The following is a 288,358-nucleotide window of genomic DNA, read 5'->3' on the forward strand; positions in this document are numbered from 1 at the left end:
CACACTCAGTGAAATGACTAGTTCATCATGTGAAAAATTGGCAATATCACTCCAGGAAAGGGATTGTCATAGCAAAGGCTGGAGCCTTAGCTGTTTGGGGAACTGGAAACGGATCAGTGTGTTGAGAGGCAGACATAGTCAGGGACTATGTCATTTGGATTATATAGGGTCTTGTAAGTCATCGTAAGATGTTTAAAACATATACCAAAAAAAAATGGGTCAATATGGTAATTTCATTTCTTCCTTACTAATTGGTATTCTGTTATTCAATAAAAATTATTGTTGAATAAGTACAAATTATTGAATAAAATATTAACTTTTATTATTCTATATACATAAATAGGCATCTACTTTAATCATTTAAACAATTTCAGACCATCCAATGGCAAAGAACTGGTGTTGTGATAGGGTTGTCATGCTGAAGGAAATGACATGACTTTGAAATGACATAGACTAAGGATAGATGGTGGAAACAGATTTGAACTCGTTTTATGTTTACTTTTTTTTTCTTTTTTTCTTTGTATTTTTCTGAAGCTGGAAACGGGGAGGCAGTCAGACAGACAGACTCCCGCATGCGCCCGACCGGGATCCACCTGGCACGCCCACCAGGGGGCGATGCTCTGCCCATCCGGGGCATCGCTTCTGTTGCGACCAGAGCCATTCTAGCGCCTGAGGCAGAGGCCACAGAGCCATCCCCAGCGCCTGGGCCATCCTTGCTCCAATGGAGCCTCGGCTGCAGGAGGGGAAGAGAGAGACAGAGAGGAAGGAGAGGGGGAAGGGTGGAGAAGCAGATGGGCGCTTCTGCTTTTGAGCTTCAGTGAATTTAAAAATCCTGGATTTATTATGATGTATTAGTAATATGACCTGATACACTATATGATTGTATGACAAGCAGGATTCAGGAGTTGATAATGTCATGGCGACAAAACCATTTTCTAGTGTGGATCTCTGTACTTTCAAAAATAAAAAAGATGGAAATAAGAAACTTAAAATATTATAAACTGTAAAGCTGTCATTCATATATGTTTCAAGAAGGTTGAAAGCTATACCAAAATTATTCCCAATAATGGGAGTACTTACTTTACAACAGTAGTTGGGGATAAGTTATGCAGAATAGATCAATATTGTCGATCGAGTTTCCATCAGAAGCATAGGTAGTTCTATAATTATTTGTTTACCCTACTTTTAACCTCAAAATGCATTTTTCTTTCTCCCAGTTAGCCCTTCTTATCTTCCAGTCTCTTAGGATCTCCCTTGTTTTTGAGTTCTTTCTGCAGTGTGGTGTCTTTAAGTCCTCCTTTACACACTAGTTCGCTGCTTTTATACAATTGTTAGGACACCTGCTATGCAAGACATCTAGTAAAGAAGCCATTGTCTTTCCTCTCAATGTATTGAAACAAGATCAGCAGGAAGAAATACTTGGATTAACAACAGCAATATTGGGGGGGAAAATTGGTGCGAGAGAAATTAAAAACCTCTGAGAGTGGGGAATTCAGAAGAGAGAGGGATAGCATTTGGTTGGGAGGATTACCATGTTTATGGAGCCAGTAGAATTTGAATTGATACTTGAAGAACTGGCATTATTGTGCAGGTCAGGAAAGGCTGGAATATGGTGAGCAGGAGGGAGGCATGCCTGCACTAATCTTGAGAATAGAATAATTGCTGCAAACAGGTAGTTTGCTTTTTAATTAATTATGTTTATTTAATTTCATGTTAGTTTGTTTTGACGTAAGCCAGTATTACCCAGCTTGTTCACTTTCTTTATTTGTCCTACTTGCCACCAAATGACTACTGGTTCTTACCAGAAATAAAACTCACCTGCAAGATAAAAATATTTATTCTGATATGATTCATTTATGTTTATTTTACTATGGGATCCAGGCTCCCAATGATTCACACCCTTGCATAGTGCATTCCCTAATAACCTTATATCTTAGGTAGTATTATCTCCAATCTACATACAGATGAGAAAACTGAAGCTTAACAGAGTAAATGTTTGAAGCACATGGCATTAGAAAGTCACTTGGAAATTTTTTTTTTTTTTTTTGTATTTTCTGAAGCTGGAAATGGGTAGAGACAGTCAGACAGACTCCCGCATGCGCCCCACCGGGATCCACCCGGCATGCCCACCAGGGGCGACGCTCTGCCCACCAGGGGGCGATGCTCTGCCCCTCCGGGGCATCGCTCTGCCGCAACCAGAGCCACTCTAGCGCCTGGGGCAGAGGCCAAGGAGCCATCCCCAGCGCCCAGGCCATCTTTGCTCCAATGGAGCCTTGGCTGCGGGAGGGGAAGAGAGAGACAGAGAGGAAGGAGGGGGGGGGTGGAGAAGCAAATGGGCGCTTCTCCTGTGTGCCCTGGCAGGGAATCGAACCCCCTCACGCCAGGCCAATGCTCTACCGCTGAGCCAACCAGCCAGGGCCAGAAATTTTTTTGAAGGATAAAAAGAGAAATAAATGATCAGTTATTTTGAAAAAGAAAATTGAGATCCTGGCCAGTTGGCTCTGTGGATAGAACATCTCCCTGGCATATAGATGTCTGGAGTTTGATTTCTGGTCAGAGCACACAAGAGAAGCAACCATCTGCTTCTCACCCCCTCCCCACACCTCTCCCCCTACTCTCCTTCTTCCCCTCACGCAGCCAGTGGCTCTATTAGTTCAAGCATCAGCCCTGGGCATTTAGGATAGCTTGGTTGGTCCAAGCACATCAGCCTCAGGCACTAAAAATAGCTTAATTGATTTGAGCATTGGCTCCAGATGGGGGTTGCTGGATGGATCCTGGTCAGGGTGCATATGGGAATCTATCTCACTTAAAATAATAATAATAATAATAATTATATATATATATTATGACAGGAGAATTTTGAGGGGAAAATATTTATTGAACAACAAATTTTTCGGGACCTGATATAGGCTCTGACAAGATTGCAGATATATTAGCCATTATCTGATTATGGAGGAAACACATTGCTTCCCATAATACCCTATAATTATAGAAGGGTGGACTGAGGGAACTGTGAGAGCAACTGGACCTCGCAGAAAGGAATGGTCATTTTACAATGAGATAGGCTACATGCTGAGCCTTGATAGATTAGCATGATATATTACTATATATTTTGAATAGACAAAAAGTGAGAATTTTTCCAGAACAGGAAAACTGGGCAACCAATAGTAAGAAAGTGACAAAATATATTGGAGGGAATTTTGAAGAAATAAAATAAATGCAGAAATGAAAGCAGAATGATGGGGGGGGGGGGAAATGATGTGCATTTCTCTCCTAAAGGTTAACCTCACGACCCTACCCTTTCCCAGTCTGAACCCTAGTCCCATTTCCCCACCAGGCTTGTTAGTTTGCTTTCACTGTTAAGACACTTAAAATAGCTGAGCTAAAGACACACTTCCTAACCGAATTCAGTAACATCTCCAAAGTTCTCATTCTCCTGGGTTATTTGATTTCAGCTGGGTGTGTGCATGGGTCATCTGACTACCAATTATCTGTGACTTGGAGGCAGAATCCACATTGAGTTTATATCTGCATCTATCAAAGTGCCTGTCACAGACCACTAAACTCAGCAAGATCTTAATGAGTATTTGTGGAAGAGGCCTGGGTTGAGGTGGGGAGGGACTGCGGGGAAGTGGTTGACTTGGTGGCTACCTCTTGGTGGGAGCAGGAGGGGAAGAGCTGAGCACAGCTGGGGACTGGAAGGCGAGGAGTCCAGGCGGCATGGATTCGATCGTGTGGTCACGTGCAGCCACTGACAGGTTCCCTGAGCAGCAGTGTGCCCGTGAGCTGAAGCATTCTTTGAAAAATTTAATTGAGCAGGAGAATGAAGGAGGAAAGATGATATTGGAATTAAATATAACACTCTAGGAGGAGGCAATAGGGGCCGAACCGAGGCAGTAGGACTAGATGATGATATTGAGATCTAAAGAACAAGAGACTAGAAATTCAATTCTAATCCCTTCTTTGAGCAGCTCTGAAGTGTGAAAGTCAAGTGAGTTATTTCATTATTTTTATTGTTGACATCAAGAAGGACATCATGCTACTTTCTTTTGGTGGAACATGTGATGAGTCGTGGTACATTGGTATAATGCCACTGCCCTTGTCCGGCCTTTCGCAGTGCTTGGTAATACCCGATATTTGGGTAGAGTGCAGGAAATACACAGGGAAGTACTTGTGTTCGGGTCAGGCTACCGGGTTCAAATCAATGTCTCCCCCCTTGTGTGACTAGGACTTAATCAGTGACCTGCCCTAATCTCACTGATTCAAGTACACGTGAGGTCAGTGGTGTGAGTGTGGTGAGGCCACTGTGGGGACAGAGGATTTCCATGAAGCACCGAGCACAGCTCCTGACCCAGATTAAGGGTCATGCTCACTGACTAACATGCAAACTGTTATCAAGGCACAAGTCTTAACCAAACTTCTGATCACCACGTTCAGTGAGCAAACCAAGAGGCATATTGTCCCACTTGACATGGTCTGCCTGTGTGTACCGTGTTCTTCAGTCCTGGCCTTGCTGTGATTCTCACAATGGGCCTATTAAGCTTGTTTTCTTAAGAACAAAATTGCTAAGCAGTGCCCCTTTTCAGCGAACAAAATAAAGATTCACTTTCAAACTTTCTTTTGAATAAGAGAGAAATTTCCACACAATGGAGCCGTAAATTTAAGTGAAAGAACACACTTTGGAATTTACAATAGACGGCAGGCTGTGTTCTTAGTCTTCTTGAAGGTGTGAAATTGTAGTTATTTGCTCTGTTCTCCATTTTAAAGAGCAAAGAGTTCATAAATAATAAGCTCGAGTAGCAGTCTGCCAAGGCTTGAAAACCTCTCAATGTATTTTTCATTGTCAAAGATGTAATTCTTCTGAGTGTTGATTATTCCTGTGAATATTAAAGTGCCCTACAGAGACCAGATGAAAGTCCTCTCTCAGTCCCCTTTGAATAGCAGAGCGGTGCGTGTCAATACCTTTGGTTTCTTATGACACGTGCCTCCTTTATTGAGATATGTCTTTAAAAAACTAACGTAGGGTTCTACAATGAATTGTAAATAATGAAATTACTACTTCCTAACTGGGTAATGATAGTGAGCTTTCAAAAATTTTGAGTTACACACGTGTGTGTGTGTGTGTGTGTGTGTGTGTGTGTGTGTGTAGGGAGAGAGAGAGAATTTTCTTCATAGCTGGCAGGTTTTTGTTCACTGGAGAGATCAGTCATTGAATGACAGCCCCGCGGGCGGAAATGAGGCGTTTTCACGGAGTCCTGAGGAAAGCATTCCAGAGACCCATGTATGGAGGGAGGGGCTTTGTGATAAGAGTTACTTGGGATTGAAATGGAAGGCTGCCCACAGGTTCCCAGTGTCTCATCTTGGTCGGTCCTGCCATGGAAATAATCCAGCCTAGTCTTCATTGGGCCCAATGCAAAGACCAGTGTCCAGATTTTCCGTCATGATTCAGTCCAGGTTGTCGTCTGGCTAGCATGGTTTGTGTCCCCACTGCTCTCTGGCTGGCACTGTGCTCAGGCCCCGCTCGGAGCCTGCACTTGGGAGTCTGCATGGCTGCTGGTCTCCTAGCCACTGCTGGCCCCTGGATCCGAGGGCTGCATGGCCACTTGGGGAACAAACAGGGTGAGTGCTTGTTACCAAATGAGAGAAAAGAGACAATGTTCCTTTGTTAGGTTTGGGTTATATCATCTCGAGTTGGGAAGGACTAGGCTCTTTTCAAATAACCAGTCAACTTCGCAATCATCCCCAGTACTTGTGTCGGTTCCTCCCCCTAATTCAGTGCTTTTCTCAGGCTAGACTGACAGGCCTCTATGGCTGCCACCTTGGTTCCTATTGCGCATATGCCCAGCAGAGGAATTTCTCCCGCTATTAGTCCTCCTTCCCCATAGTCTGGGGATGGACCGCGGGGGAGATTGAAAAACTGGCCCTTCCTGCCTGCACGGAGGAGGAGGGAGCGTTAATCCCTTGGCGGGCAATGCTGAGATTTCCAGGGGTGTCTGGAGCTGTAACTTCCTAGTGAAGCAAGCAGGCTTTTAAATGTTGGATTCCCTCCCCTTCTTTCCCTTAGTTACCGATGCTACCAACAAACAGCATGGTCTACTAAAGATCCTGAAAAACTTACATATATGTTCAGAACTGTACTGTCCTTAAAATAAAGGCAATAAACATGCATCATATTTAGCTTCTTCCCACCCAAAACCAACAGAAATGATTAACCTCATGAAAACCACACCCCTGTGAGGTAAATGGAATTCTTTGGGACACCTCAGAACAATTAAATTAAAACTTCCAAGGCACTAACTCTGCCTGGTCATGGTGTATTATCACTTTTTTTGTAGGTACTTTTTTTTTTTTTTTTTACATGAAGAACTTCCACGTGTAACAATGTGGTCAGAATCTTCTTTTTAGTGACCACATGCTCAGCAGATAGTAATAACAGCAATTTAAATACATAAGCAAAGTGACCACACCAAGGCATGAATGGAACAGTTGTTAAACTAACTTAACCCCCTGCCCTGGGAGTCCATGGGAAGATATTAAGCTTTATTACACTTAAATTACTAATCGTTTTCCTTTTTCCTCAAATCCTACAATTTCCCACACTCACAATTGGAAATAAGAGCTGCAAGCACAATTTAGAGAGAAGGAACAATAAATCTCTTAACATGCTTGTGAAGTTTAATATAGTGTGTCCGTAAAGTCGTGGTGCACTTTTGACCGGTCACAGGAAAGCAACAAAAGATGATAGAAATGTGAAATCTACACCAAATAAAAGGAAAACCCTCCCAGTTTCTGCAGGATGATGTGGCAGCATGTGCGCATGCACAGATGATGATGTAACACTGTGTATACAGCGGAGCAGCCCATGGCCATGCCAGTCGAGATGTGGACGGTACAGAGGAAAGTTCAGTGTGTTCTGTGGCTCGCTAAATTCGAATCCGTGACCAAAGTGCAACGTGAATATTGGTGCGTTTATAATGAAGCGCCACCACATAGGAATAACATTACTGGGTGGGATAAGCAGTTGAAGGAAACTGGCAGTTTGGTGGAGAAACCCCGTTCTGGTAGGCCATCAGTCAGTGACGAGTCTGTAGAGGCTATGCGGGATAGCTACCTAAGGAGCCCTAAAAAATCTGTGCGTGAGCCCACATTGAACTGCACTGAATAGGTATGAAACTGGGAGAGTTTTCTTTTTATTTGGTGCAGATTTCACATTTCTATTGTCTTTTGTTGCTTTCCTGTGATGGGTTTAAAGTGCACCATGACTTTACGGACACACTGTATAATTTAAGCTTATGCTTTGTGTTTGAGAAATTAACAGGAGGGTAAAATCTATTTTAGGTGACATTAAACATTGCAGTGTTTCTACCATGAAAACCAGGAAAGTGGCCAATATTTGGGTTCTGAATACGGCATGTGAGTTTCAAGTTGACCACTAAGAAAAATACCTTTTGGGGCCCTGCCGTTTTATTTTCATTCAGTCTGAATGAAATGCTTGAGAAAATGATTCATACATTTAAAATGCTATGTAAAGATTAATCACGATTACTTTTTCTTTTACTTCTCATTTCACACTCTTTGAGGAGCTATTTTGTAAGCTCAACCTGAGTGCAATCCAACTCCATTCATGATATAAGTATCACTGTCAATACTAGAATTATTAATAATTCGGCGTCGATGTAAAAAAGAATACTTCCACCAAAGAGCAGGCACGTCTGAAAGCACAAGCATGAGACTTCACTGTTTGATTAGCTCCTTTTAGCAGCTAGGCTCAGAATCTGCCTGCTTCCTTTTCGCTCCAGCATGAAGTAAAAGACTTTTACAGGCAGAAGGGAGCGAGAACGAGGAAGTTGCACTAGACGAAAAGGCTGGTTGATTACTGCAGGGTCAGTTTCTTTTCGGGGACTGCAGGAGCCTGTCAGGCAGATTATGTAACTAGAGATCATTAGGCGATGCCTGAAGGACTGATTTAAGATTCCATTTCAGGGAAGCCTGAAACTGTCATTAAGTTTCTGTTTGGTGACATGGGGCTTAGCATATGCGACTCCATTTTGGGGGCCTGCTGTCTTGTTTTTAACAGCCTTATAGTGCGTACAGATTGCAATCCATTTGTCTTAATTCTTCTAAGCTCGGTGATTTGACTTGAATTTATTAAGCATTTGCCGTGTCTCTGGCATTCTGTTAGTCATCAAGCAGGTGACAGGAAATGTCGAGTCACAGGCTCTGCGCTCAACTGACTGGAGGAAGAAAAGCCTCACATAGTGTGGGGGAGGAATAAACTTTCCTCTACCCTTTAAGGTTGTCTTGGTGGTCTAATAATTAAACCTAGGCGGGACAGGTTCTAACAAGAGAAAATAACCAAATGTAATTATACGTGTACATATGGGAACATCACATACGTGAGGGAGTTAGAGACAGAAAGGGAAAGGGAGGTATAGATGATATTCTGAGCTAAGGATGAGGTGAGGCAATGTTTTTCAACTGCTGGTCCATGGACTGGTGCCGGTTCACCGAAAGTTTGGTGCTGGTCCACAAAAGAGTTATCCTGATAGTTGAAAACCCCTGAGGTCAGACCCCTTGGGGCTTTAGTGGGGAGGGAGGTTATTTGTAGGATGACAAAAACAGATGTTCAGTAATTAGAAGTTCGTCCTGCCCTACAGATAGGTTATAAAAAGTACTTCTGCTGATAATTCTTATTATGAGCAAGGACCCGAATTTAAATTCTTTGAAGTAGAAATAAAAGTCCCTCTGAGCCTGCAGGGCTTCCATTCCCTTCAGCTCAGGGTAATTCAGAGGCCCGAGGGGCACGTCTTGGGGAAGCCTGTTCTGAGCCCCATTAGAAGTAAGAAATAGCAGACAGAACAGTGTGCTCTTGTAGGGAAGGAAGAAGAAGTTCTGTTCTTCTAGGTTCTTGACTGAGACCCTCTCCCCCACCTCCTTAATAAAAGATGGACTCACAGGAGAAAAACAAAGAGAATTTAATAACATGTACACCCCCTGTTTACATGAGACTTACCCAGGACAACTGAGTAACTCCCCCAAAATGGCCTGAGCCACCACTTTAAATAACATCTCCATCTTAAGAGTAAAGAAGGTGTTGGGAGAGGGGAGACCAGTTATGAGCTATTAACCAGGAAAAGCGCAGCAAACGAGGGTAAGGTTGTTATACAGCTTTAAGTCCTTGCCTTCTCCATTGATAAAAAGATTTAGCCACTCTCCTCTTCCTGGTACAGAGAAGCAGAGACCCTTACAAAGAGGAGATTTTCATTACCAATGTAAATGGGTAACTTCTATTGAGTTTTCAGAGCTTCTCCTATGTCTGCTGTTTCTTAAAAATAGCTCTCAAAACCATCAATAGGCCCAGGAGGCATATTCTGGGGTCGAATAAGAGGCAGTAGGGCCCATAGAAGGGGTACCAAGCCGGGAATTAGGTGGTTCCTTTTTTGATTCAGCCCTGGTTTACCGTGTGACCTTTCTAAGGAAATATGACTAAAACTCAATTATCTGCCAACCCAGAGACCCCTCTCCACAAAAAGTAGGAAGGGAAGAAGACAGAGCTGTTATTGAATAAGTGTCAAATTAGAGTGTGATGCACGGACCCAGGCAATCTGGTAAAGAAGAGACGAGAAGAAGCCTCACACTTCTGTATAGCTCTCTAATAGACAATAGTCCTCAAGCAGCAGACTTGGCCTCACCTTGTGTCACACCTACGTCATCCTGCATTCATTTGGTGATTAGCTAACACAGACAGTCACCCCAATCTGTTTTCTCCAAAGGAAAAGGAAATGACAGGAAATAGTTTTGGAGCAAGGCACCTGCCAAGTCAGGCTGCTGTCCTCCGACAGAAACTGGGTGACAGGGGCACTCTCTTCCTTGATGGTTCCACTTTCAAGAGATTGGTCCCAGGTCTTTTTTTTTTTTTTTTTTTTTTTTTTAATTTTTATTTAGTTATTTTTTACAGAGACAGAGTGAGCCAGAGAGAGGGATAGACAGGGACAGACAGACAGGAACTGAGAGAGATGAGAAGCATCAATCATTAGTTTTTCATTGCGCGTTGCAACACCTTAGTTGTTCATTGATTGCTTTCTCATATGTGCCTTGACCGCAGGCCTTCAGCAGATGGAGTAAACCCTTGCTGGAGCCAGCGACCTTGGGTTCAAGCTGGTGGGCTTTTTCTCAAACCAGATGAGCCCGCACTCAAGTTGGCGACCTCAGGGTCTCGAACCTGGGTCCTCTGCATCCCAGTCCTACACTCTATCCACTGCGCCACCGCCTGGTCAGGTGGTCCCAGGTCTTTGAGGCAGAAATTCCTGGGTCATAAAGGTAGTAAGAAGTTTACTTAGCTTTGTAGAGAATTTGTGTGAGTATAAGCCAAAACAGATAACATTCGCGGGAAAGCAAATCTCAAATGCTCTGAAGAGTAACAGTTTTGCGGTTTCTTTTATGCGTTTGAAATTAAGGAGGGGACCTAAAAAGATTATATGGATGGTGGGAGAAAGCAAGGTAGGGATTGGATTACAGGATAGTTAACAAGATCCTGCTGTCTTGAGGGTGGTTTTACCTTCAAAGGGTATTACTTCTCTTCTGACATTTCAAAGGTGCTGACATTTCTAGATGCACAAGAACAATGGTTAGGGCTGGTTTACAAGCCTTTCATTAAAGAAGTTAAAGGCCTGGGGCTTTACGACCCACTGTGACCTGTCCTGTCAAGAGTTTGTGATCAGCTCACACTGTGAAGTTATTTTCTGTAGAACTCCTTTTTTGAACACAGCTCTTTGAAAGATTTATGTATGTTTCAAAGACACAGGAAGAGCTGATAAGTTTTCTAAAGTAGATGCTCTAAGAAAAGATAGGCAAAGTCTCTTCCTTTATTTTCAACAAGGAGAATTAAGTCTCTCTTTCAAACTTTATTTGCTCTTCCAGCCTGGCATAAGGACTTGCTCTTTCTCTTCATATGTACACAGAAAGGGCAGGGAGATTTGGGTCTGCATTCACACGCTGCTCACCCACCAAGTGTGAGAACCGCTGAACTGCCATAAGGAAGAGCTTCAGAATTCTTCTACCTTTTCATGTCTATCTATTCTTGTGGTGGAATAATACCCTCAAAAACAACCTTGGAAAGCAGATAATGTCAGGATCAAGCCGGGGATCCTCACAACTAAAAATATGACCCAGGACAAGTTGTCTTCCTCTCTAATCTCATTACCTAGTTGTGGGACCAGTTCTGTGCCGGTGGCTGGCCCTGCCCTGGCATGACCCGGGGACCCCAGGTTCTGGACTCGTGCCAGAGAGGTTTCAAGTACAAGCCAGAGTGATAAGAACGAAAGCAAATTTATTCAGATAGAGAAATGGAGGCAGGGCACACGGGTGCCACTGTAAGAGAAGTGAAAGCTCACATATGCGTGAACACGGGCCAGCTCGCGAGTGAGCTGTGTACTGGGACAATCAGATCTCGGGGTTTTGTGTGTTTCCAGGCGTAGGCTGTTTCTGAACTTTGGGGCGCCAGATTCTGACGTCACCGTCTGGCTGGTGGGGGCAGGGTCTTGCTCCTACTATGGTCGTTCTGGAAGTGCCCTGGTGTGTGTCCCCCACAGCCCCCCTTCTACTTGTGGTGTCGGTTTTAGTTACAATGATGGTACAATGAGCTTTGGGCTTGGTCTCTGGTCAATTCTTCCTCCATCTCGGAATGATCTAGTTTTAGCCAGTCCTTGTTGTTGACTTCTGTAACCACTGCAGGGGTTCCTTGCCATGAACTGTTTCCTTTGATCGTGCGTTGAGGTGGGCACTCTGATGAGGGGGCCTAGCTGCTTGTTGGCCTGTGATGCTGGCCCCTACATCCCCTTCCCACTTGTTGAGACTTTTCCCTAACTTCTTTCTATCCTGCCTTCACTTCTTGAAAATAGAAATTGAGATATGGTTCCATTAATGTTACTGTAAGGATGAAATAAGATGTCAAGTTCCCTCGCTTCCTTATTCAAATGATCACTATTTGATAATATCCAGTCTATGCATTGATGGGAATAAATAAGCGTATCCATATGTCCCCTCTCAATCCCAGCTTTGGATGCTACAAATATCTGTCAAAATGCAATAAAGACTCTTTATCACTGGCTTAGGGCTGCGTTTGTCCAAAGTATGGGACTCATGTCACTTTTGATCCATGTGGTCCAGGGGGCTCATTTCATAAGAATGAATCACAGGGTGCAGATGTTATACCCCTTTCAAAATTTCCAAAATGGTTAAATGTGTTTAAAGAAATACTTTTTTTTTTAAGTTTATTTATTTATTTATTTATTTATTTATTTATTTATTTATTTTTCCGAAGTGAGAAGCGAAGGGGAGGCAGGCAGACAGACTCCCACATGCGCCCAGTTGGGATCCACCCAGCATGCCTACCAGGAGGCAATGCTTGGCTCATCTGGGGCGTTGCTCCATTGCAATTGGAGCCATTCCAGCACCTGAGGTGGAGGCCATGGAGCCGTCCTCAGTGCCCGGGTCAACTTTGCTCCAATGGAGCCTTAACTGTGGTAGGGGAGGAGATAAATAGAGAGAAAGGGAGGGGAAAGAGGTGAAAAGGAGATGGGCGCTTCTCCTATGTGCCCTGTCTGGGAATGAACCCAGATCTTCCACACGCCAGGCCGATGCTCCACAGCTGAGCCAACTGGCCAGGGCTTTGAAATATTTTTTAGTAAAATATATATAATGTAAAATTTACCATTTTAAGTGAACTGTTCAGTGGTATTAATTACCTTCACAATGAGGTGTGACCATCACCACTATCTATTTTTAAAACTTTTTTTTTTTAATCACTATAGAAATTCTACCAAGTAAGCAATAACTCTCCTGTTTCCCCTGAGAAAACTCTTATTTTGGTTCAAAATGCCTAAAATAATCCCTAAAACTTCTAATGTCCCCCTTTTTGACAAAACCTCTGGCAAGCAACTATATTTTTTTAGAAGTAAACGTATTTGTTTAGTTTTCCTTCTATTTACCTTTGCATTTTCCTTCTAAAGACTAGTGAGACTAGATTTTTATATATTGTAGCAATAAAAAGGATCTTTTAAAGAAATCTAAGTAAAAAAGAGTTTATTAAAGAAAACATTTGGATAAAAGGAGTCATTGTTTTGACCACTGAGGGCGTATTCTCCAGCCAGTATCTCCCAAACTTCAAGGACAGTAAACGGAAACCACGGCCTTAAGTTGTCATAACCGGAGAGAGGGGACGAGTGGATGGGGAGTCTGCAAACAGGCCAGAACCAACCCTGCCATGGTGTATATCAGGGGTCCCCAAACTTTTTACACAGGGGGCCAGTTCACTGTCCCTCAGACCGTTGGAGGGCCGGACTATAAAAAAAACTATGAACAAATCCCTATGCACACTGCACATATCTTATTTTAAAGTAAAAAAACAAAACGGGAACAAATACAATATTTAAAATAAAGAACAAGTAAATTTAAATCAACAAACTGACCAGTATTTCAATGGGAACTATGCTCCTCTCACTGACTACCAATGAAAGAGGTGCCCCTTCCAGAAGTGCAGCGGGGGGCCGGATAAATGGCCTCAGGGGGCCGCATGCGGCCCGCGGGCCATAGTTTGGGGACCCCTGGTGTATATGCTAACAGCCCAGGGTCAGTAGATAAAAAATTGAGCAGATGATCCTTTGAAAAAGATTTGGGTGCCATTGCCATTGTGCAAGCATGATTATTACCCCTTTAAAATCAAATGTATGCATCTTTAAACACGTTGATACAACTCTATTCCTCAAACAAGGCGATCGTGGTTTCTGCTGATCTAGTACTCAGGGCATGTTATAAAACCGGTAAACTCAGTTTGAGGTGGCTATTCCAAAACAAAGTCCATCCAGACAAGTAGGGGAAGCATGATAAAGACTTCGCAATCTGTGTCATGAGTGCTCAGTCCGAAGAACCTAAGACTGTTGACTCTGATGAACAGAGACCTGGACGCTAAAATGCTCCTTGCACATTGGAGCAGACATCACGTGAACAGGGAACCAGTGAGACCAATGAGGACTTGCTATCAAAGACTGTTGTCCAACAGAAGAATCGGCAGGCACGCTGGGTAGTGAGAGCTCCATCAGCAGAAGTAATCAAACAGTTTAGGCAGCAGCTGATGAGCATGCAGCCACAAGATGTGTGCTATGGTTGGGACGTTACCATAAAAGGCTTGCTTGGGGTGTGCTGTGCTGGGGCGCAGTTAGAAAGGGAGTTAATACATGAAAAAGACCTGTTATGTTGCAGGCTGTTTGCCATACTTTGGGTCACCTGTTTCAGTATAGGAAGAACTTTAAAAAATTACTTTCCAGTAAAGTTGCTTAATTCTCAACAACCACCACAACAACAAAGTCTTTATATAACACTGATGCTTCATATAGGGTGTTTGAAGACCAGAAAGAAAACTACCAGCACAGGCCAGTTTTTGAAAAACACGACGACAAAGATTTGTGCAGGGGAAGATGGGCCCAGAGTACAGTATGTCTTAAGGGAATTATGGGCTCTGCTAACAGTCCGCTGTGTTTCCTTAATATTTTCATGCCTTCCAAAAGTCGACTGTGACTCTCTAGGGGTTCAGGTGAAAGAGGCCCAGTCTTTGCAGCTTCCAGCCTAGAACAGTGACCATTCTGGAATTTGCTAAGTGTGACTCTAACCAGGAGATGGCAGCCTCTGCCTAGAGATGCACCAACCAGCCAGTTTAATCACCTCACAACATCATGCAGTATGCTTAAAGGCCACTAGGGGGCTCTAAGTTCTCACTGCTGGTCACAGAGTGGGCTGATTCAGAGGACCTCAGTAGGAAACAGTCCTCTGTGGCTCCACCCTACCCCCTCCTCCACACACACACCTACATCTATTCACAAAGAGAGTCCTGTGACTGTATACAAAGCTGTGGCTCTTACACACACACGCACACACATTTGAAATCTGAGACAGGGCCAATGAGCCCCCAGATCTCAGGGTTCAGAGGGAGCTGCCAACTTTCTTTATATACTTTTTTTTATACCTTGGCAATCACAGGAAGTGTTCTACATTAAATACATGTTTCAGTGGCAGGACTTATTAGACTCCAAAGTCCAGCAGGGTACCAGGTGGACAGAGATTGTATCTGGATAAGTAGAAACAACAGGAAATCAAGAACCAGGGCCAATTTTGCGCTTCTCTGTGCCTGGTGCGGTAACTGTGGAAATATGTATCCAGTGAGATATTGACATGTGTATAGTGTACTTCTGTGAGAGCAATAACTTTATCCCCCCTTTACACTGTAGGCAACTGACTCTTAGTGTCACTACTTAGTTACTTCTCCATTGTCATAAACTGCCTAGTGACAGAAAAGAGATTCAATCCCAAATGTGGGTTGATTCCAAATACATACTGTGTTCTTTCAACAGCCTTTTCCTGCTGCTTACCCTACAACACGGGAACCTTCGAATCTCTGAAGAAATATTCAATTCTCTGAAAGAAATTTAGTGTCACGTGCAATTGTTTTTTTCTTTTCCAAATAGAATACAGTTGCATTAAACAAAGACTTTTGCCAAGTGCTAAAATAAGAACTTTCCTATGAAGGCAGGTTCTAGTTAAGAGAAATGTAGTATGGACTTCTGGCTTACTGCGAATTCACAGGAGCATTGCCTAACACACCGTGTTCTGGAATCACAGTTAACACCTTTAAAAGTTCAATTACTACATAAATTTTAAAACAGAGCTACATGAAAATGGCCGTGCTTGTTCTCTAAAATGTTAGTAAATAACGTAAAATCAACTGCATGTTCTCAGGTCGGGGTGAGAGGTGAATGAATGCCGACCCAGAGGTCTTTTTCGCACAGGCTGCTGGGGGCTACACTGTAATCTGCACAGTGAGTCTGTCCAGTAAATCTAGACGCATTTCCAGGGCAGTAATAAAGGAACAAACATCCTAAATAATGGATGTGATCATTTTCCTCTACCCTAGCTTGGTCAGATCATTCCTGGCAGTGCTAAGATCTTATTGCCACATTTTGGCAAGGGGACTAGGTGGCCTGGTGAGGGGATCAATAAACACTTGATGAACTGCTGAGATATATAAGCGGAAAATCCTTCCCACACATGGCAGGTGCTAAACTAAATCTGGGCACACAACAATGACTGGCGCAAGCTCTGTCCTTGCCTTGTTGAACCTTCAGTCTGATGGTAAAACAGTCTGATGAGGTATAAAATGTATTATAACAGGAGAAAGACCTGGGTGGGTGGTCCAAAGCCCATTAGGGAAGCACCTACCCCTACCCCAGAGAAGACTTCTCAGAGAAAGGTTGTCTAATTTGAGACCTGAATAGTGAATAGGAATTGGTTAGATAAAGAGGGTGGGAGAGAGTGATGATTTTCCCTGGAAATAATCTACTTTCCCACACACAAAAGTTCTTGTGACTTTCTATATGTAAATGATCTTTCTGAAATACCAAGGAAAATGTCTTGTGTGTCTGTTATCTATTGCTGCCTAACAAATCAGCTCAAAATCTTGTGTCTCAAAACCAGACCTTGTATTTGCTCATGATTCTGCAGTTTGGACTGGGCTCAGCTGTGCGGTTCTTCTCTTGGCTCATGTGGGAGTCACGCAGGGGCTGCTGCTGTCATCTTTTAGCCTGACTGGGGTGGATGGTCCAGATGGCTTCAGATTTCTGGCAGTTGGTGCTAGCATTCTTTTGGGGGTACTTTGTTTCTTCTCTACTTGGTTTTGCATCCTTCAGTAGGATAGACAGATCTTTCTCATGCCAGCATTTCAAGAGGATGAAGGGGGACATTTCAAGGCACCATGAGGACTGGACTGTAGAACTCACATAGTATCATTTCCACCACATTCCACTGATCAAAGCATATAAGGAAACAGACTCCTACTGTTGGTCAGAGGCACCACAAAATACTGTGGCTATGTTTTTCAGTCACGCTGAGAAAACCCAAACTAGTCTTAATCAACATGACTCCAGAGAGGCGAAGCTGAAATCAGTCTTTAAGGATGAATAAGATTCCTTAAGGAGAGCAGAGGAGGGCACAGTATGCCAGGAAGAGATAGGACAGCATGGCTGAATTGTTTGAAGAAGTTTGCCGGGTTTGGAGTCAAAGAATGAGGCGCAGTGGTGAGAAGACCCAGCAGCAGGAGGAGACCATCATTCCATCTAGCACTGTCCCCAATGCACTGCGCTGCCTGTGAAATGGTCAGTAAATATTGACCCTATCTGGAGAAGCATGAGATCATGAAGGGCCATATATGATCAATATAGGAGTTCTGCAAGAGAATATTGACATCAGGGGGATCGAGACGGTGAGTTTTGTTTCTGTAGATCTGATATGTCGTTTCACAGATCCTGCATAAAGTAACCTCAGAATTATTTCATTCCTATGGATCGGGTTGGGTCCTGAATTATTAGTCCTTGCTATGTCTCCCGGTTGGAGCATTGCTGTGAGTCCTGCCTCGTTTCGGTCCTGTTACTTCACTGGGAGTGGTGGAGAGCGCTGTGCTTTAGCTGGCTGCAAACAGTCCTTCTGGCTTCCTTGCGGACCCTGAAACCAGCGACTCAAGACAATTATGAAAGCACGTGGACTTCAGCATATGAGGGCAGAAGCCACCGAAGCCAACACGTATCTACTGCCAGTTGGATATCCACGAATCCTCCCCACCCCCCATCTATCTTCAATCAGTGGGGAGAAGACATGTTATTGCTGAGCGACCTTTGAGAGGAAGAATTGAACAGCAATCAACTTTTTAACAATCAGGCCAGAATAGAGGTGACTTAGATCACCAAAGGTCATACGATAGCCAAATGATCTAAGCCACTGGGGATGGAGCAAACGTTTCCCCACATATTTGGTTGTTCTGTGGGCAGGAACAAAGCATGACTGAAAATTAAAGTTGCAAGCTCTCTTCTTTTGAGCAAACCTTTCTGTCATTTTTGAAGCGGGCTGGCAACCCACCTAGCCTTTATGTTCAGAAAGTCTTTTGAAAATCAAGTAGAGGCATGTCCTAGAAGCCATAGCAAGCATAACAAGTGTCTTCCGCTTCCTAAGTATACCCCCTTTGTTCCTGTCAACCCAGAGGAGCGTCTGTAGAAATACAAACCAAGAATCCAGCCATTCTTAATAATTGGCAGTTGGGGTTTACGTTGTTCAATCAACCTTAATGCTGGCAAAAATGACTCCTTTGTTTTGCTCTGGGGAGAAATCGTCTCTTAGAGGTGGTGGGAATAAAGACCTGTTGATTCAACACAATTTTGTGTTAGATTAGCTAGACTCGACAGAGGGACATGCCCCTGCGCCTCAGGTTGCCTATGTTTTGCTAAGATAGGAAGGATTCCCTCAGGGACCGACAGGCCTGGGGCTAATTATGCTGTAGGGTGAATTCATCACTAAATCTTTTTCGCTAACAAAGACAAATGACCTCATACATTGTAAAAGGCCCTAAAAAATTAGGTGAGTGATTCTAACTTGCAGCCAACACATGAACCCAAAGTCAGCAGATGGCAACCCGCCAGAGAGGCTCCTCGTTGTTGGTTTGCATAGACAGAGATGAAAAAACTAGGCCACCGTCGTGGGGCATGGAGCTTCGGAGATCTTTCCCGTACCCTGGTCTTCACTCCAGTCCTCAGGAGGGAGCCACTGCTATTCCCTTCACGGGCGAATGAGGAAATCGTGGTTCAGAAACTTCAGAATCACAGACTCCAAAGAGCTTGTATTTTGCAGACAGAGCTCTTAGCTCCAATTCTGTCTCAACTGCTCAACTGCTTATAGAGTGATATGGAACAGATTTTTAAATCTCTCTGAGAGTCAGTCTCCTCATCTGTATAATGGGGATGATAATACCTACCTCATAGGCTTGTGACAACAGAAGAGAATTCATTCACAGTTACACATAAAATACATGCACCGCAAAGCATTTATGAATCAAAGAACTAGTTTAGCTTCTCTGTGTTCACACTTTTTCTTATAAAATGTGGACAACAATAACAGCTGCTGCGATGTTTGGTTGTAGAGTTTAAAGCTGATAATGGTAGGGAAAGCCAACCAGTAAGCACTTTGATTGCGATAGTAGTGACTCTCCTATCCCTCGAATGAGTTGTCCATCATGTAAGGTCCGCAGCCCGGGTCCAGCCCCAGGAGTTCTAACTTTAAGTTTGAAGGTTTTTCTATTGTGAGAACAGAACACAGAATTAAGGGCAAGGATGGCAAACAATGTGAAATCCTAAGAGATGGGATTTCCTGATGGCAGAAAAGACTTGAGCAACTTTCAAGAGACAATGGAAGTGTGGGAGGGCTAGGCTAACGTCTTTCCTGTTGGCCAGGATGGGGCCTCTCAGGATTTCATCAGGGAGGCAAAGAATGACATTATGTTGCAAGACTTGCATCACCTGTGTTAGTCATGGGACAGAGTTAGAGAGCTATCCTGTATGGAGTGGGGTCTTCAGCTCATGTCTGAGAGAAGGGTCTCTGCGGTGATCCAAGGGGAACCATATCTTTTATGATGTCTCCCTTTTATAGCTTCCTCTTTTGGGGTAAGAATTTGGGGGGCCATTATTTATATCTGTCTTTAAAAAGTGTCTTATCCTCTATATTATTTATTTCCTCGTTTCCCATGTACTACCACTTGCTCAAGGTCAAATTGCTGGTCTGGAGAGTTTCTATTTCCTTAACCATGAAACTGGTAATAAGAGTAACTATCCTTTAAGTTTTTAATCAAGATGTAAGTGAATGCAGCTAAAACCCTGAGCTGTTATTAGTCACTGCCTTACTAGTTATTGATAACTCCATTAAACACCCATTAGAGCTATAACAGAAAGAAAGGATTTGGTCCTTTGGTTACTGTCTAAAGGTCTAGGTTGGAGTCCTGGTTCAGCTGACTAGTGTGACCCAAGGAAAGTCACCTTCTCTCTCAGATGTGTACTTTTTTTTCTCGTCTGTAAAACTAGGATATTGGAAAAAGTCAACATTTAAAGGTATTTTCCAAGAAGCATGCATCATCATGAGATGGTCCTTAGAATGAAAAGGCGTTCAGGGGACATTCAAGTCTGGGAAAATTTGTATCTTACGTTCCTTTCCTAGAAACTGTCAATGCACACGAGCCTAGTAAAGACCCTGCAGTAAAGGTGTCTTCTAGGAACGAACCCTGTTTGATTGGGATCCAAGTTTCCCAGTCATTTGACCTCGGGACCCATTTCTCTCATAGCAGCAGACTCCTTTCCCACGGATTATTTTTTGGGACATGTTGAGCTAGGTGATCTCCTAAGAGTTTTTCCAACTCTGACAATCTTTTCTCTCTGCCAGCATACCTACATCTGATGTTTCTATGGTTTCAGCAGCAGGTACATGCGGGGTTATTCTCCTTGTTGGTAAGGGCCATATCTGTGGATCCCAAACCATGGGCATAGGCAACTGGCAGGTCTATTAGTTAGACAGAGCCGCCTGGATAAAGTACACATCATCAGTGTGTGCACAAAGATGATAATAGGCAAAATCTAAAATGCATTTTGCAGCATTCTTATTGCTCCTAAAACTGTTTGAGTTCCCTTTCTGACTCCCATTCCCTGGGCAGCTTTTTCTTCCAGAACTGTATCCCATTTTTCTCACCCAAATGGAAAGAAAAACTTGGAACCAGACACCTTTCATTGCTTTCTGAGTAGCTGAGCCAAATCAGAGTGATGGTCTGGAAACCAGAAAGTTTAGATTCTAGTTCTGCCTGTGCCATGAACTTGACCTTGATGAGGAGCAAGTCATCTGTCCGATCGAATCTGCATTTCTCTGTCTAGAAGGTGAGAAGTTGAGTTAGATTAGTCTCTGTGTTCTCACCCAGCAGGAGAAGTGGTTTCTTCTGGATAATTGGCACCCGAAGCCTGCTTTGGATCCAGCGGCCCCACAGTGTGTCCCTGCAGCCTCCTGTAGTAGCCATTGCATTCTGTATGGTTTACATTAGCTTCTCTGCACCAACAAGCAATAGCAGGGGATGGGAACGGCTCGAGCCCATCTGGCTCTTTTAAAAGGGGCTGCACTTCACACCCCACAGGCCACACCCACATTGATGTCATCTTCATTCTTGGGGAAGATGCTGCCTCCATCTGTTGGGACAACCTGTGTCCACTAGATCAATGGCCTAGATTTTAGGGATTTGAGTGTTTTTCTTTCTCACCACCCCCCCCCCCATATTGTAACCAAAAAAAAAATACAAAGACAAAACCTAATTTAAGTTATGGGAAGGATTTCACTTAAATCCACAAAAGCAATGAGAACCAGACCTGGACCTGCAAGTAGGGCCAGACACAATGGATCCAATTAAGGCACGCCGATCCGCTTCAGTTCGGAGGTTGGAGATGGTTCTTCCTTCTGTGGCTCTATCCGGCCTTACCACCACTTAAGCATGATTGATTTGGGGGAGCTGAATGCCGTGAATGTGTACATTGGCTTCTGTTTCTCCGAAATTGTGCTTTAAAGGAGCTCACATTCCTCGAACTGTTGAGCACGGAGATCTTCTCTTCAGAAAAAGCCTCCAGTGTTGATGGTGAGGTTGTTTTCAGTGTTCCTCTCCCTGCTCCATGGGTGATCAGCTAACTAAGACATGCTGGGGGCTTGTCTGGATCACTCAGTAACCTCCTGCCGCCCCCAGGAAGGGGGTCGTCTCTATACTGCTGCAGGTAGAGGAGCATCAAAAACCTGGGATGTGTCTCTGGGGGCTCAGTGATTTTACCACCCTGTGACCCTGGGCCAGGTATTTAACCCCTCTGGACCCTGCTCAGCTTCCCTTTCTGTACAGTAGAGCAGATAATCCCTGCCATGACCCCTCCTGGGAGGCTCTACTGGGACACCTCTTCCTTCCCACATCCCCAGTTTTCTGTACAATATGTGTGGACTTTCTTGACTGGGTCTTACTTACTCTACCTCATTCTCAGTGTCTTTGATGCTTGGCAAGGGCTGTCTTCTCTTCTGCTTGGTGACCGTGCATTCATTCTTCCAGATTCAAATAGAGTGTCTTCTGTCCAAGTAGTATTTTTGTGACAGTCCAGGTTAGACTTCCCTGGTCTGGACCCCTCCCTGTATTTACATATGTCCGAGCACTTAAGAAACCTGAGGTCCACCCTCAAGATGCTCACATACTTGTGAGAGATGTGTCATATTCGTCTGCAATGGTATGTTTCCAGCATCCCATCTCCCAGGTGGTGGTTCAGTGCTATTCTAGGCATATCATAGTTGATGAAGACACATGAAGAATGTGACTTGCTTTTACACACCAGTGATGAGAAATATCCTACTAGTGAGCTGAGTGAAGGGGAAAAAAAATCTTGGTGACAGACTCCTATGAACTGGGGAACATTATGTATTCCACCTCATTTCACCTCTTCAGATTCTGATGATGTACGCGGGAGCTATGGGATTTGAGAGGGCAAGAAATTGAATCTCAGAGAGTTTAAGTCATTTAGTCTGTCAGATCCTTTGGGAGCAGACACTGAAATGGAATCAACAGTTCAAGTGGTTGTGTGTGTGTGTGTGTGTGTGTGTGTGTGTGTGTGTGTGTGTTGGAGGAGTGAGCTTTGATGAAGTATAGACTGATTCAGCAGGGAACTTCAAAGCAAAATTGTCCATTAGGGATGCCCCACATTGAGCAGAAATGGTAATGAAGGTACTGTAGCTGGAAGGTCTCAGCTGTGTTCCTTGTCATATGGAATCTGAATGTCCCAACAAAGCCATGGTTTGAAAAAGTGGGTCAGTCTGACTTTAGAATCCAGTATTTTGTTTTGTTTTGTTTACTGCACTACACTTCTCAGAATTAAAGGGCCTCCTAGTTCATATCCTGACACAGTTTTAAAGATTACATGAATGACCAAGATCAGTACAGTACCAGCATAAATATGGCACTAGTGTTTGAGTCCCCCTGAAAAAACAAGATAGAAGGTGACCTTCTCATTCACAATCTTGCTTTCATTGCTCTGTTTCCTCTCTTTCAAAACTGTGTCTTGGCAGAACCTACGAGGATCATATGATACACTGAATGATTAAAAGTTATTAAAACCCCAGATGATTGAACCTACTGATTAGGCAACTGTATGGACAGCCAAATCCTTTAACAGGACCCCGCTGGTCGCCAAGTGTTGTAACCCTGGACTGGAAAGGCAGAGGATTTATACAAGCTGGAATGCTTCTGATGCTTCCTCTACCAGAGCTTGGGTCGAGCCAAGTCTTGATTAACCATGACCTCATGTTCATTATAGACATCCTGGGACTGTAGCCTTTCAACCACCTCCATCTATGGCCACTTGAGGGCCATCAGAGTGGGATGGCATGGGGTCTATTATAGTATGCACTCTCCGAAGTATTCAGAAAACTACAAATCAATACAAAGCTTTAAATACAAATCCAACGCTTTAAAATAGTTGCAAAATAGGATATCAAGTAGAGAGACAGACAAGGGTTGAGCTTTTCCTCACATGATGCTCCATTTGGCAAAGCCAGGTCTACGAATGGTAGTAAGGGTAAAAAGTCTCAGTCACTATAATGTTGCAGACTCCCAACCTGAAGTTAATAAGTATCTCCAGGGTTGGAGCTCAGAATCATAGCTTTATTTTACTGATGTATGTGAGTTCATCTCACAAGAGTGAGTAGACTGGTAGCAGGCCCTACAATCCTGAACCCCATCCAAGTTTGTGTTGATCATAAGAGTTCTAGTCTCAAGGTCACCAGTTCTTCCGTGGGAGAAACAAGCCTACAACCCAGTCCAGTAGACTGTCAGATCTATATGGAATCATACAGATCTTCCACATGTTGACGGCTGGCTCAGCTGGTGCTGAGCTTTCCAACCCTGGAGATGTTCAAGCAAGAGGCAGAAAGGTCATCTGTCAAGTAGGCTGTGGATAACAGTCTTGAAGAGGGAAGGAAATTGAAAACCATAAATTCTCTTGCAACTCTGAATGACAGCCTCTAATAAAGGGAGACATAGACAATCCAGTAGGAGAGAGAGTTCACTACAATTCATGCCTGATATATCTGCCCACCCCTTTCATGATGCAGTGTCCAGGCATTTACTTTCCGGCTCACAAATTCAATGCCAGCACTTCATTGCTAATATCAACAATAATCCCTTTTATAATTCTCTGTGGTTCACCCTGAATACAAAATCTTTCCAGTTAGATCTCTCCCTTTCCCTTTGTACCCCCATCTCTTACTGTTTTCCTTCTTATATCAGAGCATAAGATAAACATAAATGCCACCTATATTGGCTATCTATTAGAGTGTACCAAATTACCCCCAAACATGGTGGCTCTCAGCAATCACTGGCGTTCAGGAGCGATGAGCTGTAGGGTTCTGGTTTGAGGTCTCTCACAAGGTTGCAGGAAAGATGTCGCGCAGGTCTCAGCTCTCTGAACACTTGGCTGGGGAATCTGCTTCCAAGATGGCGCTCTCACCTGGTTCTAGCTGTTGCAAGGAGTCTTGAGTCTTTCTTCCTGGGCGCTTATTCCTGGGCTGCCTGAGCATCACCAGAGCCAGGTGACTGTCTTTGACCAAGTGCGAAATCCAAGTGGGCCCAAGACAGACGCCACAATATTTTTTTATGGCCTGGTCTTGGAAATCACACACACACAATTCTGGCAATGTTTTGTATGTTACACAAGTAAGCCTTTGTCAATATGAGAGGGGACTACACAAGGTCACGAACACCAGGAGGCCACGATCACTGGGGGCTTTCTTAGAGGTTGACTGCTGCACTAAAATCTCTGAACATGCTGTTCCTTTTGCCTGGATCACCCTGGCCTCTTCTTTACTTAGGATCTCCTATGTATCCTTCTAGAACCATCTCTAATGCTACCACCTTTGTGAAGTCTTCTTTGAATTCATTAAACAGAACAAATATTCTTTTCTGTTTTCCCCTATTGCACATATTTCTACTAGGCTATTTCTTATAAAAATGCATTTTATTTCAAAGTACATTTTTATCTCTTCACCAAGAGACATCTAAAAGTGCCAATAGGCATGTAAAAGAAAGAGCCATGTCTTACCTAGTGTTTCTAATATCATTAGGTTAAGTTTTGGCAAATAACAGGTACCTAGGAAATATGTCAATGAATTAGTATCATTCCCTCCCCTCATCTGATCATCCCTCATTCACTTTCAGGGATCAAAAGTAATGCTAAAGAGGCAAGAACGCACAACAGCAACTAAGATACAGTAAAAGGCACCAAGTGTTATTTCTCCTTTAAACCCCAAACTTTATCATTTTAATAAGAAACAACCTTCTATGAGGAAATGTTGAGCTAAAATAGAAATCACAACTGTGAAAGCAGAAAGAAGCCTTAAAAATTCTATTGCCCAAATTTCTGTTTGGAAATGGGGAAAATTGGGCCTGATTTTAACAAAAATTTTTCTGGCAGAAACTAGAAAAGAAGGTTAACTAACCTTGTTAGGAAGAAGAGAATTAGCCTGACTGGGTGGTGGTGCAGTGGATAGAGCGTCAGACTGGGATGTGGAGGACCCAGGTTCAAGACCTCAAGGTGGCCAGTTTGAGCACGGGCTCATCTGGTTTGAGCAAAGCTTACCAGCTTGGACCCAAGGTCGCTGGCTCGAGCAAGGGGTTACTCAGTCTGCTGAAGGCCCAGGTGAAGGCACATACGAGAAAGCAATCAATGAACAACTAAGGTGTCACAACAAAAACTAATGATTGATGCTTCTCATCTCTCTTCATTCCTGTCTGGCTGTCCCTATCTATCCCTCTCTCTGACTCTCTCTCTGTCTCTGTAAAAAAAAAAAAAAAAAAAAAAAAAGAGAGAGAGAGAATTAAATGACTTGGTTAGATTTTTTTTTCCTGTTTTATCCCTTTCATAATCCAACATCTTTAATTTCATCTCCATGAGTCTTCCTTGAAATAAAGCAATTAATGGATTGAGTCACAGGGGACAAGGAGAGCAGATGTTAACTCCAAAACATGAAGCGAAATCTCGGGCACAGGTAGAGAAGGTTCTTTAAAGAGAGAGCGAGAACTTGCAGGAAGCCATCCACCTGTCCTCGAGCTCCTGTGTCCTCCAGCCTTGGTGGAGAATCCTAAGGTCCTGAGGGGGGGGGAGGGTGGATTTTCTCTGGAGAAGGAAAAATAAACACCATACTAAAGTCTTTCCAGGTAAGTCCTGGAGATTACCCTTCAGCAATGAAACTCCCTTTCTTGTAGGAGTGGGAAATCCAGAACCCTGGAAGGGGAACAGAGAGAGAACACTGCCTTTTCCAAATCGATCTTCAGGGTAAGTTTTATTATTATTATTTTTCTCAGAAGAGATCAGGACTCAGTGATGCCCTTATGTCATTCCTCTGTGTCCTCCACTATCCAAAAGGGATACAAGTCGTTTCTTCTTGTCAGGTTTATACCAATATCCATGTGAGTTTTCAGATGTTCCTGAGAGAAGAGAAAGAGAATAAGGTATCTGTGAACCCAAGATCTCTAGTGGCCGCTGCACCAAACTCACCAATAAGGTGTAGGCAGGGCATTGGCTGCTTGCACCATAGCAACAGTGACATCCATCTAAACAGGTCTGCATTTGAGTTTTCCAACAACAAGCTCCCTGAGAACCACTTCCCCCATTCTCATTGTGTCCCATGCCACCGCAGCAAGTAGGATTCGGCACAAATGTTTTTAATTTTTGTTTGTTGAACCCACCCAGGGAAGATAAATAAATTGCTTTAGCAATTGTACTTTCAGGCCACTTACACAATAGGCTGAAGTCATTCTTAGATTTTTCAGTGAGAATAGAAACCATCGTAAAATTATGGAAGATTCAAGGGCTTGGAAGAGCCCTTAAGTGACTCATCTACAATGTTGTTGGAGTTAGACCAATGGTTCCCAGCCCTGCTGAATAAGAATAACCCAGGGAGCTTGCAGCTCTGTGTCAGATCGGTGTAATTAGAATTTCTGGAGGTGAGGCATGGGCATAATGTTTTTTACATTCTCTCTGCGTTATTATACATTCAGGCTTGAGTATCACAAGATCTAATCATATCCTGGACACCAGGAGGATATAAGAATAAAACAAGTTCATCCAGAGGGTTACCTCAGAGCAAAGTTTAAACTCCACGTTTTCTGTCTTCCTTCTTTTAAAGGCACCATAGTGATGCACTTAGTAATTAATGCGCTAAGTAATGCTACTTAATTCAGGGAACAAAGACAGTAAATCTTAAGATATCTAAGTAATGAACCTCGGGCGTCCAAGATCCTCAGTGACCAGAATATTGGGCTCCAATATGTGTTGATAATTGGGCTGAGTGCATTATGTCTGAGAGGCAGCAGAGTGCGCAGAATGCACATTGGGCTGCAAGTCAGATAGAGCTGGGCGCCGGTCTCGGCTCTGCCGGAGGCTAACCACGTAGGCTGGATGCATTCAGTCTAGGGCTGTGGTTCTCTATGCAGGCTGTATACCAGAATCACCTCTGGAAGCTTAAAGAATATAGAAGCTCCGACTCTCAGGTATTCTCATTTAGACGATCTACAGTGGCTCAGGAATAGGATGTTAGAAGATCCTCCAGTGATCCCGATGTCCATCCTTAGCCAAAAGTCCCTGGCCTAACGACGGCCAGAGAACTTTCTTTTTTTCCGTTCTGATATTCGGTGGGGAAAAGATTTCCATGTTCTGGTGCATGCTATGCTACTTCAGCTTTCTTTTTTCCCCTTTTGTTACAGCTTTATTGGGATATAATTTGCAAAGCACACAGTTTATCTATTTAAAGTGTACAGTGCAATGGTTTTGATATGGTCAAAGATATGTGCAATCATCACTATTGCCAATTTTAGAACATTTTCCAAATCCCACATGCTTTCTCAGTCACCTCCCAGACTCCCAGCTTCCCTCGAGCCCTAGGCAACCACTACTGTGTTTCTTGTTTTGTTTTTTTAATTTTTTATTTATTCGTTTTAGAGAGGAGAGGGAGTGAGAGAGAGAGAGAGAGAGAAAGCGAGAGAAGGAGAAAGAGAAATGGGGGAGGAGCAGGAAGCATCAACTCCCATATGTGCCTTGACCAGGTAAGTGCAGGGTTTCAAACCGGCAAACTAATGTGTTTCTGAATCGATAGATTTCCCTATTCTGGACACTTCCCATGAATGGAGTCATATGTAACCTTCTATGAGTTACTTTTCCATTTAGCATAATGTTTTCAAAATTCATGTTGCAGCATATGTCAGTACTTCATTCCTTTAATGGCTGAATAATATTCCGCATAAAGGTGAAACTATACTTTAGTTAACCCTTCTTCCATTGATGGACATTTGGGTGGTTTTCAACTTTTGACCATTAGGAATACAACCTGCTAATACTAAATAACAAAGAAAAGGAAGCCTAAACAGAAAAATAACAAGCAAGAAGATTGAAGCTTTAGTTAAAAACCTCCCAACAAAGAAAATTCCAGGACAGATGGCTTCATGGATGAATTCTTCCAAACATTTGACAAAGAAGTAATGCCAAACCTTGTCAAACTCTTTCAGAAGTTGAAGAGGAGGGAACACGTCCAAGCTCATTTTACAAGGCCAGCATTACCCTCATACCAAAGCCAGATAAGGACACTATAAGAGAAGAAAATTACAGGCTATGTCCTTGATGAATATGGATGAAAAAAAAATCCTGAACAAAATGCTAGCAAACTGAATTAAACAGTGCATTAAAAGGATCATACACCATGATTAAGTGGGATTTATCCCTGGGATGTAAGGATGGTTCAACACATACAAATCAACAAATGTGAAACACACATTAACAGAATGAAGACTAAAGATTATATCATCCCAATAGATGCAGAAGCATTTGACAGACTCCAACATCCTTTCATGATTAAGCAAAACAAAACTATCAGCACATTAGTCATGTAAGGAATAGACCTCCACATAATAAAGGTTATATGGGACAAATGCAACAGCTAACATCATACTCAATGGTAAAAAAAATACTCCTTCTAAGATCAAGAACAAGGATGCCCACTCACACCACGTCTATTCAACATAGTACAGGACTGGAAGTCCTCGCCAGAGCAATTAAGCAAGAGAAAGAAATAAAAGGCATCCAAATTAGGAAGAAAAGGGGTGAAATTGTCTCTTTTTGCATGTGGCATATTATAGAAAGCCCTAAAGATCCGACCAAAAAAACTTTCAGAACTACTCTACGAGTTCAGTAAAACTGCAGATACAACATACAAAAATCAGTTGTGTTTCTATACTAACAACAAACTATCTGAAAAATAATTTTTTTAAAAATCCCATTCACAATAGCATCAAAGAACCACAATAATTAGGAATCAAATTTAACAAAGGAGGTGAAAAAAAATCTATACACTGAAAACTCTAAGACATTGATAAAAGAAGTTGAAAAAGATACAAATGGGAAGATACCCTGTGTTTATGTATTCAAAGAATTAATATTGTGAAAATGTCACTACCCAGAGTGATCTATTTATATATAGAATCAATGTGACCGCTATTAAAATACCAATAATATTTTCACCTAAATAGTAAAAAACAACCCTAAATTCATAAGGAACCATAAAAGACCCAAATAGACAAATCTGAGAAAAAAAGAACAGAGCCTGAGTCACCACTTTCTCATTTTAGATTTTTTTTATTTATTTATTCATTTTACAGAGGAGAGAGAGAGAGAGAGAGAGAGAGGGAGAGAGAGAGAGAGAAAGAAAGGGGGGAGGAGCAGGAAGCATCAACTCCCATATGTGCCTTGACCAGGGAAACCAGGGTTTTGAACTGGCGACCTCAGAATTCCAGGTCGACGCTTTATCCACTGCGCCACCAGGTCAGGCCTCTCATTTTAAATTATATTACAGAACTATAGTCATCTCAACTCTCCTGTGCCAAAATTTGTTGATTCTTTTGCCTGCTCAAATCTACTACTTCTCCCTGCTTATAATTTTTTTCTTCATTTCAGTTATTGAACTTCTTAAGCTCCTGAATTTTTTACTGGTTTCTTATTTCCATCTTTTTATTGACACATTCTCTACTTGGGACACCCTTCTCATGCTTTACCATCACTCCTAGTTACTTTATTTCGTTATACATGATTTCCTCCCCCTATTCTTGAAGTCTTTGAAATAGCAGATTTGAAACTTTTGTTTACTAAGTCTGACCTCCTGGGTTTCCTCATAGATGGGAAATGAAAGGAAAAGCAACTCACCCCTTTGCCACGTGCTTCTCAGTACTCTGGCTCCCCCCTCTACAACGCACTGCTCATGTTTGCTTTCCAGATCTTTTGGCAGGTGTTTTTCATAATTTGTCCAAAGTTCGTCTGTCTCAGAGTTAGTCCTTAGAAGGCTTCTACCATGATCCTATAAGTGGAAGCCACATGGCAATTTTTAAACATATCTTATTATTGGCTTTTTTTTTTTTTAAGTGGGCTCTTCTTTCTTAAGTGGACAGATTTTTATAACCTGAAACAGACCTGTATTCTAAGCCCTGTAATGTCACATTTTACTGTTTGACCGTAGGTGAATTACTTACCTCTACCGAAGCTCAGTTTTCTTGTCCTGTAAAGGGAGGAAAGGGTACTAAGGGATTTGACGTGAGAATTAAAGGAGAGAGGGCTGGTGAAGTGCGTGCCTGGGGCAGGATCTGACACGTGATCGGGGCTTTGTAAATGTCAGCCTGCTTTTCTCTGCACAGCAGGGAAGGCTTTGGGAAGGAACTCCACCAGCTGCCGATTCTCTGGCTACTTCATTTAAAGGCAGTCCAACCGACATCTGAATTATCCGGGTTGATAAGATTATCTAGATCACCGCTAAATCTCCCTGCCACTTTGTAGTGGGGATACTGAGACACCTAACTCCCAAACGTCATCTTCGAAAAAGCAATCCTTACTGAGGAGCCCTGAAAGCCTCTTTGTGCTAGCACACAATACCCAGAGTGTGCCTCCCAGATAGACAATATGGTAAGGCAGCGCATTAATCTCCCCAAATCCTATTTCATGTCTTCCGGGCCTTGCAGCGGGAGATGGGTGGAAACAATCGATCCATTGAGAATCACAGGCTGACCCCCAACTCAGACCTCTACCTGGGTGAGTAAATTTGGATGGAGAACAAGTGCTTTGGCCCCAGCCAAAGGCTGTTTCCTGTGCGGCTGGCTGCAGTTCAGTTATGAACTGCGCTAGTGAGACTGCCGCTGGAAAAGATGTTAAAGGTGCCCACCCAGTTAGGATTTAATTAGTCACCCAGGAACCAACTTTCTCCCACTCTGGGGAGAGGAGGAGTTTGGCAGCTGGCCATTCCCAGGCTGCCAGCTCCCAGTCCTTTGAGGACCTCAGCCCTGTACCTGTGCCAGGGGGGCTGGCAGCGGGCGGTCAGATCCAACACCTCAGGCAATCTTGGCCACAAACGGACTCGCTTCTCACTGTGTTCTGAAAAGATTCAAAGTTGTCAAACTCTTCTTTTATGCTTCTGATCTCCTTCGTGGCTGCAAGAACATTCTGTGGCCCTCTCCACTATGCTTTCTCTTTTCTCCCCTTGATTGTCCTTGTTGTAGTTACCATTTGTGGAGTATTAGTGAGTGCCAAGCCTTCCCGCTCAGTGCACCATGCCTTATTGAATATTTGGACAGTTTTAGTTACTATGGTTACTCCTGACTAGGTCAATCACTAATAAATGAATAACACCTTGGTTGAGGGTCTTCCCATGACGGAGGGGGCAGTACATTTCCGGACACCTGTGGTTTTCTGTGTTGGTATAGTGGCAGCAAAGTGGTTACTGGCCGCGAGAGCCTGACCTTGGAGAAAGACGTGCAGGTGCTGGGTCTGGGAGTGAAATCACACCAAACACTGGTGTGCAAGAAAATGAGGCCCTGGCCGGTTGGCTCAGCGGGAGAGCATTGGCCTGGCGTGCGGGGGACCTGGGTTTGATTCCCGGCCAGGGCACACAGGAGAAGCGCCCATTTGCTTCTCCACCCTCCCCTCTTTCCTCTCTGTCTCTCTCTTCGCCTCCCGCAGCCAAGGCTCCATTGGAGCAAAGATGGCCCGGGCGCTGGGGATGGCTCCTTGGCCTCTGCCCTAGGCGCTAGAGTGGCTCTGGTCGCGGCAGAGCGACACCCCGGAGGGGCAGAGCATCGCCCCTGGTGGGCAGAGCGTTGCCCCTGGTGGGCGTGCCGGGTGGATCCCGGTCGGGCGCATGCGGGAGTCTGTCTGACTGTCTCTCCCCGTTTCCAGCTTCAGAAAGATACAAAAAAAAAAAAAAAGAAAGAAAATGAGTGAGGGTTCCAACGACCATGTAGCTCTGCTACAACCATTCAGCTTTCTGCTTAGGCCTTGTTTTGTGTTTTTCAATGAGGCATCTTGGTTAATGGCTGGCCTCATCCATGAAGCATAGGTCCAGTGAGGGCAGAACTCTCCTTCTCCTCATCCTTGTCCTATGTGGCACTAGTGGCGCAAACGTTGCTGGGTAGACGATTAAATGCCGTTCCTAGATTAAGAAATTAAGGCTCAAAGGAATGAGGTGACATTGTCAGTGACCAGATGAGTCTTTTGGGGAAACTCAGGATATGACTTTGAGGTTTGTGTGGATACAAGTTTCTTGCTCTTAGGTCAACATCACCGTGTCTCCATGAATCCAGTGTCACCATAGAAAATGTCTATGAGCCGCGGTTCCTATGCACAACTGGGGGAGTTAATAATCTCACATGTTGTGTTAAGATTCAGACAACTACAGAAATTCAGATCAATGTATGGGAAATACAAAATATCTCCTTGTGCACAGCAGGCTTGCATTAATGTTATTATACCATCATCATCATGTCCCACTCCTATTGCTAGTCTTTGGGAACCTGAGCATCTTATTACATTATTATTCCTGATTTTTCCAACTGAGTTCTAGGAAAATGTTTACGAAAATAAACAAAACATTTCAATTTCATCAGCTAACTCTTAAAACATAGATTTAAAGAAGATCCGATTTATAGAATCCACAAGATATTCAAGAACACCGCCCAAATAACTTCCCCAGGTATATTGCTTTTTCTCTATTAATGCATGGTGTAGAGAAACAAGAATAAGATCAAATTAGTTTTTCCTTGCCTCCAGCCTTTCTAACTTCAATCTTGTCATATATCTATTTCCCCTTTTAGGATGCAAGTGGCTACAAATACAGACGTAGCTGCTTCTGTCAAACTCTTGGAGTAGGCTAAATGAGTAATGCATAATGTTCCCATTCTCTAAATTGTTTTCTGTAACCAGAGCTCAGAACTCTGACAATGCTTCCCCCTCGATTCTTATCCGGTATACATAGTCTTGTTTCTGACAGATCTTTATCCTTCAGTGACATCACAATAAAAATGAAGGGCTTGTTTCCAACCTGGTCTATTTCTTCATATGACCCAGTCAGCAGCAGGAGGATTTGATTATCACTGTCTCAATTGTTCTGTTTGTTCTGTGTTTAGTTGTTGTTGTTGTTGTTGTTGTTTTTTTTTTTTTAACACAATAAGCATAGTAAATCAAACGACTCTTCACTGGACATATATGGCCATTTTAAACTTATTGGTTCATGATTTGATTTGTGTCAAAATATGCTTACTGTCTGTATTCTTAACAGTAATACTGTGAGTGTTTCTCCTTTTTGAAAGAGTTTAGGAGATCAACTTAGAAAATGTTTTAAACAAATGCTAACATTAAATATATCTTTTTCTTCTCAATGATCGAGTTAAATAATCACAGAAGGGAACTTAAGAAGCAGCCTCACGTATTGTAGTGCTTTTTTTTACCTGCCTCTACAGGGCTGTCTTTCATAAGTAACTCTGTATATAAAATACGATTTGATTTTCTGAATCTCTAACTAGATTATAAGCTTGAAGAGGCAGAGATTGTGTCTGTTTAGTTCCCCTGTTTATTATCAATTTAAGAAATGGTAGGTAATGGTAATATTGTATTAAACAAGAAAGACTCCCACCTTAATTCTAACTGTATCTTTGATACCAAGCACAAGGTCAAAGTTACCATTCTGTAGTTACTCGTTGTGTGAAATAGCAAATGAATAGTTGCCCTTTCCATAATCCAGGTTTGTATGGGGTCCTGTATTGTACCAAGTAAATATCCCCAAGGGGGTGTGAACAGTATAGGAAGAATTGGCACTACACAAAAAAGTTCCTGTGTGACCCTAGGTGTGACCACAGACAGCCCTCATTTCAAGCACATTTCTTTTATTTAACGAGCTTCATTGAGATGTAATTTACACGTCATAAAATCCACTTAAAGTATCCAATCCGATGACTTTTAGCCTACCGTATTTACAGAGTTTTCCAAATTGTAGTAGCCTTCTTAATTCATAGCAAAGGGCAAAGCAATAGTTCAGTTTCCTGAAGAATACCAGACTTTTGGGAAAGGGAAGGGTTGGGCAGTTTTAAAAATGTTTACTTTCATGAGGTCACCTTTACCCTACACAGAGGATGTATGAGAACATTTTTATGCTTCTTAGGGTGCTAGGGCATTTCTTCTAGGGGAGGGGAACTTAAGTTAATATTATAGGTATCCTACGAGCTTCGTAATGTTTCTTATTAGGTTTCAATTTCAAACTCACTAATTAAAATTGTCTTTAAACTCAGTGAAAGTGAAAAATTCGTATTTTATGAGACAGTGAAAAGTATATTTACATGAAAATCATTAAAACCGACTTTATAACTGGACTTACCATGAATTCTAAGTAATTTTAGAAACGCTCCTCAGATGTTTGGGTCTCAGTTTCCAGTTCGTTAATTTCCAAGTGGACCACTTGCTCCCTAATGTGATTTTTTTTTTAACTTTAGAAGGGGAAAAAAGCACATCTGCAGTCTGCATGACCTTGATTAGTATGTGTGATATTGAAAATAAGAAAGACTAAAAAACAAGCTTTATCTAATATTGACTGGAGTGAATGTAAAAGCGAGGAATTAAAAAAACAAAACTCAGGAGTATATATGCCCATGGACCAATACCGATTGTTGTGTGGATAATTATCTGTATCTTCCAAGTATCAGGTCCTTTGGATCAGGAATAAGGTCTGTTTCTATGGTTTCTATGCTTGGATTTCACCTGGGAGTTATTGCTCAGTAAATATTTGTTGAAAGAATGAATATACTGTATTTGTGATAGGAAAAAATGTAGAAAATTTAAGCAGTAGAAACTACAAAAGGATGAGTGTGACTCTGGATGTCAGAGATTTTTAGCATGAAAATAAATACCTCTAAGAAAATGTGAAACCCTGAGCAGACCTATTTTCAGGTAATAAAAGCCCTGGAGACATCATAAGAAAGGAAGAAATTTGTTGAATAGAATAATAATTCTTGTATTGGCTTAGAACTATGCAGATATATAAATAGACATGTTCATTTTATTTATTTTCAATTAAATGTTTTTTCAATTCAAGTTGACATCTAATATTAGTTTCAGATGTACAAGTCAACTAATGACTTGACATTTATATACCTTATGAAGTGATCATATCAATAAGTCTAGTAGCCATCTCTCACCATACATAGTTATTACAATATTATTAGCTAGATTTCTTATGCCGTACTTTCCATTCCTGTAATTATTTTTGTATTTTTCTGAAGCTGGAAACGGGGAGGCAGTCAGACAGACAGACTCCCGCATGCGCCCGACCAGGATCCACCCGGCACGCCCACCAGGGGGCGATGCTCTGCCCATCTGGGGCATCGCTCTGTTGCGTCCAGAGCCATTCTAGTGCCCGAGGCAGAGGCCACAGAGCCCTCCCCAGTGCCCAGGCCAACTTTGCTCCAATGGAGCTCCGGCTGCGGGAGGGGAAGAGAGAGACAGAGAGGAAGGAGAGGGGGAGGGGTGGAGAAGCAGATGGGCACCTCTCCTGTGTGCCCTGGCCGGGAATCGAACCCGGGACTCCTGCACACCAGGCCAACGCTATACCACTGAGCCAAACGACCAGGGCCTCTTGTAACTATTTTTATAACTGGCAATTTGTAGTTCTTAATCTTGTTCACATTTTTTACCCATTCTCACAACCTCCCTTCCATCAGGCAACCAACAAACTGTTCCCTGTCTTTGTTTCTGTTTTGTTTGTATATTTAGTTTATTTTTTTTAGAGTCCATAGAAGCAAAATCATATGGTATTTGTTTTTCTTTGACTTATTTCGCTTAGTATAATACTTTCTAGGTCCATCCATGTTGTCACAAATGGTAAGATTTCATTCTTTTTTTATTACTAATATTTTATTGTATATGTATACTTCTTTATACATTTGTCTGTTGATGGACACTTATGTTATTTCCATTTCTTGGCTATTATAAGTAATGCTGTAATAAACATAGTAGTGCGTATGTCTTATTCAATTAGTGTTTTGGATTTCTTCAAATAAATACCCACAAATGGAAGTGCTAGATCATAGAGTAGTTCTAGTTTTAATTTCTTGAGGAACCTCCATATTGTTTCCCATAGTGGCTGCACCAGTTTACAAACCTGCCAACAGTGCAGGAGGGTTCCCTTTTCTCCACATCCTCGCCAACACTTGTTGTTTGTTGATTTATTGATAAGAGTCATTCTGACAGGTGTGAGGTAATATCCTAAAAAATTGCAGTTTTAGTTTGCATTTCCCTAAACATTGGTGATGTTGAGCATCGTGCGTGCGTGTGTGTGTGTGTGTGTGTGTGTGTGTGTCTAACAGAGAGAGGGACAGACACGGCAGGAAGAGAGAGAGATGAGAAGCATCAATTCTTCATTGTGCCACCTTAGTTGTTCATTGATTGCTTTCTCATTTGTGCCTTGACCATGGGGCTACAGCAGGCCGAGTGACCCCTTGCTCAAGCCAGTGACCTTGGGTCCAAGCTGGTGAGTTGTGCTCAAACCAGATGAGCCTCTGCTCAAGCTGGCAACCTCAAGGTTTTGCACCTGGGTCCTCCACATCCTAGTCCAATGCTCTATCCACTGTGCCACCACCTGGTCAGACGAGCATCTTTTTATTCGTCCATTGGCCAGCTCTTATGTCCTCTTTTAGAGAAATGTCTATTCAGGCTTGCTATCCATTTTTTTAAATTGGATTTTTTTATGTTAAGTTTTATGAATGTCTTATATATTTTGGATATTAACCTTTTAGTCAATGCATCATTGGTAAATATCTCAGTAGGTCACCTTCTCACTTTTGGCTCTATTTGTTTTTCTTTTTCTAGTTCCTTTATGTGTAAATTTAGATTGTTGGGATTTTCCTTGTGTCTTGGGGTAGTTCTGTATTGTTATGCATTTCTGTCTTAGAACTGCTTTTGCTGTATCACATAGATTTGGAGTCATTGTGTTTTCATTTTTTTTTTTTTTTGTCTCAAGATGTATTTTGTTTTCTTCCTTTAATCTTGTTAACCTGTTCACCTGTTCACTGTTTAGTAGCATGGTGCTTAGCCTCCATGTTCTTGTAATTGATTTCTAGTTTCATAGCATTATTATTGGTGAAGATGCTTGATATGATTTCAGTCCATTTAAATTTATTGAGACTTGTTTTGTGGCCTAATATGGTCTATCCTGGAAAATGTTCCATGTGCACTTGAAAAGAATGTGTATTCCACTGCTTTGGGGTAGAATGTCCTAAAAATATCAGTTAAGTTCATCTGGTCTAATGTGTCATTTAAGGCTATTGTTTCCTTATTGATTTTCTGTCTGGACGATTTATCCAGATAAATCATGTCATTAGGGTATATAATAAATATCCCCTACTAGGACTATATTACTGTCAATCTCTCCATGTCCACCAGTATTTGCTTAATGTATTTAGGTGCCCCTATATTTGGGCACAGATGTTATAAGTGTTATAGCCTCTTGTTAAATTGATCTATCATTATGAAAAGCCCTCCTATGTCTCTTATTATAGCCTTTGATTTCAAGTTTATTTGGTCTGATATAAGTATTGTTTCCCCATCCCTTTACTTTCAGTTTTTGTCTTCCAATCTGATGTGGGTCTCTTGTAGCAGCATATGTATGGGTCCTGTTTGTTTTATCTGTTCAGCCATTTTATGTCTTTTGATTTGAGCATTTAATCCATTTATATTTAAAGTAATTATTGATAGGTATTATTTGTTTTCTGATTGCTTTTGTAGTTCTCTGTTCCTATCTTCCCTTGCTCGTTTCTCTCATATGTTAATGACTTTCTATAGTGTTGTGTTTGGATTCTTTTCTCTTTATTTCTTGTCTGTCTTTAAGAAATTTTTAGTTTGTGGTTACCATGTGCTTCCTATATACTAAGTTTATGTTTATAGTTGTCTAGTATTTTAAGTTGATGGTGCTTAAGTTCAAGCATATTCTTTTTTTTTTTAAGTGAGAGGAGGGGAGATAGACTCCTGCATGTACCCCAATTGGAATCCACCCAGCAACCCCACTCTGGGGCCAATGCTCGAGTAAACCGAGCTATCCTCAGCACCCGGGCCAATGCTTGAAACAATTGAGTCACTGACTGTGAGAGGGAAAGAGGGAGAGAAGAGGGAGAGGGAGGGGAAGAGAAGCAGATGGTTACTTCTCATTTGTGCCCTGGCCAGGAATCGAACCTGGGTTGTCCATTCCCTGGGTCAATGCTTTATCCACTGAGCCAGACAGCAGGGCAATTCCTTTTCCTTTTTGCTGTTCAGATTGGGTGTTTTGTGCTCCCTTGACTTTCAGAGTGATGATTTTGTCTTTTGTTTCATTTAATCTGTTGTTGATTCTAATTTATTCTTTATTTCAGGCACAATATTCTTCATTTCTGACTATTTCTTTTTTATATTTTCTATTTGTGTAGCTTCTTACTGAGTCCATCTGTTCTTCCCCTAAGTTTATTGAGCATCTTTATAAGCAGTGCTTTGAATTCTGTATCTATGTAGATTGCTTGTGTTGATTTCATTTAGTTCTTTTTTTGAATTTTGTCCTGTTCTTTCATTTAGAACATGTTTGTCTCTTCATTTTGACTGACTCCCTGTGTTTGTTTCTATATATTAGAAACAAACTGTATGGGTAGATCTGCTGTGTCTCCCAGTCTTGACAGAATGGCCTTATGTAGAAGGTGTCCTATAGGTCCCAGGGGAACAGTCTCCCTGTTCACCTGAGCTGGGTGCTCCATGGGTGTCCCCTTTGTGGGTTGTATAGCCCTCTGCGGTAGTTGAGTCTTGATCAGTTTGATCAGTGTACATAAGTGGGTAAGGTTGACTCTCAGCTGATTGGCTGTGATGTTGGTGTGACTATCTATAGTGGATGAGTTGTTGTGCAGGGGCTGACCCCATAGAATAAGAGTTGTTTATGCAGGACTCTGGTGCTAGCTGAGTCCATCCTTCAGGTGTGTCAATTATAGTGCTTACTGGGTGGTGCTCTGGTGTAGTCTGAAGCTGGCCATTGAGTTCCTGAGGGGCTCCAGTGCAGGCCAAGGCCAGCCAATGCTTGTGCTGGGCTTGGGGCCTCTTGGAGCTGCAAAGTGATCTGCAATGGGTTGCTTCTTCTCTGGGCTTAGTGGTGTGTGGGAGAGGCTATGCTGTGAGCTGAGGCCAGCTGCTGCACGTGCTCAGCTTATGGTCTCTTAGTTGAAGCTATGTCCAGACCCAGACTGGCTGCTCTTTTGCCGGGCTCGAAGCCACCTGATGGGATGTGCAATGCAAATTGAGTCTGATCGCCATTTGTGCCGGGCTTGGGGCCACTTAGCAAGAGCTAGAGGGCACTCAAAGGCTGGCTACTGCTTGTTTGGAGTTTGTGGACCTTTAAGAGATTTTTGGGAAAGTTTGCAATGCAAGCTGAGGCGAACTGCTTATATGGAGGAATTGCTGAAAGAGACGGAGGCCGGACTGGCTAGTTGGGTGGGTGGGATCTCAGGGAATCACCAGGGCGGAGGAAAACAGCATTATCCAGGTTAACGGAGAGCTCAGATTCAGCTCCCCTATGCACTGGGCTGGCTGGATGGGAAGAGAGTTCAACAAAGGAACAAAGGGCACCTAGTAGTTCTTCCATTTCCAGAAAGAGCTGCCCCCCCCCCCCCCCCCCGCCTCACCCTGGAGATAGTCAATTGAGTTCCTCCCCGTCCTTCCGTGGCACGGTTGAGCTGCTGCGCCTGTGCTGGAGCTACAGGGAGTGAGTTTGTGAGCGAGTCTTTGACGGTCCCTTTAAGAGAAGCGCCTTAGTCTCTAGCATCCCTTTGTCTTTTCAGACACTGTCCCTGCTGGTTTTCACAGCCACATGCTCTGGGGTCTCCTCTTCTGGTCCTGCGTTGTGAGGCCCAGATTGAGGGGTGAGGCTATGACCCCTTGCTCCTCCAGGGGGACCTCCCCAGCTGAGATATCCCTCCTGGTTCTTAATCAACACACTGTAGGCGTAGGCGTGGGACCTGCCTGTTCTGCAACTCCGCCCCTTCTGCCAGTCTCCTTGCTGCTGCTTCTTTATCTCCTTAGTTATAAGACTTCTGTTCAGCCAGTCTCAGGGGCTTCTCAGTGATGGTTGCTCTACAGTTTAGTTGTAATTTTGATGTGGTCATGGAAGGAAGCGAGCCCCGAGTTTACCCGTTCTGCCATCATATCCAAAAGTCCAGACATGTTCATTTTAGATACTTTGAACTAATCTCTAAAAGAATCCTGTAAATGAATGAAATTAATCCTTAAACAAGGACAATCGAAGACCCATAACAGCACCACCAACCATGAAATAAACTTGTTTTTACTTTAGCCTGGCCCAAAATCACCAGCCTAGCATCTCTTCCCTATATTAGCAAAGATGTTGTTTCCTTTATCTTTCACAGAACAAAAGCTGAAGTCAGTATTTTCATTCAGTTGAGTCAGAAGTCAGCCAGCGCATTTCTGGCCATTTGTAAGGATGTGAGAGTTGGCCTGATTCACAAAAATGATTAATTTACCTCTTGGCATCTAATCACTGGGCAGGAAATGGGACAGGAGCCTTCATTCTGCCTTGACTCTGGGTCTCAGAAGTGTGCGTGCGTACACACACACGCACACTATCTCTATCTCTGTCTCTCTCTCTTGGGTCCTGGGAGTAATTTGTCAGGAGACACTTTCTGATGGGGATTTCACCAGTTTTTCTATTGCCTGCTTTTCCCTTTAAAACACACACTCACACAGTACAATAGCTCTTGCATGTGGGTGTTTGAGAGAAATGATCCAACATAACTGATTCACTGCCCAGCAAACCCTGCTACAGGCTACTGATGTGCTGGAGAGTGAGAAGAATCAGAGAGAAAGATGACCAGGGACCTGGTCCCACCTGTGAGTCCTCCTCTTGACCCATTATTTCCCACCCGGTGAAACATCCATGCAGAGGGTGAGACGGGGCCATGGCCCCTTTGTTGTTAGCTAAGTTTGACCCAGACCACCTGGGAGCTGCACCAGGAAGTGTGTTACCAGGGGAAGTGCCCCCTACACGAGGCAGGCAGGCCCAAAGCGCTTCTTTATTTGCCTGAGACCAGTGGTTCCAATACTCGCTGTTCCTTGAGAAACTTGAATGCCTTTTAAAATATAAATTCCCAGGCCCTACCCCAGGCTTAATTAATTAAATTTCTGAAATGGGGCCTGGGAAGTGTTTGTAAAATGTTCCTGTGGTTGTAATGTCACTAATTATTTAGAAACTATTGTCTTGAGATTCACTCCAGATCCAACTTGCTTTCAAAGGGGATGGGGCAGGGAAGAGAGGACCCACTTTCCGAGAAAGGGGAGACACTGAGCCCCACAGTATATGGAATGAGAATGCAAGGACAGTGGAGCTGGCTAGGCCTTCGTCCAAGAGGGGGCTGCCCTGTGCTTCCTGTGCGCCAGTCACATAAAAGAAGAGAGAGGCGGGAGCCAGAGAGAGACATGTCTGGGCCTTGTCTGTAGCAGGAATCGCCTCTGGCCCTGGTTCACCTTCAAAGACCATCTCCTCCAAGGGCTCTGATTGCTAACTTATTCCAACAAAAATGCTCCCTTTCGTACTGCACACCGGTGTTAGGAAGTCTTGTCGCCGTGGGGATAGAGGGTTAAACAGTGCCAAGTGTTCAGTTAGTGTTTTCCAGCATGCAGTCTGGGCCTGGCAGTGCAACACGCGGTCACGTCAGGCGGTCTCCTGACCTGCGGGGCAGAGGCAGCCCACGCGGGGTGGCCAAGGCCATGCAGACAAGAAGAGAAGAGGGGGGAGGGTAGAAAGAAACAGAGGGGCCTACAGAGAAACGGCCTACAGGATTTCTTCTCCCTCGACATTGGTTCCTCTTTCTCAACCCAGTTAGGATGCTGGACACACTCCTTGAACCTCATTTGTCCATTAAACAAACCAACAATTCTATAAATTATTTATACTTTTTGTTATTGAATGACTTATGAACTCAGCTGTGACCCTTACTAAACACAGTTCAGAAAAACACTTAGAAACATCTTGCAAGTGTCTCTTCATACTATTCAGACAGGATGAGGGTTGTGCGTGGGTAAGGCAATTTGCTATTACTTTGCAGAAACTAACAAATAACTGGACACATCCAGAAAAATATACTCTGGATATTGCTCTTGATGGCTTCTCTACACAAAAATTGGTAGAACAAAAGTCGTATCATGATTCTCAATGTCTACCTCTATCAGCAAAGGCACAGTTAGTGCATATAATTTGCCTTTTCTATGTACAAATACAAGGTGCGATTCAAGATAAAAATAATCTTGCCCTGGCTCAGCGGTAGAGCGTCGGCCTAGCGTGCGGAGGACCCGGGTTCGATTCCCGGCCAGGGCACACAGGAGAAGCGCCCATTTGCTTCTCCACCCCTCTGCCGCGCTTTCCTCTCTGTCTCTCTCTTCCCCTCCCGCAGCCAAGGCTCCATTGGAGCAAAGATGGCCCGGGCGCTGGGGATGGCTCTGTGGCCTCTGCCTCAGGCGCTAGAGTGGCTCTGATCGCAACATGGCGACGCCCAGGATGGGCAGAGCATCGCCCCCTGGTGGACAGAGCGTCGCCCCATGGTGGGCGTGCCGGGTGGATCCCGGTCGGGCGCATGCGGGAGTCTGTCTGACTGTCTCTCCCTGTTTCCAGCTTCAGAAAAATGAAAAAAATAAAAAATAAAAAAATAATCTTGCCCTGGCCAGTTGGCTCAGTGGTAGAGCGTCGGCCTAGCGTGCGGAGGACCCGGGTTCGATTCCCGGCCAGGGCACACAGGAGAAGCGCCCATTTGCTTCTCCACCCCTCTGCCGCGCCTTCCTCTCTGTCTCTTTCTTCCCCTCCCACAGCCAAGGCTCCATTGGAGCAAAGATGGCCCGGACGCTGGGGATGGCTCCTTGGCCTCTGCCTCAGGCGCTAGAGTGGCTCTGGTCGCAATATGGCGACGCCCAGGATGGGCAGAGCATCGCCCCCTGGTGGGCAGAGTGTCGCCCCATGGTGGGCGTGCCAGGTGGATCCCGGTCGGGCGCATGAGGGAGTCTGTCTGACTGTCTCTCCCTGTTTCCAGCTTCAGAAAAATGCAAAAATAAATAAATAAATAAAAAATAATCTTGACAGAAAATTCCATCTTTATCCTAATCTTAGTGATGCTAAATGGAATATTTCTGAGGAACTCTGAACTTAGTTCACTTATTTTCATTGAGGATTTTTTCAGTATGAATTCTGCAAACCAATTCTAGTGCCAATGTTTTACTTTTAATAAAATTAACAATTTGAATGTGAATAGTATTTAACAGTATTAATTTAATAGTATTAAGTTAGTGGGCTTACGTTTATAGCTACTTTCTATTTATGGCAAATATAGATTTTCCATTTAAATGGGTTATAAAAAGTTTTGCTTTTAAAATAATTTATTAGATCAAGCAATTTTTTTTTTTACTTAAATAGATAAATAAGAAATTTAGCAGTGGTGTTTTGTGTTTACAGGGAAACTCAAGATGACAGTAAATGAATGACAGCAGTTTGAGAATCACTTCTCCCTGTGGTCCGCCCTGGAGGGGGAAGACGAAGTGACCCAGATCCAGGGGTGCCTGACACAGAGCTACTTCCAGTGATGACCCCAGCATCACTGGAGGCTGTAGAGGTGTTGAGGGCTTAAGATCTTCTAGGGGAGATAAGGTAAGGTAGACAAAACATGACATTCATATATAGCAGGTCCTCGAATAACATTTGTTTTGTTATAACCTTGATAAGATGCTGTAGGAACCTACCTCTTGTTTATATCTATCTGCCTGTGGTGAAACTGGCTTCATTATGTGTCATTTCACTTAATGGTGCAGAACCTATTGATGATATTAAGTGAGGACGTATGGTATATACTTTTCATTCCTAAAATAATCCCATAAGTAAATGGCCTTTTCTACACTGTATTTAGTAATAAGGGGTTCTATGCTGGTAATTCCCTAAACTATTTCTTGCATGGTACACGTTGTTGTGAGATCATCCTTCCCCCCCAGTTAGAATATAGAATCCATACCAAGAGCACTGTTCCTCACTCTCTCTTGCTTACTTGCTCTCTTTCTTGTTCTCTCTGTTCCTAATGGACTTGACGTTGTGGGCTCCAGACTCTCAGATTCTGTTGCTCAGGAAACACGATCATCCCAGAGAGAAGCAGTTATTAGAGGATAAGGACAGTTACGCAACAAGTCTTTAAGTATCCTTTATTGAAAAGACAGGCTAAGTGGGAATTCATTACCTCCCATTCCCAATTCCCTATCTTAAATCATCCCAGCTCTGCCCATAATTCTTCCTTGTTAAAGCATTTATCGCCAGATCCTCTGCACAGGCTCAAGTTCTAAGGCCTCCATGTCCTTTTCACTTCATCTCTCCCGGAGTGATGCAGCGCAGCAACCAGAGAATGATAACACTGGAAGTCCAGTGGACCGGGTTTGAACCCTGACTCATCACTCCGCCGCCATGTGCCCTTGGGCCCAGCGTCAGATTCCAGAGTCCTCCTCTGCAATGGGAAGAGAATGCTGTCTTCTGAACTGGGTTTTGTGAGGATTAAATGCGAGAACACATATAAGGGCTGGCACCCAGGAAACACTAACATATGGTTATTTTTACTAATATTTACTACCAAAAGGTATAAAGATACTTTCTCTTTTCTGCCATCTCTACCATTCTTAATGGAATATACATATATAATTGTATATGTAGGGGAAAGTACTTTTTATTCCGGTCAATTGAATTCACTTTACCTGGATAGTTTCTTTTCTCCACTGATCTGATGATTCAAAATTTGAAAAACCTGAGTAAGAAATGTTTTTTGTTGCTGTTGTTTGTTTTTTTTTAGTTTTAAAAGAATTTGAATGTTTATTAGGGTAGTAAATTGATGATTACATAAGGATTTGGTGTAGTATTCACTAAAAAGTATTGTCCATAAAGTGAGTAAGCATGGCCTAGAAATCCTGAGCTTGGCACAATTAGATGCAAATTTCAGAGACTTATGGATAGGGGATTGCGGAGTACTGAATTCTGGAGAAATAAATTCACTACAAGTTACCTGGAGCAGGGCCCACACTTTAGAATAAGAATTTAGAAATGAACTTCTCAGTCTTTGATTCTCTTTCTTTTGAGATTGCTGCCTTTGAGGTTGATGTCAGGGCTCTGGGCCTTATCTCCAATTATCAGGCGCTGGTCCAGGGAGACCAGCCAAGGGAACATCTGACAGTTTCTTTCTTCTTTCTGGGGTCATGTTCTTCTTTCGTCTTTTAAAAAATATTGTTTTTCAATTATAGTTGACAAATATTATACTGCTCACAAAAATGAGAGGATATTTCAAAATGAATATGAAGCAATGAAAAAAAGCATTTGATTTTTTAAAATTAAACAAGATCATCAGAAAAGCAGACAAATCAAAGTAAGTTGTCCGATTATGCAAATGAGATGCAAAATCAACTTTTATTTATTTTTTTCCAACTTTTATATCATGGGTGAAAATGCACTATACAAAAGGTTGAAAATACTAGAGTATCTGCATGTTCCCTCACCCCTAATTTTTGTGAGCAGTGTAGTTTCAAGTGTATGACATAGTGATTAGACATTTATGTAACTTATTAAGTGATCAGCCCAAGAAGTCTAGTATCCGTCTGACAGCATACGTAGTTATTACAATATCATTGACCCTATTTGCTATGCTGTACTTTATACCCCTGTGACTATGTAACTGCCAATTTATACTTCTTAATCCCTTCACCTTATTCACCCATTCTTCTAACTTCCCTCCCATCTGGCATCTATCAATTTGTTCTTTGTATCTATGAGTTTGTTTCTTCATTTATTTTTGTTCTTTTTAGTTTCCACATAGAAGTAAAATTGTATAGTATTTGTCTCTTTTCACTTAGCATACTACCCCCTAGGTCCATCCATGTTGTCCCCAATGGTAAGACTTGATTATTTTTTAAGGCTGAGTAATAATCCACTGTACTACTTCTTTGTCCATTCACCTATTGATGGACACTGAGGTAGCTTCCATATCTTGGCTGTTAATGCTGCAATGAACATATGGGATGCGTATATCTTTTCAAGTTGGTTCTTTGGGTTTCTTCAGGTAAATACCCAGAAGTGGAATTTCTGAATCATATGGTGGTTCTATTTTTAATGTTTTGAGACCCTCCTGACTGTTTTCCACAGTGGCCGCACCAGTCTGCATTCCCACTGACAGTGAACGAGGGTTCCCTTTTCTCCACATCCTCATTGTCACTTGTTTGTTGACTTATTGAGGATTGCCATTCTGACAGATGGGAGGTGATATGTCATTGTGGTTTTAATTTGTGTTTCTCTGATGATTCATGCTGTTGAGAATCTTTTCATATGTCTATTGGCCATCTGTATGTCCTCTTTGGAGAAGTGGCTATTCAGGTCCTCTATTTTTTAATCAGATGTTTTTTTCTTTTTTTGGTGTGAAGTTGTGTGAATTTTTAAAAATATATTTTGGAGAGTCTGGATGTATCTCTTCTAAGATAGTAGGTTGTCTTTTCATTTTCTTGATGGCTTCCCTCACATGCAAAATCTTTTTAGTCTGACATAGTCCCATTTGCTTATTTTTTCTCTATTTGCCTGATGAGACATACCAAAATACATATATACATATATATATATATATATATACACACACACACACACATATCTCACTATGAGTGATGTCAAAGAAGCTACTGCTTATTTTCTTCTAGAAGTTTTATGGTTTTGGGTTTACATTTAAGTCTTTAATCCATTCCTGAGTTTACTTTTGTACACGGTATAAGAAAGTGATTATTTCATTTTGTTTTTGCATATATCTGTCCTATTTTCCCAATGCTATTTTTGAAAAGGCTGTCTTTACCCCATTGTATAATCTTGCGTCCTTTGTCAGAGAGTAATGGACCATCTAGACATGGGTTTATTTCTGGGCTCTCATACAGCTTTTTCTTCCTTCCTTCCTCTCTTTTTTCTTTTTGCAAAACCCATTTTACCATAACGACTTTCAACTAGAAGAAAAAAGAAAACCAAGTACATTATGGTAGGTTTGTCTAACTAACTTGGCTCATTTCTATAAATGTTTACATGACAGTACAAAAAGTTCATTTAGTATCCTAGTAAATAAGTCTATTTCATCCCAGTGTTTTGACAGTTTCTGATTTTCTCATACACAAATAGGAAAAATCATTAATTGATCTTCCCCCTATTTGTTTTCATTGAGAAATTAATTAACAAACTTCTCACTAATTTATTCAAGAACTTAACAAGTTTCAAAGATAAAGAAACAGAACACTTTATTATAAAACTTATAAAATAATTAAATATTACACATATATTTTGACTTTTTTTTTCTCTATAACCCATGGTTTTATTCAACACTTTTTCTCAGAATTTAATATTACTCAGAGAAGCAAGTGAGAACATATAACAATAGGCTATTAATAAATTAATTTTTCCATAAAATAATAAAATGATAATTATATAAACAAATAACTTGTAATTTTCCAGAGGGTGGTGGTATAGAACTTTTTTTTTTTTTTTCTGATGATAAAATGACCACTGCTCTAGGCCAAGAGACTAGTCTAATCATTTCTCTGAGATTCGGGACTGCATGATTTTAATTAGAATGGGAACAAAGGGTGCTCTAAACTTCATAACCACTGTCTAGTTGGTTGTGCTGAGCTGGCAAATTACTGTTGGAGCTGAGAGTCTTTAAAGCAGTAAAACTGGATTCTATTTGTCAAACAAATTGAGGAACAGAGGAGAATTCTATAAATACATCTTTTATAACCATGTCTCAAAAAAATTACAGAAGGACCCAGTCTTGTAAGTTGCTTTGGTTTTGGCAAAATAGTGTGGTGTTTTTGCAATTGAGAACAATTTTAAGCTCATTAGTGCCAACCAACAGCTGGCTTTTGAAGACTGAAAATATCATCTGAGAGATTGTAAAATACTCTTATTCATTGAATGGTTTTGGCATATAGTGATTTATTAATATTAACATAGGAGGAAGACAGATGGATTTTCCTATTGCCACTATAACTTTTTCTTGTTAACTAAATCCTAGGGCAAATTTAAATATGTCAGTTGGTAGGGGAAAAACCACAAGTGGCCTTTAATTTTCCAAGCGGCTATGATAATAAGCAGGGAGCATTACAAATAATGGTCTCCTCTCCTTCAACATACTGCTATTTGGTTATTTAATTCCTCCTAGATTTTTACCAGAAATGAACATTTCACCAATTCTGATTCCCAAAGAGCGGACCCGGGGATCCTGTCTAGCACCAAAAGTTACGAGGTTGATATAATGTGTAGGGCATCAATATTTACCTTTCTTATGAGCTTTTTTTTTTATTATTATTTCCAGAGTGTGAATTTCAATTAAATGAAAGTCTTCAATAGTCCATGTTGCCCTGTTTTTAGAATATTCCAAGGAACACTCTTCAAGTTGTGAATTTTAGTCTTGGAGACTCTCTATAAGCGGATTATACTTTAAACAAAATAATAAGAACAACACACGCACACTAAATAAACATGACGTGAAGCTTGCTAGTCCAGCAGCAAGCATGAACATGAGCACCATTTGGCTTCTTGTATAACTCCTGGTTTGGGCTATCCACAGTGTCAGTCAAACTGTGGACTCCAAGTAAACGTTCCATCCATGTCTGATTCCTCCAACTCTTCAGTCCATGACCCGAAGTCTTCAAGGACCATTTCAAAACAGATGTCTTTGCCACGAAACCCTTTCAGCCTTTCAGATCCAAAAGGGGATGTGTCCGAAAGCTAACCAGATTCTCATTTGGACAAAATGAAAAGTTGACGTATCTCGGTGAGTCATCGCTTCTTTTCATGTAACAGTGCAAACCAACGTTTTTATGTTCGTAGGTCAGATTTGTCATCTCTTCCCATTTTCAAGTGCTTCGGAGTACCATGTGCTTTGGGGAACTGAAAAAGAAGCCTATTTGTTCCTCAGAGCTGGCCCCCCAACACTGCAAGCCACTGGAGAGCTGTGCGGTCTTCAGCTTGCCATCCGAGAGGCGCAGGCTGTCAGCTCTTCCTCGTGCATGACTTACAGCACTGCTTGCCGTAAAACTTGTGGTTGCAGACCCCGTGCTGGGGAACTAGGTGACACCAGCTGAAGAAATCGACACAGGTTGGGTCCTCTAAAATGAGAAAACAGATTTAGCATGTTAGGAGAAAGCTCAGTCTCTTTTCTTAAAGATCAAAGACCTTGGGTCTCCCTGTTCTTCTGAGTGGTTTTTCTTCTTACCCATTAGGACTTTGGTAGGAGGGCGGGGAAAGCAGGATGAACACATCAAAAGAGACGATAGCCATTAGCGAAGTTGAAACAGGTGGAGGAAAGTGGACGGTAAGAGAAAAAGTCCTGTCCAGCCAGAGATGATCTGATCCTCCCCGAGGAACCTGGAAGGTACCATTTTGCATCCTAGAGAAGTACCTAGAACAGCACATTCAGAATCGCCTAAGGATCTGGCTAAACCACTGGTTCTGATCCAGAAGGTCTACAGGGAGTGCTGGGACTCTATTATTTCTAACAAGCATACAGGGGAAGGCTGATGGTGGTCCCTGTGAGTTACTGTAGGGAAGGAGCCTACTGGACTGGGAGTTGGGACACTTGGATTGGAGGACCAGCTGCAACACTATAGATTGAAATACATCTCAATTTGCAGCTAAATGCATTTAAGTCAACAACAGTCCTAACTTCTATAAAGTAGGATAACAGACGTGATTATCAATTGGAAGCAGGACATTGTACATCAGGACTTTTTACCCAGGAGGGCCTCATGAGATACAGAAGCCACAAGGAGTTATAAATACATGTCTGAGGAGTGAGGGACCAGTCGTTTCACTGGATTCTCAAGGGTTTTTGAGGTCCACTGTCTGCGTATTCTCACGCATAGCTGGGGTGGTTTGCCCCTCCTCTATACAAGCCATAAGTTGCTTTTACCTTCAGCTCTCCCAAACCGCCCACAGCCCACCCACATCTACTGACCTGCCTTCTGAATTCCTCCCTCAGGGGCCCTCCACAGTGCCTGTGGTCACAGCATGTGACCTACACTCTCCCACTGCTCCCAGTTTGTAGCCTATCTTTCTGTGATTCAGAACTCCCTAAAGTTCTTCAAGCCTTGGTTCTTCTGCCTAAAATGCCGCTTACACACACATATCCCATCTCATAGTAGCCCCAGCAATTCTTTGAAAAATTGAGCCTCTGCCCCAAACTGTCCCCTTTGCTCCCAGCCACTCAGAGTAAAAGGATATTCTTACACTGGCCGACGAGACCTCAGAACCCAGCTCCCACCATCTTTGTATGGGTGGCTGCATCTCAAGCCATCTGACTCGGAGTGGAAATCGGGAGTCACTGATAATGAATCAAGAAGGAGGTGGTCTGGAAAAGTATGACCGCTTGCTCAAAAATGTGTGTCTTTTTCTCCCATAAGCTTTCTGCTGAGAAAGGCTGCAGGGTCTGTAGACTTCCAGCACAGCCTAGAGGGGGTCCTGCTCTGAGCTTCCACTGTGTCATTAGCTTTCTGGTCTCGAGCAAGCCTCAGACAGGATAGGGGGGCGAGCCCAGGATGGGAAAGTGATGCCCAGAGCCTAGAGCCGAGGCTCTAGAAGTAGATAAACAACAACGTACAATAGAAAGAGGTGGGAAGTGAGGAATCTCCTGAATCCAATTCTCCACACACTGGGAAGAGTAGGGGAGAAGAGACTGGACAGTCTTAGAAAAAGCTGTGATTACATAGAAAGAACCCAGCAGGTACATGATTCTTCATCCCAAAGAAATCTGATGAGGCTGAAAAAATACTTCCTGGTGGTGGCTGTCAGATTACTTTGCAACAAGTTGCACATGTGAGGAACGGCATCGTTCATTCCTATAACTGACTCTCCCATTTCCGCATCGGCACGCGCTGCACTGCATTTGGATCTGAGAAAAACACTTAAGCTGCAGTCCTAGGACAATACATATTCTCTGTAATCGACTGTAATTCATCTATATATCTGCTCAAGTGAGACGTGAGCTCCCTGCAGGCAATTCTGTCCCCTCTTGCACGCCCACTGATAAAAACAAAACTCTGGCACACAGTGTGTACTTCTTTATGTGTTTGTCCAATTAAAATTTAGTTTAGAAAAATGGACTTGCAAGATTACCAGTTCTCCCTTTCTAAATAAGAATGAATGACTAAAGTGCCTTTTCATGGAATTACAGAATTAAATGTTCCCTGCATAGGAGATCATTGAGCAGGAATTGCCTGGGTGTGTGCCTTGTACCCTTCCAAGGAGCACAGTTCACAGACTGTGATGTGACTGGGCACCCCCAAGTGGGACAGGTGTTTGAAACCTTCCCTGAGGACCAGCAGAAGTGACTGGAGGGTGGGGTCCTTTTACCTCTCTTTTCAGGAGCCGGGCAGAAGTTCGTATTGCAGGCTCGCATCACTGGAGGCTTCTGTCGGAGCAGACAATTGGAGGAAGGCCGGCCCTGCTGAACGCAGTGGACGGATCGGGTCTGGACCCCTCCTCCACAGGTCACCGTGCACTGCGCGAGAGGGGAGGAGGAAGGAGTCAGACACTCGGCCGGCTGCTAGCCTTTTCACGTCGGCGACAGCAAAGAAAGGCTCCCCTTGCTTCGTGACATGACCAAGATGCCTGCTGATAGCCACAGTCGTCCAGAGCCAGGTACGTGTGCTTGTGGCCCACAGACCCGATTAGAAGGGTCTTGGGCTCATGCTTTCTAGCTCACCTGTGTGCGCGTCTCCCAGTTAAGTGACTCAAAGAAAAGAGAGCTTCCAGAAATACAGAAGCTGCTGTAAGAATGTGGAAGCAAATGCAGACACATCTAGGCAATTAATCATAGTAGTTCAAGAATTCTTAAAAAAAAAAATCTCTGCAGATGCCACTGCGGAGGGGAGCATTTAAAACCAGGACAGCAAAAAGAAACCGTACTCAGCTCAGGAATTACACACGCCCTCGGTGCCCACTCAGAGGCCTAGTTAGCATGGTGACTCTGGTGCTTCCCAGAAATCAGTGCTATCACTGTCCAATTAGATTTTTTTTTAAAAAAAATAGATGACTAACAAGAACTGTTGATGTTCTTAAGTTTTCATGTGAGTCTGAACAAGATAACAAATGGGGTTCATAACAAGAATAAAGATCAGGGAAAAAGACACATTTAAATTATTTTTTGCTTTTTAAAATTTGCTATGTTACAGTATTATTGCAGAGAGGTGAAGATCTCATATTGGGCAGTAATCATCACTGTCTACACTGGTATTTGGGCTGAAAGATTACCATATTTCCCCATGTATAAGATGCACCCTTTTTTGAAAAATTTGGGGTCTAAAAACTGGGTGCGTCTTAATCAGTGGTTGTAGATTTTTTTACTTTCATTTCTTGCTTTTTTGTGCTTGTTTTGGCGCTCATTGTTGAAGACAGTGATTCGTCATCAGACACAGATCAGGACAAGCTAATGGATGGGAGTTTTGACAGGGATGAGGAAGAAGTTGTATGAATTTTATGATGAATAAAACTTGAGTTCAATAACTTTATAGAATACATTTTTTTTTCAAATTTCAGGCCCCAAAATTATGGTGCATCTTATACATGGGGAAATATGGTATGTTCAGGTAGAAAGAATTTGAGTTTGTAATTAGCCCCAAATTCAAATATAGCTGAGTGAGTGAGTATATTGCTGTACGGGCCATTATCAAATCGCCTACAGCAGGAGCTGGCCAACTTTCCCTGTGAAGGGGAAGATAGTAAATGTTTTTAGGCTTTCTGGGCCATTTGCAGCAATTACTCCGCTCTGCTTCCGAGGCACAAAGAGGCGGGGCCCGAGGGTGGATTAGGCATGCTGGCAGCTCCTTACTGATCTAAATAACAGATTTGGAAGTTGATTCTTACAAGGTTAAATGAGTAAACTAATGATAAAAGTTTCAAAAGCAATCACAGCAATAGGTTTGCATCCAGTACAGGTAACCACGTAGCTCTTTTCCTTTCCTCCATATCTTACTTCCCGGCTCTTCCCAAACACACACACGGCTGACTCTCCAACAATGCAGGGTGAGGAGGATGAGGAGGCCTCAGCTGAAGACCCGCATACAATCTGACTCCCCCAAAACTTAACTACTAATAGCCAACTGTTGACCAGAAGCCTCACCAATAACAGTCAATTAACACGTACTTCGTGTGATGTGTATGGTATACTAGATTCTTAAGATACAGTCAGCTGGAGAAAAGAATGTTATGAATGAAATCATAAGGAAGAGAAAATACAGTTATAGTACTTTGGAAAAAAAAAATCTTGCGTAACAGTTGGACCTGCACAATTCAAACCCATGTTGTTCAAGGGTCAACTCTGTATACATACATGTATACTTACCAGTCAGAGGCATATACACTGCTCACAAAAATGAGGGGAGCAGGGAACCTGCAGATACTCCAGCACTTTCAGCCTTTTGTCTACTGCATTTTCTCCAATGAAATAAAAGTTGGTTTTGTATCTCATTTGCATAATTGAACAACTTTCTTTGACTTGTTATTTGCTTTTCTGATGTTTAATAAAAAAAATCAAATGCTTTTTTTAATCGCTTCATATTCATTTGAAATATCCCCTAATTTTTGTGAGCAGTATATATATATATATATATATATATATATATATGCAAATATGTGTAAACATAGAACACCCCCCCCCATGTTTCATGGTGACGTGTGGCAGCACCTCGCTCGCCAGCCAGCTCTAGCCTGCGCCACCTCTTGTTGGAACGCTGCAGGCCTCAGAACACAGCTGTGGATTTCTGAGGACATGCTCTTCTCTCAGACTTAGCATCACCTGCTCCTCCCAAGAAGAACCAAACTGATGTGACCAAACTGCATGTAAGTCTTCCGAGGAAAAGGGTGGCACTAACATCTGATGAGCTGAAAAAGCTGGGGCGTCCCAGGCTGAATTGCTTAATTCTGAGCCTTACCCACCTCACCGCAAAGTAGGGATGAGAACACCCACTAAGACCACTGAGAGGCCGGGAGAGAAGAGCGAATGCATGGAAGTGTTTAGCACAGGGTATGGCAACGGTTTGACAAACATTAGCTGTTACTGTTCAGACATAAGAACCAAACGAGTCAAGGCTGAGCAGTCATCATAGAATCTAGACGCCCCCAGTGGTAGGTGTAATAGCAGCGTAACTGTGAACATTAGCACTATGGGACAAGACTTATGTTATTTACTTGTGAAGAGCAACAACAAAACTTGCAAGATTGTATCTTCTCAATTTCTGAAATTGAGCCTCAGACATGATGGAACCTGCCCAGGCTACTCCGGACGTGGAGGCGACCAAGGGGCCCTGCTGGAGCTCTTTACACTTGGACAGGTCTCTAACGGCAGCCTCAGTGGACCGACCGCCTTCTTTTTTTTTGAATCTCACTTAAATACAAACCCCGTACATCTGTGTGTGCTAACCTGTTGCCATGGCGATGAATACCATCCAGCTGCCACACTGTATACCGGACGGGCTGGGCAGGCCCCTCGGTTGCAGGTTTCTTCCAAGTCCAGGTTTGGCTTCTTAATATTGCGGCATCTTCGCTCCGGGAACGTTATCAGCTTTCCCTGGAAGGGCTTCTCGCCGCATTTCAGGTCCCTCTTCCTCACGCCCGGGCCACAGGTCGCAGAGCACTAGGGGTCGGGAAAGGAGGCGTGAGTGTGCAGAGCCCACCGTCAGGTCTGCTCAGCAGGTGTGTTCCAGCCTAAGGACGCACCGTCCACGTGAAACTACAGGGACTGGACCAGGGGTCCCCAAACTACGGCCTGCGGGCCGCATGCAGCCCCCTGAGGCCATTCCCGCCGCACTTCCGGAAGGGGCACCTCTTTCATTGGTGGTCAGTGAGAGAAGCATAGTTCCCATTGAAATACTGGTCAGTTTGTTGATTTAAATTTACTTGTTCTTTATTTTAAATATTGTATTTGTTCCTGTTTTGTTTTTTTTTACTTTAAAATATGTGCACTGTGCATAGGGATTTGTTCATAGTTTTTTTTTATAGTCCGGCCCTCCAATGGTCTGAGGGACAGTGAACTGGCCCCCTGTGTAAAAAGTTTGGGGACCCCTGGACTGGACGATGGACAGTCAAGCGCGCACACAAGGAGCCTACAGATGTGGCACCAGGCCCCTCGTGCTACAGGCGAGGAAACCAAAGTCACAGAGCGCAGCAGCACCATGAAACAAAACGAGGCTCTGTCCACTGTCCCTACAGATGTGAGTGAGGCCATGTCCACACAAAGATGAGGCGGCCGAGGGCGGGGTCAGGGCCTCTGGGTGCTGTCTGTTTGGATGTCCCCGTCTAGCTGAGGCCTGAGGAGTTGGGAGTCCGTGCCAAGAAGGCAGGGCACAGCGGTGAGAGTTAGAGGCTTCTGAGTGGGAAGAATGACCATATATATATACATTATTTTTTACCCTGCCTTGCTCTGAGATCTCTGAACCTCTGAGAGAAAACCTGATGCTGTGTTATGACAGGGGGAAAAAAAGAGAAGGATGGAGACTGATGAACGCAGTATGAGAAAACTTGTGTTTAAGTTTTTTAAACACTATTCTGGGATAAAGTGCAGCGCCATCAGTGTAACAACCATAAACAATAAAGGATGACACTGACTGAAGCCCTGGCTGGATAGCTCAGTTGTGTTAAGAGTGTCGTCCTGAAGCACAGAGGTTGCTGGTTCGATCCCTGGCCAGGGCACATACAGGAACAGATTGACGTTCCTGTCTCTCTCTCTCTGCCTCTGTCACTAAAACCAATAAATAAATAAAACCCAGAAAGGATGACCCTGAGCCTCACACTTCAGCAGCTCTAGGGGGAGGGACAGGTGCTGGCTCCATTGCAGACGAGGGCACAGAGGCTTAGCCACAGTCTGCATCAAGGCCAAGATCACACCCACGATAAACCCTGAAAGCTGCCTTCAAACAGGGTAGGTCTGATTCAAGCCCAAGCATGTAGCCATTAGGGTTTTAATGTCTCTTAAAGAAAAGGAGCGAGGACTAGAGAGATGAACATGCCGCTCTGTCCTTACTGTTTAGGCAGGAAAGGGGCGCTGACGGGGAAGAGCCAGAGGCGGCTGAGATAGAAACCCCTCCTCTGCTGAGCCTCACTGACCGTCCCTGCTGCTGGCCTCTCCTCTCTCTCGGCGTCTGTCTTCCTCACCAGGTGTGAACTCCTGAAGCGCAGAGACCGTCTCTCAGGTTCCCGAAGTCTACTTCTGGCCTGGCTCTTTGCTCACGTTTGCTGTGTCTGTGAACTCAACTGAGCTTCCAAGCCAGGAATCGAGGAGGCGTCTTCCAGTCCTGCCCACCTATTCCTGACGGTACCACATGGCTGCTCTTGGAACTATCAAAGATATTGCTTCTCTCCATCCCTGAAATACTTGCATCTTTTGTCTTAACTACAGGCAGTCCCCTGGGTTACGAACGAGATAGGCTCAGTTGGTTTGAAAATGTGTCAATACATACAGAAAGGTAAACATATTATGTTAACACAAACATCTAAGTTGCACTTAATAGGCACCTGTTCCAACTTACATACAAATTGAACTTAAGAACAAACCTGTAGAACCTCTCTCATCGTCACCGGGGACTGTCTGAACTGTGATACCCATGCAAGCGCCTTCCCTGCCTCTGGGCTTCTCCGTTTTGCATGGACTCTCCTTCTCTCTAAAATGAAAGCCTGTTTGTCCCACTTCTTTAACATTTTCATTGGCTCCCCAATACTGAAAGCAGTGGTGCCGGTCCTCCAGAAATTCCATGCCCTGATGTTGTATGATTATAGTCTATAATCTTCATACGACATCAGGGTGGTTAACTCTTCCGTGGATATACCATTGAAAAACACTGGTTTAAAGGATCTATTTCTCATCTGTTACCCGTGGCCCTCGTGCTCTGTCCCTGATGACATTTCCAGCTGCACCGTGCCCCGTTCCATCCTGACCAAGTGTGGCGGAGTCTCTCCCGTGTCTGGGGGAACCTCTGTCTGGAACGCTTTCCCAGCTCCACCTCTGCTTGATTCCTGCTCCTCCTTTAGGCTCAGACTCCTTGGAAAGGCTCTTCTGACAAGGATTCCTCCCCACGGCGGGCTGGGTAGACCTCCAGGTGTCCCATGGAATGACACACCCCCGTCACAACAGTCCACATGCCTTTACCCATGTTCCTAAACCAATGGTTTATGGAGCTTTGAACCTCCACTGCCCAGGTGCTACCTGATCAGTGTGATGGGTGCTGTATCCATATTTGATAAAGAAATCAGGCGGGAAGGATGAGTCATTAGAAGGTACCTGGTATGTGCGTGTCGAACTCAGAGAAGCTTTGAGCACCGGGATGCTGGGGGCTGAGCTGAGCATTAAGAAAATGGAACCCAGAAGCCAGCAGAACATCCAGACTCCTACCTCACTCCACGAAGAGACGACCCACTGCAGCCGGGTGTTTTTGGGGCACCGTCCCAGCACGCAGCCCTCCTGTGACTCCGGCCTCGGGACACGGGCACACAGGCTCTCGGGGAGACCCTCGGCCAGGGGGGCGCTTTTACACTGCACTTCCCGCCTCCTCACCCCACGCCCGCAGGTCTTGGAACACTTGAGATGAGAAAAAAAAAATGCCATGAGCAGTTTCACATGATTTTCAATTTCTCAGACATACTTAGTTTTAGCAGTAAAAAAAGAAGATTAAAAAAGAAAAAAAATATTTCCATATGAAAGCTGGGGTAAACTCATGAACCACGGCTCCTTGTCATGAAAAACGCCCCCGCTCCCTGTACCCACGCCCGCCACATGTGTTTGGCTGAAACAGCCCTTTGAATTCTCCTTCTGTAAATGATAACTCCTAACTGCAGAGACAGACCGGGCTCAACACCACATACTATTGAGCTTTAGCCTCTGTGATAAATGAACCCAGGCCCTCATTCTAAAAGGACACCTAAGTATGCTCAAAGACATTCTGCCCCACTCTAGTCCCCTAACACAGTGGTCCCCAACCTTTTTTGGGCCACGGACCGGTTTAATGTCAGAAAATATTTTCACGGACCGGCCTTTAGGGTGGGACGGATAAACGTATCACGTGACCGAGACAAGCATCAAGAGTGAGTCTTAGATGGATGTAACAGAGGGAATCTGGTCATTTTTTTAAAATAAAACATCGTTCAGACTTAAATATTTATATAAATAAAATGGAAATAATGTAAGTTATTTATTCTTTCTCTGCGGACTGGTACTGGTCCGCAGCCCGGGTGTTGGGGACCACTGCCCTAACAGACTAACAGAACAAAACCTTATTCTCAATTCTGACCTCTGTTGGGAACATGGTAGTACACTGTGCAACTCAATCAGAAATCAACACCCTCCACAAGGTAATGTGTCCTATGGCAGGCATGACCAAAATGCAGTCAGGGGCTGTTACCCTGCTTCATAGTTCAGGCGGTCAAACCCCTGAATTTTTTTACTATCTCCTAAGACTGTCTTGCCATCTGTGGCTTAGCAGAGCCTGGGCTAGTTCAGAGCCGAGTTCTCACCCTTGGACAATTTGGACCAGATCATTCTTGTACTGGGGAGCTGTCCAATCCCTACTGTAGGATGGTTATCTCACCAGCAGTACCCCCCCGCCCCCCACCGTGACAATCAAAAATGTCTCAGGATATTGCCAAATGCCCCCCCCCCGCCCCGCCCAGTTGAGAACCACTGAGTTGTAAATGACAGGTAGTTCAATGCTTCTTCCAACTTTAAAACTTTGTACCTTTCACTGGGAGTTTGTGATGAGAGCAGAGTTCAGGCCCAACTGCTCTCTGGATTCCTTAACCTCACCTCTTTCATTGAAGCAGGAGTTGTAATCCTTTTCCTGCCTCATTCCGTGTCTTTCCCATTGGCTTTGGAGAACTTGGGAGCTAGTTTCACCTGCCAGTCCTCTGCCCCGAGAATCCTGTCTGGCTGTGCTCAATAGTCTAGCCTGCCAAGTCCGCCATGCTCTAATTTCTGGACTTCTAAGGACTCCCTGAAACACTGATTAAAATGCCCCCCCCCAACCCCGGCATTCCCTCGGTCTGCTTCTCCTGAAGGTGCAAACAGCTGAGGGCCTCTTGGGAAGCGAAGATACCACCTGTAGTTTTGTCACCTTTGTTTTCCATGGGGAACAGGGTCAACGCCCTCAGTCTGTCCAGTTACCTGAGACCAGGCCCCGAGGCTCCACTCTGGCGGGCAGGCATGGCCGTTGCAGACTTGAACTTGAGTGGGTGTGCTCACTGGGCAGAGGGAATGCAACACGGCCGCCTCCTTTTGGAAGGGCTTCTTCTGGACACACTGGATCTTGCGGCTCTGCTGGCCCCCCGCGCACGGCCGGCTGCACACGCTCCACTCGCCCGGCTTCCAGCTGTCGGTGGCAAGTGACAAGCACAGTTACTTCCAGTGAAGCCCAGACTGGGGCTCATGACTTCCAAAGCCGTTGCTGTGAAAGATTAACCACCTGATGAAAGCCGGTGGGCCGGTTTTAGACCCAATGAGGGCAATTCACACTAATCTTTTATAGATGCTGAAGCCCGCACGAATGTGGTCCAATCACGGGGAGTCACATTCAGTCACCACAAGGTTCTGGGGGAAAAATACATTCCTGCTCTCTGAAGAAGCAGCATGTGCCATTTGGAAAGCTGAGCAATCCATTCATTCAGCCAAATTTCTCAGGATCCTAACTTTGGTGCCAGGGACTCTGCTAGGCACTGGGGTTGGAAAAAGGAATGATACAATGTTCTTTCCATTAAGGAGCCTACACCACAGGGAAGAGGCAGATGGGTGAGCACGTCAAGACAACACTTTCTGATCATTGTCACAATATCAGTTAATATATACATGATAATAATGCGATTAATGGAAGTGATCAATAAAAGGTGTGTGTGTGTGTGTATGTGTGCGCGCAAGAGAGAGGTACATTCAGAGGAGGTCTCACAGATGCAACTCCCAACGAGGCAATTCCCCCAACTACTTTTCTGGTTAGTCATAAAATTTACTGACGGCTTAGAGCTATAACCTTATTTTAAAATTGCCAGGCCACCTTTTTCGCAGCAATCTGAGACTTGGCTTATATTTGAAGGGTAACCAGCTGAAACTATTAATCCTTTTCAACAACTACTTTTGGTTCATTGAAATTCTGTGATTTGAAGGCCTAGCATTAATTAGAAAGCTCTGTCAGATGTGGTCGTTAATACACTCGAATCAGCGCAGCAATGTCTCAAGCTCGGCTTGCTCTACCAATATTCTAAGAAATCGTTTTAAGAAATGAAACATCAAAAATGTGTTCTTGTTCTATCTTCACATTCCCCCCTCACCCTTTCTAGTCCTGTCGGTTGTTTCTCTGGTTTCCCTGCAAGCCTGACATGTGAAATTAAAGCCCTTTAGTCCAGAGAATTTAGAACGTGCATCCAAAAATTTTACGTCTTCTTCACCATTGTATAATTCATATTATTTACAGATTGTATCAAATAAAATAATTTCTTATGTTTGTACAATTATTTGTTCTAATAATGAGATGTAAAGAAAACATATTATGAAATCAGTAGCTTTAACCTTTGTCTATAAAAATGTTTTGGGGGGAGTGTCTACAAAATTTGAGTTTTTTTCCTTTATGTGGCCCTTGTAAAAGTACAAGAAAAAGCATAAGACAAACAGACTTCTTGCAGGACAGGCACGATGCTCCACGCCTGGGCCCTAGGTTCGCTCTCCCCTGGCCTCCTTCCCTACCCACCCCAACCTCAGAGCGTCCATTCCTCCCTTAGGGCTTTCTCTACAGACTTTTTATTTTTTTATTTTTTATTTTTTTATTTTTTTAGAGACAGAGTGTCAGAGAAAGGGATAGACAGGGACAGACAGGAACGGAGAGATGAAAGCATCAATCATTAGTTTTTCGTTGTGCGTTGCAACACCTTAGTTGTTCATTGATTGCTTTCTCATATGTGCCTTGACTGTGGGGCTACAGCAGATGGAGTAACCTGTTGCTCGAGCCAGCGACCTTGGGCTCAAGCTGGTGAGCTTTTGCTCAAACCAGATGAGCCCGCGCTCAAGCTGGCGACCTCAGGGTCTCGAACCTGGGTCTTCCTCATCCCAGTCCGATGCTCTGTCCACTGCGCCACCGCCTGGTCAGGCTCTACAGACTTTTTAAATAGCATGTATCTCACTGCATCTCAGTTATTTCTTCACACATCTTCCACGTGGCTGTGGGTTCGCTGATGGCAAAAAGTACAAGTTATTCACTTCCACATCCCAGTCCTTAGCTCAGAGCTGGCTCACATTAAGTGCACACGGGCCCTGACTGCTCCATGGGAAGAGTGGCGTTAGCTCAGCTCAACTCTTCTGTCCTTCTCAAATACCATTGAGTCTAAACTTTATGTCTAGTATATCCCTAGGGAAGAAGAGTCCCCGAGAGTCCCAGTTATTAGAAAAGAAGGTGAGACATAAATAATAGGGTGAAGAAGAAAAGAAGGCAACAAAGGATCCTGGCAGTGACTGAGAAGGGCTCTTCTACTTTTAAATACCCACTGAACCTGTTACGGCACAGGGTTATCACTTCTGCGTGGGCTCATCAGGAAAGTCCTAGGAGTTGGCTGGGATTCAGGCTTTCTCCCTTTTCATGGACGCGGATGTAAATGGGGTCCCCTTCTTTGGTTGGCTGAGATAACCAATGATGTGAAGGAGGTTTAAAATAAGAAAACATCAGCTTGCCATTCAAACCTACAAATCCTACATGTACACACACACACACACACACACACACACACACACACACCACCTAAAGGAGAGATTACTCCACAAGGGTCAATAACACTGTCTGGTAAGGTCTTAAAGACATATTTCTTAAAACCAGGTATTTCTTAGCAAAAGGGGAAAATCCATTAAGAGCCCCCAAATTTTCTTTTCTATGTTTAGGAAACAGCTGATTTCAGATTCTAAGAGAAAAACTGGGCTGACAGTTGGGCATATGGGATTGGTAGATAGCTAAAGCCCCACACAATTATGCGAAACACACTATTTAAAAAGAAAAAAAAATACATGTATGTGTATAAAAGGATTGTGTAATATTACTGCAATACCACTAAAAAACACTACTTATTAAGATGATCTGAAACATTAGCTAACCCAACATTGCTTCAGAAAGAACTTGGTCAGTTCTATATAAATACATTTGGCAGAAGATAAATCACACAAGAAAAGACTCCCATTTGGCTGGGACGATTACTTAAAATTATTGTGCAAACAATAGTGTGGCTAAAATCCATCCAAAAACAAACCCACTGAGCTCCCCATAGGTTAGTATCATCAGAAGCAAATTACCACTTGGCCTCTTACCCCTTTCTTTTTATTTTGTGTCTTGCTACTGTGTAATTTGCATCTGGGTTTCATGGTTGGCATCGTATTATGATTTTTAAGTTCTTAGACAACTATATAAAAGTTAAGCACACAGCCACATGTAAATTTAACTAATAGAGGAATCTGTTATTTGAGTATCTGTTTGATTTAGTCTCTATGTAAAAGTTAAAAAAAATACCTTTATATCCTAAGGTTAGGTTTGCATAGCCAGAGTTGAATGTCTAAAGCAAATTTGTGATTTTCAAGTTATATAGTTTAACCTCAACTACCTTCTTCTATTACATTTTTGGGCATTCTGTCTATCTTAACATTACTTTTGATCAGAAGCACTGACCTATGGTCTTTAATTATCTCATACCAACAATAAAGGCATATAAAGTCCAAATGTAACCAGAAGGACATTTCCAGATGACTTACTAGGCAGGGCAGGAGAAAGCATTGCATACTTTGGGTTCAGTTGCTGGCTTGGTTCTTGCATTGCAGAATGAGGAATTGACTTGAGTATTTTGATCTCGTAAGCAAATGGCCTTTACACTTATGTAACCTAATAAGACAAAAGTTATGAAGTAAAAAGTATAGATAACCAATTTAATTTCATTTCCAGATTTAACTTCTGACTTAACAGGAGTCTGATATTTTATTCAAGATACAGTATCCATATATTGTGTGAGAACGCCTCCTTTTGATAAAACCTGCAACTCATTTGATCGCATTCCCCCCCCAAGATAATAGTTTTCATATCTTAATATTTTTAACATGTAGCTTCATTTTCAAGGCAGCTGTGGGTTCCAGAATCACACTGATACATACAACCTTTTGAAAGCAGGGCTGTTGTAAGGGAAACATCCTACCAACTTGCACTAACATTGCACACATCAAATGGAAAATGTTCTTCAAAGAAATACCATTGGTGATTTATGTGTGGAAACACTAAGATTCTGCCTTTCCATGAAGCATCTTCTACTTCCGTAATGGTCTGATGGATATACAACAAAAAGTGGAGCTCACTGAATATGTATGGATTCGTACCTGTTAGCTAGAACTGTTTTGTTTGTTTGTTTGTTTTTAAGCAGCATCCTAAGTCTTGCTTGCAATGTTCATTTCAGGACCTCTCATCAGAGGAATAAATTTGATGAATAACTATTTGTTAGTTATCTGTTAGTTCCCTAAATAGGAATTTTGCCTCCTCTTTGAATTGCTTGTATTTACATGGTGCCTTTCCTTAAAATGAATCTGAGAAGCAATAAAAAGTCACCCCTGCTATTATGATTAGGTTAGAGGAGGTTTGCCTTCAGGAGGCACATAACAAAACCATATTGGGAATCTCTCAAGTAAAAGAGTTTACTTCAGAGAACTTATTCATTTGAACTCTTCTTCTCATACGCCTCAGACACATTATGGCCTGTGGGTCACGTGAAGGGGTTGCTAAGTCAAGGCAAGAGGGAATCCCACAATGCACTTCTCCAGCATCCTCCCGTTGGCTGGGTTCATTCCCAAGAAACTGTGCTCTCTCTGGAATACCAGGAAGTCATTGCAAATGACCTCAAAGAACACTAGATGTGTGAAAAACTGCTCATGCTCCAAAACTAAGTAAAACAGTGTAAAGATATGTTTATAGAAGCAATTTTCAACTGGTGTGCCGGAAGAATTTTTAAAACATGCAATACCTGACTATTTTGTCAGGGGCACTGACCTCTTTTCCCTTAGATTGTCTAATTAAAAAAAAAGACAACAACTAACACAATAGCCATCTGGTGTGAATGAATTAAAATTATACCTATTTGTTTTTTGTCACATCAGCAAAAAATATATATTTTGGTGAGCCGCAGACTCTTAGTTATTTATGTGTGCCCTGAGATAGAAAAGGCTGCAAATTGCTGGTCTACAGCATGGTTTCTGTTCTGAAAAAATAACAAAAGGATACATAGGGCATGTGACTGAGAAGGTCAAACCCACGTGTTCTTAGGTTTGTGTAGTGAAAGGAATAGAATGATATAGACCAAAGTATTTAATGTTGGCTGTTGATGATTAAGGGATTATGGAAGATTACTTTTCTTCTTTATAACATATTGACTTTAAAAATGTTTATCAGTAAAAGCATATTACCTTTTAAATATTTAATTTTTTTTTAAAGTATTTTCTCATGTTAATTAGCACGAGCTCCTGAAGAAGAGGCATTACAGACATAAGAACGCCTTCGTTTTCTATAATTCTGCTGTCTCTGGTTCCCAGATGCCTCGTTTGCCAAGTGCAATGGGCAGAGTTAGGAAAGCCACTGTCACCAGGTGCTCTGAACATGAGGACATGAGTGCCCAGCCGCTTTACGGACTTTTATTCCTTTTCCCAAGTGTGACAAAAACTGATTAATAAACAAACGTGATGTTTTTGGATCTCAATAAAATGCCAGCCTTCCAGCTGATGAGAGGATAACTTGTTTTTCCCTCCTTACAAGGGCTATTTCTCAGAGCTAATCCATTTCCCTCTGGGAGGCTGTGACCTCAGCCGTGCGGGGGTGGAGTGGCACAATAGCCACATTTCGGAGCACGTCTACAGTCTGCCTTGCATTGTTCTCACTTCTAGAACTCCCAGTGGGGGGGTCTTTACCAACAGAAAAGTCATAGTCGGGAGAAACTAAAGTATAAGCTGAAAAATTAAAAATACATATACAAGAACATATGCAGATATTCTTATATTTATACATAGATTCTATATCTTTCCCTCCTGTAAGTTTCTGATGTATAACATTTGAGTCCTGGTTGTGGCTCACTTGCGTTTTGTAAGTATCAGTTCTTTTCTACAATACTACTTGCTTTTTACAGTGATGGTTCCCATAAGAGACAGTTCTTTTCTTGCTTATTCAACCCCTACAATTTAAAGAGCCCGGAGTGAAAGAACCTGTTTTAAGGAGAGACTTGGAAGATGGAATTTAGAAATCCCCTCACCTCCACCGCAGGACATGGAGCAGTCGGACTGCACTGTGCTCCAGGCATAGGTGGGTCTCTTCGTGGCCGGCTGAGTGCCGTTCATGACCTTGGGAAGCGCGTACTTCCAAGCGATGCCCGGATTTTTGCCCTGCATCAGAATCTGGACAGTGTAAGATACAAATCAGAGACCAAGATGCAGGTCAGACCCTGGAATTCCAGAAATCTCACTGAACATTTTAAAGATATTTGTATGACATTTTGACCTTAAACTTGGTTCACATCATGGTTCCCAAGTATGTTTTATGTTGATTTAATGTTTTCCCATGACACTTTAAAATGTGTACCGCCACACCATCAAAACTGTGATTAAGATAAATGCATAGGGAAACATGACTTGACATTTGCCACAAGCCACAAGCCCCAAGCCCTCAACTCTAGGTACAAAATAATTGCATTAATACACCAAAAGTTTTTTTTTTACATTATATTAAAGGAAAGGTTATATTATGAGGTCTTAACCAAATAGAATGTGTCTGTTAACTGTGTACCAAGATGAGCAACAGATAAGACAGAAATATGATAAGATTATATATATACACATGTGTGTGTAAATGGATCTAACCTTAAAAGGGCAAAGACTTAGGATAAATCTGATCTGTAAGATCTGACTACTAAAATAAAAATCATTTATAGGCACATTCTAGGGACCAGGCACCCTGCTGATTTTTTTTCCTGTGCATTATCTTAAAACATAGCTCTAATTAACCACTTTATAATGGAGGTGTCTACTTTTTCACTGAAACAAACAAACCTGAGAAGACCTTGTACAAATCACACGGGTGAGGAGTGAATGAGCTTAAAACAGAACTTAGGACAACAGAATGTGTCTAAATGCTGCAATGGGTCACCTTGTTTTTGGTGGGCGAACATTATTTGCCACCCTTCCCAATTCTCTCTTAACTACCCGTCTCCTCTCTTCTTTCAAGCTCCAAGCATGAATATAAATAGCTGCTTGTCTCTGCCCCATGAGTCTTGTGGAAAATTCTTTACCACCAGCACTGGGTATTTATGCCTATGAAGCAAAGCAGATTTCCAGTTAAAAATAGAAACCTTTGGCTCTATCTCTGTCTGGTGGGATCCCACCTCAATTAAAGTTGGGTGAGTGGCAACTGTTCAAGGACCTCCATTAGACCAGACCACTCTTTAGGATGCTACAATATGGTTTATACTTTGTGATTAGCTTAAACGTATCCAGAATTATAATGGCTTACTTGAAAGATTCCATGGTGTGAACATCATCTGTTGCACAACAAAACAATTTTTTAGGTGAGAGGAGGGGAGATAGTGAGACTCTAGTGTGTGACCCAGCCAGGATCCACCCAACAACTCCCATCTGGGGTGATGGTCAAACCAACTGAGCTATTTTTAGCACCTGAGGCCGATGCTCGAACCAATCGAGCCACCGGCTGCAGGAGGGGAAGAGGCAGAGAAGGAGGAGAGGGAGGGAAAGAGAAGCAGATGGTCACTTCTCCTGTGTGCCTTGACCAGGAATCAAACCAGGGATGTCAATACACTGGACTGACACTCTATCCACTGAGCCAGCCGGCCAGGGTCCAAAATACATTTTGATGCTTCCCAGAAACAACCAAAACGTTAATGATGGGTCTTTGTTCCCCTCACCCCCATCCAAAACAAAAAACACAAAAATAACAAACAGGGAGCGCTATTAATATAGACAAATACCAAATTCTCACTAGTCCCCAATGAAAACCTTCTTAGAGCTAAGGTTCTAGGAGCTTTTTAATTTTGAGAGCTTTTCAGTCTTTGTTTTTCTTATTTTTACAGCTAACTCATGCAACTGTTCTTAGAAGCATGTGTTCAGTTGTGTTATAGCATTTCAAACATTTTGAATAAACAGTATGCTTTCTTTATTTGAGATTTTTGCAGTGTTTCTGTAAATGTCTTTGTGTGCTATTAATGAAATAGACACTCCAGTGGTTCCCCCACACACACACAATTCAACTAGAATTTTGAGTTTTTTGTTTTACACTCAGTAGATAATCTTGATGCTCACTGATTTCTCAACTCAATTTCTCCTTCAACTAAAAAGTAGTATCTCCGATGCCACATTTTGGGTCGCCGTTTTCTTTCTGCACCAGGAACGCAGAGCTCTCGCAGGGGAGAAGATAGTGCAGGGCATCACATGCACAAGTGAACTGCCTAAGGGTGAGAGTGAGCTCAGGCTCATGGGGCAGGATGATATTACAATCCAGTGCAGGAGCATGACGCATGCGTGTGTGGAAGGCATATTCAGCTGTAAGTGGGATAAAGAAATCTACACACTTATCTCCTCTTCCTAGGACCACCCATTTCCCCCATTCACACTAGATCCTGACTTCTGCTGCCAAAGGGGAAAGTGATCCCTAGTGGAAATGCAAAGAAAATTAAACTTTCATTCTTGCTCCAGGGATTTTCAAGGACTTCTATTCTGGTGATTTAACCCATTTTCAAAGGGCATTTAACATATACTCTACTTTCATCTTTCAGACAGCTTGTAGGACTTAAGCCATACATGGCATGTGGTTTTACTGTGAAACATTTTAAAATGTTGCCGTGAACAGCAGAATGCATTTAAAGAAAATTAGACTGTGAAGATCAAAGTGTCATCACTATTGAACAAACAAAACCAACGGGGATGTCAGGTTTCTCCAAGTCTCCAGGAAAGCCAACCATAAAAAAATTATCAAAATTATCCTGCTACTAACACGACAACTGAGACAATCTCCCCATCAAACCTGCCTCTGCATCTGCACACACACGCCTCCTCACCTGTGACCCGGCGTGCCCTGTCCTGACTCTGCTGGGAGTCCAGGTTATCCCCACGCTCCGGTTTCCACCTCCCTCGCCTGTGGCAGGACATCGCTACTACAGCTGACCTCTCTTTCTCGAGCCTTACCTAAACTTCCCTATCAGTTGGATCATTCCCATGATGCATGCAAATATGATATTATAGCTCTTAAGAAAAAACTTACCCCCATATATCCCTCCAGCTCTTGTCTCGTCTTTCTTTTTAGAGCAAAAATTCCTCCAAGAGGTGCCTTTAGTCTCTCTGCCCATGTGTGTCCTCATTAGCCCATGACTCCTTTCTGTCACGCGTCCCTCCCACCTCGTCACCAAAACTGCTCTTTCACGAACCCCTTGTGATGTTCAGCAGCTGACGGACCTCATCTTACTCAACCAGTCACCAGCATTGGACATGGTCCATCACTTCCTCTTTTCTTTGCCACCAGAGACCCATTTCCTCAGTTCCTCTCCCGACTCACTGACCTTCCTTTCTAGTCTCCTTTGCTGAGTCATCCTCATCTCCTGACTATTCAATACCAAAGTGTCCTCCAACCTCTGGACCATTTCTCTTATTTATCTAAACTCTCTCTACTAGGCGACTGCATCTAGTCCTGTGATTTTAAATGCAACCAACATTGGTGACCACAACCAAATCCCCTAATTCTACATCACTTTCCAATAGCACGTTCCACAATGATGACAATACACTATAATCCTGCCTTGTTCCATAGGGTAGGCACAAGCCACATGTGGCTACTGAGCACTAGTATACTAGCGTGATAGAACACTAGTGACCTTAACCATGTATGGATAGTGCTTGCCATATAGGACAACACCCCTGTCAATGAACCCTGCTTTCTGACTTCCATATTCATATGTTCACTGCCTACTTGGCATCCATACTTGAATGTTTAAAAGGAGTATCAACATCCCGCACTAAATTCTCAATACTTCTCCCTTTTCTTCCCAATCTCATAAAATGGCAACTCAATTCTTCTAATTGTTCAGACCAAAATTAAAAGTTGGAGGCACCTTGATCTATTTTTTCCTCACACGCCATAGCTAATCAGTCAGGAAACAGTGTTACCTTCACGTTCAACGTATCTCCGATCCGGCCAGGTCTCCCTTCGTCTATCGTCACTGCTGCTGCCCTAAGCCACCACCACCCCTTCTTATGTCCCCGGTCATGGCCCTCTCTCGATGAGGGGAGGCATAACCTCCAGCAGAGGAAGTGAGGCAGGGCCACACAAAAGTAATACAGTCCCTCAAGAGGTTACAGAGTACCATGAACCCGCAAAGAGAAACCAAACGCTGCTGTGAAATGGGGTGTGTGTGTGTGTCACATGACGGAAGGAGCCATACCACTGTCATTTAATTAATGCAGCATTTTGGTGGATGATTTCATCAAAAAAGCCACAGAAACAACAGAACAGAACTTAGGTTTTGGTTGAGGATTTGTATTCCTCTCAAAGGACAAACTTCTATACAGAGTTTCCCATCTGCCCTCCTTCATCGCTTAAACAAAAGTATGTCAAGATCCCTTGAAAAGTAAAATTATTGAGCAAAAACTAAAAAGAGTAGCAAACAGACCAACAGCAAGAAGGCAATGAATCCATTTCGTATATTATCAAGGTAATGAGAAGTTTACTTACGCAGCCAAAGCAGGAGAGGAATAATTTACACAATTTACTGCTATTGTTCGTGGGATTATGCAACTTTAAATGACTAACCATGAAACATATAGAGCTGGATATCATCGTATTACTGTTATAGTTTTATAGCCAATAGCATAAAGGATATATTCTTCATACTTTGTTGAACATCTTAATGCATTCAATGAATGCATAAGCGAATAAAAGACTCATTTAAAAGAAGAAAATCAAATGAGTCAAGGCCTGACCGTAACATCTGTGCAGCTGTAAGTTCACATATAGAGTTGTATGCGTGCTCACTCACATACACTGAAAAACAATATTTGTATAAACTAGCAGAAAGCTGACGTAAGAATTTATTTTAGTAACCCCTCCTAAAAACCTCTGAAAGATAGTAATTATTTAAACAAATACAAACCAAGACGAAATATATATATAATAGAAGACGAGCATTGCCAATTGTCATATTATTTGCTTTTCGAAGATGAGTAAGATCTATCTCTGTTCTTTTCTTTACCTTGTATTGAGCACAATACACAGGAATAGTCTTCTCTCTTAGTTTTTTCTGTTTTTACTATTTCCTTTGGAAACAGACTATCTATGTGATGAATAAAATAGAATTTCAAAAAACTGTACTTGCCTGACCAGGCAGTGGCACAGTGAATAGAATGTCAGACTGGGATGCGGAGGACCCAGGTTCAAAACTCTGAGGTTGCCTGCTTGAATGCGGGCTCATATGGTTTGAGCAAGGCTCACCCGCTTGAGCAAGGGGTCACTCAGTCTGTTATAGCCCCCTAGTCAAGGCACATATGAGAAAGCAATCAATGAACAACTAAGGTGCCGCAACAAAGAATTGATGCTTCTCATCTCTCTCCCTTCCTGTCTGTCCCTATCTGTCCCTCTCTCTGTCTCTCTCTGCCTCTGTCACTCACACACACACACACACACACACACACACACACACACACAAAGAAAGGACTTAAAAAAAAGAAAGAAAACCCAATCCTATTCAGGAATGGCTTCATGATTTCTGGGGCTCAGGGCAAAAATTAAAATGAAAAGCTGCTTATTTAAAACAAGTAAGAATTTCAAGTTGGTGACAGCACAGCATTAGAGTAAACACAGGGCCCTCCTGAGCACGAGGTCCTGTGCGACTGCAGCCTGGTATTCTAAATATGGTATTGCCTGCTCTTCCTAGATGAAGACCACAGCCCCCAGTGTGGTGGGCTTGTTTATACCTTCATACCTCAGAATAACTATGGCCATCATCTTGACCCCAGTCGGTCCCCACCAGAATCTGGGAAGGAGCAGGACCACGGGCGACGTGTGATAACCGCATAGCTGAGATTCTAACTGTGAATGCTGAAGAACACGTCTGGGACAATACATAATTTGAAAATAATTCCCATCACTCACATCTATTTTAGAACATGCTCAGTGACTTTGCCAGGAGCAGTCCATAACTTCTCAGAGCACGAGTGGAGGACATAAACGCCCCGCAGGTCACGGGAATGCCACACTGGCCCCTTCCCACCTCCGACAGGCCCAACATCACAACGGCGTGGCTCCTGAACCACCCCACACTGCGTGTCAGATGATACAGCTGTGCTGCTCAATGTACACATTTGGAAAGACCGCCAGCGATTCAGTCTACTTAACTGGTCGTAGACCAGAGAATTTTCCAGCCAACTGGCACTGGGTCTCTAATTTACAGTTGGCAAGCAACCTCCCTAAATGCTTCCAGGTCCTCGGTAGAACTGTTTAATGTCTACCTTTAACACAGGAACCACCTGACTTCAGACACAACACTCAGCAGCTTTGACCACAGGGTGCAGAGCTATAAAATTTACAGCTTCTTAAGTTGGAACACCACTGACGGGGGCTGGATTCTACAACCGCCCTCTGGAGGCGGGGGGGGGGGGGGGGGGCAGCTCCTGCTCAAGGGACACAGCGTTCAAACAAAGGACGTACCAGTCATTTTGGGGAAACGGGCTTCTTTCTTTTGCTCTCATGTTTAATTTCTAGTGTTAAAACTATAAACGACCAACCAGCTTTGTATTTGGTTCATTATTTAGGCCCTTGGGTGGGGGGAAATATATAAATATATATGTCATATATATTATATATCATATATATATATATATCCTATTTCTTCTCTAGAAATCAAAGAGTATGGAGAGGCTGGAAAGACTGGCTTTTCATTTAATGTGTGCTAGAAAGCATGTTTCTTATCTTTCGTAATGCATTTTAATGCTTACAAAATACTAATAGTCATACTTACCGCATGCCCGGCACCATACTGCACATGTAGTATCTCATTTGAAGTTGATAACATTATGAGGAAGGTAAAGTGCTACTAATGTTCTGATACTGTAGATGAATGAACCAGTAAACCAATGCACAGGATCAGGGAGCTGGTAAACAGAAGCACCAGACTAGAGTCTCTAACGTGGCCTGACTCCAAAACTCGGCCTCTTAATTCTCACGACACTGCCTCCCCAGCTATGAAACACGACATCTGCGATCCTAACTTAAAATTCTGAAAATGGTCTCAACTGTCGAAAAGGTTTTGTCACTAGGATTCAAGAGCATGCTACGTATGCTGTGTGCCTTGTGCTACAGGGTTCGAACCCTGAACATTTCATTCCTTGAACAAGCAAACATCTGATTTAAGCATCCCTGACTTTTCATCTCCTAAATCCATTTTCGCCTGGGTTTGTTTAGATGTGTTATTTAACCACTGCTTTAACAACTGACACGCGATGCACTTTCTAGATTGGCCCTTCCCGATAAGTCACGAACTGCGCCACGTGTCCTGTGCGCACTCACGCTCCTCCGGGAGAGAGACGTCGGTGATGTGGGTTCACCTTTGTGTACGTTCCTGGGATTGTTGGAAGCCCTGGTGATGTGAAAAGCCAGGCTGTTGTCGTTGCCTTCTCGTTTGCGTCAAAGCTTGAAGACAGAGCGGATACCCTCCCTGCTAGTACGTGTGAGTGAGCCGGACCTGACGAGAGACAGCCACGCAGAGATGCGCACGGGGACTGGCAGGGGCGTCTGCTAGGCAGCTTCAAAGGTGCGGCTGACACACTGAACCCCGGCTCCGGCTCTGATTCAACTCATCGACATTCCTCAGAGTTCAGTGAGGAGGAATAGTGTCCTCCCACCCGTCACAGAAGTATTTGCCGTGAATTCACCGCGGCCGACGTTTCTAATAGAAGATGGCACTCTCCAGACAAACCATGTGGCATCGCCAAAGCACCTCGGAATTGTCCCCTGGAGTCCGAGAGTTTCTGTTTTTAATCATCTGTTCTGAATTAATTCTCCATTATGTCTCTGCCTCTTCTGTGTTCTGCGTCTTCACTCAGCTCATGCTACTTGGCTAATCTTCCCCTTACACTGAGTTTATCTGGAAGCTCGTCTTCACTCCCTGCAGCTCCTCTCCCTGGGGGGAGTTCAGACAGCAGGGTCACGGGGAAGGAGCTAAATGAGAAGGTAATGCTCTGTCCCTGGCGCTCACACACTGTCATCTCACTGATCTATGTGCCCGTCCACCTGGTCTTCTGCCCCTCTATCATCTCCGTTTGCCAAAGAGCGGAAGAAGTTGTTTATTATAGTAATTTTCTTTAGATGTCTCTTTCTGCCTTGAAAGTGGCCGTGGTTAACCTATTTCTCACTTACTGTCATTACAAAGGCCGCTGTCCCGTTCAGCATCAGGAGTCTCCCTTGGTACCCTAGTAATTGGGGAGGGGGTTTCGAAGAGTGAAACACCCCTTTTGCCCCTTTACAGAGAGGGGAAAGAAAACCTTCACATACAGGAGTGCTTTTTAAGACTTAAAAAAAAAAAAAAAAAAAAGGAATCCTGTAAAAGCACAGGTGATCATATTTCAGTCTTAGAATAGCAACCTGTGTACCTGTGTTATCATGTCATTCTGAATCACCGTTAATCAGACAGAGATGAAGTTACTTTATAATGAAACACTCATGATGAATTTCCTCACCCACCCTCCAACTGCATAACAGTTTGATAGAGAATGTGACTCATTCATTGTTTAGTGTGTGTGTGTTGGGGGGGGGGAGAAAGAGACAGAAGCAGACAGATGGAGAATGAGGGAGAGAGAGAGGAAGTGGAAGGAGAGAAAGAATGTGGGGGGAGAAGAAATGGAACAGAGAGGGGAGAGGTGAGGATGTAGGGGGCAGAGAGAGGGCATCGGCTAGCAAAACAGCTCATCTTAGACACTTTTGAAGAATGTATCATCTCTAAGTAGACACCTTGGCTAATTATGAAAAAAAAAATGTTTGTGCTCTTAATTATTGTTGTCAAGGCCCCCTAAAGTTACATATTAAACAGGCATTTTGCATGGTGCCTAACCAAGGAAGAGTCAGTGGCCTGACATGACTACAGCAATCTCAAAATGGAAAAAAAAAAAAAAAATCAAGTTTCTAGCCACACTCCAAAGGCCAGTGAACATACATCAACTTCAGATTAAATGATTATTTTCCAACAAGGCATGTGTAAATTTCAACTCTGATCTTCAGTTTTCACATTTCTGTCACTTCAAAATTTCATTCCTTACACTGCACACACACGCACACATACAATGTGGGGTGTGGAAGTAACATAGACGTGGTTTTCCTTGATCTTCCCAAACCCAATACAATAAATAGTGCAGTGGACTCTATATAATATCCTAAAGACTACTGAAATATAAACTAACTCTTAAATCTTTCAAATGACTGACAAGTGCACTAGTTCAATGAGAAAGTCCTCAGACTTTATTTCAGGATTATCTTGTGCGGAATGAGTTGGCTAAAAGACATATGTGGAAATTATCTAGTTTATAATAAATAACTGTATCCGCAGTGACCTCAGAAAGTGTATGATAGCCAAATCAATACTGACTTCTTTTGGTGCTGGGGAGGGGGGTGTGTGTGCATGTGGATGAGGTGTTTCTCCCCAGGCAATGCAGAAATGTAATACAGCGTCATAAAAAAATTAGCTCCTTTTCTCCAACTCACTTACATATATATGTGTATTTCAAAATAAGAAGTTGATTGGTGGACTTAAATAATGCCTAAACATTGTAAGATCTGACAATCATATAAATCTTCGGTTACCCCTCTGAATTTCCCTTGGTGACCGAGGAAACCGACGGGGCCAGCTCTGTTTAAATGATCACACAGCCCTTGCACGTGTTGAAACATGCAGAGCCAAGCTTCCCAGGCGAATGGACGCTTATAAGGAAGGCTGTATGTTAAAACTGGGTGGGCATACGACTCAGTGATAAAACCAAAGGTCTGTTTTCCATTTAAACTGAGCTTCCCTATGAAGACGTTCTATAAAGCTTTGACATATAAACACAACCAGAAGCACAAGACCCTTTTATTTGGTGTCAGGCCATGCATTTTTTTTTCCCCCTTGGAGTTAACTGACAGCAGTCAATCACCCCCCCCCCCCCCCCCCAGGATGGCAGCACAAACTGCCTTGCACTAGAAAACGATCGGACATAAGCAAAAAGGATCTGGGAAACCCACCACCTGGGAAGGCAGATGGAGGGGGCGGCTACTGCGAACTGGTCAGTGACTTCTTACGCGTAAATGATTCACGTGGGGAAAGGCAAGCATTTTAGCAACCATGTTAATTCTTCAAATGCGATTCGGGAAGATCATATTTCAATACTTTAAATGCTAGTCACTGCACCCAACTATAAACTCTACGCAGTTCTAAGACTAATCCTAAAATATGACGAAATTCTGTGGTTTTGTAACTGTGTACTTTAGAGGTCTGGGCTTTTCGGAGGACTCCAGATCACAACTACGGCTCGAGACAGAAGGAAAGAAATGGGGTGAGAAGAGGTGGACCTCTGGGCCTGTCCCTCCTGACTCTGATCAGAGACACTCTCCTGTCATTCAATTTGTATGGATCACCTTTACATATGATTTTTCAATTTGGAAAGAAGATTCTACTTTTTAAATGCATCAGTGAATTTTATCATTGGATGTCCTTCATCCAATAAATATTACTGGGGGCATCTACCATGTTCTAGGTACTATGGCAGCCCTGGGAGCTACAAAGATGAGTTAAGTCATTCTGCTAATATATGCTTTCAGGTGCTATTAAAGTGCTTAAGGATAGTGCTCTAGGATACAAGGGAAGACATTAGTTGAGCATTAGTTTGGGAAATCATTTCCCAAATGAGAAAATTGGAACCTGGATAGTTTCAGTGACTCATGCAAAGACGCACAGGGTGGAGCACAGAAACCCGCAGTGCCAACTATGTCTACGCATGCTCTGTGCTTGAGCCCACATTGCTTCCAAAGAAATGGGATCCAAGATCCAAACTCACTCTTTACATCCGCTACAGACCTGAGGCATAACTCATGCCTTAGCCACTGGGCACTTCCAACGTCTAGTACAAGGCACCCAATACATGTTTAATTTCTTTTTCTCAGACATCAAGAGAAAGCAAGCAGAGGAAAATTACTTTGAAGGTAGTTACCTAAATCAATACAAACCAAGGTGTTTGAAGATGGGAACTAGGTAAGACATTGGGAGGACTGGATTAATATAGATAAACGGGCCTGACCTGTGGTGGCGCAGTAAATAAAGCGTCGACCTGGAATGCTGAGGTCGCCGGTTCGAAACCCCAGGCTTGCCTGGTCAAGGCTCATTTGGGAGTTGATGCTTCCTGCTCCTCCCCTAATATCTCTCTCTCTCACTCCCTCCTCCCCTCTCTAAAAAGAATAAATTACAAATAAAATAAAAATATCAATAAATGAGACAAAAATAGGGACATTATCCTTAAAAGGCCACCCTCATGTGTTCTGGCAAATATACGCTTCTGCTGAATTTTACACAATAAGAACTCAGTGAACACGCGAATATTTTTTACGTGGCCAAGAAGAGTTTTCCTTCACAGACGTATACTTTCTGTGGATGGAACAGCATCTTTTATTCTGGTCATTCCCACATTTTGTCAGCATTCCACAGGATTGTAAAACACATTCAACATTTTTATATTGGCGTGAACATATTTTTGGCTTCCCAAGTATTCATTTTGGTTCAATTCATAGTTGTATGAAAAGGCGTATGAACTTGAACTTCCTTTAAAGAATGCAGCCACGGACTACTTGGATATGGATATAGACTCTAGTTTTAGAAAAATGTAATTTATTGCTTACTCTGATTTTCACTTTTTCTTAAAATCACTGCGTTATATTGATTCAGGAGAGGTCTGAACGCATGATAAAAAACTGGCCTGAAATGTGATGTTCTCCTGAGAGGAATAAAGTAATTTAAATATTAAAGTCATTAACCCCACTATTTTTAAAAGATAAAACAGACATAATACTAGGTCACTGGATTTGATTTTTTTTAAAGCTCCTAACATATTTGTAAGTTTTGAATGAAACCATAACGCCTTTAAAAATACAAGTCATTCGTGTCCAATTAATCACTTAAGTTTCCCTCTAGATTGCTCTCAGACAGGTCACATTCCTAGGACATTAATTCAAGCTTTCATTGATTCTATAAGTAGAGTGAGTGCAGAAAGTGTGGCTTCATAAAGCAATAGCTCAGCAAACGTGACCTTACCCCCACTGCAGTGAAACTATGATTTTGTATTGATAGTGATATTACTGTAGTTCTTATTTCTAGTAATAGAGTAGTCAAAATTAATTTTTAAAATATATTATACATATCTGATTGAACCTGGGAAAGATTTTTATAATTTTAGCATTTTATTTAGATCGATCTAATATTTCCCCTTATATTTTAATTGGGTTCCCCCCCCCCCAAGGTGCTGCCTATATTTGCAAATGGATAGATGATGAATGTGCCCAGTTTGGGAGAACCCCATCACCAACTGAGGCCATCCTTCTATGTCTCAAAAATAGCTCCTAAACATCAGGAAAAAATCGTGAACAGCCCAAAGAGTTCATTTTTGCCAGAACTAAAGGATATTAGATGCATAAGCTACAGAGTTATGCTTAGAGTAAGCAAAGCCCAGATGACAATTCTCAGTTGGAAGCTGGCACAAGGCTCAGGGGCAGTGTGTCGATTATGGACGGTGCCAGGGGACGTTTGGGGCGCTGAGGATGAAAGCCAGGAGCGGCTCCGTGGCTCTGCTGTGCACTTGCTGCCACTCTCGCCACACTCTTTGTTGTGGTTTTCCTACAGATGATGTATGTTTAACGGCAAACTTTAAATTACCAACAGGACTGTCAACACCTACTGGAATGGCTTTGTGTTGATGCACAAAACTGGAGAAACAACAACAACAACAAACGGCTGCTTTTCAGGAAGGAGTAAAACACACATTTCTCACGAGGGATGAGTTGCAAGTGGCTCGGACGGCTCGCAGCCGCAGCTGTGAGGGACGCCCCACCCCCGCTTCCCGGTCGATCTCATTTTTCAGCCACCAAACCTGGTGTGCATCCATCCACGTGCTCAGAGATGAAGCAGAGACCTCCCCAAAACTGAGGAAGCCATGTGGCTCTAAAACACATGCCGTGCAAGCTGAGTATATATACCTCCCGACTGAAAATACATCTTTTCTAAAGGATAAAAGAAGATGTTTGTGGTTTAGATGCTGGATAGAAAGGAAACAGAACAGACAGACACATCTAAAAAAAAAAATAGTTTGAAAAAAATGCCTAGGAATCCTTACTCAGAGAGATCAACTCCTGGGCCTCAGGTCTAATGAAGGTGCGCGTCAGGGGCTGAATTCTCCGTTGAGTTCCAACCAGCCTAGCCTCCGTCCAGTTGGATCGGAGGTCCTATGCTCATCCTCTGAAAGGCCTCAGCGGGCTGGAAGAAGCTGGAAGGATGTTTTACGCTGACAGCTCATCTCAGGGTTAGCACTGTGAAATCTCTGAGGGCCCTTCGGTCACCCGGACAGAGCTGATAGAACCCAGCACCTCAAGTTTATAAGATAATGGGAAGTTAACTCACGGACGGGATCTAGGGCCTAGTTTACAAACTCAAACACTGCTCTTACTGGGCCCAGAAGTTACTTTTTCTTAAGGGATAGCAGAAAGCTATATTTAAAAAAAAAAAAAAAAAAAAAAAAAAAAAGAAGAAGAAGAAGAAGAAGAAATCACCTTACATTAAAGTACTGATCCATCTTGTTTTAATATGCAGATCGGGGAGCTGGGTGTGGCTTGTGGTCAGCAGTTTGCTAACCCTGGTCTGAGGTTCAGATTTACAGAATGTATATGTGAGGTGCTCAGAAGGCAAAATGATAATTGTGCTTGTAAACAACTGAGTGCCAAGTACTTTGTAAACACTGAACCTATCTTAAATTATCCTTCCAATAGCCCTAACAGTTAGCTGGTATTGTCGGCCCGTTTTACAAATGTGGGTATTAAGTAACACAGAGCTTAAGAAACTTGGCTGAGTGCACAGCTAGTTAAGAGTCTGCACTCTTGGCCATACTATGTGTACAGTATCTGACTCAGAATCCAAAATTACAGGTGGGGTTATTGTTTTTTAACTTTCTACTTATTTTCCTCAGTAAATGATTAAGGCTAACACTTTTAATAATAATAATAATAACAGTTATGATTATTATTGAATTAAGCTAATGTTGCCTTGAATTGAGAAGAGCAGTGTGGCTGGACCGAGAGTAGCTAATCCCACCCCTTAGACGGGAAAGACCTAGGCTACAGTTTCCCCGGGCTTTTCCCTGCACTGGGTGAGCTAGGCAAATCCCCTTATGCTTTCTTCACACTTCATTGCTTATTTTTCTGGTGCATCAGGGAGGCAGGTTTTCTATCCCAATTCTGTGGGTGAGAAACTGCAGCTCCAAAGGACCAACGTGAGGGCCTGGCTACGTCAGCCCTCAGCAAGTGGGAGCCAGTGGGAACCGCGCAACCTGAAGCCCTGAAAGTGAATGGTCCGCCCCATCCAGGGTAAAGTAAACATTACGCGGACCAAAGAAAATGCACACACGATCGTCTGCAAAGTCGTCGCACATATGTTGGCTGTTTTGATATAATTATTACTCATTAATTATTTTTCTTACCTCTAAGAAAATGACAACCTACCAAAGTGATGTGGTTTGCTGTAAAACAAAACAAAACAAAAAAACGACCCACAAAAGTCAGGTGCTTTGCTCTGTGATTCAAACTTGCTTGGCACTCAAGTAAGTGTCCTTTCTACCCTATCACTGCCTCCCGGGCCAGTAGACCTACCTGGTGAGTTGGTACAATGGACCACCCAAATGGCAGACATAGAGAAATTAGAACAATGTAAAAAGTATTTCTGCTAGCCTGGCCAGGGGTGGCGTAATGGATAAAGCCTTGACCTGGGATGCTGAGGTTGATGGTTCAAAACCCTGGGCTTGTCCAGTCCAGGCACAGACAATAAGCAATCAATGAACAACTAAAGTGAAGCAACTATGAGTTAACACTTCTCGCTCTACCAACCTACCCCTCTGTAAAATCAATCAATAAAAATCTTTAAAAACATATTCCTACTCTATATACTCCTTAGCATTCAGGACAGCCTCGTATAGCAGAGAAAGGTTGGCATCTAAATATGAAAACCATACATTTCCCTGGAGCCCCTTTGGATTCCTGCCCCTTGCCCCCGAAATGGCATTGCTGTTTTTTTTCCCCTTTGCACTCTGACATTTAACCTGTTAGGAAACGTGAACTAGAAAGGCCGGAGTTCAGCCAGCTCAAGGTGGGATCATCATTATACACTGAGCAAGAGGCACTGAGAACTGAAGGAACAGAGGGGCTTACTTCAAAGACCAGCGTCTCGTTAGTGGGTCCTGGTGCGTACAGACGTTCCGGGCGGTTGAAGGTGCGCTGGTATTCAAACACCGTCCCAGCGAAGGGGAAGTCCCCGGGCCAGTCGATGCTCCAGCCCCCTGTTAGGTAATACTTTTGATGGAGGCTTCGGACTGCGAGGTAACTGGAGGATATCTGCAGTTCCTGGATCTCAATGCTTCGGGCCCCTGCCGGAATGACGACGACTGGGTAATATTCTAGGCGGAAAGAACAGAACATTTCCGTTTTCCGTTGAAGGTGACCAGAGACGCTCAGAGACATGTAGTGGCCATTTTTTATAAAGTGGGGTTTCTGAATCATTCACGGACATTCATCTCTACTCTTATGAAGTAAAAATGATCAGTCATTTCAATTTGCAAGTGGTAGGAGCCCCAGAGAGATATATGTGGCTTCCCCAAGCACTTGTGTGTGGATAGAAGCTACTCATGAGACGCAAGAATGCTTCCAATTTTTCATCTGCCTACAAGAAAATTAGAGCCATGTAATCACAGTGATATTCAAAAAGCAGGGCTCAAGGTTTAATCTTACTAAAGATGTTTAGATAATTGCTTCAAACATTACAAGGGTGTATTATCTAAGTTTCATAATAAGTTCTTTGTTTAACAAATGAATGTAGGGCATATGATAGCCTGGTGATCACATTAAAAGTGCCAAGCAGAAGAATATTTGTTTAACACGTCTAGATGTATGTATTGATAAAAACACTCCTTACATTGAAAACCCATCTGTCCTCCCTAACTCTTGCAGAAATGTCAAAAGCCATCATCTTCCATGTGTCAGGTAGCCAGGTAGAGGCTCGACCACATTTAGCATCACTTGAACTTGAACTTGCTCAGTCACAAAAAATGTGTCCCATCAGTAACAGCAAAGAAAACAGCAGCCTCTCTTACCATTTGCTTTATGCTGGTTGAGGTACAGGCCTTTGTAAAACTTGCAGGTCGAATTATCACCTTTGCAAATACCACATGCATCAGAAACTGCTTTAGAGCCAAGTTCATGATCACATCCCACCGGCTGTGACAAGAAGGAAAAAAAGTGAAAGAAATCAAAGGTCAGAGAAGCCAGTGGCTGAGAATTTTCCTGTATTTACAGAACATTAGGAAAGAGGGTCAGCTGTATGGTTAAAAGCACAGGGTCAAGTCAAGTGTGACTGACTCGGGGATCAATTCCTTCTTCTGCCATTACTAGATGGATGCCTAGGCAGTTATACTACTTATCTAGGCTTCGACTCTTCATCTGTAAAAACAGATTAAAAGTCAGCATTGCTACCAATGGCAGGTGACCTTACTTGGGCCCAGCTCTACTAGTGAAACGTAAAAATGCTATACACACACATACACACACACACACACACACACACACACACACACCCTTAAGAGATCAAAGATCTCTCAATTAAATTAAAAGAGAAAGTAGATACCCAAACAGAAAACAGAAATAAATAGTAGTACTATTTCAATTTGTAAGGTTCTAATCACATAATGTATATACTTAGTGAATACGCAATAAAAGTTCACTATTACATACATTCTTATTTAATATTTACAACTACTAGGTGAAGTGGTGTGTATTATCTCCATTCTATATAGATATAAATGGAGTAAAAAGGAAACTACAAAAGCAGATGGCGGCCATGCGGCAAGGAAGTGGGGAATTCGGAGACAGTCCTCACGTTCAATCTGAAAAGGCTGACCTTGAACCCTCTGCCACCTGCTTTTCTGCAGACAGAGTCTCTGGCCACACGCCTCACACGTCTCACACTCACACTCACACTCGATAGGAGGAAACACAAGCATGATCAGACATCCCAAAGCAGAAAGTTTCTCTTACTTCACAAATCCCATCAATACAAACATCATTTTTGTTTGGGGAGCAAGGAGTTCCGTCCTTCACCTTGCTGGACATTGCGAAAAAAAACTCGAAGTTCTCAGCCTTGCAGTACAGTCTGCAGCGGTCCTCCTCTAGAAGCAAGGAGAGCAAGACAGAACACGGTCAGGGGAGATCGGGGAGAAGGACACGGCCGAAAGCTAGCAGGATCAAAACGGAAGAAGTTATTTACAGTTTGTGTGTGCTTATGCATGTGGCTTTAAAAATTATGAATGCCATTTAGTAATCCATATAAAACTGCTTTAACAGTAACATGTCTGTTTTTTTTTTAGTTTTTGTAATCCTTAATACTAGCCCCGATACACAGGTGGGGATATCTCCTTGGGTAGCAAATATTTGAGGCTTCACAGACCCTATGGCCTGCCACTGACAATAGATAAATTATGGGGTGTTTAAAGTTCCAATAAAACTTTATTTTTATATTTGTTTTTTAAATTCTATTTTTCAATTACAGTTGACATTCAATATTATTATAATACTTCCCAGTATATCGAACATTGGTTAGACAATTATATAATTTACAGAGCGATCCCTGATATCTCAGGTACCGACCTGACAACATATGTAGTTATTACAATATCATTGACTGCAGTCCCTATGCTGACTTTCTATCCACGTGGCTATTTTATAAGTACCAGTTTGTACTGTAAATCCCTTCATCATTTTCACCCAGTCCCCAGCCCCCCTCACCTCTGGTAACCAACAGTCTGTTCACTGTGCCTAGGGGTCTATGTTTATTCATTTATTTTGTTCTTTTAGATTCCACATATAAGAGAAATCATATGGTATTTGTCTTTTTCCAATAAAACTTTGTTGTTGTTGCTGCTGCTGTTTTTAAAAAAGCAGGTCTGATTTGGCCCACAGGCCTTAGTTTACTGATCTATGATTTAGAACATGGCTTATTTCAGGTATTTATTCAATCAATTAAGAGAAAAAACTTTAGGCATTTTAGAGAAATGGCATTTGGTCAACAATGTTTATAAAACAGACAGAGCTGAATCATGTCAAGGAAGAGGAGGCAAAGAAACTGAACCTACAGGCTACAACTATGTAATTGTATTGACTGCTACGTGTCTGAGAAGTTTCTGGTATCAAAGGCAAAAAGAAAAAAAAAGTATTATATTTATAGAGCTCTTGTTATTGGAATGAAGCTATTAGGCTAATTTCTCAAACACAAAGCATTCCTTTAGGCCAGGAACCCCAGATGACATTTCTCACGAGACCTGAAGCAGGCAACACTGTGTGATATCCCAGACAACAGTCTTACAACAAACATGTAAACAGTCTACAAATTGTTGTGCTTCAGAAAGCCTCTCAATAAAGGACAAGGCCAAAAATGAGAAAGAAGTTCAATTATTAGGTTCCAAATATGCAGATGTCTGGGTGGCTTAAATTTTTTCTCCCACCTAGGAATTTTTTTTTAATAGCAGCTTTATTTAACACCTGCTAATTTGCTAATTTCTACATGTGAAATGAGAGAGACGGAATTAATAAGTTCTAGAAATGTTGGGGGTGTTTCTGGTTTTCTGTTTGTTTATTTGTTTGTTTAGCACAGGTTCCTGAGCAAGTTATAAATTAGTTCATGAGAAACACACGAGGAAAAAAAGCTCACTACCGTAAGACAAAGATGGCCTACGTTTATGAGTGTCATCCCTTATTTCTCCCAAACTCATGAAAGTCACAAGACCTTCAAATCATGATCAGTCTTTTCTGATCTAAGTAAGTGTCAAAAGGAGAAGGGGGAGGAACAAGGCCTTCATTTTCTGTCTCCTCCCACAAGGATTTGGGTTCCCAAGGCCAGGGTCTCTGTTTTGCCCAATGAAGTTTCCTCTGCATCAGGCAGGGTGTCTGCCATGCAGTCAACGCTCGGTGAACAGCTGTTGAGGGAATGAATGGAACGGCATGCTCCCTACTCAGTAAAAACTCCCAACAAATTTAGTCAAAGAACTTTGAGACCAGAAAACATCTTATAAGTTACAAAGTTGATTTGCTTAACTTCCTCTCTCTATATATATTCAAGATAGAGCCCATTTAAAGAATGATGATAATAATCTATTAACAGATTCCATAAACATGATATTTGAATGAAAGATGTCATGCGGGAAAGGTCAAGGAATGCCCAAGATGGCAAAGCAAAGAGCAGAGGGGAAATGAAAGAAAGGACAACAAAGACTCGGAGAAAGAACCACAGATAGGAAACATGGAATTATGGGAAAGTACAACCAAGAGAAAATAAATCTTCAAGTATTAGATTTGAAAGCAACTGTTGCTATTCTATCTAATTGTCCACTAGGACCTGTTGTAGCCTTCCTAGGCGATTACTCAGTTGATGATAGAATGCCTCCGGTGACGAAGAGCTTACAGCTCATAAAGGGACATACAGTATTTCCAGTGTGGACAGTTGATATTTATCTAGTCATTCATTCCAAAAGTAATAAATGAGTACAAAGTACTGTTGATCCATGCTGGAGACATAAGCATGCTCACAACAGACAAAGGTTCCATCCCTGTAGAACCTAAATTCTTATGGAGAAAGAAACTAATAAATAAATGGCTGTACAATTACAAATTCATGCTCTGATAAGAGATAATGAAGAATAAAGCAGATTAAAGGCTCAAGGAATAACACAAAGAAAGTATATTTTGGAAAAGCCAGCAAGTCAAATCTCTCTGAAGAGGTGATACAGTTAAACAGTTCTTAGCCCTTAAATTAATTCTACCTGCTGAAACAATTTTAAATAAATCTAAATCCCCTTCTATTCCACAACTCTTTGAATTTTTGAAGGCAACCAATTTCTTTTCTACAGGAAACATCTATGTCGATTCCTCACTGCTTCCTCCTAAGACACAGATTGTAGAACTTTCCTGTCTGTCTCTGTGTTTCGGACACTCATGACCCAGAAACAGATCGCTGCTCCTACAAGGGCTGGGCTGGTGTTGAGTCGAGTTGCACTACCATCTTCTTTGTTCTAACAATGTCTCTAATTACATTGGCTGCTTTATGGTCATTGATAATCCAGGTTCATTTTGAGTTTTGGAAGTCTTATTTCCCATGAGTTGTCCTTAACTTTAGTCTCCTTCCATTGTACACACGTGCAGCTGGCTTCCCATTTATCCATTCTCAAGGGAGCATGGGTGAGGTCTGATGAACCAAATGAGTACACATAATGGAGAGGAAATGACCGGAACAGTGACAGCTTCTTCTGCACATTACATTTGCATTTTATAATAATTAAAATGAATGTTTTGATACTTAACCAAAATAAAAACAAATTAATTTGAAATTAAAATACAAGCCATTACTTTAAGTTATAACAAGTACTAAGACCCTAGTACAAAAATATTTTTTTATTCGTGTGTGTGTGTGTGTGTGCGTGTGTGTGTATGTATGCGTGCATACTCTGCAAAAAGGCCTTCCCATGTCTGTAATCATCTAACGTGTCAGTTACTGAGTATGGTGTCTCAGTGGGGCATATATGGTTTCACGAGTTTTGGTCTGGATAATTCATACCAATTTCAATTAACATCCCTGGGAGACTTCATTGCTGAAATGTCAAAGGTAAGTTTAGAAATATAAGTGCATTCCAAACACATGAATACTTTGCCTTTCAGATGTGGGAGACAAGGGGTGTCTTGTGAAAAAAAAAGTGTGTAAAAATAAACAAAACCTATGGAACTGAATTTTAAAATGGGCCAGGGTGGGTCTGGGGGGACAAGAGATAAAAACAGAATCTCTTTCATATAGGCAGTGAGTTCTTCTGTGCACTTCAGTCACTTTACCGTCCACATAGAGACACATTTATTGGAAAGGCCCAGAGACCAAATTACCTTCCACTTTAGTGTAGGGTTTCCACTGGTAGAACCATCCACGAAAAGGTTTGCTGTTATACTCTGCACACTGCTGGGCTCGAAAATCCAAGCTATTTTCATTACAAGGGTTAATATTGCACAGCTGATAAATGCGGCTAGAACCCGGACAGAACTTGCCACCATACTGAGGTCTAAAAATAAAATGAAAGAACTTTAATGCTAGCAGTCAAAGGGCTCACAGTCACACAGGATAATAAAAGGAACAATTCAGATGAGGGTTGTCACAGGGTACACAGTCTATTATGAGAATGGAAGCACGTAGCAGACAACTTATCACATCCCCTCTCGGATCTGTGGCAGACATAACTAATCAATCAGAGCTTATGCTTCATTGTATTTTTTGGAGGAGCCTGACATGTCCTCAAAATCCCTCTCAATGTAGCCCTCAGGTAGCCACTACCACTGCTCATCCATTGAAATTGGAGGGTTAAATGAAACTTATTTGTCATCTCTGATCCAACGTCTACATTTTGGCAATTTCCTTAAAGACGACAGCGTATTCTTAACACTCATTCTATCACCTTATGTGTTAGGAAATCTGTCAACACATCTCAACGTTCGTATTAATGTAGACATGTGCTACCCACACAAACACATATACCCCCGACACTGGCATCAAAATGCTTCAAATGTGAACCGAAACGACTGTCCAGCTTTTATCCCATTTCTAAGCACCCACCTTCCTACAGGTCTCCCTGTACCTGCTGCTATACAGAAATTCAGGACACTGGGGAGAAAGCAGAAATCTCATCTGCCATGTTTTTCCAACCCAGCTTTGTCAGTCACTGAGCTGATATTTTGATTACTGTCTGACTCTCGTGTGTTCTATTCTAATTGCTCCTAAACTCCAAGGCAAAACATTCCCTTGTTTTCATCTGCACAATCGCTTTTTAACTTTGCAGGTGGCCTACTCTTTTCCTGCCAAGCACGATGGGAAATGAATTTCAAGAGTAGGGAATCCCATTAGAACATAAATAATTAGGATCTAATGGCAAGCTCTTTCAGATCTTGGTAGGCAGGCTACAAAGAGCCAGAAAGCAAAATAAAGAAAAAAGGAGCACAAACCACACTGAAAAATCACCAATCGCATCTTATCCAACTCAATCCGGGCACAAAGCAATTGCTTCCCTTTCTTTTCCACTTTTTTGTAGTTTTCTCCAAAGGCGAAAACCCAATGATGGATCAACTCACACCATGCAAACATATAACATGAAAGAAGGCTCCAGGTTAATAAATTTACATGATTAAAATTCCTTGTCCCTTTAGGAAGCACAAGAATGCTATAAGACACCCCTGGAGTTGCTTCAGCATATTTGATCAAATCCTCTTATAACTACATGCGAAAATGGGTTCAACAGAAACGGGAAGTGTCATGCTGCCAGATTCAGATTTTTCTGCTATTCAAAACATTCTGTTGTAACTACTTAAACATCCAGCAGTCGTTGTGCGAGATCAAATCCCTGAGGACTTCTTAAATCATCATCTACAAAGCATTTAGGAAAACTTTCAAGTGGCCTCTGCCAGTCTTCCTGTTGCCGGTTACCTTTGCAAGGCAAATCTCAAACTTTCTCAGTGGAAGACCCTCTGTCTGCGATTTTACAAATAGCTCTCATTTTAGATGCCTTAAATGCAATAAAGAGAAAGAAGACCACATGTGTTGCTTTTTCAACTCAAGAGATTTTCACATGGAAAAGACTTCAAAACTCATAGAAAGGTCTCTTCATTCGACAGAGGAAGAAAAACGTGGCTGACAGAGCTCATCAACATTGCGGCATGAAGGTCACATGGCCAGAGGAGAGCAGAGTCTCTGGACTCTGTATGATCCCCTGCCCGCTCCCTCCACCCACACTTCACTGAGTCGGACCACGGACCAGGCATGGAACAGGAAGGGAGTAACACCCAATGGTTGGGGAGAGGGCTTTTCTAATGAGCCTTATCTGGGATGAAATATTCTCTGCCTCTTTCCAGCTTGTCTGTAGGCAGTTTTATTTAACCTTTTGATCTGTAAAGTGGGGGCCACTGTGACAATTAATCAAGACAACATTTGTATAGAATTTAGAGCAGAGTCTAGGGCCCGGTTAACACAAATATATCATAGCTATTTTCAGATGCTTTCTACTTTTAATGTTTGGAGAGAATTTGGACTTTTCCATCAAACCCACAAACACAGGTACATTTTTCTGCAGCTATGCACATAAGCGTTAGGCTAAATTAACCGAAAAATTTATGATGACATCCCTTGGTAGAATAAGCTCTTTAAGATAAAAAAACAAAAATATAAACAGAAAAAAAAATGTCTAGGCATATGATTTTGTATTTGTATTATTTGTCTATTATAAAATTTGTGTTTGTATTAGACTATTATAAAATAGAACTATAATTTGTTTATTGAGCGAAAGAGAGAAGGGGTGAAGGGATGGAGAGAGAGAGAAAAGGAGGGAGGGAGAGAGAGAAAGAGAAGCATCAACTTATTCTACTTAGCCTGTGCACCATTGATTGCTTCTCATATGTGCCCTGACTGAGGCTCCAAGTGCGACCTTGAGAGCCCTCAGGATCGAACTGGTGACCTTGGGATTGAGCCAGCAACCTCCATACTCCAGGATGACCCTCTATCCACTGCGCCACCAGCCAGGGCTAAATACGTATATCCATAATTTTGCTTCTGCATAATTTATCAGGCCCTCCCTATAAATAGTTATAATATTGGTTGGCCGGCTGATATGAGAATCGTTTGGGGTGCTCTGGTAAATACACGTAGACACTCTCAGGCCCCTCCTCCTACATTTTTCATAAGAACATATGATGGAGAAAGATCTGGAAATCAGTTTTTTAAAGCACACTTGGTGATTCTGACAATCAGCTGAGCCTGGAAATTACTGGTTGGGAAAAGAGCCAGATATTTGATTCAGCTATTATTCTGGAGCTATGACCTTGGTGGCACATTATTCTTTCTCAAACAGACTCACATTTTTGGAAAGTTCTAGAATATCTTAACATGTCTAATTTCCACTATTTTAATTTCTCTGTTTTCTTAAACAGGGTTTATAGGCATTTTACTAGGCTCCCTTAAGTGTAATAATTAAATAGTCAGGGAACTAGGAGAAACGTCAAAGGATTAAGGCTATGGGCTCATGGTATGACCCTATCATGACCAGCTTGGTGATGCGGGCAGGAACTGTTGCTGTGAATGGTGCCTGCCACCTGTTACCCTGTAAAATAACTGAATTAGACAACAGGTTACAACTCATACATCTGTTCTAACCTGGTTGGGAGCAAAGGCCTGGAGAAGTGTTTGGAGAAGATTCTTGAAGGCTCAGTAGAAAATAGGACTTCAAGCAATTAAAAATGTCCGCCACAGACATGGGAAAAATAAGCCAGGGCTGTTGGTACCTGAGACTGGCTGCTCCAGAACCAGGTAACCTATAAACTCCTGCAAAGAGGGAGAGCTTGATACAAACCCATGAATCGGCCAGAGATCATTTCAGTTTGTAGGAAACAAAAATATGTTCTGGGAAAACCATCATTGTGTGAAATAAAAAGCTCAAACTGCTTTCACATGAAAAAAAAAAAAAAGAAAAATGGCTAGGCTGAGTGATGTGAACAGACCAAATGCCTAAACTGAAGGAAGAGAGAAAGCAAGAACTTGAATTGGGGTGGGGGGAAGCCCCCGGACTACAACGAAGTGAAATAAGAACAGAGAACAGCTAATTCCATTGTCCTGGGATAGCTGATCGCTTACTTGTTTTCTTTGTGACTTCAAGCTTAAGTCTAGCAAATGGTACCCTGATTAGCCTTAATCTTGTTTAAAATTAAAACTGCACCAAGTGAAACTACTTTAGTGATGAACTGTCCTATTAGGCATCTCTAAAATTACAATATAATATTTCCACAAATAATGCCCTTATACAATGAGAGCACTCGATCCCACAGATATGGGAGAGATTTTCATTTAAATCTCAGGGGCATCATTAGTGCACTCTACCAGCTATTAAATTAGGCGATCTATTTCTTTCTTGGGAAAATATCGAGATTGTAAAATGCCGTGATGTATGAAAACCAGATCCATGAAACACACTGCAAAAATAAAGAGTAATATAATGAATTTTAACAACTCTATCCAAGACATGGGCTACGCTCAAAGTAGAGGAGGGTGGTTTTAATAATCTCATAGAAATTGTCCATGTATCTATCACAAACCTCTGTACCATTATACATAGTTGCTGGGTCTGGTTGGAGTAGCCAGTCCCAACTGATGGCTCTGTCCCCCACAGGACATTTGGCAAGGTCTGGAGATATTTTTGGCTGTCACAACTTGGAGACTGGGGGCAGGGAGATTGATCCTACTGCCATCTAGTGGGTTGAGGGTAGGGGTGAATGCTAAACATCCTGCCATGTCCAGGACCAACCCCCACACCAAAAAATTTTTCCAGCTTAAAATGTCAATAGTGCCAAAGTTGAGAAATTCTACATTAGCCTGAGATATTCCAAAGAATGCCTAACCAACCACAGTCACTATCTCCTACCCTCTCTTGGATTTTGGAACAAATTGGCCTTTTGATACAGCTCAGCCTGCTCACTTACACAAAGTGTCATTTGTCTCTTTAAAAATTTGCTTGGGCTCTAATTTCATTACTTATTTCCGTTCTCAGTCTACCAAACATTTACGCAACGTTTACAACCTGCCAGGCACTTTTACAAGGCACTTTATAAATATTAACTCAGTTGATGAAGGCACCATCTTTATCCCGTTTTTACAAACGAGGAATCTAGAGCAGGAGAGTACATTGTCAATGGCCACAGAGCTGGGAAGCGGCGGGCCAGGAGGCAAACCCAGGTTATTGGGATTAAGTCTGTGTTCTTATCTCCCATGCTATGGCAGCACTCAAATCACGTTGTAAAATTAACTCTACTATTTTCCAATGTCCCATCACATTCTCCCTGCTCCATAGCATCCTCCACAATCCAGTTTCATTAGTAACTGTTACCTTGTGTTCTTAATGAGTTTTAAGATGAAATGATGAAAACCACATGGACTCCGGAACCTTTGTGGCATGCCCAGTGGATGCTCCTCAGTGTGTTAGACATTCTACAGATGCAATTTTTAATCCTCCCCAAACCTTCAGAGGTGAGTATTATTATCTCCATTCTATATACAGAAACCCAAGCTCAGAGTTCATGCAATCTTCCCAAAGCCACACAGTTAATCATTGGCAGGCTGGACGTTTGGAGTCAGATCTTTCTGTCTCCTAAGCCTGGGCTCCTTCTACATAACCATGCCAGTCAGGAAATATACCAGTGTTTTCTGTGGGAATGGGAGTCGAGGAAAGTAACATCAAACAACTCCTTTACACAGCACAACCTGTAGTTCAGAACCCCAGGATTAGGCTGAGAGTGCCCACAGTTATCACGGGCCAATTTCTTTCTTTTTTTTTTTTTTTGTACTTTTCTGAAGCTGGAAATGGGGAGAGACAGTCAGACAGACTCCCACATGCGCCCGACCGGGATCCACCCGGCACGCCCACCAGGGGGCGACGCTCTGCCCACCAGGGGGCGATACTCTGCCCCTCTGGGGAGTCGCTCTGCCGCGACCAGAGCCACTCTAGCGCCTGGGGCAGAGGCCAAGGAGCCATCCCCAGCGCCCGGGCCATCTTTGCTCCAATGGAGCCTCGGCTGCAGGAGGGGAAGAGAGAGACAGAGAGGAAGGAGAGGGGGAGGGGTGGAGAAGCAGATGGGCGCTTCTCCTGTGTGCCCTGGCCGGGAATCGAACCCGGGACTTCTGCACGCCAGGCCGACGCTCTACCACTGAGCCAACCGGCCAGGGCCTATCACAGGCCAATTTCAATCCACAGATGTTTTGCTTAATCCTAGCATTTTTTTTTTTATTATTATTATTTTAAGGAAAATTGAATTTGTGTCGATGTTTTAGAATTTGGGAAATTTCACACACAACATTTTTTTAGAGTGCTGGTTTCTCTTGAAAAGTCAGGCAGATCTGTCAACACGAGTTGATGTGTACATTCCTGCAAGGCAAAAATCAGCATACTCTCTCCAGTTCATCAGTTTGAGAGAGAGACACGCTCCACCAGCCAAGCCTGTCTGTCCCACAGCCTCCCAGGCATGTGGCTGTGTGACTGTAGCCTGAATTTACCTTCAGAAAGCGGCTCGGACCATTACTCTCCCCAGTGCACACAACCTCTAGACACAACAGTGGAACCCTAGTTGATGGCTATGAACTATGACCCGGAGAGAAGCAAGCTGCCCTTAAGAACAAAACAGGACCAGCACTGTTACTGGCCGCAAGGTGAATGCCTTACAGGCGCCGACTTCCCGGGGAGCCTTACTTGGGGTTGTTGCAGTGTCTCTCTTGGTACTTGACTCCTCCACCACAAGTTCGGGAACACTCTGACCACTTGGACCAGGCGGACCACTGGCCGTGGATGGGCCGGGGCCCATGCTCCCCGAACTTGACACACTGGCCTTGCCGACACCACTGTGAAAAGAATAGAAGACATGTGTCCTGTCAGAAACCACCTGGGAATGGACAAGGGGACGTAGACATCTGCACAGGAACAGGAAAAACGAGTCTGCCGGCAAGCGGGGGGGGGGGTGGGGAGGTGCAGCTGGGGGTGGAGGTGGGGGGTGGGGGATGACACCCCGACGGAATTCCTTTGCTGGCTGCGCTGTGCAAACAGTGGTAAACCAAGGGCCTTTGGAAAGGCAGATATCTAGAGAAAAAGGGCGCCTGTCACCGACAGATGCTCTGTGAGCTGTGGGGGTACAATGCTCAGACAGGGTCCCAACCCACAGAGGAGGGAGTCAGAGCAGAAAAAGGACAAGAGAGGCCCCTGTCCATTTAGGAACAACACTGCGTGGAGAGCAATTTGGATCATGCACTCAAGGAAAACCAGTTTTCAATATTAACAGAATTCCTCATTCCGAACGGATATCTCATCATAAGATACAACTACATGTCTATTTCTGTTTATTCCACCTACAGAACATTTCTTATAAAACTGGATAGCTGGCCTGACTTGTGGTGGTGCAGTGGATAAAGCGTCAACCTGGAAATGCTGAGGTCGCCGGTTCAAAACCCCGGGCTTGCCTGGTCAAGGCACATATGGGAATTGATGCTTTCAGCTCCTCCCCACTTCTCTCTGTCTCTGTCTCTCTCTCTCCCTCTCTCTCTCTCCTCTCTAAAAATGAATAAAAAAAAACTGGATAGCTTTCAGTCTACGGAATAAAAAAAAACTGGATAGCTTTCAGTCTAAGCTCGCTGTGCTTTTAGAAAACACCTGTTAGTGTACATAAAAGGTCCCTACTTAAGACTCTTGGATGACTGGGAACTCTGAGTGTCTTTCATGAACTAGCTTTGGGTCTCACGATTGTCAGTGATCGGCTCCAGCCTGGGTGAGAATGGTTTTCAAATGCTAACCTCTTTGTTTTTGTTTTCTTCTGTGATGAATTCCAGGCTTTGCTGGTCATCTCTGCCCTGGGGGTTGCATTAACCTCTGGGAGTGGTTTCTCTCCTGTGGTGCTTTTATTATGAGCACATTCTGCATGGCTTACCATACTGCACACTTTTCTGAAAGCCTCTGCAATCAGGTCCAAAGGGCTGGGGTTTGGGCCGTGCCCGGTTCTGCTGAGGAATGGGGGTTCGGTTACAGAACTGTGGGGAGGCTTGACTTTCACCATGCATTTGGCTGGTGGCTGTTTGTTGAGCTGCCAGTGCACTTTGTCTAGGTCAAGATCTTGCTTCCTGCCTTCCAAATCTTCATGAACTGATTAACTCTTCTGTTTATAATTCTTCTTTCCCTTGGATTAATGGCCATTGCAGAGTTTACATGAAATCATATAACACTGTTGAGGACTTTGAGAGGGAACCAATCTGTCATTTGAGGATCTTGTCTACCATAAGCACGAATTTGAATCTCCCTGACCAGGAGTCCCCGGGACTGTCCTGGACAGACCTCAGTGGCTGAGACAAAATAACAGCCACAACAGCCAACAACAACTGCAGTAACAATAGCCCACAACAGCTACAGTGTATGAAGTTGCTTCTATGTGCTCCAAATGGTGTAGACAGGGGAAGGAGGGAGGACTTCCTTCGCAGTGTCTAATGTAATCCTTACAAAGCACTCAGGGGTCAATAACTATTTTCTGTATGAGAGAAATCTAGATGTGGGCAACTAACTTGTCCAGAGTCACACATCTAGCTAAGGAAGGGGCTACACAACTAGCTGAGGCTGGATTTAAATTCAGCAGCCAAAACTCCTAAACAGGACACATAGACATCTCACCTCAGTGGCAAATTGCTGACCAAGGTATCTGAGCTCTGATCTAATTTCTTTTTTAGAAATGTGGGTTTTAGATCTATTCCAACCCTTTAATTACTTTGATTCCAGTACATTGATAGTCTCCTCTGGGATCAGGAACATATAGGAATATATACCTATACACACACAATCCACATGTATCTATAAAATTCTACATATAACATGTAAGTATGAAATAGATACACATATAACTTTATCCATATAGCTGTATTTCTAGCACTGCTTCTAATTTCAAGTGGAATGGCCATGACTGGCCGAATGTCTTTTATGATCAACAGCAAGTACAAACTTTTCTTTGCACACGTCATTTAGACAAAAGAATGTGGCTTTCACATCCTCACATACTACTGAACATTCATGGCACAACTATCACTGAGGGACCAGGGAGGGATGGGAGAAAGATGGGGAAGGATTCAGCTGGGTTCCAATCATGCAGAAACAAATAAAACATGCAGTAGCTCCTATCCTGCAAGACACTTGAGAGAAAGCATGAATAAGATATAACCCTGGGCTCATGAAGTTTACCATCTAATAAATAGCCAGTTACATCCTCCTGTGCGGGGAGGCTCAGAGAACCATTGATATGAATGAGGAATAGTGATGATGGATAAAACTTATCAGAATGCCTCCTGCTGAGGTTGGCCTTACAATTAAGGTCTTTCCCCCAGTAAATCTCTCTCTCTCTCTCTCTCTCTCTCTCTCTCTCTCCATGGTCTGGTCTTTCGAAGTAATGGGGCGGGGAAAGTGGTATTAGGACATCTGTTTTCTAAACCCTGGCTTGATTTGTCTCATGTTTTATTAGCCGAAGTCTAATCCAGGGGCGTTTTCCTCCCACTGGAACTAGACTTCGAGTATATTTATGTAATAAACCTTAGACCTATGCCATTGTGTACTTATTTTTCCTCATTCATTATATCACTCTTTTCTTATACATTCCTTTTATATTTAATGTTGTTGCTTTCTTAGTGACAAAAATTCCTATAAATTCGCAAGTCGCAAGTTCTAAATTTTGATGCTTTAAAAATATAAATGACCAGAGCAGTACCTGTATTTCCAATCATTCAATTAATTCCTTGTTTTGTGCACAACTAAACACATCTATGCATGGTTTCAATGAGAATCCTTATTGTGATTTCCCAAGACAAGTGCCTCTGATTAAAAATTGCATGTAATGCCTCAATGTTTTTGTTTTGGGGGTTTTTTTTTGTGACAGAGACAGACAGAGAAAGGGATAGATAGGGACAAACAGACAGGAAGGGAGAGAGATAAGCAGCACCAATTCTTCATTGTGGCACCTTAGTTGTTCATTGATTGCTTTCTCATATGTGCCTTGACTGGGGGGCTACAGCAGACCGAGTGACCCCTTGCTCAAGCCAGTAACCCCATACTCAAGTTGGTGAGCCCGTGCTCAAGCTGGATGAGCCCACACTCAAGCCAGCAACCTTGGGGTTTTGAACCTAGGTCCTCCACGTCTCAGCAACGCTCTATCCACTGCACTACCTCCTGGTCAGGCAAAAAGATTTGCAACTTTTAACTCATTTTTTTATATTAAAGAAAGTAAATGATTTAACAGTTGAGGCATTACAGCCTGACCGGGCAGTGGCGCAGTGGATAGAGTGTTAGATTGGGATGTAAAGGACCCAGGTTCAAAACCCCAAGGTTGCTGGCTTGAGCGTGGGCTCATCCAGCTTGAGTGTGGGGTTGCTGGCTTGAGTGCGGGATCATAGACATGACCCCATGGTTGCTGGCTTGAGCCTAAGGTCACTCACTGGCTTGAGCGTGAGATCATAGACATGACCCCATATTGCTGGCTTGAGCCCAAAGATTGCTGGCTTGAAACCCAAGGTTGATGGCTTGAGCCTAAGGTCACTGGCTTGAGCAAAGGGTCATTTGTTCTGTAGTGGCCCCCCGGCCAAGGCATATATGAGAAAGCAATTGTTAAACTAAGTGCCGCAACGAAGAATTGATGCTTCTCATCTCTCTCCCTTCCTGTCTGTACCTCTCTCTTGACTCTCTCTGTCTCTGTCAAAAAAAAAAAAAAGTTGCAAGTCTTTTAAGAGATGCTACATAAATGACTTAACAAATATCAGAAAGCAAATTCTGACACATTTATTTTTGTGTGTGTCTAGCCTTGTCTTTGAGAGTCTCCTGCTCATCCAACCAAAGAACTTCAGTTCAAATTCTAACATCTGCCTTGGTGCACCCACTCATTGTAGTTACTCTAAGCGCACGCCTGATCCCAAGCAAGATTCACTTCTCGTTCATTTTGAGCCTTGATAGTAATTCTGTGCTTAAAGACCATGTGTTTATAAAGAAAGTTGGAGTTTTGGTTTCCCCACTAGACTGTGAGTTCTTGAAGAGCTAAAACTGAGTTTTCCTCATCTATGTATCCCCGGAGCTTCTGGTCTCTGATATCTAGTCGTCAGGAAATTACTGTGGAATCGAATTTACTTTCAATGACCAATTCTTCTATGCAGGCTTTTGCTGCCTCAAGAGAGCCACCAAAGGCAGAGATCAAACATCTGTAATATTACGTGGTCTTTCATCAATCATTGCTCTCTTATCTTGGACTTTCAAAGGAACACTCCAAATCTGGACCACTTCCTGGACTTCAAGTATACCTTCCCCTCTGGATTCTATGGGGAAAGGGAAAAAAATAGGGAAGCTAATATGGGAGGGTTCTTCATTCAAAACACGAAAATCTCCCATAACCTCTTATAATGGAAGTGGTTCTGAGGGTGGAAGGCACTGGCCAGCCAAAGAGACTTTCTGGTACAATGGAGATGGGAGATACGGCTTTCCTTTCAACAGCGTCACTACGTGTGGTGGGTCTCTATCGGGCATATCATCAGCACTATGACCAGCCCCTTAGATGGAGGGACAGTCTTTTCTTTGCTACTCAAAGGACCCTCTGCTCCCTGAGGCCTTTCTATGCTGAATCAAGTTTAAAAGGCAAACAGGATATAATGAAACCTACCAACTCACTGAAAAAGAAATTTTTTTGACTCAAACCTCCATCTAAAAATGGAAAATAAAGGCCAAAAGTAAAAAAACAAACAAACAAAAATATCTCCTTAAACCATTGAGCCAACTGGGTTATGCTAGCATTGAGGTTAATAATAGCTATTGGGTAATGCTGGTTAATTTAAAGAGAGGTCAGGAAACATATGCAGCCAAGGCTGAGAGAGTCTGGGTTCTATACTTCATCAAGTTTCTAGAACTAAAAAGCTAACAAGTAGGCAGTTTACCATACTCAAGCCACAAGCGGTTCCTTCTGCGGCAGGCATAAACTTGGTCTCACACCTATGGCCCACTCGATGGCACCAAAGTGACTTGCAAATGTCCTGAAAGGAAAGAAGGTGTTGGTAAGGGTGACAATACAATACAAAGAGAAGTATCCAAAGCTTTGTACACATATGATATATTAAAGTGGCTGAAAAGAGACATGGACCGGAACATGGAGGCGAGTGAAGTTGGCAGTAGCGAGGTAACCAGTAGTATGTTCTAACCAGTGACGTTTCTCTACTACCCACGTATCAGTGTATGTTTAGGAATGACTGGGAAACATCAACAGTTGATTTAGAGGTCATTTGGCTTAAAACAGAGATATCTGGTTTCCAATAACAACAAAAACAATATAACAACCAGTGAGGCAGAATCGACCAGACTGTAATAGAGCCTTGTCCTGGAATGCCAGGTTGCACGGCCTGTGGCTTTGTCATAGCAGCCTGTAAATGCCATTTCTTCCTCTGGGAAATAGTGATAAAATTAGCACTGCCCCTGATAGACTTCTTCTCAAAGATAAACAATGCACACAATCACTGTCATTCCCTTCTTTATCTGTACAGTAATTTTCAGGCATTCAGACAATTTAGTTCCCATGCTAGACCTACAAAATAACTAAACTCCCATGCTAGAGGGTGGGAGGTAGAATATGCCCCCTGCCAGCGATCATGCCCTCCTAATCCCTGGAAACTCACTACGTGAGGTTATACAGGAAAGAAGAATTAGAGTTATAGATAGAATGACGGTTGCTGATCAGTTGCCCTTGAGATGGGGAGACTATCTTAAGTTTTCCAGGGGGACCCAAGATAGTCACAGGGTCCTTAAATGGGGAAGGCGAAGACAAAAGAGATACAGGGAGATGACGGTGGGAGGAAGAATTGTGAATTTTGCTGGCTTTGAAGATGGAGAAAGGGGCCATGAGCCAAGAAATGCACGAGGCCTCTAGAAGCTAGAGAAGGCAAGAAAATGCCTTTTCTTCTAGAACCTCCAGAAGGAACACAATACTGCCAACACCTGACTCATGTCAGATGTCTGCCTAGTGCGACTCATGTCAGATGTCTGCCTCCAGATCTCTAAGAAAATAAATGTGTGTTGTTCTAATTCACAAAGATGGTATAAATTCATTATATCAGCCACAGGAAACTAACATGGTTACTTATGCCTTTAGTGCTGGACACCAAACCAATTCCTCATAAAAACTCATTTGCATGAGGAAACTGAGAAAGCTACTGATGCTTTCAAAGCTGCGAAGTCATCATGTAGCTGGTAGATAGCAAAGGCAGGACTCCAAACGGCCTGATTCCAGAGTGCAGGCCCTTGACCACTGCTCTGGTCCTGGATTTGCCATCAGTAGGTGTGAGAGAGCTCTCAACTCCTCCAGGCCTGAGCTGTCTGTCTATAAACTAAGGGACTGAACCACACTTCCAGCTCAAATAGAAACCACCCTTCAGAAACACATCGCTCATGGAACGTCCAAACAACCAAACGTCCAGGTGATTCCATTTGATCTGCTATCTTCTGTTGACTAAGGTAGAAGGGTGGACACATACATTTTGGGGAAAATATTAACCACCAAGGAGGACACAAAATGATTTGCATGGTCACTTGTTGGAACTCTGAAAATTCACTGAACTAGGCACCCCCAAGTCCCCAAGCAACCAGTTCATATAGATTTCAAGGTTGGAAAATACAGCAAAGAAATGTTCAGAAACATCTCACAAAAAAGTTCCCCACAAGTCTGAGAAAAGAAAGCACCGGGAAACCAGAGACATGCGCAGTGAGTCTGCTCTTGTAGACCGTAAAATCCTTCATTCCCCCCCACACACCTTGCCCCCAAAGAGGCTGGAAGGATATTCAAGACACTGCTTGGGGACACCACTGCCAACAGACAGGCACCACCCAATTTGGAGATTCTCAAATCTCCAAACAGCTCAGGAGACACAATATGTAAAAGTTTCCCATGAAAATGAACCTGCCAACGACATGAGCAGAAAGCATAAGGCAGCCTTCCAACAATGTTGAGTCCAGTTCCTCATCTCTGTGTGCTGCCATACTGTGCCATCTTGCGTTTCAAAGGGATGAGTGAAAGGGGGGAAAAGAACAGTCTTCATCAAAATGGAAGCCTGGGATGTAACCACTGCAGTGAGGAAAGCCACAGTGAGAAAGTCTTTCCAAATTACATTGTTTTCCTTCTCACACCCAGGAGGAAGCCATAATGCACACCCAACGCCAATGTGACAGCCGCCAAAATGACCCAGGAGCAGACGGGAGCAGAGCGGCCAGAAGTCTGCGGCCAGTGCCAAGCCACAGGGCCGAGGGAAAGGGGCAGCTGGAGAAGACCAGGAAAATAAATCAAAACACAAAAACATGAGATCCCAGAGTGAACGCAGGCAGGCTGTCCGAACACGCTCTTCCTTTTGTGGCAAAGTACAGAAGTCAAATGTAATTACAGCCAACTGCCTGCTCTGACGACCACAAGAGCCCTCAGAGAAAGCTCCCTTTCAAAGTAAGCAGAAATGAGGGTTGGCACCTTTTTTTTTTTTTTTTGCTTGTTCTTCCCTCTCCCCCCAGCCCACCCCCCAGACTATTCCACTAACTTTTCCTTATCTATAATTCCCTAGACTTAAGTCATAATTGGAGGGAAAAAGAAATAGCCACTGAGACTTCGAGGACTCCTCTGTGATTTTTAAGAAAAGAGTCCCAGTGCCATGCATTATTCTGTCTTGTCATTCCTTCGTCATCTTCTCCAGTTGTGGTCCAAAGGACAGCTGTCTCTTCAAGGAAAATGTGACATGCTAAAAACATTTGTGGTCTTTGCAAAAAATTTTATAAAGCATCTCAAACTCAACACATCCAAAACAGAGCTCCCCGTCTGTCCCCTGAAACCTCCTGCACATTCAGCCTTCCCCGGATCACTTTACGACACTGCCGTACTGGCAGCTGCTCACCCAAGAAATCCCCCACTCATCTCTGACTCCTCTCTTTCTCCCCAGCAAGTCCCTCCTGTATCCTTGAGGTGAGAGGAGAAGGGGACAGAGGCAAAATCCTCCACTTTATGAAAATGGGATCCCTAAAGAATGTTTTCTCTGCTTAGCATTGAAAATCCAATAAATAGCTACTGAGTATTTGCTAATATGCCAGCTGTATGCTTGGCATCGCAGACATCTACTGGGACAAGAGACCTACACAGATAGTTATAATACAGTGTCACAAGGTTATGACGGTGACACACAGGGTGGAGATGGAGCCCAAAGAAAGGAATGTTTAAATCTCCCTGGGGAATAAAAGAAGGAACACTTGAACTGAATCTAGAATGGCAATAAAAATTGATTCGACAGTTGTCACATGGATGACAGCTTTCTAGGATGGGAAGTATATATGCAAAAACTCATAGACATGAGAGCAGGAAATGTTTGAAAATCATACCAGGAACCAATATAGTTGGAACATAAGTCCCTGGGGAAAGTTAACAGAAATTGAAATGTGATGTAAATTTAGTAGATTACAAAGTAAGTGTGATTTAGATACTAGAAAGTTCATTTTTCTTCTCCATTCTTTGATGCCGATGTCAACTTTTTTTGTTTGATTTTTTGTTTTTGTTTTGGTGAGAGTGACATAGAGAGAGACAGAGAGAGGGTCAGATAAGGACAGACAGACAGGAAGGGAGATAGATGAGAAGCATCAATTCTTCATTGTGGCACCTTAGTTGTCTATTGATTGCTTTCTCATATGTGCCTTGACCGGGAGGCTACAACTGAGCTTGTGATCCCTTGCTCAAGCCGCTGACCCTGGACTCAAGCCAGCAACCTTGGGGCTCAAGCTGGTGACCTTGGGGCTTCGGACCTTAGTCCTCTGAGTACCAGGCCAACACTCTATCCACTGTGCCACTGACTGGTCAGGCTGATGTCAAATTCTTAAAAAAAGAAAGACATGCCTATCCTGTTATATTTGGCATGCCTTTTCCTTTGAAGAGAATGCTCTCTAAGGTGATATACCCAAAAATATTCAGGAGAATGCAAATACCTTTCCCATAATTCCTATCCTGCTTCAAACACTTTTGGCGTGTCTATAATGAACATTTACTGAGCTCCTGCTATGTGACAGTAACCATGCTGGCTACAGAAGCACAGCGTACAGGGCTGGTCATTTCTGACACAGTAAAATAACCAGCATGGAAAACATTGGCCAGTCTTTTACAGAGCTTGGGGCATTATGACAAAAAGCACCAACTCACTCGCTGAGTCAGTAAACAGTGAATAAGCACATAATAACCAAATGCAACTCCCCCCTCCTGAGATCTGTCCAAAAAGATCTTCAACCATTAGGCAGACTAACTCATTGTCTTGAACATGTTGAAAGGGAATAAATGCCCAGCTTGATATGCTGAAGAGACCCAATGGGAGGCTGGGAGAGGCAGGAAGACAGGACAGGTGATAAGAAGAGCCAGCCCCATGCCCTCTGACAAGGATGCCACCGGCACATGATGGTGATGATGCTACTGGAGATATAAGGAGAGCAAGAAAACAAACCCTTATTATTTATTGAGTGTTGAAACTGTCACAAAGAATGAAGGCTCCCAACAGAGAAGAATTATTATCGTTGCCTATAAATGTGGACATGAAAGCTGAGAGGAGTCTTTTGTCCAGGGTTCTAGGAAGGGGTGACATCAACTTGTAGTTGCTTCACTTTAGTTGTTCATTGATTACTTTCTCATTTGTGCCTTGACCGGAGGGTTCTAGCCGAGCCAGTGACCCCTTGCTCAAGCCAATGACCTAGGGCTCAAGCCAGCGACCTTTGGGTTCTAGCCAGAGACCTTGGGATCATGGTGATGATCCTGCATTCAAGCTGGCAACCCCACGCTCTAACTGGTGACCTTGGGGTTTCAAATTGAGGACCTCAGCAACCCAGGCCAATGTGTAATCCACTGCACCACCACAGGTTAGGCATTAAACTCAGGGCTACCTAACTCCAAAAAGCCAGATGTATGTATGTATGTATGTATGTATGTAGGTAGGTATGTATGTATGTATAGAATTTAAGATTGCCTACTTCAGTAGCTCTCCACCTGGAGCATGCATCAGAATCACTTAGAGCTCATGTTCAAACACAGATCGCCAGGCCCTACACCAGTGTCTTATTCTCTAGGCCTGGGGTGAGGCCTGAGCATCTGCATTTCTACCACCTTCTAGGTGATGCTGATATATTGCATCTGTGGGTTTGAGAGGACACTTTGAAATTTTTCTCTTCTTTTTTCCCTCTCTTTTGTTGCTTCCACGCACTATGCAAAACTGTTTTTCTAGGAGGAATAGAAGGGGGAAAAAGGCAGTAAGGAGAAAAGGTCAGAAAAGTAACAATGATAGGACAATGAAGACCCTGAATAGAAACTTCACCATTTTCTTGTGTTGCTGGGCTCATCTAACCTGTTGGGACCAATAGGACAACAGGAGATTTTGTTGTTTTGTAAAGCCCTCCTATAGGCAGGGATGTATTTTTTTTTTTTTTAAGATATTTATTTATTTATTTATTTACAGAGACAGAGAGAGAGAGTCAGAGAGAGGGATAGACAGGAACGGAGAGAGATGAGAAACATCAACATCAGTTTTTCCTTGTGACTCCTTAGTTCATTGATTGCTTTCTCATATGTGCCTTGACCACGGGCCTTCAGCAGACCGAGTAACCCCTTGCTCAAGTCAGTGACCTCGGGTCCAAGCTGGTGAGCTTTTGTTCAAACCAGATGAGCCCGCGCTCAAGCTGGTGACCTCGGGGTCTCAAACCTGGGTCCTTTGCAACCCAGTCCGATGCTCTATCCACTGCGCCACCACCTGGTTAGGCAGGCAGGGATGTATTTATGGTCCTCAGAGATATAGTCATGGTTTAATTTATAAGTACGTTTGGGAAAAATACCAAAAAGTTGGCTGGGGCAAGGGGTGGATTTTCCACATTCAGGATCCACCTACCAGCCCTACCTTCTCTAATGTACCTTACAGTCATCTTCAGTGGTCTCTCCCTAATCCAATCTCCCCGCCCCTCCACGCAGTCCCATCTCTGTGCCTCTCCTTATTTTACTCACTCCTTTAGTCTGCACTCTCCATTTCCCTTTGCCCCGCTTCCCAGGGAAGACCGTCACACCGAGACGCCGCTGTCTTTCAAAAACGTGGTGTGTTTTGAGAAAAAAGATGTATAGTTTAAGAGTGGCTGTTTAAGCCCTGCACACTGTCTGACACAGAACAGGCACCCATGCATGTTTCTCGGATGTATGGTCCTGAAGGAATGAGAGTAATTTTAGAAACTTCCTTTGTATGTCTAAAGAAAATCAGACTCATTACCAATTACGCATTTACCGCATAGTAAGTGCTTTATAGATATTTGATTAATGAATAAGCTAGTGAATCTTTTAAGAATGAAGTGACCAGGAGACAACAATTGCAAATATATTTTCAACAGTGAATGGCTACTTACTTCTGCCAAATCCATCAACTTAATATGCAATTTGAAATAGTTATAAATTTGTTAGTTTATACATATCATACAGGTCCATGTACCATGGAGAAACACACCAAAAAAAAAAAAAAACCAACAAACCTGTAAACTTTTCTAATAGTTATATATTTAACTTGTATTATAAAAAATATGTCATCTCATATCAAACCTGTGATTTAATGGTTATTTTTTCCCTAGGACTGAACTTACATTTTTTTTTTAAGTGAGTTGATTTATAGAAAAGCAACAAGTGAATAATAAAAAAGAGATACAACACAACTAATGAAGGTAACTGTTAATGACTGAATGTTCATGACAGAAGTGTAGGAAACACTGGTGGTAACTAACAGAGAGACAGAGAAGGAAGCCTGTCATCGGTGTGGACGATGCGTTTTACTTAGGCTCCACCATTTAAAACTTTTGTGGCTTTAGGGAAATTCAATACTTTCTCTGAGCTCCAGGTATAAAGCGGTGCTAATTCTCACTTCTAAGGTTTTGGGGAAGATTGAAGAAAAATAATAGAAGTCTAAGTAAAACGCCTTATGTGGAACAGAAGCTCACTTAGCAACTGCTCCAAATGATAGTAGATGGTGGTAAATGAGGAGAAAGTAGTGATGACGGTGGTGATGGTGGCAATGATGGTGACAATGATGGTGGCGGTGATAGCAGTCACAATGGTAGTGTTGATGTTGACGGTGGTTGTGTTGTTGGTAATGATGGTGGTGGTGGTGGTGGTGGTGATAGTAAGAATGGTTGTGGTGGCTGTGGGTGGTGGGTCAAGAAAGAGGAAGAGTAGGAACAGAGAAGAGAAAATAAGCCAAAGAAACTCCATGATCTCCCTGCCTCCAGACCTAGGATTTTCATGTTTCTCTTGGGTCCTAAGAATAAACCAACTAAAAATAAATTGACTTTTTAGTGATGTTGAGACTATCCGTGATGAGGTTTTTGATCAGCTGGAACAATGCTTCTCCCATTTCTACATCTTTGACTTTTGCTTTTTCCCATCTATCTTCCTCGAAATACTGAACGGAAGACTTGGCACAAATATCTGAGGAGTGCTCAAGATACACTTGGAATTTTTACATATCAAAAACAGTTGGCTGCCATCAAGAGTTTTTATACAATCTAAAAGGCACATGCATGTATTTGGGGTGGTGGTTATTTCCAATATATCACATTAAAAGGGACTGTGAACACAATGATACTGAAAAAAAGAGATGAGTAGTAGGGAAAGGCTATTGTACCCAGATTTACTACTTGTGATAAAAATCTTCGTCTACAGCAGAGGAATGTTCGTTGGCATTAGGAGGCAGTCAGATGGTATTAAAGCCAGGTCTGGTGTATAGGGAATAAGACTGGATAATTCATTGATGGTAAAATTGCCACTCAATTATCATGCCAAACAACTGACATTTTCGAGATAACCCAGATGCTAACCCTTGGCCTTAGCAAACTAAATGTTTATACATCGGTTAGGTATATAGACACATCCCAGGATCTTAATGTTAAGTTTCAAACCACAAGCAAACATACCTTCACAAAACCGAGGCTGCACAACTTGGCTTTGGCTCCAAACTGCCACTTGCACTGTGTGTCAGCATCATAAATCTGTCCTGGTAGTTTGTCCGGATATTTGTACTGTCCTGTTTGCTTGGGCTCATCCACCAAGCACCCAGCCTGAGGTGTGCTGCAGTGATAACACAGCCTTGTTAATGACCTTGTTTATCTGGAATCGACCACTTAAAGAAACACGCCTCGGGATGCAGTCATGCAAAGGAAAATATAATATAACGTGGCTAAAGAAACGGGTATATGCTGCAAGTTAAAATGGATATTCATTGCAAATAGTGAGTCCTGTCCTGTCGAAGATGAAACTGACACAGCCATAAAGGATTTCACATGGTACTGAAGTTCCAGCCATCTGAGTGCTGAGAGATGGGAAAGGTCAATATATCAGACAACTCTCCCCGACAGTCCTGTTCAACAAGTGCCAATGAGTTTTTTTGTTTGTTTGTTTGTTTTTCTGAAGCCGGAAACGGGAAGAGACAGTCAGACAGACTCCCGCATGCGCCCAACCGGGATCCACCCGGCACGCCCACCAGGGGCGACGCTCTGCCCACCAGGGGGCGATGCTCTGCCCCTCCGGGGCGTCGCTCTATCGCGACCAGATCCACTCTAGCACCTGGGGCAGAGGCCAAGGAGCCATCCCCAGCGCCCGGGCCATCTTTGCTCCAATGGAGCCTTGGCTGCGGGAGGGGAAGAGAGAGACAGAGAGGAAGGAGGGGGTGGGGGTGGAGAAGCAAATGGGCTCTTCTCCTATGTGCCCTGGCCGGGAATCAAACCCGGGTCCCCCGCACGCCAGGCCGATGCTCTACCGCTGAGCCAACAGGCCAGGGCCTGCCAATGAGTTTTTATTGCGTGCCTACTCTGGGGACAGCATGAGGCAGGCAGTACAGGTACAGAGTGAACCAGACAGAGACAGGGCCTGTCTTCAAGGAGCTGAGAGTCATGCTATATTATTTACAGATAACAGGGCAGTAGTCAAAGATGTGCTCTACCTCAAATGAGCTTTCCAAGTAAAAAATGAGTAAGGTTTTTGAAAGAAATCAAGAGGAAGGTCACAGAGGGGTAGGCATAAGGCAGAACAACTTCCCTGAGGTGTGTTTCACTGGGACATGCTGAGAAAAAAAATCAGTTTTCATAGTATGGATATTCATAAAAAGTACCTTATCTTCACTGATTTAATTAAGCTATGATATCAGTGAAGGTAAAAGAGCATGTGGTTACGTGGGACTTTGGAGGTAGACAGATGGGGGTCATAGTCGACCAGGCAACTCTTACACATATCTCTTAAGCATCTCATTTCTGACAACAATGTCCATGAAATATCTTGTTATTCAGCTCAAACAAGAAAATGGAAAGTACTTAACACAGCAGAGTAAGCGTTCCAAGTTAGCTGCTGCTGCTGCTATTATCATCATCCAAAAGCATTTAACTATAGCAATGATGCAACTTCACTAACGGGGTGGGGCCAGTGTAGGTTTACAGTTGTGAGTAGGTGACACAGAGTTTATTCTTGTACTACTATTTATTAATTACTGTATTATATTTCATACGAAAAACTGTAAGCCAACTTTGGTCTCACTTTGTATATTACATTGATCTTGATGGATATACTACTTATTGTCACATGGGATAGAAAAGTTAATTTCAGGCCCCAAATCATACATTTAAAACTGAAAAGAAAATCTTTTCTGTAACGAAGCTGATTATTAGCAAAAGGTTTATCAATTTGTCACTGTCTTTCAGGACATCTGTTAGCTATCTCAACATATAATTGGCTTTGCCTATGCTGTGTATATTGCTAATTCTGTAAACGTTTTAAAAATATAATAAATTTAAAAAATAATAATATGCAGTGGTACAGGTTAAAAAAAAAGTAGTCTCCCCTAATCTGCAGGAGATGTGTTCCAAGACCCTCTGTGGATGCCTGAAACCTCAAATCATACTGAGCCCTGTATATATTATGCTTTTCCCTATGCACACCCGCATAAAGTTTATAAATTAGGCATGGTAAGAGATTAACAATAGTAACTCGTAATAAAATAGAACAATGATAATACACTGCAGTAAAAGTTATGTGAATGTGGTCTTGCTCTCTCAGATAACCGATATGGTAACTAAGACAGCTGCTAAATGGCTAATGGGAAGGTAGCATGGACGGTGTGAATACCCTGGACAAAGGAATGACTCACTTCCTGAGCAGAACGCAGTGCATTTCACCACACTGCTCAGAGTGCTGAGCAGCTTAAAACTTATAAATTATTTATTTCTGGAATTTTCCGTTTAATATTTTTGGACGATGGTTGACCACAGGTATTAGAAACCACAAAGAAGAGGAGTCTCCTGTATCCATATCAATTCCCACAAGAAAGTTTGTTAGTTTCCCTAACAGGTGGTCAAAGGGAGATGGGATTAGAACCAGAGAGTTCTTATGAGTCAACATAGATTAATAGGACACAGGTACATGCATATAAAATTATATATATTTATAGATTATAATTATATATATAATTATATATAAAAATATATAATTATATATATAAAATATATAATTATATATATACATGTAACAATCATAGTGCTGTTACAATGGTCAAATAGTCAAATATATATTATAGCTAAATAAAAATTAAAGGAAACTTTAAAGAGTTTTAACTTTGGGTTCATCCTTTAATATGAATCAAGTAGTGCAACCTTGCTAAAATTATTAGCATTTTACTAATGTGATCTAGGAGTTTTTCGTTATCAAAATATTTTACATAGCTTTCATCCCCTTTGGGTATCAGCCAGACATATGGCTAGCTCTCAGCCATTCCAAACAAAATAGCCAATCAAGACAATCTCCATTCATTAAAATCATGCATACCATTTTAGCATTTTGTAATACTCTTACAACCAAACTGATAAATCAGATTAAAATAATTAGTCATGGTAAAAAGACAATATATCTAGCAGTATCTGGAGATCACAGAGGAGAAGTAGTTACAAGCACAGATCTTGGGGTCACAAAGACCTAAGTGTGGGTCTTATGTTCATGTAACTTACCAGCTGCAGGACCTTAAACAACAAATTATCCTAAGAATCCATTTCCTCAACTCTAGAATGAAAAAATAATAGGATTGCTGTGAGGACTGAATGAGGCATCATGTGGAGAGCATCTAGCACACTGTTAGGCCTTTGATCTGTTTTCTTCATCCATGACAATATCATCACCATCATCGGAATGTGTCAGCCTTGCTGTTCACTGGGAGGTCAAAAGATATTTCTACAGCATATCTGTTTTCATACCCACTAAACACTGTTTGTTGGCCCCACTCTGAACCTGGGAGCAGCCCTGGCTTTGGCTTGCCTTACCTAAGGAATTTCTTGAGATACTGCCGGCTACATGAAGACCATGAAAATATCCCGTTGTTTCCAGTCAGTGTGGGAGACATGATGTTGCCTTCAGCCTTTCTGCAGGGATTGCCTTCTCCGTCGTGAATCATGCCAAAGCTGAAAACAACAACAGAGCCTCCGAGAATCACCATTTCCCCAATCATAACCAGAGGAAGGAAACGACACACTGACCCTCAACAAACGCAAGTGAGAGAGTTATCAAGGTTGTAAGAAAAGGAAAAGATGAAAACGAACAACTACAGAAAGTGCTATGAAATTCATAAAGAAAATTTTAAAGAAGGCTGAGTGAGAACTTTGCTATTAGTATGTCTTGGCTGCAAAAATCAAAGCATGGTACACCTGGGGCATATATTTTTTTTTAATCTTTTTTTTTTTTGTATTTTTCTGAAGCTGGAAATGGAGAGGCAGTCAGACAGACTCTCACATGTGCCCGACCGGGATCCACCCGGCACACCCACCAGGGGGCGATGCTCTGCCCATCCGGGCGTTGCTCTGTCGCGACCAGAGCCACTCTAGCGCCTGGGGCAGAGACCAAGGAGCCATCCCCAGCGCCCGGGCCATCCTTTGCTCCAATGGAGCCTCAGCTTCGGGAGGGGAAGAGAGACACAGAGAGGAAGGAGAGGGGGAGGGGTGGAGAAGCAGATGGGCGCCTTTCCTGTGTGCCCTGGCCAGGAATCGAACCTGGGACTTCCACATGCCAGGCTGATGCTCTACCACTGAGCCAATCGGTCAGGGCCCTGGGGCATATTTTAAGGGTGAGGAAATTTGGGTCAAGATTTTTAAGCTAAACCAAAGTGATGAGAGTCAAATTCTTTTGTTTTGAACAGCAACATTTTTTTCTTGCCAATCTTTTTTTTTTTTGTATTTTTCTGAAGCTGGAAACGGGGAGAGACAGTCAGACAGACTCCCGCATGCGCCCGACCGGGATCCACCCGGCACGCCCACCAGGGGCGATGCTCTGCCCACCAGGGGGCGATGCTCTGCCCCTCCAGGGTGTCGCTCTGCCGCGACCAGAGCCACTCTAGCGCCTGGGGCAGAGGCCAAGGAGCCATCCCCAGCGCCCGGGCCATCTTTGCTCCAATGGAGCCTTGGCTGCGGGAGGGGAAGAGAGAGACAGAGAGGAAGGAGGGGGTGGGGGTGGAGAAGCAAATGGGTGCTTCTCCTATGTGCCCTGGCCGGGAATTGAACCCGGGTTCCCCGCATGCCAGGCCAACCGGCCAGGATTCTTGCCACCAATCTTGAAGGAAGTTCAGAGTGAGTAGGAGGTAGGTACAGAGAGAAACTGATCATAAATGGTTTTTGGACTGTTCATGCATAAAGTAATGTGACAAAATTCTCATGATGATCTGGTTATTAACTGAAATCACAAACTCTGATCACAATTAAACTCCCTTAAATCATAAACATGTTTAAAGATCAATGGTTGCCATCTATTGAAGGCAAATAAAGAACTTATTTTGAATATATTTTATTATTTTATTTTTTCATTGATTTGAGAGACAGAGGGGAAGAGAGAGGGAAGAAAGGGAGATGGAAGAAGGGAGAGGGGGAAAGGAAAGGGGGGAAGGGAAAAGGGGGAAGGGAGGAGGGGAGGGAGGAGGGAAGGAGGGGAGAAGAAAGGGAGAAAAGGGAGAGAGAGAGAGAATCATCAACTCATTGTTCCACTTAGCTGCTCCATTTAGTTGTGCACTCATTGGTTGCCTCTCATCTGTACCCTGACTGAGGATCGACTTGCGACCTCAGCGCGCCAGGAAAATGCTCTATCCACTGAGCAACCCAGCCAGGGCCTTGAATGCATTTTATGAGAAAAGCTTGAGTTGTCTCATTTCTAGCAATTACAGAATAAAAATAATTTCAGGTGGTTCACTCCCTAAAATCATATACATTACACCTAAATTGTTCCCAAGTCTCCTGATTGACAGAATAACTATGACAGGAATGTATATACCCGCATGTGATATACCATAAAGACCCCTGAATTCAGGCCATATTAAAGTGGTGGAGAAGAGGAGAATAACCATCTCTGGTCAACTCCAAAAAATTCAGTACACAATAAACTTTTTATGGTTCTCTCAGGGAGGCCACAGATAGACAGACATCAATTTTATCATTAATTTAGATTGTTTTTAACCTAATTATTAAAAAGGACATAATGTGCCTCTGAAGAACATATTTAATGAGATAGATATGACTCCTGTGGAAATAGATATTTTATTCTGATACAATCTTATTAATATAATTATCCTCTGAAGGTAGCCTTTACCAAATAATATACTAGGTGCAAATGAATAATTATGTTATAGCCATAGATAGCATTCTATTGTGACTCATGTCTAAAACTATCCATTTTCCTAGCATTCCTCTCAATATATCAGGCAGGCAATAGCAGATGGCTGTATACTGTGACAGTATCAGTGAGCGGCCCCGCTAATTAGAGGTGGGAGATTCACAAATAGATCTTTATTAACATCAACATGTACTCAGGGGAAGCATGTTCTCCTCTTCAGCTTTGCCAACTCAATTCATTTTTACACCAAAGCAGAAAACAGAAGGAAATTTATATATGAAGGACCAGAGGAAAGAGTAAGAATCAGAGGGATGGGAGATGGGGGATGGGGTGGGGAGAGATTAAAGCCTTTACTCAAAGAAGAACTGGTAAGTAAATTAGCATTTCACTAGAGTTTAATGAACATAAGAAAAACAATTTTAAATTGAATTTTGGACTTAAAATGTCAAATTTTCTAATTTATTTTAACAGCATTTTAGGAAATAATACACATTTACTTTAGCACATGTGAAAAGTCATATCAAAATCCAATGAAATGTCTGCTTCAAAATTTACCCTAGAAAGCTATGTTATTTAGGAAGTGGGTATGTATATGTTATATCTGTTCTTTCTTCTAATTCTAGCCATCCTCTTCTTACCCCACCTGGAGAATGTCTTTTTCTTTACTAAGATGCTGGATTTTGATTTTGGTAACTTTAATGCATAACTAAGGGTGATTAAGTTTTTTAATGGCTAGTATTTTGGACTTCATGCTGGTGAAACAAATTTAGACATACGTTTGACATTCATGGATATTTCCATTCCTGCTCTGTACAAAGGGGTCTTGTGCCTAATGGGCATTTTTGCACCACCACCGTTCACAGTAAAGTTGGTTCATTCATGTCTAAGAAAGAAGCTGTGTATACACATACAATTCTGAGAAACTGTTAGATAACAGTAATGGTCAAGATTCAAATTTCCCAGAGATAATAAATTTAGCTCATGAGACACTAACACCAAAATATCAAACATAAATTATAACAGTGAAAATAAATGACATTTACTTTTATTTTTTAAGTCAGGAATTAATTGGATGCTCTGAACATGAGCATTCGACATAAATACAAAATACAAAGCACCCACATGAACAATCCTGAACTCATACAGCCAAAGAGCTTGCCCTTGAATTAGTCATTTTGCAAAGCAGTAGGCTTATTCCCATGTAGATGCTGTTCCTCAAATAATATTTGAAAATTCTCTGTGGAACTGAATTCATATCTCATAAGATTGAATTCATCTCATTTCTCTTAGATTTCTGATTCCTCATTTCCAACAATATTCTCACAAAATAACGATTTACTGACAGCAATGAGAAGAATATTAAGGGCACTCAATGATGCTAATTAAAAGAATATCTAAAATATACTCAAAAGTTTGTAAACAATTAACATGCCACTGCATTCTGGGAATTTATATGTCTCCATGATTATTTCCTTAGCATAATAAACTAAAAGTATATTGAGTAGAACATGGAAGAAGATAAACAAATGCCCAAGTTACCAGAGGATCCGTTAGACAATTTGCAGTCCTTTAATGCACAATGTAATACTGCGTGGCTACTAAGTGTTGTGTAAAAAGAGCAATGTCAAGCCGTCAGACCGGTAGTGGCACAGTGGATAAAACATTGACCTGGAATGCTGAGGTCACTGGCTAGAAACCGTGGGTTTGCTCCATCAAGGCACATATGAGAAGCACTTGAGTTGATATTTCCTTATCTCCCCTTTTTCTCTCCCCTCCCCGCTTCCTCTCTCTGTCTCACTCTCTCTGAAAATCAATGAATAAAATCTTTAAAAAAGAGCAATGTCAACAATTACCTTTATTGAGCCCTTCTAATAGTCAAAGCATTAGTCTAAGCTCCACAGATTTATCCTAATTATTCTACTTAGATCAATAATAATCACTTGAAGAATGCCAATGAATCACCCAATCAGTCTTCATATAAAGTCACTTACTTATGCCCTGACTCGTGAGCGATGGTGAAGGCCAGGCCGAGCCCCGTGTCCTCGTTGATGGTACAGCTTCGGTACTTACTGCACATGCCACTGATGGGGGCAAACCCTATGGCAAGATCAATTGCAAATGTGAGTCCAAATAGAACACACACAGATACGCTCGTAATTTCTAATGTCCTCAAAATATTCTGCACAGTTTTAGTTTAATGAATTCATGAATTGTTTTATAAGAAAACACAAAAGGTATATATGGTTCTTTCTCCTGTTCAAATAAATAAATGCAGTATTTACTATTTTATTTCTTCTTAAGATATTACCATCAGTTGATCCTCCTAACAGCCCTGTGAAGTCGGAGTGAACATTATAATTTCTCACTTTACCTATAGGACAGTAAGTAACAGAACATTTATATGCCTTGTTTAAGCTCATTATTTGGGTTCAGAGCAGGTGCTGAAATAATAGCTAACCCAGTGCAAAATGTTCACTTAACAGTAGTATTAGCACCAAAGCTCCACTTTTATTTTCTCAGAGAACACACACTCTGGTCAATTTCTAAAGCATATAACATGAAAATGCCTAAACAATATGAGTAGATTAAATTCATTTTTTCCTACTAAATATAATGTGATAAATGCGTACTTCCTTTTCCAAAAACTATTTCCTTCCAAGAGCATTTGCAAAATCATTCCAGTCAGTCCTTGACTGTATTTTGAACTACATGATAGTGGTTAATGTCTTTTTTCCCAGTTCTGAATCCTCCTAACGGGTAGAACAAGGCTACGCACCCGGTTAGAATTAAACACACACTTGTGAACCGACTGCACCCACCTTGCAGTCATGATGTCAGATCACCCAGGAAGCCCAATGCATAGGCACATATTAGGGGTGGCCCCATCACCATCAATACTGATCTAAACAACCATCAATTCATTAAAATATTGAACTCCTACTATAGGCATTTGAATGCATGAGAAAACATAGTATAGATGTAAAAGATCTAGTGCTTACTTGCCATCTTATACAAATAGAGAACACCTGAGCCCTTCAAAGGTCAAGTAACTGTCTAAAGGGACACTGCTACCAAAAAAGCTCATTTAAGTGCCATAGAGACCAATGAAATTTTCTTCAGCTACCCAGTTCTGCAGTCATGATGCTTATGAAATTAACCACAGCTTGCCTAGTTAAATAATTTATTTCAAGCCTCAGTAGAATCCCTAGCCAGATAGCTCAGTTGGTTAGAGTATCGTCCCAGTATGACAAAGTTGTGGGTTCAATCCCCGATGGGGGAACATACAAGAATCAACCAATGAATGTATAAACAAGTGGAACAACAAATTAGTGTTTCACTCTCTCCCCCTTCCTCTATTTCTTAAAAATCAATGAAATCAATAACTAAATATTAGGTCTCCTTATTAATGATCATAAGGGCCACCCACCCAACAGAAAGATTCCATACTGAGTTTTTAGCTAACAGGGTGTGTGTAAAGCATCTGTTCATACCATACCTAACGTGTCGCAGGGTTCATTCTTCCAGGAACAAATATCAAATCCTGTGAGTAAAATGGCATGGTCGTGCCTCTTGCCGTTCTTTCCAATGAGGGCTGACTGCCACTGACAAAAACTGTTCAAAGACTGGTCTGCATGATGGTTGATCGATAGTCCGCCCTAGGGGAAACCCACACAAACCAGAGTGTGAATTTGTCACAGAGATGAGAATGCTGAATTATTCCATTTCTACAGTCCAACACAGAAACAGCATGATTCTAGGGAGAAAGGTCAGTAGAGGAAAAAATTTGAGCTAAGGTTGATGAAAATTAGGAAAAAAAAAACCCTAAAAACAATTTTGGGCAAATGTTCACGATATTTAAAATAACTACAGTGTTTCAGTAGTGTAGTTTATGACCAATTATATTTCTATAACAGATAACCTGATATTGGTTAGTACCCCCTTTACAAAAGCATTATAACTTTTAGAATATAATTATAAATTAATGGTGATAAAATTCAATGCCTCTTCAATAGAGCATGAGAAAGGTAGTGAGTGTAACTTAGTTACCCCTATATCAAAATTTACAGCAAAGAACTTCGCATACCACAGGTTAGAATCAATCAATCAACCAACCAACCAATCAAATGAAAGCTCACTGAATGGATGAAGAAACAAAGTCATAAGATTCTAGAAGGTAAAGAGAACCTACTCTTAAAATATTTATGGAAATGTTTGCTTAAAACTGACTTGGGTCAAGTTGAGAGTTTATAGGGAAGATCTTCAATTATGAATGAATTAGGATGCCGCCAGCTCCAACGTTCTTGAGCACAGCCTAAGAGGTAGGCTAAAGACAAAAGTGTCTCCCAAACAGCACACACCCTTTCTAAAAGTCCAAGAACCACCTGACAAGTTGTAACCTCTGTAGCTCCACACACCCGGGCAATTAGATTAATTTTCACCTTGTCTCTGATGCCCTACTTTATATGGTAATTAATGGGGTTATAGATAAGATTTTAAAAAGCCACCACAGGGACTTCAAAAATGGCCTGTTTAATTGGTAAGCTCCACCTCAAAAAAATACAGTTTTAACATCAAAACACTACAAAGCCGTAAGTGTCATACAATTTATCACTTTATAATGTGTTCTGATTTATAATGTGCCCCATGCCTTTGTCTTGTACATCACTGTAGTCAATTCAGGGCTGTTAACTATTCCTTGTTTATTCTCTTTAGCACCCAAGATGACGCTGGGAAGACAGCACATTTACCACAAGAATTTTCTGATGATTTCTTTTCAAAACACCCTTTTGTATACACCTAGTATTACTCAGCTTATCCAACTTGCAAAATCTAATTAACCCTTAGATCTATTACCTAATGCATGTTTCCTTATGAAGCCTACATAATATTTATATAATATTTTATGTGTCATTATATATCTATGCATATATATTATATACATTTCTATATAAATAATTATTTTATGATGATTTGGTTATTTGAATACACAACCCTATTAGATTGTATGTTCCTTGAGGGGAGGGTCAGTATATTTTCAAATTTGAATGTCTAATGACCAGTAAGTACAGGAATGGCACACAGTAGGTGTTAAATAAGCATATCCTGAATGAAGAAATAAATGAAGTTTGCCACTTACAGGTTCTTGCTCCAGAAGAATGAGACTCACCACAACAATGTTTATATCACTTCCAATGGTTCCGTCTTTAAATAGGCTGGAAACCTGTTGGAACAATTGAAGCAAAATATAAATCTAGACATTTCCCATACTGGGGAGGGTATAACCAATGAGAAATATTTGTATGTATATTGGCTTTCATTTTATCATATATGTGTGTGTGTGTACAATGAAGTCAATTTCCTTTTTTCCCAATAAAACCACATGGCTACATCTGCTGTTCAATCCACACAGGGCATTCCATGCTTCCCAGCTGCTTTGGAGAGCCAGGAGGATGGATTCTTGACAGTCCCTTACCATGTTCATGACCGTGAGGATGTACGTGGTGACATTCGCCTTGCCGTGCTTTTCCACCATTTTCTTGTCTGCTACCACAAGGGTTTCCACGTTGAGGCCCTTTTGTGACTTTCCAGCTGACCTTCTGGGCCGCCCTGTGCTCCCGTACTCATCAAGACTGAGATAGGTGTCCTCTGTGGGGGGTTTGGGGGCATCTACAATAAACATAACAGCATTTGGAAGGGATATCAGAACAGAACATTTGGGTGAGACAGAAATCTCAACAAGGGGAAGAGAAGGACTATGTCACCAACACTTTACTAATCTACCAATAAGTGATGCCATCAGTGCCTATTCTGGGGCTCTGCACCTAGTTTGTGGTCAAGAATTCATGCAATAGAAGTTTGTTTGAATGGATGGATGGATGGATGGATGAATCAATTCAACAACTCAAAAATGCTCTAATGAGCAAAAGAAAAGCTACAAAAATCAATTTTGTGGGACTAGTCTTTAAAAGCAGAAAATATTCCTTTTATTTTATGGCTAAAAAACACTACCAACATGGACATCATTCTTCGTATCTGAATTCATAACACTTTATATATTATTTCCTAAATAAAATGTAGAAATACATATCCTGTAGAACACTGCCTGTGTCTTATACTCTTGTTTCATCAACACAAACTTTAACATAGCACAAAGTAAGTGGTCAGTCTGGTCTTCGGCCTGATGTTGACTTAGTTATAGAGGAAGCAGCACATCAAGGTGATATTTAAAAGTATAAATACTATAGCAAAGGTGAGGGCACCACCTGAACAAAATGAATACTGGCCATAACCTTTGAGCAAAGCCCTGGACATGCCTGTTGGCCCAGGTACGATCCCTTTAGTGAGTGGACAGTGCCAAGTCCAGGGGGTGCTGGGACAGAGAAGGGCATTTACAAAGCCCAGGACAATGCCTATGTAAACTAATAATACAGAACGACTTCAGTATTTAACAACTGGCACTGTTATAATAGTGATAGCTGTTCTCCACAGAGTGAAATTTAAAAAGCAAATCATTTAGACGTAGAGTTAAAAAACACAGGTTGGCCACATTGATGAATGACCTTGAGTTTAGCTTTCATATCTCACTGCCACCATGCATATCATTACAATTATTAATACTATTACTCCAGATCCATGCCAAAGATAGATGCTCTAACAGAGGGTATTTCAATAACACCCCAAATGCAAAAATCAATTAAAAAGGTAAAGACACTATCTTTCATTATTTCTCCCAATGGGCAGACCCCTCACCCGGCTGCCTGTCCGACTCACGTGCCACTCGTAGCTACTGAGCCTTTGAAATGTGGCTGGTGGCAATGGAGGGAGTTAATTTTACATTTCTGTTTTCATTTAAAAAGCAATACTTGATTCAGTTATTTTAAAACGTAGGCATGTTTGGAACAACTTGACTATATAAACCTACTTTTTCAACCTTCAATTTTATGAAGTCTAAATACAGATTAAGTATTTCTGGTGGGAGTTTATCATCTGAGTTGAAACGATGCTCTAAGTGCAAAATAAATACTAGATTTCCAAAACTTAATGTAAAAAAATAATAATTTGTTACACTGATGACATGTTAGCATGCCCGGGGGTCCAGCTAATTCACTGCCACTCCACTCTGGTGCCAGTGTCCTTGTTTTCTGGAAAATTGCTCCTTCAAATCCTCAGGAGAAACACCCAATCACACCTGAGGATTCACCTCTGATTTTTTTATTATTGTAAGTCTGGGAACTTTTCTCATGAGCACAGACATAATATTAAAACCTGTGACTAAAATGCAAGAGATGCTAAAAGAACAACAACAACAACAACAACAAAAAGCATAAAAAATCTTTTCTAGTGTATCCAAGAAAAATTGAGACTTGATCACCTAGTGTTTGCATGACAGGGATGATGTCTGGACCATCTCCATGACTAATTTCTGGGGGGTACTCATTGTAGCCCCATCTTAACCTGCAAAGTCAGCACACCCAATATCACGCAGGAAAACCTATGGAGGGCCCACATAAGAACAGAGTAAGAAAAAGTTTCCTTACATACATTTCTTGCGTCGTCCACAAAAATGCTGCTTTTGCAACCTTCGATGGTGATTCCCTCTTTCTTGACTTCGATACGTGTGGGGAGCGTGACCTGGGGTATGACCAGGATAATTCTGGCTAGAGCCCGTGTAGCCATGGTAACGCCGGACCGTCTCCTCAGCGGTCCTTTTGTACAGTATGTGAGGATGGTGGCCTGCAGGCGAGCTGTAGTTGTGTTCCTGGGCCAGTAGCTGAGGTAATGGCGAGATGAGGAATTCATTTTTTCGTGTCCTTATTAGACCTGACTAGAAAGCCAAACACAAAGCAAATGTTAACGATTCCCGGCAGGCCTTTTTTATGGGTTGATTTTCAGCAACTGTTTATTGACTACTTCCTGTGCTAAGTGCTTGCACGCATCACTTTATCTGCACCATTAGCAGCTGCAAATCTTATCCCCCTCCTACAGATGAGGAGACCGAGGCTAAGATAGTGAGTGGGAAAGTGAATATTCAAACTGTGGGAAAGAAAAGCTAAATTTTCCCTCTATCCTTCTAGGTTCTTGGCTGAGAACCCCCCTGTAATAAACTGACACGTTCACAGGAGAAAAATGAACAGATGTTTACTAACATATATGCCTCTTGTCTACATGGGAGATACACAGGAAAACTGAGTTAACTCCTGGAAATGGCCCAAGCCACCACCTTAAATCTGTTTCATTGGAGGGGTGTCTTGGCCAAGAACCTAGGTGTGAGAAGTTGGCACAACACAGCCAGAGAAGGCATTCCAGATGCTGCTGTCACGTCTAGCTCCTTGAACCTTGGAGAAGGTTGAACTGGACAGCATAACCTTTGGACTGAGCCAAAGCAACATTGTTTTCTAAATGACTGTTTGTAACACTAACAGGAAAGCAGACATCCTGACCACAGGGACTGCTCATTTCAGACTCTCTGAAGATAGAAATCAGCGATCAGCTGTGTTAGCTAAGGAACAACTCAACTTGCTAGCACAAGAGGGATTTCTGTCCTTCCTTCATGCCATCACTTCCCTCCCTGCGCTCACAAATACCGTTCGCCTTCACCCTGTAATCAGGACACAACTTGGGTTTCTGCCCGAATCCGTGCTCCAGGACGGCAATTCTGTGACCTTATACAAACATGTATGGCCTCTCACTTTGGCTTTTTATTTTTAGGTTACTAAGGAATAAAGAGAAAATGACTTCTCCCCGACACACGCTGAAAGGAGTTTGCACACACTTCTTTCACCACAATCATCTTCTTTAAACTGGCTTGGCTTCCTGGTACTCGCTGCTGTCTCAGCCTAAATACCATCTCCTTGGAGAAGCTGCACTCATGACCCTGTTTAAAACTGCCCTCCCCACTTCCAGATGATCTCAGGCCACAGACTATTTGCTTTAGTCTCTCTTCAGGGAAAAAAACAAAACAAAACAAAACGCAGCCTTCTCCACACCACCTTTGACACACGATTTGAACGTACACTGTTCAATGGCAGGAGCCTCGCTGGCAACCGGGTGCACGCCAGGCGTTAGCTGCCAATCAACATTGATTAGTCTGCAAATGCTTATTGAATAAGTGGGTTAAAGGAACTCAGAGAGGAGGGAATGCCAAGGGCATGCCAGCATCCCCCACCCCGTCCCTTTGCAGACAAGAAACCAGAGCTGGGAAGTGACGTGTTCAAATTCCTAAGAACCAGGAACTCTCCCCACATTACAGGTGGGAAGCCAGGAGCGCTCCGTGCAGTTTCTTGTCTAAACCTCACGGCTACCCTGCATCAATCTCAGCAGGAAGCACAGGTGGAAATCAGGCCCCACATTCCCTGAACAGGGCCCTCATCTCTTCCAAGCTGCATGAAGACAAGAAACATCACTTATGGTCCCCAACAGTGAACAAATATAACTATTCTTGAAAAAAAAAAGTGAATTATCTTTGAAAGCCCTCCAGCCTTAGTAACTTCCTAACTTGGTTAGACTTATATCAAAAGCGTAAGCCACTTGGTGCCTTAACTGGACTGACCAGTTTGGAAGCTTTCCTTTCTCTGTTTCAGATTGTGTAGGCGGCTCAAGGGCAGAGAGAGAGGAAGCTTCCCTTCTGAGAAAGCAATACAAAATAAATGGTCACGCGATACTGGGGCAAACATGCTGGGCCCAAACAGCCCTCTATTTTTCAGTTCGGAATGATGACAAAAATCTAGAACAATTTATCACAAAACTAGGATTTTACAGTGCTGGATGTTAAAGAAGAAAAACATTCTTGGGGGAGGGGGCTAGTTTGATAGAAAACAAAATCTAAACCAAATAAATACACTGTAGAGTTGAACCATATAACCCACTGCATCCAGAAGGCACGCCTATTTATCCGCAGAATGGGTGAAGCATTTTGAGTTAGTGAGCACAGGAGATCTTCTGACGGCTCCCTGCGTGCTCTCAAAGGATTCTGATTAAATGGGGGAAGCAGGAATTAAACAAATAAAAAGATCACAAATGGGTATGAAATATTCCTTTGTGTCATGTATGAAGAAAAAAAGCCGGGTTCTACGAGAGAAAATACCGGAAAGAGGGAAGAGAATGGAAAACCAACTTGAGAGTGGGAGGTGACAGGACGCTTTGCTGAGAATGGGCATTGATTGAATGGAGACCTGAAGCCCTTTCCTGGCTCAGGCAGGGAAGCCTCTATAGCAGGGGTCCCCAAACTACGGCCGGCAGGCTACATGCGGCCCCCTGAGGCCATTTATCCGGCCCCTGCCACACTTCCGGAAGGGGCACCTCTTTCATTGGTGGTTAATGAGAGGAGCACAGGATGCATCCTGGAGTACTGTATGTGGTGGCGCTGCAAAGCACAGCATCACTCACGTACAGTACTACTTCCGGTGATGCGGGACGCATGCGTCACGGCTCCGGAAGCGCATCATATCACTTGTTATGGCTAGCAGTGACAAATATGGAACTGGACATTGACCATCTCATTAGCCAAAAGCAGGCCCATAGTTCCCATTGAAATACTGGTCAGTTTGTTGATTTAAATTTACTTGTTCTTTATTTTAAATATTGTATTTGTTCCCGTTTTGTTTTTTTACTTTAAAATAAGATATGTGCAGTGTGCATAGGGATTTGTTCATAGTTTTTTTTATAGTCCGGCCCTCCAACGGTCTGAGGGACAGTGAACTGGCCCCCTGTGTAAAAAGTTTGGGGACCCCTGCTCTATAGCATGAAGAGACCAGCAATTCAGAAGTAAGGAGGGGAGGAGCCGGTGAGGGAGGGGAGAAAACAAGAGGCTCAGGGGCCTGCTAAGATGGGGAATGAGCATGAGGACATGCTTAGGCTTCCCCTAGGCTGTAGAAGAAAAGGAAAGGGCCCAAGTCCATGAAGATGTGGGTGCCATTAGCTGAGAGCTGCCCAAATTCCCCACCCAAGAGGATGCCTTTCCCTCCCAAGACCAAGCAAGCCAGAGAGAAAGAACTGGCTGTGTCTCCTTCTGGATCAAAAGGTCTGCTCACAATCTTGATTACCCCGTAAATGCTCAAGCTTTCCTTGTTTCAAAGACGTAGGTAGAGACACAGTCATATAACTTAACTGCTAAGTTTAAAAACTGAATGGATACTGACCAAGAGTCAATATCTAGTCAGACCCTATGTTACCATTTTATACTTTTACAAAGGAGATACTATATGCTAATATGTTTTATTTGTTAGTAGTTGTTTCTTCTTTTAGATTTAAGTGGCCAGAATAATTCACAAAGGACTCATGTCAGGTGCAAATCACACTTCAGGAAACTCCCCTTAATTTTTTAGAAAATAAGTCATATTTAAACTCTACCAAAAGCTTTTGAAATAACAGAAAAAAAAGAGATGAATTCCAGAAACAGATAAATTAAGTGGTAGTATGACAGCACAACTATTTTTTTTTTTTAAGTTCAGAGTGAACAGCCTTAATGAAAAATAGGAAGCTATAAGCTCCCCAAAGCCAGGGTCTATGTGTGAAGGAACTTGTACCCAAGCACTTATACCTGTTACATAATGAAAAACTAAAAGACTCAATGAGCCTGACCAGGCAGTGGTGCAGTGGATAGAGCATTGGACTGGGATGCGGAGGACCCAGGTTTGAGAACCCAAGGTCACCAGCTTGAGCTCCAGCTCATCTGGTTTGAGCAAAAGCTCACCAGCTTGGACCCAACGTCGCTGGCTTGAGCAAAGGGTTATTCGATCTGCTGTGGCCCCACGGTCAAGGCACATATGAGAAAGCGATCAATGAACAACTAAGGTGCCACAACAAAAAACTAGTGATTGATGCCTCTCATCTCTCTCCATTCCTGTCTGTCTGTTCTTATCTATCCCTCTCTCTGACTCTCTGTCTCAGTAAAAAAAAAAAAAAAAAAAAAACTCAATGAATTAATGACATTTGCTGAAACTGAACCAGAACTTCAAGTGAGATAATACATCTTATAGCAATAACTTGAAATACTACTAAAAAGATCCCCATGGGCTGGATCATTATTCTATTTCTAATCTTTGTAAAGACTAACCGACAGAATAACAAAGTAGCCCCATGAGGCTGGCTGGAGAAATATTGTCAAAGACATGTATTTGTGGCTATCAATAAGTTTAAAACATTATCATTGAATAATGTCAATTATTTTTTACTTTAAAATTTTGACCTGACCTGTGATGGCACAATGGATAAAGTGTCGACCTGGAACACTGAGGTCGCCAGTTTGAAACCTCGGGCTTGCCTGGTAAAGGCACGTATAGGAGCTGATGTTTCCTGCTCCTTCCTGTCCTTTCTCTCTCTCTCTCTCTCTCTCTCTCTCTCTCTCTCTCTGTGTGTCTCTCCCCTCTTTAAAATGAATTTTAAAAAATCTAAAAACAAAACAAAACTATTTTTCACCTATCTCTGACAACAGCACCAAAAAATATTGACTTCAGTCAAGACATCACATGTTTTAAAAGAAAAAAACCTATTATTTTGTCCAAACAATAGCACTAAAGAATAATTGGTCTGTGGTCCACCATGTGTGATGCCACCACAAAGGAGACCTCTCAGTTCAGAAGAAGCAAAAGCTTTACTTGTGGTCAATATAAAATGGGAGCCTATGGTCCAGGAGTTGGGGAGGGAGACAGAATATATCCAGGAAATGAAAGACTAAGAATTAAGGAAAAGACTGAGAAAACATCTGAAAAAAACTATCGGCATGAGGATGTTTTAGGATTTTGTCAGGAGCAGCAAAAATTAAGATAAAATGAAATAGCACAAGATAATGAATGAAGGGAAATGCTCGATATTAAAACGAGACCATTTAAAGGTAAAATTTAAGCTCTGCCACTTGCTAGCTGGGTTAAAGCACTGTAAAGTCCTGTTTGCCCCCACCCAATCTGTGAAGTGAGAATAAAAGTATCCCTCGCTTAGGGTTTCTCATCAGTTAAGTAAGTGACTATTTATTAGGCATGGTGCTAAATTGTGAATTGCTCAGTAAATATTAACATAAAAAAATAGAGACCACAGTGACTTTTAAAAAGAAAATTAGAGACATGAGAGAATATAAAAAACATTTACCAGCTCCGGCTGATCGGCTCAGTGGTAGAGTGCTGGCCCTGTAAGTGGATGTCCCAGGTTTGATTCCCAGTCAAGGCACACAGGAGAAGTGACAATTTGCTTTTCCACCATTCTCCCTCCCTCTTCTCTCTCTCTCTCTCTCTCTCTCTCTCTCTCTCTCTCTCTCTCTCTCTCTCTCTCTTCCCCTTCTGCAGCCATGGCTCATTTGGCATTGGCCCCGGTGCTGAGGATAGCTCTATGGAGCCTTTACCTTAGGGGCTAAAAATAGCTCCATTGTGAGCATGGCCCCAAATGGGCAGGGCATTGGCCCCAGGTGGTGGTTGCCAGGTGGATCCTGATCAGAGAGCATGCAGGAGTCTGTCTCTCTATCTCCTCTCCTCTCACTTGGAAAAGAAAAAAAAATCATTTACCAGGTCCCAGGTGAGACCAAGCAGAACCACATGGACCAATGATCAGACTCAGGAGACAAAATCTGACATTATTATGCTGAGAGCACCCTGACACTGATAAAGTCCTCAGTTCTCTCTACAGCACACAATTCTAAGGAACTGAAATATAACTTTTTGCCGTCTGCATCTACATGTTGAAAGGATTTAATTGATAACTAGGACAGGTCCTCACACATGGGCACAGACTTTGTAAAAAGAATGTATGTTCAGGATTCCCTACTGTCATAGGGGGGAAATTTCTTATACTTTGGGAGAAAAAAATATAATATATATGTCAACAAAACTCTGTCATTCCCCATCTATTCCAATAGAGTTATTAGTGCCAATAGGACTTACCATAAAAATATGATTTAGAAGATGTATGTTTTCCAGTTCATGCACACAAAAATTGTCCTTCAAAAATCTGAAAAGCCCAGTCAGTCCATGTTTAACCAGATACTGTCAATCTTCCCAAGTTTCCCCCAGCCTGGTGAGAGAGGGGGTCAGGAAGCTCACAAGAGCCATAAAGCATCTCCAGGTCTGCAATGGGGAAGTGCCCCTTTCATCCTTGTTCTTATCTCCCGGGGAAGTCTGTAAACCTCTCAGGTGCTCAAGTCCCTGAGTGGTAAAAAGGGAATAAAAACAGCACTTCCCTCACAGGATTTTTTAAAGGTTAAATGAGTTCATACTTTCAAGTGCTAAGAACAATGCTTGACACAGAGAAAACACTCCATCCATGTTTATTCTTGTTATCATTATTGTGGTTAATTATTTGAAGGAACAGAGCAGAGAAATTCTGCCTCTTTTTAACAGTGCGTTTGTTATTGGAATGTCCCCCTTCAGTTGGACCTACAGTTTTGGGACAAGGCATAAGGGCTCTTTCTATGTACCGTGAGAAACAATGAAGGGACTAAACAAGGTTTTGAAGACCTGAAGTATATCAACGCAATTCTTAGAAATGTAACTGAAGTTAAAGACAGAGGAGAAATCTTTTTTTTTTTTTTTACCTCGGAGTCACTTAATCTAAGAATTCTAGGTTGTAGTTTTGATTTGTTTGTTGGTTTGTTTTGATGGCTACGAGAGAGACTGAGGGCCGGTAGAAAGGAAATTGCTCAACTACTCCTCTTAAATGACCCAATTTGGATCCATAATGATCACAGGTCAAAATGCTGAAATCCAGCCTTCATCCATTCTGAAGACCCAATCTCTTACCCACCTGCCCTCCCCTGGAAATAGGCAGCATCATGGGAACAGAATACCTCGGGTAGGCCTTCAAGAAATAAGTGGATGGCTATTGCTCAGAGAAAAAAATGCCACGTGGACTTTCTGGAGAAGGTGGCAGAATGCACCAGGTTCGTGGACTAGAACTCTCAAGTTATGTGCTGGTCGTCGGTGTAGACGGCACAAGTAAAGGCCCGCCGCTTCCCAGTGAGCACCTGAGCAGATCACTCCAAGGTTGTTCAACTGTGCACTCTGCCCATGGTACAAGGCCACGGCATCACCAGCCAAGATGTTTATCCAAGTGACCTCTGACCTCAATGAGGCAGAGTCTCTATGCATTCTTCAGTCTCTGGCTTTCTTTTCTTTTTCTTTTTCAGGTGGGAGGATGAGATAGTGAGGCAGACTCCCACAAGTGTTCTGACTGTGATCCACCCTGCAACACTGGGGCCAATGCTCAAGTACCGAGGTATTTTTAGTGCCTGAGGCTGATGTGATCAAACCAACCAAACTATCCTCAGTGCCTGGGGCCATGCTTGAACCAATCAAGCCACTGGCTGTGGGAGGGGAAAAGTGAGAGAAGGAGGAGAGGAAGGAGGAGACAAGCAATTGGTCACTTCTCCTGTGTGCCCTGACTGGGAATTGAACCTAGGACATCCATATGCCGGGCTAATGCTCTATCCACTAAGCCACTGGCCAGGGCCCTCTATGGCTTTCTGAGTCACATCAATAGCAATGAATTCGGAAAAAAATTCTTGCTTCAGAGGTTCTTAGAAATGTCTGGCTTTTTTCTCTTTCCTAGCTGAGAATTTTCAGCTCCTTTTTCAAATACTCTAGTAGGCTCAACACAAATTATCCTCCTTCTTTCATTTATACTAACCAGTTTTGGCTCCAAAGCAATATTAGCCAATATGGCTTTGACCATATGCAATGGTTTATGCTACTGACACAAAGATAAATCGTGTTGGTCCCTTCTTCAAAGCACTTGAACTATAAACTGTCTGTACGGGTACAGATTATGCCATTCCAGTGGCTCTTAAAAGATATTCATAACATACTGATGAAACTTATTTATTTGGCTAATTAACAATATTTCTATTGAAATAAATACTTAATGACTTCAACAGCCCAAATCCCATGAGACCAGAATACAGTGGCTCACAACTCAACATTCAGTTGAGAGGTGTGAGCCGATTCTGTCCAACACATGGCTGTGGCCGTTCTCAGAAGGGCACATACTTCTAAAAGGCTCTTTTTATTTTTTAAACAATGTGTAAATATCGAAATAGCTGGCGTGTTTACCCTAGCTGATTGTATAAATTTTAGTATTAATTTCAAAAAATTTAAATCCACAAGTGCTCATAAATGCACATGGTTTTGATAAGCAGTCAAAATCTCTGTTTTACCATTTATAAACTAACCCAAAGAGTTTAATCATGACCAGCAAATGTCTCTCTCCTTTTCTCTCCACCCTCCTTGACTGTCCTTCACCTGAAGGACCAGTTCTTCACTGTCTCCTATGTACCAGACACTGTGCAATACGTTCTAACTGCAAAATCTTTTCTGACTCTTGCAATGGTCTGATTTGATAGGCACTTTTATTAAACTGTCTGTATCACACAGACTTCCCTCACTCTTCAACACACAGCCCATTAGGATTCAGGAAAAGTTCCAGAAACACTGTTATTGAAATAACTAAAATTGACTGAGAAAGAACTTGAATGTATTCATAATAAAAGTAAATAAATATATGAGGTGAACGCAATGGGGAAAATCTTTCCGTGATATAGATGTATTAAAATCATCACATTATATGCTTTTCACTATCGTACAATTTTGTCAATTAAACCTTAATAAAGCTGAAAAAAGGTAAAGAAAGGTTCCAGAGAGGATATGACTTTTTTTTTTCTTGGCAGAGTAAGTTAGAAGCCCAAATAAATGATTCTTAAGAGATGACTCCTTAAAACAAAATATTGGACTGGCTTAATGCAAGTGCTAACCTCCTGTCAACTACCTTTGGCTGAAATACCCAAAAACTCACACCCTCTAGGAATGAAGGCCAGGGTCGAGTTGACACTAAATCACAGTCATCGTCTTGGCTTCCCCTCTCGATTTCCTTTCCTTTCCTTCCCTTTCCCTTTCCTTTCTCTTTCTTTCTTTTTCTTTCTCTCTTTCTCTTTCTCTCTCTCTTTCTTCCTCTTTCTCTCTTCCTTCCTCTTTCTTCCTTTCCCCCTTCATTTCTTTTCCTTCCTTCCTTCCTTTTCTTTCTTTTCCTTTCTTTCCCTTTCTTTTTTCCTTTCTTTCTCTTTCTTGCTCTTTCTCTTTCTTTCTTTCCCCCTTTCTCTCTCTCTCTCTTTCCTTCCTTCCTTCCTTCCTTCCTTCCTTCCTTCCTTCCTTCCTTCCTTCCTTCCTTCCTTCTTTCTTTCTTTCTTTCTTTCTTTCTTTCTTTCAGAGAGAGGAGGGAAGATAGTGAGACAGACTCAGCATTCATCTGAACCACAATCCAATTGGTAACCCCCATCTGGGGCCGATGTTCAAATCAACTGAGTTACTTTTAGTACCTGATGCTGACACACGTGGGCCAACAGAGCCATCCTCAGCAACCAGGGCCACACTTGAACCAATCGAGCCACTGGCTGTGGGAGGGGAAGAGGGAAAAGAAGAAGTAGATGGTTGCTTCTCTTGTGTGCCCCAACTGGGAATCAAACTTGGGATGTCCATCATCCCAGTTTGATGGAATCAAACCTGTGGATGCCAGGATGATGCTCTATCCACTGAACTAACCAGCCCAGGCTCCCCTCTCAATTTTCATATGAAGGGGAGGGTGTTCAACAGTACCATCAAGAAAGCTCCTCCATGGGTCTTTGGTTCAATTATCATGGAGATAATTGGTTCAACTGCTCTCTGGAATGTGGCCTTATTGGACATTACTAAGCTAGTTCAGATTCACCTTGTAACGCTCTAGTTTTCTCCCTTCTATTGTCTTGCAAGAACTTGCTGGACATGACTGGGCTACTCTGCTTTGCAACAGCCAAGACATGTCCTATATGTCAGAGGTCCTCCACATGTCTTTGAGAGAGTAACAACTTCTCCCCTCTTCCAATAGCTAAATATGCCCTGGCAATCAACAATGACAGCTGTCAAAGCTGCATGGCATTTTACCAGCAGTTTGATCATGAAAACGTTCACTTCTAAGGAAGACTAGGGAAGGTGCTATTAGACAGACTTGTGTCACACCATCTTCTTTGCTCCAGCCTTTTTCTTGAACATCAGATCATTTCAAAGGAAGCTTGGGGAAGGATTTCATTTGGAAAACACATGACGGCCATAATGGCTGTTGGTTAATTGGGAGGGACCAAGTCAAGATAGCTAGCATGTCTGGATTTAATAGAAACCAGACTTTCCACGAACTTCACATGGGACCATGCAGCCAGTGTTCCCCACTAGATCATTCCAGGCTTTGGTGCTGTGTCTGCTAATAACAGTCCTTCTTCATCACATGTCATGTCAATATGCTCTGGAAAGGGGTGGGTACATGTTAAACGTCTGGGAGAAAACAGTCATAACAATATCCATCTAAGTTGTGTTCTTTTAATGTCAATTTCAGAATCCAAATTTATGCTCCCGACCTCAAATTCTCATGTCCCCTAAATAACACCCTACCGAATGCAGTATTATGCAGTCAACAACACTGACAAATTTCAACGTACAATTGATCTCTTGAGCTCCCAACTCTGTCCTTCCCTGTGTTCTGATGCCAGTTCTGCTCTGTATCACCCCAGGCCTAAAATACAGCCGTGGCCTCCTCTCTCATTTCTCTGTGGGCAATGCCCATCCTCCCTTGCTCCAAACTTATTTCTTTTAAAGCATCCCTTTGAACAGGCCACATTTATGCTGCATTATTACAAGATTGAGTGCCAGGACAAGAAATACAGATTTCAAACAATGTTGCAGTCAAGTTCCATCTGAGTCCAGCGCCTGGTTGCCTCCCCACCCATCCTGTACCCTTTCTACTGAACTCAGGGTACACCGGCTCCATCACTGCTCCATCCACGGGACAGCCAAGCTCCCACCCCAAGACCCTTGTGACTGCTGTATCCCGTGTCTAGAACAGCGATTTTCAACCAGTGTGCCACAAGAATTTTTAAAACGTGTAATACCTATTTAATTAGGGGCACTACTCCCTCCGATTGTCAAATTTAAAAAAAAAAAAAAGAAAAAGACAACAAGCAACACAACAATAGCTTTCTAGTATGAATGAATCAAAATGATACCTTTTTTTTTTTTTTTTTTAATCTCAGATCAACAAAAAATGTTTTTGGTGGGTCACGGAATTTTAGTCATTAGTTTACGTGTGCCATGAGATGAAAAAAGCTGAAAATTGCTGGATTGGAAGTTCTTTCGCCCTCCCAGGCAAGATGGCAGCACAGGTAAAACATGTTACTCTCGGCTGTGGAAGTCCCCCCTAAGGAGTGAGGGTTCCCAGCCCCACATCCAGCCCAGGGTGCCAGTACCAGGAAGAGATGTCCCCAAAACTTGTGGCTGTAAAAAACAACGGGAGTTGTGGCAGATGTTCCTCTTAAAGGGCCCACACACAGAGTTACTTAGACTTACTCCCTCTGGGCTCCATCCAGCACTGGGGCAGCAACTTGAAAGGAGCCTGCGACATATGAGAGAAACTGACTTGTCCGGCATCAGGATGAAAGTGGGGGAGCAGCTTTCTCCTAGACAGAGGTGTTGGCAGAAGCCATTGTTCCTCTGATGAGCCCTCCCCGTCCACAGAGCCAAGATGGGTACCCTGTCTGGGACTCCATCAACCTGGCTCACACTTCCCTGAGACCCTGCCCCACCCACTTTTCTGGCCCATCCAAGCTATTTCTATTGGCTTTTCTATACGAATGGGGTGTCTTAGCTCATGATGCTCTCTAGATAGTCCTAAAATCTCTCAAACAAGCAGCATCTGGCCTTGGTTTGCAGCCTGGCCTCACCTGGGCACTTCCAAACCCAGCACAAGTAGCAGCCGTCTGAAGACTACTCTATAGCTTGTGCTGGGTGGCCCCAGGCAGAACATAGATGGTGGTTGACCTTTGCCTGCAACTCCTGGGAGGCCCTAGAACTACACACCATATCAAAGCATCACTATCTAACCACCTCCACAAGCAACACGCTTAAGGGGTGGGCTCAGTGGGCATCAGAGCCCTGCTGAAGTAAGTCCTGTTCTGTAGGATGGGCACCTGCACAGAGGTTTTCCCACACTGGTCAGAGGTCAGTGGCCACAGCCAGTGCTTGCAGCAGACCAGCCTGGGAATAAATTTCTCCTGTTGATGTGCCAACAGCAATCAGGGCTCAACTACAACAGGAGGGTGTACACAGCCCACACGGAGGAAGGTACACCTGGAGCACCCAGCTTGGGTGACTGGGAAGACTGTGCCACTGGACCCTACAGGCCATCTACTACATTAGATCACTCTACCAAGCCCGGGAGATGTAGCAGATCTACCTAAATACATAGAAACAAACACAGGGAGGCAGCAAAATAAGGAAACAAATAAACATGTCCGAAGTGAAAGAAAAGATACAAAACTTCAGATAAAGAATTAAATAAACTTAGTGGATACAAGCAATCTACTAGATGCAAAGTTCAAAACACTGGTTATAAGGATGTTAAATGAACTTAGTGAGAACTTCAACAGCATAAAAAGGGACCAGTCAGAAATGAAGGATACACTCATTTAAATGAAGAATAATTTATAGGGAATCAGTAGAATAGATGAAGCCAAGAATCAAATCATCAATTTGGAATATAAAGAAGCAAAACCCACCCAATCAGAACAGCAAAAGGAAAAAAGACACCCCCCCTCTACATACACACACACACACACACACACACACACACACACACACACACACAATGAGGATAGTGACAACTTCAAAGATATCAACATCTGCATCTGGGGCTGACAGCAGGAGAAGAAATAGAGCAAAAATTGAAAACCTACTTGAAAAAATAATGACAGAATATTTCCCTAACTTGGTGAAAGAAAATACATAGAGTTCCAAGAAAGATTAACTCAAAGAGGCCCATACCAAAACACATCATAATTAAAATGCCAAAGGGCTCTGGCTGGATAGCTCAATTGTTTAGAGTATGATCCTGATACACAAAGGTTGTGGGTTTGATCCCCGGTCAGGGCACATACAGAAACAGATCAATGTTCTATCTGTCTGTCTCTCTCCCTTCCTCTTCTCTAAAATTAATCAATTAAAAAAAAAGTTTTAAATGCAAAAGGTTAAAGACAAAGAGAATCTAAAAAGCATCAAGAGAAAAGCGATTAGTTACCTACAAGGAAGCTCCCATAGACTATCAGCTGATTTCTCAACAGAAACTTTCCAAGCCAGAAAGGACTGGCAAGAAATATTCAAAGTAATGAAAAGCAAAAACCTATAACCAAGATTATTCTACCCAACAAAGCTATAATTTAGAATAAAAAGAAATATAAATATTTCCCAGGGGAAAAAAAAGCTAAAAAATCTTCATCACCACCAAACTAGTATTATATAAAATTTTAAAGCATATTCTTTAAAATATTCTCATTTGAATGGTATGAGTGCTTTTGCTTGTGTTTATCTTGGCCAACACTGACTTTGGTTATCTGCAAAGCCCAAATTTACTACATATATGTTAACTCTACAATTCACTCCATGCCATACATATTTAACTAAATAATACACATAAGTTTTCTGAATTTGCTGATAAATTTATGGACAGTGTAAATTTATGACTGAAAATAAAATAAAGGTGTTCAAATTGGTAAAAAAAAATTCTTTAAGAAGAGGGGAAATATATAAATATATGAATAATAAAATGGCAATAAATGCATATTTATCAACTGATTAAATCTTAAAAACAAAATAAATGAACAAATAGGGAAAAAAAGGAATGTTCTTTCTCCAGATACAGTGAGGTTACTGTGTTTAGATTTTTTCCCAAAGAACACCTTTTCAAACTACCCTATAAATAAAACAAACCTTGCCATTATCCACGTCAGTCAGTTTTATTTTTCTGTAGAGCCTTTATCATTACATGATGGTGCATCATGTAGCTTTTGGCTTGTGTGTTTATTGTCCATTGCTCCTAAGTCACTCAGTAAAACTTGGGGCTTGTGTCTATGCTGCTCATTTTTTGGTTACTCAGAGTTTGGCACATGATAGGTGCTCTGTCAATATTAGTGAAATTATAAAAGAGCTAGAAATAAAGTAACATGCCTGGAACTACGGGAGACAAAAACAAGCAAGACATTGATGCTTGCACTTAAGAACACTTCTGCAGTAGGAGACAAACATAACCAATTAATCAGACACATTATATCATTTTCCTGATTCATCATTCTGATTCACACATCCCTTGAGTCCATCCTGGACTTTGCCACAGCTCTTATCAAGAAGTCTTTTATCCAGTCTGCTTTTAATGTAAATCCCTGGAAAGAGGAGAGATGGTGTACTTGATTTTGGTACTCAAATGGCATTGGCATGACATTCTAATCATCCTGAATAAATGAGGGACTATACAGAACCCTATGGAAGTACAAAGTCAGGGCAGACCACCTCTGAGGATAATATTCAAATTCTTATACAGTGAGGAATGGCAAAGGGCTTTGAAGGAAAAAGCCGTAAGAACCCAACTATGTTATAGAAAACTGGCTGGACCCAAATTGTAAGGATTCTCTGCTTCCTGTAACAGAGAAGGATAAACTATTTTGGCACTTTCTATTTTGCCTGATATTATCTTGAAATATGCCAAAAAATTTAGACAAGACTGGAAAATTATATAAGCACACATTAGCTAACATCCAGTTTGTTGACTGTTACTATGCCATCAAATTTCTTTTTAACTAGCCTAATTATTATAGATATAGGTATTCAAGTATGGAAATCTAAACTTTCAATATACAAATAAACAGAAGCATTCACTGAGCTCATGGATAGGAAGAATTAACGTCATTAAAATGTCCATACTACCAAAAGCAATATATAGATTCAATGCAATTCCTATCAAAAAGACCTATGGCATATTTCACAGAACTAGAACAAATAATCCAAAATTTATATGGAACTACAAAAGACCCCAGAAAGCCTCAGTAAGCTTGAGAAAAAAGAGGATGCTGAGGCTATCACACTACCAGATATCAAACTATACTACAAGACCATAGTAATCCAAACATCCTGGTACTGACATAAAAATGGACCTATAAATTAATAGAACAGAAGAGAAAGCCCAGAAATAAACCCATACCTTTATGGTCAATTAATATTTGACAAAGGAGGCAAGAACATGCAATGAGGTAAAGACAGACTCTTGCAGACTGGTACAGCCATTGTGAAAAGCAATATGGAGAGTCCTCAAAAAAAAAAATTAAAAATGGAACTTCCTTATGACCCAGTAATTCTACTTCTGGGAATATATCCATAGAAACCCACAATACTGGCCCTGGCTGGTTGGTTCAGTGGTAGAGCATCGGCCTGGCGTGCGGAGTCCTGGGTTTGATTCCTGGCCAGGGCACACAGGAAAAGCGCCCATCCGCTTCTCCACCCCTCCCCCTCTCCTTCCTCTCTGTCTCTCTCTTCCCCTCCCACAGCCAAGGTTCCATTGGAGCAAGGTTGGCCCCGGGTGCTGAGGATGGCTCCATGGCCTCTGCCTCAGATGCTGGAGTGGCTCTGGTTGCAACAGAACAAGGCCCCAGATGGGCAGAGCATCGCCCCCTGGTGGGCATGCCAGGTGGATCCCAGTCGGGCGCATGCGGGAGTCTGTCTGACTGCCTCCCCATTTCCAGCTTCGGAAAAATACAAAAAAAAAAACAACCCACAATACTAATTCAAAAGAATATATGCACCCCTATGTTCACTGCAGTGTTATTTACAATAGCCAAGAAATGAAAACAAACCAGGTACCCATCAATAAATGAACGGAAAAAAATGTTGTGGTACATTTACACAATGGAATACTACTCAGCCATAAAAATAACAAATTCTTGACAAGATAACCTGGACATGTTTTCTTTGAATATATATACCCTGATTTATTGATGTAACCCCATTAAAATTAATAAAAATTTATTTATTAAAAAAAAAAAGAACAAATTCTTACATCTGCAGAAGCATAGGTGGACCTAGAGCTGTGATGGCGAACCTTTTTATAAAAACCACCCACTTTTGCAGTACTGGTCAACCTGGTCCCTCCCACCCACTAGTGGACATCCCAGCTTTCATGGTGGGCCAAGCGTGCGCTGTTTGGTTGCTTCACTACCGCCCACCATGAAAGCTGGAATGCCCACTAGTAGGCAGGAGGGACCAGGTTGACCAGCACTGCAAAAGTGGGCGGTTTTTATAAAAAGTTTGACGACCCCAAGTCAGAGAAAGACAAATAATATATGATTTCACTTATATGTGGAACCTAAAGACCAAAATAAACAAAATTAAAACAGACTCACAGACACAGAGAACAAAGAGTTACCAGAGGGGATAGGAGTTGAGGGGGATGGTTGAAAAGGTGAAGGGATTAAACAGTATAGATTGGTACTTACAAAACAGTCATGGGGATGGCAAGTACAGCATAGGGAATATAGTCAATACTATTGTCATAACAACGTATGGTGCCAGGTGGGTACTGGAACTATCAGGAGGAACGCTTTGTAATGTATACAATTGTCTAACCACTATGCTGTGCACCCAAAATAATACAAAATATGAATGTAAACTGTAATTGAAAAATAAAATTAAAAAAATACCTCTCAGTATTGAATCAATTACAGCGAGTATTTTCATATAAGATTAGTATCCCTTGCTATCAAAAACTCTTACTCCCCGCTATCTGGAAATTAATAATCAATATAATATTGGTGTCTCTTGCTGCTTAAATTCTCAGTATCCAAATTAATTTTGGTTCTTGAGTTTGGACAGAAAGCAATTTATATAGTTGATGCTTAATAAACATTTGCTAAAAATAGTGATTTTCCTAGAAGGAACAGTTGACACACACGGGTCCTGTGGCTCAGCTGGAGCTCCATAAACAGTGTCTATTTGCAAGATACTGGAGCAATCAGTTTTGAAGTAAATAGTGCTCCTCCCATTGCCAAGGCTGCTGCCTGCTGATACAGAGCATGAGAAAGACATATGTTTATACTTGTTTCTGTAGTGGTGATGGGTTATGTCAAACCCTCCGCCCTACCTTGCCCTGCCTACCTTGGAACAGACAGCATTCATTTTTTAAAAAGGACAGCTGGAGCTGGAAGCCATGCCAGTAACCGGCTGTCAGAGCTGTAATGAAGTATACCACGTGGCGTCCACCCATTGGGTAGCCGCACCAAGGGGCGTGGTGGCGGACTGGACTTCCCAGGCTCTCCCAGGGGTGGTGTAAAAGAGTCAGAGACGAACACCATGTTGGAAACGGCTGGTCTCAATTTTCCTCGGTTATTTATCTTCTCCAGCCCCTCCTCACTCCCTCCCTGCCTTAAGGTAAAACCAAGGAAAATAATCACGGGATTAGGGGATGTAGGCAATCATGTACTTCGTCCTGTGATTTTACAGAGAAAGGAAATGGGATCCAGAGAGAACAGACATTGCCCGAAGTCTGACAACTGTTCAGCAGCAGATCCTGCTTCCTAGCATTTTGTTTCTTCGCCTACTTATTGAAGAGATTAGACTGGATACATGAAGGGCCCTTCTACTTCTGGAACTCTAGTCTTTTTATGAGCTGGGATGACATGCATGATTTACTGGGATGCAAAATACAATTTCTGCACAAGATGGCAAGCTTGCATGAGGGCCTGGTACATACGAAGCAATGAACGTGTTTCTTGATGGTGCTGGGTGGCACTGGAACTCAGGGAGGGGCCTTAGAACCCATCTTCAACCTGGCTGAGTAGCAAGTTTAAAGTTGTAGACACTTGTACCCAACTCAGACCTTCACAGTCTAAATTTCTAGTTTGAAAACCAATTTTCTAGAATAGACTACAAACTAGTGCCTGCAGGCTCAACCTGGACCATGGTAGGGTATCCCTCACCACCTCAGCATTGTATTTTTTTTAATTGATTGATTGATTGATTTTAGAGAGAGAGGAAAGGGGGAACGGGGAGAGAGAGAAGGGAATATCAATTTGCTGTTCCACTTATTTATGCATTCATTGGTTGTTTCTCATATGTGCTCTGACCAGGGATTGAGCCTGCAACCTTGGTATGTCAAGACAATGCTCTACCCAGTCACGGCCCCAATGCAGCGTTCATAAGGTATAATTAATAAAAATTGTATATATTAAGCTTTATATCATGTTTTGATATACATACACATTGTGAAATGATTACCAAAATCAAGCTAATTAACATATCTACTACTTCACATAGTTGCCATATATTTCGCATATGTGGTGAGGACATGTAAGATCTACTTTCTTAGCAAAGTTCAAGTATACAGTACATGTTAGTCAAATAAGTTCGTAAATATATATGTTTGCTCGCTTATAGTTTGCATTGGGTGTAGGAGACAGGCTGTAAGCAGGCAGGGTCCATATAGCCTAAGGCTTAGTTTTAAGACTAAGCCTTTCCCACTCTTCTAAGATATTTTCAACATCCTATTAATATTGAATACTAAGATCTTCTCAAAACTAAGCTTTTCCCCATACCCTAGACTGTTGCATGATGTGGGGTGGTGCACTCTTAGGAGGAATCCCATTTATACCTCAGATAAGTGGCTTTGTATCAAAGACTTCCTTATTTGTACATTGGCTTAAAGGCTTTAATTTCTACATTATAAAATAAGGCAGACTGGGGGCTCTATCACTCAGATCCTGCCATCAGCATTGCAGAGGAGAGGCAGCCAAGATGGCGGAGTGCTGAAGGAGAAGCCAGTTTGTGCAGAGTTTGTGCAAAGAGAAGGAGATGGGGAACAGAGGTGAATAAGGCTGGTGAGGCCTTTGATTCTAGGAATACTTGGATGAGTCAGTGGCTTTGGGAGCTCTGAATGGAAAGGGAAGTGTTTTCTCACAGTGTGTATTTCTCACCCACTGGGTGGCGTGCAAGCTAGGATTAAAGGTGATGGCCTACCAGTTCTTGGCTCTGTTGTTTCACTACGGTCTGTCTGATCAAATGCGAACCTGCACGGGCCAGGCAGCTGTGATGGTGGCCGCGGCTACTAGCTTTAAAGTACAGCATTAAGTATAGCATCCATGCTGCACATGAGATCTCTAGAAAATACTCATCCAGTGTAAAGCCAGTAGGCACAGCCACCATCACAGCAGCCTGGCCCATGCAGGTTCACATTGGATTCAGACAGTTGGTAAAGAAACAATGGAGCCAAAAACTGTTGGGCCATCATCTTTAATCCTAGCTTGCACCCTGCATGCAAGTAAAACACACACTGGGCTCCAAAACCCACTCATTCAGTGCTCACAAAGCTACTGACTTATCCGAGTTTCCTAGAATCAAAGGTTTCTAGCTCATCAGACTTATTCACCTCTGTTCCCCATCTCCTTCCTTCTCCTTGCACAAACTGGCTTCTCACTCAACACTCTGCCATCTTGGCTGCTTCTCCTGGCCTCCTCCACGTGGCCTTTCTCTGCTCTCCTCTCTGCTCTCTCTTCTAATACTAATCTCAGGAACTAAGAGAGCAGGCTCCTGTTCTGCCCTCATTTTATAGTATAGAAATCAAAACCTTTAATCCAATATACAAAATAAGGAAGTCTCTGATACAAAGTCACTTATCTGAGGCATAATTGGATTGTACCACCCCACATCAAAAAGGGTGGGAAAGGCTTAGTCCTAAAACCAAGCTCCAGGCTACAAGGATCCTGCCTGCCCACAGCCTGCCCCAACACACATTAATATCACCTGGGCAGCAGGCTTCCATGTGGGCAGCGCCATCTTTAACAAAGTGAGCATAATATATTTTATCTGCCCAACACCTACTTTTTGTGATCGGAATTAGGGGATATTTCAAAATGAATATGAAACAATAAAATATCCCCTAATTTGGGGGAGCAGTGTATTTTGGATATTAACCACTTATCAGATGTATAGTGTGCAAGCATTTTCTTTCACTCCGTAAGTTGTCTTATCACTCTGTTGATTGTTTTCGTTGCTTGTTGTTCCAGTCGCTTTTTAGTTAGACGCAGTTCCATTGGTCTATTTTTGCTTTTGTTGTCTGTGCTGTTGTGGTCATATTCAAACATTCATTGTCTACCAACATCAAGAAGCATGTCCCCTACATTATCCTGTAGTTTTAGTTACCAGTTGTATGGCCAGTAGTCGCTGCCGTCGCGGCCATGCACTTGCAGGTTCCCATTAGATTCAGGTAGATGGTATAAAGAAACAATGGAGCCAAAAAATGGCGGGCCATTCCTTTTATTAAAGTCTCGCACTGTGATAAGGTGCCGAAGAATTGCAAAAATTAACATTAGTTAATTTTTAGAAGGAAGAGTCAGGCCCCCTTACCCCTCCTTTCTGAAAAGAAAAAGAAAACCCAGAGAAAGAGATTAAAGGGGCAAAAGTTAGTAACTAATCATAGTTTAACTACAGTTCTCTGGAAGGATTGAGGCCACTACTTGCTAGACAACAAAGAACTTCTTCTTCCCCTTCAGTAAGATCCTTTAGGAGACGATGTTTACATATCCTACACCGATTTTAACTCTTCCTCCCCTCCTGGAGTCCTGAGAGTAACATATAGCTGGAGACTAAGGAATCACAAGGCCAACTCCCACTTGCTTGTAAAACCTGCATTCTGTAACATTTTATATACTTTCTAATAATCATCCCCTTTTGAAATCCTTTATATGTATAAAAACTTGTAAACTAAATAAGCGGGGACTAGCTTGTTAGGTTTCCAAGGGTATTTTCATTTGACCTCTCTCCTTATCCTAAGCTAACCATTTTGCTATGAGGACAGGGATGGGGGGTAGTCACTAGAAGATTTGGGAATGTTTTTTGATATGTAAAATGACATTTATTGCTACTGTGTTGATACATAAAAAGACATTTTTCACTATTGTGTTACCTTATAAGTTTTAATATTTAGGAATGTTTTTTCCTTTCAATAGATCCTATAGATGAAAGTTGCAGACTTGTTAGTAATTAACTATTGTGTCATGCTCCCCAAACCTGTATGTGATCATGTCTATATAACTAGCCCCAGAGCTATATTCAAGGCTGCACGATTTGGGTTAGCTATACCCCGTGTAAGTCATATGCAGCTGGCTTATTAATAAATCTCCTCCTAAAACTTCTTCTGTATCCTGCCCTGGTGTCTCTATGTAACCCAGGGAATTAAGGTACGCTACTTTATAACAGCACCAGCAACAAGCAAACACACAGGGAAAACACTTCCCTTTCACTGATTCAGAGCTCACAAGCCACTGACACATTCTCTGTTCCACAACGAGGAGAATCTTCTCCAGTTTCTCCTAGAATCAAAGGCCTCACCAGTCTCAGCAGAGTTCGCAAAAGCCCCTCACCTCTGGTTCCCCATCTACACACCTCTCTCTCTCTCTGCAAAAGCATGGCTTCTCTTTTTCTCCTCTCTCCTTTTCAAAACATTCTGGTGTGAAAACCTCTCCTCCAGCAAACATTAGCAAGACAATGGCCCTTCCCAAGCAGGAAGGTAATTTGCCATTTCACAGATCACATACCTGGCACTGCCCAGCACCATTTTTTAACACTAAAAGTGAGCAAACTCAAAAAAATACAAAGTTTACAAACTCATTTGCCCAACACCAGTCTTATATCCAGGTCCTTAATTCAATTAGCTTAGCTGTTGTGAAGGTATTTTTCATGCATGGAACGGTGGTTGAAAGTGATGTTTTTATGAAGAAACACGGCCTGGAAACTTCTACCCCACCATCTTGCTGACATTACTCTCCATCTGTAGATTTTGTGGTTCAACTCTGTGTTAACAGTGTTTTCTCCACATGGGGATTTGAACGCAATATTGTCATTTCATTCAACTTTTCAAGAGAAGTCAGAAATTCTGTTTTGTGGATACAACTGCTGGGCAGCAGCCAAGGCTGCTCCCCAAGGATATCTTCTCCAGTTCATCACCGTCCCCACCCCTCCCCACTGTCCCACGTCCCTCATGACTAGTCTGGTGACTGTGTGTTGTAAAGTACTGTACCTTAATTCTGCGGGTTATGTAGAGACACCAAGGCATAATACAGAAGAAGATTTAGAAAAAGATTTATTAATAAGCTGGCTACATCTGACTTACACGGGGTATAGATAACCCTAATCATGTGTGTGCAAAATAGCCCTGAAGCTAGTTATATAGACTTGATCACATATAGGTTGGGGGGAAAGGAGGGGGAGAATGACACAATAATCAATCATTAACAAGCTTACAACATTCGTCTATACATTCCTACATATTAAAACTTACAAAGTAACAGGCCCTGGCCGGTTGGCTCAGTGGTAGAGCATCAGCCTGGTGTGCGGGAGTCCCAGGTTCAATTCCCAGTCAGGGCACACAGGAGAAGCGCCCATCTGCTTCTCCATCCCTCCCCCTCTCCTTCCTCTCTGTCTCTCTCTTCCCTTCCTGCAGCCGAGGCTCCATTGGAGCAAAGTTTGCCCGGGCGCTGAGGATGGCTCCATGGCCTCCGCCTCAGGTGCTAGAATGGCTCCAGCCGTAACAGAGCGACGCCCCAGATGAGCAGAGCATCGCCCCCTGGTGGGCATGCCGGGTGGATTCCAGTCAGGCGCATGTGGGAGTCTGTCTGACTGCCTCCCCGTTTCCAACTTCAGAAAAATACAAAAAAAAAAAAAAAACTTACAAAGTAACACAATAGTGGTGTCGTTTTACATATCAAAGACACTCACAAATCTTTTAGTGTCTACCTCCCATCCCACATTTCTTATATAAGAGTCATGTTACATAATCAGAGACAGTCTTTCCTTCCTTTTTTACCTGTCCAATCTCCAAACTTCGGTCCCAGTGCTAACTCCACAAATGGAATTACTGGCCACAAAGTATCTGCTTATGAATGAAGAGACTAGATTGAGCAAAGGGAAAAAGAACTGGGCTTCAGAGCCTGGCCTTGGATTTAAATTCTGACTCTACACCTTAAAATTCTTGCAACCTTGAGCCCTTTGCATTCCCCTTCTCCCCCACTTAGCCTTAGATTCCTCACTTCTAAAATGAGAATGACATAGAAATGTTTTGGGTTTTTTTTAGCATTGTTTGGGATTATATCGGGTAAGGTACACTGTTTGGTGACAGGCATCCGTTAAGAGATCAATAAACGGCCCCTGCTTGCATGCGGCAGGTAGATAAACATAGCTTTCTTAGAAGGTTGCAGCAGAAGCATAGTTTATTTACCTTGTAAAGTCTGTGAGTTTGCAAATATTTGGTGCCTTCATGCAGAAACAAACTACAGAAGCCTGCACATGGTAAACATTCCTGTTCCGTGAACCAAACTCGCCTTCTGTAGCATCCAAATTACTCCTCCAAACAGATGCTGGGGAGGGAGGAGGGGCGCCTGGGGGCAAAAATAGCAAAGGACCATTTGCATTAAATTAAACCAAGACCCTCCATCCAGATTCCACTTCAGAATGACATAAATAAGATAGGATGTCAGGCAAATGCATACATATGCTGTTAACTCGTTAACATGTAACAGAGGGATTAATTAAGTATGCACAGCGATCTCCAAGTTTTTCCTCCGGCTCTCAGAGTTTCCTTGGCTTACCCAGTGGTCATGCAAGCTCTCTTCCTGTTACAAGTGTGGCAGGAAGGCGAGGGGTGGCTTTCTTCCCAAATGTTGGGTCACTTCCATCTGATGTCAATGGTTACACGTTTAGTCTGTCATGGGTCATGGATCAGTTTGCAGAGTGATTCGAAAACATCAGATGGCTCTGGCCACACTTGTCCTAGGTTAAGTTATACTTCTAGTATGCACAGGCTTCCTGCTCACTGATAAAAACAGACAACGAGGTGCTTAGAAGCATCTTGAAGCACATGAGTCAAGTGTGTGCACAGGAAGACAGCGCTATCCTAACAACCCAGAGGCTCAGGACTCCTATACTCGAGGGCAATGGACTCCACCTCCCAGTTCTTCTACTTGAAGGGAAATCATTTGCAAGTGAATTGCTTTCACTGTCCTGTCTCTCCTTTCATCAGAGATCACAGGCTGTGTGTGTCGGTGGTTTACCACATTCACGTTAAGAAAATCAGCAGCTGGATGCTTTCTTTAGCTTCTGCCCGTAAAAACAAAAGTTTTGTTTGTTTCGACAACCATAGCTGAGATAGCATGTGTACTGAGATTACAGCTAACCATCTTACATTTATCCATCAACAACCAGGACGGCGAGTACAACTGTACCTTTGCTCCCTGTAGTTTGTTTATGTGCCAGGTGACCGAGGCCCTCCTTTGGGTGCTGTGGAGCCACCTACATGGCTCATAGGACAGACTGCCTGCTCTGATGTTCAAATTCCATCTCTCACCACTGCGCCCACCCCCATCTGCACCTTTAATACTTCCCAGGCAGGCAGGCTTTGCTGCTGTTCTTTAAACTTGCCAAACCTGTTTGGGGCTTCCTCCGGTAGGAACACTGCAAACCCCAAGCCCTCTGTGAGGCTGAATTCAACTTCTCAGGAAGGTCTTCCCTCCCCATCTAATTCAAAACACCCCTCCCGACATCACACTTGTGGGCAGCACTGTGGTCATGCCATGGACTGGGACCAAAAGTCCGGGTTCCAGTTCTGGCTCCACTGCTGGTAAGCCTGTGACCCTGGTGGAGCGACTTGACCCTCTGTGTCTGGGTTTCCCGAAGATAAAGGAAAGTCAGAGGCTTGTGCTGAGCATTAAGGGGCCTCGATACATGTAAACCACCTGGAACAGTGTCCGACATTCAGTGAGGGCCTGGTCGGTCTATGTCACTTGCTGCTTCATGACCTGAGAGTATAGTGTTTCTTGGCTGACGGATTATTTATCTTTTCCCAGTAGCATGTAGGGTAGCAGAAAGAACGAACCTTGTATGTTCTTGTACCATTTTTTTTTTTTTTAATATCTAAATTCTCGGCAGCAAGAGTAACGTCTGATACTTTTGTGACAAGTCCCCCTGCACTCATGAAGCTGGTGGCAGTCAACTAAGTTAAGAAGTCATTAGGTGGAGAACCAGGGATGTGATTCCATAAAAATAAAAACAAGAGCACCCCACACTTTGGATTATCTAGTTCCATAAAATGTATATAAAACTACAGCCTGTATACGAAGAGTTTGGTTTGAATGTGTTACTTTGGGAGGAGGGGGGGGGGAATCTGGGGTTGCTGGAAGAACTCCCACCTGACAGCATGTAACTCATTCAATAAATATGGAGTATTTCTCATGGGCTAGGTGCTGACCTGGGCCCTGGGGATGAGGAAGGACGCAGTTCTGCCCCTACGCCTCAGGGTGCAGGATTCCGACCAGGGAGAGCAACAGCTAAGCAGGCATCACAAGACAGCCTCTTTCTGCCCTTCCCGCCGCCTCCCCAAGGAGCTTGGGAGATCATGGAAGGGGCACTGGACACATTCTTAGAAAGGCTTCTTAGAAGAGGGAATAACTAAGCTTCGTCTTTCATGAGGCTGGTGTCAGCCAGGTGAGCGGGGGCGGAGGTGCGGGGATCCAGGTGAGGGAGCAAAGGTGAAAGAGAGAGAGAGGCAGGCCGCCTGCAGCTATTTGATTTGTCAAGCATAGAATGGTTATGTGCACTGGCATGCAGGTGCTTTTGAGAGTAGAAAGTGGCAGATTTTTTTTAGAAGCCCTAAATACTAAAAAGATCATATGTACCCACATGTAATTCCAAATAAAACATCATTAGTAAAACTTAACATTCCCCTGATGTTGAAATAAGAGTTTTACAACTAAAGCAAAAAAGCCATTATGTTTATTAAAGCTAAGGACTTTGAGCTTTATCCGGAGAAAAAGGGAGAGTTATCAGGGGTTTAATCCTGAGCGGAGTTAATGTGGCTGTGATGGGGAGGAAGAACTGATTGAAAGGAGACTGAGAATTTCATCAGAGGCTACTGCTCAGGTTTCTGCAAGAGAAAATGGCAATGGAAATTAAGCAAGGATGATATAGACAGACTAGAGTACACCAGTTAGAAAAAAAGAAGACTGTAGACTTACAAGGGTTTAATTATTGGGTATTGGTAGTTAAAGTAGGTACTCAGATCCCTTTTGGAGGCAAGGGATTGATCAAAGATGAAAAGAGCCTTTGGTTTCATTTCTGTCACCCAGCCTGCTGACTTCCTATAGACAACCCTTTCAACCCATCAAATCTATACTGTCCAGTATGGTAGCTACTAGTCACATGTGGTTATTGATGTCTAAATTTAATTCATTAATATGAAATAAAATGAAAAGTGCAGTTCCCTTAGTGACAGTAGCCACATTCCAAAAGCCCATTAGTCGCATGTTGCTAGTGGCTACTATTATCAGCCAGTGCAAAGCTGTATGGGCTGCACCATGGCACCTTCCACAAAATTTAATAGCTCATCCACTATCTTGTGCACTTATATTTTGTTTTCTTTTTTAAGCTAAAAGATCTCAACCTACCTGTAAAGACAGGGCTTTTTATCTACTTACAAGCATGAATTAAATGTCATGGAATACATGCATTTGGAAGAGAAAGGAGGCAGGATTAGAAACCGACTTTTCATAATTCCTCAAAGTTTTAGAAAAGGCTAAAAGAAGCTTGCCTCAAACAAGCTGGAACCTAGTAATGTCAAACAACAAGTAATTATGTAGGTGTTCCTGATAGAGTACCAACAGCCAGGGGGAGAGGGAGGAGTCAACAGTTAGGTTCTATTGATCTCCCTTTTAATACCTGCAAAGAGCCTTAGGAGCAACCTATTATCTACTGGGGTTAAAAATAATGAGAATTATAGTATCTTAAAACAGTAACAAAAACAACAACTGTCTATGGTTTCAAATTGAACAGAAAAAAAAAGGTACCCAGGAGGACCTGAAGATGGCAGCGGAGTAGGAAGATGCAGACTCCCAGCTCACACCACTGAACTGGATTAAAAACGAATTTAGGAACAATCAGCGTGAAAAACCAACTCTGGACTACAAGAAGAGCTCTGAAAAACCAAGGAGCAAAGAAGAAGCCACAACAAACCTGGTAGGGGAGCGCCTGAATCTCCCCTGCTTACAGGAACAGGGTGGGGGTGAGGCTTTTCCACTCCAAGGAAAAGAGCAGAAAATACTGCTCACAGCCACTTGCCTGGCGACCAGGGAACGAGGTGTGTTGAAAGGGCCAGCTTGTCTTCCAAAAAGAAAGGGGAGAGAGAGACAGATGGTGAGGGGCAGAGAAATGCAGGGGACAACCTGAGAAGCTGACTCATCCAGTGCTGGAGGTGGCCATAGCTGTGGGAGGGCCTGATCCTTCCACAAAACAAAAGACTAAAGCCATTCTGGGTCACAGATCTTCAGACATCTCTCCAGCTCCAATCAGCGCAACAAGATAAAGCTGAAAACAAGAAGTGGGGAGGAGCAGCAACTCAGGTCTCCATGGAGATCTGAGATACACCTCCCCCTACTGAAGGTGAGAAAACACCCTGCCCCCAGAGAGAGAAACTGGCAGAAGAGGCCTTCAGAGTCTCAGGTTACACCCACCACATTCTGGATACAGTTTCAAATAAGCCCCCTGCTGAGATCAGTAAACAAGACTATCAACTGTTAAGAAAACAAACAAATCAAGACTTCAAAGTGGCCCAAATCCGAAAGTGGATTACAGATAATAGCTGATGCCAACCCAAGAAGACCTAGAAATAACACAATTAGAAACTGGAGGCAGAGAACACCAAACCTAGACTCAACCAGCTCTACAAACAAAACACCCAAACACACAGAAATAATTAGAAGACAGAGAAGTGCAATTCAAATGAAACCACAAGAGAAACCTCCAGGAAATGAACTCAGTGATATGGAAATAGCCAAATTTCCAGATGCGGAGTTCAAAATAATGATTGTGAGGATGCTTAGGGATCTTAGAACAACAATGGATGGTCATTACGAACACCTAAAGAAATAGCAAGTATAAAAAAGGATATTGAATTATTAAAAAAGAATCAGTCAGAGATGACAAATATAATATCAGAAATGAAGAACACAATGGAAGGAATTAAAAACAGAATGGATGGAGCTGAGGATTGAATCAGCAAGTTGGAGGACAAGTTGAATGAAGGCATGGAAGCAGAGAAGAAAAAAGAATAGAGACTCAAAAAGTCTGAGGAAACTCTTTGAGAGCTCTCTGACAACATGAAGAGAAATAACATCCACATCATAGGGGTTCCTGAAGAAGAAGAAAAAGAACCAGGGACAAAGAATTGTTCAATCATATCATAGCTGAAAACTTCCCTATATTAGTGCAGGAGAAACTCTCACAAGTTCAAGAAGCACAGAGAACTCCATTAAAGAGAAACCCAAAGAAACCTACACCAAGACACATCATAATTAAAATACCAAAGCTAAGTGATAAAGAGAAAATATTAAAAGCTGCTAGAGAAAAAAAAAGCTATCACCTACAAAGGAGCCCCCATAAGGATGACATCAGACTTCTAAACAGAAACACTTGAAGCCAGAAGGGAATGGCAAGAAATATTCAAAGTAATGCAGAACAAGAACCTACAACCAAGACTACTTTATCCAGCAAGGCTTAAAAATGAAGGAGAAATAAAAAGCTTCCCAGACAAAAAAAAAAAAAAACAACTCAAGGAATTCATTACAACCAAACCAATGCTGCAGGAATTGTTAAGGGGCCTGTTGTAAACAGATCAAAGTAGGAAAAGAATATAGCAAAAGAGTAATACAGCTTTAAAGAATAAAATTACAATAAACAACTACATATCAATAATAACCTTAAATGTAAATGGAATAAATGATCTAATCAAAAGACATAGGGTAGCTGCATGGATAAGAAAACAGGACCCAGCCCTGGCTGGTTGGCTCAGTGGTAGAGCGTCGGCCTGGCATGCAGGAGTCCCGAGTTCGATTCCCGGCCAGGGCACACAGGTGAAATGCCCATCTGTTTCTCCACCCCTCCCCCTCCCCTTCCTCTCTGTCTCTCTCTTCTCCTCCCGCAGCCAAGGCTCCATTGAAGCAAAGTTGGCCCGGGTGCTAAGGATGGCTCTGTGGCCTCTGCCTCAGGCGCTAGAGTGGGTCTGGTCGCAACAGAGCAACACCCCAGATGGGCAGAGCATCGCCCCCTGGTGGGCGTGCTGGGTGGATCCCGGTCGGGAGCATGTGGGAGTCTGTCTGACTGCCTCCCCGTTTCTGGCTTCGGAAAAATACAAAAATAAAAAATAAAGAAAAGAAAACAGGACCCGTACATATGCTGTCTACAAGAGACACACCTTAAAACAAAAGATGCACATAGACTGAAGGTAAAAGGATGGAAAAAAACATTTCATGCAAATGGAAATGAACAAAAAGCTGGGGTAGCAATACTTATAGCAGACAAAATGGACTTTAAAACAAAGGCTAGAGTAAGAGATAAAGAGACCACTACATAATGATAAAGGGAGCAATCCAACAGGAAGATATAACTATTATAAATATCTACGCACCTAATATAGGAGCACTTAACTATATAAAGCAGACTTTGATAGATATAAAGGGCGAGATCAGCAACAATACTATAATAGTGGGGGATTTCAATACCCCACTAACATCACTAAATAGATCCTCAAGAAAGAAAATTAACAAAGAAACAGCAGACTTAAAGGACACACTAGATCAACTGGGTTTAATAGATATCTTCAGAATCTTTTACCCTAAAGCAGCAGAATATACATTCTTTTCAAGTGCTCATGGTACATTTTCTAGGATAGACCACATGTTAGGGCACAAAAGTGGTCTCTACTAATTTAAGAAAATTGAAATCATATCAAGCACTTTCTCTGATCACAATGGCATGAAACTAGAAATCAACCACAACAGAAAAACTAAAAAATTCTCAAACACATGGAAACTAAATAGCAGGTTATTAAATAACAAATGGATTAAGAATGAGATCAAAGAAGAAATAAAAAAATTCCTAGGAACAAATGATAATGACCATACAACAACTCAAAATTTATGGGACACAGCAAAAGAGTATTAGAGGGAAGTTCATAGCACTACAGGCACACTTTAAGAAGCTAGAAAAAGCTCAAATAAACAACTTAACCCTGCATCTAAAAGAATTAGAAAAAGAACAGCAAGTGAAGCCCAAATGTAGTAGAAGGAAGGAAATAATAAAGATCAGAGCAGAAATAAATGACATAGAGGCTAAAGAAACAATACAGAGGATCAATGAAACTAGGAGCTGGTTCTTTGAAAAGGTAAACAAGATTGATGAACCTTTAGACTCATCAAGAAAAAGAGAGAGAGGACTCAAATAAATAAAATTAGAAATGAGAGTGGAGAAATAACAACTGACACAACAGAAATACAAAATATTGTAAGAAAATACTATGAAGAACTGTATGCCAAAAAACTAGACAACCTAGATGAAATGGACACATTTCTTGAAACATACAATCTTCCAAAAATCAATCTGGAAGAATCAGAAAATCTAAACAGACTGATTACACCAAATGAGATCTAAAGAGTTATCAAAAAACTCCCAACAAAGAAAAATCCTGGGCCTGATGTCTTCACAAGTGAATTCTACCAAATATTCAAAGAAGAACTAACTCCTATCCTTCTCAAGCTATTTAAAAGAATTCAAGAGGAAGGAAGACTTCCAAGCTCCTTTTATGAGATGAGCATAATTCTGATTCCAAAACCAGGCAAAGACAACACAAAGAAAAAAAAATTATAGGCCAATATCCCTTATGAATATAGATACTGAAATCCTCAACAAAATATTAGCAAACTGGATCCAACAATATATGGAAAAAATCATACTCCATGATCAAGTGGGATTTATTCTGGGGAGGCAAGGCTGGTATAATATTCACAAATCAATCAATGTGATTCATCACATAAACAAAAGGAAGGAGAAAAACCACATGATAATTTCAATAGATGCAGAAAAAGCATTTGATAAAATCCAGCACCCATTCATGATCAAAACTCTCAGCAAAGTGGGAATACTGGGAACACACCTCAATATGATAAAAGCCATCTATGACAAACCACAGCCAACATCATACTGAATGGAGAAAAATTAAAAGCAATCCCCTTAAGATCGGGAACAAGGCAGGGGTGCCCCCTTTCACCACTCTTATTCAGCATAGTCCTGGAAGTCCTATCCACAGCAATCAGACAAGAAGAAGAAATAAAAGGCATTCAAGTTGGAAAAGAAGAAGTAAAACTATCATTATTTGCAGATGATATGATATTGTATATAGAAAACCCTAAAGTCTCAGTCAAAAAACTACTGGACCTGATCAATGAATTCAGCAAAGTGGCAGGATATAAAATTAATACTCAGAAATCAGAGACATTTTTATACACCAACAATGAACAGTCAGAAAGAGAAATGAAGGAAACAATTCCCTTCACTATTACAACCAAAAAAATAAAGTACCTAGAAGTAAATTTAACCAAGGAGACTAAAGACTTATACTCGGAAAATTATAAAACATTGATAAAAAGAAATCAAGGAAGATACAAACAAGTGAAAGCATATACCGTGCTCATGGTTAGAAAGAATAAACATCATTAAAATGTCTATATTACCCAAAGCAATTTATAAATTCAATGCAATACCAATTAAAATACCAATGACATATAATACTTTAAAGATATAGATCACATATTCCAACTTTATTGGAACTAAAAAAGAACACGAATAGCCTCAGCAATCTTAAAAAAGAAGAATAAAGTGGGAGATATCACACTTCCTGATATCAAGTTATACTACAAGGCCACTGTACTCAAAACAGTCTGGTACTGGCATAAGAACAGGCATATAGATCAATGGAACAGAACTGAGAACCCAGAAATAAACCCACAGCTCTATGGACAACTGATATTTAACGAAGGAGGTAAGGAAATACAATGGAGTAAAGACAGCCTCTTTAATAAATGGTGTTGGGAAAATTGGACAGCTACCTGCAAAAAAATGAAACTAGACAACCAATTTACACCATTCACAAAAATAAACTCAAAATGGATAAAAGACTTAAATGTAAGCCATGAAACCATAAGCATCTTAGAAGAAAACATAGGCAGTAAGCTCTCTGACATCTCTCGCAGCAATACATTTGCTGATTTGTCTCCACAAGCAAGTGAAATAAAAGACAGGATAAACAAATGGGACTATATCAAACTAAAAAGCTTTTGCACAGCTAAAGACAGTAAGAACAGAATAAAAAGACAAACTACACAATGGGAGAACATATTTGACAATGCGTTTGATAAGGGGTTAATAACCATAATTTATAATGAACTTGTAAATCTCAACACCAGGAAGATAAACAATCCAATCAAAAAATGGGCAAAAGAAATGAATAGACACTTCTCCAAAAAGAACATACAGATGGCCAATAGGCATATGAAAAAATGCTCAACATCACTAATCATTAGAGAAATGCAAATTAAAACCACAATGAGATATCACCTTACACCAGTCAGAATGGCGCTCATCAACAAAATAACACAGAATAAGTGCTGGCGAGGATGTGGAGAAAGGGGAACCGTCCTGCACTGCTGGTGGCAATGCAGACTGGTGCAGCCACTGTGAAAAACAGTATGGAGATTCCTCAAAAAATTAAAAATCGAACTGCCTTTTGACCCAGCTATGCCACTTTTAGGATTATACCCTAAGAACACCATAGATCTGTTCCAAAAGGAGAAATGCACCCCCATGTTTATGGCAGCATTGTTCACAATAGTGAAGATCTGGAAACAGCCCAAGTGTCCGTCAGTGGACGAGTGGATTAAAAAGCTTTGGTACAAAAAAAAAAAAATTTTTTTTTTTTAATTTAAAAAGCTTTGGTACATATATACTATAGAATACTACTCAGCCATAAGAAATGATGACATCAGATCATTTACAATAACATGGATGGACCTTGATAACATTATACGAAGTGAAATAAGTAAATCAGAAAAAACTAATAACTATATGAATCCATACATAGATGAGACATAAAAATGAGACCCAGAGACATGGACAAGAATGTGATGGTAACGGGGGTAGGGGGTGGGGGGGTCAGAGGGGAGGGGGCGAGGAAGGAGAGAGGGGGGTGGAGGGAGGGGAGGGGCACAAAGAAAACCAGATAGAAGGTGATGGAAGACAATTTGACTTTAGGTGAGGGATATGCAACATAATCAAATGTCAAAATAATCTGGAGATGTTTTCTCTGAACATATGTACCCTGATTTATCAATGTCACTGCATTATAACTAATAATAATAAAAAATGTAAAAAAAAAAAAAAGGTACCCAGGATTTCACTTTAGAGCAACTGATAATGTCACTTGCTGAGTTTCCAAACAGTCTCCCTAAAGGATTCATATACATCACAGGAGAGGTGGCATGGTGATTTGGACAAAGCTGTCTCAACTTTGAGAAATGCAATTCATATTGCTATTAACAAACAAAATAGTTCCATTGACTGCCTATGTTCACAGAAAATCAGTACCAGAAAAATGGTCCCTGCCATGAAAAGGCTACCCAATCATCATACTGGAAACTAAGCAAAAATAATGAGAATCATTGAATCAAATTTTTTACCACATACTATGTCCTAAGCACAACTCGTAATATTATGGGAAAGGAAGCATTCAAGGTCAAGTGATATTACCTTGCTCCTCTGCTCAACTCTTATCAGCTCCTGTCCAACTCAGAATACAAGTTGAAATGCTCATCATGGTCTATACATGGTCATCATGTTAATTTCATAATTTGCATACTCTGAACTCACCCATTCTTCTTTGACTTCACTTCCTAATGCTCTTCCTTCACTGAATCACCACCTCCTACACTGGCCTGATGGCTCCTCTTACATATGCCAAGTATAATGATCCCACAGAGGGCCTTGATAAGTTCTGTTTATTCTGTCCAGAACACTTGCTCCCCATCTGCCTCACACCCTCATTTCCTTCCTGCTCACGTGTCACTTTCAGTAAGACCTTCTCCGACACCCTCTATATGAAATTCCTCCCACACCACTCCCCATGCCCATCCCCCTGCTTTACATTCCTTCATAACAACTTTACCTGCTGATAGATTATAAATGAGTTTGCTTGTGGTCCATTTCTTCCCACTAGAGTGTACGTTCCAGGAGAGCAGAATCTTCTATTTGTTCACTGCTGTATTCCCAGTGCCTGGCCCATTCCTGGCATAGACTGGGCATGAAAATTACTTGTTGAATGAATAATCTCTGTCCTTGTTGAATGAATAATTACCTTTTTAATCCTAGATGGCAAATCCCTCTGCATTGAGTACTAAAATCACATCTTTTTGATATAATAACAACAACGTATTTCATTTACTATTGAGTTTAATTGGTCATTAAGCCAAAGTGGAAATGTAAACTATTAAATTCTATTCTAGGCTGACTTGATGAATGGGCTGGCAAGGAAACTTTTAGACAGCATGGAGAGGTCATGATATCTAAAAGAGTAGGGAAAGGTATCATTAAAGAAGTAAAAGGACCAGAATCAGGAAACAATGGGTACTATAGAAGGGCTGATCATGATTTCATCAAAAGTCAACCACATTTTAAAGTATAGCATTTAAAGCACGTTAAAACTGAAAGGGCTACTTTCTGGTCAAGATGTCAGAATAGGTAAATACTATGTTCACCTCCTCACATGAACATATGAAAATTAGAATGCAATTATATAACACTGTCACTGAGAATCAACTGAAGACTAGCTGAACAGATTCTTAAAGCTATAAAGTAGGAGCCACATTGAGACTGGTGGGAGGGGTGGAGATGTAGAACAGTGAGGTCACACACTCATGGTATGGTGAATAAAAATCAGGAGGAATATCTTGGCTGTGGGAGTCCCATCTGAGGAGCAAGAAGTCCTAGCCTCACAGTGTGCTCCCTAGTGCAGGGCACCAGTGCCATGAAGTAGAGTCCCCTATAATATCTATCTGTGAAAACCAGCAGTGACTATGTTCAAGTGAGATGAAATACTGCTTGAGATGTAGGCACCGCAGGTCTTAAAGAACCAGTGCACAGAATTGCTCACTCACAAACACACTCACCCTGGACTCCAGAACTGCTGGGGCAGGTGCTTGAAAAGTGCCAGAAACATATGGTGAGAAACTGAGTTAACTATCTTCAGGGTTAGGAATGGAGGGCAGGGGTCAAGGAGGCTCTCTCCAACAAGTATGTACTCACAACCCACAAAAGGGATTCAGGTGAACAGGGAAACTACACCACTGGGCCTCAGAGAAAACTTTCTACATAAAGCCACTCTGTCACACCTGAGAAAAGTAGATCTACCGATACACAAGAAAAGACACATGGAGTCTGTCAAAATGAGGAGACAAAGAAACATGTCCCAAAGGAAATAACAGGACAAAACTCCAGAGAAATAAAATTCAGATAAGCAATCTACTAGATGCAGAGTTGAAAACACTGGTTATAGTATGCTCAATTAATTTAGGGGAAGAATAGAAGAATTTAGTGAGAACTTCAACAAGATAGAAAACATAAAAAAGGAAATAGAAAACACATAAAAAATCAGAAATGAAGAATATAATAACAGCAATTAAAAATGTATTAGAGGAAATCAACAGCATATTAGATAAAGCAGAGGTCTGAATTAGCCCTCTGTAAGACTAGGTAGCAGAACACACCCAATGGGAACAGCAAAAAAAAATTTTAAAAAGAAAACAATTTTTTAAAATGATATAATTTGAGGGACCTCTGTATAACATCAAGTATACCAACATTTGCAACATAGAGGTACCAGAAGAAGAAAGAGCACAAGAGAATTAAAATCTATTTGCAAAAAAAAAAAAAAAAAAAAAAAAAGACATACAAAATGAGGAAATAGATAAAATCCCAAATAAGATAAACCCAAAGGGGACCACACCAAGGCACATCATAATTAAAATACCAAAGGTTAAAGACAAAGAGAGAATCTTAAAAGAAGCAATAGAAAAGAAGTTATTTACATACAAGGGAGCTCCCATAAAGCTATTCGCTTGTTTCTCAACAGAAGCTTTGCAGGACAGAAAAAAATGGCACAATATTCAGAGGGACAAAAAGTTAAGACCTATAATCAAGATTACCCAGCAAGGCTATCATTTCTAATTGAAGGAGGGCTAAAGAATTTCCCAGACCCCACTCCAAAAGCTAAGAGTTTATTACCACTAAACCACTATTACAAGAAATGTTAAAGGAATTTCTTTACATAAAAAGATTAAGGTTCTGGCTGTTGGCTCAATGGTAGAACATCGTCCCGATGTGTGGACATCCTGGGTTCGATTCCCGGCCAGGACACACAGGAGATGTGTTTATCTGCTTCTCCACCCTTCCCTTTTCCTTTCTCTCTCTCTCTCTTCCCCTTCCACAGCCAAGGACCGATTGGAGCAAAGTTGGCTCACGTGCTGAGGATGGCTCCACTGCCTTCACCTCCAGCACTAGAATGGTTCTGGTTGCAATGGAGCAATGCTCCAGATGGGCAGAGCATTGCCCCCTAGTTGGCTAGCCAGGTGGATCCTGGTCAGGCACATGCAGGAGTCTTTCTCTGTCTCCCCACTTCTCACTTTAGAAAAATACCAAAAAAAAAGGATTAAAAGTATAAATATAAAAATATAGAAAAGAAAAAATGATCACTGACAAAGGCAAACCCTTAGTAAAGGCAGTGGATCAACCAACTATAAAGCTAGTGCCAATGTTAAAAGGCAAAAGTAGGAAGACTATGTGTAAATACAACAAGTGAAGGGACACACACATACTCAAACACATTAAAAAATAATAAAACATAAAATTGGAGGAGGAGAGTAAAAACTAGTGATTTTAGGATGTGTTCAAACTTAAGTGACTATCAACTTAAAACAGACTGCTATAAATATAGCTTGGTAGAGATAAAACACATGGTAACCACAAACCCAAAATCTAAAGAGATATAAAAGAAATAAAGAGAAAGGAATACAACACAACCCTATAGAAAAGTCACCAACATATTAAAGGAGAGAGCAAGGGACTAATAAAGTAACAAAGAACTACAAGAAAACAATTATAAAAATTAATAAAATGGCAATAGCTACATAGCTATCAAGAATCACTTCAAGTGTAAATGGACTAAATGCTCCAATCAAAAAACATAATGATGGCTGAATGGAGAAAAAAACAAGACTGCTAACAAGATACCTACTTCAAATCAAAAGATACACACAAACTTAGGGTAAAAATATGGAAAAAGGTATTTAATGCACGTGGAAATTTTTAAAAAGTTGAAGTAGCAATAGTGATATCAGACAAATAGACTTTCAAATAAGAGACAATAAAGGGCATTTCATAATGATAGAGGGATCAATCCAACCAGAGGACATAATTCTCATAAACATTTACACACCTAACATAGAAGCTCTTAAATATATAAAGCACATGGAACATTTTATAGGATAGACCACATGTTAAGTCACAAAACATGACTCAGTAGATTTAAGAAGACTGAATTCATATCAAGCATCTTACCCAATAACAATGGTATGACACTGGAAATCAATTACAAGAAGCAAACTGTAAAACACATAAACACATGGAGGTGAAATGGCATGATAAACTAAATAATTAACATGTTAACAACTAGACCAAGGAGGAAATCAAAACATACCTTGAGACAAATGAAAACACAAAGGCCCAACTCTATAGGATACAGCCAAAGCAGTTCTAGGAGGGAAATTCAGAGCAATATAGGTCTACCTCAAGAAACAAGAACAATTTCAAACAACCTAACGCTACACCAAAAGGAACTATATAAAGGAAAACAAAGACCAAAGTGAGCAGAAATAAGGAAATAATAAAGATCAAAGTGGAAATAGACAAAATAGAATCTAAAAGAAAAAAATAGTGAAATGAAACACTGGTTCTTTGAAAAGATAAACCAAACTGATAAATCTTTATTCAGATCCCTCAAAAAAAGAGAGGTCTCAAATAAATAAAATCATAAATGAAAGTAATGAGAGCTAAATACAAAGGATTTTTTTTTCTCTGTATTTTTCTGAAGTTGGAAACGGGGAGGTAGTCAGACAGATTCCCGCATGTGCCCCACTGGGATCCACCCGGCACACCCACCAGGGGGCGATGTTCTGCCCATCTGGGGCATCGCTCTGTTGCAACCAGAGCAATTCTAGTGCCTGAGGCAGAGGCCACAGAGCCATCCTCAGCGCCCAGGCCAACTTTGCTCCAATGGAGCCTTGGCTGTGGGAGGGGAAGAGGAGACAGAGAGGAAGGAGAGGGGGAGGGGTGGAGAACCAGATGGGCGCTTCTCCTGTGTGCCCTGGCCGGGAATCGAACCCTGGACTCTTGCACGCCAGGCCGACGCTGAGCAAACCAGCCAGGGCCACAAAGGATTTTTTTAATACAACCATTATATGCCAACAAATTGTACAACCTAGAAGAAATGGATAACTTCCTGGAAACATACACAGTGCCAAGACTGAATAAGGAAGAAAGAAAAATCTGAACAGATTGATAACTGCAAACAAAATCAAATCAATGATCAAAAATACTCCCAACAAACAAAAGTCCTGGACCAGATGACCTCACAGGTGATTTTTACAAAACATTCAAAGAAAAATGTCTATATTTTTCAAACTCTTCCAAATAACTGAAGAGGAAAGAAGGCTCTCAAACTCACTTTACAAGGCTAGGATTACCATGATAACAAGAACAAAGGCAAGAAAGGAAGAGAAAGGAAGGAAGAAAAGGAAGGAAGGAAGGAAGGAAGGAAGGAAGGAAGGAAGGAAGGAAGGAAGGAAGGAAGGAAGGAAGGAAGGAAGGAAGGAAGGAAGGAAGGAAGGAAGGAAGGAAGGAAGGAATTTTGTTTGCAGTTATCAATCTGTTCAGATTTTTCTTTCTTCCTTATTCAGTCTTGGTACTGTGTATGTTTCCAGGAAGTTATCCATTTCTTCTAGGTAGTACAATTTGTTGGCATATAATGGTTGTATTAAAAAAATCCTTTGTGGCCCTGGCCGGTTTGCTCAGTGATAGAGCGTTGGCCTGGCGTGCAAGAGTCCAGGGTTCAATTCCCAGCCAGGGCACACAAGAGAAGCGCCCATCTGGTTCTCCACCCCTCCCCCTCTCCTTCCTCTCTGTCTCTCTCTTCCCCTCCTGCAGCCAAGGCTCCACTGGAGCAAAGTTGGCCTGGACACTGAGGATGGCTCTGTGGCCTCTGCCTCAGGCACAAGAATTGCTCTGGTTGCAATGGGCGATGCCCCAGATGGGCAGAGCATCGCCCCCTGGTGGGTGTGCTGGGTGATTCCCAGTGGGGCACATGCGGAAGGAAGGAAGGGAGGGAAAAAGAAAAGAAAAGAAAAGAAAAGAAAAGAAAAGAAAAGAAAAGAAAAGAAAAGAAAAGAAAAGAAAAGAATTATAGGCCAATATAGCTGATGACATAGATACAAACATTCTCAACCAAAACATTGGGAAAGCAAATTTAGCAATACACTGAAAAGATCATACCCCATGATCAAATGAGATTTATTTCTAGGATGCAAAGTTGGTTTAACATTCATAAATCAATTAACATGATACAACACATAACAAAATGAAGGATAAAAATCGCATGATCATACCAATACATATAGAAAAAGCATGTGACAAAATTCAACATTTACTTATGATAAAAAACTCTCTCCAAAGAGGGGATAGAGGAAGCATACCTCCACATAATAAAGGCCATATATGAGAAACCCATAGCTAACATCACACTCAATGGTGACAGCTAAAAGCTTTCTCTTTAAGATCATGAACAATATAAGTATGTTTACCTTCACAGCTTTTATTCAATACAGTATTGGAAGTCCTAGTTACAGCAATCAGACAAGAAGAAAAAGTTAAAAGTATCAAAATTGGAAAGAAAGAAGTAAATTTGCTATTCTTTGCAGATGACATGATACTATATACAGAGAACCCTAAAGATTTCACAGAAAAACTATAAAATAGATGAATTCAGCAAAGTAATATACAAAATAAATATTCAGAATTCAGTTGCATTTCAATATACCAACAACAAGCTATCAGAAACAGAAATTAAGAAAAACAATTCCATTCACAGTTGCATAAGAATAAAATGCTTAGGAATAAATTTAACCAAGGAGGTAAAAGACCTACACTCTTAAAACTGTAAGACATTGAAGAAAGTAACTGAAAAAGATACAAATAAATGAAACAATAAACTGCGCTCATGGATAGAAAAAATTAACATCATTAAAATGTCCATACTATCCAAAGCAATCTACATATTCAATGCACTACCTATCAAAATACCAATGGCATTTTTCACAGAAGTAGAACAAAGAATTCTAAAGTTTATATAGAATCACAAAATACCCCAAATAGCAAAGCAATACTGAGAAAGAACAAAGTTGGAGTTATCACACTACCTAATATCAAACTATATTACAAGGCTATTGTAATGGAAACAGCATGGTTCTGCCATACAGGCACATAGATCACTGCAACAAAATAGAGTTCAGAGATAAACTCATACCTCATGGTCAATTAATCTATGTCAAAGGAGGTAAAAATATACAACGGGGTAAAGGCAGTCTCTTTAGTAACTGGGACTGGAAAAACTCAACAGCTACATGAAAAAAAATGGAAATGGATCATTTTCTTATACCAAATACAAGAATAAACTCAAACTGGATTAAAGACTTAAATGTAAGACTGCAAATCATAAAATTCACTGAAAAAAATAGGCAGTAAACTCTTTTATATCACTTATAGCAATATTTTTAGCTATGTCCCCTTGGGCAAAGGAAATAAAATAAATAAACAAACAAATAAATAAATAAGACTATATCAAATTAAAAAGGTTTTGTATACTGAAGAAAATCATTAATGAAGTAAAAATTCAACCTGCTGAATTTATTATGGGAGAAGTTATTCACCAATGATACATCCAATAAGGGATTAATATCCAAATTATAAAAGGAATTTATACAACGTAACACCAAAAAACAATCATTAAAAAATGAATAGAGGACCTGAACAGATATTTCTCCAAAGAGGACAGAGAGTTGGCCAATATACATATGAAAAAATATTCAACATCACCAATCACTAGCAAATGCAAATCAAAACCACAATAAAATAAAATATCACTTCACATTTGTCAGAATGGTGATCATTAATAAATCAATAAACAATGAGTGTTGGTAAAAATTTGAAGAAAAAAATAACCTTCATGTGTGGGACTGTAATTGTGAAGCTACTGTGGAAAAAAGTATGGAGTGTCTTCAAAAAATTAACAATAGTACTGTACTACCATTTGACCCAGCAATTCCACTTTTAGGTATTTATCTGAAGAAATCAAAAACACTAATTTGAAAAGATATATGCATCCCTCTGTTCATTACAGCATTATGTATAATAGCCGAGATATGGAAGCTACGTAAGTGTCCATTGATAGACAATTAGATAATGAAAATGTATACACACACACACACACAATGGGTAGGACTCAGCCTTATCAAAGAATGAAATCTTGTCATTTGTGACAACATGGAGTGACCTAGAGGGTATTATAAGCATAATAAGCCAGACAGAGAAAGAAAAATACCACATGATTTCACTTATAGGCAGAATCTAAAAATGAAATGAATACACAAACAAAACAGAAACAAACCGGTAGATACAGAGAACAAATGGATGGTTTTGAAGTATGAGGGAGTTTAAGGGATAGGTGAAAAAGGTGAATGGATTAAGGGTATAAACTGCCAATTATAGAAACAGTCTCAGGGATGCAAAGTATAGCACAGAGAATATAGACTCTGTGTGTGTGTGTGTGTGTGTGTGTGTGTGTGTGTGTGTGTGTGTGTGAGAGAGAGAGAGAGAGAGAGAGAGAGAGAGAGAGAGAGAGAGAGAGAGAGAAATGAGAAGCACCAACTTGTAGTTGCATCACTTTAGTTCATTGATTGCTTCTCAAATGTGTCTTGACTGCAGGGCTCAAGCCAACGACCTTGGGATCATGTTGATGATCCTGTGCTCAAACTGGTGACCCCACACTCAAGCTGGTGAGCCTGCGATCAAGCAAGCCGGCAACCTCAGGGTTTCAGAACTGGGACCTCAGCATATCAGATCGACACTCAATCCAATGCCCCATCACCTGTCATGCTATAGTCTGTAATTTTGTAATAACTACTTACAGTGACAGATGGACACCAGACTTATGGGGCCAATCACTCTGTGAGGTATGTGAATATGTAATCGCTATGTTGAACACCTGAAACTAATTAATATACAATAATATTGTATGTCAATTATAATTGAAAAATATATAAAATATGTACAAATAAAACTGAAAGTGCTCCCAGTGACCATCTGGATACCATGGAGGAGAAAAACAGTTGTCCAGAGGATGGCGTGGCTTGTGTGAGGTCATAGAGTGGTTCAGCTCTGCCCTAGAGCCCATTGTGCAACCTTCCCAAGTCAACCACACAGTCCAGCACAGTCTCCACTGCACCATGGGCTTAATGCAGGGGTCTCAAAATAAAAGGCTGCCTGGAGATGTGCAGTTCACCCCACACAGGGAGCCAGCAGGGGCTCGGCAGTTTGCACTGAGATCACGCACAGACCAATGGAGTCTTCTAAACCCTGAGCTGCTATAAAAAAAAAACAGCCTAAAAAAACACCTGCAATGGGCCAGGCCCGTTATGGTCCAGTGACCTCTAATGTGACTCTCACTCCAGGTCCATTCTTTCTTCCAATATCTCTGACACTGACAAATGTCCTGGCTATGAACCCTGCATGTAGCCCAATGGGATTATTACTATGGAGATATCTGATTCACGTTAACAAGGCTTCACATGATTAATGATTATTTTGTTTGTTTTTTTCAAGACCATCAACTTTGTTATAAAGACCCCCCCCCAGAACCCATTAAACTTGATATCACTCTACATTAAAATACAATCTGAGCAGCCATTTGGGTGAAGCGTAGGGGGAGGAGGATACTGATCTTGCTTCCAAGAGATTTTTCACTTTGCAATAAGGTTCCTGCACTTAGGTGTTTGTTTATAAACTACGCATTGCTTTGTATGTGGAGACAGCCCACAGTCTAGAACAGGCAAGGGGTTAGTTAAGACTGGTTTTTACATCCTGGTCACAGGTGACCTTTCTCAGGTTGTTCCATCTTTCTGAAATTCAGTAGTCTCATTAAAAGAAAATGAGAAAACAAAAACTTTAATTGGGGGAAATGATGTCAGAATTAGATATTTGTCTAATACCCGGTACATAGAGAAATGTTATTAGGGTTATTATGAGAAACAAGTTTGGGAAGAAAGCGAATATGACAGAGGCATTAGAACTTCATGTCTAAAGGAACTGCCCAGTATTTTATAATGCCCTAATTAACAGAAAGGAGGAGGAAACAAGATGTACCAGAGATGAAGATAAAGTGCATTTGATTTACCTTTAGAATAAAAAACGTTCCCCTATCATCAAAAAGACAACAAATATTGGTGAGGATGTGGAGAAAAGGGAACCTTTGTGCACTATTGGTGGGAATGTAAACTGGGGCAGCCACTATAAAAGATAGTAGGGAAGTTCCTCAAAAAAATTAAAAAATAACATATGATCCAGCATAAATATTCACTTCTGGGTATTTTTTCTAAGAAAATGAAAACACTAATTTGGAAAAATACATGCATCCTATGTTCACTGCAGCATTATACATTAGCCAAGACATGGAAACAACCTATGTGTGTGTCCATCAACAGATGAATGGATAAAGAGGATGTGGTACACACACACAATGGAATATTACTCAGCCATAAAAAGGAGATCTTACCATTTGCAACAACACGGGTGGACCTTGAGGGCATTCTGCTAAGTGAAATAAGTCAGACAGAAGAAGACAAATATCATATAGTCTCACTTATATGTAGAATCTGAAAAGTTAAAAACAAAAAGCCAACTCATAGATACAGAGAACAGACTGATGGTCACAAGGTGGGGGTGGGGTGCAGAAGAGAGGGTGAAGGGGGTCAAAAGTATAAGCATCCAGTTATAAAATAAATAATCCATGGGAGTATAATGGACAGCATGGTGACTACAGTTAATACCGTATTGCATATTTGAAAGTTGCTAAAAGAGTAAATCTTAAAAGTCTTCATCACAAGAAAAGAGTTTTTTAACTATGCATAGTTACAGGTGTTAACCACATGTTGTGGTGATCATTTTGCAATCATTCAATCATTATGCTGTGCACCTGAAATGAACATAGTATTATATGTTAATTATACCTTGATTTAAAAGAAATAAAAATCCTAGAGCTTAAAAAAATTCCCACTCAAAATGTGACTTGCAAGAACATTTTCAAGAAAATACATAGCTCAAAAAGTAGGGACTTCTGAAATTCTTGGACCTGAAATTAAAAACTGTAACTAATTAATATTAGCATGGGATTTCCTCCTTTATTTCCCAAACTGCCACATTTTATCAACATCATTTCATAAAATAAAAAAATAGGCCATTCTGTCACCAATAGGTAACAAAGAATAGGTACACATACCCAAGTATGTATATATGTATGTATGTATGTGTGTATATATATGCACACATACATATATATGTACATTTAACGAGTAAATGCAAATTTATTTTTTATTCTCTTTGCATTGAAAATCAAACTTAAAAACACATATATGTCTTTTGGGAATTATAATACAATAGAAATATCTGGCTTGTGGGTCCAAACACACGTAAGTGCCAACGCTGCCTCTGGAGAGCTGGTGAACTGAGGCCTGGCCTTGGAATCCCCTGGGAGCCCGGGCTGAGTCTGCTGACAGGCCACACTCCGTGACAGCCAGTGACTCATGAGATGTGGGACGGTCCTTCAGCAACTGTGTCTTTATAAGCTCCACGGGTGCACCATTTCAGTCCTCCTCACCCTTGGGTGTACAGCGAAGCTGTAAGGTGACATGACCATCTGCACCGAAGTCACAAACCCGTTCCCTCCACTGTGTCTGTCCCGGCTCTGAACATACAGAAACGTGTCGGCACAGGAAGCTCTGTCTGCCGGTGGCTGGTGACCACACGGATAGTCTTCCCTTATCAGCCGGGCTTCATGCCAAGCCTTCTACGGGTTCAAGTCGGGTCTCAGGAAACAGGAAGCCACAATGCCAAAGGAGACCTGAGGACGGCTGGTGAAACTGACCTGGGGAGAAACTAGAAACCTTACCTACATTTTCTTTCTGACTCATTTCGCAGTTGTGAATGTGCTCTGAGATGAGGACAGAAGGCAGGTAGCGGGAGTGCGTCGCAGAGAGTGAGCCCGGGTTCTCTGAAAGCCCACCCACCAAGGTGCCTGGGGTCTGGCCCCGCCCACTTCTGCAGCCTCCCCAGGAGCCGGTCTGCAGCCGCCTGGCCAATGTGGCTCCTCCACGCTGGCCTCCTTGGGTCCTCCAGCCACGCTGCGTTTCCTGCTCTTGCGGAACGAGGCACTCCTGGACCTACTGTGCTCTTAACCTAGCGAAGGGGTCTTTCTGTCACCTCTCAGCTTAGTCGCTATTTTCTTCAGGGCTGCCTTCTCTTAACCCCATCCACCAAGCCTGCCTTCCTTGCTCCCACGCACCTTTCGCTCCAAGCGCTTAGTAAAGTTGTAATTGTTTCTTTAATGGACATATCCGCTCCCACAAGATCATCAGCTATAAATCCCGCAAGGGCAGGAACATACTTTTTAAAAGGCAATCACTCCATCTCTAGCACCTACCAAAGGCCCAGACATGGACCAGGAGTTAAATAATAATAATAATAATAATGTGGAATGGACAATATCAAACAGGACTCTGGAGAAGCCGGAATTGAAAAAGCTTTTAGGCAATTTTAGATCCACTCTAGAGAAATGCGATTGATGACTACTATTATTATTACTACCACCGTTACTCCAAGTACCAGTGTGAGTAGTAGTACTTCCAATCATTTATGAAGCACTTTCCACTACGAGCCGGGCAGGGTGCCAAGCTGCTTAATCTTTGTTAGTTCTCATAACAGCCCTCCAGAGTAGGGAGTATGCTATTAATGTTTTGTAGATGAGGAAACCGAGACTCAGCCAAAGTGAAGCAACTTGCCCAGGGCCACCCAGCTAATATGGGAACATGGAAACGCCAAGATGGTCACTAGCCATTTGACTACCAAGCCAGAGCTACAACAATCTGTGTATACCTCTCCACCACACTCCGCTGGGAGTCTTACACTGAATCAAAGAATTTTTCATCTCTAGACATTCCAATTGGGTAAATAAAGCTATTGCCACTTGACTGCAAGGGAAGTCAAGAGGTTAATCGACTTACTGTGTTAGCCATAAAGGGAAATTTGAAATATCAGCAGAAAAAAAAATATCAATATGGCTTCAAACTGCTGCAAATTAAAAACAGATCACAGCCTTTTTACAAAAATATGACTACATTTCAGCATAAAGTCATTTAAAAATAACTATTTCCAGACACCATATGGGTTATGTACCAGTTTCACATGATTAGTATAATTTCTGAAGGAAGTTGTTATCAGAACCACAAGGTTGAAAAATCATTTTAGACCAGAACCGCAGGAAATATTCAAAGGTAAAAATCTTAATGGAAAAACAAATGCTGAAGGTAAGACGACTGGTCAAGAGAAAACTTGCAAAGAGCAAGTCCTAAATTCCAGCACACGAGGGAAATCTAGACTCCAAGAAAGCTTATGAGAAACAGAGATCGGTTTATTTTGTAAACCAAAGTCGCAGACCAGGTGAATTCTGAAAACATTATTGTTTTCAGAGCACTCACATTAAAACGATAGCCCAGTTTTGTCCACTAACCGTGTGCCAATCTGCATTGCTTCTCAAGATACTCATAGTATTCCACATCTAATACTATTATTACCACAAGTAAAGAATAAAGAATAGTTTTAGATTCTGTTTTTGACGTGGGAAAAAAAGAAAACTCAACCATGTAGAAAAGAGGCACTTTGCACATTTATTTATTCCCACAGAAGTGAAATTTACAGGAAAAAGGGGCAGATCCTCATTTTTCCAATTTCTAAGTACAACTAGAAGAGGATGTCAGACTCCCCAAATGCTGTGGCTGTTATGTTAATACATCACGTTAACTTTTCTTCTCTGTAATTGGTTTCAACATCACCGTCACCCAGCAGATAATACATTAAAAAAAATGCATAATTAGCTCCATTCCAAAGAGTGTCCTTCCGTTAACAAGTGTAATAGATCCATCTTGACCAGATAAGTAGACCTTGTAGAATGTGGAGTCACTAGCATGTTGATATTAATCTATTCCAAGGAACTGGGTAAACTTGCCACCCTACAGAGCATGAGGAAAAAAAAAGAACAGGGTTTATTAAAAAGATCCCCAGGAAATGCTGCTATTGAAGGCACCGGTGGTTCCACACTGATAACAGAGAGAGACATGCTTTGTTTTGTCCACCTGGAACTTCTTACAAAAATGTTGGATTGGTCACCCACACACAACATGGGAAGACACTGCATAGTGTTCAGATGCATGGCTTGTCTGGGAAACTCAGAGAAGCTAGTGACACTCTGTCCCGTTCCTGAGAAACCGGAGGTGACAAGCAGCTCCCCTCATTGGATGAGGACCCTGCCCCTGCATGCCACAGATCCTTCTGTGCCCTCTCCCGTGCATCAACATTGTGTTATTTCCCCATGTAGTCTGCCTGGCTCCAGGATTTGAACTTGAGACACTCAATGAAAAGAACAACAAGGGCAAGGAACCAGGAAGAAGTAGTCAAAAGGATGGCAGGAAACCAGAGGGAGCTGCAACAATCCCATATTCCAAGGAAATGCAGGGCTTCCAGAAGGCCGTGATCAGAACTGTCCAATACTTTTGACAGCCGTGTCCCAGCTTCAACAAAAAGGAGAACATGGTGACTTTGGTCACAACAGTTTTAAGGCATTGATCTAGACCTCAGTTTCTTAGTGGCTGCACTATTGAGATTTTTGGTGACTTAAGTCTTTGTGATGGAGGGCCGTCCTGTACAGTATAGGATATTTAGTAGCATCCCTGGCCTCAACCCACTAGAACCAGTAGTTTGCCCCACACTCCTAGATGTGACAATCAAAAATGTTTCTAAACATAGCCGAAATCATCTACGGTTGAGAATATTGTTCTAGGTAGAAAACAGATAGAAATGGGTTATGAAGTGAAACTTCAAAAACTGAATAGAGGAAGCATTTACAATACGTAGTATCTAGAAATTTAGGTTTGATGAAGTCAGGGAATGACTGTTCTATCCTGAATATAGTCGTCTCCCATTATCTGCGGGACTCACGATCCAAGACTGTCAGTGGAAGCCTGAAACCACAGATAGTCCCAAACGTTGTATATACTATGTTTTTCCTAAACATACATATCTATGATAAAGATTAATTTATAAATTAGACATAGGAAGAGAAATAAGAGCTACTTAAACACAAGCCCTGGGATGCCTCAACAGTCGATCTGATAACTGAGCTGCCTACTGACTGACTAATGGGAGGGTACAGCCTCCACGGTGTGCAGACACTGGGCAAAGGGATAATAGAATTCAACATGCTGCTCAGAATGGCGCACAATTTAAAACTAATGAATTGTTTATCCCTGGAATTTTCATTTTTAGAACTACAGTTAACTGCAGGTGACTGACCCATGGATAAGGGGGGGGGGGGGGGGCTACCGAATACAAAAAGGTAGCTTCTTTGATTATGTCCATAAAACTAAAAATGGCATGAAGCCATCTTATACTGGTCATCCACGCTCTGACTTGCCAAGCATCTCTTCTTTGGGGCCAGAAGCTGCACTTCTTGGTGGGAACATGCCTTTTACCTCACTGCCTTTCCATGGGGTTCAAGTGTGAGATGGGCCCACCACTAGCTTTTGAGGCTGTGCCACGGAACTTGGGTTTAGAGATGAGCCCATCTTGACTCATGTCAACACACTGGCCAATAGGGGTCAGCCCTGTGCACTTAGCTGGATCTCATGGGGAAAAGGCTACCTTTAGTCTGAGATGTTCAGCTGGAAGGAAGTAGACCAGGACTGCTTGTGGTCACCCTTGACACGTGGGGAGGGGGCAGGGAAGCCTGAGGAAGAAGCCAACACAGAGGAAAGCAGACCCAAGCAACTGAGAGAGACGGAGTCCGCTGGCCTCGTTCAGCACCTGAACCCCACAGAGCCAAAGCCAGGCACTCCTTCTTCCCTTAGATCAGGTGAGTCAAACTTTTCATTCTTGAGATGAAAGCTTTAGGAAACCTAGTAGTATTCTTTATTTTTTTTATTTTTTTAATTCATTTTTAGAGAGGAGAGAGAGAGGTAGAGAGACACAGAGAGAGAGAGAGAGAAGGGGGGAGGAGCTGGAAGCATCAACTCCCATATGTGCCTTGACCAGGCAAGCCCAGGGTTTTGAACCGGCGACCTCAGCATTTCCAGGTCGACACTTTATCCACTGCGCCACCACAGGTCAGGCCCTAGTAGTATTCTGAACTAAGTAATGTCTGCTGCTGTTTCTTAGAGATTCTTCTACTTGCTGCTGTGAGGATGCTGGAATAGGGCTTGGTTTCTCTGACCTTCAGTTGCCTCAGTCATCCTCCATAGAGTTGTATTGGGCTGCAAGTAAGGATATGCCGTCAGGCAGGAACTATAGTGGCTGGGTTATACCAAGCGCTCGGTACATAACACATGTCAATAGTTACTATTCAATATCCAATCATGACTTGATATACATATTACTACTAATAATAATTCAACAACTAATTTTAATAAGCTTCCCCAATTCTGTCTCTGATACAAATTAATTACCGATAACTTGGTTATCTGCAGTCTAGACTCCTACATGGATCTATCTTTAAGATAGTGGTTTATATGAATACCTGGCCAGACATATCTCTCTTTAAAAGAAATACAAAGACTTTCTGGTACCAAGAAGTATATGGTAGCACTGGTTAGAGTGAATCGATGTCTACAGCCAGATCTCTCAAGTAAGATCATAAAATTTAAAGTGGAATCTCTGAACCTGCCCAGTGGAAAACCCACCACCTGATGTAGGAACCTTGAAGAAGTGTCCTGTGAATGCTTGCACCACATCCCCTACTGCCGCCTCTGGCTTCAGCCCCAACCACAATGGACTCAGACCTACAGCCAGCTGACCACGTCCCACCTCAAGCCAGTGTTGCATATCTTTGCACATCTGCTCCATGGCTGTCTTCTATGTCATAGGCCACTCAGCTTCCAGCCCAGCACTGAGGATGGAGTGAGTTAAGACCCCACGGCAACCCTCAACCACTGGATGATGGGCCTCAATAAAAGTCACCCTTCAGGGAGAGTTCTAGGAGGCATTTGTGTGTTTTTTCTTTCTTTTTTTTTTTTTTTTTTTTGTATTTTTCCGAAGTTGGAAATGAGGAGGCAGTCAGACAGACTCCCACATGCGCCCGACCAGGATCCACCCGGCATGCCCACCAGGGGCTGATGCTCTGCCCATCCGGGGCGTCGCTCTGCCACAATCAGAGCCATTCTAGCGCCTGAGGCAGAGGCCACAGAGCCATCCTCAGCACCCGGGCAAACTTTGCTCCAATGGAGCCTTGGCTGAGGGAGGGGAAGAGAGAGACAGAGAGGAAGGAGAGGGGGAGGGGTGGAGAAGCAGATGGGCGCTTCTCCTGTGTGCCCTGGCCGGGAATCGAACCCGGAACTCCCACACACCAGGCTGACGCTCTACCACTGAGCCAACCGGCCAGGGCCATTTGTGTGTTTCTTAAGATATCTTGGCAGAACTGAACTCACTGTGTCCCGAGAAGAATCCTCTAGAAAGCACCCCAGTACTCTTGTTTTTCTGTTCTTATCACACTTTCCCTGCCTGCCCTCTCACTTCTGGGGTGATCTACCAAATAAACTACCCAAAATAAAAGGCACCCAAATCCTTGTCTCAGCTTTTCCTTGGGGAGAAACGGAATTAAGACAAGTAGAGGCACAATAATCCAAGCTAATCACAGCAAACATGTTTACTGTGTACTGGATGCCATTTCCAGAGCTGTACTTAAATTAATTCATCAGTTCTTTGAAGTAAGATACACTTTTCATCCTGCTTTTGGTATGTGGAAACTGAGGCACAGAAGACTTAGGTGACTTTCCACCAAATGGTGGAAGCAGTTTTTGAACCTGGTCTGGCTCCAGAGCCTTAATCACTATTGTACTGTCCTCATCAGACAACAGAATTCGCAAGTTGTATCTCGTTCTAGGATGGTGGACAAAGCACAGATATGAAAACTTTAGTTATATAATGATACATTCAATTCCCTAAGTTTCCCATTACAGTACAAACTAGGACCCACCCAGAGTGGGCCATTCTCCCGGGAGATGCCCAGTCCGCCCACCTGTGACCATTCTTGTCCTCTTCCGAGAGGCAACCCCAGAGGCAGCAGGGTTCATTATCGTGACAGTGCTGGGGACATCTTTCTAAACAGAGATTCTAACACAGAGGGGGCTCTTCCAGGCTCCTACAAAGCCGAGTGTGGCAGAGAAGATTCAAGCATGAGCAGTGAGAACGAGCCCACTTTTGAGTACGGGCTGAGATTACTAATGGGACTTGAAACTCAGACAGTCCATTTTAAGTCCCAGATTTAAGTAGAATATAAACAACTTTAAAAATCAACCCTCAGTTGGAGAATGTTTATGTGCTTTCTCTTCCTTTGGATATATGAACTTGCATTTGATCAACAGGGATAATTAATCTCAAGACTAACAGTAGAAAATACAAATTTTACAAAACAAAGACTTGATTAGCATTTGTTGGCACCCCTCAAAAACAAAGCTTTAACTTTCCGGTTATTTTACAAAAGTAGCCTGACTTAAGAGTTGCCTGGCTCAAGACCAAGAACTCTGGCCATGGTTGAATGCCCCAAATTCCTTACCTCTGCATCTGGCTCCCTCATGGGAAATGCCCCAAAATGTCATAAAAATACAATCTCTGTCAAATACACATGAAGCAATTACTGGGCAATCACATGGTGGTACAGCATTAATAATTATTACTTTTATAATCATCATTATAAATCATAACAAATAAACCAAGTATGTTAACTTCTCATTGAGTGCCAAGCACTGTTTAAACCTCTCTTTAGGCATTAACCCAATCCCATGTTCATTGTAACTATGAGACACATAATAATAATGTCAACTTTTATAATCAAGGCAATTGATACACAAAGAGAGTAAGTAACCTGCCTGATGTTATGTAGATAAGAGGAAAACACAAGAATTTATCGTAACAGGGTGTTGGTACCTTTAAGAGGTAGAATGACATCAGTCAAGAGGGACTTTGTCTCTGGGCTAAGATTTGATATTACTGGAAATAATAATGCAAGCATACATTGAGAATGCTTTCTTTGAGTCACCTCATTTAATCCACATAATAATATTTGAAATCAGGGAATATTTTATCCATATTTGGAGGAGAAAAAAAAAATGAAGGCTTAAGCAATTTAAGCAATGTCACATGCTGTTAAGTGTCAGAGACAGAATTTGAGTTTGGGATTGTTTACGTTCGGAGCCTGTGCTCTCATCCCACTCCATGCCGCTACAGGAGGACATACGAGGCTGGGGAAGGGGGTGCAGGTCTTTGGGACCAATATGGTTAAAAGTCAACAACAGTCTCCTAGCTTTGGAAGATTCAGGTCCCTCTGCCTGGAATACAGCCTGTTGCTGAGTTAGGACCTCTAAACAACATCTAAATGCTCTCCATGTCTCAGTTAGGGGAGACAGAGTCATTCGTGTCATCCAAAACATTTTTAGATGGAGTACCTGTGCATGTCAGATAATGAGAAAAAGCAGACAGAGTCCTGCCACACAGTTCTCGTGGTCTCGTGGGAGAGAGAAACAATACACCAAGAACAACACAATGGAGTGTACAGTTACAAACGGAGATAGGTACTTTGAAAGGGAGAGGCATGGGGCTGTGAACGTGTAAACCAAGGGGACCTGAACGGATCCAGTTTGGGGAGCGGGCTTTCCTGAGGACAACTGAAGTTACATGGGGAATTCTTTCTTCAGAGTATGACCTCTGAAAATTCTTCAGATACTGCTGCTTGTAAATCAAAAGCCTTGGTCTTTAAGAACCCTGTGTCTGTTTGCTCACAAGAGGAGTAAGTAGAGAAGCAAAAGCTACAAGTAAATGAACCAAGAGCTTGACTGAGTTCTGCATTCCTGTCGTAACATCATTAAACTACCAGAGGCAATGGATGCCTGTGACCAAAGAGGGACTTTCTGAGAGAGATAATAGATTTTGAGGATAACTTTCTCAGGGTTATAAAATATTAGGTTTGGGAGAAAATGGAGGCTTTGACTGGTTGAAGCAATGGTAGAGCGTTGGCCCGGCATGTGAAAGTCCCAGGTTCGATTCTTCGTTAGGGCACACAGGAGAAGTGGCCATCGGCTTCTCCACCCTCTCCCTCTCCTTTCTCTTTCTTTTCTTTCTTTCTTTCTTTCTTTCTTTCTTTCTTTCTTTCTTTCTTTCTTTCTTTCTCTCTCTCTCTCTCTCTCTCTCTCTCTTTCTTTCTTTCTTTCTCTTTCTCTCTTTCCCTTTCTCTTCCTCTCTCTCTCTCTCTTCATGGCTCAGTTGGAGCAAAGTTGGCCCCAGGTGCTGAGGATGGCACCATGGCCTCGCCTCAGGTGCTAAAATAGCTCAGTTCTTGAGCAATGGAGCAACACCCCAGATAGGCAGAGTATCGCCACATAGAGGGCTTGCCAGGTGGATCCTGGTCAGGGTCCATGCAGGAGTTTGTCTCTCTGCCTCCCTGCTTCTCACTTAAGAGAAAAAGAAAAGAGAGAACATGGATGTTGAGTGTGAATCTCAGTTCCACCCTTCTATATTATCACATGAGCCCATGGCTTCTTTATGAGTTCATAACTGAACCAATGAAGTAATACACCAAGGAAATAAAAAATAAATCATTGAAATTGACTATAAACTCCATGGCTAAATATTTTTTTTTTAATCAACATAGGGAACAATAGCAAACATGATTTGACCCTCCAATGCACAGCAGATGGGGTGGTTAGTAAAAGGCGAAAGATTTATACAATCTGAAGAGAAACCAGAGCATAATGAGGTGGTTAGTAATGCTGGAGTTCTTCGTTTGCCTTGCTCCATCTGTCCAGTAAAAGACTATAATGCTCCAAGTCCAGTCCAGGTCATCCTGTCCATGTACAGTCTGACGTGGCTCTTTCACAGTCCATTCTGTGACCCTTAGCACTGAGGGAGACTGATTCGATGCCAGGCTCGGAGATTGCAGGATTATGCTCTGGTCTCTTTCCTCAAGGAGTTAGCTGTCTGGTGGGGATGATGGCCACGTAAATGGGTCACTGCAATGCAGCATGATGACAGAGGTAGCCCCCAGAGCACAAAGGCATGACTCCTTAACTCAGTGTGGGTGCACCAGAGATTTCTTTTGTGAAAAGGATGTTTGAATAAAACCCTAAGAACAAGGCCAGAGCCTCCAGAAAAAATGTTTTCAGCACTGCTGTTCATCACCTTAGCCACTGGTAAGGAAAAAAATTCCAAGTAGTTTTGGGCAGGCAGATCAGCTCTGACTAAAAGTGACAGTGATATCTAGATGTGGGGAGTGCAAAGGAGAGACTCAGTTCAAGACTTTGTCTCGAAGCAGCATTTGGCCACCCCTGCACTGACATAGGAAGAGAGAATCTGGGTGCCTCAGTGGGGTGCTGACAGCTCAGAGAATCCAAATTTGAGTATAGATGAGCAGCTCTTGGGCACAGGCATCCCAAATTTTGTGTGTGTGTGTGTGTGTGTGTGTGTGACAGAGACAGAGAGAGAGACAGACAGGAAGGGAGAGAGATAAGAAGCATTAATTCTTCATTGAGGCACTTTAGTTGTTCAGTGATTGCTTTCTCGTATGTGCCTTGACTGGGGGGCTAGAGCAGACCAAGTGACCCCTTGCTCAAGCCAGCGACCTTGGTCAAACCAGATGAGCCCACGCTTAAGCCGGTGACCTCAGGGTTTTGAACCTGGGTCCTCCAAGTCCCAGTCTGATGTCCTATCCACTGTGCCACCACCTGGTCAGGTGCATCCCCAATTTTCAATCCTGAATAAAAATCAAATGGAAACAGTGGAATTCTTTTCAATGTCTTGAGTACCTCTCTAACCTACTGGGGAGAACATCTTGTAATGTCTGATTCATTCAGGCCATAACAGCTCTCTAATACTTAAGTCTCTTCTTCTGCAAAATTGTAATAACAATGATCCTCAATAATGTGATCATAAAGACATAGCCGAATAACAGAGTAAAGCACTCAGAACACATTTTAAAAAATAAGAGAACACTGTTATTATCAATTGAAAGAAAAGTACAGTATAGTGCTCAAACTATATGAGGCCCTGGACTTAGAAAGACATTTTTTAAACTTACTATATGTAAAAGGAATTCTGATGGGGAATAAAGTATCCAGCACCTTCTTAAGTACAACTATTCATAAAAAATAAAGTGACATCACACTGCAAACTGACGCCGCCTCTTTGTCAATACCTGGGTGGCTGGTCTCTTGGTTCCTCCCAGTGCCAACCATAAAGCAGGTGTGCGATGGAAGTTTATGGTGGCTGTTCCCACCATTCTCAAACTTTCCTTTCCTTTTGTTTCTAAAATGTCCTTAATAACTCACTAGTAAAACAATACAGACATACAATGAGATTGTCTTATAATAGCAGACCATCCTTCATAACAACTAGGTAAGATTTTCAACCTGCAAAACACATCTTTTTGAAGATATTAAATAACTATCAAGACATCTCAGACCCTAAGGGTCAAGACTGCAGAGGGAAGGGGAAGGCAATTAGGTGAGCTGAGCTTTCAGCCGTATCACCCCCTCAAGGCTTTCAATGAGGAATCCAAACAAACTGATTTGAAGCCATTGCAAAGAGACAGAAACCTAAGCATAATTTTCTGCCCACTCAAGAGACTAGGAAGACAGAAACTTGAGCTTCGGGCTACCAAAATATCCACGCCGTGAGGGGCCCACATCCTACAGAGAAGAGAAGCACAAAGAATGAACCCAATGGTCCAGAATGCTTCTCTCTTTGAGGAATTTTCTACTTCAGGGGTCCCCAAACTACGGCCCGTGGGCCACATGTGGCCCCCTGAGGCCATTTATCCGGTCCCTGCTGCACTTCCGGAAGGGGCACCTTTTCATTGGTGGTCAATGAAAGGAGCACACTGACCATCTCATTAGCCAAAAGCAGGCCCATAGTTCCCATTGAAATACTGGTCAGTTTCTTGATTTAAATTTACTTGTTTTTTATTTTAAATATTGTATTTTTTCCCATTTTGTTTTTTTACTTTAAAATAAGATATGTGCAGTGTGCATAGGGATTTGTTCATATTTTTTTTTATAGTCCGGCCCTCCAACGGTCTGAGGGACAGTGAACTGGCCCCCTGTGTAAAAAGTTTGGGGACCCCTGTTCTACTTGATAAAGGGTGCTGATTCTTAGATGCTGAGCAGAAAGTGACAAACCCATAGTTTGAGGGGGCCAACCCAAGGTATTGACAACTTCATAGAGAGGTAAGAAGAAAATAGAGTTCAGTAACCACCAAGAAAGATAACTGGTCAATGCCTCCAGTCTTCAGTTGAGACCACTTGAAGGAGTGTAGCTTAGGTATAAGGGGAAACATAAGACAGAAACTGAAGCTCATCCTCAAAGGAGCAGATTAGATCAGAGTGATCTACCTGGTACCCTTCCCTAAATGCTTCAGCAGCTAAAGGCTTATCTGGAATCTCTAATTTTTCATACATAAAGTTCACCATGTAGTTAAAATCACAAGGCATAAAATAAACAGGACCAAAGAGGGAGTGAACCCCAGAAACTAGAAAGAGGTCCTCAGGCGAAGCTAATACTGATGCTACTAGCCACTTTCAAGTAACTGTGGGCAGCATGCTCAGGAAGACAACTAGCAGGCGAGAAGAATTTCACTAGAAAAGCAAAACTTACTTTGAAAGTCCCATTTTATCAGAATGGAAGCTACAACAGTTGAAATGAAGAACTCAGATGATTTCACAAACATTCAGATTCCGTTGAAGGGAGGACTGATGTTTTGGAAAACAGGTCAGTAGAAAATGTACAATACACACGCTATCGGCAATTTGAAAATTCGTGTATGCCCTGGCCGGTTGCTCAGTGGTAGAGCGTCGGCCTGGCGTGCAGGAGTCCCGGGTTCGATTCCCAGCCAGGGCACACAGGAGAAGCACCCATCTGCTTCTCCACCCCTCCCCCTCTCCTTCCTCTCTGTCTCTCTCTTCCCTTCCCGCAGCCAGGGCTCCATTGGAGCAGGGTTTGCCTGGGCACTGAGGATGGCTCTGTGGCCTCTGCCTCAGGCACTAGAACGGCTCTGATTACGGCAGAGCATCGCACCCTGGTGGGCATGCCGGGTGGATCCCGGTCGGGCGCATGCGGGAGTCTGTCTGACTGCCTCCCCGTTTCCAGCTTCGGAAAAATACAAAAACAAAAACAAAAACAAAAAAAGAAAATTTGTGTGTGATACCTGTGCGGAGTGTCAGAAGAGGAGATGAGTCTGACCAGGCGGTGGCGCAGTGGATAGAGTGTCGAACTGGGATGCAGAGGACCCAGGTTCGAGACCCCAAGGTCGCCAGCTTGAGCGAGCGCTCATCTGGATTGAGCAAAGCTCCCCAGCATGGACCCAAGGTTGCTGGCTCGAGCAAGGGGTCACTCGGTCTGCTGAAGGCCCGTGGTCAAGGCACATATGAGAAAGCAATCAATGAACAATGAAGGTGTCACAACGAAAAACTGATGATTGATGCTTCTCATCTCTCCATTCCTGTCTGTCTGTCCCTGTCTATGACTCTCTCTTTGTAAAAAAAAAAAAGAAAGAGAAAAAAAGAAGAGGAGATGAACCAACAAAAAGCAGACAAAACATCTGGAAATACAATGGCCAAGAGTTTTCCAAAACTAAAAATGACTTCAAGCCAACTCTGCCGGAAACATTAAAAAGAAACCCAAGAAGTTTAAATAAAAAAGAACACACATAGGCACATCTATCAGTGACAGAGTCATTGTAATGGTTCTGTTTGAGAGGAGGCAGCATAGGGACTGACCACAGGCAGAGAACGGCTTTTGAGGGGCTGGTGACATTTTACATGCCGATCAAGGGGGCAGTGAAGAAGTGTGGCCACTTTGTAAAAAATTAATTGAGCTTTTTATACCCCTTACAAGGGCATCTTTTTATATTTATGCTATTTCGATGAACTGTTTAGAGCAGAAATGGAAACATTCTTTAAAAGGGCAGAAGCGGTATGCAGGATTTCAGAAGCACCTTGTCAACTGGCCACCTTTCCATCAAAAAAAAAAAAAACGAGACTACAGCGACATTGCCTGAAGCCCTGTCCAGAGATAAGAAACTGCATTAGAGTCAGAAGTAGCCTTTAACAGGAGAGAGTAACAAAAAACCTGTTCGCCTAAGCTGATGTGACAGGATAAATAGTATCACAGACACACTGCTCTCAGTAGCTGACTCAACAGCCGGGGCTGACAGATTTACAATGGAGCACTGAATCCTCAGATCAAAAACCATGTGCTCTGTTTGGGGCTGGATGACCTACAGTATACACCGCAACCCTTAAATCAACAGGTTTATGGCATTTACGGTGAAGCACTCTGACAGTCTGCTTCATCAAACAAGCCCTGTCTTGACTCTGAGCTCAGCTAAAAGCTGGGCTATCAAAGGCAAGCATTTGCTAACACGGGAGGGAAAACGCTCCATTTCTGTTCAGATCCTTAATGGAACCTTTTCTTGTGCTTTTGGGTTAAAGGGGAAAAAATGGCACGGATGTATAGAGATGTATGTGGTCTTTAAGACCTATCAGTGCTAAAGAAGACATTTGTTCAAAGACTCCGGAGTCCCTGTTAATGTTACCCAGTTCACCCCTCAGTGTTTGTCTGGGTTGTATCCAAGTGGCCCACATAATACCACTTTCTTGAGGGACAATTACACAAACCACAGCACACAGCCATTAAATATGGAGGCTCTATCATAGGGTCCTTTATTAAACGGTTTAGGCTAAAATCCATGTCTAAAAAAATCAGTATACCTCCACACATTCTATAACATGGCTCAGGAAACACACGTTTACATGCCCACACTGAACAATTTTATTAAACGCTCTCCCTAGATAATAATCTGGTACCGTCTTGTCCAGAGAATTTAATGCTACCTTCTTACCGATGGTCATCATAACTGACTAAATTGATCCATGACCCACTCATTCATTGGCTGCAACCCAAATGCCAAAGAAGAAATCTCTCTTTAAAAAAATCAGATTTTCTGTTTTTCAAAGGTGTGAGGTGGACTACCTTTTTTATTTCACCAATTCTCAAACTTTGCTGAGCGTGAGAATGATTGGAAGTGCAGATTCCAAAGGTCTCAATCCCAGAGACTGAGACTAGGAGCCTGACCTTGGAGCGAGCACTCCTGCAATGCACGCACAGGGAGACTGCAGATGGCAGTGAGATAAACGCTTCTCTAGCCGCATTCACTCGCCTTCAGATGAGGCAAGTGAGGCCCAGACGAGGGAAATGATTAGCTAGCAAGGGCCTCGGGGCTAGAACCAAGTCTCTTGCCCCCCAGACCATCTGCAGGTATCCGGTGACCTTTCCCCCTTCCTTTAACCTCTGTTGGAAAATGGAACCCTAACACTGAGCATGAGCAAGCAGGAAGATTAATAACATTAGCAGTGAGCTAGACCCAGACCTAGGACTGAGCGCCAGTAGCTGAGAACACCTTCCTTCTACCCCACACGGCAACAGAATGTGTTCAGCGCAATCTTTCCACACCTTCCTTTTCAACCTCAGACCTCAGAATGTGGCCAACCATATAATATTCTGGCCTTTCAGTTTCTCCCTGTTTACTCAGCACTTTTGGAAGAAACTGCCATCATTTCACACTGGCTCACTTACTACAACTGAAACCCTTATTTCTCTACAAAGTGCCAATGGAGCACAAATATCCACAGCCTACCATTCTGGGTGATGAGCTGGAGGGAGGGGGCAGCGGCAGCCATTCACTATGATGGCAGGTGCTCACTGTGCGCTTGAGGATCCTGGAATACACCCCCCACCCCGGGCACTCACAGGACTGGTTCTTTTATGTCCTTGGGTCTCTGCTCAGGTGTCTGTTCATCAGGGAGACCTTTCCTACCACCAAAAATGCAAGAGCCAGCGCTCCCTCCCCAGCCTTCCACCCGCCAGCCTTTCCTCCCCCCCCCCCCCCCGCACTGTATAGCACTGTGACCTTCTGACAGTCTCTGTATTCATTTGTTTGTGTGTTTGTTGTCTGTTCTCCTCTCTGCCTGAGATCAGGGACTTTTCCTCTTTATCCACTGCTGGCTCTCCTTTAGAACACATCCTGGCAGATAGAAGGCCTGGGGAAATTACATGTTAGACGATTAAGACATAGAGGCTTGCTCTCTCCAAGGCATGGTGGTATGTTCTGCATGAAGAGTGTAAGACTGCCGCGACCAAAAGAGACAGGTAATCTTATCCAGGTGTTACTGACGAGGGAAGTAAGACGCACAGACGCACATATGAGCTCAGGCCGCTCAGGGCGGCTCAGCTCCCAAGCAGCACAGCTGTCACTCACACTGGAGTCAGTCTCATGCTAATGTCCCTCCTCCGGGCCGCAGCGCCAGACTGCTTCCTGGACACTTCCTGGGTGGCACTCCATGCATATTTGATAACCGAGTATATTCATTTGGACATATGCTTAATATTTACAATATTACTTGATCACATTAATATGTAATTAATATGGAATCACATATTTGTATATATTTATATCTGAAAACATATACCTGAATAGATATATTTGAAGAAAGTGAGCAAACAAGTTATCGGGCGCTGGGACAGATCCTTGAGCTACAATAAGAAAAGACAAGTAAAGGCAACACTCAGGCCCTCACGACACTTGCCCTCTAGCTCGAGAGACAGACATTACTGAAACAGTCACGTTACTAACAATAAAAGCACAACCAGAGTATGTGACGAGAAGAAAAGACACAAAATCAACTTTACCAAAGGAGAGTGAAAACACCCTGCAATGGTTATTTTATTAAATCAACCATGGGGATGCCCAGATAGCTGATTACACATGATTCTGGGTGTGTCTGCGACAGTGTTTCGGCATGAAATGAACATCTGAGCCAGTGGACTGAGTGAGGCAGGCTGCCCTCCCCCGTGGGGGTAGGCCTCACCCAGCTGCTGAAGGCCTGACTAGAACGAAAAGGCTGAGTAAGGTTGAATTTGCACCCTCTGTCAGTCTTTGAGCTAGAACCTTGGTCATCTGCTGCCTTCAGACTCTGCCTGGTCTTCCCAGCAGGGGACCTCCCGAGTGTCCGATTCGCTAACTGCAAAATTAATGCAGGCATAATGCATGTGTCAATTCCTTATAATGATTTTATCTGTATAAGTAATGTCATCCTATATTATGTATATTAATCATGCATTAGATACTAATTACATATCAATATAATAGGTAATACACAGGCACTGGTCTGTCTCTCTGGAGAACCCTAATACAGCCAAGTCTGCCACCAGGTCTAGGAAGAGAAAGGGGGTGGCACCTGAAAAGCAGCCACCACCATTTCTGGGGACTGAGAATGTCTCCTTCCCTTCTGTAGAATAACAGCCACCTGCTCCTCACTTTAGATCTTTCTAAGGAACCCTTCTTCTTTTCTGGCCTAAAAAAGCCAGACTCAGCACAGGATTCTAACATTAGAATCAAAGCCAGGCAGCTCTACCCGCCCAGCCGGGGCATGCAGCACTGCGGGGCAGGTGTGGGGAAACTCCTCCATCGGCTAACTTCTCCCACCAGCCTTGGTCGACATTGCCACCAGCCAGGAAAATTGGCTCAGACAGCCATTGGAGCAGAAAGACAGTGAGTTAACTAAATATTCTGATACAGTGAATGTAATCCTAAATCAGATAGCAAATAGAATACATTTTTGAATGTTCACCGATTTAGAATATTTTTGCCACTGAATATCCTCCTTATCAGAGAATTTTATAATAGTGTGACTTTAGCTTTTACTGTCCTGACCATAAGTATTTATAAACTATACTTTGCTTCGCTGTTTCAATCTGTTAATTAGTACATTAAGAAACTTATTATGAAAAAAAAAAACCAGAAAGATGAGAATTAACAAAGTTTGATTTTTCTTTGTTTGTTTGTTTTTTAGAAAGCAAAAGTCAAACTAGCAGAATCTGATTAAACATAATTAGAAGAAAATCCGGCCCTGGCTGGTTGGCTCAGTGATAGAATGTCGGCCTGGTGTATGGATGTCTCAGGTTCGATTCCCAGTCATGGCACACAGGAGAAACAACCACTTGTCTCTTCCCCTCCTCTCCCCCTCTCTCTCTCTTCCCCTTCCATAGACATAGCTCAATTGGTTCAAGGGCACTGGCCTCAGGCGCTTAGGATGGCTCTGTGGAGCCTCCACCTCAGGTGCTAAAAATAGCTCAGTTGCAAGCATGACCCCAGATAGGGGTCGCCAGGTGGATCCTGGTCAGGGTGCATGCAGAAGTCTGTCTATCTCCCCTCCTCTCACTTGCAAAAAAAAAAAAGAAGAAAAAAAAAGAAAGAAAATCGATGTGTAAATTCTGAAATTTTACAAGACATAATCACCTTCATTTACTTTCAACTATTCAATATGGCCTTCTCATTTTACTTTTGAGTTTCACTATCAGAACTGCACCATGTTCTATGTAACTGGATAAATGTGAGGCATCCAAACAAAAACATCAAACTGTCCACAGCAGAGCGGAGTCACAAGAACAGCGAAGATGCTGTGGAAATCCTGTTTGGAAGACAAGCCCTATTTGTAAACTAGTCAATAAAAAGGGACTCTGTTCTGCCTGTTTGCTTTCGCTGCCCAGGTCAGGGAAGTCAGGATAAGACGACCAGACTGGCCCAGTCCAAGCCAGCAGCTACCCCTGGGCACCCAAAATGTGGCTAGTCTGAGCTGAAACTGCAGTAATTGTAAACTCCACACTGGATTACATGAGATAAAAGTACCTCATTAATAATTTTTGTATGGATTGTATTTTGAAATATTGTCGATATAGTGGATTCAATAAAATACACAGCTGACTCTTGACAATGTGAGTGGTAAGGGGTGCCAACCCAGTGTTCAGTTGAAAATCCATGCATAATTATGTAATACCAGCATGACTTTCACCTGCCTTTTTACTTTCTTTTTTTATTTCTTTTTTTTATTTTTTTTTTACAGAGACAGAGAGAGAGAAAGAGTCAGAAAGAGGGATAGACAGGGACAGACAGACAGGAACAGAGAGATGAGAAGCATCAATCATTAGTTTTTCATTGTGCGTTGCAACACCTTACTTGTTCATTGATAACTTTCTCATATGTGCCTTGACCGCAGGCCTTCAGCAGACTGAGTAACCCCTTGCTAGAGCCAGCAACCTTGGGTCCAAGCTGGTAAGCTTTTTGCTCAAATCAGATGAGCCGGTGCTCAAGCTGGTGACCTCGGGGTCTTGAACCTGGGTCCTCGGCATCCCAGTCCAATGCTCTATCCACTGCGCCACCGCCTGGTCAGGCTTTACTTTCTTTTTTAAATGACTACTAGGAAATTTTAAATTACGTATGCTAGCCTGAATTATATTCTATCAGACAGCACTGTGCCCAAGAGAACAAGAAATGGAATTCCATGCATCATAAAAAGGAAAAAGAGGATTTCATGAAGGGGGAGGACCATTTCTGTTGTCATTATTTAAAAATAAAACTCCATTGCACACTAAAATTAGATTCACTAAAATAAACATCTTCAAAGATGCAAAATGAACTGCATATGAATGTTGAGCAATGTAATCAATCCATAAGCATTTTTGGTTTACAACATTGCCCCACATGTCATCGTCCAGACAAATCAAAGAAGTCAATTAAAAGTGGTTACAGTGTGTGAAGTCATCCTCTAAGCCAACTATGGCGTCTCCCTCTCCCTCCAACTGCACACTGACAGGGCTCACTTGTATTTGCTGCTTCAGAGCCATCTGCAGTTATTGTTGGCAGCCATAGTGAGGTGTGTAATAACAAGACAATTGACAGACAGAGTAGTGAATCAACAAGACATATAATGCATCCAAGATGCCCGGGCAGGAACAAATATTGAGATGCTAGCTGCAGGGAGGCTGTGCAATGGGGCACTGCACCCAATCAATGCTGATTCACAACGTGTGCAGGCAAACTGCCATTGCATTTACCTGTTGCCCACTCCATGCCCAGTGCCCTCATTGCCTTACTCTCACCTGCTCCCTCTAGGAGATGATGAGTGTTTTGCAGAAAGTGTCCAGAACTTGTTTATCCTTCTCGCTGTGAGGACTCCCATTTCAAAATGACAGAAACTTCAGTTAAACTAGATTAACTTAAAAGGGGGGGGGGGGCCTGGCTGGTTGGCTCAGCAGTAGAGCGTCGGCCTGGCGTGCAGAAGTCCCGGGTTCAATTCCCAGCCAGGGCACATAGGAGAAGCGCCCATTTGCTTCTCCACCCCCCCCCTCCTTCCTCTCTGTCTCTCTCTTCCCCTCCCGCAGCCAAGGCTCCATTGGAGCAAAGATGGCCCGGGCGCTGGGGATGGCTCCTTGGCCTCTGCCCCAGGCTCTAGAGTGGCTCTGGTCGCAACAGAGCGACACCCCGGAGGGGCAGAGCATCGCCCCCTGGTGGGCAGAGCGTCGCCCCTGGTGGGCGTGCCGGGTGGATCCCGGTCGGGCGCATGTGGGAGTCTGTCTGACTGTCTCTCCCCGTTTCCAGCTTCAGAAAAATACAAAAAAAAAAAAGGGGGAGTGGGGGGGGGAAGGGTGTCTATGGTTCATATGATTGAAAAACCCAATTAAAGTACTTTAATTTCAGGCCCAGCTGGACATGGAGACTGGGATGACCCTATTCGCAGGTGACAAGATGGTTGCCAGCAACTCCAGGCTCACACCCCATCCTCTTTCTTACCCCTGATTTTTCCTATCCCAGGATTGGATTTTATTGGCTCTGATCCTGTCACATGGTTATCCCTGAACCAATCGGTATTCCAGGGTATCTGGTGTCCTGACTGGTCACTACGGAAAACATGCCGCCTCCACCGAAATCCAAAGGGCTTGAGGCAGAGGTAGGGAAGGGAGGTCCCTAAGGAAATCTGCAATGTTTTTACCAAAAGACTAGGAAAACAGAAGCTAGCCAGACAAATTATAGATGGCCTCTACCATCTCTGAATCTCCATATCTAATATGCACAAAAAAAGATACCCAATTAACACATTTTTTCAATAATAAATGAATGCATGCATAAGAAATATCCAAATCATGATGTATTCCAAACATAGAAATAACCTACCTATTTCTAAATTACCAGGATGCTCATTACATACATTCATGTAACAAATGTTTACTGGATACCTACTGTTTGCCAGGGACTCTTCTAGCTGCTGAGGGGACAGCATTGACGAAGACCTAGCCAGCCAAGGAGCAGACACTCCAGAGGGAAGGGTGGTGTGCACAAGGTAATAAGTGAGTTGGGTACTATTTGTTACTTGAGTGATGAAATGTATGAAGAAAAATAGAGCAGGGTAAGGGGGTGGGGGGTTGACAGGTATCAGGGGGAGAACTTTCTGCAGTGATGACATATGCATAGAGAACTGAGGCGCACCGGAAGTGAATGAAGGGACTAGGTGAGTATTTTGGGGAAAAGCCTTCAAAGTGCAAAGTCACTGGAGTGAGGCACCCCGGGACACTGAAAGGCGGCAGAGGCCTTAAGGGCTGGGCTGGATGTATGAGGAAAGAAGAGAGCGGAAATTACACCAAAGGGGCCAGATCACGTAGGGCCTTGTAACCCACGGTAAGAAATTTTGAGTATATATGATACAGGCTTTGGGCAACAGAAAAACCATTAGGTGGTGGAGAAGAAGGAGGTGAAATTTACTATGAGAAGAAAAGATTATTATGGGGACACAGGAGATGAAAAAGAATCGTCATCCAGGAGGCTGTTGCAGGAACTAAAGGTGAGAGAAAGCAGTGGTATAGATAGATCACCATGGTCACAGTGGACGCGGTAAGAGGTGGTCAGAATCGGGTATATTTTGAATTGACCTATGAGCAATGAAATTTTCATGGATGCGTGTGTGAGATCGCCAGGTATCTATCTATATAGCTTCACAGGCTGACACAATCACTCAAATTGCTTGCCCATCATATGAAAAATTAGTCTCATCACTCCCTTAGTTGTGCTATCACGGTGCTTTAAGCATACCTTAACTCCAATATTAACTGTGTTGCACTGTCCTGATGCATTTTTACTCCCCACCCTCCCACTGGAATATTCTAGAATTTAGGAACCGTATTATCACTTTTGAATAGCCTATCATAGTACCAAGGTATCTAGTAAGCTGGGAATAAATGTTCTAGATTAGAAGAATGGGTAAATGGGCGATTGAGTGGATGGGTGGTTAGAAAAAAGGAAGAAATACAGTGAAAAGAATGAAGAAATGTCAAGTATTTGGTTGCTGAGAGCTAGAAATATACTACACTTGATCTTAGCCAAAAGGTTGAGACGTGATAGCTAGAAATATAAGCCCCAAAGTGACCTTGACTTTGATTACCTGGTATATTTATAGAGGTTGAGTAATTTAAAGGATGTTGTAAATTATATCAATACCAGTGTACTTCTTACTCTTAGATGCTGGGTCTGTCTGTCTGAGGAAGGGATGACAGAGACAGGTTAAACGATCAGGTCAGCTGGTGAGTCTAAGCATGTGAGAGAATTAGGTTCCTTATCTTGCATTCCAGTTAAAACAGAGCTCCTTGTCTCTTCAAGTACGGTGAAGAATTTATGGATTTACTAAACATGTAAATCCCCCAACTACATGCAGTAGAAAAAGAAATCTAATGTATCTTTTGTAAGGTTCTCCGGCTTGAGCACACATTCACAGAATACTGAGACCATGCCCTATTTCACTCCCAGGACTGCCCGCTGCCCCCTCTCCTCCAGGTCAAGAGAACACACAGGACACTGAAATTTTATCTATACACAGCTACAAACCCAGAAATAGAATCCACATGGTTAGGCTCCCTCCCTCATAAGCACGCATGAGTGAACTTTATTACGAATACTTTGTGTATCTCTGTGTCTTCAGAGGTCCAATTATTTTCAGCAGTCTGGGTTAGCTTGCTGTGAAATTCAAACGCAAGTCCACATTTTGAATATATTTGCAGCTGGTTTCCCTGTGGCCACCCAATCCCCATCCAGCCCCCTCCCCAGGCACTGTCATGCTCCGCCTCCTCAGCTCAATTCCTCAAAAGTAGGTGAAGTCCCTGAAATCATTCTTCTTAAGGACACTGTGATAAACAGCAAGTATGCTCTGAACAAAAATAAATTTACCTAAACACCTTCTATTAAAGAGGTCAGTTTATGCCTGTGCTCCATCGATGGTTCTCAGCTAGGGACAGTTATGCCCCCAGGGGACAGTCGGCCACGTCTGAAAACACCTTTGGTTGACACTGGCCTCTAGTGGGTAGAGATGCTAAGAATCCTGCAACGCACTGGCCAGTGCCCCACAAGAACCCATCCATTAAGTCAGTAGTGCCCTGTGGAGAAACCCAGGGCTAAATACAACACTTTCCTAAGCCATTTTAAATAGTGACTATCTAAGGACCCCTGCTCTTTGTGGATCTGTTGTCCCACCTGCCACATGAGGTAGCATGAGTGGTTAATGGATGACTTAAGATGACCATGACTTCCAGACCAAGAAGAAACTCATTAGGTGAAACCCACCACAGAGTAAGCACTATAGCAATTTTCTGTATTCATTTTTTTATTGCTGGGTAACAGATGACCGCATCTCTATAGCAGCTTCTAAACAACACGCATTGATCGGTGCGCAGTCCCACCGGTCCGAAGTCTGGGCACAGGGCGGCTGGGTTCTCTGCTCAGGGTTTCCTAAGGCTAAAATCAGGGTGTCAGCCAGGCTGCATTCCTTTCTGGAAGCTCTGGGAAAGAATCCGCTCTGGAGTTCATTCACATTGTTGGCAGAACTCAGTTCCTTCCAGTGGCCGGGCTGAGGCCCCATTTCCTCGCTGGCTGTCAGCTAGAGGCCACTCTCCGCTCCTAGAGGCCACCTGCACGCCTTGCCACGTGTTCCCCTCCAGCTCCCCGGAACGGGGACTTTCTCAGATGCCAAATCCCTCTAGCTATGAACCTATTGGACATTTCCCGATTCTCCATGATGAGGTGAAACCTACCTGGAAAATCTTCCTTTCTTAAGGTCAGCTGACTTGAAGCCTTGATTCTATCTGTAAAAGCCCTTCCTGCCTAACCAGGTGGTGGCACAAGTGGATAGAGCATCAGACTGGGATGCAGAGGACCCGGGTTCGAGACCCCGAGGTTGCCAGCTTGAGCGCAGGCTCATCCAGTTTGAGCAAGGCTCACCAGCTTGAGCCCAGGGTCACTGGCTCAAGCCAGGGGTCACTCGGTCTGCTGTAGCCCCCCAGTCAATCAATGGACAACTAAGGAACCGCAATGAAGAATTGATATTTCTCACCTCTCTCCCTTCCTGTCTGTCTGTCCCTCTCTCTCTCTCTGTCTCTGATATATATATATATAAAGCCCTTCCTGGCAGGACCTAAATGAATGATTGAACCCTTGAGAGAGGGGGTGTGTGTACCAGGGGCCCAGAAGCCTGGGGCCAATTCAGAACCCTCCCTACCATAATGTGTATGTGGCACCATAGTCTCATTAATTCTCACAGCTGCCCTTTCAAGTTTGCTTTTCCTTTATCTCCACTTTATAGACAAGGGAACTAGATTCTCAGATTGTCTGATAACATCCCACAGCTGGGTGAAGGGTACGTGGGAAACCTCTGTATTAGTTTCACGACTTCTTGTGAGTCTAAACGTTATTTCAAAATAAACCTGCCTTCAAAAAGAATAATTTCACCAACATCACATAACTAGCAAGCGAAAGAGACAGGCTTCCGAAACCCCGTGCAGGCTCACACCCTGCCTCCTGAAACTACTGCCTCTACAGCAATGGCGTCTCTGAAGCCCCTGACATTTACCTAGACCAGCAGTTCTCAACCTTGATGGCCTTAGAGCCAACTGGGGACCCTTTAAAGAATACAGATGCTCAGGCCCCACCCTCAGATGTTGTGCTCTCATGGTTCTGCAGTGGGATCCAGGCATCTGCATTTTTTAAAAATTCCGTACGTTAAGAACCACCGATCTAGACATTATTTAATCATAAATGAGTGTTAAATACGTATTTGTGCAGAAATTAGGATTTACTTTCCACACCAAAGGAATGTATTAAAAAGAATGAAATTTATCCACAACAATGCATTTTACGGGAAAGCAAGACGCTGCAAAAGCCCGAGATAAAACCGAGAGGTCGGAAAACACATTCAGCAATGCAGGGAGTGAGTGTGCGTTGAGCTACTGTTTTCTTTCCGCCACATCTCTGTGCTGCACAGAACAGACTTAAACTCAATAATTCAGGTGGAACAGCCTAACCAGGCGGTGGCGCAGTGGATAGAGCACTGGACTAGGATGCGGAGGACCCAGGTTTGAGACCCCGAGGTCACCAGCTTGAGTGCGGGCTCATCTGGTTTGAGCAAAAGCTCACCAGCTTGGACCCAGGGTCACTGGCTTGAGCAAGGGGTTATTGGTCTGCTGAAGGCCCGCCATCAAGGCACATATGAGAAAGCAATCAATGAACAACTAAGGTGTCGCAACGAAAAACTGATGATTGATGCTTCTCATCTCTCTCCATTCCTATCTGTCTGTCCCTATCTATCCCTCTCTCTGACTCTCTCTCTGTCTCTGTAAAAAAAATAAATAAATTAAAAAAAAATAAATAAGGAAAATTAAAAAATAAAGTAATAATTCAGGTGGAACAAAAAATTGTGTTTGTTACTTATTCACAGAGACATGAATGTGGGGGTCACGCTTTGTCTGCCCCTGGATAGGGCAGGGAAGATAGGAAAGAGAGGCGAGGCACAGTAGAGCCACGGAACGAACCCACAGACACTAGCCAGCAGCCTGCTGGAGGAGACCCAGTAAATCATCGGAGAGATAATCTCCTTTTACTAGCTTATCTCAATCCCTTTCAAGTGCCGTCGCCCAAAGAGGGCTTGTGCCCACACCGCCGACGTCCAGTAAATTAGTGATGTACACTATATAATTTATATTAGAAAGCGTGCCCCCTTGACTCGGAACAGGAATAAGGGCAGCAAAAATATTCCCAAGCTCAGAAGCATGAATAAGCAATCAAAAGAATTCAGCTGAAAATGAAATCCTTAGATACATCAAAGGCATCCCTTCAGGAGAGGTGAGCATGCTGTCCAGACAGACCGCTCTCGCCAGACTTGTATTATGGTATTTGAGAGGACTGTGCCCTGTAATTGGATAGAAAAACCGTGGGAACGGGCTTTCATGGGAATAACTAGATATAACTGATGAGGAACTCCTGGGTTTGTGGGCTGAGATATGTAGGAAACCCAGGCAAATATACATATTTTGGGTTACGAAAGCTTTAGTGTGCAGTGCTATCGTTGGGCCTGTCCATAGCTGGACTTCAGTACGATTTTTTTCTTAAATTGTTTATTTCTGATGGTGGAACACCATACAATATTTTTTAAGAGCTTTTTTTTTTTTTTTTTTTTTACAGAGACAGAGAGTGAGTCAGAGAGAGAGATAGACAGGGACAGATAGACAGAAACAGAGAGAGATGAGAAGCATCAATCATTAGTTTTTCATTGCGCGTTGCGACACCTTAGTTGTTCATTGATTGCTTTCTCATATGTGCCTTGACCGTGGGCCTTCAGCAGACCGAGTATCCCCTTGCTGGAGCCAGCGACCTTGGGTTCAAGCTAGTGGGCTTTTGCTCAAACCAGATAAGCCCGCGCTCAAGCTGGCAAGCTCGGGGTCTCGAACCTGGGTCCTCTGCGTCCCAGTCCGACACTCTATCCACTGCGCCACCACCTGGTCAGGGAATGGTGGAACACCATACAATTTTACCAACACATATGCTCTGCGGGACAAAACTATACTGACTTAGTCTTAGGCTCAAAGAAAACAAAGATGAATGAGCTGTCAGTAACTGCATGTTATACAATCAACATAGCAAGAGTGATATTGGGTGACTAACGTCAATGTCAGCAAACAAATTTCTGGCCACAGCTAATGTCCCTTATGTGGTCGGCACCTCAGCTTTTCACAAAGGAGGTCTCTTGGTCTCTTCTTTCTTTCTCTCTCTCTCTCTCTCTCTCTATGCTTCCCTCATAAACTATAGAACTTCATGTTAACTAAGAAAACCCATATATATGCATGATTTAGTAACAGTAAAAAAAACCCTAAAAACAAACATTATTCATATTAATGATTAAAACTGCAGCAGTTAAAAGAATAAGATAGATGTGTATATAGTTATAAGAAAGGAACTCCAAGATACATATTATTTTGAAGTACCCTCCCTGCCCCAAAATGCTCCAGGAAAAGCTTTAACTAGGCCCTGGCTGGTTGGCTCAGCGGTAGAGCATCGGCCTGGCGTGCGGGGGACCCGGGTTCGATTCCCGGCCAGGGCACATAGGAGAAGCACCCATTTGCTTCTCCATCCCCCCTCCTTCCTCTCTGTCTCTCTCTTCCCCTCCCTCGGCCAAGGCTCCATTGGAGCAAAGATGGCCCTGGGCGCTGGGGATGGCTCCTTGGCCTCTGCCCCAGGCGCTAGAGTGGCTCTGGTCGCGGCAGAGCGACGCCCCGGAGGGGCATAGCATCACCCCTGGTGGGCATGCGGGTGGATCCCGGATGCATGCGGGAGTCTGTCTGACTGTCTCTCCTCGTTTCCAGCTTCAGAAAAAAAAAATACAAAAAAAAAAAAGCTTTAACTAATTAATGTGTATGCTAAATACATGTGCGTGTGCACACCACAGAAATACTAAGTTCTGGTTTCCAGAAGAGCTCAAACTGATGGATAACTGTGGAGAGGGCAGTGCATCACTCCACATCTCCTCCTGTGCATTCATTCACATGGCAATACGTAAATTAAACTATAATGGTAGCCTTATTTATAGATGGCTTGAGTGTGGCCCTCTGAAGCTTACAGACAGGTGAGAGAGCAAATAAAGCCCAGAGACCCAGACCCTCGCTGTCATGTATGATATAGGTGACAACTGAGATGTTATCGCTGAGTAAGTCTCACGAGATACCAAGCATCAGGGAAGCGGTTTGAGTGCTCGCTGGAGCTCAGAAAGTCCTGCATGCAAGAGGAAGACTAGCAATGGCAGGCTGCTGAGAGACTGAGGGGGGCAAAAACATATGACATCACTGGGGACCTTGGATCCAACTTTGCTGAAAGCTAGCCCTTCTCACACAGGGAGGGATGAATTAGAAAGACTACTTGCAGAGCCAAAACAAAAAAATGTTTTTTGATGCTTAACCTAGCTGTAGGTGGAACTATTCTACTTGCAAATGAAAAGTCCTATAATATATAAATAATCTCTACATTTTGACTATACACTAGCCAGCCCTGCCTGCCCCGTTAGCATACATACTGGCTAACGCTAGTCAGAGCACAGACAGCCACGCTTACACAGCGTGATGCATTTCACGAAGCAAAAGCAGTTTTCCAGAAGAGGTTCCAACAGTCCTCCATTTGCCCTGCTGGTCTTTTGTAGACACCTTCAGGACACGGGTTCACAGTCACCAGTGAACGTGGGAACCACTTATGAAACTTTTCTTTCCTTTATGCAAATGGACATTCAGTCTCTACCCAGGATCTACTGAATTTGCAGGAACGGGGCCTAAATAGATGTTTTTGTGGTCTTTTTCCAAAGTGTCCAGCTCTTTTTGAAGTGGATGGAGAAAAAAAAATATACTACTTCAGACCTTGAATACCCATATGCCACTGGCAGGAAAATATTATCAAGGCCAAGGTCTGGGTCTCAGCTGACGCTTCTCTCCACGGCTCCAGTTTTAATAGCTCTCAGTAAGTGCTCATAAACAGAAATGATTCTGATTGTCTAGGCTAAAACATCCCTCCCTGTGGGTGGTAAGGAGGACTGGCATAAGCCGATTTTGAAAACTCCTTTATGGATGAAGGTCTGTGCACTGGCCAGTTGGCTCAGTGGTAGAGCGCCGGCCCCACGTATGGAAATTCTGGGTTTGATTCCCAGTCAGGGCACAACAGGAGAAGCGAACATCTATTTCTCCACCCCTTCCCCTTCTCTATCTCTTTCTCTCCCCCTCCCTCAGCCATGGCTCGAATGGTTTGAGCAAGTTGGCTCTGGGCGCTGAGGATGGCTCCACAGCCTCCCCTCAGGCACTAAAATAGCTCAGTTCCTGAGCAGATGGTCAGAGCATCACCTTGTAGGGGGTTTGCCAGATAGCTCCTGGTCAGGGCTCACAAAGGAGTCTGTCTCTCTGCCTCCCATGCCTCTCAATTAAAAAAAAAAAAAGCCTGCAATAATACCATTACTCTCTCATTACCTCTGTCAATATTATTACTAGGTGCCAAGTAGTAGTGTTTTACCTTCAACTAAGCATCCATAAACCCTGCAGGGGGCGGGGTACTGCTATTATCCCCATCCTAGCAGTGAAGAAATTAAGCCCAGAGAGGGTAAATCCTTGAACCTGGGTCATGCAGTTAAACGGGGCCAGAGCTGGGACCTCAGGGCTGCCCTCAGAGCCAATGCACCGCACTGTTTTAGCACACATCCATTCCTCCACATCTTTATTTGTTGATACTCTTTGATTCTTCACCTTTCTCCCATTTTGTTTCTTCAGAGTTGAAAAAAATGTGATCATCCTCTCTGCAAAACTCCCCACCGTTCTCAGTGGGATGATGGCCAACACCCAAGTGCTCTCTTCCTGTCCCAACCGCGGGAAGAGAGTCTAGGGCGGGAACCTCTTCTGCCATTTCCTTCCCAGCCCCTCTCCTTGGCCAAAGCCAAGAACAATCAAGTGCGTGCCAGGCTATGTGCTCATTGAAAAAGGGTCACAATCCTGCAAAAGAGACTGCGCTACCATGGCCACTTTACAGATGAGAAAACTGAGGTGCAGAGGTCAGAAGGTTGGGGTGGGGTCTCATGCTTCATTGGCTGTCGCTAACCGGCAGAGAGCACGGAGAAAGGACCAGTCTTTCTCCCTCCCCTGTGAGCACCCCTTAACTCAGCCTTGGGGGAGTTTTGCTACAAATGTTGCTAAGAGCAGATAATTGTCTTCACAAACCATGTCAAAAGAGGGCCTATGGGAGAGAGGCAAAAACATCTTTTTATCCTCGATGAATGGAGTAATAACCCAAGAAAATATCTTTGATTTAGATCAGCCTGTTTACACAACCCAGTCTAATCCTTAATTTCACGTGATCCTCTCAAGTGACTGCAAAGTTCCAAAGGGGGTCTATGTAATTCAGCAAACCCCTGCTAGCTAACAAGGCCCCACAAAGCCTCAGAGCCAGCCTGCCTGTCTGGACTAAGGTCATTTAACTTCAGCCCTTTTATGAATGGAAATCAGCTTTCTAAAGACTACCAGGCAAGGCAGTGACCAGCAACCGACAACTCAGGGGCTGAGCCCTCTGAGTCATAAACTACTTCTGAAAAGGGGAGATCAAAGCGTCCCTACCACCTATTGAAACCCAACTGCTTCCATAGTTCCTCCCAGGGACCAGGCTCTGGAGAATGGGTCCCTGCCGTCACCGTCTACAAAGGCCACCAATAGGAAAGATACAATAAGGACATTATTAGGGCAGCCAGCCATGGGGTAGAAATGCCACTTACGGTTTAATTGTCGGGGTCAAAGAAGAGAGAAAGGAAGGAAAACCAAGTGACAAAAAATTAGCACATCAGAATCGAGGCTGGAGGGATCGTGGGGCAGTGTTGATCACCGCACACACTCCACTCTGAGCCCCTGGGGCCGTGCGGAGGCTGGGTCCCCCTCCACGGAGACTGGACAGGTGATACGGAGAGGAGCAGCACAGCAGTGGGCCACTCTTGCCAGCTGGGCCCCTCGCTGAGCTCGTTAACTGAAGGTAAAGTGCTGATGCATTACAGAGCTGGGGGCAAATGCAGTTAGGGTACTACTAGTTCACATGTCTTTTCATTTGATTCATGTTGTGAATGGCCCTTGGTGTGGAGTCTCTTAATTAAGGAGTACATTTGCCCAGCTGGAATATCTAGGGTATTTGATTTATCGGGAACCAATAAAGTGTCAATAACCTTAGACCTAGGTATTGCTTTTTTATGGTAAACCACAGAACCCTGACAAGTTGTTGATGGAAGTATGGCTTAAAAAGTGAGGGATTAAATTAGTATCAAAATTCCACCCTTCGGAGCTTCACAATGCACACTGGCATTTTTAAAAGGTGTGAAACGTATTACAGAAAACACACTTGCCTAGTTGCATTTAAATTAAACATTTCCCTAACTATATGGGAACAGATCGCCTAGAAACTATTTACATACTTACATGGTCATAAAACCCTTTTCTTCCTGAAGTTAGAAATCAATACGTAATAGTATAATATCTCTTTCACTGTTTTGACGATTTTCTTGTTACAAGACTGCAAAGAGATGCTCCTTGAAGAAAAGTTTGCATGATCAAATAAATGAAAGCAACTCTAGGTTTAAACAGAGTCAAACAAGTATCTTTAATGTAGGACATTTCTGACTGATTAATATGCTAATGTACATTCATGTTAAAGCTCCAAGAGGTGGCACTGGGCACTACTGTGACCATGCTGCCCCCTTTTCCAAAACCACGCCCTCTGAACTCTTTGTTCCAGGTATCTATTGAATCATAGTTTGGTTAAAAACAAAACAAAACAAAACAAAAAAAAAACACAATCATCATAAATGGTGACAGAAAGAGACAAGAGTTTGGGTATTGAATACACAACACAATATACTAATGATGTATTATAAAGTTGTATGTTTGCAACTTCTATAATCTTATTAAGCAATAATACCTAAATAAATTTAATTTATAAAAACACAGTTACAAAATTAAAAAAAAAAAAAAACAAAATAATTTCTAGGTCTAAAATCACTGCTCAGTTCTCCCACAGAATGAAATCCTATGAACAACACCTGTTGTACAACACCTGTTCTGTTTCCCGTTTTATCCATTGTTCTCTGGACAGTGCCTGACATAACAGAAGCTCATCAATAGTTTTTATTGTTGTTGAATGAAACAATAATTCTGTGTCTTCCCAGTCACCTCTCCAAATACACTTCCACTAAGTTTCAAAAGTGAGATCTGTCAAACCACCAACAAATCAAATTAAAATCATTTTCCCGAAATGTCCAAGGTCTAAACCCAAAGGCTCTCTACCATTAGTATACAGTCAAATCACTTGGAGAGTTAAACATATACATTACTGGGCCCAGTTTCCCTGACTTTCTGCTGTGGGGCAAGAAATTCAAAATGTTAACACCTTAAGTGATGCTAACGCATTTGATTATACTCTGAAAATCACTGTCCTAATAAAAGGGATCATGGGGTGAAACATTTCTGGGAAGAAAGGTATTTTAGATCTCCCAGTATGTAAAAAAAAAAAAGATGCAGTTTTTTTCTATCATCACAAAAAAATTAATAAATATTGGTGAAAGTTGGCTGAAGTTCAATAGCAAGATGAGTCTCTCAACAGCATAGACTTCCTGGATGTAATGACCTTCCCATCGCTGTGATTGTCAAGAAAAGGCAGAACATGGTAGAAAGGACACACACGGCAGGTGGTAATATAGGTTAAGTTAACCTGCAAACCCAAATACCTTCACAGAGTGCGAGGCAGCCAGGTGTAGGGGGCAGTGGTGAGCTGGACAGTGCTTGCTCCTAAGTAAAGGCATTCAAAACTTTAAAATAATCACCACAGACATAAAGGCAAGCAGGATTCACTCAGGGAAGGTCGCAACTCCTGTTTTATGAATTACTCCAAGTCAATAACTGCCTACTCAACTACTGAATAAAGTAAAACCTGTCAGTTGAGAGGAATGCATTTTCAGAAAATATTTTAAGTAGAGTTTAATTCTGACTTATTGAGAAAAATTTCCTTTCAGAGAAACCCCAGCTGGAGTATGCATGTATGCTTGCATAAGAACTTATATTTTGCTGTTATAATCCTTCCGACCATTCGCACTCTCTCCTGGGGTTTCCCTAGCAGCCAAGGTAATGGTTAGCTTCCCTATTGGTACTATGTTATCCAAAGGTGACTTGTTACTTTCCTATTGCACACTGCAAGCACAGTAGGAGATTGCTCTAACCCTACAGGTGTTCTGATGTCAGTCACCCAGCTCCACTCTTGGAAAAATACTGGTGTAGAGACTTCAAGTGGAAGAAGCTTCATCTCCTAGTCTCATTCATCTCATCAGTTTCTGTCTTAAGAAGAGCTGCTCATCCCTTCTAGCATGTGGACTTTGATGTGTCTCTCCGACAAACACATTGGAAGGATGTTGTCTTTCTCCTGAACTCTTGAATCATTTACTATTCTGAATCCATTATAGTAGTTGCTAATTAACTTTAGAGAAAGTATTAACCCCTTGTTTGGCCAAAGAAGCTGGGCCGTGTCTGTGGGTTTCGGGTAGCAGAAAGAATGAAGAAATTCTTCCTTGCAACATAATTATTTCCCTCCATCCCCATTTCTCAGTGTCCCTAGTGAAGAGTCCCCTCAATGTGATGCCTTACGTGATCCCACAGGGCTCACTGTTGCTATTTGATAGTTTCATAAACAGATCAATGCATTGTTAGAGTCAAAGCCATAACGATGTTAAGTTGACAAAGGTGCTTTTGCTCAGAATTCCTGTTTCTATTCACTGTGAAAGGAAAAACCACCACAGCTTAAGGTGAAAAATATACTATTTGTTGTCCACGTATGATATAGATAAAGAGAATATACAAATGGCCAAAAAGCATAAGAAATGATCACTTCAACAACCATCAGGTCAATACAAACTAAACTCATAACCACTTCAGATCCATCAATAAGAGTGGCTAAAATGGAAAAGATAGACAATAGCAAGTGTTGGTAAGGATGTGGAGCAACTGGAACTCCTCACACACTGCTCATGGGAATGTAAATTAGTGTAATCGCTTTGAAAAGCTGTTTGGCAGAATCTACAAATGCTGACTATACACATACCCTGTGACCCAGAGACTTCAGTCTTAGGTATGTTTCCAACAGAAGGTGCCCATAAGTTCAACAAAAGGCATACAGAAGAATGGTCAGCAGTACTCTTCATAACAGCCCTAAACTGCAACAATTTGAATGTCTGCCAAAAACTAAATGGAAACATTGTGAAATCTTGATACAGAGAAATGTTGTATGATTCTATTTATGTAAAATATTAAAGCAATGTGAGAAGATAGAGGTTTCCTATGGTGGGTAGAGACAGGAAGGGGACATGGGGATCTTCTAGGGCACTGGTAATAATCTTGTTTGATCTGGTTGGTGGGTACCTGGGTGTGAACTTTTTGAAAATTCAGCCCTGGCCGGTTAGCTCAGCGGTAGAGCATCGGCCTAGCGTGCGGAGGACCCGGGTTCGATTCCCGGCCAGGGCACACAGGAGAAGCGCCCATTTGCTTCTCCACCCCTCCGCCGCGCTTTCCTCTCTGTCTCTCTCTTCCCCTCCCGCAGCCAAGGCTCCATTGGAGCAAAGATGGCCCGGGCGCTGGGGATGGCTCCTTGGCCTCTGCCCCAGGCGCTAGAGTGGCTCTGGTCGCAATATGGCAACGCCCAGGATGGGCAGAGCATCGCCCCCTGGTGGGCGTGCCGGGTGGATCCCGGTCGGGCGCATGCGGGAGTCTGTCTGACTGTCTCTCCCTGTTTCCAGCTTCAGAAAAATGAAAAAAAAAAAAAAAAAAAAAAAAAAAAAAGAAAATTCATTCAGCCATACTCCATGATTTTTGCATTTTTCTGTGTATACACTGCATTTCAACACAAGGTAATAGAGTAGCATCTCAGCTTCTCAGTTGTGGCTCTGTCCTCTTTCTTGTTTATTTTCTTGTTGTTGAAGAAAGCCTGGGTGTTTTATAAGGTCATGGGGAAGTAATGCAATGTGATAAGCTTGATTTTCTCCCTATCCCATGCTAAATGGGTCCTGCCTGGACCAACATATTGAATAATCAGAGGCAGATGTTTAGAGATAGCAGTGGTTTTAGAAATCATTTATATGTTTCAGGAGAAGAAACTGAGGTCCAAAGAAACAAAGTTAATTAAGACTATGTTGAACAGTGGCACAGAATCTGAGTTTCATGATTCTGATTTATGTCAGCCTTATCACAAGCAGATGAGATTGTAATTACCTCTTTCATGTCAGTCACAAAGATGAAAATTTACTTGCCTCATTCTTATGTGTTCAGTGATCATTTGCTCTCTCTGTTCACAAGAGGCTCTCCTCATTAGGAGAAATAACCCAACATCTAGTTACATGAGACAACAGATCAGATTCCCGATCACTCACAGAAAGTGGAATCCTGAGAAAACTAAACACGAGGAGACTAAGTTTTGCAGGAACTAGAATACACGTAGAGCAATTGCTACCTTCTCAAAACAGCTATAGCACTTTCCATGTAAGAAGTCACTTAATCCCCACAGTGCTAAGACACAGAGATTAGTAACTTGCCCAGGTCTTACTAATAAGTGTTGGTATAAGAGAATGATCCTGAACAGACTGCTCTTATCCACTGTGTTATATGGAATGGGAAAGTTTAAGCCACTATGATGGGGTACCTACACTCCTTCTGAAGATATGAGGACACTGGATTAGACAGAAGAGAGGGAAATACGGGGGTAATGCCCAAAGAGCAAGAGACTACAACAACAAAACAAAAAAGCCAAGAGACATCTGTGCTTGTGCACGCACATGTATGTGTGTATAACCATGCTACAATAAACAGGTTATTAGAGAGCCATATCGATCATTTAAATGAATCAAGCTTAGTTGCTAAATCTTTATTTTGCTCTAGTACTTTAAAGGCTATACCAAAGAATATCATTAACTCTGGTGGTGATGAAAGATTTTAGCAAACTTTCAAGCCACAATATGAGGGAAAGAGTTAAACAGTCAAGTTTCAACTAGCCAGGAACACGGGAGTCCTCACTCAACGGCACCCAAGGCACTCTTGCTTTGTGTCATGATGGACGATGGACATAACTAACCACGTACTCAATTGGGCTTTCTCACATTTTCCTTCTAATCATCCAGAGCATGACCAGCATGTGTCTCCACAGACACACACACACACACACACACACACACACACACACCAGTTCAAGACACTTCTCAATTGCAACACAGAATGAAATCAACCCCAAATGCCATTTAGTGCCTCATATATTTGATTGAATTCTGAGACAAGTATCATTTACACCAAATATTCTTGGCCTGGAGCTCAACAAATGAGGATCACATGGAGAGGGAAGAGCACTTGTCCCAAATGCTTCTGAGAGCTCTGCTTCCCTGGATGGCACGCTCAACCCTGCCAGCCCGCGAACACATCACACTCGAAAAGGACGTCTTCCCCGAGCAGAACGTGAACCGATCAGTTCAAAGAAAACAAAAGGCCTCCCTTCTACAGTGAAGGTTGGGCTTAACAGGGCTGCTGAATGCACTTCTGCACTGAAATACAGTTTTCCTGTTTCAAAGCAATGTAGAGGCATGCCGTTTGTTAGATTTATATAATGCCTGGTCTCCCAAGACTTTCCAATGCGAATGGCATCCATCAAATTAATTTCCTTGGGGATCGTCTCAAAACATGGAGCATGAAGAGGCCCAGACCATTAAACATCAAAAGAATGTTCTAAATGGTAATTAAAGTTCTATTATATTTTCTTTTTCTGGGAGCAGATTAGATTAATTCAATTGAGAATTATTAGAAGTATCAAAGCTGACAGTGTTGAATGGGTCACGTTGGCTGGAAGAGCATCAAATACCGCAGACATCTGTTCATTCAAGTTCCACAAAACGCATGCGAAAGGAGGAGCTGACTCCCAGTGCGGGTACTTACCAAGCCGGCACAGGTCGACACAGCAACAGAGGAAGAGCTGTCATTTCTGATAAATCCCTGATAGAAACATCGCTGCACCCTGGGTCCCCGAGTCTCCGAAGCACCATCTTTTCCAAGTACCTGGACAATAAAGTGACTGCTCAAAATCGCCGAGGGCTTAAGTTCTAAGTGGAGTTCCTGTCCAAATGCTGAAAATCGGTAATGCAGGGAGCTGCTGGCACTCAGCGCTGATCGCTTTCTCCTGCCGCTGTGCAAAATGTCGTGTGAAATATATGACCCGCCCGCGTCCACTTCTACCGGTGTGACAAAGACGTAATCTGCAAGGGGAAAGGTTTAGCTGTCAGCACCCAGAGCCCACAGTGCCACCCATCACTTCCCAACAGGCTGGCAAAGAGGTAGCTTTGTTCCTACGGCCATGCGTCCAGATGAGATATAATTCACAGCTGCTCACGAAGAGGAGAACCCTGTGGTCTTTACAGCTAGCGCTGCCTCAGTTAATTCCTATAAAAACTGAAAGTCAAGCACACTCTTGATGAGTGTCAAGAATGTTTGTGGAAGAGGCCACAAACTCTCCTGGTCTAGGGATGGACTTTTTATATCTCAGCCACAGAGTCATTCATTCATAAAAGAAATTGTTTTGGGGATGGAGACAGAATAAATATAAAACTATCAAAGTAAAGAAGTGGGATTTTTTTTCAAGGAGATGACTATCTTTGTATTTAACCTATCCTGGGAGCACTTAGTGGGGAGGGGTGCAAAGAATTTAACTTTCAAATAACTCAACAGTGCTGAGTAACCAGAGAGAGGAGATCTCAGAAAATGAAGCAACCACAGTTTCCTATTTCCAATATTAATTAAATGCGACAATAAAACTCCAGAACTCGTAGCAAGCTCAACATTTTACTATGAGCTTTCACAGGGACGATCCCATTTAATTGTAAGCACAAAGTATATAGTGGATGCATAAAAATGCTTCGACGCTGTCAGAACTTTTCCTACACAGCCTGATGTTGAAAATTGCTCAGACATGTTGTCAGATCAGGGACACCTGGAAAGGCATGTTTAGAAATACCTTCACCGTTGCTCCCTAGAGCAGCACTAATTGCTGCTTGTTCCAGCGGGGAGGAGCTAAAAAACAATTTGCTGCTTGGGAAAAAAAAAAAAATTGAAGCCAGCACGCTGCTTTCTATCACAAAACATTGAAGCTGAAAAGTATCATCCCACAGAATGATTTGGAATATGCCCTCTGAGCATTAGCAAACACTCTACTTTCCAGTTTCTAGGCACAGAATGGGAAACTAATTTGGAAAGTGTTTAGAAAGATTCTGAATAACTAACAGACATGTTTGAGTCACTCGGGTCCTTGGTTACAGAAGAAGGAAAAGAAAGAAATTTCCCTTTTCCCAGAAGAGTCAACAACTAATATATATATATATATATATATATATATATATATATATATATATATATATATATATATATATCAATAAATATGATTACATTTGAAAAAAAGGAAAAAATTTCAACATGTCAATATTAAACTGTTGTCTCCCAGATGACCCATGACTCTTATTGCTTGAGCAAATCTCACTGTTACAATATTCTTTATGTCCTGCCTCTTGCATTCTCTCTTTGACTCCTTTAACTACAAATACTATCAAATTGACATCCATATCAAAAAATAATCAAGAAAAAAATGTTTTTCTCCTCTCTTAACCTTAAGAAACAGAGCAGGTGTAAAAAAAAAAAATCTCGCTTATGACGCTTTACAGGTATCTGGCTTTTGATTAAAGGCAGCTTTTTCCTAGTGAAAAACCTTGTGACAACCATCCCTGACACATGCAACAGAGTCTCTCCGAGAAGTTGTTCTCCATAAGAAGTTGTTTCTTACCTCCTTGTCCAGAACCATCTGAAACGCTGCCTGTTCTTAGCTGGGAGGCCACGTGGGAGCCTTATCCTGACAGCCTTTAATGGAATGAGCCTGAAAAGCCGCTGCCACCACCATCACCACCGCCACCCACCCGCCCAGACACCTGCCACTAGTTTGTGTTAACGGGGAGAATGAGCAGGCTGATGGTAATATTCAGTCCTTGATGGGAAGAGGTGAGAGCTGCCTGTAGAGAATGACCTGATCAATCACCTCAGGGGTTGGCTATCGATGAGGTCCTTACAGGCGGTGGCTGGAACAGAGGGGACATGCAGCCATGTGACACAGATGAGACAATACAAGGTTGTTTTAGAAATGGCAGCCAGCCTGTCTGGTTGGACAAAAGGTGAATTTCTAAAGAGTTAATTCCTGACTCCTGTTTTCCTCATTCACCCACCCCCAATACAGTCCCTCTCCATGACTCTGCCATTCTTCTGTCCCCCAAATGATCCCTTGTCCCCTGACAGGAGAAGGAGATAACCCTCAAGGCTAAAATGTAGAGAATCTGGTTGGACATCAAGGTCTTGCTAGACACCTTGGATCAGGGAGCAGCTGTTCTGTAGCTGGTGGGAACCTGGAAACAAGGATTTTCCTTCTGGGCACCATCAAGAAGTTAATAAATGACAGAAGTGAAGTGTGTTCTGGAGGCTTTCAGATGGGAAAGCTTGGAAGAGATAAAGACCCCAGAGACCTCAAGCTATCTTCTTGACTCTAAAAGTGGTCTCTGGTAATCCAGGACCCCAGGGCTACGAAATGGAGAGAAGAAAGGGAGATAAGGAACCGAAGTGGAGAGGAGATGGAGGAGGAAGGAAAAGGGTTCATATTCTTTCATCCCCCACCAAGAATTAGTCTCTGCGGGCCTCCCCAGAAGGAGGAGGAAAGTGCCTTTTGAGATCAACCTAGTTGATGTCCATTTCCTTTCTAATTTCTCACCGGGGCACGATTTTTTTTTTTTTTTAAAAAAACAAGCCATCTGTGAACAAGGGAAAGTATTGTTTTCTCATTTATGTGACTTGAAGTTTGAGGCATTGATTCTTTTTGATAAGTTCAGAGTCCTTGCCACATCCCTCCCCCCCTCTCCAAACAGGAACCATTTCCAAGACGCACACGCACCTGCCACGTTGGGGGCTGGGGGTGTGTGTGGAGGGGTGAGCTTTCCTACCCTTTCCCCCTCTGGGAGGGAAGGAAGGGACAAAGTGACTGGAAGGGCCCTTCTAGGGGTGGGGGATGGGGGTGTCAAATACGAACCATCGTTTAATCCGCTGCCGCCGCTGCCGCTGTCACTGGCTAAGGCTGCAGCGACCGACGCACAGCAGAAGCAGCACAGCTGAAGCGCCTGCAAGAGAAAAGGTGACATCGCACGTGAGGGGCGCGACGGAGCTTGCACCTGGCGCCCCCTGCCACCCGTTCTCGGCGCGCCCCTCGGCGGGCACCTGCCTTGGCCACACGCCCCAGTCCCGCCGGAGCCCACGGCGGGCCCGAGCCGGTGGCGGGGAGGGCGCACGCGAGCAGGAGGGCGCACTCCATGGTCAGGTGCGGGCGCGGCGGCTGCGGACGGCGCGCATTCTCCCCGCCGCCCCGGAGCGCGGCGCTCCAGGTGCGGCGCCAGGTGGGAGCCGCCACCGCCGCTCACATCGCGGGCCAGGCGCGCCGGGGCCTCCCCGCCTCCGACCGCCTGCGCGCCCTCCCTTCTGCCGGCGCCGGCTGCGGAGCTGCCGCCTTTGGCTCCCCGCGGGGAACGGGGGGCTCCCCGCGCCCGGGCTGGCGCGCGCCTCGGAGCGCAAACGGCCGGGGGACTCTGTCCGTGCCTGCCCGTGCGCTTGCCCGCCAGTCTGTGCGTCTGTCTGGGTCTGTGCGAGCGTCTGAGGCTCCCGGGGAAAGCAGCGCCAGCTGGCTCCCCCAGTGCGCCGGAGCCGAGCGCCCGCCTCTCCACCGCACGGTGATTGGCGACCAGCGGCTCCTGGGCCCGTCCGAGCCCCCGGGCTGGTGCAAGGGCGTGGGATTCCCGGCTTCGCGCCGAGGGAGGGGGAGGCGGGGGAGGGGAGGCTGGGAGAGCGTGAGGGGGAGGGAGGGACCCACCGCCGAGAGAGGGAGCGGAGCGCCCTGGGTCAGGCTTGGAAAACGTAATTTAAGCGCACGAAGAGATGAGCTGAGAAAGGGGGAGGCTCAGGTAAGTGGCGCGACTTCTTTGCTGCCTGTGCAGACTTCTCGTTTACAAGACTTCTGAGCCCAGAGACAGACAAGGTGCTGAGCGTGCTCAACACCTCCCAAGTGCCGGGTGCTGTCCCCTGCTTTATCTCATTTACCTATCCTTGCAAAGGTGGGGTTTATTAACCCCTTGATAAAGATGAAGAAACTGGGCTCAGCTGAGCTCAAGATAGCCTGGCCAACGTTATTTCTAAGCTAGCAAATCCAGGACCACCTAGATGGCTGGAACCCTGAGCCTTGTCTGTCTGTGGCATGACTGAAGGAGACCAGGGTGGTGAGCGCACAGTAGAGTACACAGATGTATTGTAACGATGTACATCTGAAATTTATTTAATGTTATTAGCCAATGTTATCCCAATAAATGTTTTAAAACACACACAGCTGGCTGGCAGTGGACTCACTGCTTGTTCTGGATCTTTCTTCTTTGAGTGACCATGCTTCCAACTCCTAAAACCTGAATCCTGGCCCCAGACAGCCCAATCTGCAGGAATCAGAGGTCACAAATGGTGCTGCGGCCCCATGGGTGGACATCCCATTTGCTTTGTGCGTGTTCATTTACTCCATACATTTATTTGATCCCTACGGTTTGCAGTGACGAACCATACTCTCACAGGCTAGTGCTAAAGGCTCTCATAGGATAACTCAACGATACAAAGACTGAAAGGATCACAAATATTCTAAAGCAAAGCATAGGCCACTAACTTAGAAAGAAAAACAGCAGACTCTCATTTAGTTGGTGGGAGGGAGGAGGGAATAAGAGTGTGTGTAAGATGTCTCTTCCGAGGGAGCATTTCAGAGAAGACCAAAGGCTGAGTGAGGGTCAGTGTTATAAGGAGAAAAAGGAGAAAGACCTCTACTGTTAGGAGAGGCTGTGGGCACAGCAAAGGCGAAGGTCTTGAAACAGGAAAAGTGCTTGACCTGATGGAAACGTTACAGGCCGGAGCGAGAGGCAGAAACAGATGCCGGGCTGCAGAGCCTTGTTGGCTGAGGCAATGCGCGCGCATGTGAGCGTGTGTGTGTGTGTGTGTGTGTGTGTGTGAGAGAGAGAGAGAGAGAGAGAGAGAGAGAGAGGAGCATGTGTAAGAGGCAACATATCTCCACTACACAGGATGCGGCTCGTGTGTGTGTGTGTGTGTGTGTGTGAGAGAGAGAGAGAGAGAGAGAGAGAGAGAGAGAGAGAGAGAGGGAAGCATGTGTAAGAGGCAACATATCTCCACTACACAGGATGCGGCTCGTGTGTGTGTGTGTGTGTGTGTGTGTGTGTGTGTGTGTGTGTGAGAGAGAGAGAGAGAGAGAGAGAGAGGAGCATGTGTAAGAGGCAACATATCTCCACTACACAGGATGCGGCTCGTGTGTGTGTGTGTGTGTGTGTGTGTGTGTGTGTGTGTGTGTGAGAGAGAGAGAGAGAGAGAGAGAGAGAGAGAGAAGCATGTGTAAGAGGCAACATATCTCCACTACACACGATGCGGCTCTCACACGTGGATGTGGCTGGAGGTGCTGGGCAGAGGGAGCAGCAGGAAAGAGGGGAGCAGTAGGAAAGAGGGGAGCAGCAGGAAAGAGGGGAGCAGCAGGAAGCTGTTACTGGAATCGTGGTGAGAAATGGACCAGGGCAGTAGCAGTGGAGTGGGCAGAAAGGTACTGAGGTGAAGATGAGGTTCATGTCACAGCTTACAAGTGACAGCTCACAGGTTTAGTCTGTTCCATTGGACGCGGTGGTGAAGAGATGACCCTGGGCTATATTGGCAGACAGTGGCACGCACAACTTCTGCCCCCGGGGAAAGCTTTTTGGAACGACCTCACAGTGACAAAATCCAGTTTAAACAAAAACACTTAGCTTTCCGTGCATAATCTGTTTAAGCTCTGCGGGCTCTGTTTTATCATCTATAAAATAGGAGGGAAAGTAATACATCAAAAGAGTATCCCAAGGATTTATTTATGGTAAGGAGAGAAAGACACCTAGTAATTCTGTAACTTCATAGATTCTATGTCAAACTTTACTGTGCACAAAAGTCCCCTGTGCTGCCGGCTGACAGTGCAGTTCCTGAACCATGAGCCATGGGGACTCGGATTCAGTAGACTTGGTGCCAGATGTCCCTGTGGAGTAGTCCTTTTCTCCATCAACCTAAACGCTTATAGCCTCTCATTCACGAGAACAAATGTTTGTTGAGTCCTCCCCCTTTGAGGGACTGGAGGCCTTCTCCTGAACCTAATAATCCAGGAGTCCCACCCCCCATTGATTTTGCAGCTCTTCCCCCATAAACCTTTTGCACTTGGTAGATCCCAGCTCCCCAAGGATTGGTATACAAACCAAGACCCATATCCCACGTACTAGTAGATCTAGACACCAAAATTTCCAATTCCACTCATTTGCAGATGACCAGATCCAATTTCTTCTGTAGAACCAATACACAAACACTGCAAAGCCGAAACTTCTGGAATGATTTAGTACCTTTCAATATTCCAGGAACTGGCCCTGCAATATGTATAAATTGTCTCTAGATGGTGACAGAGAGTCATGAGCAAATGGTCCAGTCTTTCAGTTATGAATGGCAAAGGAGCAGCCACCTCTAAGTTACCTTGGATATATAAATCTTAGCCGATTTTAAAAATATAACTCTAAGTCAATGTAATGAATCTCTGAAATTTACAGTCATCTGTCTCAGCCCATTCAGGCTGCTATAACAAAATATCATTGGCTGGGTGACATATAAACAACAGAAATGTGTTTCAATCCAAGATCAAGGTTCCTGCAGAGGGCAGTCTGAGGAGAGCCCACTTCTTGGCTCATAGCCTCCTTTTCACTGTGTCCTCACTTGGTGGAAAGGGCAAAGGTACTCTCGTAGGTCTCTTTTATAAGATCCCATTCATGAGGGCTCAGCCCCAAATATCACATTGGGGATCATGTTTCAACATACGGATGGGAGAAGAGATACAAATGTTCGGTCTATCGCATAAACCAATGAGGAAAAAGGAAAACAAGATCCCTGTTGGGCTGTATTCTGTCAAACATAGCCCAGAGTCTGGCACAGGGTGGCCAGTCAGTAAGTATTTGTTGGAAGGAAGGAAGGGAGGGAGGGAGGGAGGGAGGGAGGGAGGGAGGGAAGGAGGGGATGGGAAATTCTGAGATGGAGAGATTGCACCATTCAATCTTAACTACGTTAAGAAAAATTCCCCCTTTTCCCCTCTAAAATCAATTGTGCTTTGCTTCTTTTTACAACTCACATAAGTTTAGTCTTCTTTTTCCCCCTAAATAATAGGCCTACAGTCAAATACCTCCTCCTGCCCACAGCAAGAAATAAATGGCAAACCCTGGTATTTATTCCCTTTTTCTTCGGTTTCTGCCCCATCAACATGCAAGTGTCTCTTCCGCAGAAGGAAAGAAACCTTTAGCCCTCTGCCTGCCTGCTGACTCGGCTGTGATAAGCAGCCTCTCCTCCCCCTGTCCTGCCCACGCAGAGAGCAGGGGACACTGCCCTTCCTCTGCTGTTTTACAGCCGAACCGACTGCTTCAGGTTTTATTTCACAGACTCGTGCCAGTTTCCTGTAGAAAGTATTTTCACATCCAAAGAGAAAGATATCCAAAGTCATGCATCCAAACCCAGCACAGGGTGAAACAGAAGCAGAAAACAAGGCTTAGCTTATTTCAACCCGGGAGCCAGATCGAAAAAAAGAGATGGAGACGCGTCCATGTCCTTGGAGGGACGCCTTCGCGGCCAGTGTGCCTCAGAAACAGGTGCGGTTAGCAACACAGTCCTCAAATAACAGAGGGGAGAGGGTGGAGAAGGACGTGCGAGATGACAGAGCAGCAGGTCCCGCCATGTTCTGTGTTCTTTAGAGATGACCCATCCGGAAAGATAAGCCATTGGCTTTAGCACACAAACTGTAGCAAAATTCAAACGAGTGACATGCAGCAACTTTTGTTTTTTATTTGTCAGTGACCCTGCAGGAAGCAGAACCTCTTGACAACTAGCTTTGGAAATACCGTCATCGTCATCAAATCCAAGCAAGGAATGGTCAACCATTCTCCCTCTTCTCTTTGTATTTTCTTCCCGTCCTTCATTGCGCTTTCCCAGAACGCAGACATGGGTTTCCTCCTGTGCGGCCTGTGCTTGTCTGGCTTATCTGTGTCGTGAGGCTCCCTCTTCTGACCTGTCTACAGGAAGAGGCTTCTTCTGCTCATCTCGGCTTCCCTCCATCTCAGGCTGTGGCTACATGCTGCTTCCCTGTTCTATTGTTAGTCTGTTCCCAAGTCCAGCTCTCACAAGTTGTTTATTTGCCCGGGCCTAGAGGCAGTATTAGAACTAGACTACTTATTTCCATAAATGAACCCAAGGCCAAGTTCTGAGTTCTCTGCACAGTGGAAGCATGGAATACAGACCTTGCAAAAGCTCCGGGAGGGATCAGGCTGCCTACGAGAGGGAGATGACCTTGGCTCACACCAAGTCTTCTCTCCTCATTCTCCACCATCACTATCTCAGCGCTGCACAGGCTTAGACACCCGCCTCAGTGATTCCCCCAACTCGCATCTCTAACACCAGCCAGTCCGCCCCACACCTGGGACAGCCAGGATTGGGAACTACCACTGCTAATCAGAACCACCTGTGGGATTGTTACAACTATGTTCTTGGGCATCCCGCTGAATATTCCAATTAAGTGGGTCTGGGATGAGGCCCAGACATCTGTCTTTTAACCAACACCTGGGTGTTTCTGATGTAACTAAACACATTACAACCTGGTAATTGTGGCCCACGGTACTTACACCTCCACTTGAATGCCAGAACTACTTCCTAGTCAATAGGATTTACAGCTTCTGGGATGCCTTTGACTCATGTCTTATTCATGGAGAAAGCAACGTATAATAGGACAGGCCTGGGATTGAATCCTTGCTACCGTGATGAACTATAAGTATTTGTTGTTTAGATTTGGGGGTAGCAGAGGGTAATTTGCCTTCTAAATGTTTCTATCTCCCTTCTAGCTCCCTTTTTCGGGTTTAATTCATGTTACAGACCTGCCCAGACACACAACAACGCTATTCATTTTAGCAAAAACTATTGGCCAAGAGGTGGGACCTGGACTCAAGTGTGGCCTATCAGAACGTGGGAGAATGAACCCACCTTGTGGCTGAGGCCGTCACATATATGATTAAAGTCTAGAGTTGTCAGTGGCCCTCCTCCTGGGCTGCAAGAAGAAATATGTACACGGAAAAGTATGAAAGGAAGAGGAAAATCCACAGCTTTCTGTCTGACACCATGGTTCTTGTACCTTCTTCTAGAATCCTTGAAATCGCCCCCATTCAAAACAAGAAACCCTCTCCAACCCTCTTTCCCCCTTTACGTTGGTCTGTGTTGAGTTACTGTCACTTTCACCAAAGCAATCCTAGTACTTTTTTTTCTGGGTGACATTGAACACAGAGTCTTAAGGGGCTCACCTCTCGTACAGGGAAGATAAACCTTGTTGCACATACTTTTGTTTCCGTGAGGGTTGAATGAAGCAACATCCATAACATGTCTGATACACAAGCGGGACCCGCCGGGGCTCGGTGAATGATAGCTGCCCTCCTCCTTTATGAGCTTCCCCTGACGCTTGTTCCTGAAGCCATTCCACTTCCAAGGCTGTGAACGCTTGCTCGGACATGGAAGCCGTCTGCGTGTGCTTTCACCCGAACTCCAGGATGGACCCCAATGTTTCCCGTCTGACTTCAGGACCACAGGCCCCGGACCCAGCACCTGCATGTATGTTAGAAGATGGTGCGTCCCACTCCGCCCAGGCACATGAAAGTGGCCAAGAGTCGGAAGCTATGCCGATTAGGACGAGAATGTCCGTTTTGGGTTAATGATACCTTTTTGGGGACTTGGATTTAGAAGCCAAGGGCCGACAGGATTTCATTGTAACACCTACCCAGAGAAGGCACAGCCCTTCACAGTGTCCAGCTTGGGGGAGACCCTACTGTCTTAGGCTGTCCCTTAACTGGATTGGGCCACTGATTTCGGAGCAAAGGCTCACCCCACCGACTGCAATGAACTGCGTTACTGGTTCTAGATGACCAACCTCATCCTTTCCCCTCTCTGCTGGACAGACTTCCCTTGTGTTCACACTAGTTCAGGACGCTCGTTCGACAGGTTGAACTCTACAGGAGAAGGTGATGCATGCTGTCCTTAGTCACCCTTCACTTCCAGCCCTCAGTTTCCTGGAACTGTCCCCACCAAGGCCAGAAGCCAAAGGACAATTTCCTAGTCATGAAAGGACAGTAAGCTCTTCAACAATAAAAACAGAGAAGCATAAAGATGTAGACACTGCTCCTTTCATTCAGAGAAAACCATTAAAAACGTTTCAGAGAGAGAGAGAGAGAGAGAGAGGCAGAGCTCTTAGCAGTGTTTATTTTTAAATAATTGCAGCATTTGAAACTAACCATCACTGCCTCCTTCTCAAAAACCTCTCACCTCCTCAGCTTCCTGGTCATTCCTTTGTCCTGTTTTTCTTTTTCCTTTTTCCCTTGTGTTTAATTTTTACTTATCAGTGATTTCCCTGTCCCCTTTTAACGTCCCTTAAGCATTGGTGCTTCCCAGACTTCCATTCTTGTCTGTTACCTTTCCTCATAAAATAATGTCTATTCTTGGACATTTAGATCCCCTCTGATTTGTTTATGACTCCCAGATCTGCAGCTATTCCACCACAAAGCTCTGGCCCAAGCTCTAGACCCCTTTCCAACCACGTCCAGAGCGCTGTTAACTAGACATGGCAGAGGCACCTCAGACTTGAGGAGGCAGGAGCCAACCGTAAACCACCCACATCTCTCCAACTGCCCAGAATCCAGAGCTGGGAAGTTTGGGAGCTTCCCCTGAATGTGGGCGGTGAAGAGAAGCAGAGAGGGGTCATTTGGCCACCACACTTACTTTAAAAGAGCCTCAGAATCAGTCCCTCTCATTGCCTTAACTCATGCCACAGTTCAAGCTCGGGGCATTGGTTAATGACCCTTTAAGACTAGAAATGGAAACATCTCCAAAGCAAACCTCTCTGATCATCCTGGCTGGGATAAGCACAACTCTTGTTCCCACAACAACCCACCATTCCCTCCGGCCCCTGTTAGATAAGTGAGGCCTGCTCCCCCAACCACTGCAGCCTTTTCAGCAGCCTGGGACAGAGCGCACCACTGTCACCTTTGTGTCCCGTCCCAAGACCAGAGCTGGCACGTGCACGTTTGGAAATACACTGACTCATGACCTCACGACCCAGGAGGAACCCGGGGAGACCGCTGAGACAGGCGCTTCTCGGCCCCTCCTGTAACTCCCGCCTCCTATAGGGAACACATTTCACAGCTGAGCAGGTTCCACACTTGCCTGGGAACCAGCTCTGGCTGTCTTCATTTCTTTCTACCCTTTCCCTGCATTCCCCAGCTTGGCCTCATTTCCATTCCCTCCCACACCCCCTCACCCACTGTGGTCTTTTGCTCCTTCCCTTCCTAACTGAATCATATGTTCTTGTTGTTAAATTAAGTCTAAGTGCCTCGAGGCTTGCCCTGACCATTTTAGCCATACAGTTCCCTACCTCCGCAGCTGTTCTCAACCTGGGTATACAACGGCCAAATCGTCCATCCCGTCCCCTCCCCCGGCCCCCACCAGAGATTCTGAGAGAATGGGTCTGAATGCACAGTGGGGATCTTTTTAAAGCTCCCCTGGCTCCAAGTGGCTCTCATATGCAGCCAGTTGGGCCACCCCATTGTCTAGAGCAGGGGTCCCCAAACTACGGCCTGTGGGCCGCATGCGGCCCCCTGAGGCCATTTATCTGGCCCCCGCCGCACTTCCAGAAGGGGCACCTCTTTCATTGGTGGTCAGTGAGAGGAGCATAGTTCCCATTGAAATATTGGTCAGTTTGTTGATTGAAATTTACTTGTTCTTTTATTTTAAATATTGTATTTGTTTCTGTTTTGTTTTTTTACTTTAAAATAAGATATGTGCAGTGTGCATAGGGATTTGTTCATAGTTTTTTTTTATAGTCTGGCCCTCCAACGGTCTGAGGGACAGTGAACTGGCCCCCTGTGTAAAAAGTTTGGGGACCCCTGGTCTAGAGCCTCCATAAGTATTCAGAGTGCAGTCCCCAAACCAGCGGCATCCACGTCTTCTGGGAGCTCGTAGGACACGCAGAGTCTCAGCTCGGCCTCGACCTGCTAAACATGGACCAGCGTCAGAGAAAGATCCCCACGTGACTGCACAGTCACCGTTCAGAAGTGCCGCAGTAGAGTCACACAGATGGCACTTTGGCACTAACCGGGCGAACATAGAACGTCTCCTGCCCTCAGTTTATCCATCGACAAGAGGGTGCTAAGAACAATAGTCTCACAGGGCTGTAGGGAGGAGTAAAAGAGATCACTGTGGGCATCAGGTTAAGTGCTAGACGTGGGCTAAGCACTGGATCAGTGGCAGTTACCTCGTTATCATCCTCTCCCTGCCGCTGTCAACCCCCTGCCCACTACGGTCCAATGGGCAGAGCACACTTTATACTCTTGATTCCTAGGATGCTGACTGCCATTATCCTGGGAAGCACAGACAACAGGAAGCTCGCAGCTGCTGCATCCACATCCAAATTCAACATTTCTATTTCAAGCATGCTGAGATGTTGCATTCCTGGACTTATCCGCGTCATCTAAAGCACCACTGTGACCTGGCCTTCCAGACACCCTGTCTTCCCGGTCACACAGTCGTGTTCTCCGAGTGCAGGGCACAGCCCATACCCCGTTATACAGGTGATTCATTCCAGAAGCTGCACGGCGACTCGGCCCCGCCGCACTGGAGGCTGGCGTTTCCACGAGACGGCAAGGCACAATTTCAAGAGGCAGATCATTTAAAAACAATTATTGGAACTCAACCGGCTTTTTGCAAGGAATTAATTTAAGGAATCCAAGGTGCCAGAGGGATAATAGTAAAAGGGATAGGAGGGGGTATTTCTTATTTTTAAAGCAGTCTGGGATCTATTTAGAGAGGTTCCAAACATCAGGGGTTGTGTCCAGACTGCAACCTAATACTTTATATTGCTCTCCTTCTGTAGAGTTCTAGCTCCCCCGTGATTGGATGGAGTCTCTCTGAAAAGCTAACATTGAACTGGGACATAATAACAGCCTCAGGACATCAGAGGCGCTTGTGCCTGCCCAGCAGTACTGGACATTTTTATGTGCATTACATTAAGAGCTTCCCTCTCTCCGGACAAAGAAGGGAAGCGCTTCCATGGTGGGTGGCCCCAATTAAACCCTGTGCCTAGTGAGTTTCCGCGGAGGCTGACTGGACCGCAGCCAGGCTGATTAGAAAGCAGGTACCTCAAATGGCCCAGCGCTGCCATAATGAAAAAGCCCTGGAAAACTGCTAAATGACACAGAGGAAAATCGTTACAATTGAACACCCCCACCCCCACCCCCGCATGCTCCTTCGTGCCTGAAAAATGTCCACTTCTTCAGAATTGCCTAAATATTGCTTTGTCCAATGAATTAACTGTACAGTAAGTGAAGGATCTCTCTCACACACGGCCCTAAACACCAGGATTTAATTATGAAACACTTATTTGGTTTAAAAATCACATAGAGAGAATGCAGTTAAACCCAAAACAAAAACAACCACCCAACCCTTAACCAACGGATAAGTTGCCACATTGTAGATATTCTAGAGATTTGATAAGTAGATTTAATAGGGAGGGTATGCAGATATTATGTAACTTAAAAGGAGCAAAAAAGGACCAAAAAAAGAAAAAAAAACCCTCAAGGACATGGACAAGAGTGTGGAGATGGCTGGGGGAGGGGAGGTGGGGGAGGGGATGGGAGGGACGAGTGGTGTCGAGCGGAGTTGACTTGGGGGTGAACACAATAAATACGGTGGACAGAGATGTGTTGTAGAATTGGCCACTTGAAACCTGTATATTATGTTCACCAGTGTCACCCCAATAAATTCAATTAAAAAATAGTAATAAGTATTTATGGTGACAAAACCAATAAAGCTCTTTTTGAAATCATTGCAAAAGAAAGGAAAATATAACGAGAGAGCAAGAATAATTCATCATAAACCCATCAAAGATGACCCACAGATAACGCGCTGTCTTCCATCCGCAGATCCTACTTGACATTGTTGAGAGTGCCGTGTATGCTCTTCCGTGTGCCACTTCATTTAGTATTAAGAGATGGAATATGTTGCAGCTATTAAAATTTCCAGTACTTCACTGTTAATGGCTGGGCCATAATCCACCAAAGGAGTGTAATGTAACACTTGGCTAAAATTGAGAAGCTCCCTGCGGTGGGACAGCTAAGCTATACCTTAATAGTAGCAACAGAGATGTGTGCAACATCACCCCTAAAATGGGGAAGGGGGCACTAATACTCCCCGTGTTACCCTGGGCAAAACATGGTGCCAGGCAACATTTAGTAGGGTTCCTCATTCGATTCTCCAACGACTCTGTAAGGGAAGTATTACTAATCCCCTTTAATTGATGTCTATCCTTGACAGCTGAATTCACTGGCCAAGGTCACGGAGTTAAAGAGGCATGGTCAGCATGAAGACCCAGGTCTCTGTTCTTACTCCCCATCCATTTGTAGACACATAGCAGTGCAGTAAAAAGGGCATGAGTTTGGAGTCCGAGTGTCCAATGAATACGTGGTGCATAAATACATTCTCTTGTGCTTTAAATTTCAGGGGTGCTCTCACTCATAAACCTGGTGACTGCACCCACAAAACATCAGATTTGTAAGCCTGTACCTCTTCCCAAGAGCTACCATTTTGAATTCAGTTCTACATCTGAAGAATATTGTAGGTTTAGTTAATAATGTAGAACTAAGAAAATAGAAGCACAAGGCATGTTTCTCAGAAAATTCTGTTGCGGGAGAGAGAGAGAGAGAGAGAGAGAGAGAGAGAGACTCTGCTTGGGTTGAGAAAGGGACAGTAGTCCAATAACAATGACAAAAGTTACTCCCACTAATTAATTGCTTACTTGGTACTTGGCCAAGCGCTATGAGCATTTAAAGAAAAGAAGCATCAAAGTAACTCTGCAAAATCGTTTCCTAATCTGGGAAATGAAAGTAAGAATGTCAAAGGCATAAAGAAAATGGAAGTCACGGCCAGCTGACCTAATCTGGAGGAGTGGCGGGGGAGAAATGGGAAACTGGCTCTGCTGCTTCCCAGAAACGCGTGAGGGCCATCTCGCCATGCTTTCCCGGGCAGCAAGCTGCATCCAGGCCAGTGGGTGCAACCCACCCCCAATCGTGCCAGCAGTGGTTTCAGATTTCCAGGGAGCCTTACTATGGAAAGAAAAAATAACCCTTGTACTCCTGGAGTCACCAGCAGATGTCCGTGTAGCTGTCGCTAGAGGCTTGACTGGACAAGACTGTAGCAGGCAATGGCCGTGTTTGGAATTCATCCTAACTTTCACAATTTGCCAAAAAAGGACCGTCATAATTCACATGGGCTATCTCTTGGTGTGAGAAAACTCACCCAGGCAAGTCATAGGCCTGATCCAAGATGGCATTTACATGCTTAAATTATAGGGGAGAAAAATCAGAGAAGCAAAAACCATTTACAACAGCCCTATGACACAGGTATTACAAACAGCAATCAATAAACTCTAAGCTATAGAGTTTAGAATATAGATATAGATATAGAGCTATAGAATATAGATTATAGTCCTTCTGAACCTTTCTTACTCCATCTTTCTGTAAGCTCAGTTCACCCTGTCTCTTAAATGTAGATACAATCGTCATGTTCCCTAAGTCCCTCATATTATTGAAAGTCTAGTGGCCTTGCAAAATTTGAGTGACTTCCTAGACATCTGTTCCCTCACATTCCTCCCGGTTCCCACTGAGCTCTCACCATCACCAGCTCTCATCTCTTCTCCTAATCGCTCTTCTGTCCCCCATCAACCCAGACATAGAACAACCTCTTTTGTTTGCCCCACACCATTCAAGAAAGGCATTTGTGTGTATAGCAGTTGTTACTAAAGTTTGGAGATTCAAATGCCAATATAAAAAATAAATAAATTCCCAAACTTTAATAACAACTAGTACACACACAAATATATATGTAATGAATGATGACAAGTCCCACTACCTGTCCTCCTGCAAGTCCCTCCTGCAAGTGGGAGGCCCAGGAAAGGCAGTGGTGGAGTTCAGTTCAAATCCAAATGCTTAAAAACCAGCAGAGTCAATGGTGGAAGTCCTAGTCTAAGCCTGTGTTGGGCAGATAAAATGTATTATGCTCACTTTGTTAAAGATAACACGTGGAGGCCATCGCCCCAGGTGATATTAATTTGTGTTGGGGGGGCAGGCAGAATCCTTGTAGCTTTGGTTTTGGGATTAAACCTGTCCCACCCTTTTTGATGTGGGGCGGTACAATCCAATCATGCCTCAGAAGTGTCTTTGTATTAGAGACCTCCCTATTATGTATATTGGATTAAGGGTTTGGATTTCTACACTATAAAATGGGGGCAAAACGAGAGCTTGCCCTCTTGGTTCCTGGGAGATTATCATTGGAAGAGAGAGCAGAGGAGAGCAGAGAAAAGCCACATGGAGGAGGCCAGGAGAAGCAGCCAAGATGGCGGAGTGCTGAGTGAGATGCCAGTTTGTGTAGAGTTTGTATCTGGGATAAGGAAGGAGATGGGGAACTGAGGAGAATAAGGCTGGTGAGCTAGAAACCTTTGATTCTAGGAAACTCGGATAAGTCAGTGGCTTTGTGAGCACTGAATGTGACTGGGTTTTGGAGCCCAGTGTGTATTTTTTACTTGCCCGCCGGGTGCAAGCTAGAATTAAAGACTATGGCCCACCAGTTTTTGGCTCCGCTGTTTCTTTACCGACTGTCTGAATCTAATGCGAACCTGCATGGACCGGGCTGCTCTGATAGTAGTAGTGGCCGTGGCTTCTGGCTTTACAGCCTGAATGAAGGCCGAAGAACCAGACACTTTGATGTCTAAGGACAGAAGATGGATACTCCAGCTCAGCAGAGAAAAGGAATTTACCCTTCTTCCAAATTGGGGTTCTATTCCTGCCTCAATGGATTGGGCGATGACCACAGGCATTGGTGAGGGTGCTCCTCTTTCCCTCAATGTACCATTTAAACATCCCAATGCTAGTCTCTTTCAGAAACACCCTCACAGACTCCCAGAAATTATGCTTCACCAACTGTCCGGGCATCCCTTAGTCCCGTCAAGTTGACACCTAAAATTAACTGTGGTAAGGTACCAAAAAGTTGCAAAATTAATATTGATATTTTAGGAAGAAAGGTCAGGCTTTCCTTCCCTTTCCTTGGGAGAGGGGAGGAAGAAGAATGTAGAAGCTTCCTGACTTACAAGGACAATGGGTCATTTAGTTTTAACTATAGAATAAAGGTTGTCTGAGGAACTTCTTTTCTCTTTCAATGGGAGACAGAATTTACATACCACCCTACATTGATTTTGGCTCTTCCTCCCTTCCTGGAAGCCTGAAAGTAACATACCTCCAGGCAAATGAGGCAAGATAGACACTAAAAGATTTGTAAATGTCTTTGATTGTATTACCTTAAAAGTTTTAATGTTTCTATAGATCCCCTAGACAAATGTTATAAGCTTGTTAATAATTATGTCATGATGTCATGCTCCCCCCAACCTGTATGTGGTCAAAGGGTATATAACCAGCCTCTGAGATGTATTTGACGCACACGATTAGGGTCTGCAATGCCCCGTGTTAGTCATATGTGGCTGGCATATTTAATAAATCTCCTCCTTTAATAAAACCCTTCAAAATTCATCTGGACTTGGTGTCTCTACATAAACCCGTAGAAATGAAGTGAGGTATGGTACTTTACAACATAACCATCACAAGTACACGCAACATAAGATCTACTAGTGGAACCATTTAAAAGCGGACGATTCAGTGGCATTAAGTGCATCCACCCTGTTGTGCAACCATCACCACCATCAAAGGGGTTTACATCACAGAGGTCTACACTGATCTAACGTTATCAGAGAGCCCTTTTCTTACAAGCCATTTGGCCGCCCACCATGTTGCTGAAGATCTCCATAAACCCAAAGACGCTTCCTTTTTCTCCCGCCTTTGTGCAGGACAATTTAGCCTCCACCCCCTGTCCAGTTCCAGGCCTCTCTTAGCCTGTCAACCCACTCCTGACACGCTCCTCAGTCCTTGCTTTACTCCTCAGTAGCACGGAGTAGCGAACACAGCGCTGATGTTGCGGACCCCCTTTCTGAGCACCCAGTCTCCACAGGTGAAAGGAAGCTGGGAAGTGACTGATTTCCGCATGACGAGAAAGAGTGCCATTTCCGCTGGAGGCAGAAATAGTAATCATCAGTTTAGGCTTCAACACACACGTTGTTGTTTCTGTCCATTTCTAAACTATAAAGGCATGTCTTCTCATCACCAGTTCAGATTGACCTGATGGGTCTATTTATTAAGGTCAATTTAATGGGCCATAATTGCCATGAATCTGGGCTTGGATTTCTCCATGGGAAGCTTTCAAGTTATCCCAACCCTGCCAAAATGGGGGGATGATGGTGACAGAGGGAGACTTGACTTGGGGTGGGGAGCACACAGTGCAATATACAGATGACGTGTTGTAGAATTGTGCCCCTGAAACCTGTATAATTTTATTTTATTTTATTTTTATTTATTTATTTTTTTTTTATTTTTTTTTTTTCTGAAGCTGGAAACGGGGAGAGACAGTCAGACAGACTCCCGCATGCGCCCGACCGGGATCCACCCGGCACGCCCACCAGGGGCGATGCTCTGCCCACCAGGGGGTGATGCTCTGCCCCTCTGGGGCGTCGCTCTGCGGCAACCAGAGCCACTCTAGCGCCTGGGGCAGAGGCCAAGGAGCCATCCCCAGCGCCCGGGCCATCTTTGCTCCAATGGAGCCTTGGCTGCGGGAGGGGAAGAGAGAGACAGAGAGGAAGGGGGGGGGGGGGTGGAGAAGCAAATGGGCGCTTCTCCTATGTGCCCTGGCTGGGAATCAAACCCGGGTCCCCCGCACGCCAGGCCGACGCTCTACTGCTGAGCCAACCGGCCAGGGCCTGTATACTTTTATTAACCATGCTCACCCTAATAAACTCAATTTAAAAAAAAAAAAAAGGTTGATGACCTTTCTCTGTGCTCTTTCATTTTACCAGGATCCTCTGAGAAGGAATAAATGTGCAAGAATCTTAGGGGTCTATCTGTGCGAAGAAGAGTGGAGGAGCCAAGAAGGCTGAGAAACCCATCAGACCATAATGTGGGTCTGACCCCCCAAGTGAAGGAAAGAAGGAAGGATGGTTGAGTGGAAGCATCTTAGACTTCCATGTAGTATAAGGAACGTTCCAGAAGGCCACTGAAGATGCCTAAGCCAAAGCCATTCATCAGAGGAGCCGCAGGTCTCCTAGGAATGGGCCCAGCTTAGGATGGCTGCTCTCCTCACTCCTTGGCTAGGAGCAGCCCACCGGAAGTGTGGCTTTGGCCCAAACGCAGCAATGGAATTCAGTGCAGGGCAGCTGGACGCCTCGGTCGGTCACCGTCCCCGTAGTTGAAAGTTTGTGAGGTCCTTTCTCACGACTACCACACTAGGTACTTTCTAATGTTTCACAAAACATGTACAAATCCTCTGCCTTCATTCCAGCTAGACATGCACCTACCCAAACACATGCCACTTGGGCAAACAGCTGTCATCGGCCTGCCCTCTGAATTGCGCTCGAGCATGTTTGTGGGACTAGCTTCAAGCCAGTGAGCTCACCTGCTTGTAGGGCATGTTATACACACCCTTCTGTGTATAGCTGACCTGCTCCCAATCCACCCTTACCTCCCTCCCAAAGTTCTATTGTTTTGTTTTGTTTCACAGTAAAGCCTGTGTCTTAGCTTTGATTGTCTGGCCCTCCTGTTTCTTTCTGCAGCCACTAGGCCTGGGATAATAAAGTATAAACACTGTAACCATGTGTCAACAATCCCTTTGTGAGCTGAGCACTAAGCCAAGGAGGCAGCTCAATTGTCATTCTTCTCCTGAGGGTCCCGCCCATCCTCCCCAGGGCAGTGTGAGCGGTGTGAGGGGTAAGCCTGTGCCATGGGACCCTGGTCATCCAGCTGGGACATGAAATAGTGATTGAGCAGGACAGATGGAGGTGAGAGGCATTCAGGATCCTACCTAAGTGCTCTGTAGGTGGCCGCAGGGCACTTGAATCACATCCAAGAGAGGCACCTGGCTCCAGGCTGGCGTGGAGCCAGCTTCAGAGGGTAAGCTCGCTGTGAATGACGGTGTCTGGACTCAGTTCATGCTTTACTGCCGTGTGTCTCTTTAAAACTAATTCCTCAGTGAAAGACGTTTGAAACCTAAGCCTCCTCGTCCTCCCTCCCCATTTGACTTTCAGTTGCAGGCACTTGTTTCTGTTGAGGATCCGGAGAGTCCTGCTAGTAAGCAAATCCTTACTGGAAATTGAATCCCTGGGCAATGCCAGGCACAGCTGTTAAAACTGGGAAGCCTCTCCCCGGTCTAGAAGAGAGCAAACTTGTGTCCATCTCCCACAGCCTCCCACGCTGTGTGTGCCTCATGCAGTAAATGGAGAAGGGATGATTTCTCAAAAATGTCTGCAATGCACGAAGACCTGTCTTCCAGAAATACTTATGGGCCAGCAACCTGGTTCTCAAAGCCTGGTCCCCAGACAGCCAGGAGGCAGCAGCACCTCCAGGAAGCTCATTAGCAATGCACATTTCCCACACACCCACACCTACCAAAGCAAAGTGGGTGCTTTGGAGGCAGGGACCCAGCACTCTGCTTTAACAAGTTTTCCAAGTGACTGGGATCATCACAGAAGTTTAAGAATCCCTGCTCTGTGGATATTGCTTTTTCACCAATCACTAGAACACGAGTCAGTTTAATTCTGTATGAATCCTATCAAGCGTGACCACAGTGTACAGTATTTAATCAAACATTTGTTGAACTACTACTATGTACAAAAGGCCTCTCTGATTCTGGACTAAGCTCTCTTAACCCGAACCAGAAGGCAGTTTGGGAGGTCTTTCTCTCCCTCTAGCCAACAAGTAACAATTCTTCCTTCTTGTTGGGAAAAAAAAGTTAAGAAAGACCATATAGTTATGTAAATAGATAAGAAAATTTTGTAAATCTGAAGGAAAATATAGTGTCAGGTATCATAATCATTGTTAAGCAAATGAAAAACAATATAAATATAAAAACTAGAATGGAAGAAATATGGTAGAAATTTTAGAAACCAAATCCAATTATTTCTGTGCCAACCTCATATTCCCCCTTGTTTCTTTCCTTCCTTCCTTCCTTCTTCCCTTCCTTCCTCCCTCCCTTCCATCAAATCTGAATACCACCCAAACTATTTACTTATTTTTATGTAACTTGACTCAGTTTATACATTTTAAAATTTTATCTACTGACCAGGCGGTGGCACGATGGCTACAGCGTCGGACTGGGATGCGGAGGACCCAGGTTTGAGATCCTGAGGTCGCCAGCTTGAGCGCAGGCTCATCTGATTTGAGCAAAAGCTCACCAGCGTGGACCCAAGGTCGCTGGCTCGAGCAAGGGGTTACTCGGTCTGCTGTAGCCCTACGTTCAAGGCACATATGAGAAAGCAATCAATGTAAACAACTAAGGTGTCGCAACAAAAAACTAATGATTGATGCTTCTCATCTCTCTCTGTTCCTGTCTGTCTGTCCCTATCTATCCCTCTCTCTGACTCTCTCTCTGTCTCTGTTAAAAAAAAAATTTATCTAGTGTGAATATATTAATATTTTAAAATACAAGCTATAATTTTAAAAAAAAATTCTATGTGCCCCCAAGAACCTTCCGGAGGGCCAGCAATGGAATGCATTCCCCATGTTGGAGGCTCCAGTTAGAATGATGGGGAATGCAGGGAAAAGACAAAAGAAAGCAAACAATGGCCTGGAGACATGGTGGCTCCAGAGCTCTCATCTCCAGTGTCTTTTCTTCAGCTTCCCAAGGAATCCCCATAGGGCACGACTCGGTTGCCTGGGAAACTCTGGTCCCTATAACCTGACCACATGTCATCCTGTGACATATGGAAGGGCTCCCCAGTCACACCAAGGACCTGTCATAGACATGTCACCCGGCATTGGGACGTTTTGTGTACAAACGAGCTCCGCATTTAAAATTCACAAAGTTATTCATCAGGAAGAGAAGGTTATCACGAAGTAAAATGTGAAATTCTCTAAATTCAACCATGGATTTAAGAACATGTAACACCGTGATCTCATGTATACAGGGAAAAAAATGCAACAAAGCCCAAATGTTTACCTTCAAAAAAGGGAAACATCTAGGCAGTTGTGCTCAAATGTCTTCTCTGTGGTCCAATTAATCAAATCGGAATGGATGCAAAACTGGTAGCCACTTGCCAAGCCTGCAAAAAAAATGTCTGATTCTGATTATTAAGTAAACAACTCCCCCCAAAAAGGAAGCATTATGGAGAAAGACAAACATTTTCTTCCCCTGAATTGCAGCATTTTGAACTCTCACGAGTTGGTGGTAGGAAAAGACTAAACTAGCTAGAAATTGAGGCCAAATCAAAGCATATTGTACTCCGAACATAAAATATCAAAGTGTCTAAATTGCCTCTTAAAAATTTAAGTGTTATTGCTTTGTTTTACATTTTAAAGAAAATAAGGATGACACATTCTTGGATGGTAAAAGTTTTGGTTATCTATTTCTTTACAGAGTTTTCTAAATTAGTTTCCTCTTAAATGTAAAAGCTTCAAAGCAAATACTACTGAATTTAACTTTGATTTCATAATCCTTCTCATGATCCTTTGTGCCATAAGTCAGGAGGCTGGTTTAAACCACCTCGAGGCAGCTGGTGTCGGGATAAGAATCAGTAAGTTTAGCGCAGAGTTCCAATCCTAACAGCCACTTACTACCTGTCAGGGAACATCTCCCTCTCTGATCTTTAGAACCATCATATGTAAAATACTAACACTTCTTATGGTCGTTGAGGACATAAAAGAAATAGTGAAATGAGAACTCTCTGTAGTAAGGCATTAAAGAAAAATCTGGAAGGAAACCCGTCAGGTTCTCTACCCTGTGGGAACGTGTGTATGTGTGAAGTGTGTGTTGGGAATGGGGATTGGTACCTGGCGTGAAGAGGAAATCCCACTGTGTATTTTACATACTTCCAAACTATTTGTGCTAAAATGGACATGTCTCATGTATAAATGTTAGTGATTAAAAAGACATTTAAGACTAAAAATAGCATGCCTGACCAGTAATGGTGCAGTGGATAGAGCGTCGACCTGGGATGGTAAAGTCCCAGGTTCAAAACCCCAAGGTTGCTGGCTTGAGCACAAGGTTGCTGGCTTGAGCACAAGGTTGCTGGCTTGAGCACAAGGTTGCTTGGCTTGAGCACAAGGTTGCTGGCTTGAGCACAAGGTTGCCGGCTTGAGTGTGGTATCATCAACATGATCCCATGGTTGCTGGCTTGAGCCCAAAGGTCACTGGCATGAAGTCCAAGGTCGCTGGCTTGAGCAAAGGGTCACTGGCTTGGCTAGAGCCTCCCTGTGAAGGCATGTGTAGGAATCAATCAATGAACAACTAAAGTGATGCAACTACAAGTAGATGGTTCTCATCTCTCTCCCTTCTTGTCTCTCTCTTTCTCTCTCTCTCTCTCTCTCTCAAAACAACAACAACAAAGCAAGAAGACAAAAAGTGCCCATGGGAGGAATTCTTGATCCTTGACTTACATCCTAAGCCTAGTCTAGAATGGCTGGCACTTGGCCAGGGGTGAACTTGATTATAACAGCTGTTCAGTGGAGTAATAGGAAAGGCACCTCAAATACTGGCATATTCAAGCCTCAAACTGCCTTGGTGAGCTTGAAGCATTAAAAAGAAAAAGAGGTTCTGGCTGATGGCTCAGTGGATAAAATGTTGACCCAGAATGCCAGTCATGGGTTTAACCCCTTGGTCAGAGCACATACAAGAAGCAAGCAACGAGTATACAACTAAATGGAACTAGGTGAAATAAGGAGTTGATATCTCTCTCTCTCTCTCTCTCTCTCTCTCATCAATGGGAAAAACTTTTTTAAAGAAAATGTAAGTCACTCTCTCTTTTTTTTTTTTTTTTGTATTTTTCCAAAGTTGGAAACAGGGAGAAAGTCAGACAGACTCCCGCATGCACCTGGCTGGGATCCACCCAGCACACCCACCAGGGGGCGATGCTCTGCCCATCTTGGGGCCTCGCTCTGCCGCAATCAGAGCCATTTTAACACCTGAGGCAGAGGCCACAGAGCCATCCTCAGCGCCCGGGTCAACTTTGCTCTAATGGAGCCTTGGCTGCAGGAGGGGAAGAGAGAGACAGAGAGGAAGGAGAGGGGGAGGGGTAGAGAAGCAGATGGGCGCTTCTCCTGTGTGCCCTGGTCGGAAATTGAACCCAGGACTTCTGCACGCCAGGCCAACGCTCTACCACTGAGCCAACCGGCCAAGGCTCACTCTCTTTATTATAAGTATGATCACAATGTTATTGCTATCGATCATTAACATTTATTGATTATTTTACTATGATCTAGGATTAGTGCCTAGAATTTTGTTAAGTGAATGTCTCATTCGATGTTTGTACAACTGTTTGAAGAAGGCATTATTATCATTCCCATTTTGCATAAGGGACAGTGATGCTAGAGAGATTAGGTAAGTGATCTATGGTCACAGGGCCTGCAAGTTATAGAGCTGGGAACTAAGCTCCAAAATCTATCTGGACAGTACATGGGATTAAACAGCAGGAACTCAAAAGTACTGAAGCAGAGATGTTGCCAAATTGGTCCTTTCTGAATATACTTGAATTTCTTGTGGGCTTGGCTTTCAGAGTCAGAGTTTTTAGTGTTGGAAAGGATCATGGAGGTCTCTGAGCTCAACCTCTTTCTCATGAAAAGAGTAAAGAATCTTTGACCAATTCTCTGCTCAAATAGCTTTAAGTAAAAAAAAAAAAAAAAAAAAAAAAGCTCGAGATATATGTGTGTAGATCTTTGTACTGTTAAACAATTCTAATTAAAACTCCTTTATTAATTTAAGCAGGAATTTTTTGCTCTGTGAAACTGCAGCAAATGCCTTCATTCTTGTCTCTGGAAATCCATGCAATTAAATCTGTTTCCTCTTCCACATGCCAACACTTGAACTATGTGAAGACAATGCCTGTGTCCCCAATACATTCAGATTGTTTCTCTGGAGAAAAAAATAGTTTACACAATTGAGTCCTACACTCAACTCTCAGTTTGGCCTTTTGCTAGTCACCAATCTTTAAGCAACTTCCTTAAATTCAGAGTCTCAGTCTCCTCATCTATCAATTGGTGAACACACTACCCACAGCATAGGGCTTTTGGGGAAAAAAAAGGTTCCAGCATTCATAGCGCCAGGCACAGAATAAGAATCTAGTGCCTGTTGATTTTCTTCCTCTTTCACCACTTTGTTGACCTTCCTCTGATTTCTCCCTAGTTATTTTTTATAAACACAGGCTCCCATCTGGACACAATACTCCAGAAGTACCTTGATGCAAGGGACAGTAGAACTGTCAGATCCCATGACATAAACACTCTGATTTTAAAATTTAAATGTCCTCTGCCAGCCCTGGCCAGTTGGCCCAGCATGTGGATTTCCCAGGTTCAATTGCTGGTCAGGGCACACAGGAGAAGTGACCATCTGCTTCTCCACCCCTCCCCTCCCCCTTCTCTCTGTCTTCCCCTCCCACAGGGGCTCAGTTGCAGCAAGTTGATCCTGCGCCCTGAGGATGGCTCAGTGGCCTTGCCTCAGGCACTAAAATAGCCGGAGAGCAACGGAGCAACAGCCCCATATGGATCCTGGTCAGAGCACATGCGGCAGTCTGTCTCTCTGCCTCCCTATTTCTCAATTAAGAAAAAAAAAGTGCTCTGCCTGACCAAGTGGTGGCACAATGACTAGAACATTGACCTGGGACACTGAGGACTCAGGTTCAAAATCCCAAGGTCACCAGCTTGAGTGCAGGCTCATCCAGCTTGATCACAGGTTTATCTGGCTTGAGTGTGGGATCACCAGCTTGAGCACAAGGTTGCCAGCTTGAGCATGGGATCATAGACATGACCCCCATGGTCACTGACTTGAGCCCAAAGGTTGCTGGCTTGAAGCTCAAGGTTGCTGACTTGAGCCCAAGATTGCTGGCTTGAGCAAGGGATCATTGGCTCAGCTAGAATCCCCTAATCAAGGCACATATGAGAAAGCAATCAATGAATAACTAAAGTGCCACAACTGCAAATTGATGTTTCTCATCTCTCTCCCTTCCTGTCTGTCTGTCCCTGTCTCTCTCCCTCTCTCACTCGCTTGCTAAAAATAAATAAATAAATACAATTTTAAATGTCCTCATCATTCCAAAGGTCCACACTGGCCTTGGAAATGGAGAAAAGCAATTAGACTTCTTTTCCCTGTTTGCTAACCAAAATCTAATGTCTCCCATGGTAAACTTACTGATTTTACTATTGGCCCACAAAGTTTAAGGCTTCCTATTCTCCCAATTACATTCCATTTTCTAATGTTCAAATCCACTGTTCCCGCCCACTGGTTTCCTTGTGTCTCTTGGTTCTGTCCTCCGTGCTGTTAGCAATCCCCTCCCCTCCCCACTTTGTGGTGGCTGAAAATGTGATAAGCATTCTTTCAACCCAAGTTGCTGATAAAAAATGACAAACAGGACAGGGCCAGGGAGTGATCCCCATGTCATTCTGCTGCAGACCTCCCACCAAGCTGACAAGAAGTCATTAATCACCCTCGTCGGTCATCTATGACTGTGTTCAGCAGTTCTACCCTCTCGTTCCCATGTCAACATCCTGCACACACGACTCTCAGGGAAACTTTATCAAATGCTTCTCTGAAACCAGGATGCATTTGTCCCCTGGTCCATCAACCTCGCAGTAAAGCCGCCACGATAGTATGTGGAGAGTCACTTTGGCACAAAAACACAAACCACATTAATTTCAACACAGATTGGTAAATGCTTGCCCATTAGTAATCCTCAGGCTCTTTTTAAGAAAAGATGGCTTCTCTCAAAAAAGATGAAGTCACTCCTTTGGTTTATAGTAGTGACTTCAGTAGCCTCCATTTTGGAATATCTGGGTATTTTTAATCTAACGGAATCTCTGTGATTCTCTAATAAAATTCAAAAGTTACAGAAAATTATGCTAATGAACCTTCAGACCCTGGAATTGTTTTCACAAGCTCAGAAGGAGATATCCGCTTTTATGTGTGTGATCGCTATCTTCTTCCCTAAGAAAGTTTCCGCTTTTCAAATATTCATTTGATCTTTTCTTTGCTGTTCCAAGACAGAGTCACTCAGCGTCACGGCGGACCAGCCAAGGCGAGGACTGGACATTGTGTGAACAAAACCTTATTCTTTGATCAAACAAGTCTTAGCTCTTTTTCCTATGCCATTTCTAGTTTGTTATCTTTTGAATTGAGAAAATTAGTTTACAAATCTTTTTCAAAATCTTTGTATTTCTTTAATAGAGTTACTTCAGCCCAGTAACTAAAACGAATCAGCCTTTTTTTTCAGGCATGCATATTTCATATTTGGCCTATTCATAATCATTGCTATACCTTCACATTTGCATTTTTAAACTAGTATCAAATATATTCTTGTTTGTGCTGTTACTTATTTTTGTTGTTGTTGTTACTTATCTTAGTGGTAACATTTAAGCAAAGCTGGATATATCAGATGCCCAGACTATAAAGTAGATCTTAAAACACTGGAAGTCTAATAAGTATATTATAACATTTCAATTTAACTTTTGTATAAAAATGGAAAAAAAAATCTTGTCTATACTAGTAAAGTATTGCTTTTTATCTGAGTTATTTCTTTGATAGCAATTCCCCTGAGACAGAGAATTGGGTCAAAGTGAACAAATACTTTCATTCCTCGAATATATATTCCCATTTCTGTTTAAAGTAATCTATAGTGCTGCCACTCATGTGTAGATACGTTCTTTAAAACCTCAGTTGAGTGATATGCTATTAATTTTTCAAGTGTTCTATTCTCATAGAAACCCTTCTCCCTTGTACTTATCCCATCAGGCCTCATATTTGCGGCCCTGTAGATATTTAGGCGGTATACAAGTTGTGACATTTGTTATAACCACTTCCCCAGTGGTAAATCAAAAAGAAAACTGTCCCGTGCAGTTTGATTCCTCTCCTTTTAAAACACCGCAGCTAGATCCTGTGTTTGGGCACCCTTACTTCTTTCTTTCTGTCATATCCACCCATCCCTTTCTCAGAGATGTTGCCTGGAATGCTAACTGCACGTTAAGTATGAAACCAACAAGGACAGCTCTCAACTTTGAAACATGCATGCTAAGTGTGAAGCAGCTTTCCAAATTCACAGAATGTATCCGTCCTAAAACAAATACCAAGAACACGCTGGTTTCAAGCATGGTGACTGCTTTGGTACTAACCAAGATGGGCGAGACATGACCCTCATATTCAGAAACATGCAACTGATGAGGTATAACAAAGGTAGGGTGGGAGGGAGAACAGCACCAGAAAAGGCAGATGATGAAAAATGCCCTGGCCCTGGCCGGTTGGCTCAGTGGTAGAGCGTCGGCCTGGCGTGCAGGAGTCCCGGGTTCGATTCCCGGCCAGGGCACACAGGAAAAACACCCATCTGCTTCTCCACCCCTCCCCCTCTCCTTCCTCTCTGTCTCTCTCTTTCCCTCCCACAGCCAAGGCTCCATTGGAGCAGAGATGGCCCGGGTGCTGAGGATGGCTCTGTGGCCTCTGCCTTAGGCGCTAGAATGGCTCTGGATGCAACAGAGCGACGCCCCAGAAGGGCAGAGCATCGCCCCCTAGTGGGCATGCCGGGTGGATCCCAGTCGGACACATGTGGGAGTCTGTCTGACTGCCTCCCCGTTTCCAGCTTCTGAAAAATGAAAAAAGAAAAAAAAAAGAAAAAGAAAAAGAAAAATGCCCTGAGTGAACAGAATGTGATGGTTAAAGATTGGAGAAATGAATTTGGGATTTAAAACTTCCTTCTAGGACAGGGGTCAGGAATCTCTTTGGCTGAGAGAGCCACGAACGCCACATATTTTAAAACGTAATTCCGTGAGAGCCATACAATGACCCGTGTACGTTATGCATTATCCAATAAAAATCTGGTGTTGTCCCGGAGGACAGCTGTGATTGACTCCAGCCACCCGCAACCATGAACGTGAGAGGTAGGAAATGAATGGATTGTAATACATGAGAATGTTTTATATTTTTAACGTTATTTTTTTTTTTTATTAAAGATTTGTCTGCAAGCCAGATGCAGCCATCAAAAGAGCCACATCTGGCTCACAAGTCATAGATTCCTGACCCCTGTTCTAGGGGCCTGAAGGGGTAGTGGAGTTCATGATGGTTAACACCTATCAAAGCCCTGTAGAGACATCTTTGCTGCTCAAGTGAGAAAAGACTGCCCAAAAAGGCTGGTTTCTAAGGAATGGGAAATAAACTCTCTCCCCAGAGAAGGCTCTTCTACTGTTGGTTTCTAAAAGCTGAGATTGTGCTGAGACATGCTATACTTTGGGAGCTGTGTGTGTGTGTGGGGGGGGGGGCATTGCGGTGAATTTGGGGCATGTTTGTTTTGGGGTGGTGTTTTCCAAAGGAGAAGGGTTTGGTCTGGGCTCCAGAGGGACTCTGAAAACTGGGCATGTTCCTTGCAGTCCTGCAAGGGTGGGATGTGACTTGTACACTGAGTCACCACCGTGTTGTGCCATTGAGCTCCAAGGGCTATGGAAGTCATTTTGTCATTTGGATACTCATTGGGTGTGCCCACCAAAGAATAAGCGTCTGCGTCTTCTCCTCGGCCACCCAGAAGTGCCACGGTGGCCAGCCCTAGGTCTGGAGATGGGAATGTTCCCGTGGCATTCCTTCTAGTTTGCTGATCAGGGTGCCTGCCACCTTACCCAGCAAGGACTGTTGTTTATTGATCTTAAGTGATTCTGGGAACCTACATTCCAGGGCAGCTTGTCAAAATACTGGTCAAATTAATATGTCATTTGATGACCCCCCTCGTGGCTGCCTAAGATTCCATAAGTTTGATACATAAATAAATATAAGTCACATGCCCCCCCTTTTTTACCCTTTATCTATTCTCCCACTAGTAATAAGTGATTGGGTAGTTCAACTGGGCTGATTAAATGTATAATGCAAAGTGCAGGCCAGTGGTGCAATGGATGATACGTGTGACTTTGAATCAGAAGTGTTTAATACAATTTGTTTCAAAAGGAAGTTGGGAGGCCTGGGTGCAAATTTTGACTCTGCTGCTATGAGCAAGTGGGGTGGATTCAAGTGTGTGGTTTCCTACTCAATGAGATTGAATTTTCTCCTAGATCTTTAAATAACTGGCCCTTTCTAATTATTCAGGTGTTGTCTGAAATAGCAATCCCTCAGAGTGGGCTTCCCTGATCATTTCATTTAAATCTATTCTGGTATTTACTTTTTAAAATTTTACATTCACTTTATTTCTCACCATAGCCCTTGTTACTATCAAGTATTATCTAATTTATTTATTTTCTGTCTCCTTTAACAAGAAAGTAAACCCCATGTGGGCAGGAACCTTTTCTGTCTTATTCATGTAGTGCCCGGCACACTGGCTTCCCTAGGGCAAGCGGTCGATCAATATTTGTTAAACGCAAAATGAAATAAATGGGATCTGGCAACGAATTCTTAGATATGACACTGTTAGGGGATGATTTGTGTTCTCTTCAAACATTCAGATGTTGATGCCCTAACCTCCAGGACCTCAAAATGTGCTCATCTTTAAAGAGGTAATTAAAGCTACACGAGGTTGCACCAGTGGGTCCTGATTCAACATGACTGGCATCCTTAGAGAAGAGAAAATTTGGACACGCAAAGAGACAGCAGGGATGTGCACGGGCAGAGAAAGGAGCAGGTGAGGAGGCAACAAGCAGCAAGCCAGCTGCAGGCCCAAAGAGAAAGCTCGGAGAGAGCCAAAGGTATTTCTGTTACGGCGAAGCAAACACCAGAGGCATTCTACTACGGCAGCACTAGCAAACACACACAGACTCCAAAGCCCATGTGACACCACCAACAAATAGATAAACTGGACTTCATCAAAATGCAAAACTTCTCTACACAGGGGAACATTATTAAGAAAGTGAAAAGATAATGTACAAAGTGGGGGACATTTGCAAATCATATATCTGATAAAGGTTTAATATCCAGAATATATAAAAGACTTCTAAAACTCAACAACAAAAAAGTCTAATAACCCAATTGAAAAAAATGGGCAAAATACTTGAATAAACACTTCTCAAAGGAAGATATATAGATGGCCAGTAAGCACGCGAAGAGATGCTCAACATAATCATTAGGGAAATGCAAATTAAAAATAAAGAGATACACTTCATGTCTACTAGGATGACTATAATAGAAAAACGAAAAAATACGAAGTGTTATGAGGGTGTAGAGAAATTGGAACCAGCATACATTGCTATGGGAAGAATGTAAAATTCTGCAACTACTGCGAAAAACTGTGTGATGGTTCCTCAGAAAACTAAACACAGAATTAAGTTCCAGCAATTCCACTATTAATCACATATTCTAAAGAATTGAAAAGAGACTCGAATAGATACTACTTGTATACCAGTGTTCAGTGCAGCATTATTAACAACAGCTAAAAGGTTAAAACAACCCTAAAGTCTATCAACAGATTAACGGATAAACAAAAGTGGTATACCATACAATGGAAAATTATGCATCCAGAAAAAGGGACACAATTATGATACATGCTACAATGTAAATAAACCTTGAAAAAATCATGCCAAGTGGAATAAGCCAGATAGTGTATGAGTCCATTCGTATGAAATATCTATAATAGGCAAATTCGCAGAGGCAGGAAACAGATTAGAGCAGGGGTCCCCAAACTTTTTACATAGGGGGCCAGTTCTCTGTCCCTCAGACCATTGGAGGGCCGGAGTATAAAAAAACTATGAACAAATCCCTATGCACACTGCACATATCTTATTTTTAAGTAAAAAAACAAAACGGGAACAAATACAATATTTAAAATGAAGAACAAGTAAATTTAAATCAACAAACTGACCAGTATTTCAATGGGAACTATGCTCCTCTCACTGACCACCAATGAAAGAGGTGCCCCTTCCAGAAGTGCGGTGGGGGCCGGATAAATGGCCTCAGGGGGCCGCATGTGGCCTGTGGGCCGTAGTTTGGGGACCCCTGGACTAGAGGTTACCAGGAGATAGGGAAAGGAAAATGGTGAGTTATTGCTTAATGCCTACAGAGTTTTTTTTTGGGGGGGGGGCGATGAAAAAATTTTAGAAATAGTGGTCATGGTTGCACAACCCTTTGAAAGCAATTAATGCCACTGAATGGCACACTTAGAGATAGGTACAATGGCAAATTTTGTTATAACATGTTACCACAAAAAAAGGGAAAAAAGTTAAGTGACTGAATTATTTATAACACCATTCTTTATCTGCTCCCAGATTAGACTTTTATTATCAGTGGTTATAACTAATGCTATATTTAAGAAGCTTTCTTTTTCTACTTGGATTTTATTTTTAATATGAGCTTGGAGGCATATTAATATAATTCTTATGAGTTGGGAACTTCTGGCCCGGCATAGCATTCTTTCTAGGAAGCAGGCTTACAAAACACGTGTTTTGGGGACCCCTCCCCTATAGCCGCAGACTAGGTTAGGCTCCCTGTGAGAAGCTTGGACCTTCCCCTAATGCTCATTCACACCGGTACCCCTAGTATAGTATATTACATGTGGTGCGTAGTAGGTACGCCATAAAAACTTATTAACAGGTGGAAGTAGTAAGTGTAGCCAGAGTATCCTAAGTCTTCGAGGGCATCATGACAAACTATAGCAATGTAGCTTCATATATAACATCAAACTCCCTCATCAAACCATCAAATTAGAGTGAGCTTTCTTTTTCCACCTACAATATAGGCATTCTCCAGCAAAGATACAGTCTTTTATTTAAGTTTCAAATCTTCCTCAAAATAGCATGCGTTTCTTTGAGTTACTATGGGTAGAAAAATGCCCCAGGTAATTTATTCAAAGTTCCATTAAGGAACCCTATGAAACTCTTTCCCTCCAAACATACATAGTCTCAGGATACTTGTGTATGTGTGTGCGCACATCTGCATTTAAGGAGAACATAAATGTCTTCTAAACATCCCATTTCTGCATTGACAACGCTCTGAGTTTCCGCAGAACCAAAGCATATGTGACAGAATGAAGGGTGTTCGGAGGGGTGGGGACAGCAGGATCATCCTGAGGGATAACAGCAGCTGAATTCAGATTTCAGGGAACAGACCGGAGCGAGTTTGACTCTGCAGATTAAGCTCCCTCCTCAGCAAGAGTCCAAGGAGCTCTTACTCGGCAACAGTAGGCGTCTTAACCTCTGAGCTCCAGTCTTTTTTTTTTTTTTTTGCATAAGTGGAATCATTAGACCTATGCAATTGGTCTTGGCAAGGGTTAAATGAGATGGAATAAAATAGGTCCTAAATTCAGGCATCAATGAAACTATTCTTACCACTACCACCATGTCTTCCCCGATAAAGGAAATGAAATATCTATGTGTCACACACAGGGGACTACAGATCCCCATAACCAGGACCTCCATGCCTCATCGTGGGACATAAGCTCTCTGACCTGCTGGACAGCCCCTGGTCTGGGAGGAGCAGCCACATTCCCAAGGGTGCCCCCCGCCCCGAGTCACTGTCTCACTATCTGTATGAAGCTCATTAACTATCAACAGCATTTGCTGTTGTGGGGAGGCAGTTAACAGCATCCTCCTTCTCAAGTGCCCACCATTGCACTCAGATATTAAAATTTGTTTTTTGAAAAGAAGAGCAAGGATTTTCTACCAAGTCTCTGTCTTTACACGTTGCTGCTGTGCATAGTTTTTACCTCTGTGGACTTGCCCACAGACATTTTGCGTGGTTTGGCAGGGCCTGACTTTGGTAGTCACGTGTGTATATACCAGGGGTCCCCAAACTACGGCCCGCGGGCCACATGCGGCCCCCTGAGGCCGTTTATCCAGTCCCCACGCACTTCCGGAAGGGGCACCTCTTTCATTGGTGGTCAGTGAGAGGAGCACAGTTCCCATTGAAATACTGGTTAGTTTGTTGATTTAAATTTACTTGTTCTTTATTTTAAATATTGTATTTGTTTCCATTTTGTTTTTTTACTTTAAAATAACATATGTGCAGTGTGCATAGGGATTTGTTCATAGTTTTTTTTATAGTCCGGCCCTCCAATGGTCTGAGGGACAGTGAACTGGCCCCTGTGTAAAAAGTTTGGGGACCCCTGGTCTATACCCTTTGCCAGGTCTCAAGAAGCTCAGCTTCCAGAGCAGTTAGAGGTGGCCTGAACAGTGCTTGGTGCTGCTTGCTGAGGCTGTTGCTCACTGTCCAGGAAGTACTGGACAGGACCAGCATTGTTTGAGAATGGTTTATTTTTATGGAAGACCAGTAAAATGCTTGCACCAAAGCAAACAGTGACTGAAAGTACAAGGTTCCTGCCCTCTGTAAGACATCTCTCCAGTGGCCAGGACTGATCTAGCCTACCTAGGATGAAACTGTTTAATTGGGCCTCTAGTTAGGCACAGGACCATCTGCATTCCCCTTCCCCAGTGCAGAAAATGCGAACCAGGCACCAGGCACTGCTAATTCTGTCCTGGAGATGGTTCTCAGCAGTGTGTGAACAAAGTAACAATGAGATCTCCCAGCAAACGTAATTGAAAAGGACTCACTTTCTCACTTGCTGATTACATCCAGGGGAAGTGTTTTGGCTCAGAATGAGTGGGTCTTTGATACTTCTCTGGTAAAAAGAGAGATTAGCAAGTATTAAGGAGAGAACAAGCCTGGGGCTAGAACCTTTGGCAGCCAAAAGTATCTAATTAGAAGGTAATTGAAAAGAAAATACAATGAAAATAATACAATGTTAAAAAATTCTTATGTGGCAAATGATAGGAGAACTCCTTTTTAAGTATTTTTATTTGGAGGAAAATAAGTGAGTTGCTTTTAAAGACAAATATTAAAGAAATATTGGTACACGGGGTCCTGTTGGATACGTCCCAAGGGATTGTGAGGTTTCTCTATAATCTACTTCTTGCCCTTTACTTCCAACCTTTGGGTAGAAAATACAGGGAACCTGGAATCTCCTGAAAATTCTACATGCCATGGAACAATGGTCTCTGAGCTGTTCTCTTCATTTCTAGAATCGTAGCTTGTTTTCATTAAAGAATCTCTAAGGTTTCTTCAGCCTGTAACTGCTCACATTTCAGATGAGACCACGGGGGCTCAGAGAGGTAATGGAATTTGGCCAAATTCACAGGGCTAGTGAGAGGCAGAGTCAGTACAAGGCTCCGGGCTCCCTGTCCGCCATCTGCTGAGCGAAGCTGCCCAAGGTTTGGGGCAATATTCCACCATTCTCAGTTCCAAATGCGCTTTCTTCCTGCAAAATCTAGCCTGTAGGTATTGGCCAGTTGGGACAGGAGGAGCCTCAGCTTGCCAACTCTGAGGTAGGGACCATCTGGGATGTGAGAAAAATGTGTGATGATGACCTCAGGGATGAGATGACACCAGCCACAAAGCCACTGGAGACCTGACAAGTTCCGTTCTTCCAAAGAGCTTCCTCGTGGTCTCTTCCTCCCCAGGACATGGGAGTCTACCCTGTGTTTACTGTTCCCACAGCCCAGACCCAGGGTGGGCCTTCTGCGATCGCTTCCCAGCCCCTCCCTGTCTAAACATGCAGCCCCTACTGAATTCCCTCCAGTCGACCCAGCAAAACTTCCCTGAAGCTGATAAAAACCAAACCCCATTGTAGCAAAAGCCAGAAGTGTCTGTGTCATTTTGTTTATTAGATTTGGTCCCATGGATAGTTGAGGGCTCACGTACTTTTTAATGACAACCAAAATCACCGTTAAAGAAAACTGCTTCCTGGCCTTGCTTGTCCAAACAGGCATCTGCCCACCGAGAGCGACAAGCATGTGATTGAATCGTGGATGGTATGTACACGCACCTATCAAAACTTGCAAAGATGGTGCTGGTCCACCCCCCCCCCCCCTTTGGGTTTTTCTTTTCTCTTTTTGTAATCAGAGCAACTGCAAATTCTACAAAGTCAGGCGCTTTGGTGTTGCTGAAGGAAAAGCACACAGACTTGTTTCAAATGCATTGATTCAGCAGGAGTTGCCTTTCAGTTTTGCTAGAATGACACCTGAGATGAAACAGTGAATCTTTTTGGAAAATTACGTAAAGGATATTCCACCTCAGCCATCTCCATGGCGCCCTCTTAAGTGAAGTGAACATCAGATGGGAAGTCCTTAGATAAGAGACTGGGAAGACAGCTTTAGAAGAGGAGCAGGAAACCCTGCCACCCCACCCACCCCCACCTCTGCTCTCAAATGCATCTTCCACCGGCTCTTCCATTCTCCAGTGAGACACCCGCATGGAAGTGCCGGATACAGAATGGAAACTCATACCGGGCTGTCAGTGACTGGTCAAAAGTCATTTTGTGGGGACAAGCACAAGGGCAAGACAGGACAGTGCTTAACAGCATGGCTTGGGAAGTCAGGCTGCCTTCATCTGAGAATCCTGGGGCCAACACTAAGCAGTTCTGAACTTGAGGCATGTAACCTCTTCAAGCGTCTATTCCCTCATCTTCAAAAGGGATTCTATTACAAGGTCTTCCTCACAGGCTGCGGAAGAGCATATAAAACCCTTTGAAGGAGCCTGGCTCTGGCTCTGGCTGGGTAGCTCAGTTGCTCAGAGCATCATCCTCATACACTAAGATTGTGGGTTCGATTCCCAATCAGGGCACATACAAGAATCAACCAATGAATGCATGGATGGGTGGAACAACAAATTGATGTTTCTCTCTGTCTCTCCATTTAAAAATCAATAAATGGAAATTTTAAAAAGAGAGAGGGAATGTTCCTGGCTCTAAGCTTTTATGGTTTCAATATTCATGTGCCAACAATAATAAAAATTTTTAGTAGTTTTTGTGCAAGGGGCAGCCTTTCATTACACTAGGGTCCTAAAGTCTGTATTTATAGTAGAATGAGTAGAATCCTCACCCAGCCCCCTCACTGATTCATGGGATCATACAACTGGGACGTTCAACTACTGGCGTCAGGCACTACGGGATCTGGAAGCCACGAATGACTAAATGCTGATGGTCCCCTTTTTCCTGATGTATTACTCTCATCTCCACTGCACTCGAATTCTTAGCTGTGTTTCTCTTGTATCTTATCCTCTCCTACTGCACTCAAGTTTCCTCCCCGTATTTTGGGAGCTGGCTCCCAGTGCGCCCTGCTTCACGCCTTCCGGCTCTCTATCCCAGAAGACCAAACCGCTTTGCTTTCAGCCCTAGATGAACAAAGTCCTGGGGCGGAACGTGCCGTGCGCCAGCGTGGGGCACAGAACGGAAGGCTGGGCCAAGCGCCAGGGTTAGGACAATGTGCTCCTAATGATCGACGAGGTCTGCAGTATATGCCCAGCCAAGGGCTGGCTGCCCCACACTGCATGGAGGGCAGCCTGTCCTCGGAAGAAAGAGGGGTGTCGAGGGAAAAACGAAGTGTACTCTTTCACTAGTATGAAATTCTCTCTGTCTCTCTTTCTCCCTTTTTAAAGTGAGAGGACGGGAGATAAGAGAGACAGATTCCCACATGAGCCACAACCAGGATCTACCCAGCCATCTGAGGCTGATGCTCAAATCAGCAGAGCTAGCCTCAGTGCCTGAGACTGACGCTCAGACCAACTGAGCTATCCTCAGCACTCTAGGTGATGCTGGAACCATCAAGCCACTGGCTGCGGGAGGGGAAGAGAGAGAGAAAGGGGAGAGAGAGGGGAAGAGAAGCAGATGGTCTCTTCTCCTGTGTGTCCTGACTAGGGATCGAACCCAGGATGTCTACACGCCGGGCCAACACTCTATCCACTGAATCAACTGGCCAGGGCTGAAATCCTCTACGTGGAAAAAACATATTCCTTGATGGTGCTCATTAGGGTAACATGCCAAAATTTCAGGGGAAAAAAATTAAGTATATCCATTTCCAATCTTTTCTTTATTATCTTAATTAAAGTGTTCTTTATCACCCCCTAGTTCTGTTCATTTGTTTCTGTTCAACTTTGAGACCCACTGAGCTAGGAGGTCCTTTGCTATGAGGAGGGGAAAAAAATGAATGTCACTGGTGTGGTCCCTGTGTCTGGATCCTATGTTCACATTTCCAGCCTGACTTAATTTTCACACCCTAAAGGAGCAGGGAGCTGGCCTACAGTGTTCCCAAGAGCATTCTGTGGTTTTATCTCAAGCCTAATCCCTGTCCTCCCCCGCCCCTCTCCCACCCCAGAGCATTCTAAGGGACAGGAATGCACAGCCCAGGGAATAACAGAAACAACTATTTCCAAGAGACAAGGTCAGGATGAAATCTGGGCTGTCCCAATTACGAGCTGCGTGAGCTTAGACAGGTTAGGTTACTTGTCTGAACCTCGCCTTCCTCCCCCCTCAGTGGGGGTAGGGCTAACTATTTCAAAGGCTCATTGATAAGATTAATTAAGACATTGAGAAGCATAGCTTCTGCTTCCAGACAAGCTAGATTAACAAGATTTACCCTCCCACCTGAAATACACCAACTAGCAAAAAAAAAAAGAGAGATAAATCATGTGGGAAATTATTTTCAAGACATTGCACATGAAGCAATAAAATATAGTGACTCCCAAGCGATGGAAGGAAATAAAGCTACCGCTACGGCTGCCCCAGCTTGCTTCTTTGAAAAGGTTGGCTGTCTGCGGGGTGATGAAGGGGAACCCAGTGAAACCTGAACGGCTCTTTGAGCTGAAGAACGGAGCTGAGTGTCCAGGGAAAGCAAAGTAGCTTGAGTATGCAGACCACTGTACGTGGGGCCGAATTTTGGAGGGAAGAAAGCTGAACTCAGAGAGCACCCCAGAAATCAGCAGATGGTCTTCCGTGAATATTCAGCAAAGTGCTAATCAGAACATGCCTGTGAAGAAAGTACTCAAACAAGTGAAAGAACCATCTAAAAGGATGAAAGGAAAATCCGGTCTGGGCTTCACACAAGGCCAGGAATAACGCCTTGGACTTCAGCTAGAACCCGTACTTCTTGGGGGGAGAGAGCTCAGGGAGGTCTTGCCTCAGCAGCTGGGAAATAATAAGCTCTAGACAGCCTTGCTCCAGGTCCGCCTAGGAAATCACAACCGCGAAGACCCACAATGATCAGACTGCTTCCAGCTGACTTCACCGCATCCCCCGCCCCCCAAATCTCAAAAGTATTTATAGGAATATAAAAATATCCATCACCCAACAAGGTAAAGTTCTCAATGGCTAACATCCAAACATAAGCAGGCATGCAATGAAACCAGAAAATATGACCCAAATCAAGAATTATCAATAAACTGAAACTGACCCAGAACTGACACAGATGTTAAAATTAGCAGACGAGGACATTCAAACAATTATGACTGGATTCCAGATGTTCAAAAGCTATGTTTTAACTGAAGATGACTTTGACTTTAAAAAGACATAAACTATTTGAAAAAATATTTTTAAAAAAGGATTCACACTGAACTTCACGTGCTGAAATCTACAGTGTGGAAGACGACAAGCTCACCGGATGAGACTGATTCCAGATTAGACATTACAGGAGAAGAGATTAGTGAACTTGGAGCGACAGCAACAGAAACTATTCAAAATAAAACCCAGAGAGGAAAACAGAATTAAAAGAATGGTGTCCTGTATATTTGAAAGTTGCTAAGAAAGTAGATCGTCGAAATCCTCATCAGACAAAAAAAAAATTTGTAATTATGTATGGTGATGAATGTTAACTAGACTTACTGTGCCCTGGCCAGTTTTCTCAGTGGATAGAATGTCAACCTGGCGCATGGACATCCTGGGTTCAATTCCCAGTCATGGCACACAGGAGAAGCAACCATTTGCTTCTCTCTCCCTCCCTCTCCCCCTTCTCTCCCTTTTTCCCTCCTAAAGCCAGTGGTTCAATTGGTTTAAGTGTGACCCCAGGTACTGAGAATAGCTTGGTTGGTCTGAGCATCGGCCTTAGGTGCTAAAGATAGCTTGGTTGATTTGAGCACCGGCCCTATACGGGGTTGCCAGGTGGATCTGGTCAGGGCGCATGTGGGAATCAGTCTCACTATCTCCCCTCCTATCACCTGAAAAGAAATAAACTTACTGTGATGATCATTGCACAATATGTACAAACATTGAGCCATTAGGTTGTTTAACTGAAGCAAATTAAAACAATTTTCAAAAACAGCATCAGTGAACTTAAAGACACGTTCAGGCTGCTAAAAGTATATGTAGTTATCTTTTGCAAAGGAGAGGCTAGGTGGAAACAAAAAGAATATTTGAAGACATTGTGGCCCATTGTTTTTTGTTTGTTTGTTTTTTCAAAATTTAATAAAAACTGTATACCCTCAGATCCCAGAAACTCAGTGTCTCCCTGAACACAAGAGATACAAACAAAATTATATGAAGGCCCATCACACTCAAAATCTGCTCATATTAGTCAAAATCATAATTAAAACCAGTGATAACCAGAAAATCTCAAAAGCAGCCTGGGGAAAAGAGACATGGTACGTGCAGGAAAAGTAGGGTGACGGTGAAAGCAGACTTCTTGTTGGCAGTGATGTGTGCGAGAAGACAGAGCAGCAGCCCAGAGCAGCGAGCAGGCCACGCTGTCCTGATGCTCTACCAGCCGAAGGGCTGACCTGTCTAGGGAGGACCTGTGGGGAGGATAGAAAAGGAAACAGAGCTTGCTCTCAGGGACATGACTTGAAAAGTGCACGAGTTTCCTCTGTTCACACCCATCGGCCAGAACTGAGTCCCGCAACAAACCTGGCTGTGAGGTGTGCCAAAAATAAGCATGGTCCCCAGACTCAGGGAGGACTACTGCTTAACATAAAAAGAACATGGGCAGTCTATTGCGAGGTGACTACCAATATCAGCCACACTGCCTAATTCCAACCTATTCTTTATTCAACCCCTACCTTATTTGACCAATTAGCAGCTGTGGGGTACCCAGCAGGACGGTAAGCTCCATGAGGATAGGGACCAAGTCAATCTGGTATCTATCCTGCCCAAGACCTGATTTTATTTTGTTTTGTTCTTGTTCCTTCCCTCTCCCCTCCCCTCCCCTCCCTTCCCCTCCCCAATCTTCTCTTCCTTTTCTTTCCTTTCCTTTCCTTTCCTTTCCCTTCCCTTCCCCTCCCTCCCTTCTTTCCTTCCTTCCTTCCTTCCTTCCTTCCTTCCTTCCTTCCTTCCTTCCTTCCTTCCTTCCTTTCTTCCTTTCTTTTTATTTTTTTAGTTTTATACTTTTTCTATACCTTGTTTTCCTTTCAACAACCTTATTGAGATTTAATTCACATATCACACAGTTCACCCATTTTAAGTGTACAATTCAATGTATTTAAATGTTTATATATTCGCAGAATTCTGCAACCCCGACTGCTATCTAATTTCAGAATTCTGCTGCCCCCAAAGAGAGCTCATATCCGTTAGCAGTCACTCCCCATTTTTCCCCTCCACTGTTTCAACCCTAAGCGACAAGTCATCGACTTCCTCTGTTTTAAATGCATGAAGAAGCAACAAATCTTAATCTCTAGTGTACTCAATAAATATAGACTGGACTCAGTTGAAGTCTTTTTTGCTGTCATCACACATTTTGAAGTTCAAGATTCCCTCCACAGATTTTTCAAAAACACATATGGCTATCTGGTGGACTTGATCATTTTATCTTGGCGCCCCCCAAAAATAAATAAAATCCCACTCTCTGGCAGCTGGCAACCCTCTCATTTTAGCCCCACCACAGACATCTGGGAAGGGAATCACTGTAGCTCCCATTTTACAGATGAGAACACTCGAGTCTGGCTCTCCCTCAACAGCTGGCTAGTTTTGAAAATTATTCACCCATTTGCTCAACACATATCTGTCTGAATCCTCAGCATTAGCCAAGCAAAAAAGGCATTACCTCTTAGAAAATGTTGTCTTAATAGGGCTGATTCTGGCTGGCTGGGGTGTGCAACCTGTTATAGAAACAATATTTGTTTTTGCACTGAACCATTAGTCTGCTGTCTGATCTGCCTGCCAATCACCCTCCTGTCAGGCACTGTGCCTGTGCCATCATTTCCCCCAGATGACAGAAATATCCACACCAATACTCAGAAAAACTGGACATCCTCACAGACAAGAATTTTCCTGTTCCTTAAACTGTTTCCCAGCTCACTCTCACAGTTGGCAAGATGCCTCCGTTGAATCACTTGATATTCTGACTTTTCTTACAGCAAACTTCACAGACAACCAGAAGCACAGACACCCTCTCCGCCTGTGTGAGTCCTGGGTACACGGAAACATGAGGGCGTCCAGGGTTCTGGCTTCTCTTCCAGGTCCTCACAGTTCAGATCTCTGCTTTATTTTAATATAGCCCCTTAATGTACCAAAATGAAAATAAAACTTGTTTCAAGTATCTATTTTATAGCTCCTGGTCCTCTCCCTGAGCCACAAAGTTGCCAAATGTTGCCGTCCGCGCTCTCTCCTTCCCAACCCGTCCCTTTTGGAAGGAAACAATGGTCTTGCCTTGCACACACCTTAGAGAAAGGATGGAGGAAGCAGGTGAGGCTGCCAAGGGCAGGGGCTGCCTCAGAGCCTCAGGATGAGTGGCAGGATGGGAGAGGGAGTGTCTGGGCTCCTGTAGACTTTGATGTTTTGAAGGCATGTGGAAGGCAGCCAGGGAACTTCAGATACACTCACCCTGTAATTGATTATTCAGCTGCGTCTCAGAAGGACACAGTTTGGCCTGGGCTGACAGCTATTGTTTCCTCTCGCTGCCTTGAGGGGTGGGAGCCAAGGCAATGTAGGGCAAAGATGCTGCCTTCTGGGAACGGAGGTAAGAAGTCATCCAGCACGTGAAACCTATTGTTCCGATATCTGCAAGCCTCCTTTTCATCCAGTCTGAGATGCGCAGTGGTGTGACATAGAGCCGGATAGGAAGGAAGGGAGCCGCTGATGAACGGGTGGAAGAGAAAAATACAAGAGCAAATACTATCAAATCGAAACTTTTGTGGCCTTAACACTTCTTCAGTTCTTTGTGGGTGGATAATCTGAATAAATTCTAGTTCCATGTGTGCACAAGTGTTTTAAGACAGTGAATATTAATCCTGCCCCGCCAGACTTTTATGCCACCTTTCACTTATTTTCAAATATGCTCCTGAAAGAGCTTATGAAATGTTATACCACTGCTCCCCTCAATGCAATTCTGTTGTTGTTGTTGATTTTTGACAGATGAACAAATGTCTATGATAATTTTTTGAGTAATAACTTCCATTGGTTGTTTTTCATGCACATAATGGGCAAATATTTCTAGGCTGGGAGAGAAAACTTAGAAACCTGCAGGACAGAGATGTAACTTGGTGTGCATGAGCACCCTGGGGCAGGAAGAACAAGGGAAGGTCTGTATCAGATTGTCCCAGGGGGAAATGCATGCATCCACTTAAAAAGATTTAAACGTTATTGCACTGCTTTAGATGCAATGGTGTTCAAACAATTTAATCTATTGGGAAATTCCAAAGGATTAAACTGTTTGTACTTATTAGAAAGGAAATAATGTTGACCTCATAATAACTTCCCATTCTCAGATAGGCACACTGATTCCCAGAGTCACTTACAAAACACAGCACAGCTCGTGAAAGTGGCAGACCTGAGACTTGAAACCGAATATACACTCTGATTCCTAACTCAGCCCCCTTTTCCTGATTTCCACGGATTTGGTGACTGGAACACGTTTGGTGTCTGTCCTCATTATCTCTCCACCAAAGAGAGAGTCCCCTGAACAGCAGTCGATGTGCTACTGAAAGTAGTCAAGTGTTTAATAAATGTTATTCGTTTATGCCAATCATTGTTCTAAGCATTATACACACACACACACACACACACACACAATCATCTCATTTAAACCTCATAACTCTACTACAACTTGGGTACTATTATCACCTCCATTTTGAAGATAAGAAAACAGGTTGGGAGAGGTTCAGTATTTTGCACCAAAGTCACACAGTGAGCACATGGTTGACTTGTGACACTTGAATGCAGGATCCATATTCCCAGTTAACTGGGACATATGGACATTTAGGATCACAGCTGTTTCTGTTCTCAAGCAGTTCCGGCCCCGCTTTGGCCAGGTTGGAGCAGAATTTGGCTATTGTTCCTTCTGAGCGCTCTGACAGGGAGGTGGACAGCCTCGGCACGCAGTGAGCTGAGCGTCGGACCCGGGGACCGAGCAGGTGCAGCATGTCCATGGAGGAAAGGTGCCGTCGACCCAGGGCGAGGCCACGGACCCTACCCCAGTACCGGGTGTCTGTGAGTCTCACGACTCGCTCTCCAGGCCTCGCCTCTTGGCTGTGGATCTGCGACTGTTGGCTTTGTCACTTGTGTCTCTCAGACTGAATTGATGTCACCAAGGTATACGTGGCCCTGACCACACTGCTAAGCTGCCTTCCCAGGATGTGTGAATTCTGGAGAGAAGGAGTTCTCAGAGTTTAATGTTTCTTTTTCTCAATCTAGTGAATCAATCCGTTCACAGCATCAGAAGGGCAGGAGTCCCAGCTGGTATGACCACTTGACCGGGGGGCTTTCTGCAGGATGCTGAGACCACACAACAGGGAGGGATCCGTGCTGGGAAGCCGCCTGCCACACCGAGACCTAGCAGCATGCTGACAGCGCCGGTTACTTGAACAGGAAAGGGTTTGGTTAGCAGTGAAAAGGCACCTTCATTTTGACCCATAAGAAAAACTAGAGAGGGCAAGCGCCTTGCTGCATGTCCCACAGCAAGCTGGAGGTCAAGCTGGAGGTCAAGCTGGCACTAACACTTTGACTGGGACACACCAGGTCGTCCTGAAGGCTCCTTTCACCCATCGATCCGGCCATCCGACCAACTTCGAGTCAGGGTCGCCTTTGCCGCTGTGTGTGCGCCAACGATGGAAATGTACAGACGAGGCTCCCATTCCCTACTCTGCGAGCTTACAGTGGAGCAGGGAGAGAGACACGTAGCTGACGATGACACTAACCTGATTAAGAGCTGTAACGGAGACAGAGATTTTAGGGAAGCTCAGAGAAGAAAGGCTAAATGTCCAGGGCAGTGATTGTCAACCTTTTTTTGAGCCCTGGCACATTTTTTTACATTTACAAAATCCTGGGGCACACCACCTACCAAAATGACACAAAATAACACTCTAACACAGTACCTATTATACATATAGTTAATAATATAGTTCCTAAATGTATTTATACTCATACCTGACCATGTCTCACGGCACACTGGTTGAAAAACCCTGGTCCAGGGGAGGTGTCCTGGGAGGAGTGACAGTTGAATTCAACTTGGCGGGACGAGGAAGAGTTTGCCAGGTGACCCGGCAGGAGACAGGGAGGCGGCAAAGGACATCAGCACAGATAGGCAAGAGGCTAAGTGGAGACGAGAGGGAAAGCCTTCGCCTCACTCAGACGCTAAAGACAGAGACGGCAAAGCTGAAAAAGCAGGAACGCCGGCGGCCGGCTCAGGAAAACAGTGGGATGCGGGCCTCTCCAGGGGACCTCCTACAGCGAGGGGTCCATGAAAAGGCCCTCGGTCTGGTCCGGACTAACTGCCTCACAACAACGCGGCGAGGCCAGGCACCTCTCTACCTAACTCGCCCGTCGCATTTCATGCCGGCGTTTCCCTCTAAGATGGTTGTCGGCATCAAGAAGAAAAGTGAAGAACCCCAAGCAGGAGCAGGACCAGGGAAGCACAGCATCTTCTCAAACATACTCTTCTGCGGGGGGCAGCGTATGGGCGCGGTCAGAGCCATATATAACTTGGCGACAGCAGCGGGGAAGCCGAGACCAGCGTCTGGAAAGCCAGGAGGCGGGCTATGGAAAGCGAGCCGTGGGCCAGAGCTGCTGGCACCGCAGGTGTGCAATGTTAGTGACGCCGCCATCTGAAGATCCAAGGGTCCTTCGGAGGGAGGGCATCCTTGTCCGTGTACAAGGCCCATTTCAAGGGGGTCTGAAGATGCCATGGGGGCAAATACACGTCCTGTGGTCAGGGTGGTGCCAGAACGAACAGCTCCCTGCCCGCACTGGGCAGGCCCACAGACCTCAAGGCACTGACATAGCGGAACGGCCTCCCATCAAAGCTGTGGCATGGTGCCACCAAAGCCAAAATGAGGAGTTTGCAGTTCCAGAAGGGGTCACATGTCTCTCTGAGGAGAGAGTGACTGGGTTTCCTTTCTCTTCAGCATTTATCTTGCCTCGACATGCTTCATTTTTTTCCCCCAGAAGATTTGCTTCAGGTCACCCAGAGAGAGGAAGTTTCTCTTTCTTTCTTTCTTTCTTTCTTTCTTTCTTTCTTTCTTTCTTTCTTTCTTTCTTTCTTTCTTTCTTTCTTTCTTTCTTTCATTTTCTTCTTCTTCTTCTTCTTCTTCTTTTTTTTTTTTTTTTTTTTGCTTAACTCAAGATTTGGCACAGACAACCGGAGCGGAATAAGTTTCGAAAGATCCAAACTGTGGGGTCCGGAATGACCGGCCAAAATCATTGAACATTTTTCCATACAAATTCAGTGGCTACTCTAAAGGCATTAATACTTCCTTATAATTATTTAATATATATCATTATTTGGTGCATATAAAAAGCTACGTAGCTCCCAATTTTAAATACATACACACTGTGATGGTTAACTTCATGTGTCAGCTTGGCTGGGCCACGGTGCCCAAATATTTGGTCAAACATTGTTCTAAATGTTTCTCTTAAGGCATTTATTGGATGTGATTAACAGTTTAAGTTGGTAGACTTTGAGTAAAGCAGATTATTCTTTGTGATGGGGGTGGGCCTCATCTAATCAGTTGAAGGCCTGCACAAACAGGAATTCTGCCAGTGAGCTGCCTTGGGGCTGGAAGTGCAGCTCTTCCTGCATCTGGAGCCTGCCAGCAGTAGACTGCAGATTTGGACTTACCAAACCTCTACAATTGCATGGGCAAGTCCTTAAAAGAAAATCTACCAGCCTGACCTGTGGTGGTACAGTGGATAAAGTGTCAACCTGGAACACTGAGGTCACTGGTTCAAAACCCTGGGCATACCTGGTCAAAGTGCATATGGGAATTGATGCTTCCTGCTCCTCCCCCCTTCTCTCTCTCTCCTCTCTAAAATAAATAAATAAAATCTTTAAAAAACAATATCCCTTTTGACAGATAAGATAGATGGATAGGAAGGAAAGAAGAGAGGGAGGAAGGAAGGGAGGGAGGGAGGGATAGAGGGAAGGAAGGAGGGAGAAGAGGGAGGGAGGGAAGAAGACACATCCTGCTGGTTCTGTTCCTCTGACTAATACACACACACACGCACAGTCATACTAAGTGCTTCCTATATGTCAGGCAATATGCCAAGTTATTTATATTCATTTACTCATAAGCGCTTAACAGTCCAGCTATTATTATCTACCATTTTACAAGTGAATAAATTGACACTCAAAGATTAGGTAACTTGATCAAGGTCTCAAGAGTTTACAAGCGTCAGAGAGACCCAGGATTTGAACTCAAGTCCAACTGACCAAAGAGCCTGTGCGCAATTCCCACAGCAATGACAAGGAACTAGGCAAAACGAAACGAATTAAGTGGCAGAACACGCGAAGGGAGAAGACCCGCGTATGCGGAATCGTCTCCCAGTAAACAGCACCAGTGAGATCATTCACAATCGGAAAAGACAGGCTGCTGGAAGACACAGAGCGGCCCCGGCCAAGGCCAGCGCAACCCAGATCCTCTCTCCCGTCTCTGCCCATTCCCCGCAGTGCTTTGACGGCTTCTAGCTGACTCTGGATGTGCCCTGGAGGGAGAGAAAATCCATGGCAGCCCGAGAGGAGGGCAATTAGGTTTCACATTAGCTTCCCCCATGACTTCATCATTGACTGTTTCTCTTTGTGGAAATATTTTAGAAAATTAGCCCAGACAGATTTCTGGAATACATGGGACTTGGATTTTTTTTTTTTTTTTTTTTTTTTATGAAGAACATTCCACGGAGAGACAGCCTAAATGTTGACTCATCAGAGGCAATACGTTCTCGGGGAAATGCCGATAGATGCTCGAAGTTGAATCTTAACTCTGCAGTTTTCATCTTGTGGATATGGACATGGGGCAGTTCCCCAAGATGGCCCCCAGATCTCCAATGTCTAGCTTAGACAAGAATGGAAGAGGACCACAGTCAGCCGCACCTCCTCTCCCTATTCCTCCTCTCACCAGCCAGGCTCTGAGCTTTTCCCCAAACACATTTGGCTGCTGACCTGACTGGGAAACCTTCACCCAGCTTTGACTAAGAGATCATCTTCACCACTCCTCTGCTGAGAAATAACCGGCCCCGGGGTATTCATTCAAGGATGAAGTCATAGGAGCATCTTTGTACCCAGGGACAAGCATTCAGTTATTTCAGCGTTCGCATGCCTCCCCATTCTCCATCAGCTAGGACAGTCGGGGTTGACCAGTGTTCCCCCTCGCCCTCCACGGTGTGAACGGCTCTTTCCAGCCTCCCCCACATTTTCCACTGATGTCTTTGCATCCCCTACGTGACTCGATGCTCTCCAACTTTGATTCGGTTGTGTTTTTATTTCTCCCTCCTTACAGTCTGTAAGTAGTCCCTGATGGTGTGTGTATGTGATTTCATATCACGAGAATGGTGTGGCCATAGCAATGAGGCATTAGGGTGGATCATAAATCAGCCACAGTTTGGGGAAACGATGACAAGTGTGATTTATAGGCTATTCCAGCTCTGATTTCCATAGAGCTATTCTCTGATTCACAGATATTCCTCGGAGGAGTGAGAAGGAAAAAGAAAGTACAGTGTGGGTGGTAGGTTCCTTCTCCAGCAGTTCACAACAGTCATCGTCTCCGTATAGGAAAGCAGATATTTATGCTTTGCAATGGATGCATGTTCTCCATGGCAACAGGGAAAAACGGTCAGAGCTGGAAGAAGTGAGTCAACCAAAGATCATTTTCCCTTGACCTGGGGAAGACTAAGCTTGCATCTTGGTCAAGAGAATTAGACAACTGCCAATAATTTATAGCACAGTAAACCCCTAGAATGTAATCTCACTGATAACATGTACATTGAATGTATAAATGTTGATGATCACCTTTTGTTTACTTTTAAGTGAAAGTAGACAATGAGGCTGATATTAATGAAAGGGACTTCTTTTTCTACATATATGACTGCTGACCAATTAGCCTTAAGTAGGGTGAATGACAATTTCTCTTCCAAACCAAGATCTTTTGAAGAGGAAAAGGGGGGGACTTTTTATTTTATTATTTTTTTTAATTTATTCATTTTAGAAAGGAGAGAGAGAGGGAGAGGAGAGAGAGAGACAGAGAGAGAGAACGGGGGAGGAGCAGGAAGCATCAACTCCCATATGTGCCTTGACCAGGCAAGCCCAGGGTTTCGAACCGGCGACCTCAGCATTTCCAGGTCGACGCTTTATCCTCTGCGCCACCACAGGTCAGGCCAAAAGGGGGGGGACTTTTAATTATCCCAGCCAACTGGAGCAGTCCCTGGCAAGCTGGAGACTGCTGTGAGCCTGACAGCATGTCATGGAGATCACTGTGTCATCTGCCTCATCGCTAGACCCTGAAGAGCTGGGATCAAGACATCTTAGTTGTTTTTCTTGAGAGCCCATTTTATTCTCCGCTAGGGGCTAAAAAGATGTTTATATCAGTTGAATGACATATGGATGTTTGAAATAAATTCACCCAGCCACCTGGTATAAGATAATTACTCAATCAATTATATAAATAAATATGTTTTAAATATTAAAATGAATATCATCTATCACAGTGTAGATGACCAGCATCTTTGGCAGACAATGGAAGTCAGTAGTTTAGAAGGAGGACACTTTATAATTTTTTATAATATTCTCACTGGACCTCTTATCGTGCTTTTAAAATGTCATCTTACCTAGAACCCTACGAGGTAAAAGAGAGAAAAGTAAGTAGGTATGTGCAGTTTGGAAGAAAGCTCCTCAGCACGTGCAGTACCCCGAACGCACGGCTTCAGATCCAAATACTCCACTTGAAGCAACATTCAAACACTAAAACGTGAGGAAAAAAATGTATCAACTAAACATGATTGGAAAAAGAATCCCTGTGTTTAAGAGCATTAAGAGAGAATCAAGAAGAACATTTGGCATTCACTAGGCTTTTGGTTTTCTGTGAAGTTCAATGCATCTGATGTAACAAGGGGCGTCGTGAGCGATTCCTCCAGCTGAACTTCAGAGACAGAACAGAACAGAAAGAGGAAAGACGACCGCTGTTCGTGGCACTTATCTGCACATTCCTTCAGACCCAGGGAAACGTTCAATGCAAACCAGATTTTCTGAATGAGCTCTATGATATGTTCCTGAAACTTCTCCTTGTGTCTGGCCTTGCCAAGTCCCTGCTTCAACTCCCTAGGTTGTGTTGATAGCAGTTGTTCTTTGTGATATTGGCTGAAATGTAAGTAGGTGCTTCCATTTCAATGTGATCCCGGAAGATTTCACAGGATGTTCCTGTTAGGGGTTGTTGAGAGTTGGAGCGAATGCTAGGATACATCGACTCATTCTATGAGCAGCTTCTTTCCCGAGCTCCACAAAGCCAGAGCTGTCTGCTGTGGGTCCATGCTAACCTCATAACCAGGCCACACCCAGAAACTTGCCAGGCCCCATGTTCCAGGGAGAAGATGGCCAATGGCAAGGCCACACTGGGTTTCTCTTCATTCCCACTGACTTGTGTCTATCTCAGTGGTTCCTGGAACACCACTGTATTAGATATCTATTACTATATAACACATTGCCACAAGCTCAGTGATTCAATGTAACATGCACATATTATCTCACAGTTCCTATGAACCAGGAATCCAGGCCCAGCTTAGCCAAGCCCCCCCCACTTCAGGGTCTCTCACAAGGTGCCAGCCGGGGCTGGGGTCTTATCTGAAAATTCAACTGAAGACAGACTGGCTTCTAAGCTCACGTGGCTGTGAGCTTAGCATCTACTTCTGGAAGACTGGTGGATTGATGGCCTCAGTTCCTATCTGGCTATTGGCAAGAGGTCATCCTCAGAACCTTGTCATGTGGCCTCAGCATTAGGGCAACTCAGAACATGGCAGCTTGCTTCATCGGAGCAAGAAAGCAGGTCAGAGAAAGAGAACGGGAGACAGAAATCACCATCTTTCACAACTGGACCCAGGAAGTGACATATCACCAACTTTGCCATGTTCTGTTGATTAGAAGTAAGTCACAGGTCCTGCACACTCTCAGTGAGATATTATACAAAAAGTGAGGACCCAACTCCAAATACCACCCCATAGGAAGTTGCTTCCATATATGAATTTGGGGGGAGGGTCATCTATGAGCCCACCTCTGTTAGAGACTTATTTGAAGCAAAGGAAAAACTAGGAAGTCAATGCATTTCCAAACACAGCATTGAGGCCCCTCGTCTCCAGCCTCCTCATGCCTCACTCCCCTGTGTAAGCCTTTGCTGTCTCCTGAAGCATACAAGGCCACCAGGCTTCACGGCCTTTGCACCTGTTCCTCTCACTACCTACACAGCTCTTCCCTTCGCTCCACCCGGTCTGCGGCTGAAATGTCACCTCTGCTCAAAAATCTAATCTGAATACCTGTTGAACAGTGAATCACTGAGCTCCTATTACGTGGTAGGCTCTCTATGGGACCCCCCCCAAAAGTAAACAAGAAAGAAAATATAAATCTGTGACCTCAAGAAATGCTCTCTTGAGTAGAACAGACAAATAAACTAGCCCTCGGCACCAGAAAACTACAATTTACTATGAAAGAGGTAAGGGCAGGGCGCAGAAGCAGCAAACTTAGAGGGGTAGCTTAGGTGGCAGAAACCCAATCATCTGCCCGTATTTTGAAGCCCCACACTCAGCTTGGCACAAAACCCCTTTCCAAGCAGTCCCTTGCCATCTCTCTCTCTTTTCATTATACGGTCCAATCACAGAGAGAAAAGAAGGTCCGACATGGTGTCCATGCTGTGCCTGTCCATACCCTGTCCAGGTGCCATTCCCGCCACTAAAACCGTCCCCTCTCGCCTGCTGCACTCACATGCATACTTAAAAGAGTGAAATCAAACGCTGTCCCCGTCTTGGTCTGCTTGGGCTGCTATAGCAAAATACTATAGACTGGGTGATCTGAGCAGCAGCCCTTTATTCCTTACAGTTCTAGAGGCTGGGAAATCTAAGCTCCAGGTGCCCGATGACAGTTCTTGGTGACAGACCTCCTCCCGGCTTGCAGACAGTGTCCTTCTCACTGTACTCATGTGGCAGAGAGGGGACATTCTGGTGTCTCTCCTTTTTTTTTTTTTTTTTTTTTGTATTTTTCTGAAGCTGGAAATGGGGAGGCAGTCAGACAGACTTCCGCATGCACCTGACCGGGATCCACCAGGCACGCCCACCAGGGGGCGATGCTCTGCCCCTCTGGGGCGTCGCTCTGTTGTGACCAGAGCCACTCTAGTGCCTGAGGCAGAGGCCATGGAGCCATCCTCAGCGCCCAGGCCATCTTTTCTCCAATGGAGCCTTGGCTGCGGGAGGGGAAGAGAGAGACAGAGAGGAAGGAGAGGGGGAGGAGTGGAGAAGCAGATGGGCACTTCTCCTGTGTGCCCTGGCCGGGAATCGAACCCAGGACTTCCGCACGCCAGGCCAATGCTCTACCACTGAGCCAACCGACCAGGGCCTCTCTCCTTCTTTTTATAAGGACCCTAATGAGAGCCTCCTGACCTGGTTTAAACCTAATTACCTCCTATAGGACCCAACTCCAAATACCATCCCGTAGGAAGTTGCTTCCACATATGAATTTAGCGGAGGGGACACAAATACTTGGCCCATAAAAATCTGTTTTTAAGGTACATTCCCCAAATCCCTAGGAACGTAAGCAGCCACACTCACTGTGCCTCCGTAACCCTCTGTACTTACCTTGAGAGGCACACACAGCATGTATTACTGTGAACGAGACTCTTATGAAACCGTGAGCACCTTGGCGGCCGACTAAGGGTCTTCACTGCTGGCCTCAGTGGGTTCAGGGCGGGGGCACCCGCAGTGGGCGTGAACACGTAAGACGAGTGTGTGAGGGCACAGGAGACCCTTCCCTAACTCTCCGGCCAGTGCTCACTCACCGGGATCTTTCCTTTTCGCTCATGTCCACTCCAGCTGAACCTCCACCTGCATCTCAGCAGGGACGTTTGCAGGACCTGTAGCTGGTGAGAAAGTCCCAACGTGTTCACCCAGAGAGTAGAAACCTGAACACCAGGTTCAGGTTTTGAACCCCAGTCTGAACTGGCTACATCAGTTTTCAAAAGAACATACATTCCAGCACGAAAAGTCAGGGAGGAAAACAGCGTCCTCACACAGAGAAGGAGGTTTGCCTCCGTGACTCGCTCTGTGCGTCAGGGTGGCGTCCTCACTGCTCAGACACCCAGGCTGGGCCGTTCTCACGCTGTCACCGGTGTTCTCAAAGAATCTGCTTTATGTCAAGGTTCTCTGTGACCTTTCAAGCACAAACTTATAGTACAGTCGTATTTTACATGCCATCTCCAATGTAGTTCAATGTAGTCAACACATGTCTTTTCTAACATTTAAAAATAAAATAGGCCCTGGCCGGTTGGCTCAGTGGTAGAGCGTCGGCCTGGCGTGCAGAAGTCCCGGGTTCGATTCCTGGCCAGGGCACAAAGGAGAGGCACCCATCTGCTTCTCCACCCCTCCCCCTGTCCTTCCTCTCTGTCTCTCTCTTCCCCTCTCGCAGCCGAGGCTCCATTGGAGTAAGCATGGCCCGGGCACTGGGGATGGCTCCTTGGCCTCTGCCCCAGGTGCTAGAGTGGCTCTGGTCGCAACAGAGCGACGCCCTGGAGGGGCAGAGCATCGCCCCCTGGTGGGCGTGCTGGGTGGATCCCGGTCTGGCGCATGCGGGAATCTGTCTGACTGTCTCTCCCCATTTCCAGCTTCAGAAAAATACAATAAATAAATAAATAAATAAATAAAATATAATATTATATGGGCCCTGGCTGGGTAGCTCAGTTGGTTGGATACGCCAAGGTTGTGTGTTCGATCCCTGGTCCAGGGCACATACAGAAATCAACCAGTGAATGCATAAATAAGTGAAAAAACAAATTGATGTCTTCCTTTCTCTTTCTCTCCCACCCCACCCTCCTCTCTCAAATAAATAAATAAATAGAAAATAATTTTAATAAAATATAATATGATTAGGAAGTCTTACTACATGAATAGTTTCATCATTTTAACCTAGTTCCTAATATTGATGGTGATAATAACAATAGTGATAACAGTAATTGCCATATTGAGCATTTATCATATGCTAAGAATGCTCACTCTTTGCTATTTTGTTCTCTAAAACCATCTGAGGTTGATATAACCCACATGTTCTGCAACTGAGAAAATTTGGGCTCCAAGAAGTATCCGAAGGTGATCAGAGACCATCTAAATGGGGGGAGGGGGCACAGAGGGGACTCTGCTCCTAGCTGACTGTTGGGCAGAGGCCACCCTCAGCTTCTCCAGCCCTTTCTGCCTCCTGACATCCAAGCCTTGGGATGAAGTCATTTGTTCCCAATGAGAAATGAAGTAAGTGCCCCTGAGGCTGCGGAATCCGCGAGTCACAGCCACACTAAGATAGTAAGTGATCAATAACTGTGTCCTTTTTGCGAACATATTTCAACAAAAAGGGGTGAGAAGAACAACAGATGATGGGAGGAACATGGAGCCAAGGATTCTGGGTGATTACAGAGGAAGGGAGGGACCATCCCTTCCCTGACTAGACAATGACCCAGATGATTAAGGCTTGTTAGGACTGAAGGTAAGAGCGGATGGATGATTGCGACATCCTCCTATAGTTTGGTCCTGCTATTCATTCCTTCATTCTTTCTTCCCTTTAGCCAGTGTTGTTGTGTCCATCCACGGTACAGGATTAGATGAAGTGCCTAACTCAACAAATATACCTCAACATCTCATGCTGAACTTTTCAAGACACTAAATAGTTCAATAAGTTACCGACAACCTTTTATTTCTATTCTCGTGGCTAAAAAAAAATCTGTCTTTGTGTTATTTAATAAAAAAGAATAAACCCATGTAAATAATTCTTTCACAAGATTACAGGACCTCAGAACAGATCTCTGTGGGGACCGCTAACCCTCACACCCCTTCGCTTTGTATAACTCTGGCCGCTTGTGCCCACACCAGGCTCTAGGACCAGCCCAGAGACATTGGAAAGGGTCTTCCAGGAGCCTGCAGTCAAACACTGGATGACCTGGCTCTGCTCAGAGACCCCGAGGTGGGTTATTGCCTGTCCTCCCCTGTGACCTGGCACTCACTGCCTGGCACTGCTCTGATAAAGGCAGGGCCCCTCCGAACTGGGGTGTGCCCTTTGTTCTTCCCGAACCCCCTTTGGAAGTGGGTCCTCCTAGTTGTCCAGGCTCTCAGTTGCCAAGCACCTGCTTGCATTTCCTGGTATTCTTTCTTCTCTGGAGAACACATGGTGATGTGGGAGCCACTGTCACGTCTCCTGCTTTCACTGAAAAAATAAAAATGAGGACAGGCACCCTGGTCTCAGAGCTGCTTTAAACAAAGTAAAACTTCATTCTGGAAGTGGAGAAGCTTCTAGTTACTGAAAGGTTCTGAATGAGACTTCTAATATTCTAATACCAAAACCATGAGAGATCAGTGAGTAATTGCCAGTGCTGGTCTGAAACCCCGCAGAACAGACATTCTACATGTGTGGCAGAAGAGCAAGTGCCACGGATGGCAGGCTTTTCTAGAAGTTGGAAAGTAATCAATGTCCATAAAACTTTGAGTCATACAGAGTCTCTTCATTAAAAAAAAAAAAAAAAAAAAAAAAAGAAACAACTCATCCTCAATGCCACAGGTTCTAAAATAGAATGTCCAATAGAGAGATGGATGGATGGATGGATGGACGGATGGATGGACGGATGGATAAACAAATGGGTGGGTGGATAATTGATGATTAGTTTCGTTTCAATGAACAGCATTTTCCTTCTCCATCACTACCAGTACTCAGTCATCATAAAAAGGGATCTGACACTAAAGATTGGCTAAATATCCAAGAAGAGGTCTCCGAATGAGGAGCGCATTGTTCTCCCCTTGAGCACTCACCCAGCAGCGTGGTAGTAAGGGAGCTGAGGAGAGAGAGGCTGTTCTCACGGAGCGGGTCCACTCCGGGTCCACTCCGCATTAGGAGGTGGGTGAAGTCAGAGCACTCGCTTTCAGCAACTCTCTTAACTCTTGTGGAATCTGGACACCTCAAGGAGCTAAGGGTTTCATTTGTTTTCCCCGCCTGGGAAATCAAAAACAACAGAAATGAGCAAAGCAGAAGTAAACCCACTGGGAAAAATTCAGCTTCCTATACTCGGAGAGCCAAGCATGGCGGAGTGCCTCTGACTGACTCCCTCCCTCCCTCCCTCCCTCCCTCCCTCCCTCCCTCTCTCCCACCCGTCCACTCCTCCAGGGGCTGGCCAAGGCCCATGTGGAGTGAAGAAAGGCACGACTGGCTGGGAAGGCAGGAGGGAAAGGTGCTGTCAGTGAGTTATAGCCTGTCCACAGCACAGGCGGCAGCTAGGGAGAAAGAACCTGGGAGGCGGCCCTGGGAAGGTGAAGATGGTGCGGAAAGTAGGTCAAGGAGGAGCAGGCTGGGGGTGTGGAGGGTGTTTCGCATTAGATAGCAGTGGGGAAATGGAAGCATAAAGGAATAGACACACAGGTCTTGGGATATGAACTCTACATAGAAGTCCAAAAATCACCTTGCTTCATGCTGAGAAGTTGGTCTGCTCCTGTGTCTTCCGTCACGATGACGTGTGAGTTTTCTTAAGGAGTCCCGAGGGAAGCTTGGGAAAGCAAGGTTCCGTTTGTACTGCTTTGCTCAAAATATGTCACATCTTCAGGCCACCCTCTGCCCTGGTACCCTCTTGGCAGAGACAAGCATTGAAATGAAGTTTATGTACCTCTCCACTGACCCATGGCAAGAATGCAGTCACACCCTGGCCGGGTGCTCAGTTGGTTAGAGCGTGGTCCTGATACACCAAGGTTGCATAGCGATCCCGGGTCAGGACACAGACAAGAATCAACCAATGAGTATAGAGATAAATGGAACAAAGAATTGATGTTTCTCTCTCCCTCTTCCTCCTTCTCTCTCTCTCAAACCAATCCACAAATTAAAAACAAAAACAAAAAGAATGCAATTACATGCCAATTCAAACAAACATAGGCAGCATTCTTTATGCACCTATTATGTGCCAACTGTCTTTTCATCGTGTGAGGTAGGCATCCTGACCCCCACTTCACAGATGAAAAGACTGAGGCTCGGGGACAGAGAGCCAGCTGCCCAAGGGTCCAGAAGGAATCAGAAGCAGATGGAGGTTTGAACACCAGACGCCCCAGCTACCCCAAGTTCCAAGGGTTGTGTTCTTGCCATCCTACTCCTGGTTCTGAATTAAAAGCAGGAGAGTGGCAGAAAACAGGGATGAGAACTGAATGGCATGGGGCAATTTGTAAACTATTACTAGTACCCTGTCACTTTAACGCAAAGGAGGAGTAGGTAATGGCCCGCGAGTCTTACACGTTCCTGCCTATCTTGTGAGCAGAGGCACTGACTGCCTTTGTTATTATACTCCATCTCTTCAAAGAAGTCTAGCCAACAGGCTTGGAAGAAACAGTGTCTCTCTGGGGCAACAGGCTTTAGTGCAGCTTCTCCAGGCTTCCGATTCCTCCTTTGTGACACACCCTACGACTTGGGCATGTCACCTGGCCCTCTCTGCATATTGCCTGTGGGAAGCAGGCTAAGGGTAGCTGACACAAACCTGAAGCTTATGCTGGTTGCCGTGCCAGGAGTAATAAAGTCCTCTCTCTGTCACTGATCCAGGACTGTCACATCTTCTGCCAACATCCACGAAACCTTGGCACACTCACTTGTTAACTTGTAAGGAGGGTAACATCTCAGACTGTGCCACACTGGCAGCTTCCTAGGGGAAGCAGGCACTTGCCAGAGAAACCCAGACCAATATCCTCCTACTTGTCTTCTGCCACCAAAACAAACCCTAGATGTCCTTGTGTGGCACACCAGGGAGCATTCCCGTATCTTGTGCATCTGCATGCAATTCACCTGAGGAAATATCTCAGATGCTAACAAGCTATTCTCACCAGGCCCCAGTTTCTGAATGAATACCTAAGCTGCCATACATCTCTAATACAATAAGGGTACTTAGTGCTTAAGGATGGCAGATACTTCACCATGGCCGGGTAGCTCAGTTCATTGGAGCTTGGTCCTGATACAGTAAGGTTGGAGATTCAATCCTTGGTCAGGGTACATATAAGAATCAACCAATGAATACAAAAATAAGTAGAACAACAATTGATGTTTTTTTCTCTCTCTTTCTCCTCTCAAATCAATCCATTAAAAAATTATTTAAAAGGTGTTCTTTTTAACTGGCAGATACTTCTGTCAGCCACAGGTACATTATTTCAGTGAATCTGAAATAAGAGTGATTGCTCTCAAAAAGGTAAGCAACTGCCTGACCGGGCGGTGGCGCAGTGGATAGAGCCTCGGACTGGGATGCAGAGGACCCAGGTTCGAGACCCCAAGGTTGCCAGCTTGAGTGTGGACTCATCTGGCTTGAGCAAAGCTCACCAGCTTGGACCCAAGGTCGCTGGCTCAAGCAAGGGGTTACTCGGTCTGCTGAAGGCCCGCGGTCAAGGCACATATGAGAAAGCAATCAATGAACAACTAAGGTGTCGAAACAAAAAACTGATGATTGATGCTTCTCATCTCTCTCTGCTCCTGTCTGTCTGTCCCTAACTATCCCTCTCTCTTTGACTCTCTCTCTGTCTCTGAAAAATAAATAAATAAATAAATAAATAAATATCCCTTAAAAAAAAAGGTAAGCAACTCACATCGATCACACAGTCTATGAACCCACGGCTGCCATCAGCACCTGGGAGACGCCCCTGCCAACAGCGGGTTCGTGACTATTCTTGAAACATATTCCCTTTCAATTCTTTAAAAACTATGTTTTAGACAAAGAACTCTGTGCTAGTAAGAAGAGGCAATTGCTATGCAGGGTGAAAAAAATAAATGTATTTAGTTAATGAGGAACACTTGTTCAAGCAAAGAAGCACTGTGGGGCAAATGAAACTTTATTATTATTTTTTCTTAATTAGTTGAAGTCCACGTTAGGGTAATCCAAACCTCCCCACAGAGAGGATGCAGTCTGCATAACCCCATCCCCCCGCCCCTCTTTTCAACTGCAGGACATATGAGGACCTGGGAGTGACCCTTTCGGACGAAGACACGGTGCCAATGAGCTGAGGCCACGAGAATGCCTGTGGCCAGGCCAAGAGATGTAACCACCTCCTCGGGTCACGCCGCTGTCAGAACCAAGGCCAGGCTGCAAACGTGGGCCTGCCCACTGCCATGGGTACCAGGCTGGCATGGCTGCCATTCTTCTAGGGGCCCTGCCTTCTGACAAAGTCCACTCTGGAGAAGAGTCACGGAGCCCCTTCCGGAAAAGTGGAAAGCATTCAGGTGCTGTGGTCACAAAGGTGGGATCCCTCTGTCGCTGGCTGAGGGACTCAGGAGAAGCCCCTTAACACCTCAGACACGGATGACTTAGGAGCAGGGGTTCTCAGGTTCAGAGACCATGCTCAGCAATACAATTGTTGCAGTGAGGAGTTGCTGCCTCAGTTTCCCAGGGATGCCCTAGTGTACAGAAACAAATCGGAGCGCTGGGAACAGCTGACATTTATTCCCTCACAGTTCTGGAGGCCCGAGGTCCACAATGAAGGCACTGGCAGACCATGCTGTCTCCTCTGGTTTCAGGCGGAGGCCGACGGTCCTCAGCATTCCCTGCCTGCAGCTCCGCAGCTCTGATGTGGACCTGCACGCCCACGTGGTCTGCCCTGGGTGTCCCGGTGTTCACCTGGCCTTTCCTCTGTGTGTGTCTACCACCTGTCTCTTCTCCTCTTCTTATGAGAACACCAGTCATATTGGACTAGGGCCCACTCTACTCCGGAGTGATCTCATCTGTATTGATTGACTGATTTGAGAGAGAGAGAGAGAGGAAGGGGACGAGAGAGAGAGAGAGAAAGAAAGAGCGAAACATTGACTTGTTGTCTACTCATCCATGGATTCATTAGTTCATTCCTATACATGCACTGACTGGGGATTGAACCCACAAGCTTGGTGTATCAGGACGATGCTCTAACCTAACCAACTGAGCTACCCAGCCAGGCCTGACCTCAACTGAATTTACATCTTAATTATATCTGCAAAGACCCGATTTCCAAATAAGGTTCCACTTATAGGTACCAGCGTTTAGGGCTTCTGTGTATATATTAGGGGGACACGATTCAACCTACAACACTTAATAATGATAAAGTGCCCAAGTTTGTGAGCAATATTGTTATTTTGCATCTCATATAGTAGAAAAAAGTCAGAATACGCTCATATCTACACATTCTGTATTTGTTCCTTTTTCAACCACACTCCAGGCACGCCAGCCTCCCCTCACTCCCGTAAGCACATCTTTCTCGTCTTAGGGCCTCAGCTCCTTCAGCCTGAAGTATCCTTTCCAACACCTTGCACGGCTGACTCTATTCTTCAGAGTCTGTTTGAACACCGCCTGCTCTGTGAGGCTTCCCAGGGTAACTCCTTTATTCTCCACCCGAGTCTCCCTTGGTAACACTCAGTTTCTGTGTATTATAATTGTTTCTTTGTTCAAGGACTATCAGCTCCCACCTCCCGGGTGGGTAAGCTATATGTGGGCAGGAGTTTTAGTCTGCTTTTCTTATTCTTTCTTACAAAGGCCAGCGAATACCCGGACCATGTAGAAATTCATTAAGTACCCATGGAGTAAGTGGATGTCGGGAGGAAATGTTTTTATGAGTCAGAGAAAGTGAACGCCCTTGGCAGCCAACCCTGGGCATGGCTCCTACCTGGGGAGTGTGAGCCCTCTCTTGTGCTCACAGTTGTGCATCAGTATTTTGGCTGGGTTAAGAGTGTGGGCATTGGAGTTGGACACCTGGGATCCTTCCCCGTAGCTCCTGTGTGACTCTCTGCATGTACTTGGCCTCTCTGAGCCTCTGTATAATTTGGATGTGCAGTTCTGACCTCATAAGATTATTGCGTGATGTTCATTTAACAAACACGTAGTGACTGTCTTGTTGGGTGCCATGACGGAATTGGACGAGACACAGAGGGGTGCCGAACACAGGCTGTGGCCACGTTGAAGGTTTGAGTAAGTGGCAATTTTTCTCAGTTAAATGTTCATAGGTGAAGACAGAGCCAATGAGGAGATCCATCAGGTGTAGTATAAGGATGGCCAGAGAGACCAAATGTCCTCAGCATCCATCCTTTCTTACTGAAGGTGCCCCACTCTGCCCACCCCACTGAGACCAGAGGAGGCTCCACTCTGTCACTGGAGAAAAGAGGGTGACAGGAGACAGCAGGAGAAAGAAAATGAGGGAATATCACCCAAGTGAAACATCATTTGCCACTGTTCTGTTGGGGGTGGCGGGGTGGCAGGAAGGTTGGCACTGTCAACTACAGAGGTACCAACGCCACCAGGCAAAGGTGAGTGCTGGGAAGGTGGCAGAGAGAAAAGCACAAGCTTGAGAGTCAACATTAGGTACAAATCCCAGGGGTCACTCACATGCAGAGGACGAAGCAAAGAGCCATATTTAAAGCAGAGGTTCACGTGGGGTGACATGGAACACTCACTATGTGCCGTATCCTTCGCTGAGCAGTCTACCACAATCCTCTCATCGACTCTTCTAGCTGGGCATTCACATCCCCATTTCACAGATGTAGAAACCGGATCCTGGGAGATTAGTTACATTTCCCAAGGAACTAACGTCCGCCTGCATTCCTTCTGCTCCCGACACTACGCATGCCTCCCATGGCCAAGGCTGCTGGGTGTGCGGTTTCTAAACCACAAACAGGTCAAAGTCATAACTGGGCTGTTGTGTGTGCAAATGTCAACATGATCACTTCTATTTCATCCCTTTTTATAGGGCACAGAGTTATTTGAGTTTATAGGCACAAAAGACTTTCTGGAATGGCACTGGCCTCTTATAGGATTCCACACCATCCAAACCATGTTCAGGAGATACCGTTTTACCTTTGGGAGGAAAGAAGGGGAACACTCGTGCAGTGAGGCTAGCCCAGGGCTTCTCTGCCTCAGCGCTGCTCACATTTGGGGCTGGATAACTCTCAGTCCTGAGTGTGCACTGCCGGGTGTCTGGCAGTATTCCTGTCCTCTGCCCACATTCTAGCAGCACTCCCTCCCCCGGTTTGTGACAATGAAAAATGCCTGCAGAGATCGCCACAGGTCCCTTGGGAGGGGGCTGGTCAGAATCACCGGATTGTGAAACAGCAAACTCAACAAATAGGGCTCAGATTCTTCCGTCTACAACTGTTGTGGCTTTGGGAAAGCAACACTTTCTCCTTGAGACTGTTTTCTCAGGCAAAGGGTGGAGGTATTCATTCCTATTTTTGAAGGTCATTGTATGTGAGCCCTCAATAGATGCTCAATAAGTGCTCACAAAAATAAGTTCTCATTCTGTACGACTCCTGACGAACTTTTGTTACGCTCGCCTCTGGGAATCGTGTTTCCTTTATCCCCGGAGGAGGGACAGCATACCTTTAAAAACCAGTGCTGCACATTCCACATAAACCGCTTGCTTTAATACTTATGAATAATGTCTATCTCCTTCTCATCTTTCTAAACTACTTTATTGAGGTCTGACTGACATACAAAGAGTTATACATATTTAATACACACAACTTGATGAGTTTGGAGATAAGTATCAAGAATGAAACCATCACCACAATCTACGCCATAAGCATATCCATCACCCCTAAATTTCCTTTTAATCTTTTACCACAGTCCTACAAGGAAGGTGATACCATCACTATCTTAAAAACAAGGAAGCAGATTTAGACACGGTAAATATTTTACCCCAGATCACACAGCCAATAAGTGGGGTTCTGACTCTACAACCCAAGATGGTTCCTAGGATCTTGTCTCCCTCTGCATGTAACCAACAGGCACTTCTCCACCGCACACTGAGGACGGGGTCTCTTTCACTAAGTTCACAAGGAAAAAGAAGCAATTGCCTGAAGGGGGATGAATACATTTTACGTAGGGGGAAGGGAAAAGGTTATGGAGCACAGAAGAGGCGTGTCTCTTTCATCTGAAAGGTTCTGGAAAGCTTGCTGACGGAAATGATACAAAGAGAGTGATGACAACCAATTCGGAGGGATCCGTAGTGGAAGAGGGAAATGGCCCAGATAAAGCAGACAGGGTGCATCCTCCCGGCAATGGGAAAGAATGCGATGGAGGAAATTCAAAGGGGATGAAGTTTTCAGGGCAAGGGGAGGAGAAGGAAAGAATGAGATGGGAGTCAGGAAGTAAAGGGCTGCGCCTGACTGTGGTGCTCAGAGCGCTTCCTTTGGGTCAGGGGACTTCTCGAATGTTTCCTCTGTCCTGCTTCTCACATGAACCCCCTACACTCTCTCTCTCTCCAGTGGTTTTAGCAGGATAGAAAGGACTCCATGTCCTCACGGAACCTGCAGCTATGGAGCTGAAATTCCACCTGACAGCAAGGGGCAGTGCTGCCACGATAGAGTTGACCCGTGGGTGACCAGGGTCTTGGGCCAAAAGACCTACGGAAGACAGATGAGCAAGACTGCCGCCCTTTGTACGGGACCTGGGAGAGACCCGCACCACCAGGCTCTCCACAGAAGCCTGCAGAAAAGCAGACGCCCCGGCTCAGCACACAAAGCAGGGGCGGGCTCCTGACAAGCTGCCGTGGGGGAGGCATGCCAGCTTGTGAGGCTAGAGCGACACCAGGATGACCCTCAGCACCGTTTTACGAGCCCAGCTCCCCGTTGACCTTGGACGCCTGCCGAGGCCATGGCTTCCCGAGGAAGCAGGGTCCTCGACAGCACCCTCGGCCCATTAGGGGTTTGTCATCGCGACCGGCGGGCAGGCCGGCTGCCCTTTCCCTCACATTTTAAAACTTTCAAATCAGGAATGTTAATTGCATTTCAGACTTGAGAAACCTAAACTGTCCATCTGGCTGTTCTACAACGTATACGTGTAGGAAATGGTCACTGGGTTGCAGGCACGCCTCGTAGCTCCCAAACCTTGGACATGGTGGGTGCCTGGCGAACGGTGGGGAACAGGAAATGAAATTGTCGTCTCCAAGGTAGCATAAAAATATGTCTTATCCCTCCTTACTTTTCATAGCTCCAATCCCCACTGATAAAAATACAAGGCATTCAAAATATCTATGGGTTAATTATTCCCGAAGGATATTGTGTGCATTTGTTCTCACTTTGAAGAAAGCTAGGCAAGCTGGAAAAAGACTGCTTCAGGGAAAGAGACAGTAACAAGACTGGAAGTTAGAGAGGTCCGTGGATAAACGCATGCACGCGCGCACACACACACACACACACTTGCATACACACTGAAGCCACATATTATTCAAGTGTAAAGTTTTTAAGTCACCACATAAATAACAGAGATCATCTGTGATGCAGAATGACCCTAGAAAAACTCCCTAAAGGAGGAAGAAAAGAGGGAGGAGTAAGAGGAGCAGCAATGTTTTTGTAACGCAGCCTGAGATGGTTTCAGGGAAGCAGAGAGCTTGGAATTGACAGGTTGCTGGCTGTTAGGGACCAGGGTGCTGGGACAAAAGTGATGGGGGAGGGGGGAGGGGGAGGAGGGGGGAGGGGGAGGAGGGAGGAGGAGGGAATGGGAGGAGGGGGGAGGGGGAGGAGGGGGGAGGGAGAAGAGGGAGGAGGAGGGAACGGGAGGAGGGGGAAGGGGGAGGAGGGAGGAGGAGGAGGGAACGGGAGGAGGGGGAGGGGGGAAGGGGAGGAGGGAGGTCTGAGGTTCCCCTAGATTATTTGATGTTGCCCAACCAAGCTTCAGAAGATGAGATGGGGTATTGGAGTTTCCACTGCCTGTTTCCCAGTCTCTACTGATGATCAACACAGTCAAGTGAGTGCAGGCCTAATACAAACATCTAGAAATTTCTATAGTTAAAAACCAAAGATCACACTACCTGACTTCAAATGATACTATAGAGCCACAAGAATCAGAACAGCATGGCATTGGCAGAAAAACAGACATACAGACCAATGGAACAGAATAGAGAGCCCAGAAATAAAACCACATATACATGGACAAATCATCTTTGACAAAGGAGCCAAAAACACACAATGGAGAAAAGAAAGTCTCTTTGATAAATGGTGCTGGGAAAATTGGAAAGCCACATGCAAAAGAATAAAACTTGACTATAGTTTGTCACCCTGCACAAAAATTAATTCAAAATGAATCAAAGACCTAAATATAAGATCTGAAATAATAAATTACATAGAAGGAAACAGGTACTAAACTTATGGATCTTGGTCATAAAGAACACTTTATGAATTCTACCCCAAAGGCAAGGGAAGTAAAAGCCAAAATAAATGAATGGGACTACATCAAACTAAAAATCTTCTTAATAGCAAAAGAAACCAACAACAAAACAAAAAGGCAACAACCAAATGGAAGATGATATTTACATACAACAGCTCTGATAAGGGGTTAATATCCACAATATATAAAGAACTCACAAACCTCAGCAACAAACAAGCAAACAATCCAATTAAAAAATGAGGAGAGGACCTGGATACTTCTCCCAAGAAGACATACAAATATAGCCAACAGATATATGAAAAGATGCTCATCTTCTCTAGATACTAGAGAAATGCAAATCAAAACTACAGTGAGATACCACCTCATACCTGTCAGATTGGCTGTTATCCACAACAGGTAATAACAAGTGTTGGAGAGGTTGTGGAGAAAAGAGATCTTTATTCACTGCTGATGGGAATGTAAACTGGTACTACCATTATGAAAGAGAGTATGGTGGTTCCCCCAAGAAATTAAGAATAGAGCCACCATATGACCCAGCAATCCCTCTACTGGGTATATACTCCAAAATCTCAAAAATACTGGTATGCAAAGACACATGCACCCCCATATATATCACAGCATTATTCACAGTCACCAAAAGATAGAAACAACCAAATTGTCCCTCAACAGAAGATTGGATAAAGAAGATGTGGTACATATATACAATGGAATACTACTCAGCCTAAGAAATAATGATATATTACCATTTATGGCAACACAGATGGACTTTGAGAACATTATACTAAGTGAAATAAGTAAATCAGAAAAACCTAAGAACTGCATGGTTTCACACACAGGTGGGATATAAAAATGAGACTCACGGACATAGATAAAATAAAGTGGTTACCAGGGGCAGGGGTTGAGGGGGAGGGGTGTAAAAAGGGACAAATATGTGGTGACAGAAAATAATTTGACTTTGGGTGATGGGAACACAATGCAATCAACAGTTCAAATGCTATAGAGATGTTCACCTGAAACCTATGTACTCTTATTGATCCATGTCACCCCATTAAGTTTAATTTTCTAATTAAAATAAAATAAAAAACTGATAGTAAAGGATGATTCTTTTGTAACTCTGTAGGACAGCTTTTAACGGGAGGTGGTAATTGGCCGACACTGGGGGCTCTAAGATCTACCTGACCTTCTCATCAGGAAATGCACAGGAAATCTGTATTTATTTTCAGGGCTTTATCATCCCCTGGAAATCCATCCGTGGACCTTTCTATAGAGATAAAAAGGGTTGCTAAGTAAATGCATTGTGCGTAGAAATAGCTCTTTGAAGTAAGTAAAATTCTTACCATAAACTTCTAATCAGTTTTGTTTCTTATGGATAAGTCCCCATTTTGACAAAGTTACTAGGAAGGCTTATTGAATGATGGCAAAGAGTCGCCTCTGAGATTTTCCTTCTCCATTAGGTGTCAATGAGTAAGGCTGCAGATGGAGTTTCAGGGGATCGGAAAGGTTACACCGGTTTTCCCGGGGGAATTTGGACAAGACATTTCTCCTTCTTGAGCGGCAGGCGCCTCATCTATAAAATGAAAGGATTGTGCCGTATTATCTCTAAAACTCCTTCTGGCACATGAGAAAAATGTACATGTACATCCCAGACCCTCCAGATGTTCTGATAAGCCTTCGCCGCAGAGAAACCCGTAGTTAAATGTTGATGTTTACTTGAACAGAGAGCAAGATCTTTCTGCAGACCAAGCAAGAATGAACACAGGCTATTGTTCGATGGAGAACCGAAAACAAACCAGTTGTCTCATTTCCTCTCACCCTTTGCTTTGAGAATTAAAAGCTATTTTTAGATTTAAAAATTCCTCAAAACTACTAATAGCGGTAGAAAATTAACCATCACAGAGTGCAAAGGTCTCTGACAAAGAACCCAGAGAAGGCGGGTGTCCGTGTCCTCCAGGTTCCCCTGTGGACTTCGTCACCCCTTCTATCGACTAAATAGGAGACCTGACCAAACTGCACAGATGAGGACAGGGGAGCCATCATTTGTTGGGGATTATTACAGGCCAGGAGCTGTGCATATGTTATTTCATGTCTCATATGAATTGTTTGGATGCAGAAGAAATGGAGATTTAGCGGTGACAAGAAACTTGCACAAAATTATCTAAATTGAGACTATCAGAATAGAGATGTCAGCCCATGTCTGTCTATTCCCAAACCCCACGTGCTTTTCCGTAAACCAGGATGCCTCCAGGAAGATCTGCTCTGTGACCGTCACAAAGATGTTTCTGTATCTGAAAGCAAAGATGTCCGAACATTTAACACGTGACCCAGATCTGTAAAGGTCCAACGTGACCCAAAGAGCCACTGCTAATGACTACAAAGACTAAAGCAAGGGCTGACATTGAAAAGCTCATTTTGGGGGGAATCACATGGTGTCACTCAACGATAATAAAATGCCATAGCAAAGATGAGAATTTGGGCCAGCCTTTCCCACTGACCAGCTATGAATCCTTTGCCTTTAAAATACAGAAGAATGGTATCCTTAAACTCCTGTCCTCACTGAATCTTTGTGATGATCAAACAAAATAATATATGCAAAGACATCTTTCCAAGAACCAAGTAGTGCTTTATGAATGTAATGTTTGGGAATGAATAACGTGCTGTCGGGATCTTTAATACCAGCCATCAGTTCAGGTAACTAGAACGCAAAGCAACTTAGTTTTACATTTGTACCTAACTTATATATAATTCACCACGGGTTGTATGTGCATTACTATACCCACTAAAGAGTAAAACAGGAAATAAGAATAAAAGTGCATTCCAAGTACTGTTCCATTAGAATAGCCATATGCCCCCTGACTAGCTAGAGTCCCAAACACAAGTTTCTAGTTTCACCCAGGAGACAAACTTCTCTGTTTACTTCAGAGTGAACTTCTTTTAGCCTAGCTCATATCTCTCTTTAATGCCTGGTTTTCAACCATCAAATTGTAATAAGAATTTAAAGTGAGGAGCTCCCTGTCACATAGCTAACAAGTGGTGTTATTGTTCAAAGGGAGGTCTGCTCGACTTAAAAGGTGATGCTCTTTCCATAAATGCTACCCGGCCTCCTAGAGCAACAAAGACTAAACATGAGAAATAAAGCTTGAAATTCCACTTGTCTGATTAATACAGAGTGCCTATCTGGAGATTTATGTTTGTTTTTCTACTAAATAAATGGTAACATTTCCCCAGCCAAGAATACATTGGGCTAATTAATAACAGCTTTCTTTCAAAGTCTACTAGACAGAAAAAATTCTATCCCCTGGGACCTATCCCTCACACAGGCCATGGATAGACCATCTCAAGAGTCCCTCAGTAAGAGAGTCCTGAGAGTAATCACACATTGACATACCACTGGCCATTCACACCTTAGCAAAGAATAGCACTGGTGAATCGTCAAGCAGAAAATAATATGGATGGAATGAATGGCGGGAGAAGGAGATGGAGAACAGGAAGAGGAAGGAAAGGAGAAAGGGTGGGAGGCAGGCAGGAAGAAGGTAAGGAAGGAAATCTTGAGAGGCTAATCTTTTCCAGGCATGGGCTAGGTAAGATAAACATTGCTTCATTTACCTACATACAGCGTGAAGTCTTTTTTGTTCAGTATTTACTATTTATCCAAATATTTTAGATCAACTTGGTGAGCTATCACTTACAGACAGTAAAAGACAGAATTTGACAAGTTGACTCATGTCAATAAGTATCACTATAATTATGATGTAGAAGATGTTCCTCACCTTAAAATCTTCTCTCCGCCTTTTTCTCAGCCAACTCTCCTAACTCCAGATTCTGGCCATCACTAATCTGATTTCTTGCCACATACATTTACCTTTTGGACACCTCACATAAATGTAATTGTACAGTATGTAGCCATTTGCCTCAAGTTTCTCGCTTAGCATACTGTCTTTGAGCATTACTCATGTTGCAGTATTTTATTCCTTTTATTCTGAATAATATTTCCTTTTATGGATAGTCCACATTTTCTTTATCCATTCTTCTGTTGATGAATTGTTTGCACCTTTTTTTTTATTATTACTAATGAAGCTGCTGTGGACATTTGTGTCAAATCTTTGGGTAAACCTGTGCTTGCGTTTTTCTTGGGCCAGCATCGAGGAGTGGAATTGCTGGATTGTACAATAAGTGCATGTTGCACTTCTCAAGAAATTGCCAAAGAGTTTTCAAAAGTGACTGCACCATTTTACACTCTCATCAGCGATGCTGCGAATTCCAGTGACTTCCCATCTTTGCCAACACATGTCAGTCTTTTTCATCTCAGACATTTGGTGGATGGGTAGTTGTGTCTCATTTTGGTTTATTTGCATTTTCCCGAGGACTAGTGATGTTGAGCATCTTTTCATAGGTTAATTAACAGTACACATATCTGCTTTTGTGAAGTGTTAGTACAAACATTTTGCCCATCTTTTATTAGGTTATTCATATTATTATTATTGAGTTATATAAGTTCCAAAACAGTCTGGTCATTAGTTTCTGTCAGAAATATGTATTTTGACATTTTCTTCAAGTCTGTGGCTTAATATTTTTTTTAATTATCTGAATGGTGCCTTTTAAAAACCAAACATTTTTAGCTTTCATTAAGTTTAGTTAACCTTTTAAAACGTTGTATGGTTTGTGATTTTTATGTTACATAATAAAACTTTACCTACACACAGATCACAAAGACTTTCTCCTACATATTCTCTTCTAACCTTAGGTTTTACGTTAAAGTCTATGATCCTAATCAATTTTTGTATATGGTGTGAGGTAAGGGTCAAGGATTTTATTTTTTCCCTCATTTAGATATCTAACAAATGGTTTACTCTCATCATTTTTTTTTAAAAAGGTTATCTTTTCTCCATTGAATTATCCTAGTACCTTTAATTATATGGATCTTGCATTATATTTGATTGATCTATATATGTCTATCCTTATGCTTATATCATATTGTCTTGGTCGCTACAGCTTTTTAGTAGGTCTTAAAATAACATAAAGTAAGTCATCCAACTTTGTTCTTCTTTCTCAAAATTGCTTTGGCTATTTATGGGTAGTTTACATTTCTATATTATAAAATTATAAGTTGGCTTATCAACTGCTCAAAACAAAAATCCCACTGGGACTTTCATTGCTATTGCATTGAATCTATAGATCAATGTGGAGAGATGTAAATTGAAGAGATCTTCAAATACTGAACTTTCCAATTCATGAACACATTACATTTCTTCATGTATTTTATTCAATTGTCTTTTTAAGACTCTGGATTACATCCTGCCTTAGACTCAGGTCTAGAAGATATAACTAAGTGAGCACTGAACCCAAAGGCCTCATTCTGTGTCTACTAAAATATGGTATTTTTTTTTCACATGAGTACCTACTCTTTCTTTTTCACCCAGCTAAAGAAAAAAAATGTTTTGATGATCAGTCCAACTTCCTCTTCCCTACTTTCTTGCTCATCAGAGGCTAATTTGAGTTACGCGATAAAGTCCTTAAAAGAAAGATACATAAAGAAAGAAATGCCAAATTTATCTGAGGTAGAAGAGAATCCTTCCCTTACAGCGTACACGTTCATGCATGTAAGCACACCCTGGGGTCCCCAAACTTTTTACACAGGGGGCCAGTTCACTGTCCCTCAGACCGTTGGGGGACCGCCACATACAGTGCTCCTCTCACTGACCACCAGTGAAAGAGGTACCCCTTTCCGGAAGTGCGGCGGGAGCTGTATAAATGGTTTCAGGTGGCCACATGCGGCCCGCGGGCCGTAGTTTGGGGATGCCTGCCCGAGACACACACAGACCCCAGCCAGGGAAATTAAGAGAACGGTGCTGAAGTGGATGAGGAGAGTGGCTGGAAGAGGAAATAGGATGAACAGGGTAACTGCGGACTGGGTCTTTGGATCCCCTTCAATGTCCTTCAACAGATGCCCATGCCGCCTGTGACTGTGAACTGTGATGCCTGAAGTTGGTGTTGCCACAACACCGAATCATGTGGGCGCCTGGATTTGTAATGAGGACTCCGCATAGCTGAGGGAATTAGAGCCCAGCAGAGGTATGACTTTACTTGACAGTAAAGCAAAGCACAGCAGGGTCAGACACGAGTCCCAGGCTGGCCTTGTTATGAACATTAGTTGGTCCCAGATGAATGGAGCCCGATCCCTGCCCTGCACAGGCCGCCCCACCTCTCACCCCTGCAAGGAACCATGCTTATAGACAGTGGTGACACAGCACATGTCACATGACCCTCATAGCACTGAGTAGCAGTTTTTTCATGACTGGTTAGTTTCTCTATAGACAAAGCTAATAGGCAGTAGGTATTGGTATGTCTGTTTTGGTTATTTAAGTATCAAAATATTTGTATATGTGATAGAAACAAGTGGCTTGATAAATAGCCATTTCCTCCAAATCTTTTCCCCGTCCCGTAGAGCCTCTAACTGCCCAGCTGCCTCTAACAACGTCACATGATCCAGCAACGAAGGGATTCAAGTTTGGCATGGATGGCCCCCTAGTCCCAACCGTAAGGACCCTAAGGTCATGGCTCACATCTATTCTAATGGATGTCCATGTAATATGAGTTGTCAAATATTTAAAATATCATCACTTTCTACAGAAATGTTTTAGAAGACATTTGATTTCACAATACCCATTTTCTTAATATTTCTGATCCATTCTCATAGATACTCTCTCTTACCTAGAATATAAGTGAGCTCTTCATGCTTATTAAAAAGCAAAACCACATAAACAGCCACCATCTTTTATTAAGTACCTACTACAATACATCCTGACTTTTTATGGATGCAATCTCTTATAATCCGCAAAGAAACCCACAGCATAGGCATTTCTGTCCTCGTTATATAAGAGCCTGAGGCTCCGGGTAGTTAAATAAGTTCCTCAAAGGCAACATCTGGGTCTCTTTCAGTTCAAGCCTTGCCATCATGCCTCATCATTTCCCCTGATCTGAGTAATGAAAGCTGTTCAAAATAAATTCTCGATTAATAATCTGAGACTCATCCGCAACCATTCCAATTCATTACAAAATGATAACCACCTCTCATTTGAAGATGTCATCTCCACTGTGTTTATCAACTCATGATAAAAATATGAAAGCACCCAGCCTACTCTGTCCAGAGCCTGACTGCTTCTCACTCCGGTGAAGACAGTAGTCACACGGGCTGGGAATGTGAAGTCACCAGCTGTAAGCCCCACACAAATAAAAAAGACCCTTCCCTTTTTGCACTCCAACCTTTACATTCATGTTTTTTTTTTTTAATTTATATTCCCAGCCGTCATTATTTCATGCTTTTATGCTCTCTTGTTATACAAGAATACATAGATTTAATACAGACAGGCTTTGTCGCAGTAAGAGGGCTGGATTTAGTGGTTTCTAGGGGGGGAATTATTTGGGATAACTAATTGAAACCAAAGTGCATTGCCATTCCTTGCCTGCAACAATAAACACTAGGTCTTCAAAGGCCGACCAAGTTTCCAATGGTTCCCAACAATAGCAGTTGTCATTTTCAAATGCTGGTCCCTTTGAAAAGCCAAGTGGAGTGAAGAAAAAAGTGTGTGCTATTGCTGATTAGACAGGAATATGACTTGCAGAGGCCTATGTGACTCTCTTGTCTGCAAATTTTCTGCCCTGATTAATTACAAAGAGTGCCAGAGCGTGTTGACGTTAGTTAAAAGCATTTGCTCTTTCTAGCCTGTCGTTATACCAGAATTAAGGATTTCTGTGTCGAGGTGAGGTCAGGAAGGTTCAGATCTGTTTTCCACTGATAAATCTTTCTGTCCCATAAGGATTAAAGAAACCCGAGGCTTTCATATGTAAAACTAATACATGATCGCCTGTGTGTATATGTCCCCATGATCAAAGAGCTCTTGGCCAAGTGGGAATGCCTCAAAGAGATAATAAGTAATTTGTTCACTGCAAACATTACAATTATCTATCCCTCTACAAAGTACTGAGAATAAATTCTCTAATCAGAGTTAATTAGCATCCTTGTTGCTTTGGGTTTAGCAGACTAGTTCTCTTAAAGGCACACGAACGGGAAAAATTACATGCCTTTTCTGAGCCAACTTCTTAAACTCCTTCAAAGTTACTCAGAGTATCTGTCCACCAATTAGCTCAACCCATATACTTCACTTTGATGAAAATCAATTGGACAAAATTCACTAAGATCTTCCCTATATTCATTTACTCCTCCATGCTTTTATTTGTTGACTCCCTGCTCTGTGCCAATATAGACTTTTTTGAGGGCTCGGTGCCCTCAAATTCACAATACAACATGGGAGTCCCTAAAGAGAAAGAGAGGAAACAGAAATGGCCTCTCTCAGGAGGTGATTGGTTTGGAAGAATGAGTAGCAATTTTGTAGGTTTATAGGAGAAAGAAGGGCATTTCAAGAAATGTATACAACAAAGCCGTGTGAAATGCTAACGATGGCAGCAGATATTCTTTCAGAGATATGTGCCATAGGCTGTGCAAATTCTAATTTATTTAATCTTTACCAAAAATGCTCTGGAATAGATTCTATTATAATTCCTTTGCCACAGATGAGAAAATGGAGGGCGAAGAAGACTGAATAACTAAAATCAGACACAGAGCTACTTAGAGGTGAAGGCAAGATTTGAACTCAGACCACCTGACTCCTGGGGCTGTATGTTATACCAACAAGTCACGTGCATGTGTACACACACACACACACACACACACACACACAGAGGAAAAATAATTTGATTTCTTTAAAGGAATCATGGTCTGTTCGGATCAGTGCGGCACAGACACACCTAATTTTTCCTGCACTAATACACTCTCTGCATCATAGAATTCTACAAAGAAAATGCAACCATCACCAAGATCTGCCATGGAGCAAAGTCAGGGAGGCTCTTTATGGGGCAAGGGCTTGACTCTGAAGAGTGCCAGCCGACCACCCAATGCCTCACTTTGTTTTACAAAAGAGAATAAACATACTGATGAAGTGTTTCATGCAGTGCCTGATAGGGAAGGTGCCTTCCCTCTCCCCTCGAATCCAGCCTCCTGCACCAGCTCTTTTAAAGCCCTTCTGTTTGGGTTGATCCTTCTCTTCTTTTGTGCTATCACCAGACATGGAGGGAATGAGGGGGTCGCAAGCACTGGTTTTTTGTAATTGCACTAATAGTGACGAACCATTAGAGTAGACTGTTCTCTGCTCTCTCACTCCTATGAAGAAATTCTGGAATTAAAAAGAAACTTTACTGAGATTTGCCTTTACAACAGTGTTTAGTTCAGAATAGTGTTCTCACAGCAATGGCCCAGTGCCTGAGAAGTAGCTACTGTTACATTAGTCATGTTTTTCATGGTATTTTCTTCTTTCATTCTTCCAACCACCCTCCAAGCTATGCAGTAGCGTCTCCATTTAATAGATGAAGAAACTGATGTCTATACATACTGCTCACAAAAACTAGGGGATATTTTATTGCTTCATATTCATTTAGAAATATCCCCTAATTTTTGTGAGCAGTATAATTTAGGTGACTTGTTCGCACTCATATACTCCTAGTACTGAAAGAAAGAGAATGGAGATTTGTACCCAGACTTCTTTTTAAATTGTGAATTCACAATGCTAACCATGTCTTCTCAGTGAATTCTCCATCAGTCTTAATAAATTGAGAAATGGCAAAATTCAGGCCATTTCTTAAGAGAACAGGAGTGTCATCTAAGTTCAAAGTAAGAAATCTTAGCATCAAGTTCCAAGCATGCAGGCTAACCTCAAGTTGCATGACATTTGACTTCTTTAAGCATCAGTTTTCCCACCTAGAAGATAGAAATAATATCTTCCTCACAAATACAGATGAAAAATAAAGGAGATAGTGTGTGTTAACATGCCTTTTAAATCACCCAAGTGGCTTTATTCTCATTATTCGGGGGGGAGGGCGGGGGGGAGAAGCAGACAGAGACAGAAATTCTGAAGCCTGGTTGAGGAAAAGTAATCATATTCCTTCCTTGGTTTCCTCATTTGGCAAGTTAGTGGTTTGGACTAGGTAGTTTTCAAACTTCTTATCCACCAGGGGAAGTCCTTTGGCAAGTAAAAGTCCCAACATATAGCAAGGATCAATCCATGTATCTATGCTTGACCATGAAACCTCTCCAATACCCATGACCCTGAGGGTCAGGGTTGGAAAACTTTTGGGTTCAGCAACTGGTGACATTCTAAGATCCAATGGTCCTATGCTTGAGGCTATCCACGTAAAACAGCAGTAGATCCAAAAGCGATACCATGCTCTCGACACCTAAACTCAGCCACAGCTTTCCAAAAGCTGGTCATTGTCATAAAAACAATCCAAAGCAAGTCATCAATGACCATGTGTTCCATAAGTGATCCACAGGTCCCTACTCTTTCCAACCTTAGGAGCTCAATGACAATTTCATATTGTTGATCTGCCAACCTTCCTGTATAGTCATCCTTGATTCTTCCATTTGCCTGGCCCTCTAATCAATCCATCATCAATCTTATGGCTTTTCATCTCCAACATATATCTCGAATCTCTCTACTTCCTTCCATCTCCACAGCCATTTTTCTAAAGTCAAGACAGTTATCTTTGTCCAGAGAATAAAAAATAACTTGTCCCTCCCATCTCCTCTCCATATAGCATCAAACAAATAGCTCTTCATCCCTAACTAGCTCTTAGTTAAAACTGAAATTCCTACCTACAGCTTCCAATACCCACTCCAGACACATCAGCCAAACTTGACTCACAGGCTAAGATCTTTTCCTCTCTCCAGCCTTTGCACTTCTCCTTCCTTCCATTTAGAATATTCTCCCCTCACCTCCTTTGCTGGTGCCTTCATCTCCTTCAGCTCCAGATCAAAAAAATGTTCTTCCACATAGGAATCTTTTCTGAACATCTCAAGTTCTTCCCATCTATTATGTAACCTGCCACAATCCTAGTCATACTTGGTAGTTGTTTGGTGTCTATCTATCCACTAGAATATAAGCCCCATGAAAGTAAAAGGACCTTATTTTCTTCCATTCGCCTTCATTATCCCAGTGCCTGGCCCAGTACCTGAAACACAACAGATGCTGAGTAAACACAGGCTGAGAAACTCTGGCTTAGAATTGCGCTTAGGATGGCAACAGAAAGGCAGGAATACAGTTTGTTCTTTGCACTGGCACGAGATAATATAGCACCGTGGAGGGCAAGCTCTTTCCAACCTTACAAGATGGTCTGCGTACAAGGATTGGGCAGCGGGGTGGAAAAGGGTCTCCAAATATTTTGCCAGGAGATCACTTCATTTTATGTAAGGAATCAAGAGAAAAATGAACTTCAATATACAGAAATTCACTTTGCAACTTCTCTCTTTTTTTTTTTTTTCTGAATACACTCACTCTTAATCTTTTTGAATGTCAACTGAGAAAGTATCCACTACGTGTAGGCTCCATGATATACCAGTGAACATATGGACTGTTCTCCCGATCTCATGAAAACACAAGAAAATAAACTTAAGTCAGTTAACCATAGGAAACATCAAAGAGAAAAAAAAAAGTCATCTAAATGTTGTCTACACTAGATTTTTAAACATTAAGATCAAAGCACATTCTCAAGGATGTTTTTTTATTACTGTGGCCTATGAAAAGGGTATCTCCAGTAGACTCCCTATGTTTCAACAGTTTCTCTTGAACACAGAAAAGGAGTTACCAAAATATTTAAAATATTAACAGTCTGTTCATCCAATATCATAACTGTAATATAAACAATTTGTAATTCCTGAAACTCAAAATGAGGGCTAATTTATCAGCTTCAGGTGATTTCATATACATGTCTTCTTTCAAAGTCAGTCGCCAAACTAGTGGTAGTGTGATAAGTGCTCCCTTCCCACCACGAAACTGTGAGGGGACCACAAATCAGGCACTCGGGGGAGACTCCTCTCGCTGGGCCCACGGGGGAAATCCAAGGGAAGCAGGGGGCAAAATGACTTCCTACCTCTGAACGCTGACCTGAAATGTACACAGATGTGTCACTGCTGGACAGAGGAACTGGCAGGACGCGTGATCCAGCCAGAGTCCAGTGAACTTCGAGGAGTGAGGAAGAGGAAGAGAGAGGTGACACACGGATTCCAGTGTTTCATATTGTTCCCCTAATCAAAAACACTTCTAGAAAGCTAATTCACACTCTTCAAAACACAAGTAGTTGACATATCGGGATCATACCAAGCACAGCATAGAAAGCAATCAGGTGTAGCCTGTGTCTCCCGCAGTTGTTGGCAACAGCATACGGTTGTAAAAGAAGTGCCAAATGCATGTACAAAGCACATGAAAAAAAAACTCATCAACTCTGAGATGATTAGCCAAGACTCTTTCATATGTTGTCCAGACGATGAATAAAATGCGTAACAAACAGGGACACGGGAATGGGTGCTTTCCCTTCGATGAATGGAAGCTTGAATCAAAAGGGCGGTTGGTCATCTCTGAACAAAACTGGGATATGGAAGGCATTTTAAGTTACTTTTCTGCAATGCAAAGGTGTTAGCACCTATTTCACAGGGTAGCCATATCAGTTAAACTAGACACTACATGTAAAGGGGCTGCAGCACAGACATGTTCTACAGAATTTTCTAGAATGAATGCAAGTAGGACAAATGGGAGATGTGCTTGCTCCGTGTCACCCCAGAACAGAGACACAGAACTGATGTGACAGTATGAAGAGGAGAGAAAGTTTGGTTTGGCATGGGAGAATGATGGGAAATTTGAGTCATATGTACAACAGGTTAGAGAGTAGGCTCAGGAATCTAACCTTGTGTGACCTTTGGTAAATAACTTGATGCCTATGAACTTCAGTCTCCTTGTCTATAAACTCGAAATAACATTAGACATTGATCAGCATATAATGAACTCATTAAAAGCAAAATGCTTGGGATAGGTCTTACACATTAAAAAAAAAAAAGCACTCAATAAATGTTAGTTATTATGGTATTATTACTACATATAATTATTATTAGCAAGGACTAGCCAGCACTACACTTATTTGGAATGTTTGGGGAGACAGCGAACTTTCATCATTGGTTGCATTTAACCAGAACCTGGAAACCTACCATTTAAAAAAAGCCACCCCTTGTCTAGAAGGTTGCTAAGACTCCACGCATCCCTTGACCCTGGTCATAACTGGAAGCCAAATCCTCACCTGCTGAAATATGCAGGACTTGCAGAATGTAAAGGCCTCCCACTTTAAATTCTCCTCAGAGCCAAGTAATAAAATTGCACGTACTTCTCTGGTCCACTTCTTGGCAGGAAGGCCTTTTAGCATCCTGCAGTTACTCCCCCAGCCTCCGCAGCACCTTCGAGGATCTCCCATCACCGTACCTCCTAATAAAGCACAAGACAAATTGGTAGCCAGGGGAGAGAGGTGTCTTGTGTTACATTTTGTGCTCTTCGAACCAGTCCATCTGTGATTTACAGTGCCACAGAGGGACCAGGTTATAATTCAGGGGTGAGGGAGCTGGCTGAGTAAAATGTTGAGAATGAAACGAGAAGCGCCATGTAGCAGCGGCACACGCGAGAGACCCTTGGCTGTGTTGTTTGCCGGAAGCGGAAGCTAAGAACACAAAGGAGGTGCAGCAGAGGAGATGATGTGACCACGTGACTGACCGTGCGTCAACAGCCTGGGGAACGCTGCACAGGTGCACAGCCAGGTGTGCCCGGTAGACCTAACACCACGCTGGAGACTGGCTGGATCCCGTACAGAATTTAGCCTGTGACACTAATTCTGAGGGGGGGGAAAAAGCCCTCAGTAGATTTTTTTTTTTGTAGGTCTTAACTTTCCTCTCACATTTCAAGTGTACATACTTCTTTTCAAAACTGGAATCTCCTGGATCTCAAAATTTGGGAAAGACGTAGTAATTTTGATGCTTTCAAGAAACAGTTTCTTTTTTTTTTTTTTTTTTTTTTTTTTTATATTTTGAGTAAAAATACCTCAAATTAAATTTTTATTTTTTTTATTTTTTTATTTATTTATTTTTTTTTATAAATTTTTATTAATGTTAATGAAGAAACAGTTTCTTAAATGTTCAACCCATTAATTATTATTCTAAATGTGCCTAAGTATCTTTTTTAGCTTCTCTATTAAAAAAAAAAAATTCAACATGGTGTTTTTTTTTAAGCCAGCAAGTCTAAGGACAAAATTATATCTTAGTGGAGAAGAGGATATATTTTTTTAATGAAGCTCTAAATTATTTGTCCAAACAAATGAAGATAAAAGCATGCTCTCCCTGATACCAGCTGATTTATCCTAATTACAGCGAGGCATGTTATAGCTCAGGTTTTCAATAAAACAGAAGCTCAAAAACATAATGCATAATTTAAGTTCTGTGGTTAAATATTTGCTAGGAACACACATGAAACTCAAAACATAATAGTGAAAAATCCAGGCCTAACTTTACACGACAAAGAAAAAGCTTGAAAGAGGACTCTTGGGGCTGGGTATAGTGGACACTTTGGTCCCTCTGGTCCAGAACAGGTCATTGTCAAGTCACTGTGGGATGTACAGGTTCAGCCTCCAAACCTTTTATTTTTTTCTGAAGTGAGAAGCTGGGAGGAGGCAGACAGACAGACTCTCACATGCTCCCAACTAGGATCCACCCAGCATGCCCACCAGGGGGCGATGCCCAGACCCTCTGGGGCTTTGCTGTGCTGCAATCTGAGTCATCCTAGTGCCTGAGGCAGAGGCCATGGAGCCATCCTCAGCGCCTGGGCCAACTTTGTTCCAATGGAGCCTCGGCTGCAGGAGGGGAAGAGAGAGATAGATAGAAGAGGGGGAAAGGTGGAGAAACAGATGGGCACTTCTCCTGTGTGCCCTGGCTGGGAATCAAACCTGGGACTTCCACACACTGGGCCAATGCTCTACCGCTCAGCCAATAGGCCAGGGCCCAGCCTCCAAACTCTTTAAATAGCATTCTGGTGGTTGCCAAACTCCACTAGTGATAGGTCACTGTCTTTGGATGAGAATCAGGAAACTGAGTTTAAATCTCCAAATATGCGCCATGACCATCCACCATCATATTGAACAGAAACGACATCTTCCATTCTGCACTGTCATGTAAGCACTGTGCACCAACCAATTGCACCACTGAAACCTGACATCTTTCCTGAAAATGACAATGTGGCCAATCATTCTAAGGATGTTTACATCACTTCATTTTGTTTGGTCATGACTTGATTTCAACAAAGTAAGAAATCACTCAAATATTACTGAAATAACAGGCAGATAAAGAAAGACACTTTCAGGGAACACAAACACCAGCTGGAAGACCTCCTCTTTATGAATTTGCTGAATGTCTTGAACCCTCACTGCTCAAGTTTTATTGACACTGTCATGTCTTCATCAAGCAAAAAATGTTCCAACACTTACTATGCACAAGTCACTTACTATGCACTTACTATGCACTGAACTTCTTCAAGTTCAGTGAGTGTGCTTAATTCAACACAATCTGGGTTCAAGGAATAGTGGAGGAGAAAGAAATGCAAATAACTGAGACAGAAGCAATTAAGTGACTCCGTTAGCCCAGGGAAGAGAGGGAGGTATGCACAATGGAAGTCAGCCTTGGCATTTTGATTGGATCCTGCACATGAAGAAAAAGACCAGCGGCCTCACCTCCCACCCCACCCCAGCCCCATTCAGAGTGGAACAGCCTGACTGACAGCCACCTAGGGGTGGATCTCCAAGAAGAGGAACAGAGGGACTAAAGGATCCAAGTGGCCATGGAGGGAAAAAGGAGAGAGAAGTTAGAGCATTCTAGAAGGGCTCCTCTCTGACCAGAGGAAAAGGCTAGTCCATGCTACACAGCCCAGGCCCACGGCAGAGTGGCACTGGACAAGCAGAAGGGCATTGAGCAGCCGTTCTCACCGCACATTCTGTACAGACTGGAAGGTAGGACCTGAACTGGAAATAAAATGGCATTATACGTCCTGTGGGTGCCATATATGCACTTAATCAGAAAATTAGGTAATGGAAGGAAGCATTCATTAAGTAAAAACCGAAAAGCTATTCATTCATTCATTCATTCATTCATTCATTCAATAATGATTAATTTGTGGAAAGTGCCAGAAATACTAAGAGCTGGGACTCTTCCCCTTCCCTTGTCTTCAACACAGCACAAGGGAATGTGGGGAAGGAGGGAGTCAGAAGCTTGTCCCTGAGCCTTGCCCCCCCCCCTGGGGGAGGGAGCAGCCAGCAGCACAGTGTGGGGTGAGACAACCTCATTTCTCGGGGGCTGAAGTGGGTGAGATGAGGGATGAGAGAAGGCAGGAATTTGAAAGGAAGATGCAGCCCCTTTTTTCTGCCTCATTTCGTCCTCCCCACACTGCGCACATCCACCAGGAACCTCAGGTGACAGTTTCCCTAAATATTTCTCATGCGGCAATGGACCTCAGAACAATCAAGTTGAAAAATAAAATAAAATAAAATAATTTGTTTAAAGCTACTTACTTTATTTGTGAGTTTTACTTAACAGTTTTGTCTAATCATCATACAGCCTCAAAACCTGTTAGCGTAGTAATAGCTTATGATTGAATATGTTTATAATTTGCAAAAGGCTTTCCTAACGAGATCATCCCTTCGAGCCTCGGAACTGTGGAAGTTAGCTGACTGTCCGTACAGCGGACAGATCTGGAGGCTTGCGGTCCAGAGGCGTTAAGACGTCCGTTTGAGAGCAGGCCGGGCTGTGCATTCGCCACACTGGTAAGCTGTGTGCTTTTCCCTTTCCTGTGCTCCTCCACTGAGTGGGCACTGGCTGCACAGAATCACAGCATCAGCACCTGTCTTTGTATCCTCAGCCCCGCACTCATGTCATACTGCCTGATATTCCATAAAGAATGGAGAAATATGAGAGGCAGTGATCAAAAAGGGCAGTAGAGGGTAACGATAAAGAGCTAAGCATGGGTGTCAAGCAGATCTAAAATCACATTCTGATTCCTGTGCCTCCCCACTCTTCACGCTGGGCAAGTTAGTTAACTTCTCTCAGTCTGCAAATCCTTATCTCTAAGACGGAGCCAAAGCAGTGCCTGCTTCATGATGTTGTTAGGAGGATAAACATTTTTGTTTTCTTGAGAGAGAGAGAAAAGGAGAGGGAGAAGGGGAGAGAAAGGGAGAGAGAGAAGAATCAAATCGTTGCTTCACTTAGTTGTGCCATTGACTGCTTCTCATACATGCCCTGACCAGGGTTCAAACCAGAAACCTCAGGGTCGAGCCAGCGCCCTCGGGGTCGAGCCAGCAACCCCAAGATTGAGCCGATGTCTGGAACGACACTCAGTGCTCTGGAACGACACTCTATCACTGCCCCACTGGCCAGGGCATGAATTTAAACATTTTAAGCATGCAAACAATGTGCATATATCATCTACACTGCAGGCCCTGTGCTAATGGTCGTTAAAGGAGGACAGCAGATAGAAACATTAGTAGCGCTGCTGGGCTAGAGCGAGCAGCAGCATTCGGAGCAGCAGTAATACCGGCAGCAGCCATCGTTACAGCAGCAGCAGTAACGAGGGTAGCGGCATTAGACTAGCACTAGGATAAGAGCAGCAGCACCGTCATCATAGCCGTACTCATAGCAGTAATGGCAGGGGACTGTGGCTAAGCCCTGATCTCTCAACCCAGTGACATGGAAAGAAAAAGGAGGGTGGTTGTCCCTCAATAAACATCAGCAAACACCAACCGGAGGAGAACATTTCTCTGGGTATCATGTGTTTGAAGTTCCCACTGAGGCCATCCAATCAGAATAGATTCCAGCAAAAGTAAAAACAAAAAACAAAACCAAACCTCTCTGATTTCAATAATCAGAAACCGCTAATGAGCAACAATCAGTAAACCACTAATGACAGTCTTGGGTCTCTCCCCATGGCAGTTGTCAGCAGTCTCAGCGACAAACAACAGTCCAGGGTGCGTTGACTCTTGCGACCTAGACATCTTCCCTGTATTGTCTGGGGAAGCCACAAGCTACTGTATAGTCACCACCAGTGCAGTGGAAACTATGGCTTCAAACTCCATTTTCTCTCAAAAACTTTTTGAAAGCACGTGGGACCAAATAAACTTTCTCCACTGAAAAGAAAGTAAAAATAAATGACAGGTCCTTTATTTTTGACAGCGCCTGCCAAGAATCTTACGCCATGCTGGGTATGGTACCTGCACTTGGCAATGGACTCAGAAGGTAGATAGAAGGGAACCGGAACTCGGGGAAGTCAAGCGACGCAGCCACCATGAGAAACCTGCAAACAAGCCGGCCTGACCTCAGATCCTAGGTCTTTCTCACTAATCTATGCTGCTCCCTGAAAATGTGTTTGAAAATGCTATTTATGATACATGGCTGTTAAGTCTCATCTCACTCAAATTTAAACACAAGTTCAGCACTACAGCAATTGGTCCCCAACCCTATGTCCTCACCCTTATTGCTACAATGCTTGCTGGCTTCCCCCTGAATACCTGTCCTCTGGTTGCGGGAGCCAACTTCGCCTGCCTGCAGATGCCCACCTGTAAGTGCTGGGAAATGAATTCCCTTGGGAACATCTGGCAGCCAGCAACTGGAGGGAGTTCGGGAATACAGGCTCCGGCTGCCTTACTTCCGGAGAGACCGATGGATACCTTTGTCCCACATCTGCTTCCAGGGATGATCAGTTCCGGTGCTCATAGAGTTCCTGGCTTGAGAACACATGCTTTATGAGCCGTCTTCCCTGTCTCAGCCCAACCATCCACTCCCCTACTGGCGTCTCTTCCCCCTCCCATGTAAACAGCATTCACTCAAGCCCTTGCTCAGGGTCTGCTTCAGGGGCAGCTTAAAACCATTAGAGCAAATTTGGTGTCTGCAAGAACTCGGTCCATAAATCCTATCACACAACTGTAGGGTCTCAGCCATTTTTCTAAACCTTCTTGTACTGTTTTTTAATTCATTAGAATGATACACAAGTAGTTGGTGCTTCAAGTTAAGTATAATGCATTATCGTCACAAGTATGTTATTTTGAGACAATACTTTAGATTGTGCTTTTTTGCAGCCTTTACAATGTCTATCAATTTTTCCACTGTTGCAAGTACAGCAGGATTAATGCTTGCCAGCTTTCTAAAAAGGGGAGGGGGAACTGATCCGAAACATTTTATATCTAATAAAAATCTGGGTTGGGGGAAAAAGAAAAGCTCTCGGCTTTCAAACTGTTTCAGAGTGAAACCCAGCCACGTGAGCAAGCCGGAGAGGATGCTGAGGAGCAGTGGCGGTGGAGGTAGGACAGGAGGCCCAACTGATCGGAGGTTCGGGCAGGGATGTGTTCATAGGCACTCAGGTGCAGGCGGGTCCTTCAAGGACCATGGTTTTTCAGGAGAATGTTCTCACCAAAACTAGCATGGGAAAGGACGGGAGGAGAACTTACAGTACAGTATACAGTGTGTCCGTAAAGTCATGGTGCACTTTTGACCGGTCATAGGAAAGCAACAAAAGACGATAGAAATGTGAAATCTGCATCGAATAAAAGAAAAACGCTCCCAGTTTCTGTAGGATGATGTGGCAGCATGTGCACATGCGCAGATGATGACGTAACACCATGTATACAGTGGAGCAGCCCATGGCCATGGGCCAGTCGAGATGTGGATGGTACAGAGGAAAGTTCAGTGTGTTCTGTGGCTCATTAAATTGGAATCCGTGACCAAAGTGCAATGTGAATATTGACGCGTTTATAACGAAGTGCCACCACATAGGAATAACATTACTCGGTGGGATAAGCAGTTGAAGGAAACCGGCAGTTTGGTGGAGAAACCCCGTTCTGGTAGGCCATCAGTCAGTGATGAGTCTGTAGAGGCTATACGGGATAGCTACCTAAGGAGCCCTAAAAAATCTGTGTGTGAGACCACATTAAACAGCACTGAATAGGTATGAAACTGGGAGAGTTTTCCTTTTATTTGGTGCAGATTTCACATTTCTATCATCTTTTGTTGCTTTCCTGGGACTGGTCAAAAGTGCACCATGACTTTAAGAACACACTGTATATGTGCCTATTAGGGGTCAGTCTTCTGGGTACTTTACAAGTTCTATTATACCAGTTACTACCTTAAAGAAGAGTTCTATGAGGGTCATTACCACGAATGGTATGGATTAGAACAGGGAGCTTAATATAGTAAAGAAGACATTTAAGTGAATGGCAAAATTGAAGTTCAAATTCAAGTGTATTATAGACTCTAAAGCCTGTTAATATCAGTGACCTCCTAGTGTTTCAGCAAGCTTGCTTGGAAATTGCACCCCCTCACAGTTTGCAAAGAACTTTCACTAAGGTTGAGAAAGCTCCTGACATCTGAGGACAGGAATGGCATTATCAGGCATACCTTGGTACCGGTAAGAGCCTCTGGCACCTACAGGTTGTGATATATTCCTATTGATTTCCCGGAGCACCAACCCTAGGGAAATGACAGCGACAGAGAAAGACACAGTCAACACTCCATAATCAGGGTGGATTAGAGCGCAGACACAAACAACTACATTATCCAAATAAAACATGATGATGATGATAATATTCATTTAAAAGAGCAAACATGACCCTTTCCCAGTAAATACAATTGATTGCTACTTTTTTTTACCAATTACAGGTGTAGCCTATGCTTTGTTCCACCTGCTTTCTAGATAGAAATTATTAAGATATCTGCTTATAGAGTTACCCTTACATTCTGACAGCACCCAGTGTAGGGCAAAGCCTCACTTCCTAGAACCCTCTCTACAACTACCTAACATAGGCCTGTAATGAGTCTTTGCAAATGCCCTCTTGCTGAGAAAATGCACAATTTCCAATGGTGTACCTTCTCCCGCACTATAACGAGTTAATGCATCCTATTTTGGTCAACTGCAGGTGAATTTCTGGTGGTCTTTGGCTGAAGGCCATTGAGAGTGTGTTTATTTACACACTTAGCAAGCATGCTCTGAATCAGGCACTGTGAATGATACCCCTTTGTCTTCTCTGTAGAAATTAACATAGACCCCACCCTCTTTAGGTATATGGTTCAAGAGCAATTTTTAAAATGCAGAGAGAAAATATCAATAGATTTAATAACATAACTCTCCTTATTGAGCTCACACCAAAATTCTAGCGAGCATCGTTTCTAATTGTAATTCCACCATACTGAGAAGAATGGGAGAAGGGTTCTCATAAAACAGGAAAACAAAGGAAAAGAGGACAGAAGGGTAATTATTTAGGGAGTTCCTGAAAGTGTAGCCTGAGGAAAGCACTTGAGATAGGTTGAAACTCAGGGGGCAGTAATAAGGGACCAAGGAGAGGGAGAAAAAGAGGAAAGGGTAGTGGCTGAGGTGACCAACGTCACCACCAAGAGCAGTTAGAGCTCAATCCCACCTGGAACTTCTGAGAATGGTTTATATTGAGTTATCTACCCAATGACTGATAGAAACATGGATCCATTCACTCTCATCACCCTTTAGTTGACACTGTCCATGGAGATACATTAATCCCCTTAAACTCACAGGCTTCTCACCCTGGCTTGATGAGGGGCACCTTGTGACATCAGCAAGGGATGAAAAACTCTGGGGCAAAATATGAACACACTGCACATGCTTCAGGTAAGTCACTGTCAGTGTAAAGTCAGTCCAAACCCACAGGAACTACCCATGGCAGCTGTAGTGGACATCAGTGTGCTGGTCACTCACTGTCTTCTGATCACCAGAATGTGGGACCTCCCTGGCCACAACCCCCACCCTGACACACAGAACCTTAGTTCAATAGTAAATATCAATCATTCAGTAGTTG

At 43.2% G+C, this 288,358-nt stretch overlaps 1 protein-coding gene across 1 annotated transcript; it reads right to left on the reverse strand.

Annotated features, from left to right (window-relative positions):
- Window positions 1-47,922: 47,922 nt before the first annotated feature.
- Window positions 47,923-201,087, reverse strand: ADAMTS18 (ADAM metallopeptidase with thrombospondin type 1 motif 18). The gene is made up of 21 exons (XM_066348464.1): window positions 200,948-201,087; window positions 119,567-119,853; window positions 117,502-117,695; window positions 117,166-117,249; window positions 115,525-115,684; window positions 114,020-114,125; window positions 109,700-109,837; window positions 106,316-106,469; window positions 98,266-98,361; window positions 93,026-93,174; window positions 86,643-86,815; window positions 82,758-82,888; window positions 81,818-81,941; window positions 80,880-81,124; window positions 65,656-65,797; window positions 63,131-63,257; window positions 59,525-59,729; window positions 57,761-57,946; window positions 54,797-55,009; window positions 51,730-51,877; window positions 47,923-49,487 (listed from the first exon to the last, which is right to left on the reverse strand). The coding sequence occupies exons 2-21, from the start codon at window positions 119,826-119,828 to the stop codon at window positions 49,372-49,374; spliced, it is 3,153 nt and encodes a 1,050-aa protein (XP_066204561.1). The 5' UTR covers window positions 119,829-119,853; window positions 200,948-201,087; the 3' UTR covers window positions 47,923-49,371.
- Window positions 201,088-288,358: the final 87,271 nt, after the last annotated feature.

This window comes from Saccopteryx leptura, chromosome 9 (genome assembly GCF_036850995.1).
Source record: "Saccopteryx leptura isolate mSacLep1 chromosome 9, mSacLep1_pri_phased_curated, whole genome shotgun sequence".
Taxonomy (NCBI): Eukaryota; Metazoa; Chordata; class Mammalia; order Chiroptera; family Emballonuridae; genus Saccopteryx; species Saccopteryx leptura.

What these genes read in the sequence shown, in the direction of transcription:
- ADAMTS18 (XM_066348464.1), bottom strand. Translation starts at nt 119,828, where the DNA reads ATGAATTCCTCATCTCGCCATTACCTCAGCTACTGGCCCAGGAACACA. An exon ending in GGACGACGCAAGAAATGTAT is followed by an intron (nt 117,696 to 119,566) that starts GTAAGGAAACTT and finishes TGTTTATTGTAG; the next exon opens with ATGCCCCCAAACCCCCCACA. An exon ending in ACCCTACACTAAAGTGGAAG is followed by an intron (nt 82,889 to 86,642) that starts GTAATTTGGTCT and finishes CCTTGCTTCTAG; the next exon opens with AGGAGGACCGCTGCAGACTG.